The following is a 287276-nucleotide window of genomic DNA, read 5'->3' as shown; positions in this document are numbered from 1 at the left end:
TCTCAAGATTTTAGCGCTCCATTGTTGAAAGTAATTGAAGTAGAAATGGAAAAGGGGTTTTGAGACACATCTAAGTGATGCATAAGTCTGAAGCAGGGCATTCAAAGGTGAAATGTTATTAGTTAGTTAAGACTTGTGAAAATGTCTTTTATAGGTTAAAATCAATATTGGAGCTATGAGAGCATGAGCAGTCAGGAAACAGAAGTATGATGGGAATGTATGTGAGATTTATGTGCAAAAGGACAAATGGGCTAAACAAACAAGGCGAGATAACAATTTGCTAATTTCTCAAAAGAAAGGCATGAATTCTTATTTCTTTGTTTAGGCCTAATTATGAATGAATCAAAAGTTGATGTTTTTCGATGAAAATGAGTCAGGGTTCATGTGAACTACTTCATGACATGCACATGCATCACTGTGAATATTCATTAGTGTTTTAATCATAAAACCAAAGTTAGCATAGTTCACTAAATAATAATAATAAACAAAAAAAAAAGATTTTCAAGGATGCCATAACATAAAAAGAGTTCTAAAAAGATAATGAGCTGAAACTACATTTTTTTCATAATGTTCATTGACTAATAACCATCATCACTCACACTCACACTTGAGGACAATTAAGTGTTTTCCATAAAACTGCCATGATTTTTTGGGAAAATCAGGACCATGGACCAACATTGTGAAATAATTTCACTTTGCTCCAGTGAGAAGATAATATATAAGATAGAACGTTGATATTGTCGCAGTTGAGGAAGGAGAACACACGATCGACTGGAGTATGTCTTTATTCCAACTGCTAACAAGTGGGTCTAACTCAAAACAGCAAATCCAGTGAAATATATGTAACGTGCACCCGCCCCCTCCCGTGCACCTGCTGGGTGAGATGCCTGGTCCTAGTGCCCGCCACAATATCATAAATAAGTACGGAACCTAAATTGTAAAAAGAAGCCAATCGGCAAAAAGTCATATCAATTAAATGTGAGGAACTAAAAATACAAAAAATGAGACAGAAAGATACAGAAAGGCCATGTATCACCTTTACTAGCTGTGACAGTTTATAGAAAATGTTCTGTGAAGTTCACGAGTAAGCAGGTAAATGAAGACCAACACACAAGAGAAATGCAACTGTGTGTGTGTGTGTGTGTGTTGTTGGGCATAATTAACTGGATAGTGGGGATGGGGACAAAGTACCTCAAAGTACTGTCAGACCGTACTGACCTTGATAACAAAGACTTCTTGCCCAGAGTTATTAACAATAATTGGATCTAATTATATAAGGTGTAAACGGGGCAAAAATTGTAACGTGTGTTAAATTTCAAAGCCTGAAAGAATAGTTCAAGGGGGATCACTACACAGTTTTAATCCAGTAGTAGATTTAGTCAATATTTATAGTTTTCACGGTGATGCCTTGAAATATCATTTAAATCGTTGCATAACTCAAAAACCTTGTATTTCCAACTGAAATGAATGATTCATTCTCGCCCCGCTCCCCACCAACAGAGAATTTGTTTTAAATAGATAAGAAAGACCAAAATTGAAAATATGATTCTTTATAAAAACACAGAGCAAAGACACATATTTTTTGTCCTTTTTTTAGTTCAATTCAAAGGACATTGCAAAGATCCATGTCGTGTGTGTACCTTGACTGCAGATGGCCAGTATCTATCCATCTATCCATTTTCTGATTTATCCTAAGGAGGGTTGTGGGGCTTGCTTGTGCCTATTCCAGCTGTCGGCATTATGCCTCATTTATCGTCAGAGATTATTAAACCATTGCACAAAATGAAGATACAAAATAACTGTTTCTTAACAAATGTGAGATCGGCGCGATTAGAACCCCGCGTCGAGCGGCCGCCATTGCCTCCTTGAGACAGTTCGTTCTGCTTTGCAGCGAGGTGGCGTGTCGGGCGCTACAGCGCCACAGACGGCCGCTGGGTCCGCTGGGTCGGGCCGCGTGTCGGCGCGTAGAGCGGGGTAAGGCCAGAGAGAGGGCACACCTGTGATTGTGAGTGTGAATATTTCTTTTTCTCGTTGTACCCTTCGATTGCCTGGCAACTAGTTCATGGTGTCCCATGCTCATGGCCTGAAGAGAGCTGGGATAGGTTCCAGCACGCCCTGCGATTTTTATGAGACTGTGTCAGAATTTGAATGGATGCATGAATTTATTGGTCAGATCCAACGAAAACAGATGTTCAGCTAGCTACTTTGTATGTAAACTGACCAGAAAGCACATATGGTGTGTTTGTGTGTGTGTGTGTGTGTGTGTGTGTGTGTGTGTGTGTGTGTGTGTGTGTGTGTGTGTGTGTGTGTGTGTGTGTGTGTGTGTGTGTGTGTGTGTGTGTGTGTGTGTGTGTGCGTGTGTGTGTGTGTGTGTGTGTGTGTGTGTGTGCGTGCGTGCGTGCGTGTGCGTGTGTGTGTGTGTGTGTGTGTGTGTGTGTGCGTGCGTGCGTGTGTGTGTGTGTGTGTGTGTGTGTGTGTGTGTGTGTGTGTGTGTGTGTGTGTGTGTGTGTGTGTGTGTGTGTGTGCGTGCGTGCGTGTGTGTGTGCGTGTGCGTGTGTGAGTGAGTGCGTGTCACACTCCCAAAGACCAGACCAGTCTGTGCCTGATGTTTAATTAAGTATGAAGCAAATGCAGAATCAAAGTTTTGAGAATTGAAGGGCAGAGAGAAAGGGCAAGAACCGATGGATGAGACACAGTGAAGGTGTGCAGGATTACTTCCAGAATATCAAAGATGCCTTACATTTGAAAGGATTAGTTTTGCCTTCATTAAGTCTGGTCTCTTAATGATGAAGTTCTCAGTCCTGCACTGATTAGGAAAAGAGTCAGACCAACACCCCGCTAATTGGAGTCGATTTCTGCATGAGTTATCATGAGCTTGCCTCTAAGTATACACATGCTTGTTTCTGTACATCCAAATCAGCATATACATGGACGCATATACGTGACTGTCCTTTTTTTTGTCCCAGCTGTCTTTTACTGTACCTGAAAACACATTTTCTGCCAGTCTCAATCAATCCGTTTTTCTCAGGGAAGAGACAGTCACCAAGCTAACAAGCTAAATTCAGTCACGGAACCAATTGAAGGGCGTACATATTGACAGACAGCGAACACAATTGAATCAAATGAGTCCACGGTGTACTTATTAAGTGTAATTAGTTGCAGGCCTAATGCCAGAGGAGGAAAACTGCCAACAACCCGCTCACATCGCAAAAACCCACACCAATTTGAGGTGAGCAACTCAGTGGATGTGAAAACATCATCAATCTAATGACACATACATGATTAAACATTAAAATGGAGATGAATGTAATTTTAAATGATTTTATTTCTCCAGTCTGATGTGGGATGCAGGTCAAGGAAGGTGGACTCATGTGCAAAGTGGCAAGTGCAACCTGGCCATAACATGACTCTGGTTTCACCAATCCAATGGAAGTGATGTTAGTGATGTTGGCCACTTTCATCCTAACCAGAGCATTTAAACATTTCCCTTCGATATCACTGTTCATTGTGTTCTTGTCCTTTTTATTAATCATGGACAGTAATTATGCATTTACTCCAAAATATTTGTCAACAACAAACCCAGTGCTGATTAGAAAAATGTATTCCACTATATTGGTAATTGGGCAGTTTTGACCACCACGTAAATACATGTGCACTGAGATTTGTTCTGAGAACGTGCACAGATGTATGACGAAACGCAGTGGCCACCCAACTGCCTCTGTGATTTATCCAATTGCCTGCTGTTGTTGCCCACCTGCCAATGCACACACACAAACACAGAATAAAGCCATTTAGAAACAGAAAGCTTTATACCTATTATTAAATGGCTTATACTCTGCCAACTGCTGCTTCCAACCTCTAGAATGCATCATTGCTCAGTTGGCGTTGTTTCAGGAGCAAATTGGCAATGAGGTGTGTGCATGTGTATGCTTGTGTGTGCGTGTGTGTGTGTGTTTGTGTATTGATATACAACATGTAGAAAAAATGAGATCTAAAGCCCATTATTGACCACATACTGTCTGATATCCGTTATTGAAAAGTTTTGAGACCACTCGCATCGCGAAGGTAACACAATGGTAGTACAAAATCTGAATGTTTTGACTGCTCATTTCCGTATGTAATTGATGCAGTTAGTGCGGTGGTGTGCCAGACTGCGCTGATGATCTGCTTCCAGCAAAAATTCTTCTCTGCTCATTTCGCCAATATTTGCGAATGTAAACCTTTCATTGCATTACGTCAAAAACAGCCACTTGGCATTGAAATATACTTAATATGTCCCAAGCAGCAGCAGAGGCCTCAACAGACAGACACAACAGGGTGAAATATACAATGTGGGACAATAACATTGCAGTTTGTGAAGACCGGGAGGTATACCACATAGCCAGCTTCCAATGCCAGTTGGGACCGAGCCCAAAAAGCACCGGTTTGGAGAATGGGAATTGAGAAAGTCAGCAATCTGGTGGGTGGATTGATTTGTTCACAGGGGTTGAACTGTCAAAAGAGACAGCATTTAGCAGTCAACTGATTGACGAGAGATGTTGACTTATTTTTCAAAAGCCCCTCCTCCATTCAAGGTGAACATCTTATACTACCCTTATAAACAAAAGCACGAGAGACACGGTAGTTGACGCTGTATTTCGTGTTTTGTCTGAATCGAGCACTAAAATATTTGTGAAGATGTTACTCAAGGTCTTCGCACCTTGGGAAAACCTTTACTCATGTTTCACGCAAAGGAAAAAAGCACTGAATTATTATCGTGTTAAATAAGAATCACGGCGACAGCTGTAACCTAGAGGAACAGTTCCCTACTTGTCTATATTTAGATACCAGGTTAGTCATAATCGTGTTGTGAGGATGTGAAATTGCCAAGGTTGCTCAATTATACATTCTCCCCCTGCCTTTCATTCGTTATGCCACATCTTTTCCTCTTTCTTCACCTCTGCCTCTTCACGCAGATTATGCTCAACCCGTCTCTCCCAGGCGGTGGGGAAGGAATCACGCATAAAGCTTTGAACATGAAAGCAACAGCAGAAAAAACAAGGACAACAGATCGCTGGTGTGTGTGTCTGTGTGTGTGTGTGTGTGTGTGTGTGTGTGTGTGTGTGTGTGTGTGTGTGTGTGTGTGTGTGTGTGTGTGTGTGTGTGTGTGTGTGTGTGTGTGTGTGTGTGTGTGAGAGAGAGAGAGAGAGAGAGAGAGAGAGAGAGAGAGAGAGAGAGAGAGAGAGAGAGAGAGAGAGAGAGAGAGAGAGTGTGTGTGTGAGTGTGTGTCTTCCTGCTCGCACTTGTAAAGGGATCCACCCACTAATGTGAATGCTGATTTAAAATTAAACCTTAATGCAAGATATGATTGTGTTGCTGTGACCTGTGACCTGTATGACTGTGTGTGAATATAATTCTAAGATGGGCTGGAGGTTCAATGCCCACAATACAAGTTTGACAGTTCTATTGTGCAAACAAGCAATTCCGCATGAAAAAAGATAAAATAGAGCTTGCCAGCAAATGACACTCAGTTGGTCGTCATTTACATCCAGATAGTGGAGTAGAGAGAAATCCAGATAAGCAATTCTGTGCGCGCACCCAGTGCAGATAACGGCCTATTCAGAGCTTTTGAGAATCATGCGGCGTTGCTCTGGGGCAAAAAGTTCTATTTAATTACAGATTGCCCTTAACATAGACAGTAAACACAATGTGATCTCTATTGATTCTGCATGCGGTAACTTGGACAATGTTGCATCTTATCAAATGTTTGCTTCGCATGACATCTACCCAAGAAGCAATGTTTTTAATCAAAGTTTATCCAGTCCGCTTGTGGGGACTTCCGAAGGCAGGTTGGCAGGGCTGGAAGCTTTCCTGGGAGACCCTTGGCAACAGGAAACTACCAAATCTCTCCTTTCTGTCATCCCTGCAATGCAAAAATCAGACCTACTTTGGTGCAATTTGCTGATGATGTTCCTGCAAGAAAATAATAGTGGAAATATAATGAACATGTGATACCCTGTGATCTCAAAACACGCTGCAACCAAGTATAATTTATAAGTGTTTACACGGTGCCAGCTTGACCTTTACATCAGTACAGTAACATTAATCATGTGTGGCCTGTTGTTTGGCTTTTAACACATTTGCAAGAATCTAAAGAATGCAATTGCAAACAAGCATAGTCTCAACCGCTTTCTCAATCATACACACAGCCTTCTTTTTGAATGGAAATGAATGCTCAGAAAAATGAATGTCACAACAAACCATCAAAGCGATAACATTGAAATATGAGACTGTGCTTTTCAGGAAAACTACAGCCTCATACAACCTCATACAACCTGCAATCTCTCCAAGAGTACACAAGCAATCAGCAATCATTATCAAGGCTGTCTCTTCTCTTGCAGCAGATGCACATGTCCAATTCTCTCTTCTGTTGGCTTACTGACATAGAAAAGGTCCTCAACTCGGATATCAGGGAAGTGATTACAATTCAAATGAGATTGACCGATATAATTATCGGATTGTACAAGTCAAAATTCAAACTTAATTTTGTTGCACTTTTTCTTCCAGCAGGCATCAACTGCTAAGCGAGACCAAGTATGAGAATATATTCCTTTTATTGTAAGAATAATGAATTTGACATTTTTAAAGGAGTAAAAAATTCAAGCACTGAGTGTGGGCGGTTCATTGCAACAGTTGACTGAAATCTCAGCAGAGACTCATCAAGGGGACAGGCTGTCAGTGTCAATTTAAGGATTTTCTTGTACACCTTAACAGGTGGTTTGGTTCGGAGCCGCTACAAAAATGGACCAAATCCGACTTCAACTGACAGTTAGAACGGCGGAAAAAATCATTGGCACCGCCCTACCCACTCTCAAGGACTTGCACACTGCAAGAATCCAAACAAGAGCGCGGAAAATCCTACTGGACCCCCCACACCCTGCCCACCACCTTTTCCAGCTACTCCCCTCAGGCAGGCGCTACTAATCCAGGTGCACCAAATCCAGCAGACATTTAAACAGCTTCTTCCCCCAAGCCATTAACTTTGTCAACAGTACAGTAATAGAATTGTATAGTGCCTCCATTATTCTCCATTTTTATGATACTAGTGCAACGTGTTCTACCAGTGAAGAATTCCTTGTGTGTTCTACATACTTGGCAATAAAGATGATTCTGATTCTGATACTGATTCTGACCAGATTCTGATTGCAGGCTGGGTCCGAGAGGACACTAATTTCATCTGTGCTGTATGTCATTGATATTAGCATATTTGACAATAAAGCTGACTTTGACTTTGACTTTGAATAATACAAGGAATCCTGTAGCTTGGTCATGCAGAGTTTCCCATCTTTAGCAGGCCATAATTTACAACTAACAAACTAAAGAAAATAGTCATTAATAATAATAATAATAATAATAATAATAATAATAATAATAATAATAATAATAATACATTTCATTTATATTATAGGCATATGAGGAAAATGGGCCAAATGCTCAATTGACTATGATTTATATTGTACGTTTTTTGTATGTTTTCTTGTATTTACATTAAACCATGGAAGAAGTATCATGGGGGAAATACGGGCATGCCTTGCAGTTACCAAGCAAAAGTCACCACATACGATGGAAACACACTAACAAGTGAGAAGAAAATGCATAGCCTATCATGAAATTGTAATATTGATTTGAAAATGAATTTACCTTGTAACAGTGGTTTGCTTGAAAGACAGGGCCATTGCCATTGTCATGATTTTGTTTTGTTGTTTGGTTTGATTTCATATCCTTCCCTTGTGTGCTTTTATGGAATGATAGGAAAAGTAAGCGTTGAGAAGCTTCATGAACCACATTATTTTTCGACTCCTCCAGCTGGCACTGTTGGTTTATAAAGGGGGGTTAAGTAATGGTAAATCAGTGGGCCTTCAATCCTATCTTGAACAAAAACTCCTCAGCAGGGCTCAATTAACATAACTGCTTCTTGAAGAATCTTGAAGTTTATTTTTCCTTCACTACTTTTATTTTTCTTTTTTTCTTATTCGGTTTTGTTTCCACCTGTTCTCCTCATCAGGGTCCCTTGTGTGAAAACAATCATCTCCCTTCAAGCATTTTTTGTCTTGGCCAGGTGTATCTCATTAGTTTGAATTGAGTTACCTGCTTCTCTTCGTGTGTGCTGGGTCATTGCTTCTTTTGCTTTTTCTGTCAATTATCCTTTTTTTTTTTTAATCGTAAAGCAAGTTTTGGACTCCGAATAATTTTCTATTGTCTATGTTGCGTGTTCACCTTTTCTTGTTTTTTGGGGAGGCGCGGAAATGTTTTTGTTGGCACGTCTGCCTATCTTTCCTGCACTTCGGTCCACTTTTTTTCTGCCACCACCACAACAAACCGTAAGTAGAGACAGCCCTGAGATCATTACATGTGCTCTTTCAACAAACAGTGGGAAAAAATAACAAAACGGTGAGAACAGATAGTGAGCTATAAGTCATGATACAATCAAGACAGATCAGTTCACCAGCTGACACTGGAATATGCAACATGTCTTGTACTGCAATGTATACACAATTTATATTTATAAATTAACATTTTTGTGGCATGGTCATATGCTTGGGTTTGACTGTGTTTCTTTTGAAAAAGATATGGATTTGGTATGTTCTGAACGGTTCCACTTGATATTGCGTGCTCTCTAACTCCCACCCACACACAATAACCAAGGAAGTTGGATTAATTGAAGACTCACTATAGCCTGTGGTGTGTCTGATTTAGATATTCACATATTCCAATGTGTTGCCTCTAGTCAATTAGGCGTTCTGTGCGCTTCTGTAATTTTGGAATTGGATGTGGAAACCATTAAAATATGAGTCCCCATAAGCTTGCTAAAGGGGAGAAGTCCTTTAGTATTTTTCTGCTGTTCTCAAATTGAACATGATCTAGTTGTTTCTCAGTTTCTTCCCTACACAACAGAAACAGATTCATTTTCAAATAAACATTTTACTTCCAATGACAAACACCAAAACACTTGGTTGAGCTCTTCTGCAATAGTTCAGTTTGTTTGTGTTTCAAGTTCAGCGTCAATCTGAAGAAAGAAGCAATACAGTGTTTTCCCCTAAATGAAACAGCCAATCAAAAAAAGTTATGTTAAAACAGTTAGAATAACAATCAAATCATTTGTATAAAAAATGTCCACACTGTCTCAATCTTGTGCATATATTATGACTTTTAAGTAACCACCTATTGAAAAAACAACCCATGAGCTGTCACCTCCTTTCCTCTGTGGCTCTATCCACCACCAATCGTTAGTGAGTGATTCCACTTATTCCCATGTCGATGTTGGGAGTTACTGCTCCTTCTTTGCTTGTACGAGCATGTTGGAATAGTTTGTGTCACTATTCTAATTTAATCTAAAACCTTTTAATCCGCATGGTCATCCATTCAATATGAGAGTGGCGCCTTTGATCTGCGACCGGAGGGGGAGTGAGGTTACATTCCAAATCTTTGCAGTTTTAAGGCAGCAAACTCCTATTTACAATTAAAAACTGAGACACTTGTACATGGTATGGAGCCATAGTACATTCATTAATTAATTATTTCTCCAAACCGCTTTATCCTCACGAGACTTGTGGGGGTTGCTGGAGTTTATCCCAGCAGTCTTCAGGCAGTAGGCGGGGAACACCCTGAACCGGTTGTGGGACAATCACAGGGCACACAGAGTATAACAACCATCCGTAGTCACACTTTCACCTTGGGACAATTTTGAACGTTCAATCAGACAGCCAGGCATGTTTTTGGAATGTGGGAGGAATCTGGAGGACCTGGAATTGATCCCAGTATCTCTATACTGTGAACTCAATGTGCTAACCACTTGTCCACTCTGCCACCGGAACCATAGTATATACATATTTTTAAGAGGGACATTGCTTTCTGCTAGGGGGTGAGAATTAACTCATTCTGGCTGCATTCTTACCTTTCCTTCCTCATCAGCAGTAGGTATTGCCATGTATGGAACCACTAACTTTTAAGTGGATGACCACTTAAACGAGTTGCTATACGATGACATGAATGTGCACGTCTATTGGTGTGTGTGTGTATGTGTTAATGCTCATTACAAGTAACACATACTGTATTTCACAGTTATGATATTCTGTCTGCAGCTGTGATGAAATTCTATGTTGTGTGCAACTCAGTAAATATCACTTATTTAGGAAGATGGTGAATCTCAATGTACAGTGGAAGAACATCAAATTAACTCCGTGTAATGTGACAGAGTTGCACGAGGAAAATGGTGCACTGAATAAAAAATGTTTAGATTCAATTTGTGTCGTCAGCATTAAGGTTCACGCACCAGAAGCAAAAGGGGCAGAAACCTTACGAGTTAGGGCATCCTAAAAATGCCAGCAATGTCAAAGCACCAGCAGAGCGGGATACATCCGGTAGAGTCCAGATCTTCTCAGAGTCTGGTTGTAGACCCCTGCTGTCAGTTGCTGCTCATTACACAGAACTGGCATTTATTTCCGTTTGATCATCCTGCATCTATCCATCAAAGCGGTAAGCTTAGTGGTGTGATCTAGCCTCAGCCTCATCACCAATGTGGCCACAACCAACCGCCAGTATGTCATCAGTATGGGTTCAATGCCAATGACCCCAATAACAGTTTGTGCTGTTTCCGCTGATAAACTTCAGAGGGCACAAACAGCTTCAAACAAGTCAAAGTCAGCTTTATTGTCAAATATGCTAATAGGCATGACATACAGCACAGATGAAATTAATGGCACAGATTAAATAAAACAACCAACTATGCCCAATTTAGCCTTGACAGTACTTCTGAGGACCACTGTGATATTTCGCAGAGATGTTTTCACAGGTGTGACTGTGTTGTCCAGCTCAAAATGAACTCCTCTTCGGAGTGACAGAGCAAGGTTCTCAAATACATATCTATATGAGTCCGTAAGCTGCTTTTTCGTGAGAGGGCATTGTCCTAATACAGTCCACTTCAGTGAAATGTATCAGGCCCAGCTGCAGGTTTGTCCCACCTGATGGGAGGGGCCTTCAGTAGGAGCTGTCAATCTCAAATTGTACCCTGTGAATACTTTCTCACACTGTGCACTCTGCATGTCGATGGTAGAGTCTTGAGTGACGTTATTTCCCCTATGCGGCACCGCACACTTTCATCAGTAATGCCAAGAAACAGCCTGCCCGTATTAGCTCCTTTTGCAGCTCTTCATTTTATCAAGTGGCAGTAATTTTGATCAGCCTTGTCACAAATGAACTGGCTCACCTCCGCCCTGCTTAGAATTTCCAAAGACGTTCCACTCAAATATGAACTTCTATCAAATACAACTCCAGAGCATCCAGAATTGCTTTTGCGTTCACCTGTTACCCCCACCACAATTTATGTTGTGATTTTATGACATTCGCAGACAATTCGTCTAACCATTGCCGCCTGAACTGCCTCCGATTTTGCATCAGATTTGGTGATCCTCATATTTTTCAACAGACATCTAAATGAATAATTAAGTCCTCTCCATTGCTTGTAAACAAGCTTTGCTGTGTTGCTGAAACAAAGTCTGTAATCAAAATGAAAAAAAAAATAATAAATAAAATAAAAAGAAACAATGACAAAAACAACGAGCATCTCGGGAGAAATGTTTATTTTCAGGACCTGTCTATTGCTCCCCTTGCTTTCACTCAAAGAGACTCGCTTCACCAAAACTGAGCAAGTCAATCCCATGCCACCATGGCAAGTCTGGAAGTTAAAAGAGTGTTTATTGTTTCCAAAGAAATATAAAAAAGTGCAGAAAATTCACATCACTGCTTCCTTTTGAAGTGTGATTTGTGTTTTTTTGTCCCTTAGTTTTAGTGTACAGTGGGGAATACAGTGTAAACTCTACTGCGCAGGTGTGTAAGTTAAGTATCTGATGACATGTTGGGGCCCTTAAAAATTATGTGGAAATCTTTAATTCTGAAGAAAATGCGGAAATGTTTTTGATAGAATCTTAGAATAAAATTAATAAAAGTACTTTTCCGTCCCTTAACATGTGTGAGAAAAATTCCTTTATAGTACATGGATGCATAAACAAACACGCGCTTGTCATCACATCCTGCCGAGCATACGCTTCCACACCTGTTTATTCAGCGTCGACAGGTTGAGTTTTCAGAAACAGGTGGAGAAATTTACATTAAATGTGACTGCAATTCATTTATTGCATGTAAATGCCATATTGTTCATTCTGGTTCAGTGTTTGCTGAAATTCATCATTCTTAATGGCATTATGAATTCAGACATATTTAATGGGCCCAGAGAGCAATACACTGGTTGCCATTAACGAAAATGGGCACATTTACTGTATGCACAACACAGTACTATACATAATTCAAGCATAAGTGCAGTGAATAATTACTTTCTTAGCACTGGCTGTCTATAATTCATACTTGGTTTTACTCCTTTTTCCATGAGTTATTTTAATTTACCATGTCATGTTTTTTTTTTTTAACTCATGTGCCTCCTTTTGATTACCGTGGTCTGATTCCATATTAATCCATGCCATGTGTTCTAACAAAATACCTGGACCCAGCAGATGGACCAAGACGATGTGTGTCGACTCATTATGGAGGAAGTGTGTGGGAGGCGGCGGACTGGGCGGGGTGGAATGATTAAGGGATAAAAAAAAAGCCAGTGGGAGGGGGTTTGAAGATGAAGACCAGAGTAACTGGCAAGAATGGAGAAAGGTTGGCTGCTGGAATCGATCACATCTGTCTTCGGTCAGTAGGTGCTGGGGCAAGGAACTGGTTTCCGGCCAATCGTAGGGCATGGACGAACAACCACCCACACTCACATTCAGAACTACGGACAATTAAGAGTGTTGCATTAATTTATTAGGCTAGTTTTTGGAATGAGGGAGTAAACGCAGAAATAACCCGCAGAGGCCTGGGAAGAACATGCAAATTCTACGCTTGACACTCTCAGGCCAATGCACTAACCGCTCGAACACCAGGCCATATGTCTTAGTATTGTTCTTCTTCTACGTATTCCACTTATTATTTTTTTTCATTATTATTATTAGTATTATTATTATTATTATTATTATTATTATTAGTAGTAGTAGTAGTAGTAGTAGTGTTGTTATTATTATTATTTGTAGGGGTAGTAGTGCTAGTAGAAGTAGCGGTAGTATGCATGATCTTATTATTCAAATTTTAAATTGTTTAAGGGCAGCCCGGTAGTCGAGTGGTGAGCACGCCGGCTTCACAGTGCAGAGGTTGCCGGCTCACGTCCTGCACCGGCCTCTCTGTGTGGAGTTTGCATGTTCTCCCCTGGCCCGCGCTGGTTTTCTCCAGGTCCTCCGGTTTCGTCCCACATTCCAAAAACATGCATGTCAGGCAGATTTAACATCCCAAATTGTCCTTAGGTGTGAGTGTGAGAGTGACCTTTGTTTGTCTTTGTGTGCTTTGCGATTGGCTGGCAACCTATTCAGGGTGTCTACCGCCTAGTGCCCAAAGACGGCTGGGATAGGCTCCAGCACCCCCACGACCCTAAAGAGGAATAAACGGTATGGAAAATTGATGGATGGATAAAATGTTTAACCTGTTATCAGTGTCCCTAACACAATGTCATGTTAAGAGCAATCTTCCTCTTTTCCTTTCGGCTTTTCCCTTCTGGCGCCAGTGTCCTCCTTCTAACCCGGTTTTGTGCATCGTCTTCTCTCACACCAGCTACCTTCATGTCCTCTTTGACAACATCCATAAACCTCCTCTTTGGTCTTCCTCTCGGTCTCCTCCCTGGCAGTTCAAGGCTCAGCATCCTTCTTCCGATATAGTCACTCTCTCTCCTCTGGACATGTCCAAACCATCTCAGTCTAGCCCAGGCATGGGCAAACTACGGCCCGCGGGCCACATACGGCCCGTTAGGCTTTTCAATCCGGCCCGCCGAACTTGCCCAAATTATAGTACAAACAGTGTCTAAAACTCATGACAAAAAGCTAGCGAACAACAGGGCAGATAACTGAAAAGTTGCCTGCCCCATTTTTCCCAACTTGAAGCAAAATGAGACCAATCCCATTAAGAAACATTGTCACAAAGTATAAAGTTTTTTTTTAAATCAAGAATGCACCAACTACAAATGCTACCTTGCTTAATTTACGGCAAATGCGCATGGCTGTAAATTTTGCTACAGTAGTCGATTGTCATTGTGGTGCACAATGCAACGTTTGCATTGATTCCTACGAGCCACTAAGCCCCTTTCATAAGTCTCACGTACACTTTACAGTCACGGTTTAATGTAAATTTACGTTTTGTAGCGTCATATATGTTGTTAGCTTCTTTTGAATCTTTCTTCTAGTTTGAGGTTCTGTGCATCTATTTTGGAAAATGACATGCAATTGCACGACTTTGTAACGCTTGCGAAAGTCCGGAAGAAAGAAGCAGGCTTCTGATTGGCTGCCGAGCCGAGTATGCAAATTTCAACTGCAGGTAGTCTATGTTTGTGTGCTCGGCGACGGTACACGTGTTTTGTTAGCGCGTGAAGGCGAGAGCGTCAGTGAGGAGTTTGTTGAGCGCGCGGTCAGGACAAACCATCTATGATTTGGCGGAATTTAACACAAGTAGGTATTATTGAGCTTGAATATTTCGTTGTGTAATAATATGTTTTGAATGTTGAAAGTGATTCCATTTTTCAATAAATGTTGATTTCTTTGCCCCTTCGATGGAAACTTAAAAACAGACGCAATCTTGATAAATCACAGTGCATATGTTATTTTAATCTATTTCCATTTCCTCCTCCAAGTATCTGCGAAATAGTTTGTAAATGCCATATCTTGCATATTCCTTGAGACAAATTTATTAACTGATCAGGGATATTTTTCACATTTGAAAGACAGTTAATAAATTGGGTTGTAATGTTTTTACTGTGCTATGAGGTTTGTACATACTACATTTAAAGGACAACCGGCACCATTTTTTGTTTTTGTTTCCCACTGACATCAGAAAAACGTTTTATAGCATCTAAAATACCCAAATCAGGCAGGCTGATATTTTTAGTTAAATGAAAAACACCAATAAAAATGACTTCAAAATGAATCCGGAAATGGCCAGTTTCAGAAGGTTGCTCGAGAATCAAAACAATGGCTTCAGATTCGGAGAAGATGTTTTCTTGTTCTTGTTCTTCTGAAGAGGAAAGCATAAATGTTTGCAATTGATTCTAGGAGTCCTCCCATATCAATTCGAGCCGTCAATGACAGCAATGTAGCACCCAGAAAAAGCAGAAGATTGCGCCCAAGCTCCGTTGGAAATGGGCTGATTTGTCAGCTGGGAATTTGTGTCAGCGAATATCAAATAGTTGTCTTGGTGCAACACACAACGATTCACCATGGCGTTATTTATGTGTTTTCCTTCTAATTTCGCCATCAACACGGATTAACACGAAGTTTTCAGACTAAACAAAGTACCCAAAATGCATTGTATGTCGCTTTCTCGGTCAGGGCGGTCCAAACGTGACGTCACATGGGGATCGTCATCAACTCGAAAACAAGACTTCATATATTCAGCGCAAGTCTTAAAACGTAAACTATAGCTATATGCTGTGGAATCTTTGTAAAATACGCTCAGTCGAAGTCATTTGAAGTGATTTTATAAATTATGGACATAACTTGTTCGGAGTATTTCCGGCCCAAACACTCCCTCCAAATGCTCCTGGCCCGGCCCCTCTGTCAAATTTTAGAACCCAATGCGGCCCGCGAGTCAAAAAGTTTGCCCACCCCTGGTCTAGCCTCTCTCTGACTTTTTCTCCTGAACCTCTAATATGAGTTGTCCCTCTGTATACTCATTCCTGATCCTATCCAACCTGGTCACTTCCAATGAAAACTTCAACATCTTCATCTCTGTTACCTCCGGCTCTGCTTCCACTCTTTTCTTCAGTGGCACTGTCTCCAGTCCAAACATCATGGCTGGTATCACCACCATTTTATACACTTTTCCTTTCATCCTAGCTCAAAACCTGACATTACACATCACACCTGACATTTTTCTCCAGCCATTCCAGTTTGCCTGGACACGCTTCTTCACCGTCAGAGCAATAAGACTCATAAAGAGTAGCAGTCCATGTTCCAATTAAAAACAAGATCCTGAGAAACTATCTTGTTAATGACTTTACCTTGTTCCTGACTTTAAATGTATTTTATATTTTATTTGAGTTGCTCCAGTTTAAGGGTAACAGGAAGAGACAATCATCCAGTATATACAATGTCTTTTCAGGTCTGCTCACTGCTGGGGGGAATCCCCACTTCTCTTTTTCTACAGTTGAATGACTCTCTAACACTCTATAATACGGTTTAATTGCACCACTTAATGTGTAAAGGTTTACAAAGAGCACTTTATACCCTCTTGTTAAGATAATTGTTTATTCTGCAGGGATAGGATGAATAGTCAATGAAATATCTGTCTACAAAATCAATCTCAGCTTTTATACTGCCCTAAATTGAATACAGTCAAAAGATGATGTTTGGAATGACTGCATATAAAAGAGGCATTTCATGCATGTTGTGCACATATTCAATGTATATTTTTTTATTACATGATTACATGGTAGAGGGAAGGAGGAGTGAGGCCATTTAAAGATTTGAAGATAAATAATGTCTTGTAAAGAACTCTAAAATGTACAGGGAGCAAGTGAAGGGACCAGTGAAGGGATGCCAGAGAACATCAGAGATACAGAGTATCTACGGAGTATCTGTAAAGAAATATAAATTCATTATTCTGACCTTTTTCTCCCTAAACTGTTGACCTGATGGTCTTAGAGTCTACCAGTCCACATTTGTCTTTGAGGCCTGTAGTGTGTTTCAGCAATACATGGACAATGTATATTGCTTTACATTTGGTTTGGGTATGGACCTCAATGAAGCCAGATATCAGTATGCTGCAAAGGACATAGGATTCTCAGCAAGTGAATGGTTCGGAAATCAAGCAAATTGGAATTCAATGTAAAATTTCAAAAACAGTCAATTCCCCCCAAAAAATGTGTTGAAACGTTTTGTGTATGCCTGTTTTTTTTTTGTTATTTTAAATAAATGTCCTTTAAGAGCACATGTAATTGCAGAAATAGGTTTTGTAAGGTGTCACCGCCCAGTGTTCACAGGAAATATGATGGTGTAAATCTTGTTCAAGGAACATATTTATTTGAAGCTTGACAATTGTCTTTGTCCCAAATGATGCAACAAGAGTACGAACAGATGCTCTGGCTTTCTTCCAGCGGCTATGAAAAAAAAAACAAGGCCGTTATCACAGGGCTGTGGGGTGTCTCACATTTTGTTTCCAGGCAGCAGGAAATACAACACAAATAAACACAATTACACGAGTGGCTATTATCATTGTGACGGCTCATGAGAAAAAAATATCAAAAAACAATTGATACTTTTTTCTTACAATCTCTTCAAAGAGATTAGCCATATAATAGTACAAATATGAAACATTTCTATTGACGTAAGCGAATATGAGACGGTCTGGCATTTTGCTTTGCAAGTGTCTTTAAAATCAACTTCAATTAAAAGAAATAACAGTTTTAAATGTTTCTTCTTTTCTGCTGTTTGCGGACACTCAATAATCATGTGTAGCTCATTTTATAGCTGTTGATCACAAAAGCACCTAAAAGCCCAAAGTTGACAAAGTTGGCTGCCAAACTTTGATCAAAAAGAAAAATTCAATTGTGAACAAAGCACTAAGCTACTTGAACCCATCCACTTGGGACAGATTCTCATATCCACTGCTGAGGCCTTCCCCCCTTGGTCTCAAATTTGGAGGTGCACAATTCGTTCCAACCACTTTGTGACCGAACTTCTCCAATGACAGTTGAAATCAACAGCTTTACGAGGGTAAAAGTATCATATTATCTGCAAAAAGCAGATATATAAAACTGACTGTGGGCTATCCGGAGCAAAGTCTCTGACTGGTTGTTCAAAGAGGCACCACCATCTGCCAATCCAGAGGCACTGTGCTTGATCTCAATGCAGTATTGTAGAAGGGTGTCCACCAGGAGAGCCCCGTAACACCCAGAGCCTAAAGGAACTATGGACAAAGGTTTTCCACCTCTGGGACTTTGCCACTCAATTTGTCTGTGTTTTCATGACTAATATATATCACCAGAGCAGTCTTATCAACTGAACTTTGTTTCTAGAGCACTCAATAAACAACCACGCTGCACAAGTGAAAATTATACAATTCTAACACAAAAACAGAAAAAAAATGCCCAGTCGAAATGCCAAAATGAAAATGTATTTTACAAAGAGTTTGAACAATGTCCAAAGAAGGTGCATGACTAACATGTCAGTGAGCGTCATTGCAAAGCAAGGGCTTGGCAAAGCTCAATCCCCTCGTGAGTCTCGCTCAGTCCTGTACCAACAGCGGCATCTGGTCCTCTTACCTGAGGCACATGAGGCTGAGTTTTCTGCATCCACAATAGTATTTTTTTGTCATTTTCAAAGCATGAGTCCGATAGTTTGTTGACCCTGTTTGGGATCCACAACTTGTTTGTATTTTTTGATAATGCTGAGTAGCATTGGTAAGAGCATGATTCTCCACAAACAAATCAGCAAATCTTACAATAGATATGACCCTTATACTCAAAACACAGTTCCTTGCAAAATACTGTACCTATTGAGATAAATAAAAACATGTCTAAAACTTTTTCACTCAGCCAACTATGCTGAGGTCTTGCATGATGTTGATGATCATTTCTATTTTCCAATTTATTCACAAGACATAACATGCATGAATGGGAAAATAGGCAGAACATTTGCTGAATAAACATGAAAACCCTCTGCAAAAAAGTATCAAACTTGTTATCTCTTATTCTATCCATCAAATCTTGGCATGTCAAAAAACAATTATAAAAAAACACATTACGCTGTCATACACCATGCCAACTTGAAGAAATGTTGGTTTGGGGAATATTTTGACTACCAATAAATAAACAAATAAATAATGGAAATCAGAAAATATGTGTCAAATTGTGTACTATTGCTGTGAGGATTATTGTGAAGATGACCTGTTCAATGAAGAATTATGGTCCTTGCCCACGGCACTTCTTTTCTATCATAGCCAGAACAAAGGAAAATGTTCAACATCCCTCCACATACCAATTAAGCCGTCACATTTTTGCGATAGTAGCATCATTAGGATTGTCTAATGAAGGAACAAAGTGCACTTTGATGTGAGTCGTAACAGGAAGGACATTTTTTGGAAAGCTACTTGAACACATTCTTCCTGCTCTCTGGGCACTTTCCATGAAATCTTTAGTATGCTACGCAATGAATTTTTTTAACCCCGTTATGGTCCAAGTAGGCACATTTGTATTGTCAATTGTGTAGTTTTGAATTTGTAAAGAAAGTTCCTCTCGATTTCTCTATGCAGGTAGTACTAAAACTGTGCTGACGTGACCCAAAAGGATCACAAAAAGCTGTGGCTTTTCAGTTGTCTGTCTCACAGTCAATCGTAATTCAATTCATAGTAATTTCCCGTTCACTCAGAGAAAGCTTTGAACATTCATTAATTTGTTTTCCTATCTGCTTTACACTCACTAGGGTCGCAGCGGGTGCTCGAGCCTATCCCAGCTGTATTTGGGCAGTAGGCTGGGGATACCCTGAACTGGTTGGCAGCCAATCACAAGGCACGTAGAGAAGAAAAACAATCTGTGCTATCTTTCTCTCTCTCTCTCTATCTCTCTCTCTCTCTCTCTCTCTCTCTCGCACACACACTCACACAAAACCCACACACACACACAACCCCCTCCCCACACACACACACACTCTCTCTCTCTCTCTCTCTCTCTCTCTCTCTCTCTCTCAAACACACACTCTCTCACAGGGGTCGGGAACCTGGGAACCTTTTTGACTAAGAGAGTCGTAAGAGCAACATATTTAGAAATGTACGGGCACACACACATACACACACATTTGTTTGTGCGTGCGTGTTTTTTCAACAAATGGTCAGAATCTATTATTTAAAATTTAAAATAAAAATTAATATGAATGGTTTCGCGTTCTTCATGATTGGTAAAAATCCAGCCAAACTATTGGAATGAAAGTCAACTTGCCGGTCCATATGCAAGGTTACTGCTAGCTAGCCTGCACACTGCTCATTTTCTTTCATGCTTGCTTTTTGCTTTCTCTCGCAGAAGTATATTGATGCTAACGTTAGCATGGGGCTTGTCAAAGTGCCAGTGACATTCGACTGTTTCATCGAAGGTATTTTTTTCATTGTAAATTAGAATCACAGCAGAACCTGTTCTCTCCACAAGGGCGAATCCTTCAGTCCATTCAACCTCAAGCGTACAATACTTGTAATCGTTTTTACTCGTCGGGCTTATTCAAAAGGGGGTGTTTACCTGTTTCGACATCAATGGCCACCTAGGTCAGTATCATCCAATCAAAATTGCTCTTTTAACATCAACGGCCACCTTAGGTCAGTATCATCCAATCAAAATTGCTCATTCACCCAACTACAGCCCAAACAGGAAACGAACAGCAAAAAAAACCGAGAATATTTAGTGTTATCTGTGAGGCAAATGAAATCAAAATCAATGAAAAAGAGCCATATATGGCTCCAGAGCCATAGGTTGCGACCCCTGATCTAGAGTGTTAAATCAGAATGTGGGAGAAACCCAGAGGACTTGGAAAAAACCCACGAAGGCCCACACAAACGCACATTGTTCTTTTTACTTCAGCCTACGATGAGGTGACTACTCAACACCCTGTTGAGCGTTCTTGTGCATGTGTGTGTGCGTGTGCGTGTGTTTATGTGAGAGGGAGAGAGAGGAAAAGGGAGGCAAAGAGAGAGGGGAGTTGGGAGAGGGGGAGAGTGGGAGAGTGAGTGGGGGAGAGTCAGAGAGGGGGGTAGGGAGAGTGGGAGAGTGAGGGTGTGGGAGAGGGAGAGGAAGGGGGAGGGGATGAGGAGGAGAGGGGGAGAGAGTGAGAGAGGGTGAGTGGGTGAGAGAGATGTATGAGGGGGGTCAGAGAAGTCTTACTGTCTACTATTATACAATGGCGATAAAATTTAGATGCCCATGTCACCCCATGAATTTTCCTAACAGCAGCACAATATTTGTTGTCAAATGTTACACTTGTATACGGCTATTAGTAAAGAAGCCTCTGGTTTCATTGCATTGAATTAAAACAAAACTATCTGTGTTTGTAAATTTTCATTCATAACGTTTATTCGCAAATACAACATTTTATTTTCCCTACTGCCTTTACTAAAGTAATGCATTTGATCCATGAGGATGATATTGGGGTTTTCTGCTCAAACTACGCAAAAAAATAGCCTTCAATGGCCTCACAGTTTTGCTGTGCTCGTCTTTCGGCAAATCGTAATGCCTATAAATTTTTTAAAGTGTGCTCCCTTTCCCGACCGTCATTAAGCCACCATTCTACTCTGGTAATTTGGATTTCCTTTCAAGGCATTCCTGCTTTGAGCTCCACTCCACATAATCATCACCAACGTGTCGGCCTCAGGGGTAGTCTGCTTCACACTGGAAGCACCGAATTCATAAAACTACTTCCTAAGGTGCACCACTTCCTGCTGGTATCTATGTGCTAAACTCTTTTCCTCTTCATTTTAAATATTAATTGGCCCTCAAATCCCTCTTTCTACCACGGTACTGTATTTTTATTCTCTTCTCCTAATTGAAATACATGCATTCAATTCGCATATCTTATTCGCCTAACAGTAACATTTGAATGTTTCGGCTCAGTGAAACCGAAAAGGACTATTCCATCCCAGGAAGCCCTGTAGAGAATAGACTTTCTGCAGTTTCTGAGAAAGCCAAAGGAGCTTTGAGGAAGGTTTTATTCATTTTCTCTAAGCATTGCCAAAGGTTGCTAATGACAAAGGCGACCTTGTGATTTTCGTTGGCATTCGTCATAAAAGTGGAAAAATCCAACATTTTCGATGTAACTCAGCCATCATTTATCTCTCAGTGATGAATCGCAAAATGATCTATTTACTCAAATATTGCAAATAGTTTGTTTGTTTGTTTGTTTGTTTGTTTTTTAAACAGATAAGTCTTTTCGTTAGGATATGCTTGAAGTTTCTTTTTTTTGTGTGTGAAGAGAAAAAGCACCATTATGCTTTTTCTTCTTCTCTCTCTAGTACTTGTGCCGCTTTCATCAGATGGCTGGCTTTCTCTCTGCGATCAAATGCTTCTCTTCCTTCAAGGATGAGGACCGTGAGTTCTGTTAGGCAGGCTGGCTCATTACTATGATAAAATAGACCCCCTGGCCTGTGTTCTTGCATCTGTGCATACATGACTATCTTTGTGTTTCTCTGGGCCTTTGTTGGTATTTCTGTTCACTGTTGAGGTGTGTGCATTCAAGAGCATCTGACGTATGGCAGGAATAGCAACTTTCCCTTTCAAATGTGTGCGTATTTGTTTGATACATTGATTCATGCCGCATGCTACCCCTTGGCGATCCACACTAATAGGATCGCATCATCTCCCACTGTGCTCATTCAAAGACAACAAGCAGTGACTGACAGGTGTTGTCAGAACTGCATACAGACGCGCACAGAGCCCAAAGTTTGTGGGCGCACAACAACACAGTGGGACTGTGACTGAGATTCCTGCTCATTTTGCATTACACACCCAAGCGTGTTCACTAGAATCAACAAGAAAGCTGAGAAGACCCTCTCTAAAGAGGAGTTTAGCCTTTATTTCGTGATTTTCATACAAGTGTATATGACCTCGTTTACAGCAAATAATAGTCAAGAACAGATAGTTAAAGAAAATGCCATGATGGTATAAACAATGATCTATACCCTGTGGAAAAAATGAACAAAAAAAGGGAAATTGTACAATTGTTCTCCATCTCTGATCAATATTCCAGCATTTCCCCTTTGTGTTTCATCCCACACTGATTCATACTGTGGTGAAGAGAGCTAGTGAAGTATCTTATTTGGGAGCGCTATTTAGTAGTAGGTGGCTTGGTGTTGTGTTCTACTAAGAGGGAGTTTGGTTCAAATGTGTTCAGCAGATATTGAGGTGCAGCTGCAGTTTGTTTTCATTAACATTAAAAATTGCATTCCATTTTTTTAACCCTTAATTAAAAAAGACCATAAAATATATTTTTTCTCAAGTTTTTGAGGCTTGGTGGCAAAAAAAACAGAATTTCATTCTAAAGTCAACTGAATGGGTGGCACCCATACAAAAATTCCAGTATTTTGGTGCTTAAAAAAGTTTGAACTAGCTTGTTAGTTAGGAATTGTGAATTTGTTCTAGTTCAAAATTCTGAACTATGACCTCAACTAGCCCATTTTTAAACTTGGAAACTGGAATAAATGTGTTTGTACGGGAAAAAAAAAGATATTTCCCTACATACACTGACACTCATGACACTCACCTGTTTTATGAATAAAATGTTTATATAAATAAAATCACTGTCGTGGTTGTTTTTGTTGTTGTCGTCATTGTCATTGTTGGCGGCAGTTGTGATGGAAGTGGTGTTTTAGCAGTTTCCAGTCTTGTGTTCCTTTTGGGGTGGAGGGAGTTCAGACATCAAATTCAGAATAAGTCAATATTTATATCAACATCCCTTTTTAAAATAGCAAATCTTTATTAAATTGAACATTCAACACTTGTATTTGATTGACCTTGACTCAATAACATGCTCCAGGTCTTATTTGCAAATTACTGTCAATGGCCGTCCATGTTATGTGTAACTGGCAGGTGAGCCTTTGGATGTACTATATGCTTCTTTTCTCTCTCAAGCGGAGATGTTTTTCAGCCACATGCGTGTGTTTCAGAAAAAAGATGCAATGTGAGAGGATGATATTCAGTCTGCCCTGCAACTGCGAGAGAAAAGTATATGTATGCTTGAAAAGAAAGGAGTCCACATTTTTTTTTCTAAAATTCCAAACATAAATAAGAAAACCGCCGTTATTCATGTTCTTGCCAGACCCAGGAGGTGCCTTGTGTTTGGTTCTCCAACGCAGGCTGGCCTATGTTGCTTGGAGGTCCAGTAAGCTTTGATAGCAGGGACATGTTTTTATCCCTTGTGAAAACAATATATACGAGACACAAAGCACATTGATCATTGTTTTTGTGTTATTCTAGCAGTAGGACTACTTTTTTTGAGATAGTTTTCAGTGAGAACACAGGTTAAGCGGTTTGTTTTGGGGAATTCTCTGTTGCAAAGAGAGAAGGACATCTGGGCAAAAATACAACCTTCTAGTTACAAGATCATGTCCCTGTTCTGTATTGAAGTGATTACAGTGCGGGTTTGCTGCAAGTTAATTGTGATCAAGTCATGGCCTCTCCTCTAATGAGAATGCTGAGATTCTTTTCTCCACTAAGACGTGAATCTTGTTGACTAAAGAAAATAATCTGTGTTGGTTTTGTGCTGATTACACTGTCATGGATCTAAAACCCAAACAGATGATTTTTCTTCATTCTCAACTACGGATGCCTGAGATTATTCTGACAGGTGATGGGGTCAGGTGTAAATTCCCTGTCATGCTTTGTGCGAACTCCTCCATATTTTAAATGTCCAACACCAAATAATCAGAGAAGAACCACTCTTGGTTTATGGCTGAAATGCGTGTGTGTGTGTGTGTGTGTGTGTGTGTGTGTGTGTGTGTGTGTGTGTGTGTGTGTCTGTGTGTGTGTGTGTGTGTGTGTGTGTGTGTGTGTGTGTGTGTGTGTGTGTGTGTGCGTGTGTGTGTGTGTGTGTGTGTGTGTGTGTGTGTGTGTGTGTGTGTGTGTGTGTGTGTGTGTGTGTGTGTGTGTGTGTGTGTGTGTGTGTGTGTGCGTGTGCTCCAAAAGACATCAACAACTTATGCAAGAAGTTAAGTGTCACTGTTGACTCAGTAGGATTATAATAAATGTGTTTATTAATTTTCATTCATATGATGTTTATATATTTTTATATATATTTTATATCTAACAACACAAGGGTTTCTTTAGTAGACACATGCAAATAATAATAATAATAATAATAATAAATAATAATAATACAGATTTTTGGAGGGAATGGAATGAATTAATGACATTTAATTGGGTTTTATGGGGAAAATTATTTTAATATACACCTCTGTAAATACAGCTACACGCTTGTCACAGTACAATTTCTCCTGGTAATTACTGCATAAACAATTCACATTCAAAGCCACAGTATCCAATGGTAATTAAACCCAGGCCGACTGCACAAACTTCAGGCACATGAACCACTTCAGTGGCCTTTGAAAGCAACCAGTCTTATCAAATAAAGAATGGATGAGTTAAGCATTGTTTGTTTATTTTCATATGAGAGGGGTCTCGGCTGAATAATGAGGCGTCTGCTATATTGAATTGGTTTTGCACTGATTGTAAATCCTGAAACCAGAGTGAGCAGTTATGTACTGTATAGGCATGTGAGACTTTTTAATTCATGACATAGTAAATTATCCTCTGCCAATAAAAGCCTTCTTGCCTATTCAATCAATGCACTCTACACCAGTGGAGGCTCGTGTATTTCATTGCTTCACCAATGTCATGGGGCCTCATTTACTGTATTGTGCCATCATGTGGATAATAAATGACATGACAGAGAGAGTGATTAAAATGGTGGCATGGATATTAGATGGGGTCAAAATGTACGGAAGAGGATTGGGGCCAAAAAAGAAAAGAAAATAGAGATGGCAGAATACTCACTTTTATCTCAGAATTCAGACTTTAAAGTTAAAATCTTCACTTTAAAGTCATAATTTAGAGAATACAATAAGGATTGTGATAGTAATACTTATAATAACAATAATAACAACAATAATACATTTCAGTTTGAAGCGCCTTGCAAAACTACCTTATTTTTTTTTCTTAGCTTGCCCTAATCCTCTTACGTAAAAATGGCAAGGAGTTGTGATGTGACTGAGTGTTTGTGTGTTACTTGAAAGAAAAACTGCTTTACTTTAGGCATTGACACACAAACAAGGAACAAGAAACACCTTTCATTCATTTTTATTGAGGGGAAGGTGTTCAGTTCTTTCAAACAAAGTTTACACTTCATCTTTTAAAATATCAGCAAGTAGAAGACATTAAAACGAGGGATTCACCGAGTTGTCACAGTAGTTTACATTATATATTCGCACTGGTACTTTGCACCTGTTTTGGAGAGATCTGCTCAAAATGATCCCAGACAGGGGAAATTCTCTTCATTTTCCTTGTGATGGGTACGTCCAAATGCAGAACAAATCCGATTGACGATGCGAGATGGGTGTGTCAGTGCCACTTGTGAGCTCATTGACACCCCAGTGCACAATTTTATTTCGAATCTTCGAATGGGTGATGACGTAGAAATCCCGTCTCCCGAGGCATCGGGCGCAGCCACGTGCGTTCCGAGGCTTTGGGCGTGGCCACAAGCGAAATCGACCCATGCCTCGAACCCTGCTTCGCAAATGATATCACCTGTTTACTCAGCACACGCCTCAGAGGTTCGGCACAGTCAGGCACATCACGATTCAGTAGTGCTACGTCTGAATCAATCCAGACTGAACAAGGTGTGATGTGGTTTACTACAAGTCTACTATAGGGTACCATTCGGAAGGAAATAACTAACCGATATTTCTTAATGATGTCCATGTTTTCTTGAAAAGCCCGTCTTGAAAATGGCTTTAACAATCCATCTCCAACCCAATCTATTTCTTCTCCTGCTTAAGCCATTGTCGGTTGACAAAACTGCTATTAACCTATTATTGCCTAGTGACTAAAATGTGTTGTGCTGTGACGATCTGTGATCATAGAACATTACCTTTTAACCCAGTGTCAACTCCTTTTAACCCACAATGTCAACTGCATTCTAAAAAAAATCAGCACCCCATTTGTTTTAATAATGAGTGAGGAAAAAAGGATAGCATTCAAATACTTCTGTTGTTCTTTTTTTTAACAGGCTTTCAAATGATAAATTTACATTTCCTCAGATCACCCGGAGAGCAAACTGAAACTCTCAGTCTGTCCATCCCATTACCTCATTATTGAGGGCTACGAATATGCAAAACAAATACAGTGTGTGTGCATAATTAGTGTCTAAAATACTTTAAAAAGTTACGGGGGGGGGGTGATAAACATTTCTGTAGTTTTCCGGGGGGAAAAAAATATGAATCCAGTTTTCTGTGTGCTGGATATGAATGTGGTGTTTTTTTATGATATCATCAGCACAATGAAAGACATACTCCCACACTGATGGATACTTACTGTCCATCATGCGCACATAAACACCACTACACTATCATTGTGTTGCGCACCTGTAGCCATGAGTAGATACTGATATAAATCGTTCCTCACCTGAACATAATCAGCATATTTATATGTTTTCTCTTATCTTTCTACACTGGACATCCATCTGCAGGTGATCATTTCGTGTAGTGTTTTGGTTGTCATGACATGTGGCCTTCTTTGTAATTTAACCATAATTTCTCCATTATATTCAGGTGCGTGCGTGCGTGCGTGTGTTCCACATCCTGCAGTTTTGTGATCTTTTTCTGTTTTTTTGCATTTACCAGAATTTTCATCCATTAACCTCCACTCGACTTAATTCCCTCTCTTTTCAGTCAATCAAACCTATTTCTTATTCTTTTCCAATTATTTCTTCCCCTCTGTTGACATACCTCAAATCCTCTCCGTTCTCACCGTCGTCTCTCTTGCTTCAACTTTGAAACAACAGATCAAGCAGATTAACATTCAGCACCAGGGACAGATCCAGCCACCGTGATAACGCGGAGTGCCTTTGCCACCTGTTGGTCATCATGAGTACTACAGAGAAAACATGAAAACAGGAGCATTTAGTGTATTTTTTCGACGACGCGAGACAGATGGCCTCCACGTGAACATACATCAGTGAATATGGCTTATGTATAACTTGTGTAGTTGGATTTGAAGAAAGCTCGTGGGCCAAATTTCTCAATGTTCCGACAGAGGAGAGATGGATGCGGGTGTGGGTTGGGGTACAGAGCCAAAAACAGAGTCGCATGTCTCATTCAAATCATGGCAGCGAAAGCATCTGCACACCTCAGAGACCAAGAATTTAATCGCAACCGCCACCAACACAAGATTTGAATATAAAGTGGCCTAGCTTGTGTTCGTGTGTGTTGAAAAGGCTAAGAGATATTTTGCCTTGACATTTAATAACCAAATATCAAGAGGGCAAATGGATGAATCAGATGCCCACGTTTGAAGTGTAAAAGATGTGATATTGTGATCATTTACAAGTTATGACAGTTTTGATCCAAGTGACCACACATACAGACATTCACACACAGGCGCACGCATACACACACACACACGCACACGCACGCACGCACGCGCACACACACACACACACACACACACACATACTATGTGACTCCTTGCAGTGAACACACTCTCCCCAGGAAGCCACAGCTTGTATTTCATTTGAAGAAAATGGAAAATCAGGAATTTGTGTCAAAGGGTGGAGTAATGAAAACAGAGCTGTGGAAAATATATATATCTAGATATATTTTCTTAACCCTGTCCCTCCCTCCCAAACCCTTAGAAGAAGTTGCGTGATGATTATAGAGGGCCGATTTCAAAGCGTTAACCAGTTAAAAGACAGCGAGCTGAAAGAGAACCATAAGAAAAAAATGATGCTTCAAAACAAAATAAACGCTTTCATTCACCATCTTGCAGGTTTGCACGCTTATAGAGCATTTTATTAATGAGCATGTCAGTCAATAACACACAGATGAAGATACTTCAGATGTGCAAATCTTAATTCAATGGAGTTTATATCTTCATTTTTTATGCATTTTCTAAGTCATTGATTTCACCAGTTGACTACGCTCCCAGCTACTTAGATGTTCTCATTTGCTCGGCATGCCACCACAGGAATAAAATCAATATTTATCTTCAGCCACATTTTATACAATCATGATGCAACGCTGAAGAGGAAATTGCATGTCATTCGGATGCACATGCTGCGTGCGGGTCAATGCAAATGGGAAAAAAATGGGAAATCACTTTGATTGATACCAAAGGGATGAAATCTGCAGTACAAGAGCAGCTTATTTGTTAAGTCAGTATCAATCATTGTTTGTGGATTTCATCGCTAGGTCTTCAGTAGTGTAGTAAATCTCCAAACAAAGCAAGTTCTTCGCCTCCTTCAGACAAAACTGTTATTAAATAAACACAACATATTTGCAGCTCGCTACCGATACATTGCGCTGGCTCTGGCCAGTATGCTTTTGTCACTAGTGGCTTGTGATACTATGATGGGCTCGTGACTAGCGAATCATGGGACTAGCCAATCATAGTTTGCGAAAACTATGACGTTTACAAGCGCCTTCAATAAGGCGTTGGTACCCCTTTTGGGTTGCCAACTCGAAATTTAACTGGCTAAAGCAACAGTTTTATCAACACATTTGATGCGACAGGGCCCGCAGAACTGATTGTGAACGCGTAATAGTAGATTTCTGACCCTGGTAACAAATGATGGCTGAAATGATGGTTCATTGGTTAAATGCTTAAATACAAAAACATACATCTGGAAGCAGCGCAACAGGGGAAAAGTAATGAAAGGAAGCTGAAAGACAATTTGGAATTATTTAATACGAATTAATTCAAATATATTTAACATGAGTCTGGAATTCAGATATTTTAGGACAGCAGAGAAGGGCTTGCAGGCCCTGACGGTCCTCCACTGTGTTTTATATATCCCAGAATGGACCGCGCTTGAGTGCATGAGAGTTCTTCTTTTGTACATGGCGTAATTCAATAATAGTGGATCATATCGGGTACAGATCATTATTGACTAGCAGCCCGTTGACTGGTCCCAAGTCACTCATCGTGGTGTGCATGCATACAAATGCGCCCATGTATACGATTGTGCGCCTACGTGTGTGTACATGCTTGCATGCTCGCAATTGAAGGAGGACAGTTGCTTCAAAAGTCAATTTTCGGTAAAAAAAAAGACAGTCGCTTCAAAAGTAAATTTTCGGTAAAAAAAAAAGTTGGTCACACTGACATTGAAATTACTGAGCACATTTGGACACAGCCCAAATTTGTGACATTTCTTGATTATTTTATCTAGTAAGCTAAGGAATCTTCAATTAGACAAATGAGATGAGCCTTCAGTGTATTCAAGAGCATGGCCATATTTGAAGGTGCTGACCTCAAGCCCGACCAGGAAGTAAAAAGGGAAACTTTTCCCTCTGCTTTAGAGGAGAAGTGGTCCACATCTCAACAAAATGTAACTTCTTTCATTGTTGCAAACTAAAAAGTCCTTGCATTTGTGCCAGAAATAGTATAGCCATGCAGTCCCAACAGTGATGCATTCCATGCTCCACACTGCCCACCACATACAGAACATAATGACTTGCTAACAGTGTGCTGCACCCACCCAGTTTCATTGCGGACTTCAAGACCTACACATATGCTTTTATCTAAATTGTATATTTTATACTTATGCACTGTTTTGTTTTGCTGTTGTACAGTTGTCTTCTGAAACATTTTTGTGCATTTAATACGTTGTTTTTGTTTTCGACCCCCACTTCTAACCCCATTTCAATTTTGCTGCTGTAGAATGCAAATTTCCACATTGTTGGACCATTAAAGGCTTTCTCATTCTTATTCTATGAGTACAGGCAAAAAGCATATTGCGGCTCGCGAGCTGCAAATTGGCAAGGCTTGCACTATTCATTCGCAAGTAGGGACCCTCCTATAGAGGAACGAAGAAAATCATAAGGATGGGAAGAAAATCTGAAAGTCTGAAAATTCATTTAGCCACCTTGGATCACAATTTACATGCACAGATGTGCAAAGTGAAACCTACTCTGACGGCAAAAGAACTAGGGGTGTGTCTGTCACTTTGGGCGTTTGCTCACACACACACACACACACACACACACACACACACACACACACACACACACACACACACACACACACACACACACACACACACACACACACACACACACACACACACACACACATACATTGACACTCATAGCGACACACAGCTTGACCACCCATCACTGCCCTCTGATTACCACCAGCTTCCACAGCCACCCGGACTCCTTCTCTCCATCTCTCCTCCACACCCCACTGATTTGCTCTTTCTGCACGCCCCCCACCCCACCCCCACATTCATCCACCACCCACTCGGCCGCTCCCTCTCTCCCTCCAGCATTCTCCCCCGACCAGCTTCGGCTTTGTCACCATAGCTTGCCTCCTTATTTCTTGTCACACCACATTCACGACTACCTTTCCTGTTTCCCACATTAACATATAAAACACCTCAACCGTCTCTGAGGCTCAAGTGTTTGGTGGCTTAATCAGTGAGATGCAGTCACTTATGAACTCATTTACTCCCTTGATTAGTCAGCTGCTTACTCACCCTTTCGTTCGTTTCTTTACTTTCTTGATACTTTGCCCCTGAATCTCAATCCTCTTTCAGCAGACATTGCCATTGTCATAAATTTTAAACCGCCTTTGGGCACAGAAGCCCCGCTAAATGATCTCCTTGTGAGTTTTTCAAAGTACTTTCTGCCTCACCTTTTAAAAACTGTACACCAGGAGTTCCCAGACTAGGTTTGACATCGGTCATGCTTTAAGATTTGTATTAATTCTTTCATTGTGTCATAACAACATATCACATAAACAACTCTCACACAACTGCTTGGGATCAACAAAGTTTGATTTAATCAACCATTTGCATTCCTGTGCTGGGAATAAAACTCAATGTGAACGTTACTGAGTTTAAAGTAGGGTGAGGGGTGTGACCGAAGGACCAAAATGGCCATAAAATTGCCACATCAAATCACAATGGCAGACTTCATGTCTGTTCTAACCCCCAGCTCAGTGCATGTACACTGGGTTCCCACCGATAGACAAGAGGGTTGCCTCCTCTGCCTTCGGATGGGGGGGCAGGTCCATACTTTCGTTGTGCTTAAGCAGGTAACATCAGCTCAACATACCCACCCTTTTTGGAGTCAATGGAGGGTGTGGTGGAGAGGACTGTGCTAGGGACTCCCTTGTTGTTCTGCGGGAGTTCAATGCTCACATGGTCAATGACAGTGATAGAACTTGAGTGGTGTTTTGTTATCAGACTTCTGTGCTTATCATGGATTGTCTACAGTATAACAATGTTTGACTTTGTGGTTGTATCATTGGATTTGTGGCCGCATGTTTAGGACCACTCAGGTGAAGAAAGTGGCGGAGCTGTCAATTGATAACCACCTGGTGGTGAGTAGGCGGAAGAAGATGCCGGTCCTATCTTGGCGATCTAAACGAGTTGTAAGGGTTTGTTGGGAGCATGTGGCGGAATCCCGTCAGAAGGAGCTTCAACTCCCTCCTCTGGCAGAGCTTGTCCCATGTCCTGGAGGAGGCTGGAGACATCAAGTCTGAATGGACCGTGTTCCGTGCCTGCATTGTTGTGGCGGACAATCTGAGTTGTGGCCGTAAAGTAACTGGTGTCCTTTGTGGGGAAGGAGTGCACAGTAACACTGTGTACAGTGGGGATGGAGCACTGCTGACCTTGACTCGGGACATTGTGAATCGGTGGGCAGAGTACTTTGAAGACCTCCTCAACTCCACCAACACACCTTCCTTGGAGGAAGTAGAGTCTGCGGACTCTGAAGTGGGCTCCCCGAGTCCTATGGTTGAACTCACCGGTGTGGTTAAAAATATATTCGAAGGCGAGGCCAAAGGGGTGCATGAGATCTGCCCGGAGTTCTTCATGGCTCTGGATTGTGTGGGGATGTCCTGGTTGACATGCCTCTGCAATATCACGTGGTCATCAGCTAGAGTGCCTCTGGATCGGGAAACCGGTGGGGTTGTCCCTCTTTTTAAAAAGGTTCCAACCTTCATTTATAGTCTAGAGCTAAAGCTATGGAATGTGACCAAAAATGGACCTGTATAGTGCCACTTAGCAGTTTTTTTACAACGATACGAGTGCAGCGTGTTCTACCTGAAACAAATTCCTTGTGTGTTCTACATACTTGGCAATAAAGATGATTCTGATTCTGATTCTGATAAGAGGTCGAATGTACAAGAGGTCAAAATTAGTTTTCTCCACAGTGTATCCGGGCTCTCCCTCAGAGATAAGGTGAGAAGCTCAGTCATTCAGGAACAATTCAGATTGAAGCCGCTTCTCTTCCAAATAGAGAGGGGCCAGATGAGGTGTCTCTAGCGTCTGATTAGGATGCATCCCTGGTGAGGTGCTCCTGGCATGCTCCAATGGCAAAAAAATAATAATAATCAGTTGTCTGTGAGTATTGTAGAAACCACATCAACACCAACATTTTCCACCAATAAAATCTCAAGTTTAAAGTGTTGTAGTAGGGCTGCCTGGTCGTCGAGTGTTGAGCACGGCAACTTCACAGTGCAGAGTTTGTGACTTCAAACCACCTCTGGCCTCCCTGTGTGAAGTTATCACATTCAAAGAAACATGCATGGCTGTCTGATAGAACACTCCAAATTGCACATAAGTGTGAGTGTGAGCACGGATGATTGTTCGTTTCTGTGTGCCCTATGATTGGCTAGCAACTAATTTGGGGTTTCCCCTGCTTAATGCCCGAATACGGCTGTGATAGGCTCCGGCAACCCCTGTGACCTTAGCGAGGATAAAGCGGTCCAGACAATGAATGAATGAATGAATGAATGAATGAATGAAAATGTTGTTATTGGCAACGAACAGGGCCTTTTCAATCAAATTAAGAAAACATTTTTTTGCTCATACCGTACACATATATTGGTTAGATTTCTGGAAGTCTTGCGGTATACAGTATGTGGCGTATATTGTTGCTGCATCCAAATACTGAAGTATGAAGTTTCACCTTCCCAGGTCACAGGTCTTATTACAAGCACTGAAACGCTCAGCCGGTAAAGTACTCAAATTGATGAGAGGATACTTGCAAGGCTGGATTTGACAGGGAATGTCCAGATTTTACTGTTGCTCCATCCAGAGGATGTATCTATCTGGCACAAATATGTGTGTAAGTTGATGGGAGAATCTGCACCTGCCAGAAAAGATTTCTACTAAGTGCCTTTTACCACAAATATGATTTTGAATATGGCTTCATGTGTGTCAATAAAACCTATCCAAATGGCAGCAACAGCCGTTCATAACACCGTACGTACAAGCTCTTGCTTGTACACAGATAATAGATAAGGTCTTTGGTGTACCCCTTTAAATTTGATTGTGAACCAAAACAGAAGCTCTGACAGCAGCCTCTAAGATAAATTGAATTGTGGAATTTGTCCAAATGTTGAAAAAATGTTGATTTCCCAGAAGTTTCCTTGAAAATACTGATGACAGTGGTGTGTCACGTCCAAACGAAGTGAAGTAAATAGCTGGATCCCAAAACAGCAGATCGAGACAGGATTTAATCTTCTGATGTAAAAACGTACCTACAAAATTCAAACTCGAACCGCGTGAGTGGTGTGTGTGTGTGTGTGTGTGTGTGTGTGTGTGTGTGTGTGTGTGTGTGTGTGTGTGTGTGTGTGTGTGTGTGTGTGTGTGTGTGTGTGTGTGTGTGTGTGTGTGTGTGTGTGAGCGTGCATACGTGGGCGTGCGTGTGTGAGTGTGCATATGTGTGTGTGTGTGTGTATGGGGGGTGCCTGTGTGTGCGTGTGTGTGTGTGTGGGGTGTGTGCGCGTGCGTGTGCGTGAGCGTGCACGTGCGTGCGCGTGCGTGTGGGTGAGTTTTGAGACAGGTTTTAAAGATGGGCAGCGATGGAGATTGCCAAATGTTCAGTCGCAGGTTATTCCAGCGAGTGGGACCAGACACGGAAAAGGCTCGATCCCCTCTGAGCCTCCATTTAGTTTTTGGCACATCTAAAAATGGCTGGTCAGCAGATCTGAGGTGCTGGGAAGGGGTGTAGAGGTGGATGAGCTCGGAGAGGTAAGGAGGAGCGAGCCATTTCAAGATTTGAAAACAAATAATAAGATCTTGGAAAAGAACTCTAGAATGTATAGGGAGCCAGTGTAGGGATGTCAGAGTAGGAGTTATGTGCTCCCTCTAATGCGTACCAGTCAAGAGGCGAGAAGCAGCATTCCGGACCAACTGGAGACACTTCATGGAAGATTGGCTGACTCCAAAGTAAAGTGGATTACAGTAATCGAGCCGAGATGTGTCGAAGGCATGAAGTACTTCAAGGTGTTCACGAGAATGAAATGAGAGGGTTTTTTTCGCAACAGCACCAATTTTTTGGTCAAGTTTAAAGTCACTGTCCAATTTAAGACCCAAGTTTGAGACTGTTGACTTCAGATAGGGAGCCCGGGGGACCAGGTCTACAGGATGAGATGGACATGAGCCACTGGGATCAAACAGTATCACTTCTGTCTTCGTTTCATTGACGTTTTGTGCCACCTAAGTTTTGATTTCCTCCAGGCAAGTTAAAAGTGACCTTTATGAGAAAATGTCTTTTTTGCTCAGTGAGACATATATCTGACAGTCATCTGCATAGCAGTGGAAGGAAATATCATGTTTCCCTTGGATGGAACCCGATGGAACCCAATGGGAGCAGATATCTTGAGAACAGCATTGGCCCCAAAATTGAGTCCTGCGGAACACCACATGACAGAGGGGGAGCACGTGACTCAGAGCAGCCAAGGCGAACACAAAAGGTTCTGTCAGCTCGGTAGGACCGAAACCAGTCAAGAGCACTACCGGTAATGCCCACCAAGTGCTGCATATGAGACAGTAGAATACTGTGATCCACTGTATCAAATGATGCAGTCAAATCTAATAAAACCAGACACAATCAGGGTGAGCTATTTCCTTTTTGAGTGACAAAGATCTTCTTTGCAAAACATGCACAAAGCGTAACATAGAAGTAACATTTTTAATGGAAAAATCCAGACTAAATGCTATCTGGACTACCTCAAGTGACACATTCAGCAGAAAAGTCATTTGAATTATGTAATTGTATACATAGACACAAGATTGGAAAAGGGGATTGCTACAGTATTGTGCGCAAGCGCAAACGACCGGAGGGAGGGAATAACCGGCTATTACACACAAAAAAAAAACCTGAGCAAGTAACGTTTATAACTGATTATACTTTTTTGCCAGTAAAACAAATGCACCAAATATTGGGTTGATGTTAATTTGATTCCTTTTCAATGTGTTATAATATTGCGGTAAATTTCAATCTGGAAAAAATGTTTATGGTAACAATATAATACTTCTTTAAAATAAGCTTTTTTTCACGTTTTCACAAATGTGCATTGCCTCGAAAAAGATTGAATACCACTGCTCCATGTGATTCCCATGTACTATTTAAAAAATTACGGAAACTCGGATATAAGTAAAAACATATATCCTGTCTTCGTCACACTAAAACGAAGACTTTATTGTGACTTTGTGATGTTTTTGTTTTGGGCGTATTTAGTTTGGTTCCGTCATCCGTCCTCATCATCCGTCTCTATTTTGTTTCACCAATCAGCACCCAGTTTTCCGTTTTCTCGTCACTTTGCTGACATGTGAAGCAAAAATGTTCCCTGGAATTTGACAGTCTTTATTGGGTCATTTTGTGTCTGTGTCCTTGTGTCATTTTTCCTTCTTCTATTATTTATTTATTTATTTATTTATTGTTAATCTGGTTCATTGTGGCTTTCATAGGTTGGTTTGTAAAGTAATGTTTTTTAGTTGTTAGAAGCACAACTGTAAGGATAACATTTTCAAAAACATTATCCAGTTCATTTTGTTTTGTAGAAACTTTATTTTCAATTGTCACACCATTGTTATGTTGCAATGTCTTCTGGAGAGTGATGTAACTTGGTCGAGCAGTGTTTTTAGCAATCGCAGCGATCTGTTCAGAGTCACAAGACCCTTTGCTCAGCCTGTTCAATTTGAACCAGACTGTGAGCAAACACACGAGCAAACTGAGGAAGAGCCTATAGATGTAAAGGTACATAAACATTGCTTTCTTAACTTACTTTCTTTAGGTAAGCGAGACGCTCTCATTATTTTATCTATAATATATGCGGTGTTTGTATTTTAATCATTATGCCATGAATAACCTTATCCAAGTGTTGATTATAATTGTCACATCACATTGTGGGATTCATCGCCGTATTTCAACATTTTTGTGTGAACTTTGATACATTAATGTGGGCATCCTTGGCAAGGGTTTGTGTTTTCAATTTGCTACTTCAATGGAATCAGGAATTGCTTTTCTGTTCTTGGTGCAGGGCTCAGAGTAATGGAACTACTAACGCTATCAAAACTTGGCGAACAAAATACCCTCCAACCCCTCTTGCCTCCATCCCAAATGTCAATCTAATTTATAGCAACTGCATGATCTGAAACAAAATACAACCTCAATGTTTTTCTGACACTATTTGGGAGAGGATCTGAAACAGTGAAGGTGTAAGAACTGTTGTTAAACCAATTAGAGCTCTCAGGTATTAGAGTTATCTCATGATAACTGCTTTTTATGAGATGCACAGGTGCAACATTATCTTGGTGTTTTTGTGTGATCGGCCATAAGGAGTCATTAATTTTACAAGTGTGGCTTGATTAGTTGTTATTAATTCATTTAGCCTGGAAGAACACATCAGAGCTGAAAAAGACACCTTTATATTGATACCTTTCAATTTCATGGCAATTCGATGCATGATGGGTGCAACGAGACACAACCCGTGTAATATAATGCTGGATGACAGACACACATTGGATAACAAAGAGAAAACCATTTGAAAGGGATCCATCAGAAACGGGAAATAAAGTTTCACACTTATATGTTAGTTCACAATTGTTTCAAAAGTGTACTTAGGCAAGATGTTTCGAGTCCCCGTGGACAAGAAGAAGTAGGCACGGCACATTTGTTTGTAGGGAACATTTTAGCCATGCCCATAAATCAAGAGGAGTCTCTGCTCTTAATTAATCCGCTGAAACACCAGACAGGACAACACTGTTCATTTTAAGGTAAAAGTGACATACGTACTGTATTAATTCCACCATTGGCCATGCGTGTGTCGCTGACAAATGAGCACCATCTCCTAAGGTGCCGATGCGTATTTTTGATCCATCAAAAAACACCTGGCAATGCATCCTTCACATCCAATGTAGAATTTAATCCGCTAGGTTTATTTCAGAATCAGAATCAGAAAGCCTTTAATCGTCCCACAATGGGGAAATTTGCAGTCCACCGCAGCAATTTGAGTGGGGGGTGAAAAGAAAAAGAAAAAAAAGGATTCTTAGCGTAATAGAAATGTCAGAGGACTGAAATATATACTGTAACTTGGCAAAAATGTTTCATGAAGAACTCTTCAGAGTGCAAGTATAAAAAAGCATATTTGATATATGTAACTGTATTGAGTCAACATAAGGTGGCTGTGCTATTTACAATCAATGTTGTTTCATTTTTTTCGACATTGAGGCTATGGTTTGTGTCATGTATTGGCATGTAGGAGGAGGACTCAAATGCAATGAAACAGTGATGAGTGTCAGGTTTGCTCCCAAAAAGTAATTTATATGAAGAACAAAATAGGGCAGAAGGGGTTACTTGGATAATAAAAAATACTAAATCAACATGAGTCCAAAATTCACAATAGTCATTTGCACATAAACAAAGGGGGTGAAACTGGATGTGACATGAACCAAAACAAACAACAAACTAACGGCAAACTGACGAGACAATGATGCAGACCTTCAAAGGGGTAGGAGGGAGCTGACTGGGTTACGCAATGACCAGCTGAGCACACAATAATTTAACAAGGCTGACATTGACGAAAGGGAAATCTTTACTTTTGACTGTTTCAAATGACAAACATATCTGAATTTTCATATACAGTGTATTGTATTCTTGAGATAATGTGATGTCTCATCCAATTGTTTTTTGTACCGTTTGAATCTATTGAAACCAATTTAAGTTACTTGAAAATGATAAATGTGACTAGATAAGCACTAGTGAACAAACAATTCAGTGCGAGTACAAGTACAAAGAGAAGCAGGTATTGCAAACATTAAAATCTGATAGAGTAAAACCAATTGTAATTTGAGATTTGATTCAACAGGTACAGACCAGCATCTTCACCTGATGAAGATGCTGGAGAGACTTGTCCTCGCCTACCTGCGACCGCTGGCGAGCTCATCACTGGACCCGCTACAGTTTGCCTACCAGCCCAGCATCGGAGTGGAGGACGCCATCATCTACATCCTCCACTCGGCGCTGCTGCACCTGGAGAATGCTGGGAGCACGGTGAGATCACGTTATTCGATTTTCCGGTGCCTTTAACACTATCCAGCCCAATCTAATGGAGGAAAAGCTGTGGCAAGTCAGACGGGCTTCTCTGCAGCACTGGAGAGCCGCAGGGGACAGTCCTAGCTCCATTCCTGTTCACCCTCTACACCTCGGACTTCAATTACAAAACTCCAACCTGCCACCCTGAGAAGTTCTCTGATGACTCAGCTATTGTCGGCCTCATTACCGAGGGAGATGATCGGGACTACAGGGGACTGACCAAGGACTTAGTGGACTGGTGCCGGCAGAATCACCTCCAGATCAACACCGGGAAAACAAAGGATTTGGTTGTGGATTTCTGCAAGAAACCATCCTCATCTGCACCGTGACCTTCTACAAGTACCTGGGTGTTACTCTTAACAACTGGACTGGACTACAAACACGGATGCCCTGATCAAAAAGGGCCTGAGTTGCCTCTTCCTACTCAGGAAACTGAGGTCTTTTGGGGTTCAGGGGTTACTCCTGAAGACTTTCTATGACTCTGTGGTTGCTTCAACCATCAACTATGGAATTCTCTGCTGGTCAGTCAGTATCACCACCCGGGACAGAAAAAGACTGGAGCGCCTGGTCAAGAGGGCCAGTTCTGTCCTGGGCTTGTCCCTGGACTCTCTGGAGGAGGGTGGCAACAGACAGACGCTAGATAAACTAAAAGCTTTGATTGACAGCCCCTCCCACACCCTCCTGCCCACCCTAAAGGCACTGGGTAGCTCCTTCAGCCAGAGACTGTTCCACCCGCGCTGCAAAAAGGAGAGGTACCGCCGCTCGTCCCTACCGACTGCTGTCAGGCTTCGTAATAATTCCTTATGTTGATGCAATACATCTACATAAACATTTCAATATGCTTTTTCTTTTATACTTGCACTATGTACAGTTTTTTACAGTATACACCTCAGTCTTCAGACATTTTTTATTATGCTTAGAATATCGATGAGAAGGTTTCTTCAGCCGTCATCTGTACAAAAGTGAAGGTTTCGGACGTTTCGCCTCCTATCCAAGAGGCTTCGTCAGCGAACTAAAGTCTGACTGGTCGTATCGGCCCCATTTATTAATTTAGGGATATATAAATGGGGCCGATATGACCAGTCAGACTTTAGTTCGCTGACGAAGCCTCTTGGATAGGAGGCGAAACGTCCGAAACCTTCACTTTTGTACAGATGACGGCTGAAGAAACCTTCTCATCGATGGACCACTCCTGTACGACTGAGAGCTTACACAGACGTATGCTTAGAATATGTTATTTTTATTTTTTTCACTCCCCCCTCTCTCAAAATGCTGCTGTGGACTGCAAATGTCCCCATTGTGGGCTTTCTGAATCTGATACTGATATTAAAGATTAAAAATGACGTTTTTAGAAGTGTCTTGACAGGAGACTTCAAGAAGATTCAAAAGATATTTCTCTAGCTAGTTAATCCAATGTTGCAGACACTAGATTAGAGAAGACCAAGAAGTTGAAATGTCAGGTTTAGCATGAACGTGCTCAGATTGCAATTCACCACTATCCCTTTTAATCACCGACTCATGTAACCCAGCACGGAACATAGAAAAAGTGTGTACATATGAGTCTGGGTGTGTGCTTTTCTGTGTATCATGAGAGAGACACACCTTTAATGGAACCTCACATCTTTTTCATCGCCGCTCCAAATTTAAATGAGACATTTTCCCTTCTTGCCTCTTAGCAATGAGGCATATTAATAACGTGGGAAAATGTGCTGAAAGGTGAGACAACCTTTTCCGCACGACATAGAAAGTCTGTGTGTGTGTGTGTGTGTGTGTGTGTGTGTGTGTGTGTGTGTGTGTGTGTGTGTGTGTGTGTGTGTGTGTGTGTGTGTGTGTGTGTGTGTGTGTGCGTGTGTGTGTGCGTGCGCGGGTCTGTGTGTGCGTGTGTGTGTGTTTTCTGTTGTGCTGAGAGGCTTCAAATATGTGTGTGCGTCCGGGGAAAGAGCATCAGAGATGGTGTAGATCAAAGAGAGGAGAGGTTGATCAAACACAAGTTAGGGGATCATTTCAGTGACAACCTCAGAATACCTGATGAGCAAAAGCATCTGACCAAAGCACTGGCCATCTTTATCAAGACCCCACTGTTGGACCATATTTACTGTACTACTTGGTTTTGTGTAGTCTAAAATCTGATCTACTTGTTCCTCACCAAATTGACAGGTTCGCTGTGGGACTACAATTAGGTCTGCAAAAATACCAAGCAATGTGCGGCATGGTCTATCATGGTCAACAAGCTCAAGAAAACTAGATTTAGAGAACCTGGTGTTTTTACGGAGAGTGCAGTCTATTTTCTGTGATCACATTATCAGGCTGCATCAGAGATGCAGCGGCTCTGTCACGGTCCCAAACACACAGGACCAAAATGAAGGACCACCTGTTTTGACACTGCATGCAAGAGCAACTCCCAACAAACCTCATTTTTGTTTATTTGTTTATTTATATTTTTTATCCATTTGACACACTGAATTGCACACAGCTGAATCTGAAAAAAGCACTTAACATGGACAGCTATCCTCTACAGGACATAACGCAGTCACAAAGATAGTAGAAAGCACCAGGGAGTAAAAATAACATCAAGTCTGAATCATGCTGAGTCAAATTCAGAAATGAGACATCATTGTGGTGTATCTGTTTCCATACTCTTGCTGGTCTCCTTTCCATAATGAACACGTTTTTGTCACACACTAGGGTGATAATCAGGAATCGTTTCAAAGCATGCTGCTTTCCTCCAAGCAATTTCCATGGCCATGTTTGTGTCATCGTCCAGTTTTTCAAACCAAGCCTCAAGGAAAGCATCAGTAGTCTATCCTGCTTCTTTAATACATGTCTTCATTCTATTTGCTGTTTCCACATATCCCAATTGATGGTCTGTCTGAGACTCAATTGAAATTAAACTCCAATGGGGGTCTCTTTTTTCTCTTTACATGTTCCTCCTTTTATCACTTATGGTACACAGTTATTTGGGTTAAAGTTTGAGAAACTGGCAATCCCTCTTTCTGAGATTGCATTTCATTTTCCATGTTCCCGTTTCCCATTTGCTTCATCTTCCTTCTCAACCCCGTTTTGCCACTGTTTTTATCGTCGCTAGTCGGTGAAGAAGGCGCATCATCCATGGCACCTGCTGGTGGATGATGAGTGATCCCCTGACTCATAAAATTGAGAGGGGTTGTGGCTTGCGCCAATGGGAGGCATTTTATCCTTGCGGTGTTAGGGCGATAAGTGTGTGTGTGTGTGTGTGTGTGTGTGTGTGTGTGTGTGTGTGTGTGTGTGTGTGTGTGTGTGTGTGTGTGTGTGTGTGTGTGTGTGTGTGTGTGTGTGTGTGTGTGTGTGTGTGTGTGTGTGTGTGTGTGTGTGTGTGTGTGTGTGCGCTAGTGTGTGTCTGAATTTATCGGTGTAATTTACTGTGAGTTACATTTGTGGGGGGGGGGGGGGGTAGCAGAGTAAAAAGCAACTTTCTTCCCTTGCTGTTTTGGTGTAAAAGCACCCTTATATCAAACAGGGATTTAATCACAGTCCCAGCAGTAAGCTAATAACATCACCATCTCTTAACTTGTTTTGTCTTTGTTCTCTATAGTTCTTTGGCACACACTGTTGCCTCCAAACAGTTTCTATCACCACAAAGCTAAATAGTAAAGGTGTTCCAGCCCATTCCATCTTCCATCTTAGCCTAATGTCGCAGACTTGGATATTGGATATGCCTTTATTAGTCTCACAGTAAAGCAAAGTGATGAAAGGAATGAAAGTGGAAAAACAAAATACATGAGCTGCTGAAAAGGCAGCTACATCTGAGAAGTACTTGTTATTTTGTTATCAGTGAAGTGTTTGAATGAATATGTGTTTTGGAACTAGCACAGGTAAACCCCCACCACCACCAAGAACAGAGCCATTTAATGTCACAGTGGGAGATTTTCACAGCCAAAAAAAGTCAATTACAGCAGGAAATCGGATTGGAGAAGCATGTCAGACGCTTGTGACCTCAAGTTTATTTTTATAGCTGTTAATTAATACAAAAGGGGGCTCAAAATGCTTCACAAGCCCACACAAGAAAATAACGACATTCCTCAGATCTCTCAATCAGGCAAGTAAAAACTCCAAACCTCAATTGGTAAACGAAATAAGATACATTGAGAAAATAGTTCATACATATAGTATGGGGGTATGAAATGAATGTGAATGAGAAATGAAAGCGTCCTACATTTAACACAGTGCAGTGGTTTACAATGTGAACTAAAAGCACATGAGTCCATGTAATGAGATGTGGGTAGATACCTTTGGGAAAGGAGTTGTTCCTTAGGACCTTGCCCGGTCTGTCAATCCGGTGTCTTACATCGCAACGTCTTCGATGTACAGTAAAGTCTCGTTATATCGATATTCAAGGGAGTCCGAAAAAATATCGATATAACCGGACTATCGATATATCCGACCCTGTTTGCATGTAATTTTCTCAGTGCGTGCATAGAAATAGTATCGATATAACCGGGACTATCGATATATCCGATATCGATATAACGAGACTTTACTGTAGTTATATACTGTGATTTATTTTGTCTCACTTAGTCAGTACAGAACTCATAGAACAAATTCCGTCTAATTTCCATGGTTTGACCATTTCAAGAGTACTAGTGTAGTTACAAACAGAGAATTCTCAACAAACCGTAGGACTACTTCTTAACTCTGAGTCACCAAAAGACCAGAGTGTGGCTCCCGTAAAATTTAATAATGCAAAAAAAAACCTGAGGTGATAAGGCCGATGATGAGCAAATAACTTGCCTAGCAATTTGGAACTCATAAACAGGTGTTGTAAATTGACCTTTTTTTTAATCTGTCAATACGTTTCTGGTGTCCTCTAAATAAAGAAATGGTATCCACTTGTGATACAACTGCACATTCCATCATTGACACCTTTAAATTCCCATGTTAAAATATATAAAATCAAGCCTGGTGATGAAGTGAGTGTGCCAACTTCAGCGTGTGATAGGTGTCATGGTCAAAACTAATAATGATACTTTGAAATGTCCATGCTCAGGGGGATATCCCTTCAGTGATACATGACAAACGAGTACCTCAAAGGTTCTCCTTGGAGTTAACCATGAGGCTGATGTTGACGGGTTGCCTATATATAGCCATCATCCCATGATGTACTGTTGTCGCGACTGTAGCAGAGATGATTAAAGACGAAAAATTGAATTTCATCACAGGCGCAACACAATCTTGTATATAAAAACCAACCAACCCTAAAAGTAATGCATATTTATACATACCGTCCTCTTTAAATTAAATGTGACAAATATTCAATACATGCAATGATTGTGAAAAGCATTTTGACTGTACTAAAAAAGAAAGCATATGTCATGCACAGACGTGTCTAACATTTCCTAAAACTACATGGCACTGTTTTTGGTGGATTGTACATTATACTGCAGGTAATTCATTTTAATTCTTTCTACACGGTTTGAAGCCAGTTTGGTTTGTAATAGACTGTTTTGTAAATGCTGGCAACAAAAGAAAAAGTTCTCCATCACAAAGTTAATATTGAGTTGGAGTGTTTGGAGTGTAAACATAATTTTACTAGTCTCCCATAACACAATGATTATCTCATTTACAAGTAATTATATAATATTCCCACTGCTCGGTATGGTTAAATTCATGGTTTGAGAACGTTCCTCTGCTCTGCTTCCCTTTTCTTCTGTCCTATCCCACAGTCAGAGCCTGTTTATCTGGAAGATGAAACGATGACTTTTTGCACATTGATATAAATAAATGGCGCTAGAGAGAGGGATGAGATGATGTCATGTAGGAGGGCAGAATATCCTTGGGGCAACAGAACTAGTAGAAGAGACATATGGACCTTCTTCCACTGGAAAGAGAGGTGGAAAGTGAATGTTGTGAAAAGGGAATAAAGCAATAGAGATGGATATGAAAATAGAAAACAAAATCAACAAGAGACAAAACCAACTGTCAAATGTGTGTTGCGAACGCTTCTGAAGAAATCTGCTACAATGATCACGTTGGGATGGAAGCGATTGTATCGATCTGTCTTTGCTGTATATGGCGATACCTATACATAGATGCGCAGTACTTTTTAAACATCATCATATCTTACCTACCATGCACATTTGAGTCTGCTCAAACTGTCCTTGAACTTGTCTTTTATGGTCTTGTGGGTTTAACAAACCTACAAAGGTGCAAATGTTCTTGAAGTTGTGTGTGCACATAGAATGTGTACACAGTATATCTGCATGCCGAGGTGTCATCTCTCTCCTCCTCCTATGCCTCTTGAATACATTTATTTGAAACTCCAGTTCACCTTTCTTCCCTGTCTGAAGCCAATGCGTCATGGCATTTTATTAACTGTGGCAGGTGATGTATTACCACACTTCCACCCCTGCAAGATTACATTACCTCTTAACTTTCTCCCTATATTCCTCTTCCCTTCCACTCTCCCTTATCTCTTCTCTCTTTGACTAACTCCCTCTAGGCCTTGCTGGACTCTTACTACCTGAAATAACATTAAAGGCTGGGGGAGGTGACAGAAAAGAAAGAGAAAGAGAAGCAGCGAAATGTGTGCTCCAAATGAAGGTTCTCAATGTGAGCAGAGAAGATGTCCAAAAACAAAGGCAATTGAGAGTGACAGGGAGAATACGAGCAGAATTGGCACCGTTTAGCTTGCAATGACATGTTCTTAAAGCAATCACTTTGCGGCCTGTGATGGATTCTGGGGTCTTGAGGAAAAAGGTATTCATAACAGCAGTTTCCACCACAGCACATGATTGGGCGTATGTGGTTGAGACCATAAAGGTGAATTACCTCCAGTGGGTGGAGGGTTAAAGATTAAACCATCGCACTGTTAATATATATATATATATATATATATATATACACAAATCTAATCTAGTCTAATTGACTCGCCGAAAGTATGGCAACAAGTTTTGTATCCAAAACAAATAAAAAAGCAGAAATGCTTTTTCTTTTTGCTCAGATTAGAAATTGTAAACAGCAACCACCAAAATGAATTTGCATGCACTGGATTGATCTCTAAGAGCAAACTCTCTGAGTTGCTTTGGTGAGAAAAAAATAGTTGACCAATCAGTCAGTCAGATTTTCATGAATGTGAAAACGATGAAACCAATGGGTGTGTGCCTTTGACATGCTCCCCTTTCAGAAACACATCCTCATTGACTACTACTTCCCAGAAAATGCAACTGGCCATCGAGAACTTTAAGGCGTGTGCAACCATAAACCACGGAATATTCCTATCTTTGAGGTGCTTGGCTGGTAATATCTTATGGCACGATTATAAAATTACTCGCATGGCATGTACACAACTGTGTGTCTGATGTTTGTAACATACCACTCAGTTCAAAATAGAAATCCAATTGAATGAGTTTCAAAGAAAAAAATTACTGCTATACACAATCTCAACCGTGAACAAGTGATTCTAATATGACCCCTCTCACACACCAAATTGCAACCAATTGTATTCTGGCATCTTTCAGTGAAATACATGTTGTCACTGCCCAATTACTCTTTATGTTTGCATAATTTGTTGAAGACACACAGCTTCTCTCCTTCGTGTGTTCTTCATAGTTATACATCTACAAACGGTAGGAATTTGTGTAAACATGTGGCAACCAAACAACGATGGTCAGAGTTGGTTTGCAAATATGAGATTTTAATGTGTGTACTCCAAACGTTTGGTGTGATAAATGAAATGTGCTTGCTCCGATACTTTGATTTATTCTCATTCTAAATCAAAAGCATTGCATCTGCTGCCTGCCGGTATGTTTATTGGCTCCCAGAGCAATGCAGTGAAGTCTGATAAGATCTGTAATGTAAGATGAATGTGGAGATGCATGCGAATAACAGATTTCAACAGCCTCTCAATGCAACTTCTGAGGACTGAGACTTTGCCTGGAAGATGACAGCAGTCTGTATTTGAATGTTTTTACCCCTTCTCTTTCAAGAGAGAAAGTAAGGCGTCACAAGTGATGGAAAGTTGTGAATGTCATTATAGCTTTTTATCAGTTTATATTGCAGCATAAAGAGCCATGACACCTAACCCAGATAAATACTATCATTACCAGTTCTGCCTCTCACTGATCACCCGTCTGTCGATTGTCTGTCATATCCATCATGCACATACTTCCATTCTTCCAACCAACACACATATACAATAACACACACTTTTGTTTTAGTCAAATCCGTATCAATCATAGCCTGTGTTATCAAGTCAAAGTGAGATTTAGTACCATGCCCGGGATGAGTAAATGCACTGTGGGTGAGTTCATATTCAAGTGTAGAGTGATGTGGGGCCAGATTGTGTTTGGCCAGTCAATCCATTCATCTACGGTAATGCTTTGTTTGCATCCATCCATTTGAAGAGCAAAAAGATGAAGAAAGAGGGGGTGAGGCTTGGCTTAGGAAATGGGGGACGATGCTGGTGGTGTTGTGAGGGCGGAAGGTTGAGAGGTGGGGGTTATGCAATGTAATATTAACTGGAAAAGGTAGACTGTAATGGGCGGCCCAGTAGTCGAGTGGTTAGCACGCCAGCTTCACAGTGCAGAGGTCGCCGGCTCGCGTCCCGGTCCGGCCTCCCTGTGTGGAGTTGGCATGTTCTCCCCGGACCCGCGTGGGTTTTCTCCGGGTCCTCTGGTTTCCTCCCACACTCCAAAGACATGCATGGCAGGCAGATTGACCACTCCAAATTGTCCCTAGGTGTGAGTGTGAGAGTGACTGTTGTATGTCTTTGTGTGCCCTGCGATTGGCTGGCAACCAATTCAGGGTGTCCCCCGCCTCGTGCCCGAAGACAGCTGAGATAGGCTCCAGCAACCACCACGACCCTAATGAGGAATAAGCGGTACGGAAAATGATTTTTAAACCAACATTTGTACAAATCTTCAAATATGAATAATTCTGAAGAAATGACGTGCTGGAATAATGTGCAATCCATGCACATGATGAGGTTTGCAAAGTTAGAAGCCTAATTATTGTCTAGGTAATTGTATATAGCTCTGTAAGAGCCTGTATATACATTATTAATGGTCTATGGGCCATTCAAAACTTGGTTTCCTTTTGGCTTTTTCGTTGAGCAAATCAGTGTCCTCCATATAATGCTGTTTTGTGCATCCTCTTCTCTCACACCAGCTACCTTCATGTCCTCTTTCACAACATCCATAAACCTCCTCTTTGGTCTTCCTCTCGGTCTCCTGCTGGCACTTCAAGACTCAGCATTATTCTCCCAATATATTCACTCTCTCCCCTGAACATGTCCAAACTATTTCAATCTGGCCTCTCTGACATTCTCTCCAAAACCTCTAATATGACTTGTCCCTCTGATACATTCATTCCTGATCCTATCCAACCTGGTCACTCCCAAAGAAAACATCAACATCTTCATCTCTGCTCCCTCCACCTCTGCTTCATGACTTTTCTTCAATGGCACTGTCTCCAGTCTAAACATCATGGCTGGTCTCAACTCAGTTTTATATGCCTTTCCTTTCATGTTAGCTGAAACTATTCTATCACACATCACACCTGACACTTTTATCCAGCCGTTCCAGCCTGCCTGGACACACTTCTTCAGATCTTTTCCACACTCTCCATTGCTCTAGACAGTTGACCCCAAGTACTTAAAACCCTCTACCTTCTTCATTCATTCTCCTTGTAACCTCGCTGTTGTACTTGGGTCTCTCTCATTGGAACACTCAAAACAAACAAGCAAAATTCCTCCTTTGTAATTCACAAAGAAAAGCCCATATTCACATTCATCCATCCATCCATTTTCTGATCCGCTTATCCTCACAAGGGTAATTTGAATATGAGTATGTATTGACTACAAATAATTAGATGATGTTTTTTTGGTATTGGCGGCAACAAAAGAAAATATTCGATTAGTTGTGCTATCTTGGTTTGTGCAAGTACCTTCGGCGATAACATTAATTTCACTCACTTTGTGACATCAGCTTTTCCTCAACAAGCTCGGTAACTGTGTTCAAAGTCACTGTGCAGGCCTTGTGCATTCTTCCTTTTCAGAGATATGGATAATACAGTATAATTTGGATATTTCATTGGCTTACTTCAATTAATTATGAAGGGTTGCGGAGCAACTCCTATAAATTATTGTATCAGAAGACTGTCATTGATTAAGAGGTGTTGAATCTTCAAAGTCAGGATTCACAAAGGCCAGTCAAATAGTGAGCAATCAAATGGCGACTGTAAAACTTTTATAGGTCCCCGTTTGAATTAAGTCAGCTTTTACTCGGGTCAGAAGAGAGAATTAATTGTATCTTTACTTGATAATGTGTACCTAAAAGAGAAACAAAGGAGTGACTGTACCCAGTTCAAGGCTTTTGGAGAAGATCAAAAGATGGGAGTCGTGTGTATCAACAATGCATATTTAAAAAGGAATTTGGAATATTCATGTCACTTCCAAGAGAAAGACAGACACAAGAGAAGTTGAGTGCCTGTGGCATTATGAGAGACTTCTTTGACTTCAGCATATTACTGAGGTAAAAACCTTTTTCTCAACATTATGGCCAAGTCTGTCATGATTCTGATTGTGTTTAAATTAGATTTTCTTTTGTTTCATAGTTTACTGTCAACGCTCTGTTCCCTTTGTGACCAAAAGGTGACATTGGAGGGTCTCTCGGACGATTTTTAGTCAGTACTTGGGGCTGCCGGTGTTGTCTTGTTGTGATTGTCAGTCCCAACCCTTCATGTGTCCTTGGCTTCTCGATTGGTTGAAGTCAGAGATTGAGAATTCCAGCTGGGAACTGTTGTCAGAGCCCAGTATTAACTTTGCAATATTGGCCACCCAAAAAGTACAACCCATCACAAATGCATTCCATCACATACACCAAGTCACTCATTATCTACTCCACACAAAAATAATCTTAATTAAAGTGCTCATCAAAAAAAAAGCGTCCCCCAACCTTTTTTTCCCCACAGACTGGGTCAATGTCAGACAGTATTTCCACGGACCTGTCTTTCAGGTGTGGCCGATAAATACAACAAAATAATATGATGTGACCTGCATGAAAACCTATCTGGCTGCAACACGCTAATTAGATCAGTGGTAACGTTTACACTTACCTTCAAAATAAGATACACAGCTGGGTCAATGTCAGACAGCCACGGACCTGTCTTTCAGGTAATTAGATACAGTGGTGTGACGTGAAAACCTACTGGCTGCAACACGCTTACCTTACCTTCAAAATAAGATACACAGCAAATACATTTATATCAAACTCACCACCGCAGCATGTGATGCAGCTCCCGGTTTTCATTTTACGAGTAACCTATCATGTGACCTAGGAGTGCTCATTGACATTTGTCAAGAGTGATATATTGTACAGACAATCTGGTAGTTTTTCAAAATAAAATGTTTCAGATTCCAAAATGAATGAAAATGTTTCATAAATGAATAAAACGGGAGTAATTCTTTCTCTACAGCCCAGTACCAAAATGGCCCAGAATTTGGTGATCACTGATTTAGCAGACACAGCAATGTAGACCGCAGAATGTTTTGATTATTTTTCCTAGTCACATTACATTACTGCTATCAGTTGTTGCGAAGTAGAGTTTAAGTGGCACAATCTTAACTGTCTCATTGTGCAACAACAAAGCTGATGTGTGTTAATGTCATGTCCATTAGGTAGTTTGAATGAAACACTGGACACTAACAGTCCTTTACCCTGGACAAAGAGTGTTGGAGAAGAGTGGCCTTCTTTCCTCCGCATGTTCATTCATGTCGGATGATTAGGATTTTGGTTATCCAAATACAGGCTCGAGTCGAGGAACAGTACCTCCGAAGGGTTTATTTGCAGAATATTCTGGACACACACGATTTACAGACAATGGCTGCATGATCACAAGTGTGTCAACACCACTGACACACAATATATTTATTTCATCAGATGGCATTTTCCCCAGACAATTCTTAGCTTTTATCAGTCTGTCTCCACAAAAGTCTCCAGTAAGCAGTGTATCAAGGTTAACAGATGGCTCTAAGAATGCACTTGGCTCACTCTGCATCTAAGAATGTTATACCGGCTAGACTAAATATTGCAGACGACACACATCATGACATTATTCTCATGACACATTATTGAGAAAAGGAAAAATACCATGGCAGAGGCTTTACTAAACAAAATACTATTAGAAATAATCCTTCTAGCGCCAACAGGAATGAAAAATTAGACACTTAAGTATATTTGTGATTCTTTGATACTTTAAAGATTAGAAGGTCAAAAAAGTCAAATCGATTTAGACTCCATTTTGTAGCTGTATCATGCACCGTGTTCCATAATGAAAAACATACGTGAAAAAACAAAACACAATGTGATGGACACTGACCCAGGCGCACTCATCCCTCGGACAAGTGGCGACAATAGTTTTCCACTCCTTCACCACTTCAGTTATCTCTGTGATGTTCCAGTTTTGACAAAATAAACCAGAGCTATTTAGGTTTTCATTACATTCATAGAAAGTGGGGTTTATATTTCTCATTGTTATCTCCTCTGCTGATAATATCTCCAGGTGAATTATCGGTTTTGAGACAATTTTAGTACAGGGCTGTTTCAGCTATAATGTGTTTAATGTGGCACTTTCCGAGATTAAGTTATACATGCACACTGATCAACGTTTACTTTTGTTTGTACACACATCTCATTGAAATCCAGTCAACCTGCTTATGTATTCTTGGAGGTGTTGAGTACAATCACGGTGTAAAATCTGACATTTTTCTGGAAAGACTACACAATGTCTCAGTACCTTATAAATTCCAGAATAAATCATTCATTTCGGTTGACATCGCAGTACCTTTAAGATGAGACAAAGTCATTGCATATTCTACATTTTCAATTTGCTTGCGTTACTTTTCATCGCAACTTCATCCTCATTTATCACTTGAAATCCTCTTCAAACTTGGGGAAATGAGACCCCAAGCGCCTAAAGAGAGGAGCTCAGTCTGGGTGAACACCAGAAAGTTTCTGACAAGCACAATCACCCTTAAGCTGATTGTGAATGTTTTAGAAGAGCCAGTCGCTTTTCTGTGGATGAGAAAATTCGTGTTCCTGCCTGTCTATTGGGGATTTGGAATTAGAATAGAGGCAGCTACCTGTTCTTACCCTCCCCTCTCATCTCTTCAAACTAATTAGATAGAACTGGCTTTGAATCATTGTGGGGACACACATATTTTAGATTCACTCAGGTTTGTGTTCATATGTTTCATAATGTGGTGCATATGTGAGAGGAGGCAGGTGGGCGCGGTGACGGGGGAGTGGGGGTCACCAAGGGATGATTAAGAAGTGGGATTTCTTTACCACACCACTGCACGTATTTCAAAGCTTGAAAGTGCCAATTAAAACTGTTCAGACTCACTATGGGATTTTGGGCTGTTTCAAAGAAGAACAATCCAACACAAAATTCAATCATTTGGCGGTCCTGTTCAAGTGTTCAAGAGAAACCTTGTTTGCCAGTAATTCAAATAGAGGGAGACTGAAACACACAGTCCATCGAAGAGTCTAGGCACGGCAAGAACAGAGGGTGGAGATTGGGGTTGGAATTTCCGGATAGTGAAAAGAAAACAGTAGCTGTAATGCTATTTTTGGTTGTTTTGTGTGTTCTTCACATTCCCAATCATCCCATTTGCGAGGATGGCTGTCAATTTTTTGTCATAATAAAATAAAAACAAAACAACGACTTTCAATGTAATTTTTAAAAATGTTTCTGTAGAAGCAAAATGACAACCAAATGTGTGCTCGATACCTTTAATAAAATTCTGGATAATATTTTTACTGTACCGTTGACAGATATTGGATTCAAGTGAAAGCTCTTCATCATTGCCAGGAGATACAATTATAGCATCACCAAGTATCTGCTGCTCTCTGCTGGACAAAAATAAAATATATTGTGATAAAGATTTACTGTACCATCCATTTTCGAGACGCTATTTAATGAGACATAATAAAAGGTATATCACAATTTCCACTGACTATCTGATGTGATGTCTGCGATTATTCCTATTGGCTGTTTCTTCAAGATTCGAAAATGTCCCTGGACGACCACGAGAGCAGGATGTCAAAGTGATTTGTTGCTGCATGATTAGAAGGTGCAACCAATGTCATCAGACAATGTAATGTGTGATGGTGTGTCTGGGAATGGAAAGAAGCTCTCAGCAATTTTGTTGTCATATCATTTGCCATCGTTAATTAACAGAAATGCTTTGCTCTTTGCTCTGGGCAAGTTCAACTATTGTTCTGTAATCTCTGTCTGCGTCCGTGCGCGTGTTAACGAGAGAGGCAGAGTGAGTATTTTCGAATTGCTTGTGCAATAATTCTATGAGTTGACCCAGGGTTTTACCACACAGATCAACTCAGATTTGCATTACTATCATAGCTTCTTCTGAATAGATGTAAATGTTTGAGTTAATTAAACTGCTCATTGTTTAACGCGGTGGTGTGTTTTCCGCTCCCTGGGCTCATTGTGTGATTATGTGCGCAGTGAATGCATTTCAGTGTTTGTATCCGTTTGATTTATTTGAAAAAGACTCGATTCAGGCAAAGGCAAGAATTATATACAGTCTGTACACCCCCTCACCACCACCTCCACCACTACTAGATGGAGATGCCATTGTAGTTACTGCATGCCCTAAAAACAAGGCAATTACTGTACATTTTTTCATAGATTTGCATTTTTTGTACACACACACACACACACACACATACACACTTTCTATGTCGTGCAGAAAAGGTTGTCTCACCTTTCAGCACATTTTCCCATCTTACTAATATGCCTCACGCATGCACGCCTCAAACAACTAGCAAGCCTGCAAAAGCAAAAAAATATATATAACAAAAATTTTAAAACTTGACGTGCATGAAATATACAGCACTTTGCTTCAGAGGGAGGTGCAGTAGTGATTAAAATAATGTACAGTAAAGTCTCATTATATCGATATTCTCGGGAGTCGGAAAAATATCGATATAACCGGACTATCGATATATCCGATCCTGCGGCATGTAAATTTTCTCCTTGCGTTCATAGAAATAGTATCGTAATAAGCATATCGATATAACCGATATCGATATAACAAGACTTTACTGTAATTAGATTCATGTAACTTGTCATGTATTCATGACAATTGAATGTTGCATTTTCCCATTCCAACCAACATATTTGGTAAACATAATGGAAAATGATAAAGTGGTAATTTGAGCGATGTTGGATCAGTATGTATCGAGTTTTGGATTTGCACATTGGTCACATTTTGTTCATTTTTTCCTTATTACAGTTAAAGCCAATTATGCTGAGAGGGTTTACACCTGAGAGTGTTCGCTGATCAATTGCAGGCCACACTAACAACACTAACAAATATTTACACTCCAATCACATTCTTGGACATTTTGTTAGGGCAGCAGATGACCAGGTTGATCGTTGCCAAGGGTGCCACGGGCCTTCCCGCATGGACGCTTGCCTGTCTGTCCAGGCATTGTCATTGTCTATGATGTGCCTCAGGCTTTGGAGGCTGCAATTCCAGGGCTGTTGTCACCTGTTCGTGTGGTGGGACCCTGTATCGCTCGTCAGCAGAGGCGTTCATCACGAAGATGGTTCTGCTCTTTCTCCTCCCGCTCTCACCAAGAAGAGTTTCTCTGGATAGCTGCATCCTACGTTGGAATTGGATTCTTGATATGTTAGTTGGAGGAGGTGATTATTGCACTCCTGCCTCTACTCGGTTTTCCATCTGCCCCATCTGTGCATGTGCTTTCCCAGGATGAAGACGTCATTTCTCTTGCTGCCTCTGAGTCGTGTTTTCATATATTGGAGGAGTCTCCCTGTCATCTCTTGGTACTTGTCGTGTGGTGTGGCTTGATGCAGGCCAGGCTGGAGTCTATCCCAGCTCTTTTCGGGCGGGAGGTGGGGGGGACACCCTGAACCGGTTGCCAGCAAATTGCAGACTTCAATCATTTAAACTCAAATATTTAAACAACATTTACTTTTTGACAATTGGAGCAGCCTAACAAAGTCAGAATCACATGACTTCACAGGTGGATAATTGATGTAACAAAGAAAGGAAGGAAAGTCAGATTCGGATATATAAAGGCAGTTGTTTGTCTTTAATCTACCCTACTTTATCTATTTTCCATTAAATAGTCACATAATATAACATGAATTGGGGAATATTCCCCACTATTGTGTGGAAACATTCCTTCCCTCTTGTTTCTTTAACGCAAATGTTTGATCAATTCAAGCTGCGGGCTACACATTCTTAAACATGACAGTATTCTATTCAAAGTAATTCTACATTGGCCGTTTATTTTTCTTTTGCATACAGGTGACAATGACGGAAGTCAAAGTGGAGTTGGAAAATGATGTGAAGGAGAACAAGTGGTATGGTAATCTTCAATCAAAATCTGCTATATATATATATATATATATATATACAGTAAAGTCTCGTTATATCGATATCGGATATATCGATAGTCCCGGTTATAGCGATACTATTTTTATGCACGCACGGAGAAAATTACATGCAAACAGGGTCGGATATATCGATAGTCCCGGTTATATCGATATTTTTTCGGACTCCCTTGAATATCGATATAACGAGACTTTACTATATATATATATATATATATATATATATATATATATATATATATATATATATATATATATATATATATATATATATATATATATATATATATATATTGTTTGTCATATTTAAACATGAACTTTCCACAACCTTCTCAGGATAAACAGAGAGCTGACGGAGTCAGTCACAAATCAGCTTCAGTTGCTGCCATTGACATCAGGAGTGCAGTGTAATACAGTAGAAGAGAATGGATTTATCGATAACTATGAAAGTCAACTCCAACTTTTCAAACAGGTCTGCATGCGTTTTGCTCTTGTATGATTGCATACATAATACGAGTGCAGGGAATATATCCCCCAAAAAATATTTGGGTGAGTTCAAAGAATGGCCGAACGTCATGGGATGATTTAGCATCTTTTACATACATCATCTATATTGTATAATTATTTCGTGTATTTTCAAAGATTCCGAGTGACTTTACTTGACTTGTTTAACTTAATCATTCATGATTTATGTGGGAAGTTGTGCTTTTTCAAAACTGATTTCTAGGTTATGGATTCTACAATTTTATCTAGGATTTCACATCCACAAATATAAATTGCTTTCAGTGTTTACCACTCGTGTATTTTATATATACAGGTAATATCCGACTTACGACCGGGTTCCGTTCCGACAAAACGGTCGTAATTCAAACGGTCGTTAGTTGAAATGCATTCAAAATGGCCGACACGAGGTTTATACGACAGAATAATATAAGGTGTCAATCTGATGTTTTTAAAGAACTTCAATGCTATTATATACCAAATTGCTCACAGTTCAATTATAAATCTGATAACTTTTAGTGTCATTTTTATCATTTTATATTTCGTATTATCAATTTTTATTACTGTGTTGTTCTGCTGACCCAAATATGCACGGCTTCCCACGCATGCGCGCTGTTGAAAAATGGCTCTTCCTGCTAACGGAGAAGCCAGAAGAGGTCGCTAGACACAACGCTCAGACTTAGGTGGGCGCCGAAGGAAAAAAGTCTCAAAGAGGCGGTGGCGGTGTGGGCCCGACGCGACGTTCTCTTTGCGACAATCCCGCGCGGCCAAGCGCCGACAGCCGCCCCGCCTCAGCTTTCGCCCTGACCGGTATTGGGGGACTCTCGACCAGAGCGCCAACGCCCCCCCTCCGATGCCATCACGCACTGGCTGGCCAAAATTGTTGTACACGTTTGTGAAGACACAGTTATTTAGTATCCTCATTTTGTGCAATGCTGTAATATTATCTGTTAAGATAAATGAGGCATGCTGAATGTTGAGCGGATCTGGCAATGCAGCCATAACGTTACATATTGTTCCTTTGATAGCGATAAAAAAATATAGTTCTTATACAAAGCTGAGATAAGCGGTTGTTCTCTGTGCTCCGGCAAATAAACATCCTACGTGTTCAATCTAAACAAGAAGGACTATCTCGGGTCTTTGTTCTACCAAATGCATCACAAACACGCTCCAGATCTCAACAGCGTTGCCGGGCTGCGACCGTAGGAGTCCCAGCCGTGGAATTTTTAAAAAAAGGGTCTGGCGGTCGTGGTTGTCGTAAATCTTATGTTTCCTGTATTTGTTTGAAAAGGAGCGGATGCAAGTCACGGAGTTATGGCAGACAGCAGCACAGGAGCTTGACCAACTGCAGGAGTTCTACCAGAAAATGTTCAACCATGGGCATTTGCTAGTATTTACACTTTAATATTACTTTTTGAATGGTGTTACGTTGATCGCGTATCCTTCCAAAATACTTTCACATTGAACTTTCATAGATCTCCCAGCTTCAGCATGAAGACAAATGTGCGAATGCACTGCACCTTTTGATGAATTTGAACCTCTATTACTTGTGCTATGACTAAAACATATTGGCATTGCTTTCAATTCTAAATTGTCAACGATGGTCAGACAAACACCAATTGGATATTTCTTCACAGAGCTGCATTGTCGCATAAAGTCACTTTTGATTTCAATTATATGGTCATATATTGAAGAATAATTGATCATGTATGACTGGCTACATATTTCTCAATTATAAATTAGGTTCCACCATCCTTGGTGGTGAGCAATGTTTGCAATACAGAAAGATGATGGATACAATAACACGTCTGCTTGAAATCATGCCATATGAATTATAATATTAATACATTTTATTTTCAAGCTCCTTTCAAAGCTCTCAAGGACACTTTACAGTCACAGACAAGCATAGAAATAAACAGATAGAATAATAAATAAAATACAATTATAAATAGAAACAAGAGATAAAGCTACACAGAAAATGTGATTTTAAATAGGTGAGTTTTGAGATGGAATTTGAAGGTGGATCAATGTTGATGAATGCCAACCATCTTTTTGTCACTCACATAAAAAACTGTAATTTCCTAAAGACAGCAACAGGACACAGTGCAGAAGTGGAGGACCTACAAGTCCAGCTCAGGTACTTTAGTATTTGATTCACTATAGCTGCAAAATCTATTCTTTGAAACCAAAATAGCCATGCAATTGGCTGGCGGACAGTCCCTGTTGTACCCCGTCCACCGCCCAGAGTCACCTGGAATAGGCTCCATGTCACTAGCAACCACAATGACAACAAGAAAAGATGGATATATGATTATTGTTTCTCATCTAAAGGCCAAATTATCACGTATCAGTCACAACAATGGCTTTTTTTCCTCATTCTTCCTCCTGGAACTTGGATTCTGACTCTTGTCAGAATCCCACCAGCATGATCATTTGAGTTCAATGATGAAAAATGCTCACCATCCCCTCTAGACTGTTATGACAAACTGTCCACACATTAACAGGGTGATATCAAGATCGAGATGTTGGATGGCTTAAAAGTAATGTCGAAATAAGGCCTGGCAAATGAGTATGCGGGTAGAGTAAACGCTGGCGCGAATGGCTGCCGCTGCTCACCCTCACAAAAAATCCAGTGACTGTTAAGTGTCCTTATGAGTTTTTAAAGGCGCTTAGAAATTAAATGTATTGTTTGTCTTGTGTTGGAGAACAACCCAAGCTGATCTGAGAACAGCCATAGCCAATGTGGATGAGAAGACCCGACAGCTCCAGTCTGTTCAGCACCATCTAAAAAAACAGGTGAACAAAGAAATGCGGTAATTTGAGAAGAGTAGACATGGAGAATGTAATTATAGAGTACAGTGGAGGCTAAAACAACGTTTTTATAATTATATGTTCAACCATATCAACATCATCAACATAGTACTCCAATGTTTTTTCTTTATATTTAAGACTAATTACCTATTGTGTCTTCCAGTGTTCTCTATAATCCACAATTCTTTTTTTTATGCCAGCGAAGCCTTTCCATAGATTTTTGGTCACAGATTTTGGTGAATGTGTGTCGTAAAAGCACTTGTGTTTTGAATAAGAGGGCCTGGCTCACACATTATTTAGTAGTTCTGACTAAAGATGTGTGATTGCATACAAATCAGGGCTGTTCTCCATCCTATCAAGTTTGTGAACATTAAATATATTCCCTCTGCTTTGTGCATTGGCGATCAACTGAAAATTTCCTCTGTCCAGATCTCACCAAGTCAACTATATGAAATACTCAAGTTAGACAATTACATCAATCCAGATTAGGGTGTCTATTTTTAATAATGATTGATGAGTTAAAATCTCAGGAAGAATTTTATCCAGATAGTGTTTGTAAATTAGAATGAGTTTGTGATAGTATATTTGACACTGCAACGTTCACCAATATTGTATTGCTTTATTGAAACCTATGTGCATCGACTGAGAATGTCTGACTTTTCTGAAAAGTGTATATGCAATTCACATTCAGGAGGAAGATGAAGCAGGGGCCCGGAATCGAGAGGAAGCAGCACTGAGACAAATACAAACCCTTCAGACCACCATCAGTGAACAAGACACAAGGTGAGCTTGAAAAAAAGGGAGGTTACTGTCAATGCCAACAGTTACTTAATAATTTAATTTAATTATTCCTTAATTGTTATGATTACACAATATTTAAATATTTTTTAGGTGTATGGACATGGTTTTCTGATCTGCTCTTGGTGTTTACATTTGCTCAGAATAAAAGTTGCATCTCAGGAGACAGAGGCTGCACTCAAAGAGCAATCTATGTGGGAGAATACAGCAGGGAACCTCAAGGTCCGCTGCACTAAGTTAGAACAGGAGAAGTACGAGGGACTGGACAAAGTGCGAGAGTGTGTTCAGATGGCTGAGGAAGCCACTTTACAGAAGGATGAGGTACAATACAAAGCATACTTTCTCTCTTTGAAACTTTCACCGGAACTTGATTTCCAGTTGAAAAATTTGTACAGCAGTTACTGTACTTTCATTTGCATTGTTGTAATCAGATTTTTGTCTAGTGGTTAGCCTGTCCACTTGACACTGCAGAGATCGTAGGTTTAATTCTCCCCGTGCCTGTGTGGGTTTTCTCCGGGTATTAAGGTTTTGTCCCACATTCCAAAAACATGCATGGCAATACAGTGCATGTATAATAGAATACTAATTGTCCCTCGGTGTGTGTGTAAATGTGGATGGTTGTTCATCTGCGATTGGCTGACAACTGGTTCAGGTTGTCCCCTGCATACGGCCTAAAGGCGTACACACACACACACGCACGCACACACACACACACATACACACACCCCACTTGTGAGGATCAAGCAGGGATGGAATTGAACAGGCCGACTTTTTTTGATAATTTAGAATGCAGTTATGAGAAACCTTAAAGGACAACCGACGTCTCCGGACAAGTTGTATCCATAATTTGTAAAATGGCTTCAAATGACTTCTACTGAGCGTATTTTACAAAGATTCCACCGCATATAGCTATATTTTGCGTTTTAAGACTCACGCTGAAAATTCAGGAAGTCTTGTTTTTGAGTTGGTGACCAGTCCGTACGTGACGTCACTAAAGGACCGCCCTTTACCGTAAAAAAGACGCATTGTAGCGGTCCTTCCATCAGGTCAATGTATTTTGCTGTACTTGTTTGGTCTGGGGACCTCGTGTTGCACCCAAAAGCCGCCAGAAGGCCAGAAGAGGGTGTCCAAGCGCCATTTATCAGGCTGTGGAAACGGGAGGTGGCCACAGGAGGTCACCATTTTATGCCTCTTTTTTTGGGTGAGAGATTTTCCCCCAATGTTGCCTCAAAATGGCACAAATAAATTATTTAATCGATTGTTATGACAAACTGTCCACACATTAACAGGGTGATATCAAGATCGAGATGTTGGATGGCTTAAAAGTAATGTCGAAATAAGGCCTGGCGAATGAGTATGCGGGTAGAGTAAACGCTGGCGCGAATGGCTGCCGCTGCTCACCCTCACAAAAAATCCAGTGACTGTTAAGTGTCCTTGAGAGTTTTTAAAGGCGCTTAGAAATTAAATGTATTGTTTGTCTTGTGTTGGAGAACAACCCAAGCTGATCTGAGAACAGCCATAGCCAATGTGGATGAGAAGACCCGACAGCTCCAGTCTGTTCAGCACCATCTAAAAAAACAGGTGAACAAAGAAATGCGGTAATTTGAGAAGAGTAGACATGGAGAATGTAATTATAGAGTACAGTGGAGGCTAAAACAACGTTTTTATAATTATATGTTCAACCATATCAACATCATCAACATAGTACTCCAATGTTTTTTCTTTATATTTAAGACTAATTACCTATTGTGTCTTCCAGTGTTCTCTATAATCCACAATTCTTTTTTTTATGCCAGCGAAGCCTTTCCATAGATTTTTGGTCACAGATTTTGGTGAATGCGTGTCGTAAAAGCACTGGTGTTTTGAATAAGAGGGCCTGGCTCACACATTATTTAGTAGTTCTGACTAAAGATGTGTGATTGCATACAAATCAGGGCTGTTCTCCATCCTATCAAGTTTGTGAACATTAAATATATTCCCTCTGCTTTGTGCATTGGCGATCAACTGAAAATTTCCTCTGTCCAGATCTCACCAAGTCAACTATATGAAATACTCAAGTTAGACAATTACATCAATCCAGATTAGGGTGTCTATTTTTAATAATGATTGATGAGTTAAAATCTCAGGAAGAATGTTATCCAGATAGTGTTTGTAAATTAGAATGAGTTTGTGATAGTATATTTGACACTGCAACGTTCACCAATATTGTATTGCTTTATTGAAACCTATGTGCATCGACTGGGAATGTCTGACTTTTCTGAAAAGTGTATATGCAATTCACATTCAGGAGGAAGATGAAGCAGAGGCCCGGAATCGAGAGGAAGCAGCACTGAGACAAATACAAACCCTTCAGACCACCATCAGTGAACAAGACACGAGGTGAGCTTGGAAAAAAGGGAGGTTACTGTCAATGCCAACAGTTACTTAATAATTTAATTTAATTATTCCTTAATTGTTATGATTACACAATATTTAAATATTTTTTAGGTGTATGGACATGGTTTTCTGATCTGCTCTTGGTGTTTACATTTGCTCAGAATAAAAGTTGCATCTCAGGAGACAGAGGCTGCACTCAAAGAGCAATCTATGTGGGAGAATACAGCAGGGAACCTCAAGGTCCGCTGCACTAAGTTAGAACAGGAGAAGTACGAGGGACTGGACAAAGTGCGAGAGTGTGTTCAGATGGCTGAGGAAGCCACTTTACAGAAGGATGAGGTACAATACAAAGCATACTTTCTCTCTTTGAAACTTTCACCGGAACTTGATTTCCAGTTGAAAAATATGTACAGCAGGTACTGTACTTTCATTTGCATTGTTGTAATCAGATTTTTGTCTAGTGGTTAGCCTGTCCACTTGACACTGCAGAGATCGTAGGTTTAATTCTCCCCGTGCCTGTGTGGGTTTTCTCCGGGTATTAAGGTTTTGTCCCACATTCCAAAAACATGCATGGCAATACAGTGCATGTATAATAGAATACTCTAAAATTGTCCCTCGGTGTGTGTGTAAATGTGGATGGTTGTTCATCTGCGATTGGCTGACAACTGGTTCAGGTTGTCCCCTGCATACGGCCTAAAGGCAGCTGGGTTAGGCTCTAACACGTACACACACACACACACACGCACGCACGCACGCACGCACGCACACACACACACACACACATACACACACCCCATTTGTGAGGATCAAGCAGGGATGGAATTGAACAGGCCGACTTTTTTTGATAATTTAGAATGCAGTTATGAGAAACCATAAAGGACAACCGACGTCTCCGGACAAGTTGTATTCATAATTTGTAAAATTGCTTCAAATGACTTCTACTGAGCGTATTTTACAAAGATTCCACCGCATATAGCTATATTTTGCGTTTTAAGACTCACGCTGAAAATTCAGGAAGTCTTGTTTTTGAGTTGGTGACCAGTCCGTACGTGACGTCACTAAAGGACCGCCCTTTACCGTAAAAAAGACGCATTGTAGCGGTCCTTCCATCAGGTCAATGTATTTTGCTGTACTTGTTTGGTCTGGGGACCTCGTGTTGCACCCAAAAGCCGCCAGAAGGCCAGAAGCGGGTGTCCAAGCGCCATATAAGGAATTTATCAGGCTGTGGAAACGGAGGTGGCCACAGGAGGTCACCATTTTGTGCCTTTTTTTTGGGTGAGAGATTTTCCCCCAATGTTGCCTCAAAATGGCACAAATAAATTATTTAATCGATTCGTCTGTGTAAGCTCTCAGTCGTACAGGAGTGGTCCATCGATGAGAAGGTTTCTTCAGCCGTCATCTGTACAAAAGTGAAGGTTTCGGACGTTTCGCCTCCTATCCAAGAGGCTTCGTCAGCGAACTAAAGTCTGACTGGTCGTATCGGCCCCATTTATATATCCCTAATGTCCAGACCTGGTGGCGCCGGACACAGCTATGATAGGTCCCTACTCTCAGGTTGGGGGGGGGGGGGGGGGGCAGGGGACCCCCCCCTATGGCCCCACTGATTGTTCCTACATTCCTGACTAACGATTGGCCTATTACACCCACTCCCCCCGGTATCACCTCATCAGCATAACGACCCTCATCAGCATTGCGAAAGTTGCCTAACCTGTTTTGCCTGAGCAGGCTATTGTATGAACGATCCAAATTGAACCTCACACCACCAGACCGGTTTAATGAAGGATTTTGTTGTTTTATAAGAATCGCCTCTTTTACCCCCCTTTCAAACCATCTATGTTCTTTCGCTAAGATTTTAACCTCATTGTCGTCAAATGAGTGGTTGCTAGCTTTTAGGTGCAAATGTACTGCCGATTGAGGCCCACTCGTGTTATCCCTGCGATGTTGATAAAGTCTTTTTTTGAGAATTTGTTGAGTCTCCCCAATGTACTGCTCTTTACAATTTTCATTCTTACAATGTATGGAATAAACTACATTACTTTGTTTTTCATTTGGTAGCCTATCTTTTGGATGCACTAATTTTTGCCTTAACGTGTTTATCGGTTTGAAATAAGTAGGAATTTTATGTTGCCAAAGGACTCTTTGTAATTTTTCAGAAACTCCTGCAATGTACGGTACTGCTACTCCTCTCCTTTTAGAATCTTGAGAATTATTGGTTTCGTTCGCTATTCTTTCTTTCTGACATTTGTTGAATGACCACTGAGGGTACCCACAGTTAGTGAGTGCTCTCCTGATATGTTTTGACTCCTTTTCTCTACCTTCAGTGCTAGTTGGTATTAGTTTAGCCCTATGCTGGAGGGTTCTGATAACTCCTAGTTTATGTTGTAAAGGGTGGTTAGAGTCAAAAAGTAAGTATTGGTCAGTGTGCGTAGCCTTCCTAAAGACTTCTGTTTTAAGCGCTCTGTCCTCTTTTATAATTACTTTACAATCCAAGAAGGCTAGTTGGTTCTCTTGAATGTCCTCACGGGTAAATTTAATGTTGAAGTCTACAGAGTTGAGATGATCTGTGAAGGATTGAATTTCTTGTTTCTTAATTATGACAAAAGTATCGTCCACATATCTAAACCAGTGTCTAGGTTTTGTCCCTGGGAAGGATGTGAGGGCCTGTTTCTCCATCTCTTCCATGTAAAGATTAGCCACTATGGGTGAAACTGGTGAGCCCATAGCACAACCATGGATTTGTTTATAAAATTTTTCCCGAAATTGAAAATACGTAGTATTAAGGCAGATTTCTAATAATTGGCAGATGTGATCCGGATTAAGTTTGGTTCTTTCATGCAGAGAAACATCCGCCAGCAGCCTCGTCCTCACCACTGAGACTGCTGCTGGGGTTGGGACAGATGTAAAGAGAGAAGTCACATCGTATGATGCCAAAGTTTCCTCAGGTTCCAATATGAGGTCTTTGATCCTCTCTACAAACCCTGTGGTGTTCTCTACGTGGTATTCTGTGTTACCAACCAACGGAGCTAAAATAGTTTTTAAATATTTGGCTACATTGTATGTAGAGGAGTCAATGCTACAAACAATGGGTCGGAGGGGGAACCCTTCTTTATGTATTTTTGGCAGGCCATAGATACATGGCGTGGCCTCTCCCGGGTATAATCTAAAATACATCTGTTTGTCTATATGTTTTCCTTTCTCTAGCTTTTGGAGACAGTCAATCATTTCTTTCTTGTATCTATTGGAATAGATAGATAGATATGTGGACGATACTTTTGTCATAATTAAGAAACAAGAAATTCAATCCTTCACAGATCATCTCAACTCTGTAGACTTCAACATTAAATTTACCCGTGAGGACATTCAAGAGAACCAACTAGCCTTCTTGGATTGTAAAGTAATTATAAAAGAGGACAGAGCGCTTAAAACAGAAGTCTTTAGGAAGGCTACGCACACTGACCAATACTTACTTTTTGACTCTAACCACCCTTTACAACATAAACTAGGAGTTATCAGAACCCTCCAGCATAGGGCTAAACTAATACCAACTAGCACTGAAGGTAGAGAAAAGGAGTCAAAACATATCAGGAGAGCACTCACTAACTGTGGGTACCCTCAGTGGTCATTCAACAAATGTCAGAAAGAAAGAATAGCGAACGAAACCAATAATTCTCAAGATTCTAAAAGGAGAGGAGTAGCAGTACCGTACATTGCAGGAGTTTCTGAAAAATTACAAAGAGTCCTTTGGCAACATAAAATTCCTACTTATTTCAAACCGATAAACACGTTAAGGCAAAAATTAGTGCATCCAAAAGATAGGCTACCAAATGAAAAACAAAGTAATGTAGTTTATTCCATACATTGTAAGAATGAAAATTGTAAAGAGCAGTACATTGGGGAGACTCAACAAATTCTCAAAAAAAGACTTTATCAACATCGCAGGGATAACACGAGTGGGCCTCAATCGGCAGTACATTTGCACCTAAAAGCTAGCAACCACTCATTTGACGACAATGAGGTTGAAATCTTAGCGAAAGAACATAGATGGTTTGAAAGGGGGGTAAAAGAGGCGATTCTTATAAAACAACAAAATCCTTCATTAAACCGGTCTGGTGGTGTGAGGTTCAATTTGGATCGTTCATACAATAGCCTGCTCAGGCAAAACAGGTTAGGCAACTTTCGCAATGCTGATGAGGGTCGTTATGCTGATGAGGTGATACCGGGGGGAGTGGGTGTAATAGGCCAATCGTTAGTCAGGAATGTAGGAACAATCAGTGGGGCCATAGGGGGGGGTCCCCTGCCCCCCCCCCCCCCAACCTGAGAGTAGGGACCTATCATAGCTGTGTCCGGCGCCACCAGGTCTGGACATTAGGGATATATAAATGGGTATTTAATCGATTGCAAACATGTATGCTTTCTTCTTCAGAACTATTTGAATCATATTCATCACTGGATGTGGAACAAGAAAGCATATTCTCCGAATCTGAAGCCATTGTTTTGATTCACTAGCAATGCAAGACGTCTTGGCGTGACGTCACGAACTGGGGGCGGGACTTGAAAATGCCCAATTCGCAGCTCAATTTTTTGCAGATTTTGGACACTTTAAGTCATTTTTATTGGTGTTTTGCATTGGACTAAAAATATCAGACTGCGTGTTTTGGGTATTTTAGATGCTACAAAAAAAGAAATAGGCATTCAGTTGCTTTTCCCTGATCTGTAACTTGTTAAATATAGGTACCATCCGACTTACGACCGGCTCGACGTACTACAACCCGTACTTAACGACCATGACTGCATGACCCTTTTTTTCCATTTTAATTCTACACCTGGCACTGCAACGTCCTAGCAGCCCGGCAACGTGTACGACAATTTTGGCCAGCCAGCCAGCATCTCACTCTCGCACAACAATCCACCGTGTGACTACACTCAGTCATAATAATAATAATAATAATAATAATACAGTAAAGTCTCGTTATATCGATATCGGATATATCGATAGTCCCGGTTATATCGATACTATTTCTATGCACGCACGGAGAAAATTACATGCAAACAGGGTCGGATATATCGATAGTCCCGGTTATATCGATATTTTTTCGGACTCCCTTGAATATCGATATAACGAGACTTTACTGTAATAATAATAATAATAATAATACATTTCATTTATAAGTGTGTTTCTAAACTCTCAAGGACACTTTACAGTCACAGGATATTTTTCCTGTGGGTGAGCAGCGGCGCCACAAGCGCCAGCGTTCACTCAACCATCTCGGCAACATCTCCTGTAGCACACTGTAATTTTTTTACACAAGACCGTAACCATGGCCCCAAAGAGAAAATCCATTTCATCCGATGGAAATCCTGCCAAGAAAGCGAGGAAAGGCGCGGAGAACGGGGTAAGGCCGTGGAGAGGGAAACCGGTAGAAAACCAGCGACCCAGACACCGTGACGCCCGAATCAGGTCGTTTGCAAGTCATTTAGCACCGAGTGTCTGTTCAAAATTTTGAATGGATTTCGACCGGTTGGTCAGAACGGGACCCGGTCGGATGATACCTGTAGTTTGTTCTAACCAATGTGTTGTGACACGGTTTGCGGTCACAGACCAAAGTTCACCACAAAAAAGACCATGCAGGGTTTACAAATAGTGGAGTCATACCTGCCATCGGCTATATACGCAATTCTGAGTTTTTACTTTACTTCCAATTTAATCCAAGTTAAGCAGAAAATGTGACAAAACAAGTGCTGGTCCTAAATTTGATAATGCAGATCGTACATGGTGGTGTATACTGGTTATGTAACACGCTCTGTTCCAATTCTGTAATTTTCACACATTGTGATATGTGCTTACGTACACTTCCTGATGGGCCATCGGGTGCAGTGTGGGAATTGAGGTCTGGCCCTCATATAAGGAAATGGGCACATCAACTGTCACTGACGTCAGTTAGATGTCTCAAGGTTACAACCTAAATATCGGTGGGCCAAAATGTTCTTAAAACCAACAAAAACAAGACAATGGCTTCTTGTGAAATTGAGTTTCAATTAAAATCACCAAAGCTAAAAAAGCTATAACTTGCCGACCTTCCATTGCAGGCTCAGTTAACGGCAAAGCGTTTGACAGAGGAGCTGGGGAAGACAAAAAAGGCCTTTCAACAGTTGATCCTCGATGCTACTCATTGCTCCAAAAAAGAGGTAGAGAATATTGTATGTAGTTTGGAAGAAAAAGACTGCTAGCAAGACTTTAGACGGTGGTTCTTAATCTTGTTGGAGGCACCGAACCCCACCGGTTTGATATGATCATTCACCGAACCCTTCTTTCAATGACTGTGCCTACTCACTGCAGACGAGACTGAGGGGTGGACCTTTGCGCCAGAAGATCTACCGAAACCCTGAGACTGACTCACCAAACCCCTAGGTTTCGATTGAAACCAGTTTAAGAACCATTGTTTTTGAATCAATTTGGATGTGAAAGTATGCCAGGTTGAAAATTTACCAGTTGTAAATGGTATAACACCTACCACCAAGATCAGGATTTAAGACTGGAAATGGTTGAATGAACAGAAATGTGCTATACCTACATCAGTCCATGTTCTCTTAGCAACCATTCCTCTCACATGTACACCTTTAAAAATATTGGAGTCTTCATTTAACCTTACATTCATACATGCATGTATTTGGAGTGTAGGATTACACCAGATTATCCAAAGAATTTTAGAACAGTTCCCAAATCTTGTCTGTGAGCCAGACATGCTAACGATAACACCTCTGTGCAGCCATATAATAAAACCATGAAACCTACAGTAAATACCACAATTTCTCTTTCACTATAGATTGCACTTCATCAAACCAATCCGAACAGTCGTGCCCAAATTTTCCCTGGTCACAACAGCACATGGAGTCAATAAACATTGTTGAATATGTTTGGTAGTCATCATTTATTCCATTGTTCATGGTGTTTTATTGGTGACAATCGTCTGTTAAGAGAGGTCACAGCTCACAACAAATTGTTGAACTAAAGTTGCCATCCTGACTATACTTTACTTTATTTCTTCAACAGCTGAATAATATGCGTCAACGGTGCAACACTGAAATGCAAAGTATGGCTGAGGAATTGTCTTTGCTGCAACTGGCAAGTGTTTACGCTACTTTAGTATGGATTTCTCTCAATGTAATTCTTTGCAAACATTTATTTCCAACACCTGGATTTACCTGTATGTTATTGTTGTTTACCCTCGGCCCTTCACTGTAGGAGTGTGTGGAAAAACAGTCTCAGATTGAGAGGTCTAAGCGAGATAGAAAAGCTTTGGAAGAAGAATTGGCAAAGGTAGATGTTTAACTGTAGCACAAAAAGCGGCAGCGTAATCCGAATCCAAAATCCTTATTATACTTTTATTATTCACAACAGTTACACAATAAGCTTATGCAATGGTAAATTGTTGTTGTGTATGCTTTTTTTTCTTTTTAAGGTGACCAAGTGCAACGTAGAGCATGAGCTGAGGAAAATTGATGCCCTCCACCAGAGGTGCCTCAAAGCAGAGCGGATGAAGGATGAAATAAGCATCACATTGCAAAATACCCAAAGCAAACTAAAACAATTGGAAGTGGAGTAGGTGGAAGATTTCCTGGTTTTAAAGCTCGTCAATAATTGCATCATGTTGTTATCACAACAGTGTATTGTACTTATGATAACAGACCCTCCAAAGATAGCATTCGCTCTAAATGTAAAAAATATTGTCCCATTATTATCTTTACTTTATCCATATTTCCACTTCCAGCTACAATGAGGAGTTGTCCCGATGCCAGGAAGAAGTGCAGCAACTAAAAAACTGTCTGACTGCAGCAAGGGACGACTGTGCCAGAATCAGTGATGAGCGACTCCAGTTGCAACAGGAGAATGTTCAATTCCGTAGAGAAATGGATGAGCTGCGCAAGTCTTCTTTGCAGGCCCAAAAGAAGGCCAAACAACAGGTATACTCAACAATTTAAGGGAAAACATGAAGAAATATCCATCCACAGACCATGTAAACTATCACACAGGACGGCCAGAGTTTGGATCAAACCCAAGACCTCTGCACTGTGAGGCCGACATGCTAGCCACTCGTCTACTGAGCCACTCTCAAAGAATAACCTACATCCATCCTTCCGTCCATCCATTTTCCGATCCGCTTTATCTTCACGTGGGTCGCATTTGGTGCTGGAGCCTATCCCAGCTGTCTTTGGGCAGGAGGCGGGGAACACCCTGAACCGATTGCCAGCCAATCGCAGGGCACAGAGAGATGAAGAACCATTCGCACTCACATCAACAGGGGAGAAATATTCCACTGTGAAAAGCACACTATTCAACCAATAAAGCGGAACTGCTGTCATTTTTCTTTTTCACTTTCCCTACTCTTTTACATTTACATGCCTGAACAACTTTTGGGACACTGGCAAAACATTACAATGGCAATACTGTGTTGTTGAAGAAATAAAATAAAAAGGAGATATTCAGAAGATAACACTGATCAATGTTCTGCATTTTGCTAGGTTACACAGATGGCGCACGAGTACAGCATTAAGGAGAAGACACTAAAAGAACAGATAAGTGAATTGGAGGAGCGCAGTCATAACTCAAGTGCAGATCTGATGCATCTTTTGACAGCACAGCAGAAATGTATCCAACGCTGGAAAGTGGAGGCCCCAAACATGGCCCAAGCTTTCGAATGCAGAATCAGAACTCTAACGTAAGAATTAAAAATAACGAATTGAAAAGCATAGACATTGGCAGTGAATGTTATTTTAGACGAGGTCGTTGTTTAAAAAAGATATGCAACATATCAAGTAATTACACTCTGATAATCACAACTGTGCAATTTCTTTGTCTTTTTTTTCAGAGAAGAGCTAGGTCAATACCAACAACGTTCACATGAATTTGAGGTCAAGCTAAAGAAAAATAACAATACGATTGTGAAGGTTAGTAGCTCAACTTTTTCATCACAAGGACTCTATCTCACACGCGAAATCACAATATTACTCTGGACTTGTCTATTCTAATTCTGGTAATACTCAGGCTCTCTTTTCTGCCGATAACAAAATCATTCAACCCCCTGTCTCCACTTTTATTCCTCGGACACCTGCGGCGCCCTGTTTCTTTTTGTTATTTTATTTTATTTTATTTTTGTGAAAAAGTCAACAGAATCCACCAGCACCCAGGCTCACTTGTACCATCTACCTCCCCCAACCTCCGCACACCTTGTCAACTGTGATCCTCTTTTGAACTGCCCCATCCCTCTATAATCTCAGACTTGTTATTAAATCCAAGAATTCTTCTTGTTAGCTATAGATACACTTCCGACAGTCCTGGTCAAATCCTGTTTACCCTTTCTGCTTTCTTTCATTTCAGCCATTATTGACTCCTCGCTATCCACTGGAATTGTTTGAGGGGGTCAAAACTGCTGCTGTCTCCCAAATTCTGAAAAGGCTGGATCAGATCCCAATGATTTAAATAAACAACTCAATAATAATGCATTTCATTTACGTCCCATTACTCTTACCCTTCAGCTCCAAAATCCTTGAAAAAAATTGTTCACTATCAGCTCACTCACAACAATTTCTACGAACAATTCCAGTCTGGTTTCCGTCCCCGCAACAATACAGAATCAGCCCTCTTTAAAATCACAAACGACCTTCTTATGGCAGGAGACGCTGGTCTACTCTTCATCCTCATTGACCTCACCGTTGCTTTTGACCCCATTTCTCACCCCACCCTCCGAAACAAACTTTTCACCATAGGTATAAACCACACACCCCTCCGTTGGGTCCATTCCTATCTCAGTGGCTGATCTCAGTTCATCCAAATCAACACCTTCACTTCCCAGTCTTCCCTTGCGCCTTCTGGTGTGCCGCAAGGCTCTGTTCTGGGGCCCCTACTCATTATTATCTATTTTCTTCCCATGGCAATATTTTTCGTAAATTTGGAAGACACTTTCACTGCTTTGTGGATGACCACCTGCTCCAACCTCTCCAGCAAACCCAACCCCTATCTTCTACCTTCATTCATTTCACACTGCCTCTCAGAAATGTAATTATGGTTTGCCCACAATTTCCTTAAAGGACAACCGATGTCTCCGGACAAGTTGTGTCCATAATTTGTAAAATGGCTTCAAATGACTTCTACTGAGCGTATTTTAATAAGATTCCACCGCATATAGCTATATTTTACGTTTTAAGACTCGCGCTGAATATTCAGGAAGTCTTGTTTTTGAGTTGTTGACGACTCTGTATGTGACATCACTAAAGGAATGCCCCTGACCGAAAAAAAAGACACATTGTAGCAGTCCTTCCATCACGTCAATGTATTTTGCTGTACTTGTTTGGTCTGAAAACCTCGTGTTGCACCCAAAAGCCGCCAGAAGAGGGCGTCCAAGGTCCATGGAAGGAATTTATCAGCCTGTGCAAATGGGCTGATTAATTCCTCACAACAGCTCGGTGGCCATTTTTGGGTGAGACATTTCCCCCCAATGTTGCCTCAAAATGGCATGGAATAAATTCTTCAATCGATTGCAAACATGTATGCTTTCCTCTTCAGACCTATTTGAATCATATTCATAACTGGATGTGTAACAAGAAAGCATTCTCCGAATCTGAAGCCATTGTTTTGATTCTCCAGCAATGCAAGACGTCTTGGCGTGACGTCACGAACTGGGGGCGGGACTTTCTGAAAATGCTCAATGTGCAGCTCATTTTTTTGCAGATTTTGGACACTTTAAGTCATTTTTATTTGTGTTTTGCATTTGAATAAAAATACAGTAAAGTCTCGTTATATCGATATCGGTTATATCGATAGTACCGCTTATTACGATACTATTTTCATTTCCCTTGCACATTTCTAGTCTTTTTATGTATAATTAGTACCGTTTAGTACGATACCCGGTTATTACGATAATCCGGTTATTACGGTGCTCCTTTTCATCCCCCGCCGGCCATTTTTGTTGTTTATATCGATATATCCGTCGCGCCATTGGTCGACTTGGTCACATGAGCCGCCATCGGTCGCGCTATTGGTCGACTTGGCCGTGTGACTTTGTCACGTGTCACGCCATCAGTCGCGCCATTGGTCGACTTGGTCAGGTGACTTGGTTACGTGCCCAGCACCCGTGTAGCAGAGCCATTTTCATTTTCAGACGCTAGCTCGTGTGTAGCAGACGAGATTGAAGTGTTTGTGTTAAAAGGTAAAAATGGGAAGCAGAAGAAGATTGATGACTTTTTTAAATTGTATACATAATACAGTAAGATTTAAGCGTTGCCGTTTCCCTGTTGTGTTATGTACATGCCCACTGTACTGTATATGAATGCAATCGTTTTTTGCAACAATGTTTCTTGTTTTGTCTGCTGAAGCGCGATGATTTTGAAAATTATTAACATTCCATACTGTGTATTAAAGGACAGCCGATGTCACTTTTTATTCAAATGCAAATAAAAATGACTTCACGCCAAGACGTCTTGCATTGCTTGTGAATCCAAACAATGGCTTCAGATTCGGATAATATGCTTTCTTGTTACACATCAATATGTTTCAAATACACTGTAGTTCTGAAGATTAAAGCATACATGTTTACAATCATTAAAGAATTATATGTGCCATTTTGAGGCAACATTGGGGGAACATCTCTCACCCAAAAAAAAAGGGAGCTAATGGCCAGCTCCGTTTCTTATATGGCGCTTGGCTGCCCTCTTTTGGCGGCTTTTGTTTAAAGCAGTTCGGCGCAGGATCGGATATATCGATAGTCCCGGTTATATCGATATTTTTCGGACTCCCTTGAATATCGATATAACGAGACTTTACTGTATCATGCGTGTTTTGATGCGCGTTTTTCTGATGTCAGTTAAGAAACAAAAAAGTGACATTGGTTGTCCAAAAAACTGAACTTCTACTTGTCAGTACCAAATCCCCCTTAAACAAAGCCAACAGTGACTCCATCACTATTGATAGTTCAACTGTGTCCCCCTCCCTTAAGGTCAAGAGCCTGGGTGTCATCCCCGATAGCTCATTATCGTTCCACTCACATATAAAAAAAACCTGGACTCTTGCGCTGTAAATAGCACAGCCACCAGTTGATGCAATACAGCTACGTACAGTATAATATCAATGTTTTTTTTATACTTGCACTATGTACAGTTTTTTTATGAAACATGTTTGCACAGTTACAGTATACACCTCAGTCTTCTGACGTTTTTATTATGCTTAGAATATTTTGTTTCTTTTCACCCCCTCCCCCACCCACTTTCAAATTGCTGCTGTGGCTTTCTGATTCTGATATAGATAACATAACCCGGTCTGCTTATTTCTACCTACATAACATTAATCGTCTTCGCCCCTCACACCACTTCTATGCTTGTCCACAGTCTCATCACCTCCCGTATTGATTATTGCAATTTACTTCATCTTCGTGTCCCTCACAAATTTCCCCACAAACTATATCTAGTCCACAATTCCTCATCCCGGATCATCACCCCCGTCCTCCAACAGTTCCACTGGCTCCCGGTCAAACTTAGAATAAACTTCAAAATACTTTTACATACATTTAAAGCCATCCATAACCCTGCCCCCCCCCCATATCTGTATGATCTTCAAATTTCGGTTCCCTCACGTGCCCTCAGATCCTCATCCTCCTTCCAGCTATGTGTGCCCTATACCCGTTTTAGCACGATGGGGGACAGAGCTTTCAGCCACTCTGCCCCCAAACTCTGTAACTCACTTCCACCCAACATACATTATATATATTATAATTGTATCTGTGGTTTTATTGTGCTTGTTTTGTGATTGTAAAGTGTCCTTCAGATTTGTGCAGGGCGCTCACAAACAAAAGGTTTTATTAATAATAATAATAATAATAACAACAACAACAATAATAATAATAATAATAATAATAATAATAATAATAATAATAATAATAATACCTTTTATTTGTAAGTGCCCTGCAAAACTCTGAAGGACAATTTACAATCACAAAACTTACAAAGACAATAAACATATTTTTAGAAGTTGTTTTTGGGCTTTTTTTAATCTGGGTCAAATATGGCTAATCAATGAAGTGGCTTAGTTGTGGTTGAATTAAGAATGACATCAGGAGCCAGTTCTGGCCCATCATATGGGCTGAGTAGGGCCAGATATGGTTATAAAATGTGACTCAGATATGGGTCTAATGCGGTCAACAGCTTCATTGAGCTATGTGGGCTGAATTCACTGCTGTCTGTTGCCCCCAGCTGGTCAACACCAATTTTGCTGTGGTCAAAAACTGTCATTATGGTTACAAGGTTTCCTCATCCTTCAGATGAATGCAGATAGATTATATATTCTTTGTGCAGTATGAGAGACAGCTGTCTGAATTTCAAGAGAAAACCAGTCGCCTCCAGAGACAACTCATGGAAGTTGAGCAACGCACGACATATTCACAACAGGTATGACTCATGATCAGGAACTTGTGATACTATGGTGACTATTCAATGTTCACTGGTGACCAATGGCCTACATGACAATAACAGAGCCATTCCTTCAAACGTCGAATTATTTTTGAGGACAGTTGAAAATATATAAATCATCTCTCATATATTGTGCCAGTGTGTTGTAAAAAACATTTGAAGAAAAAATAGAGAAGATCGACCGGTAATCATTACAATGTCTCTGACCAAATAGGAATGTGTATATGGCATGCATATGATCTGAAGTACAAAGAAGTGAAATATATAATGATGCAAGAAAAAGTAAGTAAACCCTTTTGTTTCACATTGGGTACTTTGTGGAATGTGTATCTTGTCACATTAATAACACCTGTAGGTTGCCTGACACCTGCTGGTGATTTTCCCCCAATATGTATATGATGTGTTCAATGAAACCAAGAATTAGTGGAAGCGTACTGTGTCTGTTTTTGTTATTTAGATAAAAATCGGATCACCTTTGAAGACCAACTTATTCAGGTGATTCTCAAAGCACTCATCCACTTTTCTTTGCAACTACATAAGTAAAAATGATATTGATGTTGATTCTGCTCTTTTCCCGACAGCTGTTATGCCACTTCAGCGGGTGATGAACGCGAAACAGTCACTCTTTCGTATATAGAACATTTAGAATAAACACTATACAAAATACAAACACCAAATGTGTGCAATGGAAAATTTGCATGTAATTATCATATTCATGTCACAAATAGGGTACAGCACGTGCTGAAGAATGAATGCCTGTGTCTTGTGTTGTAATATTATTTGTTATTTAGTTATTGTTGTTGTTGTTTTTTTATTTGCTTCAAGATGGCGGGGCGAGAGTGGCTGCGTTTCCAGCAGCTCCTGTATTTTGTTTTTCTACTTGTATTTTTCGTTCCCTTACTTTCATAACTTTGCTGCTGTGAACTGTAAATGTATCCACTGCGAAGCGAATAAAGTTACATCCAATCCCAAAAAAAGTGCTCAACTCCAATGTATGTTGGTTATTACTAAACCAGTGTCTTAATGGACAAACACCTGGAAATTAGGAATTAAATACAATGAAAGCAATGTCGCAGTCACAATAAACAAAACAACAATAAAATCCAACACATTTGCCACTGATATTTTAATATGTGGGACTATTGAAAAATCTAGAAAAGGCATGGAATAATACACTTTGTTAGATTACATTGAAGGACTAAGCCAAAACCATTGCCATTAAATGACAAAAAAACAGTTTCATCATAGTGACAGATGAACACACGCAGATATCCAAGTCTAGGAAATCGATAAGAAAGAGATCAAACACATTTCTGGAATGCTCAGCGTTTCCCCTTCCACAGTTCAGACTCTGGCTGCTCCCAGCCATGCCCCATGATGCTCTGCAGGTGGAAATCGCCAAAATACTTCAAGGTGTGGCTGAGAGGAAAAAAAAGAACATGAATATAATGTTGATGAGTGTCAATGTTTACCAAAGTGTTGTCTTCCACAGAAAAACAGTTAGTTTGCATTTCTAAAAGTCTTAAAAACAAGAATACATGCTGAGCAGCCAAGTAAGAACGGTTAATTTCCTTCATATGATGGAATTTTCTTTTTTCAATATCATTATGATATTCACATTAAATATATTGACTTTAAAGTTATAATCATGCCGTAGGATGACATGATGGCCGAATGCTTAGCACATCTGCCTCAGAGTTCTAATATGGGTTCCGGCTCACCTGTGACCTGAGTGACCATAAATTGGAAGTGGATGGTCATGTGGTTAATTGTGCCATATGAAAAGCAAGTCATTAAAATGCATCACAATACGCAATGATCCGGTTCAAAACAGTTATAATTTCACGGTATATCCAATTTGTTTGTGTACTAATTAGCTGGAAAAAAAGACTAGCTTTGCTTTGAATAGAAGTTACATTCATGCCTCAAAAATATACTTACAAGTTCGGCTTTTGTCCTTCAACGAGCTCATCTCTGGGGATAGGGTATAGAGCTTCATATGTGCGCTTCACTCCAGAGCCATGTATAGCATAGGAGTTCATCTTGTTTACGTTGGGAGGAAAGTAAATCCAAGGAAGGAGAGCCTCACCCTTCCATGTGTCTCCGGTGATTGTAGAATTGAAAACAAGGGGCAGTTGTTGCTGGAAGCGAAAACAATACGTAGTAATATTTTAAAACATGGCACAGCATTGATGAACTCATTTGATTACTTATATTACATGTGCCTACTTGGAATGCTTGACTAACCCCTGACAGCAGTAATACCAAGTGCTGACCATGTCTGAAGTAAAATAACGAAAAGTCATACAATAATAAGTGGGAGTCTCACTATTCATTTATTAGATGTCTATTGGTGTGTCAAACTGAAAAGGAAGTTAACATTTTACTTACGGACAAATCTCCACCTCTAGGTAATTGTCTGTGGTACTATCAAGAAAGAAGGACTCAACAACTAATAAAATAAAAGGGATACAGTACATAGTATGTCAATGTTCAGCAACAGACTTCTCAACATGTACATTCATGCATACTTTTTGAAACTTCATACCACACACTCGTATTTTCAATGTGCAATTTTGTTTAGCACTCTTTTTTAATATACATCTTCATCGAAATTGTTCCTAAATAAATACATATTGTACACTGTAATTTTGTCTGAGATGGACCCACCTTCATAATCCCAGAGTCCAGGAAAGGGCTGGCCAGGTGGTCCTGCTGGGGCCTGTGGGTCATTGAAGAAGGGAGCAGAAGTCTTCATTTTTAGCCCTTCAACCCCAGGAGAGAAGATAATCCTGATGGGGTCATGATTCACAGGATTGCTGTCCCAACTGTGCAGGATCTCAAACTCTGCTTGCATATTGATATTCGGCCTGTAAGTAGAATTGAATATACAGTATGAACTACCGAGGTTCGATCAGACTCCAGTTCAAAAAATGAAATTCATTCTTACGAAGAGTCACAATTCATAATTATGCAGATGACTGCAGTCCGCGAACTAAACCCATATTGTCCTTCCAAGAATCCAACTCAACGAATGAGCATAGCAATGTGACATTTCCCCTCAGTGGATAACTTATCTGCGAAAATGAAAAGGTTCTTGCTATGCGAGTGCAGTTGTGCGTTTGACAGTAAACTTCACTCAGAAGTGCCTATGGTTGTTTTCGCAGAGGTCAGAACTTTTTTTATTTGGTAAAATGTACAGATCGGAACAATTAACATGGTGCACACCTTAGCTGCCATTGGCTGATGCTTGTTGTCTTCAAAACAAACGGCGCACCTCTCAAAATAAAGCCGTCAGTTTTATCATATTTGTTAAAACAACAGTTGTCAAACTGTAATGGTTGATCAATTACCTTATCGAATGTCATATTCTGGTTATTTTAGCAAACCAATTGATAGCGGACGTTGATTAGCCTGTTTCCTGTTTTATCTACTGTAAAGCATTAGCTAGCGCCGGTCTACTCTCAATACTGTTTTCAAAAAAAAGTTGATAGTTCGCAAATCTGGTCGTGCTTTGTATGCTCGAAACCAAAGCAATGCTATATTTTGTTCCTGGTTACATTTGACGCGTTTGCGTGATTATTTTTTTTAATTGCCTCGATCTCCTCTTGGGTGTCTCAACATGGAAAATGAGGTCGAATTTCTTCCTGATCAAGGTAGGCGAAACTCAAAATGAATCACAGCGAACAAGAAATGAGTCAAGCTATTTTAAGAGGGAAAACTACACTACTTTGTGTTCTCAGTCCATCGACTGAATTCTTCTCTTGGTCGATATCAAAATTATGGGGATGCAAGTAGCAAACCATCTCAGGTATACACGAAAAAAAATATATATTTTTTTTACATTTCACTTTTCTAATATATTTCGCGATGAATGTTTTTGCGTTGTGTGTATGGTCTGGTGTGTGCAGAGATGTCAACATGCATGAAATGTTCTCGTATACTTGAATTAACTTAGAATAATGTGAGTACAGTAGTATATACTGCCCTCTAATGCAAACATTTTCCTCTCAGGTTAAAGATTCAAAGAGGACAGAGATTGATTCTCTATCGCTCTCTGAGCAGAGGTCTGAAATAACAGTTACATTGTCTCATTGTACATTTTAGACACAATTTTGTCACACATTGTTGAGATTTGTAAGGTTGGAATATATGACTCGTCAAGTCATAATTAAACATTATTTTCCTATCTGACAGTATAATGGCTCCGCTGATAGCTGAGTATGATCGCCACATTGATGAAATGTCTCAACAGCTGCAGAAATACCAGGTGAAAAACACAAAATGATAAATTAACAAAACGAGGCTGTCAACATTATGGAGAAAAAGTAACTTGCCTCTTTAATCATGACTTTAAATGAGTTAAATTTGTAATTATATTGGAACTGCTCAATGGACATTGTTTATTTTTTGTGGACTTGTATCTGACCGTAGCTCACGCAAAATGACAATACAACATGATATTATGTTAATTCATTTCTTATTTAAATTTGAATGATCTTATTGAAGAAGATTATTTTCAGCCCCCTTCACAATTGTGTTCACACCATTGTCTATTTCAGTTTTTACAGGAGCCTCAAACACTCAATGTACTGAAATGCATCTTCAAAAAATGTTTATTTTTGAAATTTGGTGCTGGAAATGTGGAAACGGTTTTTCAATAATTTGGGATTTTTGAGGATGAAATTTATTGTTCATGTTTTTTTTTTCTTCGTTGCTCTGATAATACCTATTTATTGTTAAAATGCTGTTGAATGTGGAGATTTATGTGCTTTGGTTTCATACACTTGACTTTTTGTCTTCAGGTGTCCATGACAGATGTAAAAAAAAAGTTGGAAATTGTTATCCAGGAAAATGAAAGGTATCTTACTTCTTTTAGTGTTTTCAGTGCAACTGGCAAGTATTTGCAGCACTTCCTTTTCCATCTTTTATGTTACAGCCTCATTCCAAATTGGAATAATATACGTTTCCCCCTCAAAATTGAACGCACTGTACCCCACAGTGAATGTTTATTTTTTTTATTTTACATTTTTCTAATTCACGTTTATAAATTAAACCAAAAAAAAGAATAGCATTTTTGCTTATGAAATCCCAATAGGCAAATGAATAAATGTTTTTAGGGGGTTTACATACACACACAACTTGGTCGTGATTATTTTGCAATCCACAAAATTCTGACTATTGAAAAGTTTTGTATATAGTGGATATCCATTGTAGCATTGACCTTCCTTTAAATCTGTAGTAATTTCAGTCATTTTACTGATGAATGTTCGGCAATACTGTATTTGCATGACTATAATCAAACTATTTGATTGTAATATAGACAAGTGATATTATTTTCACTCACCTGGCAGGCTGCACGCAGAACTGAGGGAGTCAGTTGAGAAGCAGCTTCAGTCAGTCTCAAACATCCCTGGAGTGGAGATGAGCACTTTCGAGGAGGAAGGAGTGGTTAAAAATCTGCAAGAACAAGTCAAGCTTTCGGAACAGGTAGTCGTATTTTCATTTGTGATTACAGTACTTTCTGATTGGATTCATAGCAGATACGTTTTTCTCTTTTTTGATACAGAAAGGAATTCAGGTAATATGATTAGAATTAAAGGAAGCATTTGAGATTCCAGTTAATGTTTCATATGTCAGCTCTCTTGTCATGTGCCGTTGATGTCCAGCTGCCTGCTTCATCTACTGTTTTGATTAAGTGGTTGATCTGGATTCCTACATTACCTATGGTCATGAGTTATGGATCATGGCGTGATAGTTCAAGATTGTGGATTCAAGTGGCCAGAGTCCACCCTGCAAGATGTGTCGGCTCTCCTTTGTGATAGTTTGACAAGCTGCGTCATCCAGGAGTTGCTCCGAGTCAACTTACTGCTCATCTGCTTATTATTTTTGTTGTTGTATGGTTGATGACCCTTTCTCTTCAAATGGTTCATGGCTTTCAATGTGTTCTGTGTATTTGAATAGGAGCGGATGCAGGCCATGGAGTTGTGGCAGACAGCAGCACTGGAACTCGATCGGCTCCAGGGGTTCTACCAGAAGAACATCACTGATAAGCAGAGTGCTGATGCTAAGGAACAGCAGCTGAGGGTACTCCTCATATTCTGACTTTAACAGCAAATGTGTTTGGTGCTGTACAATATTACACTTCCTACTGTCTTAATATCATGCTTATGATTCCTTTTTTTTTTGGTTAATGACAGCAGCAGTCCAAAATCTTTTTTGCCCCACGGAACGGTTTAATTTCAGACAATATTTTCAGGGATCGGACCTGTAAATACAGGAAAATAATATAACTTGACTGGCATGAAAACTGGTATTTTCTAAACACCACAAACACAAATCATGACATAATAATAATAATAATAATAATAATAATAATCTCATCTCATTTTCCGTACCGCTTATTCCTCATTAGTGTCGCGGGGGTTGCTGGAGCCTATCTCAGCTGTCTTCGGGCACGAGGCGGGGGACACCCTGAATTGGTTGCCAGCCAATCGCAGGGCACACAAAGACATACAACAGTCACTCTCACACTCACACCTAGGGACAATTTGGAGTGGTCAATCTGCCTGCCATGCATGTTTTTGGAGTGTGGGAGGAAACCGGAGGACCCGGAGAAAACCCACGCGGGTCCGGGGAGAACATGCAAACTCCACACAGGGAGGACGGACCGGGACGCGAACCGGCGACCTCTGCACTGTGAAGCCGGTGTGCTAACCACTCGACTACCGGGCCGCCCCTAATAATAATAATAATAATAATAATAATAATAATAATAATAATAATAATAATAATAATAATAATAATAATAATAATAATAATAATAAAATTTCATTTATAAGTGCCTTTCAAAACTCTCAAGGACACTTTACAGTGACAGGATATTTTTTTCTGCGGGTGAGCAGCGTTGTATCTGGCCATAACATTCTCTGGTTGCAATGGCAACATTTAAATGCACTCAAAATACAATACACTGCAAAATTAGAATTAAAAATACCACTCACCACCGCTGCATATTATGCATAGAGGGCTTGTTGAAGTCGGACTCCACATACCGTCTATTTCTTGAAAATTTAAGGCGACTCTTCGGTCACCTATCTTCCAAAGACGTTTGTTCTTTCCTCATTTTGCGGCCTTCTGGTTTTCACTTTTAACTGTAGCCTATCACTTGACCGAGAAGCGCACCGTGACCTATGTCAAGTGTGACATAGGTCAACTAATGTAACAATCTGTTACTTTTTCAAAATTAATCTTTCAGGTTCTGACATAAATAAAGAAGTGATGCAAGTTATTTATTCATTATTTACAGCCCTGTAACAAATGACCAAAGGACTTGTACCGTTCCGCGTCCCACAGCTTGAGGACACTTGATTACAGAATAGTAGGATGGCTGATCTTATATTTTTGAACATGTTTTTGACATACCTCACGTTTGCATCCAGTACAGCTAAGTATTTTTTCTAGGCTCATAGCCTTTGTTGTGTTTCTGGTATTGTATTAAAAAAACCTCCTTCTTAGGGTATTATATATAATTTTTGAAAAGCCAAAGCCCATACAACAGAAACTTGCCTTCATAGTGGCACCCAAGTTAGGTAGGTCTTAGGTTATGAGACCTGACAAAGTGCAGTCAATTTAGGTTGAGGGTGGAGTATCTGCAACCTACCCTAACCTAAGTTCATTGTTAGTCTTAACAGCAATGATTACATTAAAATAAATTTGCAAAGCATTTAAAACCACAGTACTTTACAAACACTTGTTTAGTGTACCTGCATACAAATTAACACATTTGTCAGGTAAACATGGTCAAAGGTGTTGGAGCACAATGCCCCCTCAACATTTATGCCTGTCCCCTTATACATGCCTGTCCCGACCCGGCCTATTTCTTAAAAGTGAAAGATTTTGATCTTACCCTATTTAAATTATGAGGCAAATGCAAACTGTTTTTATTGTCACAGGATCAAATCATAACTAATCACCAGCAGACACACCATCTCCAAGTGACAAACCAGGAACTACAATTGGTATGTAATGGCAATATTATGATAGTACTGTACTTTTCGTGGATAATTTGTAGCTCTCAAATGTATGGACCTGCAAACAAACAGCATACGGGTACATATGGAAACTTGACTGGAGTCGGATGACACAATTCTTAACATGTGTTTTTAATGAGGATAAATAAAGCTTATCTGATATGTATGCATTTGTGAGAGAACAGTTGCAAAGCAGCATTGCTGGAAGTTCATTTTGAAAGTCAACAACAGTTTGTTGTGATTCAAAGAGGACAACAAGAACAATGCTCCACAAATGGCAAACGTGTGTCTCTTGTCACACACAGACCAATCAACAGCTATTAAAAACTGTGACAGAGCAGAGTACGGAGATGGAGGGATTACACAGCCAGCTCAGGTAACTAAAAAAATCCAAATCCAATCCAATCCAATCCAAAAAATGTTTTGATTTACAATACCTATTACAGAAGTTCATTGTCCACGACTATGTTCTGCCTACGGTTGATGGGTTGAGAATCCAGCAATTCTGATGGCTGTTATACAGTCATCTACTAATTAGGGATAACGATTCGGAAAAGTAACTATTGACGCAATCATTCTCTGTGTATTGTGTTGTAGAACGACCAAAGGTGATTTGGGGTCAGCCACAACCAAAGTGGAAGAAATGAACAAACAGCTCCAATTAGTTCAGCTCCATCTAAAGCGACAGGTGAACAAATGCATATTTTTAGAATCTAATAATTTGAGTGGACTTGTTGAAACAGTTGTTTTATTATTTCAACTTGTGTAGGATCATTAAGGCTGTTGTTTTACACACATTCAACGATTTAGAATTGTGCACATATGATTTGACATGACTGTACATACATATGTACTCATATACAGTATGCCACTTAGGCATTGCCACTATTTTGTCAAGGCTGGTGAAAAGGATTGTCTGACCTTATATTTGTGGGGGTTTTCTTCGTTCAAAGTTGCATGACAGCCGCCTCCTGCTAATTTATAGTTGACTGCCCCTTAATTTTTTTTGGTAAAACTTATAATGTATATGTGGACTCTGTATTGTATTTCTGCGGGTTGGTGGCATGCAGCTCATTCTCGCTCGTTTAAAATTTGAAGAAGGCTTTTATGCATGTGTGCGGCAGAAGCATACAAACGTTAGTGTGTTTCTCCCTCCCTCATTATATGTTGGCTGTTGGCTGGCTTTAAATGTTGCCAATGAGAGGACATTCCACTTAAAGTAAACTGTTGCCTTGCAACATAACCCTGTTTAAGCAGAAGAAGGTAGCTGGATACTATAGGTGAGCCCGTAGTAATAAACTATGCACATATTATATCCATCTAGGAGGAAGATCTTGTCGAGGCTCGCAGCAGAGAAGAAGCAGCAGAGAGACGAATTCAACAGCTTCAGTCAACCATCTGTCAGAAAGAGACCAGGTAAGTACAAAAGAACTGTAGCTTCACCTGGACTGTCTTGTGACATGAACTCACTTTATTCCCTGACAATTTATTTTACTGCAGTGGTGCCCCTGAAATCAGGGATGAGAATGTTCTGCCGATCTGCGGATTGCCGACTTTTTCAGACCAAAATGACCATTCACGAGAAAAGCGCAAATCCGTTGAGAAAATTTTGGTGTGTGTGTGTGTGTGTGGAGGGGGGACTCCACGTTAGAATCCAAATGCTGGCACAAGCACGACTATCATATTCTGTACTTGAGCTCCTCGTAATGTAAATACTTACGTTTTGCGACATGAACATTAAAACCTGTTTGCGGCAGATGACTGGATTGTACAACCGAGTTTTGCTGTCTCATGACATTAGCGGATTAGCAGTAAATCGAGTTTCACCATTGCCATGCTTTCCCCATCGGTTTTCACAAGCCGTAGTGTAACTCAACAGTTAGCTGGTGGTAATGGCGCATGCGACATAGGTAGATACTCAAGCGACGTTGCGTACGATGGCGAAAGTGTTAGAAAAGAACGATGAAAATTGACATGAGTGCTGGTATCAAAAACTGTTTTAGATGGGTAAGTATTTTTATTGTTCTGAAACGTTGTGCTTTATCTGTACACGTCATTTTTTTTGCTCTTTCAAGCATTTACATTCTAGATCATATGGTACTATATTATTAAATGTTCCCCATTGTGGGACCAATAAAGGGTTTCTGATTATGTTTAAATTGACAATATAATCTTCTTCTTTTCCTTTCGGCTTTTCCCTTCAGGGGTCGCCACAGCGAATCAATGTCCTCCATCTAATCCGGTTTTGTGCATTATCTTCTCTCACGCCAGCAACCCTCATGTCCACTTTGACAACATCCATAAACCTCCTCTTTGGTCTTCCTCTCGGTCTCTTGACAATATAATTATGTATACATATTGAAGAATGAAAATTCATTCAGAAGTGTGTGTGGCAAATGGTGAAACTCGCCCCCTCAGCCCCCATCGGGGTGTTGCCCCTGCACCCTAATGGGGGCCTATGGCCCCCACACTCCCGCCTTTTTTTCCAGACTTTTTTTCTCATCCCTGTTAAATAGATCATGATATATTCAACTCAGCTCGCAAAGTCTGTGAACGGCACTGAAATGAAAAACAAAAATTTGACTCTGGACTGTCTGATTGACATACCATCATATTCACATTGCATACAGCATCAAGTATGAAGAGAGGTTAATTCTGTTATGCAATTTACTCCAAAAAAACAGTGCTGTGAAAGTTTTTTGTCCCCCTCCTCATTTCTGTGTACTTTGCATTTGTGTCACGTACAAAGGTTTCAGTTCCGCAAACAAATTTTAATATCACATAGAGACTACCCAAGGAAATAAAACACACTATTTCTAAATGCTAATTTCATTTCAGGCCCAAAAAAACCCAAACGGCAAAGAAAAGTGTGGTAAGTGGACCAACCAGCGATGAGCGAGACTCATCACCAATTCTTGCAAAAGCTGATTTCAATTATTGCCGCCAAGGGTGGCACAACCCGTTACAAATTCAGAAAGCAATTACTTTTTCACATGGGGAACCATAGATTTTGATTGGTTTTGGGTCTGAAAAAAATTAATTAGCATTTAGAAACTGCATTTTGTATGGCCTGTGTGCAATGTTCAATGTGGTTTGAACTGAAACATGTGTTTGTGTGATAACTTTGCAACAAATACATATATAAAACTCTCTGGAATGACCTGCCACTGAACATTCAACAAGCCCACTCAGTGCCTATCTTGAAAACCCGTCTCAAAACTCACTTCTACTCTTCGGCATTCGACTCAGTATGATTCCAACTTGATCTTGATTTTACTCCTTAATGCTTTCTACTATCTTTGTGACTCCTTTATTTCCTCTCTACGATAGCCGTTCATGTTAAGCGTTGTGTTACAGCTTCAGCTACTGTATATAAAGCACTATATAAATCAATATGTATTGTGTAGAAATAAGGAAAGACGCTAATACATTTTCTACGGACCTCTACTGTACATTATAAGAATCAAAGATATTTTTTAATGAATTCATAAATAAATAAGATGGATCATTTGACCTTGGTCATTTTATAAGTGTAGCCACACCTATTCTACAGTATATAGGATGTGGTACAATATACCCAGCCTGTTTTTTATTCCTCTCTACACAAGCACACCTGCTCAGCGAGCTCAACAACAAGCTTTGTAGAAGCCTGAGAACAATCCCGATCATTTCAGGATTCAAGTGTGCTGGAAACGGGAGACGTAAAACAGACTCTCGAGGTCCAGACTTGGGTACCTCTACTCTAAATGTTTATCTATCTACAGTAGAGGTCATTTTTACAGTTAACAGATAGTTTACCATCTTTGCATTGTGTAGAATTGTTCCCCCCCTTGCATGTGTTTATCTTACACCGTCTTTTCTGGTGTATAAGGCGCACCCAAAAGCCTTGATTTTCTTCAAAAGATGACCCTGCGCCTTATACACCGATGCGCCTTATATGTGAAGTAATATTGAGCCACAACAGGTCTACCAACTACTGTCAGCAGCCACTGACTCCATTTCCCCCTGTAGAAGAAGTTGTGCGTAACCCCAGGCTCTATTGTAGTGCCTTATAATGTGATGTGCGTTATAAATGCAAAACTTGTATATATTTATATATTATACAGTAAAGTCTCGTTATATCGATATCGGATATATCGATAGTCCCGGTTATATCGATACTATTTCTATGCACGCACGGAGAAAATTACATGCAAACAGGGTCGGATATATCGATAGTCCCGGTTATATCGATATTTTTTCGGACTCCCTTGAATATCGATATAACGAGACTTTACTGTATTTGGAAAACTTATTTCATTTGCCAAGGCTCAAAACGACATCCCAAGAGGCAGAAGATGTTCGAGAAGAGCAAACCATGTGGGAGCAAATGTCAGGGAACCTTAAGGTCCGATGCACGAGCTTGGAACAAGAGAAGTATGATGCTCTGGATAAAGTCCGAGAGAGTGTGCAGATGGCTGAAGAGGCAGTGCTGCAGAAGAAGGAGGTAATTTGTGCTCTTTCATCACGAGCAAGAATGTGGCCGGTCTATGTACAGTTCTCTCCAAAAGTAAAATAATTACAAGCTCAATTCCTTTGATTTAATTGAATACTGAAGACATTTGGGTCTCTGGTGGAAAGGTGAATGTCAGATAAACTCCAACCTTTTATTGTATGGTACTGTATTTACATCTTGTGTTAAATCACACACACAGCAACTTTGAGTTGAAAGCCACGAGAAATCTAGTCTGGTGAAGTCAATGGGTAGCAGACTTGACACAGTTGTTCCAAGTAATGGCCATGCCATCAAATATCAAATGATATTCACTTGGACGTTAATTTATAAAGCAATAATGTTAATCTAAATATATTTGCTCACTTGAAAAGCCGCTGGCATCCAACAAAAAGTGTTCTTTCATGGTTGGGTTCGGTACCTGTAACAAGGACTGTAACAAGAACTACTGTCTTTGAGTGATCTGAACTCAGACCCAAATTTTAAGAACCACTTAAAAGCTATGAGTAAATAGAGAGTAGCTTGAATGAAGCGTTTTCTGTCTCGGTCTACGAAAAATGTGTTTTTGCTTTTATTTCAGGTAGGCCTTGAAAAAAAAAGTCTTCACATCAATGCTGTATGCTTTTTGTCCTTAGGCTCTTTTAAGGGAGAAGCAGATGATGGAGGAGCTTGAGAAGACAAAGAAGGTTATTCCACAGCTGATTAACGATGCCGCTCTCCGCACCAAAAAAGAGGTGGGGGTATTTCTGAATGCTCACAGAAGCACAACTTCAATGGGATTATCTCTGCGGACATTTCTATGATGCACTGTTTGTTCCGCCATTCAGCAAAGATTCCTTTTCCCAGCAATGGCTCAGAAGATACATGGAAATAAATTGTCAATATGTTAAAAACTTATTTTTCAAACTTGATGCTGTTGACGTTTTGTGTGACTGGAGAGTGAGCTCTCAAGATGTGATTGAGCGAGTGGGGAAAGACAGACAGAGAATGACACACGCTATGAGCATGTTGTTCAGCAATTTCAGAATGGGACTCTTCAGAGATTTTCCAACTGTTAGAAGGTGTTTGTGTTTGAAAATATTGTTTGTGTGTCTTGTCCAGTGTGAAGTGAGTGCATTGCACTTTAATGTGTGATAATGCTCATTTATTGGTTAAGTTTAAGTCCCACTGCCACTGATGGACATGTTCTAACATTAGCATTAGCTGGTGTTAAATTGGCCTGTCATTCTTGCATGTGTGCCTTCTTAAATAAGTTGCCTTTTATCATTTTTGTGTATTTGAAAAGCACATGACCATCGAGGTAAAAACGAGACAAAGTTGTTGTTCAAATGAAATTTGATTCTCAAAGCAGCTTTGCAAAGGGGAAAAATAGATATTATATTTGGAAAGGTTTTGCATGGATTTTGTTTATTTCACTGACACCAAAATCAAACCAAAAGGATCAGTTGCATTTTCAGAAATCAGGATAACAATTGTGCCAGTGTTGCAAGAATAGTTTGACGTTACAATTATGGAACTTAGTCTGACTCGAAATAGAAATCATAGAATTGTAATATAATATTTAATTTGATGTTATTGTACTGTATACAATTTCAATCAGCAAAGAAAAGTTTTTCTTCCTGTCTCGTTACATTGTGTTTAATCCAAAGTTTCTTCCTGTATTTGTTAGGACAGCTACACTTTGTAAAATAGTGAAGCTCACTAAAAATGTCTTTAGATGAGATTATTTATTTGAGAATTAAGTGACGAACTGTGATAAATTGTCTACAATTTATCACAGTTACTGTGTGACCATGAATTTCCATTGTACAGTATACACTGTTTTGGAGCTGAATGAATGACACATTTATGTTGAACAGGTGGATAATATACGCAAGCAATGTAATGCTGAGCTTCGTCGTATGGCCGAGGAGCTGTCTTTAATGCAACTGGTAAAAATCCTCCCGACAAACAGAAATATGTTTCCAAATAACCATTAAATTTCTTTCAGTCTTTACCACTCTGCTTACTCCACTAACTTATTGGTTGTTTTGTAACATTCCCCACCTGTTTGCAGGAGTGTGCTGAAAAGGAATCTCAGTATGAGAGGTCTAAGCGAGAGAGAAAAGCTTTAGAGGAGGAACTGGCAAAGGTATATTTGTAGGAATGTTAACAAGGGGCTCAATATTATGATTTATAAATTAGAACAGTTATGACAAAAAAATGACTCGAGCAGTCATTTGATTGGCATGTCTTCTTATTGACTCTGTGACACAATAGTCACTGTACTTTCTAGTCTACAAGGCTGCATTCGGCTGAAGTGACTGACATAAAATATATTTATTTTTACGCAGATGTGCCGCATTTAATATCGTGGCAGTTTTTATATTACCATGTTACCGTTATCATCTACATCTCTTATTGATTTACACTGAAACAGTGTTAGTCACACCTTTTGTACTATTTTAATTATTCCTGTGGCCTTTATAACCAGGAGGTTGATAATGTTTTTTTTTTTTTTTTTTTTTTGCTTTTTTGTGAATAGTTGGTGAAGGAAGATCGGGCTGAGCCAGAGCTTGGGAAATTTGATGTCCTCCACCAGAGGTGTCTTACAGCAGAGAGGATGAAAGATGAAATAAGCATCACTTTACAAAGTACACAAGGGAAACTAAAAAAGATGGAAATGGGGTAAGTGGAAGACTTGAACAGTTCAGGCTTTTCTTCAAAAAGAACATGCTAAAAAGTTTACCAACTGGGTGAAGTAAAAATAAAATAATTGTCACAAACTGTGTTTTATAAGTTATTTTAAGTTTTTTTTTTTTTTTTTAGATAAAATACCGGTAGTCATGATGTCTTTTGGGGCTACTTCGCCACTACTAGCGGCGTCAGTGACCCTTGAACTAGTTGTACCACACTGTCTAATTCTTCCGCGCCATCGTTCCATATTTCTCATTTTAGCTATACTGAAGAATTGTCCCGTAGTCAGGAAGAAGTGCAGCGGCTGAAAAGTTGTTTGGCCACAGCAAGAGAGGACTGCGTCAAAATCAGTGATGAGCGACTGCAACTTCAGCAAGAAAACTTTCAGATACGCAAGGAAATGGATGAACTGCGGAAGGCCTCCTTGCTTGCCCAAAAGAAGGCCAAACAACAGGTAGCGGAGAAGAAAATAAATCAAATGCCATTCTTTACATCCTTATTAAGTGACACAGAACTAGAATGAAACAGGAGTCCCCTGCCAGTCAATCAGGATCAACTTGGAGATCGACCACAAGTAGTTTAGTTTATTTAAATGTGTTTTTGTGTTAATTTTCTGGGATTTTTTTTGTTAGTGTACACTGCAGCCTGCGCACCTGATCAATCTCATGTTCCAAAAATATATACTAAAAAAAGGGAAGAAATGAAAACTAAAACTGTCACCTTTAACCCTACTGTGGTGCATGAATTTGTTTGTGGTCCGCAGATCAGAGTTGTTAAGATACAGTAAAGTCTCGTTATATCGATATCGGTTATATCGATAGTACTGCTTATTACGATACTATTTCTATGAACGCAAGGAGAACATTTACATGCCGCAGGATCGGATATATCGATAGTCCGCTTATATCGATATTTTTTCCGACTCCCGAGAATATCGATATAACGAGACTTTACTATATATATATTTTTTGTCTATTCTCATTCAAAACTTGCAAATTGTTTACTGTGCTGCCTTTTCCCAGGTGTCACAGATGGAACAAGAGTACAGCCTCAAAGAGAAGACTCTTAGTGCACAAATGAGTGACATGGAGGAGAGCAACCGCAACTCAAGTGCTGATCTCATGCGCCTTCTCACTGCGCAGAACAAAAGTATTCAGCGTTGGAAAGACGAGGGAAAGAACATGGCCCAAGCCTTCGAAATGAAAATTAAAAATATGAAGTGAGAACCAATGAATTGACAGTTGAATTAACAAAATACAGTATTTCAAGGACCGGAGTACAGCTCCTCTGCTAGTCACTTTGATCACAAACTGTTGAATTGGCGACTGACTACTACAATGCATTATTGTGCACATTGGAAAATTATAGGAAATTTAGCAAAAAAATAATACCTAGGGAATTGTATCATTTTACCAACTTTGTCTAATCAAATGCAACCAAAGTGGGTATCACCATCATAACACTGTAATGGCACTCCGTCATTGTCATTCTTCATTTTCTTGTTCTTATTTTTAATCTAATTTTCTTACTTCCTCTGGACAATTGTCTTACATGTTTATTGATTTACTGTGTCCTTGAGGATCCTGAAAGATGCTTCCAAATTGTGTATTATTTTTACTATTATTATTAAATATAAGAAAGGTATATAGGGTCATTGATAATTCAAAATAGATATTGATAAATAATATAGAAAAAAATTAAAAAGAAATTGTTGCATACCAAAAAAAATTACTTTCATTGGATAATATAAATTCAATTTATTTCTATACAGTTTGTTAAGTAGAACAATAATAGCCATATTGCATTATTCAGGACTCATGTTGCAGATCACATTTTTCCTAAATTGTGCAGCTCTATTTAAAACTACAAAAGGGCTGAAAGACAAAGTGAAATCTGTCATATCCGCCCATCACATCCGTGAGGTGTCTTGATGGCTTCTTTTGTCTTTCAGGGCTGAGCTGAATCAACACAAGCAGCGGTCACATGAGTTTGAGCATCAGCATGGAAATAATCTCAAAACAATTGAAGAGGTGTGTAAAACAGTTAAATTATGTTCATTTTTGGTGTCAAGAGTATCACATGTTGGAGGGAATCCTTTAAACACAGCGGCTTTTGATCAGCAAGTTTTGACAGCCTCACTCTACCATAAAATGTGGGGGGAAAATGAAACGCTGTGAATACTTTCCGGATGCACTGTTGCTACATTTGTACAACAAGAGAAGTTAATTTCGCTGTACGGTTGTTGAAATTTTTAGCGTTGTAGTGAAACTATGATCATGTCAGTGCAATTGAAGTCTATACGTTGTGCTTGTGCAGTATAAGAGACAGTTAGCAGAGTATCAAGAGAAAACCAGTCGCCTCCAAAGACGATTGACTGATGTTGAGCAACGAGCAACAACTGCTTCACAACAGGTACAACCAGTGGGCTAAGCCGTTTTTTTTTTTTGGGGGGGTGGGGTAGCCAAGGTGGCAGGCACATCACTTCAGTCAAGGGTCGCCGTGCACACGCATACGTCATTATTTGTGACACCATCAGGTCAAAGTTTCATGAAATAAAATTCACACCAATCTAGAACAATGCACAGAATCAAGCGGGAAGAAGTCAAAGTGAAAAGCAATGTCTTGCTGAGCTTCATTTACTAGGAAATGTCATCTTATTTGCCATTGCTTTGATTTTGTGTCTCATTGTCGACTTCAAGGCCCATTCATTCAAATCATATTAAAAAGCACAACACAAAATTCTTCATTGTTCACAAATCCATATGTTGCTGTTTACTTTGGTTGGTTCTACTTTGTTGACGCGTGTGCGTTCACATGTTGGATCTATAATATGCATTTTGTTTCATGAAACCATGAGTGTGGGTGATAGGATAAACAATGACTTCACAGCCAAGTTTGGTTGCTATGGTATGAAAATACTGATTTTGATTGACGTTGGCTGTAAGAAATAGCTTCACCATTAAGAAGAGTATTTTGGGTGTGCACGTATGAATCAATAATGACCTACATCTGTGTCCTTGTTTTTGTTGCCAGCAGCATGTCAGAGTACATTTTAAAATATTTTTTAAATGTTGAGTTAATGCAAATAGTAACATCTTTTATCTGTTCCCCTTCACAGATTACAGTTATGGCATCCAAGCAAAGAAAAATGTACTTTGGTGAGCCAAAGCATGAAATAACGGCACTTTCGACACATTTATTAGACCCCAAATAAAAATGTGTCTCTTGTCCAGATCCCAAATTTACAAATACAAATAATTAATCCAGTATGTATTGCCATAACATCAACATTTGTATATCAATGGATAACTAAGAACACCACATACATGAATATATAATTGTGTGTTTTTTAATGAAGATTAATAGTGTGAAATATTTTCTATTTTGGGGCCGCAAGCTTTTAATACGGACCACTTCACAGGGTAAATTGTCCCGTTGGCATTGATATTGTGTGATTTGTTCTTCACAAGTATATCTGTTTACTAATTTGTTTTCATGCAAATCTATTTTATATACAATCATTGTGTCATTTAAATGAAAAAAACAAGTTGCACTGGTTTATGTATATCACTTGTGTTGTTGCCATTGGTGGGTATTTTATTTACTTGTTGTGTAACTTTTATTTACAGTATTTCCACGTTTTGGTCAAATGTTCCAAATGACCAATTGACAAAATGAACAAATTAATTATCCCACTGTCACCCTCATTTTAGAATTCAGTTTCCGTTTTAGAAGAGGTGAAATTGTTTTTTATTTATTGGTTTGATCAAAATCCGATCACTGTGTTTTTTTTTTTTTTTTTTTTTGTTTTTTTTAATCAATTTAACAGATTTTTCTAATTCACCAGCTGGCCCAGTCCATCTTCACTGTATGTGTACCTTTCTGAATTTATCTGCTATTTCAGCATTGTTTATTCTGTGGTGTTTTCTGGTATTGTACACAATCAACAATAAACATATTTTTACCTCTGGACATTATTTTTTTCTTCTTTTTTTGTAGCGAATAATCAATACTTTTACAATTTGTTAGTTTTTTTCCCCCCTGGTGCACACATTCTGTAAATGCTGGAGTACATGAAGGTGTAGTGTACTGTTGTCATTTTACAGTTGATCAAATGCCGTAAACCCATTCATGCAAACTTCTTTAAAAACGTACGTGTGCTTGAGGACTGGAGAGGTGTTTGTCTGCGGAGCTTGTTGAGAAAACCTTATGTTGCTAAGAGACTGTAAACGGGAGCTACTGGCGTAATGCTGACGCGATACTTGACGGTTTTATAGACTTATCCTGCTACAAGAAGGTAGGCTCGTCTTAACACTGATGACTTGTGGAATGCCCCGATCAAGAAGTCTTCTTTCTTAACGTTGGGATTTAATTTTAACTTGTTTTGGCGTTTGTTGATATTAAAAAGCAATACAGTGAATTATTGCTCAACATTGATTGTAAGTTATCGTTAATTTAAAAAAAAGCATTAAATAACCGTGCAATAATTGCCAAAACCTTTGCCGACCTCGCTTTTTTGGGGGGGTGGGGGTGGCGATGCAGATGTGATCTTGCGGAAGCGTCTCATTTTGAAATGTATTAAGTATTGTAATGGCCCTCGGCGTGTTAAAAGGATGCGCGCAGTCGCTGGCATAGCTGGTCAATGTTTTATTAAACAAACGTAGCAGTGAACACAGACATGTGGGAGTTTTGCTGCTCGCCACAACTCACGCCCATGCTCTCCTTCCTCAGACTCGCGGACTGTTTGTTGAAGGCTCCTCCCTTGTCTATGTGAGGTCACGCTTTTCGACGAACCCAGCCCTCAAACATGCAAATAACCAGCACCGGACGTTACTAAGTATTTATGCATTTACTACATTCAATCCGTCAATCTTGACCACGGTCTTCCCAAAATATTTGATCAAAGAAAAATCGATGAAGTAGTTTACGGTTTCCGATTAATGTACAATACACGTTCAGAAAATTTACGTAAAGTACGAGGCGGATTCGCCTCATCTGAAATCTACATTCAAAATAAATATTTGGGATATTGCAAATTACGAGTCTTAACATGCAGGCATGACATCAGGTCAAAGTTTCATGAAATAAAATTCACACCAATCTAGAACAATGCACAGAATCAAGCGGGAAGAAGTCAAAGTGAAAAGCAATGTCTTGCTGAGCTTCATTTACTAGGAAATGTCATCTTATTTGCCATTGCTTTGATTTTGTGTCTCATTGTCGACTTCAAGGCCCATTCATTCAAATCATATTAAAAAGCACAACACAAAATTCTTCATTGTTCACAAATCCATATGTTGCTGTTTACTTTGGTTGGTTCTACTTTGTTGACGCGTGTGCGTTCACATGTTGGATCTATAATATGCATTTTGTTTCATGAAACCATGAGTGTGGGTGATAGGATAAACAATGACTTCACAGCCAAGTTTGGTTGCTATGGTATGAAAATACTGACTTTGATTGACGTTGGCTGTAAGAAATAGCTTCACCATTAAGAAGAGTATTTTGGGTGTGCACGTATGAATCAATAATGACCTACATCTGTGTCCTTGTTTTTGTTGCCAGCAGCATGTCAGAGTACATTTTAAAATATTTTTTAAATGTTGAGTTAATGCAAATAGTAACATCTTTTATCTGTTCCCCTTCACAGATTACAGTTATGGCATCCAAGCAAAGAAAAATGTACTTTGGTGAGCCAAAGCATGAAATAACGGCACTTTCGACACATTTATTAGACCCCAAATAAAAATGTGTCTCTTGTCCAGATCCCAAATTTACAAATACAAATAATTAATCCAGTATGTATTGCCATAACATCAACATTTGTATATCAATGGATAACTAAGAACACCACATACATGAATATATAATTGTGTGTTTTTTAATGAAGATTAATAGTGTGAAATATTTTCTATTTTGGGGCCGCAAGCTTTTAATACGGACCACTTCACAGGGTAAATTGTCCCGTTGGCATTGATATTGTGTGATTTGTTCTTCACAAGTATATCTGTTTACTAATTTGTTTTCATGCAAATCTATTTTATATACAATCATTGTGTCATTTAAATGAAAAAAACAAGTTGCACTGGTTTATGTATATCACTTGTGTTGTTGCCATTGGTGGGTATTTTATTTACTTGTTGTGTAACTTTTATTTACAGTATTTCCACGTTTTGGTCAAATGTTCCAAATGACCAATTGACAAAATGAACAAATTAATTATCCCACTGTCACCCTCATTTTAGAATTCAGTTTCCGTTTTAGAAGAGGTGAAATTGTTTTTTATTTATTGGTTTGATCAAAATCCGATCACTGCGTTTTTTTTTTTTTTTGTTTTTTTTTTTTTTTTTTTTTTTTTTTTTTTTTAATCAATTTAACAGATTTTTCTAATTCACCAGCTGGCCCAGTCCATCTTCACTGTATGTGTACCTTTCTGAATTTATCTGCTATTTCAGCATTGTTTATTCTGTGGTGTTTTCTGGTATTGTACACAATCAACAATAAACATATTTTTACCTCTGGACATTATTTTTTTCTTCTTTTTTTGTAGCGAATAATCAATACTTTTACAATTTGTTAGTTTTTTTCCCCCCTGGTGCACACATTCTGTAAATGCTGGAGTACATGAAGGTGTAGTGTACTGTTGTCATTTTACAGTTGATCAAATGCCGTAAACCCATTCATGCAAACTTCTTTAAAAACGTACGTGTGCTTGAGGACTGGAGAGGTGTTTGTCTGCGGAGCTTGTTGAGAAAACCTTATGTTGCTAAGAGACTGTAAACGGGAGCTACTGGCGTAATGCTGACGCGATACTTGACGGTTTTATAGACTTATCCTGCTACAAGAAGGTAGGCTCGTCTTAACACTGATGACTTGTGGAATGCCCCGATCAAGAAGTCTTATTTCTTAACGTTGGGATTTAATTTTAACTTGTTTTGGCGTTTGTTGATATTAAAAAGCAATACAGTGAATTATTGCTCAACATTGATTGTAAGTTATCGTTAATTTAAAAAAAAGCATTAAATAACCGTGCAATAATTGCCAAAACCTTTGCCGACCTCGCTTTTTTGGGGGGGTGGGGGTGGCGATGCAGATGTGATCTTGCGGAAGCGTCTCATTTTGAAATGTATTAAGTATTGTAATGGCCCTCGGCGTGTTAAAAGGATGCGCGCAGTCGCTGGCATAGCTGGTCAAGGTTTTATTAAACAAACGTAGCAGTGAACACAGACATGTGGGAGTTTTGCTGCTCGCCACAACTCACGCCCATGCTCTCCTTACTCAGACTCGCGGACTGTTTGTTGAAGGCTCCTCCCTTGTCTATGTGAGGTCACGCTTTTCGACGAACCCAGCCCTCAAACATGCAAATAACCAGCACCGGACGTTACTAAGTATTTATGCATTTACTACATTCAATCCGTCAATCTTGACCACGGTCTTCCCAAAATATTTGATCAAAGAAAAATCGATGAAGTAGTTTACGGTTTCCGATTAATGTACAATACACGCTCAGAAAATTTACGTAAAGTACGAGGCGGATTCGCCTCATCTGAAATCTACATTCAAAATAAATATTTGGGATATTGCAAATTACGAGTCTTAACATGCAGGCATGACCTCATTGCAGGACCTGTTCAAAAAAAATTCGAATTACAGTTGATTTGTACATTGACGACGCAGTGGAAAGCTAAATCTGGCAAGTCGTCAGAGGCTTCCACTCGCGGGCGTTCGCGTAACGTTCTTTTGTTTGGCACATTGGCGCGTTATCGGCGCGTGTAACTTTTCATGGCTGATGTCAGTGCTCCTCTGACGTATGTGCAACCACCCACAATTAATGTGCATGTATGTCTGTTTTGATTCTGCTCGAAAGTGCCCCGAATTTGTTTAATTATGAGTTGAAAACAAAGAACTCGTGACTCGGATCCATCCTATCCGGCAGCCAATCGCACATTGCGTGACGACTTATTTATGTTTTATTTTTTTAACCTAAAATGGAATCGACATCCAAATGTCCTTCGTCTGGACATAGCGGAGAGGATGATTGCATGGGTAACAATTTGACAATATATAAATTTATGGTTATTTTTGGGTTTAGGGTTATTATGTCTTCTATGTAAAGTGCAAATAATAATCAAATACATTGCCGAATAGATGAAACACTAACACTGCTGTTCATTATGTGTAGCACTTTTTTAAATACAGCAGCATATTCCTATTGCAAATACTGTGTGTGTACTTAATGAGAATTGAAGTATTGTTTTTATAGTCATTTTGCGTATCTTGATTGTGATTGCGAGCATTTCAGTATTCCAGATGTAGATACTAGGCATCCCTAACAAATATCAGGCACCTCAAGGTCTAAACTCCAGCCACAATAATAAAGACGTTTTTTAAATTGTGAATTAATATGCCCCTACTGTACTGTGTAACGCTGAGCATGATTAGATTTTTAAAGGCATATTTTTTCACATGAATTTTCATTACACTTCAGTGATTTGACTGTGTGGGTGGCTATATTGCTATGGCTGATCGGTGTCTGTCTATTTATATGCAGCTCGTACTGTTCAGTACCTAGCAAATATTCTCCTAAAATTACAATAATAACAATTTAAAGTACATAGTGTATATGAGTGAAAGCATTGAGTGAAAGCTGGCGTGTGTGGCTACCACTGCTCACCCGCAGAAAAACTGATCCTGTGACTGTAATGTGACCTTGAAAGTTTTGAAAAGCGCTTATAAATGAAATGTATTATTATTATTATTATTATTATTATTATTATTATTATAATGCCCCCTTAACATCTTATTTCAGAGTTTGATGTACCACAGCAGCAAAGTTCCACCATGTTACCTCCACTCCATGAGAAAGGCACACAGGTATGAGGAAACAACATCATGAGTCAAGTGATACTTTCGAAGAATTCCCACTGAGCATTTATTTGCTCAATTTAATTAACTTCAATGGTTGTAACATTGAGGCACATGCTGGACCAGAGATGAGCATGTCTGCCTCCCAGAGTTAGTGTAAGATATTAAGCCCGAGCCCGAACCCGAGCCGAATGTCAGGTCGGACTTTAATACCTGCAGGTCGGGTCGCCCTGGATTTTTTGGGCCCGATCTTACCTCTACCCAAAGTGGAAGTTCAAATCGAGGCTTTGGGCTTCCTATTGATACTTTGCGTGTTCTTTACGTGCTTGTGTGGTTTTTCTCCAGGTACTTCTCTTCTCGTATGAATGCCTATTGTGTCTGTTTCTGCACTGTGATGGCATGTCAAGCAGTTCAGGGGATACACCATCTAGGATAAACAGAGTGATGAATTATTGTAATTGTTATGCCTTGTCTTCCTCTACTGATGTCTTTTTTTGCCCCATAATGTAGGCATTGCTGAAGAGACGTGTGAAACGGAAATTGCCATTGGAGGAGCACGTAAAATCCCAGGAAAAAAGGTATTTCCCAGGCTGGCATTCTCAAGTGCCTTTATCCGAAGAAAAAGAACCACCGCAGAGGCGCATCGTACCATCGCCTGTCAAACTGCCTCCATTGCAATGCACCGCCAAGGTCAGTGACTGTGAGGTAGATTATAACAAACAATCAGAGGACCCTCTTGTGACAAAAATCCCTCAAAATTGCAGTAGAAGTGGTTGATTTGATATTTGGTCGACTTGGCCTTTTCCACTGACTTGAGGAAAGTTGCTGCAACGAAACAGTATGTGTGCTTTCATACAATGAATTGTGTGAGAAAATACAAGTTGGATTCCGTCACAATTGATTCACATGTACTATGACTACTGTGAGCAAATTATGTTTCAAAGCCCAGAAGAAATTTCAGTTTTTACAGTAGCGTCCATCAGTGCCCAAAATTAATAAATGCGCTTGAAAAAAAGTTTAGATTTTCCTCTTGTAAAACAAATTGGTTCTACATTATTGAAAATAAAAGCAACATCAATTAGGAGCTAAATAATACATCTTAACTGCAGGTGCCAATAACAATGAATGGAAGTGTTATTTGTTTTTTGTTTTTTTGCTCTCCTAGTCTCAACCTTCCCTATATGGAGCATCAACCTCTTGTCCTGTAAAAAGACCTTTTTCCTTGAAGAAAGACGCAAACCTGGAAATCCCTTCCGAAGTCAGAATTTTTGAGCACAGCAAGGATGACTATACGATGGTTAGCAAAGACGGCGTATTGTCGACTTGTCGGGAAAACTTTGACTTTGTCAGCCTTGAACGGTTTGAGGAGGAATATCAACTGCACCGGAAGCTGGTCCTCATCCCCTTCTTTGCTCGCTTCAAACTATTCAAACCTTTCTATATCTGGCATAAAAAAGTCTGTGCCAAGAAGATGCACGTGGCTCAAGAGGCTCTCAAGGAGAATTTGTTCATGATCAACCCGGTAAGAAGACGAAATCTCTCTCTCTTTCTAGTTAAAAATACAGTGGCAACAAAAAGGATGTGTTCCTCTTGGAATTTAATGTATTGTTTCGAACAAATTATCATTGTGATCTCCTCTTCATTAAAGTCAAGGTCATTGAGACATATGTCTAAATTAATACCGGGAATCGATGAATCGATGTCATATGTACTTCTTTAAATAATAAAAATAATAATACATTACATTTTAAGCGCCTTTCAAAGCTCTCAAGAACACAGACAAGCGTGGGTACGATAATAAATCAATAAAATACAATCACCAATAGAATGCAATAAATAAAATACTATTATAAATAGAAACAAGAGAGAGAGCTACAGAGACAATGCAATTTTAAATAGGTGGGTTTTGAGATGGTACTCGAATGTGGGAAGAGAATTGATGTTACGAATGTGGGGAGGAAGTGAGTTCCAAAGTTGTCGAACGTTTCTCTTCTCATCCAAGAGGCTTTGTCAGCGGGTCCCTGCTCCAACCATCGTGCTTACAACACACTACTGAGTTTGTTACCACCATAGGCTTAGTTATGCTGATGAGGTGATACCAGGGCAAATGGGGCAATCAGGCCATTCGTAGACCATAATCGGTCAGGACAATTGAAGTAATCAGTGTAGCATCAGGAAATTGTCCTTTGCTCCCCCCAACATTAGAGCAGGGGCCTATCATAGCAGAGCTCTGGCACCGCCACTTCTGGACACTAGGGATATATATACAGTAAAGTCTCGTTATATCGATATTCAAGGGAGTCCGAAAAAATATCGATATAACCGGGACTATCGATATATCCGACCCCGTTTGCATGTAATTTTCTCCGTGCGTGCATAGAAATAGTATCGATATAACCGGGACTATCGATATATCCGATATCGATATAACGAGACTTTACTGTATATATATATATATATATATATATATATATATATATATATATATAGGATGTGTGCCCTATACTCCGGTGCGCCTTATATACCGGAAAATACGATACTGCAAAGGTGTGTGAAAATGTGCCAAAATGTTTGCTTTAGATTAATTTTAAACAATATCATTAAACCTTGTCCCCTGTCTCTTCAGGATCTAAGTATGGCCCTGTCAGACGTCTGGAAAATGTGTTACCAAATCAGAAGTACAAACTTGTGTCATATTGAGAAAAAACACACATATACTCTGCAGGAATTTTATGTAGCTCAGTACACCCAAGTAGAAGAGGTATGATTGTTTATTCCTGAACATACAAGTTTAGCATGTTTTTAAGTGACTCATATGATTTGTGTGCCCTCCTTCCCCTCAAAAACTCTTCTATCTCAATGGTTTGCTTTAATTAGGCACTGATTGACCTGCAAAATTTCCAAGACCTGGTAAAGGAAGTGACACTGTGTTCCTGTAGCAGCTTCCTGTCAGATCGTGTGTGCATTTTTATTGCCTTGATTTTTTTTCCCCCATATTTGGAGAGAAAGTGTTTTTGTAGTTATTTAGCTGTTTGTTGCAGATAGTGACAAGCTGAGTGAAATCCAAGTTCTATTGGGAATTAACAAGGGCTTCTTCTGTCGTCGCCTCAACTGGTACGGTTCCTTGTTTTGTTTTACAATAATAATAATAATAATGATAGATTTCATTTCTAAGCGCCTTTCCAAATACTGAAGGTTTTTGTTTCCATTCAACGCCTCGCTCAAACTCAATTCCTTCCTCCCTCATCTCGCACCCACACAGCTTCATCCGACTTATTGACTATTTGGTGGTCAATACTATGCACACATTATTCGTGAGTGCAGTGGACAAGCTTCTGGCTGCATTCAAAGAGCAGGTTCGTCAAATGCCCAGCCATGATATCATTCAAACGTGGGGCCAGCAGCTGGAGACTGCTGTCAACCCAACTGAGGAAAAGTTGGATCGAAAGGTAGGGTGTTCCCTCTCTATCATTACCTCCATTTTTTTGTTTATTTTGTTTAGTAAAAGGTTTGTTGAATTTGTAGGCTATGGAGTCAGAATCTTCCCACAATAAACCAATGTTGATCAGTGAACTGATTTTAGACACAAATGCGCTGTACTACAAACCCTCTGAAAAAAACTTTCAGGTACAAGAAAGATTCAGAAACCATTTCATAAATTGATACTAAACTCCAATAGCAAATTAACATTGTTGTTTTTTTTTTTAATTTTCCCAGGAGACTGTTGCAGAAATCATTGCAGAGTTCCAGAATACTGTGTTGTCTGTTGAAACACTAACGGAAGATCCAAATTTCATTTCACTGTTAAGTCATGAGTCATTTCAGGTAGACCAATAATGCTAGTTGTGATTTAGAATACACTGTATTTTTGATGTATAGTTGTGGTCAAAGGTTTACATACACTTGTGAAGAATATAATGTCATGGCTCTCTTGAGTTTCCGGTTATTTCTGCAACACAGATTTTTCGCTGATAGAGTCATTGGAACAAATACTTCTTTGTCACAAAAGCATGATGAAGTTTGGTTCTTTTATAACTTTACTATGGATGGACAGAAAAAAAAGTGATAAAATATGCTGGATCAAAAATATACATAATACAGCAGCGCTAATATTTGGTAACATGTCCGTTGGCCATTTTCACTTCAATTAGGAGCTTTTGATAGCCATCCACAAGCTTCTGGCAAGCTTCTGGTTGAGTCTTTGACCACTCCTCTTCGCAGAATCTGTCTAGTTCAGTTACATTTAATGGCTTTCTGACATGGACTTGTTCCTTCAACATTTAAGTCAGGACTTTGGGAAACCCATTTGAAAACCTTAATTCTAGCCTGATTTAGCCATTCCATTACTACTTTTGATGTGTGTTTGGGGTCGTTGTCCTGTTGGAACACACAACTGCACCCAAGACCCAATCACTTAGAGCTGCTTTGAAATGGCTCTAAGTGACTTTCCTGACTTGTTCAAGTCAATGATGCACTTTTTCAGATCCATGCTGAGCTCCTTTTACTTTCCCATTGTAGCATTTGTGGGAGTTTGCATCCAATGAGCCCTAATTAAATGGTCTCAGAGAAGTCACCAGCTATAGTCACTCATAATCACTCACGAAGTTAAGAGGCCGTGCTATGAAGCTCATTTCGCTGACACAACTTTCTAATTGACCAAAATTGCTAATTTGTGTTTCTGTATGTATAATTTTGACCCAGCAGATTTGATAACTTTTTCTATTAACCATTCATAAAGTCATAAAAAAACAAACTTCATTAATGTTTTTTGTGACAAAGAAGTATCTGTTCCAATCACTCGATCCGAGAAAAATCAGAGTTGTAGAAATAACTGGAAACTCAAGGGAGCCATGATATTATATTGTTCACAAGTGTATGTAAACTTTTGACCAGAACTGTATGTTGTTATTTAATGTCTGTCTCTTAACTTAAGAGTCAATATGAAGAAGCTCCCTGTTTGGCATGGATCATTGAAAATGATGGATACATTAAAAGTATCTGTCAAAAAATTAAGGTCAGTGCCAATTCACGCGACTTCCTGTTTCTGAAGTGAAAGTCCGGGTGAGACGATTTTGTCTATTTTCCCCTTAGGAATCACTGGAGTTCACATTTGAAGCTGCACGGGTGTGCTCGCGTATGTTTGATCGTTTTCAGCTGTTTTATAAGGAGAATGAAAGTCTAGATTTGAATGCTCTACGAGAGCAAGACCACGGTATGGGCTTACTGAATCGAGTACATGATTGAAACCCATATGAGAATTTTTTTTTAAATCAAACCTTTCTTTTGAAGACTTTGTGCGACTGTTGAGTGTTCACTGAACTTTACTGAACAGATTTGGAGTTTTTTAGAACATCGCTGGATTTGTACAACAATGAACATGAAGAAGCTGTGGCTCTCCAGCCCATGAGACATCTTGGCCTCCTGCTTGTGGACAAAACTGAGATGAAAGAGAAGCTCATCTCTTCGCCACTCCGTTGTCTAAAGGTCAAATCGTCACACAAACATAATGGGCACACAAACACAAAGATGATTGAAAAGTGCATCTTAATTGTCAGTGAAAGGGGCAATGTTGTAAAAGTAACATTTTGCTCCTTTCTATAGTTCATTAATGAGATACTGACACAGCAGGCCAAGCGGAAGCTGAAAGCTGTCATGGCGGAAGCTGGGGAAGCTCAATTTAAGCTAGAACTTAGCCCCGCTACGACAACTGAGTTAGCCAGCTATCTCACGTTCCTAGACGAGATACCAGATCGGGTACGATTTGTCCTGATGTGAATGCTCATGAACATCTCACGTGAAAATATGGATTTAAAAAGAGCATCACAAGAAAGAATTTGTTTTGTCCTTTGGCATCATATGCTGTACCTGTTCTGTTCCTAGATGAAAGTGCTGGAGCAGGAACAGGAGACCGTGTGTCAGATGTACAATCTGATCAACATCTCCTCACTTCCCATTACCGCTGACGATGTGGCCTTTGCCTCCATGGAGCCTTACATGAACTCTTTACACAGCATGATCAATGATGCTATGTTTGACAGAATCAAAATGATGGAAAAGTTTTCCAAGTCTCTGCAGGTTGACATCAAAGATCTAAACCAAAAAGTGAGGAAAATCAAGGAACAGTCACAGGTGAGGAATGAGAGTTTTTCTTCAAATATTTCATGGTCATCCCATCCAAACTTGGATTCCCTCATGCTTGCATCCTTTGATGTTACGGATGTACATGCAGGATCCACAAATCCTCGAAATCACCGCAGATCTTTCCCAAGTGCGTGTTCTGCTTGGGGATCTTCAGATTTCCATAGATGAGCTGCAAGCCCAGGCCTCAGCATATACTTCTTACCAGAAACAATTCAAGGTAATTCGCTCATTCAGTAAAGCATCTGAAAATTAAGGCATCATTTTTTTACCCGAGTCTATTAAAACAAATTATCTCTCTCTCTGTCTGTCTGTCTGTCTGTCTGTCTGTCTGTCTGTCTGTCTGTCTGTCCGTCTGACTGTCTCTCTCTCTCTCTCTGTCTCTCATCCCTCTCTCTCTGTCTGTCTCTCTCTCTCTCTGTCTCTCTCTCATGTCTCTCTCTCTGTCTCTCTCTGTCTCTCTCTCTCTTTTTCTCTCTCTCTGTCTCACTCTTTGTCTCTCTCTGTCTATCGCTGCCTCTCTCTCTGTCTTGCTATTATTCTATTTGAGTCCAACTACACTCTCGCTATATCTATCCCTCTATCCCTCTATCCCGCTATCTATCCTCTATCTATCCCTCTCCCTATCCCTCTATCCATCTCTCTCTCTATCTCCAAACACCATGATTTTGGGGATTTTCCCAACCCTAAATTATTGGATTAGATGAATAAATAATTAAAATGTGTCTCAATAGTTTTGTTTGGTTATTCTGAAGCACTTTTATTGCATGTCTTGCATGTTATTGCATATCAATAAATTCTAGCCAACCACCATTCTAGACAACTCAATGCCATTCTTCTGTCAATACCTTTTTTAATTTAGCTGCAGGTGACCAAATTTGATGACCTGGATGACCTGAAAGCAGAGTTTAGGCTGAAGAGGCTTCTTTGGGACTCTATGGTAGAATGGGATTTATTACAAGATGGATGGCGGCAGGTGAGGCACTCCTAAAATGTATTTGTCATGGTGAAGAGACTTAAAATCCTTCTGCATCTCGATTAATCTTCATTTATTTGTCTGCCGTTGCATCTTTAGACAATGGTTGAGAAATTGGACCTGGAACAGTTGAACTCACATGTCAACAAGTACACCAAGTATATCAACCAAATGGAGAAAGGCTTACCACGGAACAATGTAGTCCCGTGTCTTAAAGAGAAGGTTGAACTTATGAAGCAGAGGGTGGGTGTTACCATCATTGTAATTCTTCTAATGAAACAACCATTACGCTGTTGACTTATTTTATGACGGTGCGTCTCCTGATGAGAAATGTTAAGCCAATTATTCCCCTGACGATGGTCATGTCTATGGTTCTGCCCAGGTGCCTGTCATCACAGATTTACGTAACCCGTGTATGAAACCAGAACACTGGAGGAACCTGGAAGCTGTTGTAGGGAGCTCATTGAATGTGGAGCAGCTCACCATGGCTTTTATGGAGGAGTTCAACGTATTCTCTTATGGAACAGAGATACAGGAGGTAACGTCTGTATTTATCAACCTCAACATTTTTTCTTTCAGTATATTATAGGACACTGGCGTATCTTTATTTCTAAATAATAATAATAATACATTTAATTTATAAGCGCCTTTCAAAACTCTCAAGGTCACTTTACAGTCACAGGTTAAGTTTTTCTGTGGTTGAGCAGCGGCAGCCACATGCGCCATCTCACTCAACCCGGAAGTAACTCAAATAGATATAAAGCTAGCTGGCTAATAGATAGCTAGTGTTAAGTTAATCCTGTCTCCTTATTGTCTGTTACAAATTAGCTTGAATAAGCCTCTGCATCCTTCCATGATTGTGTCCAGCCACGTTTGAATTGGTAGCAAAAATCACCATCCGGAAGATAGTCGGGGTCGCAGTGGGAAGCTAAGTGGAGAAATATTGATGAGAAAATCTTGAAGGTATTAAGATTGTTGGGGGAGGCGCATCTGTGAGACTCGCTTGGCGCTGGAGATGGTTTGGGGTTTTGACTTCCTGTCTTCTCACAGCAGCTCCTGGTTTCCCATTGTCATTCATCGTTTCCTGTGAACATGATAAACTATCCTTACGAGACTGTCACAAAATTGTATACAGTATTATAGGATGGATTTTTCAAAGTTTGATATATCTGATGCACATTGAAGGAATGAACATTGTGAATTATAGGTGTCAGCGCAGGCTTCAGGAGAGGCATCAGTTGAGACTATTATCAATAAGGTTGGTGATAAGACGATTCCATTTATCTCAAATGTCTTTTTTGGGTGTTTGCCACCTTCTTCTTTTGGAGTTTATCTATCTTTAATACCATTCCTCTCTGGAGCTAACGTGATGGTGCTTATTTGTGAATACTTTTTGGATTTTGATTTATCGCTACTTGAAAAATGTCCCCTTGACATGTGTCACATTTTGCAGGTGGAGGACGTGTGGTGGACCACTACTTTCACTCTTTTGCAACATGGTGACTCCAAAGAGGTCTTCATCTTGGGAGGCACAGATGATATCCAAGTAAACATGAAGTCCACATTCTCTAATATAAATATCAAATATGTTGTGATGAGCCGCAGATGTCGATTCTGTCTCTGGCCTTCATGTGTGGAGGTTGCTTGTTCCCCAATGCCCGCATGTTTTCCCTGGGCACTGCGGCGTCTACTTACATTCCAAAAGCATGCACGGCAGGTTAATGGAACAATCTAAAATTCTCCCTCGGTGTGAGGGTGAGCGTAAGTTTTTCTCCGATTGGCTGAGAAAGAGTTCATGGTGTATCCCGTCTATTACCTGAATATTTCTGGGATAGGCTCCAACACGCCTGTGGTCCTCGCGAGGACACAGTCTTTCAGATAATGAATGGATGGATGTACTGTATGTCGTGAGGTTTTGACTGTTTATATACGTATTTATATATGTTGTTTTCCTGTTGAGGTGCTCTTGGATGACAGTATTATTAATGTGGGCACAGCAGCATCATCTCGTTATGTTGCTCCCATCAAAGCCAGGGTGGACAAACTCCTGATAAGACTGACCCGCTTCAACCAAACTCTGGTGAGTATTTTGAAAAAAAAACCTGAAGCTGTCCTTATGAAAATGTGTTACTTTTCCTAATGCTGCTACTATCTTAAGAACGTGCCATTATTTTTGGTGTCCTAAATAGTGATTATGTTCGAGTTAAGAGTTTTCCTCCAGAAGCCAGTGGTTTGTCATCTTTGACTGAACAGGAATAGGACAGAGGGGGGAAAAGCTCATCTATTTGTACAGCAATTTGAAAAAAACAAGAGCACATTTTCATATCTGCATCCTCTTCCCCCAGGACGAGTGGCTTACGTGCCAACGAAACTGGTTGTATTTGGAAAGTATTTTCTTGGCCCCAGATATTAAGAGGCAGCTTCCTGACGAGTCCAAAATGTTTCTCAAAGTGGACAAGTCATGGAAGGCCATCATGGCTAAGGTCAAAAGGATGCCCAATGCACTTAAAGCGGCCACCCAGCCTGGTAGGTAGTCATAAGTTAACACATTGGGGTAAAGACAGTGGCATGCATTAGAGAAATCTACATTTACACAATGATGTTACGTCTTCAAAGTTTAAATCATCCGACACAGATCTTTTGGAAACATTTCAAGAAAACAATGTTCTGTTGGATAAGATTCAAAAGTGCCTCGAAGACTACTTGGAGTCCAAAAGAGTGATATTCCCCAGGTATGCTCTTTTGTGTGTGTGTGTGTGTGGGGGGGGGGGGGGGGGGGGGGAGTTGACGTAATAATTCACATGACTACTTCCAGTCTTTGGACATAATGTCAGATGACTTGTGTTTGAAATCCTGCATTCATGTGAACCGTTGATGTGAGTGTTGCACACATTGTTTCCTCTCTTCTTTACAGATTCTACTTCTTATCCAATGATGAATTGCTAAAGATTTTGGCACAAACAAGGAACCCCCAGGCAGTGCAACCCCACCTGAGAAAATGTTTTGATGCAATTACACACCTTGAGTTTGCCTTAGTGTCTGAACAGTCAACGACCGGCACAGCTACACTTGAGCCCGGAGAACAGGAGAAGGTCTACACTAAGGACATTTTGAATATGGTTTCCCCTGAAGGAGAGAAGGTCAGCTGTGGTTATGACGATGTTTTCAATCCTGTCAATGTAATTTTCGCTGAAGCAAATTGGCAGAACTGACATGATAGTTTGCTTCTCGGGCACTATTGTGTCCAGAAGCATGGTACATAAATCTCCAATGAATGTGAAGCAAAATCGGAAACCAGGGCAAAAAGACAAAAAACTGAGAACGGGGCAGATGCTTTTTCATGGCACTATCCTGCATACCTGAAAGTCAATTTCTCTTCAAACTGCACAACGTCAAATACAGGTTATATCCGACTTACGACCACACATACTTACGACCATGAACTCTGGACCCTATTTTTTACATTTTAATTCTATGCCTGGCACCGCAACGTTCTACCAGGCCGGCAACGCGTACGACAATTTTGGCCAGCCAGCCAGCATCTCACTCTCGCACAGCAATCGATCGTGTGATGGCACCAGAGGGGGGAGTTTGCGAGTCATTTAGCCTCCGAGTCTCTAGTCAACATTTTGAATTGATTTCGACTTACGACCATTGTGGCTTACGACCGTTTGTTCGGAACGGAACTCGGTCGTAAGTCGGATGTGACCTGTATACCTGTAGTGAATTTCAGTGTTGATTATAAGTGCCATCACACCATATAAACCTTTGAGTGTGTGAACAAATACACCTTGTACTGAATGATCAGGCCTGATGTATCACTGTTGATCTTGTTCATTTGCTGCAAGTGTAGGTGGGTTTAACAAAAGGTCTGAAAGCAAGAGGAAATGTGGAAGATTGGCTATGCAAGGTGGAGGAGGCAATGTTCAACTCTCTTCGACAGCTCAGCAAGGCTTCCATAGCCGACTACCAAATAACATCAAGAGAAGAATGGGTGGTGTCTGGGTATCCTTCCCAGGTATACTCACACCCGCATTGATATTTATTTACAGTGTGTTCCATGACTGCACTTTTCTTTGCACCGAAACTTGAGCCAACCTAATGCGCATTTCAGAAACATTTTTTTTGACGTTATGTGCAGGTTTCATTAAACAATGTTACAAAAAAATAAATTAATCAAACCATTTTACTGTTAATCCTCCAAATGACACATTTTAATCGTATATCTGAATTATTCCCTTTTCTTCATATTTATTCCTTTCAGGCAAGGGTGTCTAACTCATTTTTAGCTGCAGGCCACATTGTAGTTACGGTTTCCTCTCGAGGGCCGTTGTGAAATTGGGAAAGCCATTAGAATGTTGAATCTTGTGATCATATTACATAAGGAACACACAACAAATTAATGAATAACTAGTTTCCAAACTTGAAATCAAGAATAATGACTATTATTGTGGTTCAGATACGACAATTTGAAATTTTGCTTCGGACTTTAGCAAGAATCACATTACAACTTTAGCAAGAAGGGCCATTACAACAGTGAAACCGAATAAATGTTTAATCATCACATTGTATTATTTATTGTACACACAAAAAATCATGGCTCACTAGTTTGGAAATCACTCGAGTATGTGTTCAATTAATTTTAAATTGAGTTTAAACTGAGTCACGAGGTTATGGCAGAATGTCAAAGTGATTTATTACATATGCCAATTTGAGATTCAAGTACAGATTTAAGCAAATGTCATGGAAGTTGACACATATGTTTAACTTTTACGGGCTAGATCTGAGCCTCAAACCTCGACCTATACATTTTGCCTTTCAGTATTTTCTTGGGTACACCACGACTTTCTTAAGATTCCTTTCATCTCTGTGTTTGTCATCCTTTACCACCCATCATTGGTTTGCAAAAGTTCCTATTCTTTTTTTTCCCTCCCTCCATCAGGTGGTGTTGACTATTTCACAGATGATGTGGTGCAGGGATATGGAAGCTTGTTTGGAAGGAGATCATGACCATTTTGCAGCCTTGCAGAAATTTGAATACACCAACTTTGATGTAAACTGCAATGCTTACTTTTTCCTGAGTACGGTGTTTAAAAAGTTGAAAACAAATTCTGCTCATTTGGTATTGAGTGCTCTTGTATTTTTCAGAGGTTAAATTCTCTCGCTGCTTTGGTCAGAGGCAAACTACCAGTATTACATCGCAATATCATCACTGCCCTCATCACTGTTGACGTGCATGCCCGTGATATTGTGACGGATTTAGTTGGACAGAAGGTGGAGTACTGCGTCATACACACATGCACGACCAAGCATTTGAGTGGTAACTGCAGGTCTTCTTTTTTAGGTGGACTGTGGGACCAATTTTGAATGGCAGAGACAATTACGCTACTACTGGGATCTTGACCTGGACAACTGTATAGCTTGCATGGCCTTGTCCACTTACATTTATGGCTATGAATACCTAGGTGCCTGTCCTCGGCTGGTCATCACTCCACTTACGGTAACATACTGTAACTCGCTCATGCACAAAAACAAATGTCACATAAAAGGCGAAGAACTGACACAGGTGATCCGTCTTTGCACCATAGTGTTTTTGGACATGTTAATGCTTAAATAGCAAGTTGAAGGAGTTAAAATATCTGTACTGCAAACAAACTTTGCACTGTGACGTTGCTCTGAAGTTAGGCTTGAAGGCGTATATCATATGAAAACAAATTTCAGTATATCTGCAATTGTATTTTTTATTGTTTCTGTGTTTACTCCACATTGTGATTGTGAAAGCAATATTTTTTTTTAAACTCGGCCTCAGTGATTTAAATACACATGACTTTGGCATAATTTGCACTTGCTGCTTTTCCTTTTGACACTTACTTTATCTACATTTACGAACATGCAGGATCGTTGCTACTTGTGTCTCATGGGAGCCCTCCAGTTGGACTTGGGAGGAGCTCCAGCTGGACCTGCAGGGACAGGGAAAACAGAGACAACCAAGGACTTGGCTAAAGCCTTGGCAATTCAGTGTGTGGTCTTCAACTGTTCTGATGGACTTGACTACAAGGTGCAACGTGGCGACAGTAATTGCAATTGGCTATCCTTTCTAATGTCAACATTTACTCTGAAATGTGATGTATTTTAAATGAGAAGGAAATATGACTTTATATTTCATGTGAAAATAACATACATGTGTTTACTCCTGTGAACAAAAGCAAAAATTTGGAGGAAAAAAATGCACAACAGTTAAAAAAATGATGTGGTAAACTCACCTACCAGCAATTCCACTTGTGAAGAATAAATTCCTTATGGGATCCGGTTAAGATGTCCCAATCACAAGAAGGTTAAACACAATTTCCAAAGCACTGGAGACATGACACCATTCTTGAATTGGGATCTAAAGAGGGCTTTGACAGGAGATTTGCATTCACATGGTTTTGGAGCGCCTTTGCAAGTGGACAACAAAACAATTTAGCTCTCTTCACTGTTGCAGGCTCACGCTTGATGGTGCTGTTTGAGTCCGCTGTTGCCAAAGCAATCAACTCTCATGCCTTTCATCAGAGTGAACTATCATATGCTGTACTGTATTGTGTGTTTTAGATTTTCCCAAAACTTACTTCCCTTCTAGTTTTCAGGCCAACACAATGCTTTCATTGTTTATGTGTTTATTCAAATCCTAACAGTAAACATTTTTTGACTATTGGTTATATTAATAGTACTGTATTTTCCCGTGTATAAGGTGCACCCAAAAGCCTTGATTTTCCTCAAATGATGACCCAGCGCCTTATAGGCCGGTGCTGCGCCTTATATATGAAGTAATATTAAGCCACAACAGGTCTCGCAACTACTGTCAGGAGCCACCAACTCCATTTCCCCCTGTAGAAGAAGTAGTGCACAGTCTATGCTGGGAAATATATCATGCAGCCTCTACTGTAGCACCTTATAATGTGGTGTCCCTTATACTGTATATGGAAAATCTTTTTAATCATGTCATTCATTGAAGGTGTGCCTTATAGTCTGGTGCACTTTTTATGTGGAAAAAGGTTTAACCAGCAGTGATGACCAGGTGGGTGTGTCATAACAAAGGGACATTTTGAATAGGGGATGTCTGAACCTCCTGAGACTCTGTCGAACACGCGGGTCCGATTCACCGAACCGCTAGGGTTCAATCGAACCCTGGTTGAGAACCACTGATTTAGACACGTGAAGGAAGGCGGAGCGCCAGTAAAATACGCATCAGATTGTCTAACCTCCTCTGCCCTCCTGAATATGAAAATATATATTTTGGATAATTCTTTAAATCAAATATTGCTAATAGTGTCCCTCTGATATTCAATCCTTATTCTCTCCATCAGATGATGGGACGTTTCTTCAGTGGACTTGCTCAGTCTGGTGCTTGGTGCTGTTTTGATGAGTTTAATCGAATTGACATTGAGGTGTTGTCGGTCATTGCGCAGCAGCTCATCACCATCCGGAATGCCAAAGCTGCAAAGGTATCTGCAAATATTTTGAAATGCTAACACAAACAATATATTTTTGCACCACGTATCATTTCAACAAAGTGTGATGACATTGTTTCTTAGATGACAAAGTTTCGATTTGAGGGCCGAGAAATCAAGCTCGTGATGACCTGTGCGGCATTTATTACCATGAACCCAGGCTATGCTGGAAGATCAGAGCTACCTGATAATCTTAAATCTCTCTTTAGGCCCGTCGCTATGATGGTGCCCAACTATGCACTCATTGCTGAGGTAACAGCTTTACTGCCTATGTCTGATTTTGACATTGAGCTGCACATTCACAGTATTCCAGTGGGAAAAAGGTCCTCCATTTGCTAAACTGCATTCTGATCTCTCTACCTGTGTTTGTACTTTATCCCACTTTCTCTTTATGCAGGTTATTTTATACTCAGAGGGATTTGAATCCAGTAAAACTTTAGCAAGGAAGATGACCCAAATGTACAAGCTGTGCTCCGAGCAGCTGTCCCAACAGGACCACTACGACTTTGGGATGAGAGCCGTCAAATCGGTTCTTGTCATGGCAGGGTCAGTGAATCACACATCATAACCCTCCTAAAATAATGAATCAGGATGTTTTCAGAAGACACAGACTGAAAAAATACCACATTCTGATAAGAATCGGTGTAATAATTGGATTTCAAGGTACAAACGAATCACATGCTTTACAAAGGATGTGGCTTATTTGAGCAAAGGTGTACACCATCTTGTGAAGATGCTTCAAGCAAAAAAGCTTAAATAGCAAGTTGAAGGAGTTAAAATATCTGTACTGCAAACAAACTTTGCACTGTGACGTTGCTCTGAAGTTAGGCTTGAAGGCGTATATCATATGAAAACAAATTTCAGTATATCTGCAATTGTATTTTTTATTGTTTCTGTGTTTACTCCACATTGTGATTGTGAAAGCAATATTTTTTTTTAAACTCGGCCTCAGTGATTTAAATACACATGACTTTGGCATAATTTGCACTTGCTGCTTTTCCTTTTGACACTTACTTTATCTACATTTACGAACATGCAGGATCGTTGCTACTTGTGTCTCATGGGAGCCCTCCAGTTGGACTTGGGAGGAGCTCCAGCTGGACCTGCAGGGACAGGGAAAACAGAGACAACCAAGGACTTGGCTAAAGCCTTGGCAATTCAGTGTGTGGTCTTCAACTGTTCTGATGGACTTGACTACAAGGTGCAACGTGGCGACAGTAATTGCAATTGGCTATCCTTTCTAATGTCAACATTTACTCTGAAATGTGATGTATTTTAAATGAGAAGGAAATATGACTTTATATTTCATGTGAAAATAACATACATGTGTTTACTCCTGTGAACAAAAGCAAAAATTTGGAGGAAAAAAATGCACAACAGTTAAAAAAATGATGTGGTAAACTCACCTACCAGCAATTCCACTTGTGAAGAATAAATTCCTTATGGGATCCGGTTAAGATGTCCCAATCACAAGAAGGTTAAACACAATTTCCAAAGCACTGGAGACATGACACCATTCTTGAATTGGGATCTAAAGAGGGCTTTGACAGGAGATTTGCATTCACATGGTTTTGGAGCGCCTTTGCAAGTGGACAACAAAACAATTTAGCTCTCTTCACTGTTGCAGGCTCACGCTTGATGGTGCTGTTTGAGTCCGCTGTTGCCAAAGCAATCAACTCTCATGCCTTTCATCAGAGTGAACTATCATATGCTGTACTGTATTGTGTGTTTTAGATTTTCCCAAAACTTACTTCCCTTCTAGTTTTCAGGCCAACACAATGCTTTCATTGTTTATGTGTTTATTCAAATCCTAACAGTAAACATTTTTTGACTATTGGTTATATTAATAGTACTGTATTTTCCCGTGTATAAGGTGCACCCAAAAGCCTTGATTTTCCTCAAATGATGACCCAGCGCCTTATAGGCCGGTGCTGCGCCTTATATATGAAGTAATATTAAGCCACAACAGGTCTCGCAACTACTGTCAGGAGCCACCAACTCCATTTCCCCCTGTAGAAGAAGTAGTGCACAGTCTATGCTGGGAAATATATCATGCAGCCTCTACTGTAGCACCTTATAATGTGGTGTCCCTTATACTGTATATGGAAAATCTTTTTAATCATGTCATTCATTGAAGGTGTGCCTTATAGTCTGGTGCACTTTTTATGTGGAAAAAGGTTTAACCAGCAGTGATGACCAGGTGGGTGTGTCATAACAAAGGGACATTTTGAATAGGGGATGTCTGAACCTCCTGAGACTCTGTCGAACACGCGGGTCCGATTCACCGAACCGCTAGGGTTCAATCGAACCCTGGTTGAGAACCACTGATTTAGACACGTGAAGGAAGGCGGAGCGCCAGTAAAATACGCATCAGATTGTCTAACCTCCTCTGCCCTCCTGAATATGAAAATATATATTTTGGATAATTCTTTAAATCAAATATTGCTAATAGTGTCCCTCTGATATTCAATCCTTATTCTCTCCATCAGATGATGGGACGTTTCTTCAGTGGACTTGCTCAGTCTGGTGCTTGGTGCTGTTTTGATGAGTTTAATCGAATTGACATTGAGGTGTTGTCGGTCATTGCGCAGCAGCTCATCACCATCCGGAATGCCAAAGCTGCAAAGGTATCTGCAAATATTTTGAAATGCTAACACAAACAATATATTTTTGCACCACGTATCATTTCAACAAAGTGTGATGACATTGTTTCTTAGATGACAAAGTTTCGATTTGAGGGCCGAGAAATCAAGCTCGTGATGACCTGTGCGGCATTTATTACCATGAACCCAGGCTATGCTGGAAGATCAGAGCTACCTGATAATCTTAAATCTCTCTTTAGGCCCGTCGCTATGATGGTGCCCAACTATGCACTCATTGCTGAGGTAACAGCTTTACTGCCTATGTCTGATTTTGACATTGAGCTGCACATTCACAGTATTCCAGTGGGAAAAAGGTCCTCCATTTGCTAAACTGCATTCTGATCTCTCTACCTGTGTTTGTACTTTATCCCACTTTCTCTTTATGCAGGTTATTTTATACTCAGAGGGATTTGAATCCAGTAAAACTTTAGCAAGGAAGATGACCCAAATGTACAAGCTGTGCTCCGAGCAGCTGTCCCAACAGGACCACTACGACTTTGGGATGAGAGCCGTCAAATCGGTTCTTGTCATGGCAGGGTCAGTGAATCACACATCATAACCCTCCTAAAATAATGAATCAGGATGTTTTCAGAAGACACAGACTGAAAAAATACCACATTCTGATAAGAATCGGTGTAATAATTGGATTTCAAGGTACGAACGAATCACATGCTTTACAAAGGATGTGGCTTATTTGAGCAAAGGTGTACACCATCTTGTGAAGATGCTTCAAGCAAAAAAATAGATATATGATATTTGTCAAAATAGGACTTGGGCAGTTTGAGAGGTTGTCTTCATGTAGTATAGAACATTGATTTTTTTATTTTTTTGGACTGCATGAATATGAAACTCGCATCACATGAACAATGAACATGTTTCTAATTAACGGCCTGATGTAGAAGTGCACACACACCTAACAAACACAACAATTGGTAGATTTATAAACATCATATATGGACTAAGAATGCACGATAAAACAAATATCTATCTTGTTTTCCTAATATGCATTAATATAATAACGCATTGATGTATGGAGCGCCTTTCGTCAGAGTGCTGCCTTATGGCAAGACGGACAGCATGTGTCGTGTAGGCTAGTACAACAGAATAGTAGAGTGCCATGCAAGCTACAGAAATGAGCCATGCTTATTGTGTGTGTGTGTGTGTGTGTGTGTGTGCATTTCACCTAATGATCTGTCATCAGGTCTTTGAAAAGACAGAACCCTGACCTCATTGAGGATGTGGTTCTGATTCGCGCTCTGAGGGATTCAAACCTGCCAAAATTTCTAACAGATGATGCACAACTGTTTGGGTAAGTGTACGAATAGTTTTATTTGATATTTTGGAATTGATAGAAGGTGCTTATTTCAATTGCCGAACATGAAACGCTTCATTTTTGGCTCATAGCATCCTCTTTTAATCTTCTTTTCCTTTCGGCTTTTCCCTTCAGGGGTCCCTACAGCGAATCACTGTCCTCCATTTAACCCGGTTTTGTGCATCCTCTTCTCTCACACCAGCTACCTTCATGTCTTTGACATCTCTTTGACAACATCCATAAACCTCCTCTTCTTCCTCTCTGTCTCCTGCCTGGCAGTTCAAGGCTCAGCATCCTTCTACCAATATAGTCACTCTCTCCCCTCTGTACATGTCCAAACCATATCAGTCTGGCCTCTCTGACTTTCTCTCCAAAGCCTCTAATATGAGTTTTCCCTTTGATATACTCATTCCTGATCCGATCCAATCTGGTCACTCCCAAAGAAAACCTCAACATTTTCATCTCTGCTACCTCCAGCTCTGCTTCCTGTCTTTTCTTCAGTGGCACTGTCTCCAGTCCAAACATCATGGCTGGTCTCACCACCGTTTTATACACTTTTCCTTCCATCCTAGCTGAAACCCTTCTATCACACATCACACCTGACATTTTTTTCTCCAGCCGTTGCAGCCTGCCCGGACACGCTTCTTCACCTCTTTTCCACACTCTCCATTGCTCTGGACAGTTGACCCCAAGTACTTAAAATCCTCCACCTTCTCTATCTCTTCTCCCTGTATCATCACTGTTGTACTTGGGTCCCTCTCATTCACACACATATATTCTGTCTTACTGTGACTGATCGTGTCCCTTATACTGTATATGGAAAATCTTTTTAATCATGTCATTCATTGAAGGTGTGCCTTATAGTCTGGTGCACTTTTTATGTGGAAAAAGGTTTAACCAGCAGTGATGACCAGGTGGGTGTGTCATAACAAAGGGACATTTTGAATAGGGGATGTCTGAACCTCCTGAGACTCTGTCGAACACGCGGGTCCGATTCACCGAACCGCTAGGGTTCAATCGAACCCTGGTTGAGAACCACTGATTTAGACACGTGAAGGAAGGCGGAGCGCCAGTAAAATACGCATCAGATTGTCTAACCTCCTCTGCCCTCCTGAATATGAAAATATATATTTTGGATAATTCTTTAAATCAAATATTGCTAATAGTGTCCCTCTGATATTCAATCCTTATTCTCTCCATCAGATGATGGGACGTTTCTTCAGTGGACTTGCTCAGTCTGGTGCTTGGTGCTGTTTTGATGAGTTTAATCGAATTGACATTGAGGTGTTGTCGGTCATTGCGCAGCAGCTCATCACCATCCGGAATGCCAAAGCTGCAAAGGTATCTGCAAATATTTTGAAATGCTAACACAAACAATATATTTTTGCACCACGTATCATTTCAACAAAGTGTGATGACATTGTTTCTTAGATGACAAAGTTTCGATTTGAGGGCCGAGAAATCAAGCTCGTGATGACCTGTGCGGCATTTATTACCATGAACCCAGGCTATGCTGGAAGATCAGAGCTACCTGATAATCTTAAATCTCTCTTTAGGCCCGTCGCTATGATGGTGCCCAACTATGCACTCATTGCTGAGGTAACAGCTTTACTGCCTATGTCTGATTTTGACATTGAGCTGCACATTCACAGTATTCCAGTGGGAAAAAGGTCCTCCATTTGCTAAACTGCATTCTGATCTCTCTACCTGTGTTTGTACTTTATCCCACTTTCTCTTTATGCAGGTTATTTTATACTCAGAGGGATTTGAATCCAGTAAAACTTTAGCAAGGAAGATGACCCAAATGTACAAGCTGTGCTCCGAGCAGCTGTCCCAACAGGACCACTACGACTTTGGGATGAGAGCCGTCAAATCGGTTCTTGTCATGGCAGGGTCAGTGAATCACACATCATAACCCTCCTAAAATAATGAATCAGGATGTTTTCAGAAGACACAGACTGAAAAAATACCACATTCTGATAAGAATCGGTGTAATAATTGGATTTCAAGGTACAAACGAATCACATGCTTTACAAAGGATGTGGCTTATTTGAGCAAAGGTGTACACCATCTTGTGAAGATGCTTCAAGCAAAAAAATAGATATATGATATTTGTCAAAATAGGACTTGGGCCGTTTGAGAGGTTGTCTTCATGTAGTATAGAACATTGATTTTTTTATTTTTTTGGACTGCATGAATATGAAACTCGCATCACATGAACAATGAACATGTTTCTAATTAACGGCCTGATGTAGAAGTGCACACACACCTAACAAACACAACAATTGGTAGATTTATAAACATCATATATGGACTAAGAATGCACGATAAAACAAATATCTATCTTGTTTTCCTAATATGCATTAATATGATAACGCATTGATGTATGGAGCGCCTTTCGTCAGAGTGCTGCCTTATGGCAAGACGGACAGCATGTGTCGTGTAGGCTAGTACAACAGAATAGTAGAGTGCCATGCAAGCTACAGAAATGAGCCATGCTTATTGTGTGTGTGTGTGTGTGTGTGTGCATTTCACCTAATGATCTGTCATCAGGTCTTTGAAAAGACAGAACCCTGACCTCATTGAGGATGTGGTTCTGATTCGCGCTCTGAGGGATTCAAACCTGCCAAAATTTCTAACAGATGATGCACAACTGTTTGGGTAAGTGTACGAATAGTTTTATTTGATATTTTGGAATTGATAGAAGGTGCTTATTTCAATTGCGGAACATGAAACGCTTCATTTTTGGCTCATAGCATCCTCTTTTAATCTTCTTTTCCTTTCGGCTTTTCCCTTCAGGGGTCCCTACAGCGAATCACTGTCCTCCATTTAACCCGGTTTTGTGCATCCTCTTCTCTCACACCAGCTACCTTCATGTCTTTGACATCTCTTTGACAACATCCATAAACCTCCTCTTCTTCCTCTCTGTCTCCTGCCTGGCAGTTCAAGGCTCAGCATCCTTCTACCAATATAGTCACTCTCTCCCCTCTGTACATGTCCAAACCATATCAGTCTGGCCTCTCTGACTTTCTCTCCAAAGCCTCTAATATGAGTTTTCCCTTTGATATACTCATTCCTGATCCGATCCAATCTGGTCACTCCCAAAGAAAACCTCAACATTTTCATCTCTGCTACCTCCAGCTCTGCTTCCTGTCTTTTCTTCAGTGGCACTGTCTCCAGTCCAAACATCATGGCTGGTCTCACCACCGTTTTATACACTTTTCCTTCCATCCTAGCTGAAACCCTTCTATCACACATCACACCTGACATTTTTTTCTCCAGCCGTTGCAGCCTGCCCGGACACGCTTCTTCACCTCTTTTCCACACTCTCCATTGCTCTGGACAGTTGACCCCAAGTACTTAAAATCCTCCACCTTCTCTATCTCTTCTCCCTGTATCATCACTGTTGTACTTGGGTCCCTCTCATTCACACACATATATTCTGTCTTACTGTGACTGATCTTCATTCATCTCCTTTCCAGAGCATACCTCCACATCTGTAGTTTCTCCCCCACCTGTTTCCTGCTCTCGCTACTGATCACAATGTCATCTGCAAACATCATGGTCCAATGAGATTCTGGTCTAACATCCTCTGTCAGCCTGTCCATCACCATAGCAAATAAGAAGGGGCTCAGAGCTGACCCCTGGTGGAGTCCTACCTCCACCTTGAATTCCTCCATCACACCGACAGCACACCTCACAACTGCCTTACAGTCATGATACATGTCTTTTAATACTTGTATAAAATCCATTTATTTTTCTTTTATTTTAATTTGCGAATATCCAAAATGTTGACAGAAGAAAAAGTTCATTCAAAGTTCAAAGTTCAGGCAGGATGCTGTAACAGAACAAATGTGAAACAAGTGAAGCACTTTGTATACTTTCTGTATGAACTGTATATATTCATTAACTTGTATACAAATCACCTAGTGGCATCCTGTCTGACTTGTTCCCTGGTGTGTCCATTCCTGAGCATGACTATGGCATACTGCACTCAACCATTGTGGAATCTATAGTGAAGCGAAACCTGCAGCCTCTGGCCACCATGATTAATAAGGTACCAACGTCTATGGCACGCCTTCTTAACCTGGGTTTGATCAAACCCTATGGGTTCGATGAGTCGGTCTCAGGGGTTCGACAAAGCCTCTGCATTGAGGGGAAGACACACGCGATTCAATAGGTGAATGAGTTAACACGCCCACGTGCCCATCACTTGCTGCAAATGATCACATGACATTGCTTGGCCTGTGGGAAATGTAGTTCGATTTGTAGTCAACATATATACTTATCTTTTGATATATTATTAACTTTTTCATGTTTTTAATAAATACTGTTTTTTTAGCATGTGTAAAAAAATCACTATTGTTCACTCATGAAGGGTTCGGTGAATATGCATATTTACTGGTTAGGTTCGCAACCTCTAAAAAGGTTAAGAACCACTGGTCAAAGGTAATACAGTAAAGTCTCGTTATATCGATATTCAAGGGAGTCCGAAAAAATATCGATATAACCGGGACTATCGATATATCCGACCCTGTTTGCATGTAATTTTCTCCGTGCGTGCATAGAAATAGTATCGATATAACCGGGACAATCGATATATCCGATATCGATATAACGAGACTTTACTGTAATAATAATAATAATAATAATAATAATAATAATAATAATAATCCATCCATCCATCCATCTTCTGCCGCTTATCCGGGGTCGGGTCGCGGGGGCAGCAGCTTCAGTAGGGAAGCCCAGACTTCCCTCTCCCCAGCCACTTCTTCCAGCTCGTCCTGGCGGATCCCGAGGCGTTCCCATGCCAGCTGGGAGACATAGTCTCTCCAGCGTGTTCTGGGTCGTCCCCGGGGTCTCCTGCCAGTGGGACATGCCCGGAACACCTCGCGAGGGAGACGTCCCGGGGGCATCCTAATCAGATGCCCGAGCCACCTCATCTGGCTCCTCTCGATGTGGAGGAGAAGCGGCTCGACTTTGAGCCCCTCCCGGATGACCGAGCTTCTCACCCTATCTCTAAGGGAGAGCCCGGACACCCGACGGAGAAAGCTCATTTCGGCCGCTTGCATCCGGGATCTCGTTCTTTCGGACACAACCCATAGCTCGTGACCATAGATGAGGGTTGGGACGTAGATCGACCGGTAGATTGAGAGCTTTGCTTTTTGGCTCAGCTCCTTCTTCACCACGACAGATCGGTACAAAGTCCGCATCACGGCAGACGCCGCACCGATCCGCCTGTCGACCTCTCGATCCCTTTCACCCTCACTCGTGAACAAGACACCCAGATACTTAAACTCCTCCACTTGAGGCAAAATCTCCTCCCCGACCCGGAGAGGGCACTCCACCCTTTTCCGACTGAGAACCATTGTCTCAGATTTGGAGGTGCTGATTCTCATCCCAGCGGCTTCACATTCGGCTGCGAAACGCTCCAGCGAGAGTTGGAGAGCTCCACTTGAAGGCCCCAACAGTACAACATCATCTGCAAAAAGCAGAGATGCTATACTGAGGCTACCAAAACGGAAACCTTCAACGCTTCGGCTGCGCCTAGAAATTCTGTCCATAAAGGTTATGAACAGAATCGGTGACAAAGGGCAGCCTTGGCGGAGCCCAACCCTCACTGGAAACGATTCCGACTTACTGCCGGCAATGCGAACCAGACTCTGACATCGGTCATATAGGGACCGAACGGCCCGTATCAGCCGCTCCTGTACCCCATACTCCCGAAGTACCCTCCACAGAACTCCACGAGGGACACGGTCAAACGCTTTCTCCAAGTCTACAAAACACATGTAGAGTGGTTGGGCGAATTCCCATGCGCCCTCGAGGACCCTGCTAAGGGTGTAGAGCTGGTCCACTGTTCCGCGGCTGGGACGAAAACCACACTGTTCCTCCTCAATCTGAGGCTCGACTTTCCGACGGACCCGCCCCTCTAGGACCCCTGAATAGACCTTTCCAGGGAGGCTGAGGAGTGTGATCCCTCTGTAGTTGGAACACACCCTCCGGTCCCCCTTCTTAAAAAGGGGGACCACCACCCCGGTCTGCCAATCCAGAGGCACTCTCCCCGATGACCACGCAATGTTGCAGAGGCGTGTCAGCCAGGACAGCCCCACAACATCCAGAGCCTTTAGGAACTCCGGTCGGATCTCATCCACCCCCGGGGCCTTGCCACCGAGGAGCTTTTTAACCACCTCGGTGACTTCAGTCACAAGGATCGGAGGGCCCACCTCGGAGTCCCCAGACACTGCTTCCTCCAAGGAAGGCGTGTTGGTGGAGTTGAGGAGGTCTTCGAAGTACTCTGCCCACCGGTTCACGACGTCTCGAGTCGAAGTCAGCAGCGCCCCACCCTCACTGTACACAGTGTTAGTGGTGCACTGCTTTCCCCTCCCAAGACGCCGGATGGTGGACCAGAATTTCCTCGAAGCGGTCCGGAAGTCGGCTTCCATGGCCTCACCGAACTCTTCCCATGCCCGTGTTTTTGCCTCGGCGACCACAGAGGCTGCATTCCGCTTGGCTAGTCGATACGTGTCAGCTGTCTCAGGAGTCCCACAGGCTATATAAGCCCGGTAGGACTCCTTCTTCAGCTTTACGGCATCCCTTACTACTGGTGTCCACCAGCGAGTACGGGGATTGCCTCCACGACAGGCACCAACCACCTTACGGCCGCAACTCTGATTTGCCGCCTCAGCAAGGGAGGTACGGAACATGGTCCATTCGGACTCAATGTCCCCCACCTCCCCCGGGACATGTGTATAGTTCTGCTAATAATAATAATAATAATAATAATACATTTGATTTGTAAGGACCTTTCAAAAGTCAAGGACACTTTACAGTCGCAGGATAAGTTTTTCTGCGAGTGTGAGTTATCAACACCTGTTTCTTTTTCAAACACGAAGGAAATACAATTATAATCAGTTGGCAATGAATAGTAATGAAACTGAATTTGTGACATTGGTTTGTATTGTATGAGCTGGCTGAGAGCAGCGGTGTTTGTACTTATCCCTTTGCGTTTTGAACACTAGGTTATCCAACTGTATGAGACCATGATCGTGCGTCACGGTGTCATGCTGGTTGGACCCACTGGTGGTGGAAAGACCTCCGTTTACACTGTCCTGGCAGATACGCTGGATACCCTTTATAGCTCCGAGTACAGGGAGGAAAATCCCTTTTTTCAACCTGTGAAGACTTATGTTCTCAACCCCAAATCCGTCACAATGGGAGAACTCTACGGAGAGGTACACATTGGTGAACATTGGGCCAATAAGTCCTTTTTTGGCACATTCACCAACTTTCTGTTTGCTTTTCAAAAATAATCTGTTGTAGGTGAACACACTGACCCTTGAATGGCGTGATGGATTAATGGCGCTCAGCGTCCGAGATGCAGTGGACGACACCAGCGATGACCACAAGTGGGTTATTTGTGATGGACCAGTTGATGCCCTGTGGATTGAGAACATGAATACCGTGCTGGATGACAACAAGATGCTCTGTCTGGCGAACAGTGAGCGGATCAAACTTTCACCATCCATTCACATGGTCTTTGAGGTAACATCTTTTCCACAACCATACACACTTCTGATGTTTGTTTGTTCTTCCACCATTACGACCAGAGACATTTTAAAATTCCAGATTTTCTTTTTTTCAGGTCCAGGATTTGGCGGTGGCCTCTCCAGCCACTGTCAGTCGCTGTGGGATGGTCTACATTGACCCAGATGAACTCAAGTGGATGCCTTATGTCCAGACATGGCTCAGTGGTCTGGGATCCAAAGTAGGATTGTGACAAACAATCACTATATACGTACATGCCGTGTTACATTCCATGTTCATTCTGTGTTACATACATTGTCGGTTAGAAAACAAGATAGGCTTTTTGTCCATTGTGCGCGGTTTATTACGGCTTACCATTGCCTGTTCGGAACACGAAATCTGGTTAGTGTCCCCACTACAGAATGTATGATTCCTGCATTTGGCAAATAGCATCCAACACCAGTGTCTACCTTCCAAACCATTGCATGCACAATTGCGAAACTTCAAACAAATATGTGATCTAAATCAAGCACCGAAATAAATATGAGATCCTGGTTGTACGGTTGCCCTATGGACCTTTCAGGTTGCAATCTGGCAATTATTCACCAGCATTATCTGGTGAATTTGAGACCAGAGAAATACCCATACGAACAATTAGGATCAGGGGTTGAAGGTCTCTAATTGCTGATATCACAGTGCACATCTGTGATCTCTAAGCAGAGGTCTACATCATCTGCTCATAAACGTCAACCACAAGTTGACGTTCTTATCATTGCATTTTTCGTATTTATACTTGCTGTCGGACTGAAGTAATTCAGTTTCTTCCTACGTAGAGGAGGATCAGTGTGCTTCTTGTGTGCTATATTTAAAATATATAAATGCTACTGTTTGGATTGTCAAAAAAAAATCAAGTCTGCTGTATTTACACATGCAAGCGTGAAAAACTCATTTAAAAAATGTCATGCTGTGCACGTCTGCAAAAACACCATCTCAAGGTCTAACCTGCCTCTGAGAAAATTTACACCACATTACATGTACAATACTATCCATGCCTGTGTGGGTTTTCCATGGGTACTCTGGGTTTCCTCCTATATTCCAAAAATGTGCATGGCAGGCTAATGGAACAATGTAAATTCTCCCTAGGTGTGATTGTGAGTATGAATATTTATTTGTGTGTGTGCCCTGCGTTTGGCTGGCACCAGTTAAGGGTAATTCACGCTTACTGCCCAATGATAGCAAGAATAGGCTGTATCATACCGACAATTCCTTGTGAAGTCAATTCAAAAAGTCAAAGTCAGCTTTATTGTCAAATATGCTAATATGTATGACATACAGCACAGATTAAATTACTGTCCTCTCGGACCCAGCATGCAAGGCACTTATTACTAATTACTTTAACAAACATAATAAACATGAAAATTGGCCATCTGCTAAATTGTATACCACATTCAGACGTACAGTAAATATGTGAAAATCAAAGATGAAATGTTGATCACGAGTCGCATATTCAACTTTTGATGGAGAACCCATGATATGGAAATTAACAGATGCTAAAATGACAAATAGAGAGACACTCTTGTTCAATCACTCTCATTTTCTCCTCATTTCAGATTGAATCAAATATGTCGTGTTATTGCCTGCCTTTTCCAATCGGATAGCTTGTTGATCTGTCCACACAATGTAAATGAAGCTTATTCATTTGCCCAATTTTCTAATCTCACTGTGAATATCCGTCTTCCTTTTCATCATGCGGCCCTTCCAGCTTCCAGACTCTGTGAAGACGATATTACTCGAGTTATTTGAACTTTATGTGGAAGATGGGCTCCAATATATATGGAAATATTGCATCCAAGCAATTCGCCAGGTGGACATAAGTAAAGTCTGCACCCTTTGTTCATTGATGGAGGCACTACTGCTCGGCAAAGATGGACCAGACTTTAATATGGTATATGAAATATCTGTAAACTGTTATCAACGACTGGATAAATATGATAGATGTGTCAATTGGTTCATTGCTTGTACTGTAACATTCCATTCCCTTGTGACATGTGTTGTATGTGTTGGTGCATGTCAGGATTCCAAACGCCTCAATGATCTTCTATGTCAGACCTTCATATTTTGCTACTTGTGGGCAATTGGTGGCAACTTACCCTGTGGTCACTGGGATGATTTTGACAATTTTGTCAGGGAGCAATTTAAAGACAACAACAGTGCCAAGGTACTGCAGAACTTATTTATAGTTAGATACGATTGTTGTAAATTGGATTGTAGGATGGAATGCTTATTGTTTGATTGTTTCATGTGCAGAGCACTGCTTTTATAAAAGAACCAGACAAAAATATGTGTTGGTAAAAATGATGTGCTCCTCAATCTTAGAGCAAACAGAAATAAAGGGCAGTTTCCTTTATTTGAGAAAACAGGCTGATCGCGCACATTGAAATTTTACTCACTTTGGATCACTTAAAATTATATGCGAATCAGAATCAGAATATTCTTTATTGGCCAAGTACCGTATGTAGTTTTTTGATGTTGAGAGAAAGATAAAAGACAACATACAAGGAATGTGTCTCCGGTAGAACATGCTGCATTTGTATCATAAAAAAGACATGACAAATAAGTATGGAGACAATGTTGAATAATTTAGCAAAAAAGTGATAGAGCACATGCTTTACAAAGTGCATGTCAAAGAAAGCCACCTGTTTACCTCATGAAGAGTGTTTTGCATCTTTAGGTATTTGCATGTGTTTCAGTAGTTAAAATTTCATTTTGTCTTTATAGCTTCCTACCAATGGAGCCCTCTGGGATGTGTTCATCAACTTCAGCAAGAATTCGTTTGTCCAGTGGGAGAAAATAATTCCATTATTTTCATACGACAGTGAACAAGCCTTCTTCGAGATGTTGGTTCCCACTGCGGACACTGTCCGCTATGGCTATCTGATGGAGAAACTGCTCTCAGTACGCCATTCTGTCCTCTTCACTGGTTCCACAGGAGTGGGGAAGGCAAGTGCCATTTTGTCATTTCTCAGAATTCTCTCCACTTTATTGTCGATGTAGACTGCAAAGATTAAAAAAAAAACGTGTGTGCTTTAAATCAGCAGGGTTCCCACGGATTCTGCGTTACATTTTTTTTTCTCCATATTGAGACAAATCAACATTTTTATCTTATCTCATCGAAAAGAAACATTGAATGTATAACTTAAAAGCAAGGCCCTATTTGTCAATAAATGTCAGAGATTTGTCTTTTGTCTTTCTCTCAACATCAAAAAAAATATTTATGGAAATATTTGTGACTCTTGTGATTGGTTGACAAATTAAATCTCAAATGGATTCAAAAAGTAAGTCTTGTAGTTAATTGCTTACCGTATTTATTCGAGTATAGCACTCAAAATTTTCTACCTAAAAAAGAACTCAAAGTTTGGGTGCGCGTTATAAACGAGGCCTGGGAAAAAAAAGTCTCATATATTGTACCGGTATATTTAATGCTTTATCCCTTCCAGGAGGGGATAACATTTCCAGGGCCATTCTGATGCCTTTCAGTTTCAATTCCCAGAAAGAAATTTACATTGTCAATAAATGTTTTTTATCATGGATGCATGTGTCTTCACTTAAAATGCTAGGTCTGAGCCGAGAAAAAGTGAAACAAAATTTTATACCGATTTTTTATTGAAAATTAGGGGTGCCCGTTATACCCGAATACATACGGTAAATCCAGGTGCGCCAAACTACATTGGAGTTACATCTTCCCTTGGAGGAAGTTTATTACAATGAAACCAAATAAATGTTGTATCTCTTTGTAGTATTACACAACCAATTGATGGATTACCACTGTTGAAATCAATCAAGTCAACTGAGCTTCTGTTGTTGTTAAATAACAGCACTATATAAATCAATATGTATTGTATTGTATTGTATTGTATTGTATTGTTCGACTGTTGTGTGTGAGTGTGAAAAGGGAAACAACACGATTGAAGTATCTCAACTCTCTTCATGGCACATGACAATGTAACATTTTTATTCAGTATTTAGCAAAGGTCATGGAAGTTGACCTGCATGATTTGCTTTCGGGGGCGAATAAAATGATTTGTCGGGCCACGTTTGTCCCCCGGACCTTGTGTTTGACACATGTACTGTAAGCCATGGGAACCCTGAATGATGATGTGTGTCTCTTCCAGTCAGTGATAGCTCGGGGCCTCCTCAACAGTATCCAGGAAAGTCGTGGTTACATTCCTGTCTATATCAACTTCTCTGCTCAGACATCTTCTGCCCGCACACAAGAAATCATTGAGTCGAAGCTGGAGAAAAAGAGAAAAAACATGCTTGGTAAATAGGAAACTAATTGTGATCAATTCAGAAAAAGAAAATGATAACAGCAGCTTTTCAACCACTTTGTATCTTCATTTTGTCTGTTCCATCAATCATTAGTTTAATTCCAACACACATGTATACTTTTACATGCACATCCCCATTCAATCGAAACATGTACCTTGTGGTTTCTTTGCACTCGTTTGATAGACCTCGTATTCTAACACTTTTGTGTCTTACTTTATGCAGGTGCGCCTAAGGATAAGAGGATTGTGGTGTTTGTGGACGATCTGAACATGCCCAAATTAGACAGTTATGGCTCTCAGCCCCCCATTGAACTCCTACGTCAGTTCCAGGACTTCTCTGGATTTTATGACAGGGAGATGTTCTTCTGGAAGGAGATACAGGTACACAGTTGTGCAAATACCACATGAATAACTTAATAGAAATGGTTGTGTATGTGCTAAATAATCAGCATGGTAAGAGACAGTTAATAATTATTTGTATTTACAGGACAAAGGGTATCTTAGAATTCATGAAAAAAATAATCATTGTAAGTTGCAAATATATGACACAAACTTCAGAACTGATCTTATTGATATGCATGAAAAATTCAATTGATAATGTGGAAAGAAAACTACAACCTTGAGATGTGGAAAACATTGCCCTGCTAAGTAGTCATGCTTTTGTTTGTTTTATGGAATGCCATACACAAAAAAAATCATTTAGTCCTGATTATTAAAAACTAATTAAATGAATAAAATGCAGAGCCTGTTTCCCTGCCTTGGCACTTTTTCACTTTCTGCTCCAGGACATGACAATCGCGGCAGCATGCGCTCCACCAGGAGGAGGACGCAACCCTGTGACCCCCCGTTTCATTCGCCACTTCAGCATGCTTTGTCTGCCCACACCCTCAGAACAAAGCCTCAAACAGATAATCATTGTCAGGATACACATCACTCAAGCACACTCAGAATGCATACGGTACTTCACCCTGCTTATCATCCCCCCACCCGCTTCGTCTGTCCTCCAGGCGATCTTGTCTGGTTTCCTCAAAGAGTTTCCTCAACCGGCGAAGGACTGTGCAAAACAGATTGTGGATTCAGCCGTGGAGATTTACAACCGCTTAAGTGTGGATCTACTTCCCACTCCAGCCAAGTCTCACTATGTCTTCAATCTCAGGGACCTCTCCAAGTGTGTCCAGGGTGAGCAATGAGTACGCATAAATACATAGTATTTATATATATATATATATGTATGTATTTATATATATATATATATATATATATATATAAATTTATATATATATATATATATATATATATACAGTAAAGTCTCGTTATATCGATATCGGATATATCGATAGTCCCGATTATATCGATACTATTTCTATGCACGCACGGAGAAAATTACATGCAAACAGGGTCGGATATATCGATAGTCCCGGTTATATCGATATTTTTTCGGACTCCCTTGAATATCGATATAACGAGACTTTACTGTATATATATATATATATATATATATATATATATATATATATATATATTCTCTGGATATTCCCACATTCAAAAAACCTGCAGTGCACGCTGATTGAACACTCCAAATTCTCCCTTGGTTTGAATGTGAGTATGGATGGTTGTTTGTCTCTGTGTGCCCTGTGATTGGCTGGCAACCAATACAGGGTGTCCCCCGCATGGCTGGGACACGCTCCGGCACCCCCCGTCAACCCTAATGAGGACAAAGCGGTCTAGAAAATAGATATATTGATGCATATTACGATCTTATTCACATTGGATTTACAGTTGCGCCTATGTGAATTCTTCTTTCACTGTCTTTATTTCAAGGTATGCTGCAATGTGAAGCAAGTCAAGTGCGAGATAAAACTCAGATTTTTCGTCTGTTCTGCCATGAATGTCAGCGGGTTTTCCATGATCGACTCATCAATGGCCAAGATAAAGAATATTTTAACACAATCGTCTGTGAAACAGCCGGTAAGTAAGGATTCTTTCTTCATACGCGGCGGCCCCAATTTTTATTTGTGGTGGTTGATCATTATTCTACATGCTAATATGTCACCTTTCACTCGTGTCTCCTGTGTTTAGCCAAATATTTTAGTATTACCTTGGATCCCTCATATTTTGTGACAGAACCCATCATATTTGGTGACTTCATCAAGGTATGATTTTTCGCATAAACTCATCATTTAGATCACTGGTTTTTAACATTTTTCCTTGCTCGCACCCCATTCAATTCACCAACCACTGCTCCCACCCCCAGAATCGAATGCAAATAATAAATAAATAAAAATGATTACCATATATAATATATAAGTGGCCCGGTAGTCGAGTGCTGAGCACACCGGCTTCAGAGTGCAGAGGTCGCAATTTCAAGTCTTGCTTTGGCCTCCCTGTGTGAAGGTTACATGTTCTCCCCGGGCCCGCATGGTTTTCCTCCGGGTCCTCTGGTTTCCTCCCACATTCCAAGAACATGAATGGCAGGCTGGTTTAACCCTCATAATTTTCCCTAGGTGTGAGTGTGAGAGCCGGTGGTTGTTTGTGTGTGTGTGCCTGCGATTGGCCAGCAACCAGTTGAGTATGTCCCCGCCTCGTGCCCGAAGACTGCTGGGATAGGCTCCAGCACCCCCCCACAACCCTCTTGAGGATAAAACTGTCCAGATTAATGAATGAATTAATATATTATACTGTATATACAAAATAATTATGATAAGAATTGGTTTACTTTACAGCTACATTACTTAATTAGAATTATCCCTAATGCCAGTTAACACAATGTCTTCATGATTTCCAGAATTGTTTTTTGGTTACCCGACCATTATCCCCGAAAAATTGTAAATTTCTCCCAAGTTATCCTCACACCCCCTCAGAGAGCATTCTCGTCGCACCCCTAGCGAACACCACCGGATAAGAATCACTGATTTATATTCCGTTCATTTCAAAGTGACTTTACTGCTCGATTAGTTCAGTTTTTGAAATGAATTCCAATAAGAAAACTATTACAATTTGTACTGCTAATGCTTTAGGTACATACAGTGCATCATTTAAATATAACACGATATTATGTCGTTTAAGGTGAATGTTATTTTTTAATAATAAATGAAAAAAATGGACCTATCTAATGTGAATGATGTGAAAAAAAAGCCAAAAAAAGCCAAATAAACAACACACATGCACACGCACATGCACACACGCAGACACACACACACACACACACACACACACAACACAACACACACACACACACACACACACATAGACACACACATATGCACACATATGCGCACAAATCCTTATGTAATTACAGACAGGCGAGATAATCAAATCTTGAGACATCAAGTTTTGCAAATATGTATTTTTACATGTCAGACCCAATCATTTAACTACTGAAACTTGACTGTATTCACATAAAATAAAAGAAAATCACTCCAACACGTTTTGCCTTTTAGATGGGTGCAGAAAAGGAAGAACGCCTGTATGAAGATCTTACAGACCTAGATAAGATCCAATCTGTTCTGTTGGACTATTTGTGTGACTACAATCTGACTTACTCCAAGGAGAGCAAGTTGGTGTTCTTCCAGGATGCCATTGAGCATGTTTCCAGGTACTTGTGGAATGTAAACTTGATTTCAGTTATTGATACCAATGGAGGCACAACCAACTAGTCGGTTCAAGGGGCAATTACTTTCTCACATTGGGGCAGATAGGTTTGGACATTTTTTAAATACATTTAACAGCATTTAGAATCTGTATTTATTTTTTTTTATTTCCTTGGGTTTTCCCTCTTTTTGATGAAAAGTGTCAAAAATGCAAAGATCATCAAAATCAGGAAGAGGGGAAATTACTCTTTCACGGCACTGTAAACATCATTCAGAACCAGAAAGACCGCCAATACCGAGTTTGCCGATTACACGTTTTAGAATTGCTCGGATGGTTCGCCTGGAGCGAGGCAACGGCCTGCTGGTCGGAGTTGGAGGCACAGGCAAGCAGTCCCTCACCCGATTGGCATCCCATATTTGTGAGTACCAATGCTTTGAGATTGAACTGAGTCGAGGCTATAACTACGAAAGCTTCCATGAAGACTTAAGGAGGCTCTACAGAATGGCTGGCGTGGAAAGGAAGGATACCGTCTTCCTGTTTACTGACACTCAGGTATGATGACAAACAAAATGCATGAAATTATGCACGTCTTGAACTGTGTGTCTCCCCACTTGCATATTTAAGATTGTTGTGGAGGAGTTTTTGGAGGATATTAACAACATGTTGAACTCTGGTGAAGTGCCCAACCTCTTTGAAAAAGATGAGCTGGAACACGTACTAGCTGCAACCCGCCCGAAGGCCAAAGAAGCTGGAATCAGTGAGGAGAACAGAGATGAGGCAAGTATATGCACACACTGCATCATAGAAATGGCTCAAATATTCTGTTAGGAATGATTCACGTGTCCTAAGAATAATTCACTGTGTGCACAAACAAAGCGATTATTTCACCTTCGTTGGGAAGGAGATTTATGGCAAATAATTTACTAATGGAAATGAACTCTACTCTTGCACATACTATACAGTACTTTTATGGACTGTAATGAAACACAGAATAATGATTTTGGGTGACAACTCGAATGTCCTTCTACAAAAGTGAAGTACAGTATAGTCTTTTTTTACTCCTTTGATAAATCCAACGCTCTTGGTGGGCATTTTCCGCGACATCCCCTCATGTTGAAAAAAAATCCAGAGTGATGTCATGGTGATGTCAGTAATAATAATAATAATAATAATAATAATAATAATAATAATAATAATAATAATAATAATAAAAATAATACATTTTATTTCAAGTGCCTTTCAAAGATCTCAAGAACACTTTACAGTCACAGACAAGCATAGATACAATAATACATATAATACAATTATAAATAGAAACAAGAGATAAAGCTACACAGAAAATGGAATTTTAAATCGGTGGATTTTGAGATGGGATTTGAAGGTGGGAAGACAATCAATGTTACGAATGTTGGGAGGAAGTGACTTCCAGAGTTTGGGGGCCGAGCAGCTGAAAGCTCTGTCCCCCATCGTGCTGAGACGGGCAGAGGGCACACAGAGGTGGAGGGAGGAAGAGGATCTGAGGGAACGAGAGGGAATAGAAATTTGAAGAAGGACAGATGGGTATAGAGGGGCAAGGATTTGGATAGCTTTAAATGTATAAAGAAGAATTTTAAAGTTTACAGTTGCATTCAAGAGGAGGAGGGCTTGGCGCCATTGTTATAACAATTATAATTTGTGTTGATCGTGGTCATCGTTTGGGATCATGTGACCATTCAAAATGATCCTGCGAGGGGGATTCAAGTGATTTTGCATTCGAAGCGAGATTGCATTACCTTGCCCCATTTGTGAAACCCTGCACAGGCACGGAGAGAATATGCAAACTCCACGCAGGTCGAGTGCGGATTAGAAGCCATGACATCTGAACTGTGAGGCAGATGTGCAAACTAATTGTTCACCGTGCTGTCCAAGCATTATTTATATGTATGTGAAAAAGTTGTTTGCGTTGTAATAGTGGCTTGTGAGGTGCAAAACTGAGCAATAACTAATTTTTGACATTGTTTTTTTTTTCACGTTACACCGCTTTGGAACACATTGAAATTGAAGGACATCTGATTGTAAAGATGACCGTAAAAAGGATTTGTGATTAGATCTCACACTGTTACTATGTGGCTTTTCTAGACATTGTTGTTATGTGTCTTTGATTTTCAGGTGTTTCAGTATTTTATCTCTCGTGTACGAGAGAAGCTCCACATAGTGCTATGTATGAGTCCAGTCGGTGATGCCTTCAGGTCTCGCTGTCGCATGTTTCCCTCGCTGGTCAACTGCTGCACCATTGACTGGTTTGTGGAGGTATGCTGAAAAACACAGGCCATTTTCTGGTCACACCAATTCATGTTTTTCAAGCAAGAAATAAACTTGACATAGTTTAGTCGCACTGTAACTGGAACTGAGACACAAAAATGATGTATACCGAAAGACACAAAAATGATGTATACCGAAAGTTTATCTCTCTCTCACGCTCTCTCTCTCTCTCTCTCTCTCTCTCTCTCTCTCTCTCTCTCTCTCTCTCTCTCTCTCTCTCTCTCTCTCTCTCTCTCTCTCTCTCTCTCTCTCTCTTTCTCTCTCTCTTTTTTTATTTCTCTTCTCTCCATTTAAATATATCCATTCATCCATCTATTACATATACAGAGAGAGAGAGAGAGAGAGAGAGAGAGAGAGAGAGAGAGAGAGAGAGAGAGAGAGCACATCATGGATTTTCCTCCTCTTTACCTGGTAAAATGCTTGCTGTGTACATTAAATCAAAAATTAATTTAGCCCTGAGAATAAAGTCATCAAAGGAGGCAAAATGTTTCTGAAGACCTCAGGTTTCTTATTTTTTTATTTTTTTTTGCTGCCATCATGTTTCACATTAAAGAGTCATAATCCTGCCCCAGACGAAGCCGTGCAAGACCAACTCGTGACATCAACCCCTTTGGGTTTCACAGATTATCCCATTAACAAAGGTTCCACCACTATTTGTAGGTACAGCCTGCATATGCATCCAGTAACTGTTGTAACATTCAATGTAAAACTCTCAAATATATAATCAATATACCAAACAGATAAATTTGCATAGAATGCATTTGAAAAGGGGCTTGTGCAGTCTTTAAACAGTTGCTGAATTGTGCCGCTCCCTGACCTGTTATTCATCTATTCTCCTTTTTTTTTTCAGTGGCCCCGCGAGGCTCTGCTTTCTGTCTCTCAGGCTTTTTTCCAGAATGTGGACTTTGGTACGGATGAACTCAAACAGAGCTTCTCAGATTTGTGCGTGGAAACGCATGTCAGTGTCTCTGTAATGGCTGAAAGATTCTTCTCTGAACTGAGACGTCGATATTACACCACGCCCACATCCTACTTAGAACTTATCAACCTATACCTGTCCATGCTAGACAACAAGAGGCAACAATTAGTTCTTGTAAGGCCAAGCCCCGCCCACCCCAAAAAACAAAACAATAAAAATAATAATAATGGATAAATATGTGTCAAAAATACTGAAAATATGTCTCACGTCAATTAATTATTGCACTGTCATATGTATGTCTGTAGGCAAGGGACCGTGTGAAGAGTGGTTTGATGAAGCTTTTGGAGACCAATGACCTTGTGGCCACAATGAAAGTGGACCTTTCTGCTCTGGAGCCACTTCTCAAGCAGAAAAGCATTGATGTCGATGCTTTAATGGAAAAATTGTCTGTTGACCAAGAAAGTGCTGATGAGGTATTCATATTTTTTTAATGAAGCCATGGAATATTGAAATTATCAAATGCCAGTATTAGTATATATAATGAACATGTCTTCTGAACTATGCAGACACGTAGGGTTGTGAAAGAAGAAGAGGCAATAGCAAAGGTCAAGGCTGAAGATACTCAGGCAATTGCTGATGATACCCAAAGAGACCTGAATGAAGCTCTACCTGCCCTGGAGGGTGCGAACCAGGCTCTTAATTCTCTGGACAAGGCTGACATTTCTGAGCTCAAAGTGTTCACCAAACCTCCTGACATGGTCATGACTGTCATGGAAGCTGTCTGCATCCTGCTCAACTGCAAGTTTGTGTGCTTTTTTCTCTTAAAGGAATATATATATAGAGCTTATTTACAGGAAAAAGTTGACAAGAGAACTAAAACCAGCCTTTTACATGATATAAAAAATAAAATGAAAAAATACTGAAAATACATATTACAGTCCAGTTCTGTTTCAGTACTGAAACCAAATGTATTTTAATGGCAGTTTTGATCAGGTATGCAGTTTTTGTTTTGCTTAGACTTCACAATGGGTACTGTTGTATGAACCGCGGGCCACTTCAATATATCTGTCATAAGTTGACATTATTTTGATCAACATGTTTTGAATTGCATTTGGAGTTTTTTTTTTTCGTCACACAGACCGGACTGGCCCAATGCCAAAAAGTTATTGGGTGATTCCAACTTTACCCGATATCTGACTGACTACGACAAAGACAATATAAAGCCGCAAGTGCTCGCAAAGCTGCAGAAATACATCAACAACCCGGACTTTGTACCTGAGAAGGTCCGTTGGCATTTTCGATCCAAAATATTTTTGGGGATCATTTTGAGTGGTGGGATATTTGTTTTGATAAAAGTAGCCCGGCAAATTTTTATCGAAGGAATTAAATGTACTGTATTCATGATTTCTTGGTTTAATATGTGTCTCTAAAGTGGATTGTTTCAAATTTGACAATCTTTTTGTTTGCTGTTACTTGTTTTAAAGATACAGTTGAGTTGAGTTTTTGTTGGACGTTTAGGTGGAGAAGGTCTCCAAAGCTTGCAAATCCATGTGCATGTGGGTTCGGGCTATGGACATATACTCCCGAATCCTCAAGGAAGTTGGTCCAAAGAGAGAAGCATTTGCCCAGGCACAGGTAAGGAATTTAGTGTACAGTCCAGACATGTCCAAATGGCGCTGCATGCACTCAGTGACTATGTTTACATGGACTCAATAACTCTCAAAATCTGAATATTGGAAATTTCACTTTTCCTAAATATGTTCATATTATTTGTTTTTATAAACTGAAAGACTCCTGGGTGACTCCTTTTCTAATCAGAATATGCTGTCATTTAAGTGCGTATTGGAATATCTCAATTGAAAGAAACATTCACTTGTAGTTTGTGTTAAGTTCATACTGTCTACATGTTCACAGTGGCTTTTTTAGGTGTTCAATTACCTTACATGTTACGTGACACTCTGACAAAGGCAGACATATACGCCGAAACATAACATATACATATAATTGAACACCTAAAAAAAGCCACTGTCTGTAAGAAAATAATCTGTTCACTTGTGTTCTGCACGTGAATGTTCCACTATCCAGTAGGAATGTTGAGCTTTTAAGTACAGAAACTATTTGTGGAATCCATAGATTTATATGGATGTATTGGACTAACGGGCAATTCTGGGCAGAAACCAAAGGGGAGCAAGCTTTCATTGCCACCATTACTGACAACTTTTGTTCGGTTTTCACATAAAATTCTCATACTTGAGTTGACATAAAATTCTCATACTTGAGTTGCATTTTTTTCCCAATTCCTTGTACGGGGTAAAGAAATGTTTTACTGTTTGCGCCGACCATTCAGAGTATATTGTCTCTGTGTAGTGCATCCTGAATTAATTACTGAGGTTAGGATTATATTTTGCATTGAGGTTTTTTTTTTCCTGATAGCCATTTTAATACCACTATGTGTTAGGGAGCCTTTTACTGAGCAGCTTCATCTTTATTAAATTCAAAGAGTTGCTTGTTCTGTAGCCACAAGGGGACATAAGACAATGTCTTCTTGTGCGTGTCCCAAGCCCGGATAAATACAGAGGGTTGTGTCAGGAAGGGCATCCGACGTAAAAGCTTGGCCAAAACAAACATGATTTGCTGTGGCGACCCCTTCAAGGGAAAAGCCGAAAGGAAAAGAAGAAGTCATTTTAATTTCATTTGAATTTTCGGACATGATACGGATGAATATTTTACTTGATGGGAGAACATTTTGTTTATTATTATTTCAAGTTAAATCTGCATGTAACACTTCTCCCAGACTTGTTGGTATGCGCCACACATTGCAGCATTTTTGATTGCAGAAAATCATGTGAAAATGCCAATGCCAAATCAGTGTATTTAAGTTAGGCACACTTAGCGAGTGGCCGCTCAAGTTGGCAACCGGAGGCTTCGTTTCTCATGCCAGCACTGTTTAAGCAGCGGAAATTATGTACACTTGTGTATGCTGTTCTCTGTGTGTCGCAGTTGATATAGGGGTTTTCCAATTGATCACATTTACCATGTATATGAGAGTAACTACATCTGCTCATGCATTTAAACCGAGTATCCCGTAATGCATTTTTGGCCCGAATATTGATGGCATGTAAAGTACTGACTTCAAACAGTTCAATGTCTTTGTCCCTCATGGTCCAATGTTTCTTTCTACTCAATTCTATCTAAATCTAGTCCGAGTTGGAAATAACAATGGCAACACTGAGAGAAAAGCAACTCCTGCTGCAGAGTGTGGAAGACAAGATCAGGGTTCTACAGGAATCTTATGACAGCAGCCTGAACGAAAAGCAGGAATTAGGTGATTGTTGTGACCTTTGTACATGTATTGTGCATACTATCAGACACTTCCGAGTAGAAGGCACACTTATTTTAAAACCTTTCATATAGAAAGTGCACAAAATTATCAGGCACACAAAATAAAAGCTATAATCTTTGCAACGCTAATGAGAATGCAATACAATACAGCTTTATATATTGGCCGATTTCACAACAGCTGTAGCTGTAATAAAGCACTTTAAATAGTACATCCAAAAAAGCTTAATATTGATCCATATATAAGGCGCACCAGATTATAAGGCACATGTCGGCTTTTGAGAAATTTTAATACTTTCCTGATAGTGCATAAAATAGGGTAATTCTTGAATGTACAACAAAAAGCAATTTGTTCAGAGCAAATTTCTCTCAGGATGTTTGACTCCTGTCATTTTTTACAGTTAACACTATGGCAGTGACACAGGCTCGGTTGACCAGAGCAGGGAAGCTCACCTCGGCTTTAGGTGATGAACAAGTGCGCTGGGAGCAAAGTGTTGCAACATTTGATCAACAGATCATCGATGTTGTGGGCAATGTCTTCATCGCCGCTGCTTGTGTGGCCTACTATGGAGCCTTCACTTCTCACTATAGAAAACTGGTAAGAATTGTTTGCTTTTTCATATGTCAAGATGCTGTAACATGCAGTATGGGCAATTGTGAAAACAAGCACAGCAAAGGAGTTGTTGCAAAAGTAGTTTTGGAAAAAAATTTTGAGAACCATGGCAGTAATGATATTGGTCATTTGCTGTTTTGCTTCATTCATTTCATTTTCATTTCATGGAAAATTTGGAAAACCAGTTTTTAAGGACAGGTTGCAATTGTGTTGTCCTAATTTTAATGAACTGGTCATCAATTGCAAAATATAGATCAGGCTAATTGGCTGCTTGCAAATTCAAATCCGTCACTGGCCGACGACCTCACGCGACCCACAAATGTCAAAATTTGGTCCTTCAATGATTCCGTCCTCCAACACACCAAAGATGAGGAAGAGAATTACAACATTCTGAAGTTTGAATTGTCTTTTGCTATTTTTATTATTATTAGTAGTAGTATTGTATGACAAAAAATATACTCAAGGTACTCTTTATCATTATTTGATTATACATTCACTGCCTGTCTATCTCATCTCTTCTTAGGCCACTTATCAATTTTACTTCTTTCACAATTATTCGTGACATTAATTATGAAAGATGCTTCAATGTATCCATCTTCTGGATCATATGAGCATGTGGACAATATGTTTTGCACATGTGTAAATTACTTTGAGTATATTGATATGGTGTTGGGATACAACATGGGTTAATATATAGGAACAAATATCAGGTAATCTAAAAAATACATATTGTTTTTGATCCAAATCTGAATCAAAGGCAGTGATTTGCTACCACAGAGTCAAATTTTCACATTTGCCATTTTATCCTCAGCTTGTTGATGAGTGGATAATACAGTGCCAGAAACTTAAAATCCCCATAAGTTCCAGCTTCAGCCTAATCAACATTCTTGGTGACCCATATGTCATTCAACAATGGAATAATGAGGGTCTGCCCCGGGACATAGTCTCCACTGAGAATGGAATACTGGTGAATGAGGGGCGCCGCTGGCCTCTTATGATTGACCCACAGGATCAGGTGAAATATCGAATTAACTGTCCATTGTTGACTTTATTAATTCTGAGTCCCCCCCCCCCCCCCCCCCCCCCCCCCCCCCCCCGAAAAAAAGATGAGACAAATATGAAATGTAAGGTACTACTTACTGTGTGTTCTGTTTACTTCAAATGTACCCCGCTATTTTTTTTTTCCCTTAGGCAAACCGATGGATACGATCAAAGGAGGCCAAGAATGGTATAAAAGTGATCAAGCTCACTGACCCAAACTTTCTTCACAAGCTTGAAAATGCCATCCGTATGGGAATGCCTGTCCTGCTTGAGGAGGTAGAAAAATATTATTTTGACATTTACATCAGACTTTCCATCATTGATCCTAAAAATATTTAACATGTTGCTTTAAACATGTTGCTCGAAATTCTGATGGTATGGGATGATGTGGAAGTATATGGCAGTTGAAGTGGCTTCTGACACAAAATAGAAAAAAAGATTTAAGTTGTCAATGCTAAAAACACTGCTTTTAAAACTGGAACCATTCTATCATTGTCCAAATACTTGTTTTTAAAAAAAGGCTCCCCAGAGTTGGAATTGTGAGAGAAATGAACATTTTAATATGACATGTGTACATTTGTGTTTTCTTCTGTTTGTGCAGTTAAAGGAGACCCTTGATCCTGCTCTGGAGCCTGTCTTGCTGAAGCAGACATTTGTGGCGGGTGGACGGACTCTGATCCGACTTGGAGACTCAGATATTGACTATGACAAAAATTTCCGGTTTTATATGACAACTAAAATGGCCAATCCACACTACTTACCAGAGGTAGTAACAGTTCTGTTCTCACAATTTGATATATAATTCTTTGAATGTAATTTCAGTTGTCATGCTGCCTTGTATGGAACCTACAAAGGTTTGATTTCCATCCAACGTTCAAGGAAAGGGTCACTGTTGTGTATGTTTTCTTTCCCTGGCGATTGGTGACACCCCCCCCCCCCGACCCCCCAAAAAACATAAATATGTAATTTAAGTACCGGTAGTGTGTCTGATAGATTTTCTATAGTTGAATTAATCATTTCATATGTGTATTTATTTTACATGTCAGGTGTGTATCAAAGTAACAATCATCAACTTCACTGTAACTAAGTCTGGCTTAGAGGACCAACTGCTTGGGTATGATAAGACACACACACACACACGCACGCATGCACACACACGTGCTCACAAAAACTTTTCAGATGGAAATATTATTCTTATTGCTTTTAAGAAACAGTTACTAGTGATGCCATCTTGTTCTCCTAAAAACTATTTGATATCCTCCAAGAATTCTCTTTTCAGGGATGTGGTGTGCCTGGAAAGTCCACACTTGGAAGAGCAGAGAAACGATCTGGTTGTGCGCATTAATAATGACCGGATCCAGCTAAAGAATATTGAAGATCGCATTCTGAAGCTTCTCTTCACCTCTGAGGGAAACATACTTGATAACGAGGAGCTAGTTACCACTCTCCAGGAATCAAAGGTAAAATCCGACATTGAATGAAAAAGGTTATTAAATAACTGTTGAATTTAACCCCGACTTCATAGATCATTTCCAACTTGATTGGCTGCTGCATTTTATTCTCAAAAAAATCATTTCCAAAATTATTGAATCAGTGAGGCTGATTCCATAATTGAAATTATTGGAGTTTGATGTCGAAAGGTACTTTTGCCCAACTGTAAATTTGGTCTTTGTTCAAAACATCCATTCATCTATCCATCTTGCAAACCACTTTACCCTCATTAGGGTCGCGGGGGTTGCTATCCCAGCCATCATCAGGCATGAGGACGGGGACATCCTGAATTGGTTGCCAACCAATTACAAAGCACACAGAGACAAACAACCATTTGCTCTCACACTCGCACCTAGGGCCAATTTAGAGTGTTCAATCAGCCTGTCATGCATGTTTTTGTAATGTGGGAGGAAACCGGGGGACCCACGCGGACCCAAAAGAGCATGCAAACTCCACACAGAAACACTGGACCGGGTCTTGAACTCATGATCTCTGCACTGTGAAGCGTGCTAACCACTCGGCTACCGGGCCGCCCTTGTTTAAAACATTATAGTGTTAGATATTGTTGATGTATTGGATTCTGAAATAAATACAGAAATATAAAATCTACAATTGAGTTTGATCCCTTTTCAAATTTATCGTTGGATTAAAAACCCAATTGTTTGAAGTGACAGATCAACCCCACTTTTCCAATTTAGAGGGGCACTTATTTGCGTACTTTTCCAAACATTTTTATTCTTCTGCTCCTACATTTTTTTTAATTTCTTCTTCTAACTTCCTCAGGTAACATCAGCAGCTATAAAACAACGACTGGAGGAGGCTGAAGCTACCGAGCTCATGATCAATAATGCAAGAGAAGGTTACCGATCTGTAGCCACCCGAGGCTCCGTCCTGTTTTTTGTCGTCGCCAGTCTCTCTGAGATTGATCCAATGTACCAGTTTTCACTCAAGTACTTTAAACAGGTGAGTGAAATCAGGATTAGTATTTTGTGAACCCATTAAGAGGCTATTTTTTTCTTTTCTCTTGTCAATTGCAGCTCTTCAACACCACTATTGAGACCTCTGAAAAAAGCGACATATTGGAAGAGCGTCTCCAGATCCTACTGGACCAGATCTTACTCAATTCTTACATTAATGTTTCCCGGGGCCTGTTCGAGCAGCACAAACTCATCTACAGCTTCATGTTGTGTGTTGAGATTCTGAAGCACCGTGGGGACATCTCAGAGGCGGAGTGGCAGAATTTCATTCGGTCGACTGCAGGCATGGAAAAGGTGGGCGGAGGAATGACATGATGCTTAAATTAGCTGGTGGGGAAAACATCTTGTGATTTTGGGGTCTTAGGGTAAGACAGCATGCTGATACTTGTGTGCCAGTTGGTGACAAGAAAAAAAACTATTGCTCGTGATGAAATAATGGCCTGGATATCCTTCAGCTCTTCACCATAAGCCCTCTGGATGGCTGCCTACTAAGCATTCATGCATTGGGACAACCACACAGTCACACAAAATATCGTATTGGTACACTCCAAGTTGACTAACAGTAAAAAGTAACTGTCGGCTTCTGAGATAGATTTTCCCTCTTCAGTTTTCTGGTGTTGAATATTTGTTTCTGAACCTTTCTGTTGACGGTGGCTGTATTTGTCCCCGAGGACTGACTCACACAATGGCATGATGCATTCCTCAACATGCAGTCGGTTAGGAGATGATTTCTCTAATCATAAAACTAAAATCATCTACTTGATTTTGGTGTTAATACTGAGGTTATGTGGCGCGCAGTTTACCGCGTAAGAAAGGACTGAGTACACAAACTTATGGAGGCCACTGTGTGGGTACTTGGGATCAAAGAATCACTTTTCCTCAGCTTTTTGGTTGTGTAAAGTATGAAATCCACTTCTACAGTGAAATATTGTAATCAATCTTGAAAGGAATGGCCTTTATTTCCTCCTATTTTGGCGTTGTTGTCCATTCAATTCCTCCTGTCATCCCTGGTCACACTCCTATAGTGGATTAGTTAGGGAAATGAGGAGAGTGAGCGAGGACTCGAATTTACAAAGGAATTGATTAGCTGTCACAAGTGCCAACAATTCCGCTGTTTGGAGAATCTTTCATGAATCTGATTAAAACTTCATTTGAGAAAATGCCCAAGTTTCTTACATTTAAAAACATTTGGTTTTTATTTCTTCTTGACTCACAAGGGGTCTTATAATGAATACAGACTTATTCTCCAAATATTTAGTTCTCACCCAGCCTCGTGTTCATATTTCAGAAATAATTGAGTCCGGATGCACCATAATGAAAATCCGTAAAAATAAGGTACATTAAAAAAGCCCTTCTGTTCGTAAAAGGCCACCTATAAAATTCTACAACAGTGTGTTTCCAAGGTCATTTGGATTCCCCAAAAAATCCAGACCACAAAGAACTTGCAGCCAATGAGTAGAACAACAGAGAATCTTGTAAAAGTAGCTCGAATTTAATCGACAAGTTTGGATGCGGTACAATTGCATTTAACTGTGTTGATTTTATGCAATGATAACAGGCTGCACAGGTCTCCTGATTGTCATTCCAATCGCGCCTTGTTTTGGTTTTTCTCCCTTTTATATGTCATTGTCTTTGACCTACATCCCATGAACATTGCTGCTTCTGCGTATTTGTGTAGAAAACTATTGTCATCCAAACCTCTACCCAGTCACTCTTTTAATCACCTCTGTTCTGATACCTCATAGGAATTTGCAGAGCGGCCAGACGTCCCATGGCTAAGTGATTATTACTGGGAGACCTGTTGTGAACTGGAGGACTCACTGCCGTGTTTCAAGGGCATCACCAAAGAAATCATTGCGACACACATACACGTTAAGCTTGGTAAACCGGCACCTCAGATATTAGCCAGATTTTTGTTTTGCATGACAAAAAAAACGTAAGAGTCCTAACTCGTCCGTATTCTTTTTATTTAGGATGTTTTGACACATCTTTTAATCCGGAAAATTGGGAGGGCTATGTGACAGAGTTGCCACCTCTTGATATGTCAGAAGAGGGGAAGCAAAAGAGTGGAATCCAAGGTTACTGGAATGAAAGGCTGACCTCTTTCCAAAAGCTGGTCCTTATCAAGAGTTTTATGGAAGAGAAGGTAGGTTCCAATCATGAATGTCGAATGATGATATTATCAGAAAATCATATTTTATGTCTGGTGTCACCCAATCAATTGTTTTTGGGAGTGCTTTACTCTCATTGAGTCAATCCCAATGTCCATCTTTCCCAATATGAAACTTGAAAAAGCCTTGTGAAAAGTAAACACTACTTGATATTGATGATCCTCAAAATTAAAATCTATTGATAATAACAAGACTGGCGTTGTTTGAAAACGGACATTGTGTGTTCTTCTCATTCAATTTATGTTGTTGCACAAAAATAGGTTCTATATGTCAACCAGTTTATGGACTTCTGTATGTCAAGCTGCACCTACTCTATCATCCATTATTGGTTTGACACCTTTGTACCAAAGAAATATCAATTATAGAAATGTTTCAGTTGTATCTTTCTTCCTTGTCAGGTTGTTTTTGCGGCAACAGAGTTTGTGATTGTCAGTTTGGGGAAGCAGTTTGTTGAAAACCCTCCCATTGATTTGGCTAATCTCTACAATGACATGTCCCCATCGACGCCGCTGGTCTTCATCCTCAGCACCGGATCAGACCCAATGGGTGCTTTCCAGCGTTTTGCAAAAGACAGGGGTTGTCTTGACAGGTAAAAAGAAAGAAAAATTGAGCAATTGTGTATGCAGGTTATGTCAGTGATAATGTAATACACGTATTTGAAATTACGTCTGCCCGGATGCCCGAGGCGTGTAACTTTTACGCCGGGCGTACAACTTCCAGAACCTCTCTGCCAGGGTGGCCGCCAACTTTTTCTAGAAAAAAAACGAGGTTTTTTTCAAATCAAACTTGCTTTATTCCGATTTCGAAATACGTACATATTCGTTCGGTTTGAAATTTCGGAATTTCGGTTCGTTTGGCAATTGACATACTCGGCAGCCAATCAGAAGCATGCATAGAATAACTTCGCACCCGGATTTTCCCAAGCGTTATCAGGTCGTGTATTTGCATATCATTTTCAAAAGTAGACTTACTAGTGAGGAATCAAGCCAAAATCTCAGCCCCAGAAGAGAGACTCAAAAGAAGCTAACAAAATTTATGACGTCAACGTACATTGAGAGCATCGTGGAAAGAGGAGTTTACGTGGCTTGCAACAGACGACGCAACGCAAATATTGCACTGTGCAACCTGCCGGGAAGTGCATGGACAAACGACAACTGGTACTAATAACCAAAGCCAAATATTTTCTTCGCTGCATCAAACCCAGGAGCTCACAGTTTTAAGTCCCTGTAAAGCACCGGTGTCAAAGTCAAGGCCTGTTGGGCAAATCTGGCCTACCACATCATTTTATTTGGCCCACGAAAGCAAATCAAACTTGTGAAATTCCATGATGCTTGCTAAATTCTGAACCAAAATTTCAAATTGTCCCATGTAAACCACAATAACTGTCATTATGTGTTTTTACTTCAAATTTGAAAACTAGTTATTCATTAATTTTCTGTGCTATATATTACGTGGAGGGGATTAAACATTGTAATGGATCCTCCAAAACAACACTGTGTACAGAAGAATGTTCTTAACAACCCTACCAAAGTAAATGAATTGAACAAATTGTCAAGGAGATATACAGTATATTTACATTTTCTTTTGAATACATTTTACTCTGACTCATTGAGGGCCGGTCAGATTCGGATTTGGGCCCCAGGCCGATGTCGGCCCTAGTCTGCGATCGATCCAACTTTGTGATTGAAGAGTAATCACTTGTTTGAATATAACAATCAAGCAAGAACCAGAGTAGAAAACCAAAACATTCTTTAATCTTCGGGACGGCACATATTGGAACTGGCCTGCACCCACTGGTGCAGGTCGTCTCCCGCAAATGGTGGGGACGAGAGAAAACTTGTGTTAAGAGCGGATGTGACATCATTGATTGGACTAAAAGAAAATAAAAGGATGTTTAAGTAAATAAAAATGTTTACAATGTGTTCATATAGCGAATTGCCTTAACAGTCTGCCTTAGATTTGACCTTGTTCTTGCCTATGGTTTATCATTATCAAATCTGAAAGTATTGGACAATGAGAGTTCTCATCAAATGGCTATTTTGGTTAATGTAATTTTTTTTATACCAATTCTCTGTTAAAATCTGCTGCTGCTGAGTCGAGCTGTCGGATATTTAACCCTCTTACTGATGGTCAATTCTCTGATGAGTTTTGTATTCCCATTTCACAGAGAAATGTAGCTTTTCCACTAGAAATAACTTTGTACGGTCTTTAAGAATTAATGTATGTCCTTAAATTTACACAAGAAAGATGATTTTGTAATAATATACAGTATATAGAAGATACAACCACATACTAAATATTACTTTCTCTGTAACAATTAGGGTTGAGTCCATTTCATTGGGTCAAGGACAGGGCCCCATAGCGGAAAAAATGATCAAAACAGCATTAGAAGACGGAGGCTGGGTTTTCTTGCAAAACTGTCATTTAGCGGTCTCTTGGATGCTCCCTATGGAGGAGCTCATTAAGACCTTTGCAGAGCCAGGTAAAAATAAATAAATAATGCACGTAATACAACTTAAACTCTGTAATACCATGTTGTCAATGTAAACTTGAACTGTCACTCTCTTCCGCAGACACGTCAATCCACGACAACTTCCGTTTGTTTCTCAGTTCCATGCCTACTAAAGTGTTTCCAGTGACAGTGCTACAAAACTCCGTCAAGGTAAACCTTGGTTCAGTACCTCAGTGAGAAAATGAAAGTGTGTGACATTAACCTAGTTCCATTCACACTTAGGGGTGTAAATACTTATTTATTGTGTAATGATTGATTCCATTTGGCTTCAATACCTGAAGGTGACGAATGAACCTCCGAAAGGTCTGCGTGCCAACATTCGGCGAGCCTTCACCGAGATCTCTAACAATTTCTTTGAAGAGCACACTCTGGGTCTGGACTGGAAGAAGATGATCTTTGGAATCTGCTTTTTCCATGCAGTCATTCAGGTTTCAAAATCTAAATACACATCCTATGTTTTGTTACTTTGAGGAAAATATAAGTTTGCCTTTTTTATATATACGTCAGGAGCGCAAAAAGTTTGGTCCTCTTGGCTGGAACATTCCCTATGAGTTCAGTGACAGTGACAGGGAGTGTGCTCTGCTCAACTTGAACCTCTATTGCCAAGATGTCGTTATTCCCTGGGATGCTCTCACATACATCACGAGTAGGTGAACCCAAATACATAAGTACCTCAATTAATTTTGTTATTTAATTAATTAATAATTAATAAAAAAATTGACTATGAAATATCCACTTTGCTCTTGTGTTGGATTTATTTTCACATTACCTTATCCACGTGTTCCACTTGTCATGATGAACTAAATTCCTGAAACTATTTTCAATGCATTGGAATCATGTTTTATATTTATGAAATAACTCAAATCTATTCACTGACTCGGTGAATCTCTTTACACAGTATAGGTTCAGATCCCATTCAATGAACGTGAAAATAAATCATGTATGACAAGTCCAGGGTTGTAGTTGGATTTTTGCCTGAAGACAGCCAGGCGCCAGTTCCCCGTGACCTTTAAGTGAATAAGTGCTGTAGAGAGTGGATGGATAACTTTGAGAAAAAAGATACACACAGTGTACCAATAGACACATAACTCATTCACTGCCATTCCCGAAAATCGAAAGGCATGACGTGGAACGACATTCCCGAATTTGTTTGGGTTTTGGTTTTTCTTGCATTGGGGGTTGAGTGTGCTGATAAAGCGCTGGTCAGACCTGTGGCAGTGTTTTTCCCTGCTACGAGGAGGCAGCATTTGCCCTCTGTACAGCTGCCCCCATTTCAAGCTCAGATAAATCTAGACCCATATAATTTAGGAATTAACTCTTGTCTTCTGGTGAAAGAACAGAGTATAAGGTTTCTTACGTTACATTGAATGTTTATTTAATCCTAAAACACAATATTATGTGGGTCCTGCAATTAGAGTGAAAATGACAAAAACCCTGGCACTGGAGTGAACATATTTTTGCACATCATCTGGCAGTGAATGAGTTCATTGATGTTTTTCATTTGTGTCAGTAATCCAGAATGCTACTATGCTTCTCTTGTGGAAGGAGAAACCTGGTCAAATGTGAGTGTGTATCCCCAGGTGAGATCACGTACGGAGGCAGAGTGACAGATGTCTGGGACCAACGCTGTCTCAGAACAGTCCTCAAAGGCTTCTTTTCGCCCAAGACCCTGGGGCCCTGCTACACCTTCTCAGCATCCGGTACCTCTTAAATATACAATTGGCTCTTGACTTGTTAATGAACTTCACAGTTGTTTCGATACAGGAGGCAGTTTTTGTGTTTGACATATCAGTGTTTTTGAAAATGTCATAAACAGTGCTTCAAATATGATTTATTTAACTGAATCATGAAAAGGGATCATTGTACTCAAAATCTAAACATGGCAAAATATATGCGGAACGCAAAGAAAAAATACGATTGCAAGGCGTCTATATTTTTCATGATGAACCCCTAAACTGTACAAATTGAAAAATCGGGGGTTTAGCTGTCATGTGAATTACTAGGGTACATTATTTGCATTTGCCAGAAACAATGATATTGTTTGTTTGGATCACCTCAGTAATTTTACATTCCTTTGTCAGAAATTAAATTAGGCGACATACACAAAATGCTTTCTTATAGAGGCTCATTTATTGTGGCCGCACTGCCACGAAAGGAAGGTTTTCATACAATTCAATATTTTTGGTGAGAAGGTGCTTGTATCTCCAATGCAATCCATCACAGATGAGCCAGATTACTACTAGTGCGCATGTGCGTCACAGACAAGGCATACAGCCAACAAGAGATGGGGGGTGGGGGGTGAACAAAGCACCAAATAATTAAATACCGAAATAAATGAGCGAAATAAAATTGTCAATATCATTGTGACTAGTTGACAAATCTTGGCATCCCTAATTTGTACAGGTAGCTATGTAACCACCATTTCCAAGAACCGCATAACATTTTTGTTGCATGAAGTCGTACTTTTTCTTGTACTTTTTAACACATTGCAGCCCAGGATAATTTAATAATACAAAAATAATAATACATTTTATTTCAAGCCATTATTTGACACCATTCCACAATTCATTCATCCACATCTTTTGGTTTTACATTATAAACAGCATTTTTTGACCTTGACATTTTTTGTGGCAATATCGTGCTAAAATTGATCTGGCTACACCATTATGTTAATTTCTATTGTTTCTATTGTCTGAAATCAAAATGTTGCAAAAAGCACATTGTATTCATAATATAAACATGTAAAATGTATCAATTGGTTTTTCCCAGATTGAAATAATTTACAATTTGAATGCCGGACTTCTTATTTTCAAGATCATAAATAAACTAATAAATAGACTAATAAAGGCAAATCGAAATCCAATCCAATGTTGGGTCTGTTGGTTTTTTATGGCGCAATTAGACCTGCTGGTAAAAAAAAATCCATTTTACCATGAAGTAGTACAATTTATACCAACATGAGGATGTATTTTGTTTGTGTTGTAATGTTATTTCTGTATTTAAAACTCAACTGTATGTTCCAATGATTTAATGGTTTCTTCCGTTTGTTAGGTGTCTACTATGCCCCGGAGTTAGACACATTGGAGTTATATATAGAGTACATTGAGAAACTTCCCATCATTGATGACCCTGAGGTCTTTGGAATGCATGAAAATGCCAACCTGGCCTTCCAGGTATGGAGCCTGTCGATGTACGAGAATAAACACAAAAAGTAGGAATTGTCAGCTTTCATTTCCCAACCATGATGGAGTTATTCTGTCATCAACACTTAACCTTAACATTGTTGTTGTACATATGCAATAATTAAGTGAGTATATCTTCTCTGTGTAAAGGAATTTGGAAATAACATCCATTCCAATCGTGTAAAAAATGAAAGGTCATCCATATTTTGAACCTGTAAAAAATCTTGCCCAATTATATCCTCCCTGTGCTATATGTGTGTTTGTCTCCACAGCGCCGAGAAACTCTGAATTTGATCAACACTATCCTAGATGTTAATCCTCGCTCGTCAGCCCAACTAGGAGCCAAAACCAATGATGAAATTGTGTGTGAGCTTGCTGAAGCTATTCTGGATAAGTTACCTGGTACAAAAACATGTTTTTTTTTGGTCAATGGAGTAACTATTTAATTTTATTTTTATAATACTTATAACATGCACTATCTAAGGCACAGTTGTGTTTCAATGTCTGACAAAATCTTTTTCCTGTGCTGTGATGTGTAGAGCGCCTTGACATGGACGAGGCACTCGAAGGTTTATTTGAGCAAGACGAAAATGGCCGTGTCAACTCTCTCACAACTGTGTTGGGCCAGGAGGCTGACAGATTCACCAAACTGATTCGCTTACTCAGGGTAATGAGAACCATTGTCGTGAGTTATTTACACAATATGCGATAACCCTGATTTTACTTGGGGCCCTATTTTTAGAAGACGTTATAGCAGCCGTTTGTTTTGTAAATGAGGGTCTGGAATGAAAAAGCTGCTTATAATAATGTTTACCGTAAACCTTTTCTGGACACTTCAAGACATTTAACACGTTATTGATGCGCTCACACATCACACTGGTAGAAAACGTTATTCTGTAGCCCCAGCTGGCCTGTGGCAGGCTCACTGAAGCATGGCTGGCAGGATGCGCCTACGTCTTCTCTGATTACCACCATACATTCCCACCCAGCTGTACACTGGTGTTAATGACACTGCAGGTAAGGTGGGAAAAGGACACGGCGACACATGACTCAGACAGATTCGAACTCAAACAGCCAAACCTTCACATACGGGATGACCCGACCCCGCTCAATCTCCTGAGGCATGGACACCAGCTTGATATCGGGAGATAAAGGAAAGGCAGACAGAGAGAAAGGGCAAGAATATGGACTTGGGGGAAAAAAGTGAAGGGAACTGTGGAAATGAATGACTGATACGTAGGATGTGAACTGCTTGGGGGGGACTGTAGCTTTTAAGGGATTCAACCATTTTTGTGTTTCCAGGTGTCGCTCATAACTCTGCAGAAGGCCATTGGAGGTTTTGTGGTGATGTCTGAAGAAATGGACCGGATCTATACCAGCTTTGTTAACAACCACGTTCCTGCGCAATGGTCAAACTCCTCCTACCCATCGCTAAAAGGCTTGGCTTCCTGGGTCAAAGACCTATACATTAGGATCTACTTTGTTGAGGTTTTTGTTTTTGTATTTGATATTTTCTTGATCCCCAGGTGATAAACTCAAACTTGCATGTGTGCCCTCCTGTTTTGCTACCAGCATTCCACACTGATTCTTTACACACACATGCATCGTGGATGCTGCAGCAGTTGATAATTCTCAGAGAAGGAGAAAGAGGGAGTCTTTATAGTTGTACAGTGAAGGCTTTCATTTTTTTCGAGCCTGTTGGCACATATTTTCGTGCCTGTGTACTTTTCTATTAGGTGTCACAAACTCGAATGACACAAGCACATCCTGTGTCTCTTACTGGGTTTGCCAGTTGAAATGCAAACATTTCTTTCGTAAGACAGGTGTCAACATGACTATTGGGCATTTGGAAATGTGTGCCGTTTTTTTGCACAAATATTCAAAATGAAGTCCCAATGTAGAAGTGAATGTCTTCATTGTGTAAAGTGAGTCGTGACTTCACGTTGAACACAATCTGTGCCAGTGACACCACTGCTCTCATTTTCTTTCCTATGCGATAAGAAGGCTGAGCTATTTGAAAACATGCATCTCTTGTTATCTCCTTTTAGACTTGGATCACACGAGGCCACCCCAAATCTTTTTGGATATCTGGATTCTTTTTTCCTCAGGGATTTCTAACTGGTATGCCACTGCTGCCTGAGAAACCTTTTCTTTTCATGCTTTAATGCACCATTATATTACACCACATCTCTAAACTGGCTGATTATTATTCCAAAATCATGGTTGTTGCTTGGTAATTGAGAATAAATGTGTTTAGTTAAAAAAAAAGTTTTTCATAGCTATGAGTATTCTCACGTCAACAAGAGTGTTAAATGGGAAAATACTTTTCGAGATAACGCTGACATTCTCGCTTAACTGTTGTCATGTAGCGGTCCTACAGAATCACGCCCGACAGTACAATTTGCCCATCGATGAGCTGAACTTCCGCTTCAACATGGTGCCCGTGTACAGAGACCAGATCGCAGTGGCCGAGGCTCTACGCAATCTAAACAGCAACGCAGAACTTCCCATGGACTCGGAGGTACAGTCCTGCTCACTCGCCACGTATTTTTCATGCTTTTTTTAAAATGATTGAGGGGTGTAAAACTCTGTCTTGTATAAAGTACCTGAATGCAATACTTGATTGCAAATACCAATCTTTTTTCATTGATATGGTTTCTACTGGTAGGACGATTGTTTTAAATACCACATTTTACCCCTCTGTCAATGTTCCATCTTCAGATGTGCTAAATTCCTTTGAGGCTGTATCCTTGACCATTTTTAAGGATGTGGCTTGCCAGTCTAAGCCATCTGGCTGCCCCTGTAACACTCTTCCCCCAAATTTCTTTCAGAAATTTCTCCCAAGTATTGGCACATTGGTCTTTGCCATTATCAACAACAGCCTGTCTTCTGACATTGTCCCCCAACCATTTAAACCTGCTGTTGTCCAAACCTCGATCAAGAAACCTGGTCTTGATCAAGATGTACTGTCACATTTTAGGCCCATTTCCAAGTTGCTTTTTATTTTTAAAATGCCTGGAAAAGTGGTGCACATGCAGTTGAAATCGTTCTTGGATGAACATAACATCTTGCAGGTCTTCCAGTCAGGTTTCAAGACGATGCATAGCACAGAGTCAGCCCTGTTACAGGTTTCTAACCGGTACCTCAGCACAGTGAAGTTGACACGCTAAGCACTGGAACAACGGGCCACCATTAAATCCTTCCAGTTCAAACTGAACTTTTTTTTAAATATCCAAGTCTGGATGTGGATGATCCCCCATTAACCAGCATCTGACTCAACAAGCACGATTTGCTTTATCAAGGACGACTATTCAGCTCGTTCCCTTTCATTCATGAGCAGAATTTCCATGTGAACGGTGATTTCGCATTCAATCTTTTATACAACAGAACCTCTCCTTGAGTGATGTGCAAGTGTAGAGCAATAAACAAACTGTCGTGGAAGCACACATATATCCAGTAAAGCCTAGTTTATTAGCGGGGATACATTTGAGACCCTTCTGCATTTTAGGATGAGTACAGACGCTCACCAGCTGGCATACCTTCGAGTTATGAAAAATGGTACATCCGAACATTTTTGTTCATACTGTACATCGAAATATGTTTGGACAGAGATGCTGTAAGTTTGATTTTGTATTGCGCACCTTTTTTTGGCCCGAGCTCGCTTACTATTGGCTGCGTACAGTGCTTCACGCACACACACGCACACAGACATATTGGAGGTTTTAAGGGCTGGATGTTTATGCGACTGACACCAAGGCTGACCAATCAGCTATGTTGAAGTGTTGCCAGCGGGTTAGGCCCCGATCCGCTGAGCTCGCTTACAATTGGCTGCGTAGAGTATGTGGGCGGGGAAGAAATCCATCTTACCAGTTGACGCTCTGAGGAGGAGGCGCCGAGCTCGTTTACGATTGGCTGTGTAGAGTATGTGGGCGGGGAGGAAATCCCTCTTCCCAGTTGACACTTCAAGAGGATGCGATGCATAACGAAAAGTAATAGCTGCTGCCACGTAATTCAGTAATTACGTGCCAGCAGCTTCAGTAATGGCTTAATGAAGACCCAAGTATGTCGTCGTACTACAGTAGGTGTGAATTTATTTCATGACTGTTAGAGCGTCTGTGTTTTATATTTCCCCATTCAATATTTGACTTAAACATACATTCCATACAAAATATAGCACTGATGCACCTTGCAAACGACCGCTTGGAACGTTTCTCGTTCATAAGGTGGGGAGCGTCTGTATAAAGTACAACACAATTAAAGTCTGGGTTTCTTCTTTGTGGTTGCAGTTGCCAATGCCTGAGAATGGTGTGCTGGTCCACGGCATGTTCATGGATGCGAGTCGCTGGGATGATGACAATATGGTGATCGAGGATGCATTACCTCGAGTGATGAATGCCAATCTTCCAGTGGTGCATTTTGAGCCACAACAGAACTATGATCCCGAGCCCGAGCTCTACCATGCGCCACTCTACAAGACCTCAGCAAGAGCAGGAACTCTTTCGACCACAGGTATGCATACTTTATCCAGGATCCTCACATGTCATGCCTTATAGACACATCAGAATTGGAGCATTACATGCTTGTTGCCCATTCTTCATTTGTCTTCCCCTCTAGGACATTCAACTAATTTTGTCGTGACTGTAATGCTTCCGTCAAACCGCCCAAGCGACTATTGGATATCCAAAGCATCTGCTCTCTTGTGCCAGTTGAATGACTAAGTGTTTTCCAATCTAGGCATTTTTTTTAGATTTTCAAATAAATGTAAGATTAACCACAATGGGTTGCCTTCTGTCAGTTTATGTACCATTGCACATATGGTAATTTTAGTACCGAATCATCCAAAAACATCTCATCAAATCCACATTTGTGAGCAGCACATCATGATCTCTCTACACACTGGATTAGTCGAATCAAGATATCCAGGCATTTTGTGTGGAAAGTTACTAGATAAATGTGTTTAGAAGACTTATAGTAATATGTCGAGCCTCTGGCAATGAGAGAAAAAAAGATGGGCACAGCAAGCTTGGTGAGCAGGCGCACAATATTTCATGGTTAGCAAGCAGGGGCACTGTATGGAGTGCTGATCATCAAATTAAGAAATGTTTCCGCCACAACTCTAATGTGCAGCAGCTTTCTATATGCGTCATTCAGGGCATGCTGTGCAAACACATTGGCTTTGTGCATCCAACTCACTGCTATGGCAGCGAGCTGACAAACACAATCTTTGTTATATAGACTGGGTGTGAGTATATGCGTGTGTGTGTGTGTGTGTGTGTGTGTGTGTGTGTGTGTGTGTGTGTGTGTGTGTGCGTGCGTGCGTGCGTGCGTGCGTGCGTGTGTGTGTGTGTGTGTGTGTGTGTGTGTGTGTGTGTGCGTGTGTGTGTGTGTGTGTGTGTGTGTGTGTGTGTGTGTGTGTGTGTGTGTGTGTGTGTGTGTGTGTGTGTGTGTGTGTGTGTGTGCTTGTCCTGATTAGCATTACTTGGGATTGTTACAGGTAACATCCAATTTACGACCACCCATACTTACGACCACAACCTCCAGACCCTATTTTTAAAGGACAACCGACATCACTTTTTTGTTTCTTAACTTACATCAGAAAAACGTTTTATAGCATCTAAAATAGCCATAACACGCGGTATGACATTTTTATTCAAATGCAAAACACCAATAAAAATGACTTAAAGTGTCCAAAATCTGCAAAAAATTGAGCTGTGAATTGGGCATTTTCAGAAAGTCCCGCCCCCAGTTTGTGACGTCACGCCAAGACGTCTTGCATTGCTTGAGAATCAAAACAATGGCTTCAGATTCGGAGAATATGCTTTCTTGTTACACCTCCAGTTATGAATATGATTCAAATAGTTCTGAAGAGGAAAGCATACATGTTTGCAATTGATTAAAGAATTTATTCCATGCCATTTTGAGGCAACATTGGGGAGAAACGATCACCAGTAAAGAGGCACAAAATTGCGACCTCCTGTGGCCACCTCCGTTTCCACAGGCTGGACACCCTCTTCTGGCGGCTTTTGGGTGCAACACAAGGTTTTCAGACCAAACAATACAGCAAAATACATTGACGTGATGGAAGGACTGCTACAATGTGTCTTTTTTTCGGTCAGGGGGCGTTCCTTTAGTGACGTCACGTACGGACTCGTCACCAACTCAAAAACAAGACTTCCTGAATATTTAGCGCGAGTCTTAAAACGTAAAATATAGCTATATGCGGTGGAATCTTTTTAAAATACGCTCAGTAGAAGTCATTTGAAGCCATTTTACAAATTATGGACACAACTTGTCCGGAGACGTCGGTTGTCCTTTAACATTTCAATTCTACGGCAGGCACCGCAACGCTCTAGAAGGCCGGCAACATGTACGACAATTTTGGCCAGCCAGCCAGCATCTCACTCTCGCACAGCAATCGCCCGTGTGATGGCACCAGAGAGGGGGAGTTTGCGAGTCATTTAGCCTTCAACTCTCTATTCAACATTTTGAATAGATTTTGACTTACAACCGTTTGGTCGGAACGGAACTAGGTCGTAAATCGGATGTTTCCTGTATTTGTGAGGGATGGCCTTCCATCAGATTTTTTTGAAAGGACAAGTAAGAAATGTACTTTGATCCCTGCATAATTCCACTCAACAGAATGTTGTGTGCAATGTGTGTGTGCTAAGCAAATGATCTTTGAGGGGTGGAGGTGTCAAACTTCCTTATTAAATCTTAGTCAAACCAAAGTCCACTGAGATTTCTTCCAATGAACCCACCAGGCACCACTCAAATGAACCAAGTGTGATCTCCAGGACTACGTGTTTGATATGTTTTAATATCTGACTCGATAAAATTTAACTTTGACTTCCATAACTCATTCCATGTGCATCAGATACTGTCCATTGTACAGTATGGATGTTCATTGGATTCAATTTTTTTTCTTTCGTATTTTCTGCCATATGGAATGAGCAATTTAGCTACAGTGGATATTAAAAACTGCACACCCCAGTTCAAATGTGTTGTTTTTGGACGAGCAAGAACCTTTATTAGAACTATGAAATGTTAACATTTTGGACTGGGTATGACATTGAAATGTACAGTACTCCAAAGTCGCTCGTAAGAGTAAAGTTTTACAAATGTCCTGCTTACTGTATTTATTCCTTCTCAATCCTTGATGCCAGGCCTGCAGTGGATCCCTGTTTTGTTTTCCTTCATCTGGCCAGAGACCAGACCTCTTTGGGGTCTGCTGCTCTTCCTACCCGCGGTGTACTGCTTCTTTTCTTGAGAATTTACTTTCTTTTTTCTTTATTTGAAATTTTATTTTCAATTACTCAAAGCCACCTCCTTTCTTCAGATGTGTCCTCCGCAGACTCAAATTAAGACAAACCTGTGACAGCTAATCCATTCTGAGACAATCAATCAATCAATGGAACAGTTGTAAATTACAAATATACAGAACATATCTAGTACTTAAAATAGAGATTAAGGGATTAATTTAGTCGGTGAACTGCATGTCTGTTTTTTTTTTTTTTTTTTTAGAAAGTTAACACAGTGTCATGGTAAGATCATTCGTTTTAGTTTGCTTTTATTATTCTTTTTCAGTCATTCGTTTTCCTTATGATAAACTTTGATAATTCCCATGCAGCTTTAAGAATAAAACTGTGGACCCGGATTTATTCAGTAACAAAATTAAACAATATTGTACACAATAAGACATTGTTTTTAGTATGAATAAATCCAGATTTCTTAAATTACTGTATACAGCCTATAAAGTACTATGTAGTAAAAGGAACAAATGAGGCTTAAAAGCAACAGATGATTTGCGTGTTGGTGGTAAAATACTGTTTCAGTCGGGTGAAATTTAGAAAAAGCAGGATTCAGCACTTCTAAATTTTCACATCACTGCCAATAAATGATTGAAAAGAAATGAGGGATATAAACCACAGTATGTTAAGTGACGCATGTAGATGTTGTCAGTCCAAAGAAGTTGAAGCAAGGAGAGGGAGGCAGTTTCCAGACACTGAAGCAATCTTTGATCTTTTCTACTCTTTTCTCTGGAGAGCGCAATGATCTGTTTCATGTGAAGTCCTTGGACACGGCCTCGATGAAATTGGGAGCTGACATGAGTATGGTAAAGGTGCAGATGATGGAGAAAAGAGAGAAGGCCACGAGGCATAAGCGATCCACCACCGCCGCTGCAAACTTCCACTCGCTGCAGATGGCTAAAGCCTCGTCTTGCTCTCGGAATCGCCTGGCGATATACTGTACTTCTTCCAAGATCCGACACATATCCGGAAGCTGATCCAGCAGCAAAGTCCGTGTTTGCTCCAAATGGATGTCACCCGGGGATGAACCGGTGGGGTGTCTGTCGCCGCCGCCACCGGCGCTACCACACATCAGCACACTCGGGTCAGTGCTCGTTGGGAACGAAGAGCTGTGTGATCCCATGGAATGATATCCCACGTACAGGTTAATGTTCCCGTTCGTGTTTGTTGACTGGGTGAATGCCTGGCCTGGCATGGTGCTCATTTGAATGCTGTTAGTGCTGGAATGGTGAGGAGAAGGCTGGGGATACCTGTAGGCTGAGCAAAAAGCAGATTGACCACTTGTTTTCCTTTCCTCTCCAGGCTTCTTCATGCGCAGGAACCAAGCGCACCAGTTGAGAAGAATAACTCGAACCTGGATGGAGCAACAAGGCAAACCAATGATGTGACAAGATTATGACCAGCTAAAATGAGGTATACACATACAAAGCCCCTCCCCCCCAACACACACACACACACACACACACACACACACAAAATGTGATTGTGTGGATTATATCATGTCTCTCCCAAATTAGTCTCATGAAGTTGTCAAGGAGTGTTTGCGTACTCGATAGGCTGTTCTTAAAAAGTTGTCCCAGCGTCTTCCATGTCATGGTCTAGAATTCCTCTTTCTCTGTCTTGGTATTTTCAGTCAGTTTTGATGTCGTGTGACATTGTTTTGCAAGCCAACAAAATATGTTCACCTACCCATTTAGGCATCTTCCCTCCTTGGGGGTCATGGTGGTGGAACTGGAGAACCAGGACTGTCACTACCACAGATAAGCCCACAATCATCATTGTGCTGGCAAAGTACTGAGCTGAAAAAGGTGAATTAGATCAAAAACAAAGGTGACAATTAAAAAAAGATCACTATCCAGTCAGTTGGTGTCAATGAGAAAGTTATCCAAACAAAAGAATACATTTTTGAGTCAAAATAAAATCACAGTTTTAGAAAAGCCTATCAAAATGAAGGCTCCGCTCGATTTTTGTTTTGTTTCAGAGCTTGTAAAATGCTTTTACAACTAAACGCAATGCATTGCAAGATGCCAATTCCCACCGACGCAGGAAATCAAGATGTGTCCGTTTTTGCGCTCAAGCGCAGGTGTACCGTCTACTAATAGAGGGCCCTAAAATTTTATGAGAAATGTCAGTTGGTGTGAGTGATCAAACCTACAAATTCAACAAGGTGTGGAACATGATTTTCCTCAATTTAGATTGTATACACCATGTGATTTAGCCTTCAAGATCATCATATAACGGCACAAATGTCATTACAAGTTTGCCCCTGGGCTAGTTGCTTTTGCGACAACATTCTTGTTGTAATAGCAAAGTGACTTGACATATTTCCTCTTGTGAAATGGTTGTGGCTTCATAAGCAATTTAAATCACCACAGATGTTACTTTCATTTGTCATAAATGATTTCACAGTTGCATCCCCACAGTAAATGTTCAGGGGGATTTTAGCAGTAACCAGGAACTGTCGTACATATGACGTGACACAAACTCTCTCAGGGGGAAATGAAACATTTAGCATCCATATCACTTTGCTGAACCAGACACGAAATAAAAAACAAGTGGTTGCTAAAGAGCAATCCCCATTCTAGTATGTTGTGGAAATTGGCAGTTGGAGGGGATAAAACCGGTTAAAAAATACTCATAAATCATCTAAAGTTGCTTTTTTGCATTTTCAAAGTCCTCTGTGGAACTGTATCATCAAAATGATCATTGTCGCTCCGGCTCCTCTCCATACTTGAACAATTGTTGTTCATTATTCTACAGCACTAGAAACTTTAAATGCACTCAAGCACTTTTTGTTTAATCACACGCCTAATTTCATATGACAATTATTGCTACTGATCACTTGAGCTCTGCTTGATATTTTGCACACTTTCTCACAGCTGCCATTGGGCGGCCCTACTGCATGACGGTACCCTTACATTACAGGATGTCTTTTCATAGCTGCTTGTTTTTGGAATACTTGTGTCGCCAGTACGACAGGAGACAATTTCCTTGTGTGATCTATATTCTTGGCCAGCAAAGATGATTCTGATAATGTCAAAAGCAATACTTACCAATCAGAGGAACAGAGTCTGATGTCGCGGGCATTATCTCTGCCACTAGTAACATGAACACAGTTAAAGACAGCAGCACAGTAATGCCTGGAAAAGGAGGAGAGAATACATGTCTGTTACTGTACTCCAAAAATATTGAGTTTTCAAAATGAATATAATGATTAGTATTGCAGATTTAGTTTCAAATAATGTAGTTGCCCATGAGAGAAATCTTCTTGACTCTAAATCTGTTTGATTTTACTGACATTTGTAAAGCAATATAGATTCTTATGTATTATACATGATCTTTTACAATTGAGCAAAATGCAAATGTGTTGCCCTGCTTTTGGTAGCCGGTTATACCATCGGTGTCAGGAAGGCCTTCTCTCCTGGCCAAAACAATAATTAGGTGCACTGACCAATGACGCAGATTGTCATATCTCTTCGATTTTCTTTAACTCATTCACTGCCAGACGATGTGCAAATATGTGTCCACTCCAGTGCCAGGGTTTTTTGTCATTTTCACTCAAATTGCAAGAATTAGAGTTTAATTTCAAGTTTACTTGGTTGTAAAGTTACAGTATCTGCGTTAAAAGTGGTGGCGTCTGTACAAAGGGTAAATGCTCCCCCCTCGTGGGAGGGAAAAACATTGACAGAGGTCTGACCGAAGCTTGAAATGTACCCTCTCCCCATCCTCAAGAAAAAACAAAACCCGAACAAAAGTTATGCTTTTCAATTCCCGGATAAATTTGGGAATGGCAGTGAATGAGTTCTTTTGTCAGCATTTATCTTGGCTGCACTGCTTCCAGTAGTGCATGTTGATCGTTTTATTTATTTATTTATTTATTTATTTATTTATTTATTTATTTATTTATTTTGGTTGGTTGGTTGGTTGGTTGGTTGGTCCAATCAGAGTTCAGTCATTTTGAGCTGCACTTGGAGGCAGTGTATTTGAGACTATTTGCCTTTCCAGTTCTGTCGACTTTGACATGTTGACTTGGAGAAACGCTTGAAATTGGATGGATGGATGGATAGAAAGATATATCGACCACAGGTGTCAAAGTCAAGGCCAGTGCAAAAGTGCAAAACTGGTCCACATCATTTTAATCAGCCTGTGAAAGCAAATCAAACTGAAATTTCATGATGCTTGCTAATGTCCGAACCACAATTTCAAGCTGCCCCATGTAAACCACAATAACAGTCATTATTTTGGATTTGAAATTTGAAAACTAGATATTCATTCATTTGTTGTGCGCTCTATATGTAATATGTGGAAGCTTGCGGCAAAAAATGAGTTTGACACCATTGATATAGACCGTGGTGCATGATGGACTATGATCACAATGATAATGAATTTCATCTTTTTTGTACTGTTAAATGAAGATGTTTTGCCATGTACTCCAGTATTTACAGGTTTTTTGTTTTTTTTTTTTTGGTCGCACCCAGTGAGATCTTCTCTCCGGAGTCTGCCGGGAGCAGGAAGACTAGCAGGGCCAAACCAGAGATGAGTACACAGGGGATGAGTAGGTTGAGGCCATAGTAAAGTGTCCGACGGCGCATGGTGACAGTAAATGTCACATCAGGGTATGGTTCTTTGCAGCAGTCGTAGTAGAGCTCATTACGCTTGGCTGGCACACCTACAAGTTCAAGGCAAGTCAATGATTATTAGTTGTCCAAGATATTGTTATTTCTATGATTGGCTGATGCCTTGATCGTTTCACTCAGTCCAGTTTTTGAGTTGGTGACAAGTCCGTACGTGACGTCACTGAAGGAACGCCCCTGACCGAAAAAAGACGCATTGTAGCGGTCCTTCCATCACGTCAATGTATTTTGCTGTAATGTTTGGTCTGGGGACCTCGTGTTGCACCCGAAAGCCGCCAGAAGAGGGCTTCCAAGCTCCATATAAGGAATTTATCAGCCTGTGGAAACGGAGGTGGCCACAGGAGGTCGCCATTTTGTGCCTCTTTTTTGGTGAGAAATTTCCCCTCAATGTTGCCTCAAAATGACAGGGAATAACTTCTTTAATCGATTGCATGCTTTCCTCTTCAGAACTATTTGAATCATATTTATAACTGGATGTGTAACAAGGAACCATATTCTCCTAATCTGAAGCCATTGTTTTGATTCTCCAGTTATGCAAGACGTCTTGCAGTGATGTCACAAACTGGGGGCGGGAGTTTCTGAAAATGCCCAATTCGCAGCTCAATTTTTTGCAGATTTTGGACACTTTAAGTCATTTTTATTGGTGTTTTTCATTTGAATAAAAATATCATACTGCATGTTTTGGGTATTTTAGATGATATAAAACGTTTTTCTGGTGTCAGTTAAGAAACAAAAAAGTGACGTTGGTTGTCCTTTAACTGTTTGAAAGCATTACATACACAAACACAAACATTCCTGGCTGGGGTTCAACTCCTACTTTGCGGTTTTTCACTTTTCACGAGGGCTCCTGTACCAATTAACCACCCAAAACAGATTACTGTTATACAGTATATAACTAGTAACAGAATATTTCAAGTGAAAGAAAAGGGATATAACTATGCATGTCTTCTTGATTACTAAAGCAGACAGAAGGAAGACTAGCAATAAAACAGGCAATTCATTCACCTCCTTCCTTTGACAGAAGCATGCTATTCTGAATCTGATCAGTATCAGTAGTACACAGCATAATGCAAAATGGCCAAGCTATAATAATGAATAAAGTGATAATGTGCAAGGGCTGTGCGAAATTATCTCTATAATGTCACTGCTAAGGAGGCAAACAAAAGAAATGTACAAAATGATGGCAAAGTGTCATGGTGAACTGAATCAATTATTCAACACACTTGTGGCAAAGAGAAAGAGGCTGTTGGGATGATAGGCGGTTTCTGTGTGCAGTTTTTTTGTTTGTTTATTTTTGGTTTACCTTCTACTAGAGGAGCAAGTCAGAAAAGTCGGGGTACCGGGTGAGATGAGGCCATGAGAATTTTGCTTACTTGCTTCCATATCCCACACCTTCGGTTATTAGTCCCAGCAGTGTGCAACAGCCCTTAATACTAAATCGGGAGGGGATTCTGTTACCTTAAATATGTATTTTAGTCCGGCACAACTGTCTCAACAAATCCTGTGACATGCTGTGCTAACTGAACTTCCCCACTTGAATGTTTTATGCCTTCTGCAATCCATTAATAATCCATCATCCATTTTGCCTTAAAACCCCACATTCAGAAAGTAGACCACACTGATCATAATAATGGAAGCCCTGTTGTCAGCATAATCATCTTTACACCCACTAATCTGTCGAAACGGCGGACGGTCCTAAACAAAATTCAAAATCACCTTAAGGGGGGGCAAGTTCTAAAGGTATGCGTCAATGTGCATGCGAGTTTGCGCGAGCGAATGTGTGCATGCGAGCGTGTGGATGGTTGTGTAATTTGGCATTGCTGTGTTCAGAGGCACCGGGGAAGTGTGTGCTCTTGGCAGGATTGATGCCTGACTGTGCCTGAATAAACTGAACCATGTCTGGGCCAGCTGTGACGGCACATGTCCATAGCTACCCATGCATTTGGACAAACTACTATTTTTGGGTGCAGAAAACAAAACAGATGTGTTTGTCCTCTTTTATGTCAAGTTTTACAGCTATCGCATCCCCATTCTCTTAACTCATTCACTGCCATTCCCAAATTTATTTGGGAATTGAAAAGCATGACGTGGAGCGCCACTCCCGAATTTTTTTCGGGTTTTGGTTTTTCTTGCGGGGGAAGGGTTGCCGATCAAGTGCTGATCAGACCTCTGGTAATGTTTTTCCCTCCCACGAGGGAACAGCATTTGCCTTTTGTGCAGGCGGACACATGGACTGGACACATTTTTGCAAATCGTCTGGCAATGAATGAGTTAAACTAATCTGAATTAAATGTGCATGGATGTAAGTAAAACACAAAGGTGAAAGAGTTACAACTATTTGAAGGCAAAAAAACAGCTTAAATTGAAATGCCCATGGTATCAAGGTGAAGGGAAAGGCTAGGACTAATCCTCTTAATGTCCCTGTGGTGAGGGTTGTTTTTTTGTCTGGTCACTTTTATTTTTGAAAATATGATTCTCCTCTCATTGCAGGTCACTCTCTCTTCCTCCCATGCCAATGTAATTGTCCAACCCTCAATGATTGTTTCCAACCATTGCCCCTGATCGTGTTGTACCTGTGCCTCCCTTTGTCTTGTGCCAGTGTTTTTTGTCCTTGTGTGTGCACCTTGACCCCTCTCGCCACATATCCGACTAGTTCTTTCCTTTGTCCTGTGTTTAAGCCTGCAATACACACTGGCAGGCACAGTTGTTATGCAACGTGCGCTGTGCATGAAAATAGGGATTCTGAAGTTTGTCTAATCAGTGGGCCTTGAAGGTAGGCATGTGCTAGGGGGGACATCATGCGACATCGTGTGGTGCTCCTTAGGAAATAGACCAATCGTGTTATCCACACCCCTGACGATATTCATGAGTTAAGTTCTGCCGCATTGAAGGTTCAAAATCCATGTGGGTCTATACATATGTTCGTCGGTTTGCAGGCCTACGATTGCTACATTGAAATGTATTAACTCAATTAAGAACTGCAAATAAGGCATCTTTGGTATAGTCTTACCAACAAGGTCCCACTCGCCATTAGGGATGTAACTGGAAATATCCACGTCCATCATCTGGAGGTCTAGCAACCAGCCGTTGTACGTCCAAGAGCCAAATTTTAGGTCACACTTCTGCACGTCGAATGGGAACCAGCGCACATCGATGTAGCAGGTACTCTTTAAAATCCCTGGATAGAAGTTGTTTTTGTTTTATTTAGTGTTTTGTTTTTAACTTAAAATATGATCACTTTAATTCATCACAGAAGAAATACTGTAATGACGAAAAAGCAAGGATTTTACTACGTGTATATAACAAGAGCAAGGGAGCTAAGTGATATACTGTGTACTGATGCATGTACATGATTAGGTCAGCAGAGAGAATACTTCATTGTCTCACCTGGTGGGATATACTGACAAGACCCTGTGGCATTGACCAGTACATTTGTATGGAAAGTTGCATCAAATCTCTCATCAGCGCTGCAAAGTAGTTACATGGAAAATAAATAAAACCACCAAGGGAAGAATTAGTATTTACACATGGAATCAGGTTTGAATGAAATTAGAAGTGAGGATTCAATTAAAGGGATATTTGTAGTGCTACACAGACATACAGTATGTGGGTTTCATGATACGTATAAAGCAAAATAATGACTATCTTTATCTTTCATTTTTTAAAATAAAGTTTATTGTTTGGAAAAATAATATCGTTATATTTTGGAAGTCAACAAGATTTGTGAATTGTCCACTGCAAAAATGGAATGAAATTACTTGAAATGTGGAATTTTCAAATTTTGGTCACATTATTATGAACATGCAACATTGATGCTAGCTGTGTTGCGCTTTGAAATGTATTACAATATAACCTTATAACTGATATGACTGATGTCATCAGCATGCCCTATTTTCTACTAAATATTTTTCAAATCGCTCAATTAGATCAAGTCACTCCAATATTTTTTGCTTTCTATTCTTGCGAGATTTCGTTTGAATTTAAAGTGTTATTTCAAATCCCAAACCTGTTGTAGAGGAGAATATCTGGAGCCCATATTAAATTGGAAGGGAATCGCAAGTTTTGAACGCCAGGGTAAATCTCTGAATCCCATGTAAGATATACATCCGTCCACTGCTGGAAAGAAACAGAAACAAAATGGTAGACAAAGGAATTTTCAAGTAAGGGAGGTTGACAGGAACACATTCGGACATATTCAACTCTGGAATTGATCGTGGGAAATTAATCTGAATTGCATTGTGCTTCATTTATAAATGACATTAACACAATATTTTTTGTATGCTTTGTGGAATATAGTTGCTTCAAATTCCAGTTTAAAATTTGAAGAATTCTGTCACACAGTTGCCTTCTCATTGCCATTGTATGTATGCAGCTCATCAAATAATGTATATTGTGGTCACTTTTGGTCCCTTAAATGTGATATACAGTAATCATTCACAGTATATGGTGCTGGGATATAGAAAAGGCGAAAGGAAAAGAAGAAGACGTTTCTTTCGTGTATAGCGGCAATTCACAAAAATGAATACCATGCTTATTTTTACTATGATAATGTCATGTGTTATTATTTCCCATTTTAGCTTTCTGATAACATTGTTGCCAGCAGTTTTGGAGCAATATTGATAGACGATTTAGAGCTACAAAAACACCTGCAATGTGTGACGCATGGAGGCGATAATGATGAAGTGGAATGGGACAAGCTACTGAACTCTCTGCGGCCATGCCCAGATTGGGAACCTAAAATAATGCATGAACCAAGGAAATCTTCTGAAATATGTTGGATGTTTTATTTATTTATTTATTTATTTATTTATTTGTTTATTTATTGTTTTTGGGAGGGGTTGTAAACAGGTTCATTCACCAACAGAAGTTCTGATGTGTGTGAGTTTGCGGTATGGGAAAAACTCTTGTCTGGACATATGGGACCTTTATGGAAGAGCTTAAACAACACAATTCTAACAAGATGAAAGCACGTCTGCTCTTATAACCTGTGTTAAATCCCAATCATTCGAATATGGCCGGATGACCATTGACTGCTAAACCTGTAATCCTAAAATCCTCAAAGGTACAGATGTCAGTTTGCTGTCATTCTGTCTGTGAACTTGGCCATGTACTTCTCGGTTCTCGTGGAGATCTTCTGCATCTGCAAAGCCCCTTCTAGGCATTAGTGTTGTGTGGGTGCTGTGTTCAGCAGCTACTTTCCCGAATAACTGAATCATTCATAACATCCAAGCCAGTCAGTAGCTGACTATGGCAAACTTGGTGTAGACTGTGACATTCGTAATGTGCTAGTCCGATGGGGGTAGGGGGACAAGGATGTACCTTCTTGACGAGTCAGATGTAACATTAACAATTAATTAGCTTATTTCGAAGATGTACCACCAAAAAGCCTTCTTGTACGCCAATAAATTTGGGGAGTACAGCACATTTTACATTTCTTAAAAAGACCAAACCTTTTAGGTTTGGCTGTTCTAGGCTAAAGACGATTTCTGAAGAAAATATTTGTTATAGATGCTGCCTCGTGGGGCATGTTAGGCCGTCTGCTTTCCAGTGAACACTTTCATAAAAGACACCGTATATTTGATTTCAGTAAATGGGCTGTCACTCATGTTGCGCTTTTCTAACTTTGGTACTGAAAGTGATTTATACTGCATTCTTAAAATCAGAGTTCCAAAATAAATGGCTGGTGTTTGCTGCTGCTATAAATCAGATGTGACTCTTTACCTTCAAATGAATTAAGTCAAAAATATGTTTCATAAAGAGTAAATATGAGCGGTAGAACCTTCCCAACATATACAAAATGACAGTTCATGTGCAATGATTGCACTAAAGTACGAAAAGAGGAGACATACCAGTTGAAGCCATGCATTTGTAATCAAAACTTGGTTCTTCTCATCCTGGAACAGACAAAATCAGTGCCGAATAACAGTTAATTGAGGTTTGATAAATCTCGCAAAATATTCCACAAGATCTGATGAGAATTAAAATAAACATTTAAAAAATTGACGAAGATAAGGTGAGAGTAAGACAGGAAACCGATGACTCAGATATGCTGAGGTGACTGAATGTCAAATGGTGAGTATAGTTTTGCTTAGTTTGGATGCTGCTGTGCCGATGACCATTTTGTGTTTGGGAGCCTTTTCCTGAGTATCTTCATCTTTATTAATTTCATAGTGTTGCTTGTTCTGTCACACAAACCAGTGTCTTATTGTGCCGGTCCCAAGCGTGGAGAAATACAGACGGTTGTGTCAGGAAGGGCATCCGACGTAAAAACTTAGCCAAAACAAACATGCAAATCAAACCTCTGAAGGTGGAGGACACTGATTCGCTGTGGCGACCCCTTGACGGGAAAAGCCAAAAGTGGTGGTGATTATGGGTCAGAGTTAAGTTGTTCAATTCTTGTTGACACTGAGTACAGGCAATGTAAGAATTACGGTCCAGTCTTCCTCCACTTTAGCGTTTGGGCTACACTATCAATGACTAATCAAAGACTCAATGAAAATGACTGATTAACAAAGTGTGTGAATGCCCAAAAAAGAGGGGTGAGAGGGGTGGACATAGAGAGAAGATGCTATGGGGGTTAAAGAAGCAAACTGAAATAAATACAAAAAAGCACAATTACAATTTTAAGTCCAAAGGAGAATAAACTGACAAAAATCTTATTTTCCTTTCAGCTTTTCCCCTCAGGGGTCGCCACAGCGAATCAATGTCCTCCATCTATCCCGGTTTAGTGCACCCTCTTCTCTCACATGCATCCTCTTCTCGCACAAAACTGACAAAAATCTAACACTAAATTATACAACACAGATTTCATTATGATCTGCTTGAGGCGCGGTGACCACTTCCATGACCATCTGCAAAGTCGGTCCATAGCTAGTGAGGAAGCCAGTGGCTGGTATCAAACTGCCCTAGTTGCCTTATTAGAGAGCCACCAAAACCAGATGGAAAATTCATAAGCCATGTTACACACACACCCTTCGTCCCGTGGCAGTCTATCGGAGTCAAAGATGACGTAGCTTCCGCTGAAGCTGAAGCCTGCGCTACTAATGCACTTAGTATGAGGGACGGGGCGCGCAATTCCTTCCTCCACAAACTTGGCCATGAATGAGGACTCAAGACGACCTTCAGGTGAGTGCGGTTGCAGGGGGCTGCCAGTAGTCCGATCTGTTCTCCGCCTATGCCTACCCTCGGGTGCGGGTTTGGGATCACACACACACACACACACACACACGTGCACACACGTGCACGCACACACATGCACACGAATGCACACATGCTCAAATAATGCACCCACACTTGTGTGTACTCACAGTTAATTGTTTACATATCCCCCATCATCATGTTTTTCTACATCATTGAATACACATGGAGACAAGATCAGGAACTTCACCGGGGAAACCCAACAGAAGCAATAATCCACCAAAGGAAGCACAGTACTCAAAATCATTTTTTGCTAGTGGTGCTGCACAAACATTTCTGTGGTGTAAACATTAAAAGCTACCAAATGTGTAAAAATGTCTTTGAAATCTTATGTTAGCTTGAGTGAACACATGACAGTATTTCGCTATTTGAAATCTTGGTCCACAAAAAGGTCACATTCTCGTTGGATCACACACTCCATCGTGCATGCTGTTGGTGGGTAACTTTTCGATCTGTGCTGGGCAAAGTGCGACCCCACGGCCTCATCGAGTTGTGCATGTATTTTATGTCCACATGCGTGACCAATGGTACAAGCGGGGTAGCAAGTGAAAGTGACAACATTGGTGTGTCTGTGGTCTTGCAAACATAGTAACATTTTCACAAGGTTTAGCAGCTTTGAGGGGACTTCTCGCTACTATGCATCCATGCATTTTGTAATGGGTCATGAGCATGATGAAGTCTATCCCAGCATTCTTCGAGTAGTTGATGGGGTTCACCCAGAACCAGTTACCAGCTAATCACAGGGAACACATTGAGAAACAACCATTCTCTCTTCTTCTCATTCCCACCTCAGGACAATTTGTTGTGTGCCATTAATTATTTATAAATATTATAATTAATTACTATGCATGTTTTGAGAATGTGGAAGAAAAAGAAAGCAAGAGCTTCCATACAAACGAGGGAAGTGGGCTACACAAAGAATGTTCCAACAAAAGAAAGAAAGAAAACACGACCAGCAAGTCAAATGTTTTTTTCTTTCAGGACAAAACATTTCAAGTGAGGCTTGATGGCACACAAGAAGACCGGCACTCATACTTGACAAGTTTAGAACAAGATCAGGTAAGAAGAGTCTTTACACAATATAGTTCAATAATTTGAGCCGAGCCATTCTGTAGCCGTCTTTTTTAATGATTTCCCTGACACAAATGTGATCCATCTACACGACACTAATGCATTTCATACCTCAACATCCATACCTTAGAAAACAAGCTTACAAAAAAACAAAGCCAGCCTAGCACACAGGACCACAATAACATTTTCAACAAGTAGAGCGCTATCGATTTTAGCCTCAGCCTTAGCAAGAATGCAATTTAGGCGACTCTTTTGTAGAGACATTTAAAATAACATTGATCACAATAGAAAAAGCTCAGGGGCAAGTAAATAAACGAGAAGCCAGAAATTGGCAAAGATAAATATTCTCATTCCGTTGGTTTTTTAAAGTTGTGGATTTGTTTTTTTTATTCCATCAAAACAAGCATAAGTGTCATGAATCAATAACATACACAAACACTAAAACATCATGACGACCCGATACTCTAGAGCATAGATGGGCAAACTATGGCCCGTTGGCCCTATTTGGCCCGTTGATCTTTTTAATTCGGCCCGCCAAAGGTTGGTACACAACTGAAGTTCGATGTGAATGACTTTAGAGGCTAAAATCAACTGCTCTGTAAACTCTACAATATGCACCCTCAACTAAGATTTGGCAAAAAAAAATACACATACATACGCTCAGTCGACTTGAGGTGTTCCACTGTACATCTTCACCTTTTTCTCAGTTTCGGAAATAAATCATATAGATCACAGGTTTCAAAGTCAAGGCCCGCGGGCCAAATCCGACCCGCCACATCATTTTTTTTCGGCCCGCGAAAGCAAATCAAACTTGTTAAATTCCATGATGATTGCTAAAATCTGAGCCAAAATTTCATATTTTTGGATGTCAACCACAATAAAAGTCATTATTCTTGACTTCAGATTTGAAAACGAGTTTTTTTTTAAATTTGCTGTGTGCTCTATATGTAATATTTGAAGGGATTTAAACATTCTAATGGGTTCCCCAAATTCATAACGGCCCTCGAGAGGAAACCATAACTACAATGTGGCCCGCGGCAAAAAATGACTTTGACACCCCTGATATAGATCATTCCCTTACACTTCCCCCCAATCAAAGATACTCACCACGTCAATGATCTGCAGCAAAGTGAGACCAAGTTCCACGAGGATGGGCGCAGAATCGTTTTGAACTGGACGTTCCAGGCGGTTATAGTTGACCATCAAGTCTCGATACAGCTTCCTCTGATATACTCCACCATGGCAACCTACGACAGCAAACAACTTCATGAACATGATGTCGTTCGACGTAAATGAACAAAAAAGGACATTTATCAATTAAGTATGAATCAAAATGTTCAATTCCTCATACATCTTGAATAAGATGGTGAAATGCGTTTTTAGCTATTTAGTGGTTCAAAGTACAAGAAAAGACAAGCAAGGGAACCAGCTATTAATGAAGTTTCTAGTGTGTCTGCCTGCATCTGTTGCTGTTGCAAGATCACAACTTCCAAGATATACAACGCAGAGCTCCTTGAGACACTTTATGCAAAAAGCTATCAACCCATATAAACAAAACACAATTGATGAGGAACTAGGTAAAACTATCGCAGAGAAAGCATGGCGACTTCACTCAGATATCGTCAAGAGGCAACCTGGAAGTTTGTCAACCATTGATGATTTCAAGGCTAGCCACGGATGGTTCGAGAACTTTAAGCGTCATACAGGGATTTATAGTGTCATTCGTCACGGTGAGGCAGCCAGTTCTGACAATAAAGCTGCCAAAGCTTACAAGGAATCATTCCTTAAAATGGTGGAAGAAGAAGGCTACGTTCCTTATCAAGTGTTTAATGCTGATGAAACCGGTCACTCCATTCCATCAAGCCATCAACGACAATCACAAAGGTAAATAAAACGATTTTGTTATATAGTACAGTTTATTATTTTAATTACAATACCATATCACATTTATTATACATAAAATAAGGTATATTTTGTCTACTTTTAAGGCGTATTTAGTAGAAAATTATTTTTTATAAGGATCTGGGAATAGATTATTCTCATTTTAATGGTTTGCTATGGGAAATTAATGTTCGGAATACACACTTTTCGCCTTACACACACTTTCTGGGAACGAATGTGGGTTTTTAATGCACATTAGTTTCGATTCAGTGAAAACCTAAAATCATCCTTGGGTGTGACTAGAATCCCTTGTCACCCGTAACCCCGATGAGGGCAGCTAGTATAGAGAATGGTTAAACATCTATCAGAGACTTAAGAATATTTTTTTTTGACAATTCTTGTCAGCGTGAACAACCATACAGAAACACAAGCATACATAGTTACTGTTCCAAGTCATAGCCCATTGTATGAATATTCCATCAACTTCCACTGAGATTGCTTGTGAAATTAATTACTTGTTCAACAACCAAGGCACCTGTTGAGATACGCTGGGATCATTGCTTTTTTTAATGCAATTTTTTCTTACTCAAAACATAAACTTGATCAGGCTCTGAAAATGAGAAAAAAACACTTTAAATTATGTTGTTATTCCTTATGCGTCCTTTATCGCAATATTAATCGGTAAAACCATTTCAATGCAAATGTGTGTGAATAGTCAACAGCAAAGAAGCAATCAATTCACTTTTTATCACAGGAACATAGTCACCATAAAAAATGTCCTTGTGCATCCAAAATCACAAACAGGGAGTAATTCATAAAGACCTTTGTTGTTTAGTTGGGATGTCTGCTGCGTCCTTGGCAGCTTGTCTCAGTTATTGAAGGTGCCTTTATTACATCCAACAAGCTCCTACAAGCCGCCTTATTCGTCAATTTTATACCTGAGTACTTGTGATTTTTTTTTAGGTCAATACATAAGGGAAAAGGCTGGTCTCACAAACGTTTCGTAAGACCTCAAAGTCCCATCAGTGGAGAAAAAAGGCATTTGAAACATAAAAAATAGCAGCAAATATAATAATATCCTATCAGCAACATTGTTGTGAATTGAAAGCAAACATCTTGAATGTGCTTTTATGGGCCCCATACAATGCGGAAAATATGGCAGGTAACAGAAAAGATACACAAAGAGAAATATGTGATTTTGATAATTTTGTGGAATCCAGCAGTCACGGTCACCCGGTCACGTTTAAATTTTGGGCCAACACAGCCTAAAAACCTATTGTAGGAGGCCAGTACCGATTGTCACCACGGTTAAGTCACCCGTACAAATTTGGGAGATAGCATAGTGGAAAGGACTTTTGTTTGCATAATTGGATTGCCCATACTAAATTGGAAAAAATACACATGCATCTGCTCCTTCAGAGCCTGCAAAATCTCTGTGGAGACTGTTTCAAATGTACCGGAAACCAATCGCAGTCATGCATAGCAACAGTCAAGCAATAAGAACAGATTCTCAACCAACAGCCCATTACTTGTTGACCTGTATTTGTAAAGTGACATTCTCCCATCCTTCAACACAAGTGTCAGAAGCATCTCCTATAACACTTGAGCCTCGTAAACCTATACGAGATGTTCTTCACGAGTTTATTTTGCTTTTCATGTTGTCTTTTTCTTTCAAAGTAAGCCTGCTTAGGCAAAACAGGTTAGGCAACTTTCGTAATGCTGATGAGGGTCGTTATGCTGATGAGGTGATACCGGTGGGAGTGGGGGTAATAGGCCAGTCGTTAGTCAGGAATGTAGGTACAAACAGTGGGGCCACAGGGAGGGGTCCTCTGCCCCCCCAACCTGAGAGTAGGGACCTATCATAGCGGTGTCCGGCGCCACCATGTCTGGACATTAGGGATATATAAATGGGGCCGATACGACCAGTCACACTTTAGTTCGCTGACGAAGCCTCTTGGATAGGAGGCGAAACGTCCGAAACCTTCACTTTTGTACAGATGACGGCTGAAGAAACCTTCTCATCGATGGACCACTCCTGTACGACTGAGAGCTTACACAGACGTCTTTCAAAGTAAATAAATATTTGCTTTTGAAAAAGTGCACCAGTGATTCGTCTGTGTAAGCTCTCAGTCGTACAGGTGTCGTCCATCGATGTAAAGGTTTCTACAGCCATCATCTGTACTTCTTTGTACTTCTCCGACATCTTCAAAGAAGTACAGATGACGGCTGAAGGAACCTTTTCATCGAATAATATAATAATGACCAAATAACCAAAACGGAATCACTTTGTTGGGGTGAGATGGTCAGTGTTGCAAAAACAGTCACCCACCATTGCAGATTCCAAATACGTGCAGATTTTCCTTCACGGAACATTTGATTTAAAGGCAGAGATCCAAAGTAGTTTTCCCCTGTCCATCTGTACCATATTGTGGCCTTTGAGAGGCGAACAAAGCCAGGCCCCTAACAGCTTGTTCCTTGCAGCAAATATATGACACACCCCTGCAAACACAAATGATCAACAACAAGAGAATTTGTATGGAAATGTACAGCTAGTGATCCACCAAAAACATTGCGTGCACCTCTCTCAGAACGTCAATGTTTAATCTCGCATTACGCACAGATTAGATAGCCTTTCATTTTATGTTCCCAATCAATGTTGCATATGCTAATCACATTGTCTTTTGAGTGTGTCATAACACGTAATAATAATTCCTCAATTCAATGCATCTTATTGTTTCACGACAAACTGAAGAGTGCCAAAATGTATTCGCCTCACACCATAGACAAATAAATCCACTTGAAACCACAGACAATGTAATTTAGGAGCGCAGAATGACAACAACTCTCCAAGATGACAAATGAAATTGTGAATATTTTTTTCCTGGGGGGCAACTAAATTACATTATGATCCTGTAACTCTTTAAAACATTTTTGAATGAAATATAGGAAATTCTGTCATTTGTTCAACTTTATTTTCCAAGCTATTTCAACTGGAACTGTGTTTTCGGAGAAGGGGATAATAATAATAAATTCCATTGTAAGCGCCTTTCAAGCCTCTCAAGGACACTTTACCGTCACAGACAAGGATAGGTACTTTAAAAAATAAAATACAATCACAAATAGAATGGAATAAATAAAATACAATTAGAAATAGAAACAAGGGAGAGAGCTACGCAGACAGTCGAGTGGTAAGCAAAGATCGTGAGTTCAAATCCCGCACCAGACTCTCTGTGTGGAGTGTCTTATGGTTTCCTCCTACATTTCAAAAACATGCATGTCAGGGTGATTGAACACTCTAAATCAAGGGTGTCAAACTACATTTTTGCCATGGGTCACATTGCAGTTACGGTGTCCTCTCGAGTGCTGTTAAGAATTTTGGGAAACCATTAGAATGTTTCATCTCCTCCACATATTACATACAGAGCGCACAACAAATAAATGAATAACTAGTTTTCAAATCTGAAGTAAAAAATAATTACTGTTATTGTAGTTTACATTCGACAATTTGAAATTTAGCAAGCATTATGGCACTTGACATCCTTGATTTGCTTTCGTGGGCCGAATAAAAACATGTGGCGGGCCGGATTTGGCCCCCGGGCTTTGACTTTGACACCTGTGCTCTAAAGTGTTCCTAGTTGACAGTGTGAGAGCAAACGGTTGTTTGCCATGTGATTGGCTGGCAACCGGTTCAATCGCCTCCTGCCCAAATGCAGCTGGTATAAGCCCCTGCACCTCCTGCAACCATCCTTAGGATAAAGGAAGATGAATAAACAGTATACTATGTGGTCTCATTTTGATAACCACATTATTAGTTGCATTTCATTCGGGTTGTATTCTTTAAGATCTGTTCTTAATGGCCAGCAATTAACTCGTGACAATGTGAGGATCTACCTCAGCTTTCATGAAAAGTCAGCTGAGATTCCAGTTCACGCTGAAAGGGGGGTGTTACTTTATAGTACAACATTGTCCAGATATCACAAATACCGCAAATCATGCGTTCAAACACTATACAATGCTTTAACTTCATCTGATGGTCTTTCTGCTCCACAAATCATGCATTTAATTTGGACTGCAGATTACTCAAAGGGGATGAAGTCCCAATGGGCTGTGTGCATCATCGCTGGTCTGCCCTCCTTTTTTTTAATCCAGATGTTGTCGGTCTAAAAATCAAGACTCACAACACAAACACATTGACACACACTCGCACTCCAGGCACAATATGTTCAGCTGTCGTCATGAGATAAAATTCCTAAACATGCTAGAATATTGCACATATGCATAAACACATCACTAAATATACATTATTGATGAAAATATGCAAAAATATAATAAAATGAAGAAGAAGCATGTGGTTATTTCTGTACAAATAGGCAAATGTAGGCGTCAATGACATACCTTGAAAGCCTAAAGTCACCCAAAGGTAAAATCCTGCCAGTAATGATTTGCAAGCCGTCCGTGATTCCATCACAGCAGTGTTGTAGGTCTCCCTTTTAGCCCACAAAAGGTGTCAAACTTGGTGAGCTTCATCAGAACCCTGTCCCTCCATTTCTCTCTCTCTCTCTCTCTCTCTCTCTCTCTCTCTCTCTCTCTCTCTCTCTCTCTCTCTCTCTCTCGCTCTCTCAAAACCTCTCTCGCTCTCTCTCTGTCCCTCTCTCTTTCTCTCTGTCCCTCTCTCTTTCTCTCTTGCTCTCTCGCTCTCTTCTCTCTCTCTTTCTCTCTCTCTCACACACCCTCTTCCCTTTCTCTCTCTTTCTCCATCTTCCCGTGTCCCTTCTACCTCTTTGTCTCTAGCTGAAGAAAAACATGATCTTGATCTTGTATTAATGTTTTGACAGCCACCTGCTTGCTTCGATCTACTTCTCCAAACTTTGTCCAAGACGGTGAGTGATTTTCTGTTTTCCATTTAATTTAATGGCTCATTAAATGTAGGTAAACCTCGTGTAAAATGAGCGCCTTAAGGAGAGATATCTCATGGCAAAGCCCTCAAAAATGCAAATGTATAAACACTCAAATGACGACACTTGTCTGTCAAAACACTTCAATCACCATCAAATCATGTCTCTTTGATGGTTGTGCACAAAAGTCCAAGTTCCGCAAGAATGTGCCTGGATCAAGTTTTTTAAAACGTCATGTAAAAACACCCTCTATGCATTAGAACTACTCATATGTCAAGAGGAATAGAACTAGCAATAGAGGTTAGGTAATTTTGTCCAGTAACTAACTTTGAAGTAATAATGTGTATTATGATGTCATGAGAGGCTAGCTCTCAGCGGGACAGGACAAGGAGCGCAATGGGCGACAGCTTTGAATGCAAACAAAGGTTTTAATAAAGGGTATCAGGGGGAATTCACAAACAACAAAGGCAAGAACGGCATCTCTTCCAATACTTAAATCATAATAAAGTCTCTTGTGAGGTGAAACTGAAGACGGAGTTCTTTTCCATGCGTTTCTAGGCCTCACCCCTCTTAATGTCCTTCCTAGGTAGCCTAGCCACCTTTAGCAAGGTCCAAATCCAGTGTTCTGTCATATGGTCACAAGTGGCGATGAGTTTCATGCAGCAATCAGTTTCTCCACAGAGCACAGCAATGGAGCTTGTCTCCCCCGGCCTCCACACTCAGAGGCTCTCTGCCTAAAAAGCCTTGCTTCCCAATCAAGCCGTGATCAGCCACAGGTGTGGGGTTTGAATTGCTGCCTTCTACCCGATGGGGCCAAAACTCTCTCTGGGTGGAGCCATCTTAGGGGAATGTATTTGCCCTCCAGGACCCAGCCTCTCGTGACATCACACTATAAAATGATGAATGATAAATTACAGGCATTTAGCCATTTTGAGGATGGCGTAAGAACCAGAATGTAGCAGATCATCATTCACCTCAAGCCCTGGAGTAAAAGAGATTACCTGAGTGGGAGAATTGCTAAACAATAAATGATTCATTTGAGCACATTTGTTCCCACAGCCCTGGCTCTCCGATCTCGATGGTTGAAGTCACCAATGTGGTGGAAAAGCTCCTCGGTAGAAGGGAGTGGATGAGATCCGCCCGGTGTTCCTTAAGGCTCCGGATGTTGTGGGGCTGTCTTGGTCTGCACGCCTCTAGAACATCGCGAGAGTGCTTCTGGGTTGGCAGACTGGGGTGGTGGTCCCCCTTTTAAAAAGGGAGACCAGAGGGTGTGTTCCAATGATGGCGGATCACACTCCTCAGCCGCCCTTGTAAGGTCTATTCAGGGGTTCTGGAAGGGAGGGTCCGTCAGGAAGTCGACCCTCAGATTAAGGAGGAGCAATGTGTTCATCCCGGCCGCGGAATTGTGGACCAGCTCCACACCTTTAGCAACGTCCTCGAGGGTGCATGGGAATTCCCCTAACCAGTCGACATGTGCTTTGTGGACATGGAGAATGTGTTTGACTTTTTCCCTTGGGGAGTTCTGTGGAGGGTGCTTCAGGAGTATGGGGTACAGGAACCCCTGATACGGCTCATTCGGTCCCTATACGACCTATGTCAGAGTTTGGCTCGCGTTGCTGGCAATAAGTCGGAATCGTTTCCAGTGAGGGTTGGGCTCCACCAAGGCTGCCCTTTGCCGATTCTGTGCGTAACCTTTATGAACAAAATTTCTAGGCGCAGCCGAAGCGTTGAAGGGTTCCGTTGTGGTTGCCTCAGTATAGCATCTCTGCTTTTTGCAAATGATGTGGTTCTGTCCAAGCGGTTCTCTCCAACTCTCACTGGAGCGTTTCGCAGCCGAATGTGAAGCGGTTGGGATGGAAATCAGCACCTCCAAATCTGAGACAATGGTTCTCAGTCGGAAAAGGGTGGAGTGCCTTCGCCGAGTTGGGGTGGAGATCTTGCCCCAAGTGGAGGAGTTTAAGTATCTGGGAGTCTTGTTCACGAATGAGGGTAGGAGGGAGTGAGAGATCGACAGGCGGATTGGTACGCCGTCTGCTGTGATGCGGACTTTGTACTGATCTGTCGTGGTGAAGAGGAAGGCGGCGAATGTCTCAATTTACCGGTCGATCTACGTCCCAACCCTCATCTATGGTCACGAGCTGGAAAAAAATGAGGTCTCAGACACAAGCGCCCGAAATGAGCTTTCTCCATAGGGTGTCCAGGCTGTCCCTTGGAGATAAGGTCAGAAGCTCAGTCATCCAGGAGGGGCTCAGAGTCGCGCTGCTACTCCACATACTGCTACTCCACATTGAGAGGAGCAAGATCAGGTGGCTCGGGCATCTGATTAGGATGCCTCCTGGAAGCCTCCCTGGTGAGGTGTTCTGAGCATGCCCCACTGGCATAAGACCCCGGGGACGACCCATGACATTCTGGAGAGGCTATATCTTCCAGCTGGCCGAGTAACGCCTTGGGATCCACCAGAACGAGCTGGGGAGAGGAAAGTCTGGGCTTCCCTACTGAAGCTGCTGCACCCCGTGACCCGACCCCGGATAAGTGGCAGAAGATGGATGGATGTTCACACAGCATGCGTAAATGCGGTCTACAAATCAAGTATCATTGCTTGGGCGGTGATACTTGCAACACAGTAAAAGGCTCTCGGTGGATTGTAAATGACGATGCTCACGCTCAAGATGGTAGAGATGATTATGGGCTTCAGGAAACATCCATCACCACAGCTGCGTCTCACACTATCCAACTGCCCTGTGTCAACCGTCAACACCTTCAAGTTCCTGGGAATCACAGTCTCCCAGGACACCAATTCCATCCTGAGAAAGGACCAACAGAGGGTGTGTACTTCCTCAGGCTGCTGACAGAGCATGGCCTGCCACAGGAGGTGCTACGACAATTCTACACGGCAGTCATCAAATCAATCCTGTGTTCTTCTATCACAGTTTGGTTCAGGGCCGCTACAAAAAAATGACTAAATATGACTTCAACGGACAGTTAGGACGGCGGAAAAAGTCAATCTGAAGCCATTGTTTTGATTCTCCAGCAATGAAAGACGTCTTGGCGTGACGTCACGAACTGGGGGCGGAACTTTCTGAAAATGCCCAATTCATAGCTCATTTTTTTGCAGATTTTGGACACTTTAAGTCATTTTTATTGGTGTTTTGCATTTGAAAAAAATATCATACTGCGTGTTTTGGGTATTTTCGATGCTATAAAATGTTTTTCTGATGACAGTTAGGAAACACAAAAGTGACGTCGGTTGTCCTTTAAGTGTCTTTACCGTTCTCATCACTTCTTCCTCTCTGTGCCTCACTTTCTGCCCTCCAGCTGTCTCATGCTGCTGTCAGTGTGCTGCAGATGCCGCACGGTGCCCCCACCATTAGAAGAGCGCCCGCAGCGCACCTTTAACTCTCCCAATTTATCACTCCTCCTTTCATTTGCTTTAGTTTTTGTGCATTCAGCCCCAACACTTCTCTCTTCGTCTCCGCTTTTTGCACGTCTTCATCTGGCTTCAGTGTGGGGACGGTGTCACATATGTATGCTGACTGCCATCAATTTACATTAAGAAAGGGCTTTTCAGCTCTGCCTGAGGGTGTGGGAGGGACTCATGCTTGCGTGTAAGCTTGGTTATCTTACTACAGTTTGTACTGTATTTCTCTCAGTGAACTCCAGCCCTATTTTCTCCATTTTTATGTGTGATTTTAAAATGTCAGTTTCCAGTATTTTTCAACATTAAGCATTGAGCATAGCTGGGGATGATCGCAGATAACATTAAAGGTTCATCAGATTACAGTGTGTTCTTTCAAGTGAGTGTACTGAGCATTTTGTGTTTTCTTTTGGAGGGATGGGGCGGAGTGGTGGATGAGGCTCAAGGAGTGTTGCAGATAAATCTTTAAGAAAAAATCTAATGTACTGAATTGAATCACTTCATCGGCTGATAATTTTCTGTTCCAAATGAATAAATACATACCGGTGCATACTTACATGCATCCATGCATACCGGTACATGGATGCATGCATACATGAATAAATACATGAATAAATATATGAATATATATATGAATAAATAAATATATAAATAAATAAAGAACTAAATTAATAAATAAATAAATAATTTTTAAAAAACTGCTTTGCGTGGACTGAAAGAAAATTTGAACCAAAGGACCTTACTTATTTTTATTGTGACTTGGGCGTGAGCACACTTACAAAAAAAATGAATAACTGAAAAAAAATATTTTTGTGTGAATTGTTTTATGAAAATGATTCAAAGTGAAAATCTGTAATACAAGAGAGCTGACAACGTAAGCATTGATATTCAGAAGAAATAATTATTTCTACCTTTATTTTGTGTTTGGTTCAATTTATTTGCTTGTCATTTTACTTAATTTACACAATGTCTTACAAAGAAGGCAGAACCACTGGACTTTTGTTCAACCTTACTAAGTTTTTGCTGTTTCCATAAAAAAAAATGCTTTCACTCCCACAAAGTAGCCTGGTTAGCTTACCGATCTCGCCTCAACAACCTTGAGGCCTCAATGCTCTCAAGTATTCTTGTCTTTGGACGTGAGGTCCTCTGTGATAAATAGCCATTTGGCATTTATCAGATCCGCAGTCTTGAAGCCATTCCCGACAAGATCTCTTGATTCTCGACTGTGGAAGTGGATGGTAATAGGCCGAGGCCAGATGTCCTCTGTGTGTGGTCTCAGCCGGTGGCACATTTCGATGATATTTGAAACAGCACTGCCCATCACTGAAGAGTACACGGGAAAAACTTTTTTTCAATGATTCCTGTTCATCTTTTTTTTAGCAATGACTATTGCTCGCCACAGTGTTTTATTGCTCCTCCAAATTTATGATTCTCTGCTCAACTTCACAGGGCAGAGGTGTAGGGTTCAAATCCTGCTCAAGCCAATTTACCCCCATATTTCAGAAACATGGATGGCAGTTAAATGAAACACTCCAAATTGACCCCTGGTGTGAGTGTCAGCCTGCATGGTTGTTCGTCTATATGTGCTCTGCAGTTGGCTGGCAACCAGTTTGGGGTGTACCTTACCGAATGCCCGAAGAGAACTGGGATAGGCTCCAGCACCCTCACAAATAAAGCGGCTCGGAAAATAATAATAATAATAATAATAATAATAATAATAATAATAATAATAATAATAATAATACATTTCATTTATTTTCTATTTTATTTTATAATCAAAACTCTCAAGGTATATTTTCAGTCACAGGATATGTTTTTCCGTGGGTGAGCAGCGGCAGCCACACGCGCCAGCGTTCCCTCACCCGGAAGTAACTCAAATAGATAGCAAGCTATGGATAGATGGATGGGTGCTCAAGCTTTGCAGTCTTCTGCTCATACATACTGTGAAGTCGAATTTTCCACTTCAGTGGGTTTTGCTTTTGTCTCTGAATGGAGAAATTCACTGTTTTCCTCCGAGCCAGGTTCTCATAACTTTTTTTGATTTGTTTTAAAATGTTCACCTGTTGTTGAATGACGCTGAGCTCGATTCCCGTTCTGCATTTCTTGACTTCAAGGGAGAAAATGTTTGGGGAGGACTAAGTCTTCCCAACCTAGGTCCACTTTTGGGCCCAGTATGCGCCCAAAAGTTCATATTAAAAAAGTTCCTGCCATGCAGTTTAACAAGAGTTAGACAAATTAATGAGTGGCTGTAGGCTACCATTCATGATGTAAAAAAGATTAGGTTCCTCCGCGACAAGGCGTGTAATTTAGCAATCCTTGCCTTTCAGACGGCTGCTTTTATAACAACTCAAATAAAATCTGTATTTCATGTTTTATTGGTCATAAAATAGTCCTGCCTGCACGCTTATTAATGTAGTATAATGCATTTGCTGCCCTTTAGTGGTTATTTAATGTCATTACAGTCGTCTGGGTGAATGCTTTTGGTCCTATGGTTTTAAGTCCTGCACTCATTTGTACTCTCGCATTTGACTCAGCATGATTCAGACTTGATCTTAGTTTTACTCCCTAATACTTTCTACCATCTTTTTGATTGCTTTATTTCCTATATATGATAGATGTCCATGTTAAGCGCTTTGGAACAGCTTCAGCTGTTGCTTAAGCGCTCTATAAATCAATATGTATTGTATTGTATGCATCGGTGACATGTATAGAATATGTATATGTAAATTGCTGTTTAACAACATTCAGGCAACTGTTACCGGACGATTGCTATCTATCCTCATTGTTTTGAGCATGACACTTAAAAATGGGGGTAACAAGTTTGGGGTTAGAACATACCAACCAACCAAAACACAAAATACGAATAAAAGTTTAATTCTAACTCTGCACTGAAAAACTGGAATCCCAGAAGAAAAGTTGCCCGTGCGAATATGTACATCTGCATGGATGGTATGAAGATGATCACTGTTCAGAATATTGAACCGATGAGAAAGGCCCACAGGAAAATCCGATCCAACACCTGAGCCACAAACTTCCAGTCTCGCACAACCTGAATGGATAGGAAAACCCAATTATCGCCATAATCCGAACCATTGCTGTACACAAAGCATTTGTCATGAGTGTTTCAAGCAGGGGAAGGATGCGATAAGGAAGTGTCAGTGGCGGGCAAACACAGCCAAACTGTCAACTCTGGCAGCTGTTCATGGCTGTGTGGAAGGCTTTTATGTTCCCAAGGCTGACAAAATGATCATGCTGACATGATCACCAAAGACATAAGCATTGCCAAGGGAGAAGAGTCGAGTTGCTCGGTGAAGTCAGGCACAAGACGTAACAGTCACTTAGAGAGTGACGCTCAAGCTGAGCAAGAGACAGCCAGTAAAGGATGACTGCCTCCTCTTGAGAAATCTTGGAGACGTCAGCTCTCACGGGTCAACAGACTAAATCACATGGTGGTGTTGCCCTATTTTAAAGACAGAGAAGCTAGTACGGGGCGGCACGGTTTCCGACTGGTTAGCAAATCCATCAATTCAGTGGGTGTGAAAAATCGCACCTTTCCTGTATGGAATCTGTGCCTGCATCTTCAGCTACTCCACTTCCATTTTTTGCCGTGCCAGGTTATTTGCGTCATAACCTGATCTAATTGTTGGGCCTTTTCTGTTTTGCAACATCTTCACTGTTGCTCCCAAGCAGATGCCAACGAGAATTATATGACACAAGCTGCACTCCACAGTAATTGTCCTGAAGTTGTACAACACAGAACGCCACACTAAATCAGCGGTAACTTAAAAGCTCTAAATATTCAGCACATCAAGAGACGTGCAGTGGAGAGGGCCGATAAGCAAACAAATGGGACGGAGTCAAGTAATCTGTTTAGTGTTTGATCTTTTTTTATGATTATTCTTAATTCTTTTTATTATTATTCTTATTGAATTAAAATAAACATTTTGAATGTTCATCTCTTTATTCAAAAACAGGACAATATGTCACGTTGAGAGCACAGAGTAACATGACAACAATGTGAAAACACAATCATAAATTGAACATAATTCCGTGACTGGGTCAGTCAGTAACATGTCAGAAAATGGGAAAACATTATTTTCTTCAGATGTTTGCAAATTTTGACTCAACATACAAAAACAACAGGAAAAAGTGTGTGTTTGGTCTTTTACGTTTCCAAGTTTGTTTTGACTTGGCCCTGGTGATTGCTGCTGAAAACCAGGGTGACATCAGTCAACGAAACCAGTGTCAGGCCTAGCTGGGCCATGGTGGTCTTCAATGGGGAGGAGAACCACCACGGAGGGAGCGCAAGGATGAATTGGCTTCGTCCCCTGTTTTGAATGTTTTTCTCTTTTATGTACACAAATACAGTAAAGTCTCGTTATATCGATATCGGATATATCGATAGCCCTGGTTATATCGATACTATTTCTATGCACACACGGAGAAAATTACGTGCAAACAGGGTCGGATATATCGATAGTCCCGGTTATATCGATATTTTTTCGGACTCCCTTGAATATCGATATAACGAGACTTTACTGTATATTAATATTTTTCATAATACTTCTCTAACCGTAGATCAAAGAGCTTGAATTAAAAAAAAATACAATACTTTGTCCAGTGGAAATTAAAATGCTATCTTCAGTTTGTCTAGTAGAGGACCGAAAAGCTTTGAAATAAAACCTGAGTACACAGATGCCTTAGATCCACTCATATCCTAAATTTGTGACTGTGGGCATCCCTTTCCGTTGTAGCTTTCCAACGTGTTCAGCAGCTGAAGGTGTTATCTTATCTTACTGGCCATCTTCATGGGCCAGTCTGCTTCTGGCCACTGGAGGAACTCGGGGCCTTTCTGCCACTTGGACCCTTCACTTAGTTCCTCGAGGGTAGCTTCCCTGTTATTGTGGTTTTCAAACGACAGTTTTTAAATTTTGGTTTGGACTTTAGCAAGCATCATGGAATTTCAAAAGTTTGATTTGCTTTTGCGGACAGAATAAAATGATGTGGCGGGCCAGATTTGGCCCTCGGGCCTTGATTTTGACACATGTGACGAAGAGCAACACAGTGTACATGAGAAACATTCATACACGTATGTCTCCCGCCGTGCAGTGATCATCTGAAATCCCAAACTAATGCCAAAGAGAAATGTTCACTCTGCATTCTCCTCCCACTGTTCCATTAGAAGTGTGCCTGGGAGAAACAACACATGAAAAATGTGATTGTTCTCTATCTCTGCTAGCTGTCAAAGAAAACACCTCCCTGCTGCCGAGTGGACGGCATTTCTGGCTTTCTTCTTCTCCTACCTCTTCCTCCCCCAGTATTCTGAAAACAAATTGATACCTCGGCATCGGGGAAAAAAAATCTTCACCGCCTCTGTAAAAGCAAAAGAAAATGTTCAACATGTGTTTGTCGATCCTCTAAAATTACCTTTATGTAGAATTTGTGGATGAATTAATTTTTAATATGCTGTGTATTATTTTTGTGTGATAAATCATGTAAATGTACGTACATAGTTGAATTTGTCTAATTGTGACTGTTCCGATACTTACTCAACAACTTATACTTTTCTTCGTCATAACTGTCTGATTTCCTATTTTGCATTTTAAAAAGTCATGACAAAAAAAAATCTTGATAATATGTTTTAAGATGACCTATTTGACTAACCATGGTCTTCTGATTGATATTGTGTGTGCGGGAATATGAATTAAACAGGAAACATAATTTCAAGCCAAAGCTGTTGTGCCTTGTGCTGCCACTTGCTGTTGACTGAAAATGAAATCCCAAGGGCTCAACTTGTGAATGTCACATGACCAAACCCCCCAAAAAAGGTGAGCCATGTCCTTTTTTTTCATAAACACAATATTAATCACAATACTGAGTTAAGACAAAAGGTGCATGGGGAACATATTCTTATCAACATTTTTTTTAACTTGACTGGAAGAAGCGAGATGTACTGTATTTCTCCCAATAATTCATATTTGTGTTGAGTAAGTCTCATGTCATTGTGGTGCTTTTTTTGTCTTGAAATTGTGTATGAATTATTACAATGTCTGATAAATTATGAATCCCGCACATGGTTAATTACGCTAAATGCTTGCTTCCAATAAATTCCCAAACGTCATCAACATTACCTCCTTTTTAGGTTGTATAAATGAACAAGAAATACATATATCACAATGGTGAAATATTAATTTTATTTGTTTTTTCCAGAATTAACTCATGGAAGAGGGAAAAAATATTTTAAAAACCCTTTATACAGTACTGTATATCAAAAAGACCCATTTCAATTGAATCTCTGCCGTCATAACTGCACATTTCATTACCATCCATTATTGGCAATCCTGACTGCTGCTTCTCACAGAGCATCCAAAGTATCTAATCCAAAGTGGTAAGAAAAACAAGAATTAACAAGCGCCGAATTAGAAATTATTCCTGAATGCAAATCTATATTGGGAGCAACCGAGTACATCAGTTTCAATATTTTCTAGGTTAAACCGATTAACATGTGGAATATTATTCTTTGTGAAAATTAGAACCAAATGGATTATAATTACAAAAAAACACCCTGCCCAGATTTATTAATTGCTTAGTACACGTCACAAATCTGACTTCTTCATGAGAATGACTCAGAACCATGACATCCATGATCGGCACACCCATGTGGAGACTATTGCCGTCATTTGAAATATTATTGCCTCAAATTTCAACAATTCAGCCGCCAACCTAAAATAGATGGGTATAGTAAATTAGCCCTCCAGTTGCTTCTGCAATGACCACTTCTGTCATATATCTAACACCCTTCAACAGTTACGTTTTTGCAAATACGTACGTGAGCGTAAGAAACTGGATGTGCAGTTTATGCAAGTTCAAAACTGCCTAAGTGCAGCATAAGAAGCCAAATGATTGTTGATTTATAATAATAACACATTTCATTTAAACGTGCCTTTAAAAACTCTCAAGGTCACTTTACAGTAACAGGATAAGTTTTTTTCCTGTGAGTGAGCAGCGGCAGCCACACGCTCCAGTGTTCACTGAACCTGGAAGTAACTCAAATAGATAGCCAGCTAGCTATCGAGCGAATAGATAGCTAATAGCTAGCTAGCTATATAGCTAACAGATGCAATAGTTAGCTACATAGCTAAATAGCCAGCTAGATAACAGGATAGCCAGCAAATCGATTTTCAAGACGTCTTGAATGAGGTCACCTGAAGACGTATAGCATTATTAATAACTTGCAAACTGTAACAGTAAGAGTTGTCTTGTTCAAGACTATTTATAAAACTGAAGATGCCTTCATGAGATTAATTTTAGGGGTAGTTGGAGTGAAACAATTTGCATAATAAAATTAAGGCATTAAAAAATTGTGCTGCTCGATGCAAAATAAGGACAAAATTAAAAGATCGAGTGCTCTTAAGGTCAATTGTTTTGTCATCACACGGGTCATTTGTTCAGCATAGTTCAATCGCGGTCGTTGCAAACGCTGATCGGTGAGGGGTTATGAGACGAATCCAAAAAGAGGTTGAAGGAAGAGGCCCACTGTGCCCAGGACACACACGGTCACAAAAACCCATAGGAAGATTCTGTCAATCACCATGGCAACATACTTCCAGTCATCTTCCACCTGTGTGTCAGAGAAGGGTCAATACAGAAGGACAGAAAAGATTTTAGTTGTGGTCGTAAAAATAAAGGAGTTGAAAATGTCTTGCTGTTTCATCAAAAATGGACACTTTCATTGGCCCTTCGGTGCTGAAAATCAGAGTGTGACTAGAGGTGTTTTGACATCGCTGTTGTGATGAATCCATTTTTTTTCTCTTCTCCTTTTGTCAACAATTGCTTTGAGCACCTGCTTGTTTTGTTTAACAACTGTGCCATTTGTTGCCTTTTAATGAGCTGAACTGAACTGAGCATACGGTACCTATCCGATCTACGTATATCTACGTACATGAGAAAGCCCTGGGTATTATTTAGATCGTAATAAAAAAAATGTACAGGAACATGACCCCCACCTTCCCCCCAACCAAACAAAATATGTAATTGACCTCAAGCATGAACAGCCAATACAAATTTGTCAAAGTGCAAAAAAACAGGACCAAGTCAATGAATTTTTGGGAGGTCTTTAGGGACAATATATAATTAATTTCTTTTTTTCCCCAGTTTTGGGTTTTTCTTTTTTGGTTTGACAGAGAATATTCATTTTTATCCATCCCTAATTTGAAGCACATATTTCTACAGACGTGACACATGTCTTTTGTGTAGGCCTCAAAGGATAACAACTGACCTCTTTGGCTTCGTTTTGGCTTCTCATGTTCTCAGCGATATATTTGACGCTCTCGATGGCCTGCTTGATCTCAGGTGACACAACAGAGAAGGCCACGACTGAATTTATGCTTTGTGAACTCAGCTGACATGTCGTTTTTACAGTTGTTGTCGATTCAGGACTTTCCTTCCCATGCTGGCAGGGGCAAGAGCATTTTTTCCCAGCGCAGCCTTCCATGGAGGACAATGTTGTATCCCCAAACTCCAGACAATTTAGGGAACCCCCACGATCCCGCTGCTGAGGAAAAAACAATTTTAGTCTCTTTATCGTCATTTGGTATAGATCGCGAATAATTGCTATGTTCAAAAATGCACATCTTTTCATCAGCATGGTGAATGAGGGTTTGTCCCCCGAGTTATTCATGTAAACAAAAATAAATTATGCACATTCAACCAACAAATACATAAGATTTTACAATACAATACATTTTTTTTTTTCCAAGATGGCGGCGCGTGCACACGCAGCGGCTCCTCTCTCTCCCGGCAAATTGGTTTTTTCGTGTTTATTGTGTTTGTCTTACTCGTGCAAATGTCCGTCTCCGTTGGCCTCGCTACACCCGAGGCGTACCTACTCCCGTGAGGTTCTGCTCGACATCGGCAGTTCATTTTTAAAACCTAAACCAGCTGAAGCAGAAGTGCTACGCAAGCATGGATTGCTCAGGGAGTCGGCTCATCCATTGAGCCCCACTCTTCCACCGACCCCCACTCCTGCACCCAACCCAGAGTGGAGGCGCCACAAGCACTGTATGAGGAAACAAAAGAGGGGAAAGCGTGGAGGTATTCGCATTAGGCTCGCGGCTAGCCGCCACCGGCCTTGCATTCCTACCATCACGCTGGCTAACGTGCGCTCGCTGGACAATAAAATGGACTACATCAGACTTCTCCGCTCAACTTCCAAGACCGTGGGTGAGTGTTGTGCCTTTGTGTTTGTGGAAACATGGCTGACCGACAGCATACCGGACAGTGCCATCCAGCTAGCCCAGCTAACTAGCTTCCGGACAGACAGAGCGCTCGTCGAGGGGGGGAAGACTCGCGGCGGGGGACTCTGTGTTTACATCAGTGATGCCTGGTGCCGTAACGCTGTTGTGGTATGCAAACACTGTTCGCCACTGATGGAACTTATGGTCATAAAATGTCGGCCATTCTACCTGCCGAGGGAATTTAGTGCCATACTGCTGGTAGCAGTTTACATCCCCCCGAGCTCAATTAACAACAGGAGCGCGGCATTGAATGAACTCTACCAGCACATCAGCGAGCAACAGACAGCCCACCCAGATGCTTTCCTTATCCTGGCTGGCGATTTCAACCACGCCAACCCCAAAAGTGTTTTTCCACATCTCCATGGACACATTAACTTTCCAACGAGAGGTAACAACATTCTGGACAATGTTTTCACCACACACAAAGGAGCCTACAAAGCCTACCCCCTCCCCCACCTAGGAGCTTCGGACCACTCCACTATCATGTTAATGCCCGCATATAGGCCTCTTGTCAAAGTCATGAAACCAGTCAAGAAGCAGATAAGGGTGTGGCCTGATGGGTCGTCAGAGGCACTCAAAGACTGCTTCTCCAACACAGACTGGAACATGTTCAGACAAGCGGCCACCTACAACAACAACACCGACCTCCAAGAGTACACAGACTCTGTTACCTCCTACATGAGGAAGTGCATGGATGACGTGACTGTCACCAGATCTGTCACCATCCTGGCCAACCAGAAGCCATGGCTGACGGGTGAAGTCCACAGGCTCCTCAGGGCTCGGAACGCTGCCTACAAAGCTGGCGATGAGCTGGGCCTGAGGACAGCCAGGGCCAACCTGTCACGTGGCATCAGGATGGCCAAGAGACAGCACTCCAGGAGGATCGCCAACCACTTCAAAGACAGCAGTGACACCAGGAACCTGTGGCGTGGGATACAGACCATCACAGACTACAAGCCCACTCCACAGACCTGCGAGAACTCCACCACTCTGCTGAACCAGCTGAACGACTTCTTCGCCCGCTTCGAGGCAGACAACAGCACTCCAGCACAGAAGACCCCACCACCTCCCGGCGAACAGGTGCTGACACTGTCCCAGGACAGCGTGAGGCGATGCCTCAGAGGGACCAACGCACGAAAAGCCCCGGGTCCCGACGGCATTCCTGGCCGTGTTCTGAGAGACTGCGCTGTGGAGCTCACAGATGTCTTCACGGACATCTTCAACACCTCCCTGAGCCAGGCTGTTGTGCCCACGTGCCTCAAAGCCACCACCATTATCCCGGTCCCGAAGAAGTCGTCCCCCACCTGCCACAATGACTACCGCCCGGTCGCACTCACTCCCATCCTCATGAAGTGCTTCGAGCGGCTAGTTATGAACCACATCAAGGCTGCCCTCCCCCCCACCCATGACCCCTTCCAATTTGCATATCGGCCCAACCGCTCGACCGATGATGCCATCTCCACTGCTCTCCACACAGCGCTCACCCACCTGGAGACCAGAGACTCCTACGTCAGAATGCTGTTCATCGACTTCAGCTCAGCATTCAACACAATCATCCCCCAACAGCTTACCAATAAACTGAGCAAACTGGGGATCAGCACCTCCCTGTGCAACTGGCTGCTGGACTTCCTGACGGGGAGACCACAGGCAGTCAGAGTTGGCGACAACACTTCCAGCACCATCACGCTGAACACAGGGGCCCCCCAGGGGTGTGTGCTGAGCCCCCTCCTCTTCACTCTGCTCACGCACGACTGCTCACCATCATCACCCAGCTCCAACCTCTTCATAAAGTTTGCGGATGACACGACTGTGGTGGGCCTCATCAACAACGACGAGGAGACAGCCTACAGGGACGAGGTCAGCCGCCTGGCCACGTGGTGCAAGGACAACAATCTCCGTCTGAATGTGGAGAAGACGAAGGAGATTGTTGTGGACTTCAGGAGAGTGCGCCCCCAGCATGCTCCACTAACCATCGACGGTGCTGCAGTGGAGAGAGTGAGCAGCACCAAGTTCCTGGGAGTGCACATATCCGATGACCTGTCCTGGAGCCACAACACGGCATCAATGGCCAAGAGAGCCCACCAGCGCCTGTACTTCCTCCGCAAGCTCAAAAGAGTTGGAGCCCCGACCGCCATCACGACCTCCTTCTACCGCGGTACCATAGAGAGCATCCTGACCAGCTGTATCACTGTGTGGTACGGCGCCTGCACCGTGTCCTGCCGTAAGACTCTGCAGCGCATCGTGAGGACAGCTGAGAAGATCATCGGTGTCTCTCTCCCCCCCCTTCAGGACATCTACAACACCCGCCTCACCCGCAGAGCCATCCGGATCGCTGGCGATCCCACCCACCCCTCCCACAGCCTCTTCAGCCTGCTGCCATCGGGTCGGAGACTGCGGAGTCTCCGAGCCAAGACCAGCAGGCTCAAGGACAGTTTCTGCCACCAGGCAGTCCGGAGACTCAACTCCCTCCCAGCCCTGCCCAGCCTGCCCCTTCCCACTGCCACACTCACCGAACTCTGAGTACACGCTACATGCTGTACGATCATCCTGAACTCTATTTTTTTTTGTTATTTCTCATTAGACAAGACCTCACTTCAACCCTTTCTAGTTGTTTGTTTTGCAATTACGACATTACGTCACTTTATGTACGTCACTTCCTCACTTTACATATGTCACTACCTCACTTTACATACGTCACTACCTCACTTTCCATACGACACTACCTCACTTTACATACAGAAATTACATGTATTGTCTGTTGTCAATTGTATGTCTTTTTTAGCCACGTTATAAGTGCCTTGCATGTCTTGCACGCTGGGTCCGAGAGGACATTAATTTCATCTGTGCTGTATGTCATGCATATTAGCATATTTGACAATAAAGCTGACTTTGACTTTGACTTTGATAAGAAGCCGGGATTTAATGAATTTAATACATGTTGGCTTTAAAAATAACTTATGGATAGCCAGCATGCTATCAGATGCTCAAATTGAATTTGCACTGAGAACAATAAATGCATTCAAAAATTATAAATGGTTCTGAGATGTTTGCTGCTTTACAATAGCATGCACCACTGAGCTCTTTCAAGTTGTTTCCCACATTCGAGATAAATCACATTTATGACATTATTTGACCTTTACCAAAGAACCGTGTGACAATATACCAAACCAATCGCTGTCAAAGAGGTTTTATGTTGATGAAGATGACAATCCACTTCAAGCTCAGTCTCCACTTCGACTGCTGCCTGCAGTAAAGAATCTTTTCTTTTTTTGTTCTGAACACACCATTGGAATCAGAGTTTTCGTTTTTATAGATTTTAAGTGTTGTTCCAAACCCACTGGATGAGGAGCTGTCGATTGGATTTCGTGCAGATTAGGTTACTGTTACCCAAGGTTGGGTTAATTATTTTGATTCATCAGATTGGTTTGAGGATTGAATTTCCATGTAGTGATGAGCTGAAGCTGGTCAGCATTTCGGGCAGTTGTGTGCTGGAGTAGAAATCAATTTAATAGACAGTAATAGAATAAAATCTTGAATATGTTCATATCCTCATCCTAATGTGCTGGGTGTAAGCAACTCAGAATTGGATTAAGCACTGGGTTTTACTTTTTACCCGGCATATTTAGGCATGCAGATGTCGTGTTTATTGTTGCTGCTATCGTATTTGTTTTGTCTTTGTTTTGGGATAACTGGAGCAGAAATGACTGTGCACCACAAACTCTACTCACTGATTCAACGTTATGTAAGCAGGTAAAATCCATCCTTCCTTTTTTTAATCCACTTGGTGGGCTGCAGCCTCCCTTTAACTTTGTGCAAGCAGTGCGGTACACGCCGGATTGTTCACCAGTCAATCACTAGGCCAGTCCCATATCGACAAACAAGTATTTACCCTCATATTCACACCAACGGACAATTTGAGTCATTAGTTACACTAACGTAGTAGTAAACAATGTGTTTCGACGAGTAAAGTTATCACACAAACTCCAGTCACGAGAAAGGGTTGCTGTTGTTTAGAACAGTGAGTAAGTAGAAGGGGACTGTACTTTTTCTTTCACGTATCACACTTGGGTTTACTTCCTATTTGGCAGAGGTAGCACTTTTTGACATGTTGTGACATGACACTCCCATTTATGCACAAAAGGATAAAGTGACTCTTGCCTGCGTCAAGTTATTCTTCCTTTTCTTGGCTCCTCTGCCTCCTCCTCCCCCTCCATCTCCTCCTGTCTCCCCACTGTGGTCCAACCCTTCGGCTTTGCTATCTTCATCAGTTGGTCTCCTCATCAACATAATCCTCGGCAGCACTTTTAGAAACACCGAGCGCACCCATCCCGGCATCGTGTGCGTCATGGGGGTGCGGTAGTGCACGTTCAACACGAAAACCGTAATAACAATGCTGAGCGTGACGAAGATCATGGTGAAGAGCAGATACTCTCCAATCAGCGGGATGACCAGAGATGTGGAGGGGATGGTCTCAGTGATAACGAGTAGAAACACAGTGAGGGAGAGCAGGACGGAGATACAGAGCGTGACCTTCTCTCCACAGTCAGACGGGAGATAGAAAACCAGCACTGTGAGGAAAGAGATGAGGAGGCAGGGGATGATGAGGTTGATGGTGTAGAAGAGTGGCAGTCGACGGATGTAGAAGGAGTAAGTGATGTCTGGGTAGATTTCCTCGCAGCAGTTGTACTTGATGTCATGCTTGTAGCCTGGAGCGTCAATGATCTCCCACTCACCACTCTCCCAGAAGTCTTTGAGGTTGACCTGAATGACAGATACAAAGCTGTAGTTGCACAATCAATGACATTGTCTTACAGTCTGAACGATCCAAATTTGGATCTGCCCCAAATACTGTACTTTCCGCACTACAAGGCGTATAGCAAGGGTGTCAAACTCGTTTTTTTTCCACGGGCCACATTGTAGTTATGGTTACATCTCAGGGGCCGTTATGAATTTGGGGAGGCCATTAGAATGTTTAATCCTCACATGGTGGAGCCTATCCTAGCTGTTTTCGAACAGTATGCGAGCGAAGACACCTCGAACTGGCGACCAGTCATTCGGAGGGCACGCATAGACATACCACCATTTGCGCTCTCATTCTTGACTTCAATCAGTTGGCGGGGGACACCCTGAACTGGCTGCCAGCGTATCGCAGGACACAAAACCATTCGCACTCACAATCACACTTCGGGACAATTTAGAGTCTTCAATTAACCTACCGATAAAAATACTCTACTGCATATCTACTTTTGCACCCCAATGTATTGTCCCGAACACTGACCTTCGATCCAATAAGCACTAGGTCTATTTTGGCTTTGTCATAAGTCCATGAGCCGAACTTCATTGAGCAGTTCTGATAGTCGAAAGGGAAGTAGGTGATGTCCATAGGGCAGGAGGATTTGAAAATAGCGGGCGGAATCCAGGTTATGGTACCATCAAACTTGAGCAGTGCTTTGGTTTTATCCTCCACCAGGAAATCCCCGACGGCACTGCATATGAAGCGCATGTGGACAGTATGCGGACGTGTATCAACATCAGCGTTGACATGGTGATTTAAAAAGGACACACAGGTGAAAGGATGACATGTTAAATACTCAAGGCAAACAAGAAACACAAACCAAAACAGGTGGCATATTTCTGTGTTCTTCGGCAGTTTGTTCGAGTGTCATTCAGAGTCTAAAATATGTAGCACCAGAGACTGAATAAACAATTTTGTTACCCATTGTTATTAAAATCTCACACGACGCTTGCATTTGTGGTGGCAAATAGATGGTTAATGGCATTCATGTGCTCACTTGTTGTACAGAACAATATCGGGTCTCCAGATCTTGTTTGATGGGACTCGAATGAACTCTATTCCATCAAATTCATCAGGCATCCAACGCAGCTTGTAATCATTCCAAATCTGAAAAACAACAAGGCCAATAATAATTCGTTTTTTTTCTGGCAAAGCTTGTAGGCTGTTATGGTCCCTGAAGAAACCAACCTGCATACAAAACTTTTAAATGACATACAGTGGGACCTTGGCTTACGAACTTAATAGGTTCCCAGACAGATTGTGTAAGGCGAAAAGTGTGTATCCCAAAAAATAACTTCCCATAGGAAACCATTAAAATGAGAATAATTCATTCCCAGGACCCCATAAAACATAATTTTCTACATTTCTAAGCCTTAAAACTACACAAAATATACATTATTTTATGTATAATAAATGTGCTATAGTATTATGATTAAAGAAATAAACTACGGTACAATAAAGTCATTTTATTTACATTTGTGATGGTCGTTAATGGCTTGATGAAATGGAGTGTCCGGTTTCCTCCCGCATTAAACCCTTGATGAGGAACGTAACCTTCTTTCACCATCTTGTGGAATGATCCATTCTAGGTGCTTTCTCTGTGATAATTGCATCTAGTTCTTCATCAATTGTGATCTGTTTAGCTGGGTTGATAGCTTTTAGCATCAAGTGTACAGATGACTTGTGTGTGTTATTTGTGGAGCCTGATTCATGGGATATTTTAACCGTTTTCTATCCATTTTCTCACTATTCTCACACTTTGTTTTGTTTTTTTTTTGTTTCAAGCACTGTCATCTCCCTTTCGTGTGTGTGTTTTCTCACTCTCTCTCTGTCTGCCTGTCTCTTTAATGTCCCCCCCCCCCCCCCCCCCCCCCCGCTGGGTTCTTGAACAATCACGTGGCTTTAACCGAAGACACCATTTTGTTTTTTTGGAGAACGGCCTCACTCTCTCTCTGTCTGAAATCCCTTCCCCCACTGCTGCATTCTTGACCAATCACGTGGCTTTAACCGAAGACTGGGGGCGGGGAATAGAGGGCAAAAACAGTGGCCACCATTTTCTTGTTAGGAGAACGGGCTCGTTCGCGAACGACACATCACTCATTGTGGCAGCTCCGTGTGTATCCCGAAAAATAGTTTGTATGAAATTTGTATAAAATTTTCATATATGTAATGTTCGTAAACCGAAAAGTTAGTAAGCGAAGGGGTTCGTAAACCGAGCTTTCACTGTATTTTTACTTTGCACTTTCTTTTGAGACTTTATTGTGTTGTTTCTTCATGCAGAAAACAACTACTATTTACTGACTAAAATAAAATTATTATATTTAAAGCATTCAGGCCTGTTTGAAGCACAGACTGTGTGAGCAAAAAATAAGATTCACGAGGTGCTTAGCAATCAGTCTGTTTTGAGGAGCAAGTCAGTCAACAAATAGACAGGATTCACTTGCTATTCTGTCAACATACCTTCAGGTAACATTTCGCGATCCATTAGACTTGGCCATTTGCATGCCAATCAAGATGAACTCTTTCATTAGCCGGGTGGATTAATGCCCAGCAACAACCCAAGAGCCATTTAATTAACCACTTCATGCTTGACTGGCTTTCCAATTTATCTGGGATTATGTTGATGTGGAGATGTAATTCCTGGTAGGTTGATCTGGAGGCCTTATTGTTTTCTAAATGCCACAGATGCTACAGTGACGCAAACGTTGAGCAACTTCAAATCTGCAAATTTTTGACAATATACATTGCGAGCCAGGAGAAAGCACATCATGCATTAAACTCATTAGTCAATGCATGAAGGAGCAGGATGAGTCAAATGTTTTTTACAGAATAAATTGACTACACCTACAAATAAGCCTCGAGATGGAATCGACTGGAGAGCTTCTAAACTGACTTTAATCCGCTATCATGATAATCTTAAAATGAGAAAACTGAGAATCGACAAACAAAAGTAACCACTACAGACAATGGAATGAATTTTTGATCGGGGGGGGGGGGGGGACCACCTGTGTTCTATTGAATGGTATCAACGTCAAACACACATGGAAACAATGATAAATTGTGACTATTGTCAAGCGTAGATTAGGTTTGTATCAAAAGCACTTTACTGCATGCATACCATGAGAGCAAAATGGGAATTCAATAAGTATGTAGTAGGATGAAGTCAAGTGTTTAGTGTTCCATATGTGGCTAAAGACCTGCAGAGAGGAACTGCGTGACGAGACGGTACATGCAATGACCGTTTCATCCTTTTGAAATCGCTTTGTTGTCTGGGTACAACCTTGAGTGTTGTGTATAACATTTCAGCTGGAAACACCGTGATGGTGTGCATGGTGTGAGGCTAAAACATTAATGGTGGCATTTGACACTTATTAATCTGTAGAGCTGCACTTTTACCTCGGCTGTTGTGAACCCTCTTAAGTAAAATAGGAAACACACAATTTGACAAATGTGTCTTTGTACCACACAAAAATTGACAGCCAGCCATTGAGCTGTGTGTGTGTGTGTGTGTGTGTGTGTGTGTGTGTGTGTGTGTGTGTGTGTGTGTGTGTGTGTGTGTGTGTGTGTGTGTGTGTGTGTGCGTGCGTGCGTGCGTGCGTGCGTGCGTGTGTGTGTGTGTGTGTGTGTGTGCGTGCGCGCGCGTGTCCATGTGTGCGCACGCGTTTGTGTATGTGTGAGAGAGAGAAAGTACGCATCCTGTACTTACATGTCTGAGCCACAAATTTGTTTCCAGGATCTGATTGACCTCATCCTGCAGAGAAGCAGAAAATGTGAATTTATAGATTTAAATAGATGAATGTATAGATATAAATCGTTTTTTTTTTTTTTTAGTGAGTCCAATATTGCACATGGAGAAAGTGCATAATGCATAATGAGAAAGTGTGGTCAATGTCCCAGTACAATTGCTTAGCTATAAAATGGTTTGTGCTTTTGCTCCACGCTCATGCTTTTTTGGATAAATTCATTCATAAACATGAAATCATAATGCAATACTGCTGGTTTTTTTAACTGCTGAATCTCCCGATTCTTGTGGAGCAACAGAATCGACATTGCCAAGTTCATTAAAAAACAAAAATAGAACATGTGTGAACGTCATTCTGTTGCAAGAAAAAAAAGAACTCTTTGGAATGACCTGTGTTTCTCCACAAATTGATCATCATCTTATTTTCATTTAATTAGCAAAACGGTACAAACCCAACTGGACCACACCAACAAATGTTTTCATGCCAAACAAATATGGCTTTGAGAGCTGATAAAATTAAGTGGTTGGGCATCCAATGGCAGCAATTACCGCAAACAATGGGTTTGTGTTCTGCAGTTCCATCTCAGATCTGCACAACTGTCGAGAGGAATTTTGGGCAACTGATGAAACCAATTCCAATCAGCAAAAGTCTTGAGAAGTGTGGTGTGTTCTCTTGAGATCATACCACACGCAGCATCTCAATTCAGTCAAGATCAAGACTGGACCAGATCAGAAGGCTTCGATTGGCAGAGGAATATCTGGGGCTTAAGTTCGCCTGAAGAATTTCTTGATTAACTTGGGAAATGAATTTACTCATCAACGACGTAATGGATTCTGGACCGAACAATGATACCCGCTTGACTATACTTCACAGTTGGGATGAGATTTTGATGGTGGTGTGCTGTGATTTTTTTTCTTTCCTCACAACATTTGGCCATGATTGTGTTGAAACCCCACGGCACTTTTCAACAAACTTAATCTGCAGCCCTCCTTTTTTCCACAAAGTGCAGTGCACCTCCTCAAATGTGTCCTCAAATGACTTGATTCGGAAATCACACCTCAGATTTTTTTTGGGGGGACATGTTAAGAATTATGTGCTGTAATCTTATATATATATCTATATATATATATATATATATATATATATATATATATATATATATATATATATATATATATATATATATATATATATATATATATATATCTATATATATATATATATATATATAAAAGCCCCTACACGGGATGTATCTGTATGTATGGCTGATCTCAAGAAGTTCTATCAGTGGCTAGAGAGGGCTGGCCTAAAGGACAGCACAGAGGCACTCATCCTGGCTGCCCAAGAGCAGGCCCTGAACACCATAGAGGCAGGGATATACCACACCAGACAAGACCCAAGGTGTAGGTTGTGCAAAGAGGCACCTGAGACAATCCAACACGTAACTGCAGGGTGTAAGATGCTGGCAGGGAAAGCCTACATGGAGCGCCATAACCAGGTGGCTGGCATAGTGTACCGAAACATCTGTGCGGAGTATGGACTGGAAACCCCAAGGTCAAAATGGGAAACACCTCCCAAGGTGGTGGAGAATGACAGAGCAAAAATCCTGTGGGACTTCCAGATACAGACTGACAAGATGGTAATGGCCAACCAACCAGATATCGTGGTCATAGATAAAGGGGAAAGGAAAGCCGTTGTCGTGGATGTAGCGGTCCCGAGTGATGGTAACATCAGAAAGAAGGAACATGAGAAACTCGAGAAATACCAAGGGCTCAGAGAGGAGCTGGAGAGAGCCTGGAAGGTAAAGGTGACAGTCGTGCCTGTGGTGGTCGGAGCACTTGGGGCAGTGACCCCCAAACTCGACGAGTGGTTGCAACAGATCCCGGGAACAACATCGGATATCTCGGTCCAGAAAAGCGCAGTGCTGGGAACAGCACGGATACTGCGCAGAACCCTCAAGCTTCCTGGCCTCTGGTAGAGGACCCGAGCTGAAATGGGGACAGACACCACCCATGGTGGGTGAGACGAGGATTTTTTTTTATATATATATATATATATATATATATATATATATATATATATATATATATATATATATATATATATATATAGCTGACTCTTTACCCAGTGAAGCTTTTGGAAACTTTCTTCCTCCCGTGTATTGAAAGTTCACGTTGTGTTTTCAATGAAAACCTGAACACATAATTGTTTTTGTATGACTTTGAGAAAGCTGGGTTTCTCGCCTGTAATGTCACTTAAATGAACATCAGATCATACTTTATAACGGCCTTCCTGTGTGGGTTTTTTTCCGAGTTCTTGAACTCACGACCTCTGCACTGTGAAGTCGGCGTGCTAACTACTCGACTATTAGACTGCCCTAATAACAATTCCTTTGACTATATGGTGATACCTCAGCTTACAAACTGAATTGGTTCCCAGAAAGTGTGTGTAAGGCCAAAAGTGTGTCCTCCAAACATTAATTTGTCATAGGAAACCATTAAAATGAGAATAATCCGTTCCCAGGTCCCCGTAAAGCATAATTTACGACTAAATAAACCTTAAAACTACACAAAATATATGTTATTTTGTGTACAATAAATGTGCTGCTGTATTCTAATTAACCGAGGAAAACTAGTTTGTATGCCAAGATTATATTCTCGCAAATTTAATGTTCGTAAGGCAAAAACATTGTTCGCTAAAGCATTCGTAAGTCGAGGTATCACTGTAATTATGTTCAAAGTGAATTTTCACCCAATTTTTGCCACCACCTAGAGCGCACGGCTCGTCTAATGAGTGACCCGGCCCTGGCCATACCCTGAGCATTTATTCAGCGTCTATATGAGTTAAACTTACAACTTTGACCAGCTGTGAGATGGAAACTTCAAATTCCACCGTAACAGGATCTGAGACGTTCTCCACCGGTCTGATGAACTGGTTGTACCTCCTGAAGAGCTTTCTGAAGAGGCGATCTTCTGCTTTAGATGCAAGGCTGTCTGAAGATGCATTGAGAAAAGTGACAGGCAAGCCAAGAAGAGCACATATACTTGATAAAAGTGCATCTGAATTTGGAAAGGAAATGTCAGCTAAAATCAATGTTTATGGGTGCAGTAGAGTTGGCAAAGGGAACCTGAAGAAATTAGTTCTGTATACGTATATTACGTACAAAAGAATATTACAATCAAATGCTTTCAATACTTTTTTTTCAGATTCAAAACATATTTATTTAGTTTCAAAATAAATAGATAAAGTGTCCATATTCAGGAGTGCATTTCCACAGTCCATCTCCTTAATTCATCACACTTGTTTTTCCCTGTTTTACAGTATACGTTTGCCTGACATGTATTTGCATGTATTTTCTAGTTTAAACTTCCAGATTGTTTCAACTACTACTTTTCAACAATCAAACTCCCAAATGTATCTCTTATCCCTGCTACACTACAGCATGTTGTTGACCACAGTCTGTCGCAATGGACCGTCTGATAAAAAGCATATCAAACCATCTCATGACTAAGTTTGAGTTGCCACTGGTGGTTTACTATTGGTAGATTTTTTTTTTTTTTTACAGTGAGCTAATTCCGTCAGGGCTTCTGAATAAAATGTCCAGTGAATGTCAACGTTAAATGATCATGATATTTTTTGCTTTGAAATATCTTAATCCTTGTTATGATACCAGACTAGTTGAAAAAAGTCATCTTTTTCCACTGGGTAAATGGCTGAATACACACACACACACACACACACACACACACACACACACACACACACACACACACACACACACACACACACACACACACACACACACACACACACACACACACACACACACACACACATGGATGTGCATCTCAAAATACCAGCAGGTCATATAAATCGGAATTAGTTGAAAGCATCTATGCTGATCCGGATGTTTTTTTTTTTTTTTTTTTTTTTTTTTTAATAAAAACCCATGGCATACAATCTGATTTTATTAGTTATTTTTTCCAACACTCAATTCTAAAAGGAACATTATGTTCAAATAGTACAGAGAGGGGAAAAGAAAGATGTCCTAAAGTGCAAAGGATGTTCATTTCATGTCCAAAAATGCACAACATGAATGATTCAACATAATGTGCCAAAGCTGTCAAAACTTGGAGCCCAAGTTTCTTGAAGTGTAGATCTCATGAGGGATATTTAACGCAGCCAAGCATTGAGCACTGGAGGTCAATTTCTATCATGACAATACTAATGGCTACTGATTGGTCACATTTTGGACGATGATGGGGAGGAGAAAAGAAGCAAAAGGTAGCCAGTGTGGAGAGACACGCACCCATGAAGGAGATGACTCCTTGCTGTGTGAAGAAAACGTTTTAGGCTTCATTCTCGCTTGAGTGTACTTGAGGCTTTTAAATGAGTGAGAGAAAGGTGAGGATGAGGCAACTTTCACTGTCTTTAACATGAAGGCAGTGTGAGTGACAACAACTTTGCCGGTGTGATCAGACTTTGTGTCAAGCAGGGTCGCACCGGTGTATAGAGATGAGCTAAAGAATAGTTCATTGACATCCATCGTTGACATATTGGCCTTCTCACTCATCTCTTACCAACCCACAAAGAGCAGGTGAAAAAGAAATTACACTTTGAGAAACACCCGTGCCAAAAATACATTATTTCAATGATGTAATAATCATTTCAATCCATGTCGAGTAATTCTAAAATGTTGCCCCTCTTTTGCAAATTATGTATTCACTTTATTAGAGCAACTTTTCTCTGAGTGTTGAAATGTGCCTTAAAATATTAAAACCAGACTTTAGTAATCATATTTGGTTGGAAAACTGGTGTGAATATGTTGAAATGAATCCAATGGCATACTCTCCAAGTTAAATGGAGTGTGATTAAAATGGGCAGATAATGACAGCTGTTTATGAGGCGTTTGCAACACATTTGTCTGCGAGTCACTCGGCGCTGAGCCATGCCCCTTCTGTTCTGTCTTCTGCTCTATAAATGTTCTGGTGATATAATCCCTATTAGCGTGCAGCTACATCACATGCACACGTACGCTCACACACTCACATACACACACATTTCACTTTCCAAATTCCCTGGCAAGTCACATAAATAAGTGATTGATGTTACCACTGCAAGGCCATTCCCAACAACATACACTTAAGTTTTCTTTTCTTCAATGTTTGACATTCTACATCGAGTCACAGGCTTTCTTCTGCATCGATCAGGTATGTTCACAAAGACCGCCAAGCCTATTCAAGGTGATCTTTATTTGAACAAAAATTTATCAGTTTATGGTGCCCTTGACCACTTGCTCTCAATGAATTTAAACGAAGATGTCATGTGCAAATAAAGTGTTGTGCCTTCTGTGGTTGTTGAGTGGAAACATACAGCGGATGAACACCAAACCACGTGGTCAAACAGCGCCACGGTGGCTGGCTGACTAGTTTTCCAAACCCACTTTCTTTGAGTACACTCAGTGCAGACGTGGTTTGTTATCGAGAGGAGTACTTTTGCTTTTTTTGGGACCGAAAAAGACCCCACCATAGGCTAGTGTTAAGCCGAAGAGGACACAAAAGAAAATTACAGTTGAGCAGAAGAAGGAGATCATCGAAAAACACGAACAAGATGTGCGTTTGTGCGACTTAGCCTCCCAGTACCAGTATGCTAAGTCGACCATTGCGACATGTGGTTCAGGGTGTTTCTGTGTTGTCTAAGCAACGGTCTCAGGCAATAGAAGAGGTTGAAAAACCTTTGTTGATTTGGATTAACGCAGAAAAAGCAGCCAGCATGGGTGTGTGTGAGAAAAGTGTAGCAACTTCACTTGGATATCATCAACAGGCAACGACATCAAGAACCATCACAAAGGTAAATAAAACAACTTTATTATATTGTACAACTTATTTCTTAATTACAATACAATAACACATAATTATACATAAAATAATGTATATTTCGTGTAGTTTCCAGGCTTATTTAAGAGAAAACTATGTTTTATGGGGACCTGGGAACAAATTATTTTCATTTCTAATTGTTTCTTATGGGAAATCAATGTTCGGCAGACGAACTTTTCACCTTACACACACTTTCTAGGAAACAATTAAGTTTGTAAGATGAGGTGTCACTGTATACTGTATTTGCCAAAGTTTGCAAGAAATTGTACATGTTAATCCTTTCCAAATGGATTTTTAATTTTTCTTTTCTTATTTAGTATACTAAAATATCAGTGACTTATTTTTGTGAGGACCAATTTTATGTATCACTGTCTTGAATAAAACTTCAATGGATATATTTGTGAATATTTCATTTCCATTGTGAAGAGGGTGACATGCTGTCTTTTTATGTCAATTTTAAAAGTATAAATATAGTTTGTCATTTAATGATATTGATAGAGAACAAAATTAATGCACACCTTCAAGCGCACTGAATCTGCATGTAATAAAAAAAATGATGTGCAGAGACTGGTACAAAGATCCATAAAAGATCCATCTGCCACATAGCATAGACGAGATACCTGGCGCCATTGTATCAGTCCCCTTGCAAATGCACTGATATGGCACCATATTATTACCCTATGCATGCTCCACTGAATATTTATATGTCAGATGCAGGCCATCAGCCTCAGTAACAGACACGGACAAATAAAACCCTGCCCTTGCTTATATACACGCAGTTCTCATTTCTTCTCACTTTTTCTTTACTTTAAATTCGACAGTTCAACCAAAAACAGATGTATTTTTTTTTTTTTTCAAAACCACCCATAATTTATCCAGGCATGTCCATAAAAAACAGATTAATTTATTGATATGAATGAAGTCTTGAGTGGTGAAGCAATTGAGGTCAAATTGAATGCTCAATGGGCAACAGAGACACTTTTTATTTACCTCCAGTTCGTGGTATCAAGAAGGTGTCCCGAATTAATTTTCAATACTCCTTGTCTTCTTTGAAGCTATTAGCATCCATGAGCCTCTCCCATCTGACTTTAGAAGATGGCTGATGCCCAGACAAAAACTCACACGAGCACGGTGAGAACATGCAAGCCAAGATTTGAACCCAGAACCTCTCAGCTGTGTAGTAGATGGGCTAAATATAACTTCACTGAACTGTAAGTACCATGAAAACATAAATTCCAAAACAACTCAAGAAGGTCATATTGGAACAGGCTACCCCCACCCTAACTATCCTCCCTCATTAGCTGCAAAGAGCGAATTAGATCCTGTAATCTGTATGTAGTTTCCTGAAATCACGACATCAAAACAATATTTGCATTCATTCAAATTCATTTGCCTTCTGTGCATTTCATTTATGATGGCCTAGTTATCACCAATGATTTAGCTTTCTCCAGAAAAGAATAACGGATGTATTGTCTACATCTTCCACATCAGCAATCAGCGAATTACACTCATCATGTATGCAGGATACTGTACTTTCATGGACTATAGAAACCTTTTTCTGACTTCTCCAACTTAAAGAAAGCTCATCCTATGTCCTGAGCACTCTCTGAAGGTATCGAATGAACTGGGAAAACTGTCAAATCCGACTTACCTTGTGTCACCAAACCTCCAAGAAGGAGCAGCCAAGTCCATTTTGCAGCTGGATGCATGTCTCATCTGTTTTTGTTGTTGTTGTTGATGTGGTTTGTTGTTATGTCTCTGTCATTCACCTTTCTGAAGGAACCGGTTGACTTGAATGTGATTTGAGAAGACAAATGGCACTGTGCTCGCGTCTCTCGTCCAGTAGCTTTGGGTTTGCCGGGTCGCTCTTTCCTGATTCAAACTTGACTGTGCTCATCCTCCTCCTCCTCCTCCTCCTCGCCACCTATTCGCTCTCCCCCAAACCCGCCATTCTCCTCCGCTCTGATGCATCCCTGCAACTCACTCAAAGCACGTACACACATGCAAGCATTTTAAAAAATAATGAGAAAAAAAAACACCTTCATACTAACCCATACGAATTTTAATAACAATACAACTAATTAAACAGTTCCCCTCTTTCAGTGTACAAAGAACATTTCAAAATGCCCAAAATATTGTGGCATTCATTAAATAAAAGTAGGTTGCATCCTCAATGTTACTTTGTGCTTTTATTTATTTTGTATTTGTATTTATTCAATCCACTTTAAATGAATGAGAATTGTACATTGCACAAACAAAATTAGGTAGGAGAATTTTATCCGTGTCTGACAAAACAAAAGGGGAAAACACTACACTGTGTGTATTACAAAAATATTGCGTATGGTTGTAATTGCAGAGTTCTTGATGTGTTGATTTTGTTTTTAGTTTGCTGAGGTGTGCAAATGCACTGCATCTTCGTGTGTTCTTATTATACCGACTGGATAGTTTAATGCGATGTCTTGTTGGCTGCAATGAGATCAAAGTTATGGTTCACGCCTCACTGTCAAATTTTCACATTATCTCCCAAGATGATTGTTTGATTCCCCCCTTTCAGATCAAGCGGATTCAATTTAATTTGGGACTGCAATTTGCAGCACTTGGTTTGAAGTAATCAAAGTCATCAAGTGCCCTCGGTCAGGTTAAACGACTTCCATTAACACACATACACACACACATATACACACACACACGCTTATGTAATCACATACATCGCAACAACAATTTTCCTTTTTAATAATATATTCTGAAATGCCACAGGAGCAGACAACCATTTCAGCAATGAAAGCAAATCATGCTCATTTGAAGCACGTTTCAGCGTCGATATCTATAAAAAAAGAACCTTCATTTTGAATGACTGGTGTGACAAACATGAAGTCCTGTTATAGTCTCTAAAGCCCGGATTATAAAATGACAAACGGCTTGTATCAAAGCTGCATATGTTATGTCTGTAACAAACAATCCACATCAAATGACTTCATTTGAACTCCATCTTGAACCCGGGTAAATACAATTCAGCTTCCAGTGAGCATCGTGAGTTGAATTGCAAGAATAATATCTACCAGAAACAAAATCTTCAATCACTCTTGTTTCGTCACATCCTGTTGAACACAGTCTATCAGTGATTCCCCGCACTAAAGGAACAACAAAGAACATCAAAAACGTGTAAACAAACCGAAGGAAAGGCATAATCAAAGTGGTTTTGTTGTTGCTGACGATGATGACATCGGATCTCAGTGCGAAGCGTGACGACATATTTCCCTTTGCCTGTCTTATCAGTGAGGACGCTTCAAGGAAGAACTAGGTGAGAGTCAGTGTTTCTGCCAGGGCTATTTAGCATGACGCACCGTGGCCTGCACCTCTGCTCTGCATCGAGACATGTTTAATTCATGTTTCTTTTTTGTAAAGGATGGCTACACACACTCCAAAAGCCATTAAGACCACATTTTCTCCACTCCCTAGTGTCACGGTAACTCTTCAGTCCAACTCATCCACCAATCTCCCCCTGTCATTCATTTTACAGTATATCTTTTTTTGTTTTATTTCCCACGTCTTTTATCCTATACTTCCTGCCATCCCACCTCCTCCTTTCACCTCATATCATGAGGTGTCCCCTTTGCAAGTGCTTTCATTCATCCAACGTCCGCGACTGCCATCTTTCTGCCTCAAGTGAAACATAACACAAAACAATATCTGCTTCCCCCGCAAGAACTTTTAGACTGTCTTGAATAATTCACACTCACATATCTGCAGCACATTCCTGACTCTAAGATAAGTGCTTTTATTCTCAATCCCAAGTAATAAAATCTGAATGTCCTTTTTTTGTACACTCCTTGGTCACATCACCCCACTGGTGTGGATTTAGGAGAACACTGTTGATCATCTGATTCGAGGCCATTCTTCAAAGGATGGGGGTGGATATACTGTAGATCCATTGCTGCTATGTCCATAACAGCTAGACTTTTCCGATAACATGGTAACCATGCCACTGTAGTAAACGCTGTCCCTGAAAGGGTTAAATGTAGCACGGGAAATGCCCGTGCCCAAGAATCATGGTGGCCACAAATTCTTGTCATTCCATTTTTTTTTTTTTAAATGAAACAACAAAGTGTGCCCGAATTTACTGAATACTCAATTTAATACAATACTCAAATAATTAAGGAGGTAACACTCACAAATTGCTCTCGTATTAGTTTCAGCTTTCATTTTTTCGCAGCTTTGTGTTACTGTTAGGATGTCACACTCCAGGCACGCCTGATTTCATTATGATTTTTTTTTTTTCGGGCTGAGTGTCCACACAGTTTTTACAAGTCTCTGAAACGAATCGAATCCTATTTCGGATACAAATCAGATTTTTGGTTGGGACCATGAACAAGGCCTTCCCGCAGTTGCTTTATGTTGTTATTAGTTCTAGTGTTATTGTGAGTTTTATGGTAATTGTTCATTCCTTGTAGTTTGCAAGCATTTTTCAGTTATCTATCTTTTCCATGGATTTTTGTAGAAATAAAGCTGGACTAAACTCTACCCTGTATCCACCTTTCTGGAATCTGCAACATCACGGATAATACTTGGAATATACCGGTGTAAAGGGAACTCTGACTGTGACAAGACGTCCTTCATAATAAGTAAAAATAAATAAATTAATTTAAAAAACTATCTATATTTGGGAAAAAAGATCTGTAGTATGTTTTAACACAAAACAGGGTAGTGGTGGTGGGGTGGGGTGAGTGTTAATGTTTTAAAGAAATAAAGGCCTATTCTGGCCCAAGCTATGTGTCCATTTTTGCATGAACTAATGTGTGTTGTGCACACCTGCTTCAAAGGTGGACCTCCATACCAATGATTTACAATCTGCTGCAGGGGCCATACGTTAAAACATGCAGCGCACACAGAATTGGACGCCGATTTTTCTAAAATAATCTCCCCGGGGTTGTTGAGGTTCACATGGATTGTTGAAGTTAATGGTCTTTCTTATGCTGACGTCTTCTTCTAAAAGAAGTCCAAGATGGCGCCCGAGTAGCTGTCAGCAAGTGCTCTCACGAGCCTTCTTTTGTCACTTTGTTTTGTTGCGCGTCGTGTATAAGGGATACGGATTGTTTTTCAGCATTTTTGGCCACGACATTGCTCAACAAGGAGACTGTGCTGGGCGCAAAGGCGCCTTTTCGGCAGCACAAATATGCCCGCACTGTTTTTGATTTGGGAGAAGTGTCAGTACCATTTAACTGTCATCGCTGGACAGCTCAGGGGCGATTGTGCTTTTTTGTCCCACATAAATCCACTTAAATTCCAAGCCGCGACAGCTCCAAATACGCATCGGCGCTCTGCGCTGACGCTCCTTTCTTCTAATCACGGGCTCCTCAAGCCATGCATCCATCCAGCCGCAGACTGTCCAACAGCACCGACCTTTCCGATGAACAAATCGGGGATGTGAAGATGTTGTCCATTACAGGCGCAAAAAAGCACAATCGCCCCAGAGGTGTCCAGCGATGACAGTCAAATGGCACCGACATTCCTCCCATTCAAAAACAATATTCATGCTGCCGAAAAGGCGTAACCGCTCAGCACAGTGTCCTCCTTGATGAATCAGAATCAGAATCAGAAAACCTTTATTCGTTCCACAATGGGGAAATTTGCAGTTGAATGTTGTGGCAAAAAATGCTGAAAAACAATCCGTATCCTTTCCACACGACGCACAACAACACAAAGTGACAAAAGAAAACACACAAAAAAACAAGTCTCGTGAGAGCCCTTGCCGGGCGCCATCTTTGACTTCATCCATTTTCCAGACCGCTTTATCCTTATTCGTGTCACGAGGGGTGTTCGAACATTCAAACTCCACACAGGAAGGCAGGACTGGGTTTTGAACTCACGGCCTCTGCACAGTGAGGTCGGCGTACCAACTACTCGACTACAGGGCCACCCTTGCACAATTTCATTCATTTTTTAATTTTAATTGCATTCACGTTTAGTTACGATTTCTCATTGCTCACTGTGGATACAAGGCACAAAGGTGCAAATGGTTTTCCAATTTATGTAAGTTATATGGTCAAGGAACCCCGTGTACCTTTATTTTATTTTATTGCACAGCTGAAAAGACCAGAGGTATAAATAACCAGATCAGAGGGAGCACTGTGACAGGCATATACTCTAATCATCTTTTAAATGTGATTTTGGATGACAATAATGTCAATAACTGAGCATGGCCACATGATTAATGTTTCGTTATTTGGTAACAACAGCTGGTTGAAGCTCTCATATTGAATCTTAGACACAAGCAAAAGGAAGCCTGATGTCTGGGAAATAGCGACTAATCAATTTGGACATGTAGTGTGAAAAAAAGATAATTGGATTTAAACCATGGAACATTTGTAGCTCCTTTTCCAATTTCAGCTTCTGTTATGAGTGTACTTAAGTGTGACTGAAAGAAAAGAGGAAAGGGACATGGGATATGCACTTGTTCAAGGTTTTGCTGAGTGTTTATGACAGGGTTGTCATGATTTCTCCCCCGCAGGCTACAGACTGTAGAACACCCTCCAGGTGTTTGACACACTCTGCAAGAAGTGTAAACTCAAGAAGACAACCAAAGCATTTTAGTGGAGGAAGTGTGGTTAAAGTTGCTGCGGAGGCAGGTTCCAGAGGTACATTTAACCCTGACTACGGTGGACTGTCAATCATGTTATCAGATCACAGGGTACATGAAAGGTGGCTGCCGCAGCTCACCCACAGAAAAACTGATCCTGTGACTGTAAAGTGACCTTGTAAGTTTTGAAAGGCGCTGAGAAATGAAATGTATTATTATTATTATTATTATTATTATTATTATTATTATTATTATTATTATTATTATTAGTAGTAGTAGTAGTAGTAGTAGTAGTAGTAGTAGTAGTAGTATAAAATGATGACTTCATCTGACACCAGCCAATCGAATCAGAATCAGAGAGCCTTTACTGGGCCCACAATGGGCACATTTGCAAAGAGCAATGCCCAATGACATCACTCCTTGTTGATGGCTCCATGTTGACAGCTACGTTTTCTTTGACTTTAGCCGAAGATACATTTCACTAACTTGACAAACCCAGTTCATGGTTACAATATGTCGTGTTGCTGTGTTTGCAGCAGTATGTGCAGAGAGAAAAAAACCTGTTACGAAACTGATACTACCGAATTAACAAACCAAGGGTGCCAAATTGGTATCATGCTTACGCAAAGCCACATGGTAAGATGATCATTTGAATCAGGTGTGTGGGAGGAGGGAGGTACATGTATTTAAAACTGGCTGCATAGCGGCCCTCGAGATACGGACTTGGGCACCCTTGCTGTAAACTTCATGACCAGAGTCTCTGACAAAAGGCAGTCTTGGTAGTGTCAATCATTGACTGGAAACCAATCTGACTTGCTTTGAAAGATGAAGTACGGTGACGTTTGTTCATATCGCATGAGATTTTTGTGCCACTTCTGGGGTGTCTTTTGCATAAAAAAATGTGCAAAAATGTGTAATTTAAATTATTCTCTTCAACAAAACAGATGTACAAATGATTGAGGAAATGCCACTCTCCAAACACATACACAAATTTTATTCCATATACTTTCATTGATTACAACCTTTTTTTTTATTCCCCTGTTAACTGGTCAACAAGTAGTCATGAATAAATTCTCTGAACCAACCAAATGCCTATTTCTGGCTGGGAGAAACAGCACCCTTCAAAGTTCTTGTTTCTGCAGATTCTATATACACTAACCTAAATTAAATTTTTGGGGAAACTCATTGTACAGATCTGAAGTAACGCCACAGTGTCTGTCCTTCCATTTTGGGGTTTTACAGTGTCAAAATGAATGTGGTGTATGTATGGTTTGTATCCAAAGGTTGAATACAACCCAAAGGTTGAATACAAAACAAAGGGAGTTGTGACCAACATTTTGCACAAAAAAGCACGTAGTACAATTTGTGACAACAATTTGTGACATCACAATTTTTGCTTCTTTTCGAGTTCTCGTGATTCTAATAGTCAAATCTAAAATCATACACACATTTTTTACAACAGCGGTGCCACAGAGAAAACACACACTTCATGAAATCGATTGTGTTTGTTCAACCTCATTTCACGGTTGCAATGAAGTACTTTCTGATCTATGGTGCTATCTAGTCTCTACATTGTGAAAGTGAAGCATCTATTTTGAAAGAATACAATGAGATTGTGTTCAAAAGTAGAACAGAAGAACAGTTCATGGAGTTATCAAGTCTGTTCAGCTCGGAGAGTTGCAGTGAAGTCCAGTCAAGTCTTGTTAAAAGGCATGCCAAAAGACTTTTGCTCATCATATACTGTAGTTTACATTAAAGCCTCCAAGATCAAAACCATGACACAATATTTTGATGTATTAACATATAGTTAAACATCTGTCGTATATACTGTATAGACTATACATCTATGCAGCGATCACCATGCAACGTGGTGTCTGAGGGGAGCTGGTCGTCTCCAAGGACCAAGTTGGCAGCCTGTTTTTAAAATAGCTCACTTGTGGTGGGACATTGTGATTTTTAAAAAAATCTACTCTCTGCATTGAAAGGTGCACCTAAAAGCCTTTGATTTTCTCCAAAACTCACAGTGCGCCTTAAAATCTGATGCGTCGTGTGTCATTCCATTAACATTTTGAAAATATGGTATTTAAAAATTTAAACACTTGCAAAGGTTTGTACAAATGAAGTGTTGCATATGATATTCATGTTTGTCTATTATTGTAAGAAATCAGCAGTGTTTTAAAATGTAGGAATACCAATGTAAGTAATTTGACCGAATCTGTTATTTCAGAAAAAAAGTGATAGCCCTTCACATTAATCCATACCCATTAGATTAGCTCTCAATTACAAAACACTTTGTGACCCTTGATGTACACGAAAAATGTACGTTTGTACAATATGAGAAAACTCCAACAGCTGCCACTGCTTGAAGACGGCACACTAGACCTTAATCTTGAGTTTGGACCAACAAAGCCAGATCAGGAACGGACATTGATATAGTCTGTCAACTCTGGTGACTGAAAGACAATTTTCGCCTCACATCCTAGAAATCACCATACCTATGGAAAGAAAAACAAACCAGAATAAGTTGGAATCTCAGAATTTTTGTCAACCTTGTATTGTACAATTGATAGAAATTAGACGGAATAAGAAGTTATCATATTTAAAAGTTTCATGCTGTTATATGCTTAGTCAACAGGTGTGACTCGAATACACAATTGAAGCACAGTCAACCTGGGGTCAATCTGAGGTCAACAGACACAGCAAGTTAAACTGTAATGTTAATCTAGGAGATCTGGCCTTGGACATAATTTGGGACTTGGGAAACTCCTTTATCACCGAAGCAATTTACGACTTGAAACTCTTCACAGGAAGGCTCATTAGTCACGTTACAAATTTTTCAGTTCATGGAAGAGACAATGTTTTATTACTTACAGCTGTTTGCGCTTAGAACGCCCAGGGGTGTGGTATTCAAATCAAGAAAACTATGTTTTACTAATGTATCACTTACATTTGCATATACTCTCAATAAATAGCCTGGCAGAGGGCTGCAGAATTCAGGCGTCTGTCATGGATGTCTACGTCTCCTGCCGGCAGTAAAAATACAATTTTTCTGGGTCCGAGCCTTTGTCCAAAGTGTCCAATCGAACATTTCTGACAACAATCTATCAATCCGTTTTCCAAACCGCTTATTCTCGCGATGCTAGACCTTATCCCAAGTATTTCCAGAAAGAAAGCAGGGTACATCTAACACAGGGCACACATAGACAAACAACCATTCATATTCATATAAACATCTGGGGACAATTTAGGGTGTGCCCAATCACCTGTTGTGCAAGTGTTTGAAACTTCTGATTCTTCCGGTCAAAGTCAGCCAAATGCACTGCTTCATATTATAGTTCATTTCAAAGGTCATTGATTATCACACCATCACTACTACTACTACTATCATCTACTTTCATTCAGCTCATGTATTTTGTTTTTCTACTTTCATTCCTTTCATCACTTTGCTGCTGTGAAATGTAAATTTATCCACTGTGAGACTAATAAAGGCAAATCCAATCCAATCCAATCCAATCACAGCTTTGATTTCAAATAATAAAATGCACAGATATGCAAGTCTTGCCCACCACACTCACAATACAAGCAGAAACCAATGTTTAAAATTGTGAAGAATGATGACATTTTTGTATGGGCCTTCAATGGCAGTTGGCAAAATGGAGGATGTCTTTGACAATCTCTCTGTTTGGTTGTTAGCTCGCAAATGCATGAGAGTGGTCCATAAAAGAAAAGCAACCACAATCAAAACTGCATTATTTAGTAAACAAAGCTCATCAAAATGTTCCTACTAATCAGCAATCATTTTTCAGGAATTTTTTGTGGAGTTATGATCCAGATTTTTAGGAAATTTGAACTTCTTCATTAGATGGAGGATAGTAGGTGTTGAAATTTTCAGTTCTGCAGAATATTAAAAAAGGGGGGAAAATGTGGCAGCCGCCATGAATTGGGTGGATGAATGGAGGATTCTTCGGGATGAAAGTTGTTTCTGCTCTCCTGCTTGCTCGACGAAGTAGGTTATGAATCAATATTTTACATTGTAAATGGATCACCTGACTGGATGTGAGGATAAAGTCAAAGAAAAGGTCGTGTTTGTGCTTTTCCTTTTTTCATGTGGCAATTTAACCAGGCTCACACACATTTTTGGGTGGTGGAGTCATTGGCTCCATCATACACTGAAAGATACAAAATACTAACACAAATTTGAAATGACAGATTGCTAATGTTCCTGTGTTAGCAATGGGAAACTTCATGAAATGCACTTTTTCTGTCATTTTAAATTGCGTTAAATCGTCAGTTATTATACGAAAAATATATTTTTCAAAAGACAGCAGGGAGAAACACTCTACATACCCTTGTTCAAATGGTCATTTTTTTGTGATGTAAAAAATGAGACCATGCCAATTAATTGTATGCCTTCCACAATTAATGTGACTCATATGTCTTAGAAACAAACTTGAAGGGTGAAAGTAAAAATGTTGACTGCACAAACAAATTTGCAGTCCTACAAAGATCATGTCCAGAGTGCTTCGGTCCTTTCTAAAACTTCTTTGTGTCTCTGGGAGGATGTCTTCGGTAAGGTGTGATATAAGACGGAACAGCATTATTTTCGCAAGAATCTTGCCAGCACACACACACATTCCTGTTTCAAAAGTTTTCTGAGGTTCGCATAACTCCAGATAAGGAGTGAGGACCACCGTTGCTGATAAGTTTAGAAAATAACTAGTGTTACATTTGAACACTAAATGTCAACCCACTTCCCACTTCAACTTTTTGAAGTGGGAAGACATAAAAAGACTTGACACTGAAATAACAGCAGGAGTGAGGACTGTGAATGGGTACATTTAAAGTCCTCACCCCTTTGGTGAATTTGGTTAATGTATCGTTTTACTTTTTGTGGTGTGAACTTTCACATCAGTTTTGAACATATTGGATTAAATGATCTGCACCTTTATCTCGATCTGTACCAAAACATATGGATTCCATGTTTGGCCCTGCACCAACCCTTTATCGCTAACAAGCTTCAGTACCTGACTGCAACCAAGACATTTCTTCCATAAATCATATGCAAGAAGAAGAAATAAAAATGTCCTTCATGAAATGGGTTTTCCATGTGTGTTTACAGGATTGAATTTGAGTTTGTTTCAGGGTGTGTTCATGACTCACGCAGCATCGTCAGCAGTTGGTGTGTTGTAGCTTTGGAACAGCGGTTGCATGAAGAGCCCCAATGTTCCTACTACACACACCAGGATGAAGATCCACAAAAACAAACGGTCGATCACCATGGCTACATATTTCCAGTCCTCTATTATCTGAAACACAACACACACAATAACACAATGTTGGGATGTTGAAGCTGAAATGTGTGGGAAGGCTTGTGTTTTATTAATGGCTGATGGGATTGTGACTGTACCAGGACAGCAAATGCTTATGATCCACTAAACTAACGTGCAATTAAGATTCTGTAATATTTATTAAGCAAGGGATCTTTGTGAAAGTTTTAGAATCTAAAGTTTCACGTTTCGGGCTCTATTTTTGTTGACTGTGCACGGGCGGATCTTGATTTTCGTGCAACCGAAAGCCTCCTAGATCCTTTTTGGAAATTGGGCAGACTGTGCTGCACTATTCTGGATAGAGTGTTTTCTTTTGGATACCTATGACAATACTTTCTGACAGTTTGGTGGCACAAAGTAAACTAATCTTTAGACCAACTGAAAACAGAGTGGCACAGGTACAGGTGGTGTAACGAGATTTTGATAAATTTAAATAAAGGACAGGGAGAGAGATTCTGAACTCCACAGACAGGTCTGACAGATTTCAATGTTGTTCCTTCATAAATCTGAAAGAAAGTCCATCACACCTTCTGATCCTTGTAAAAATCAATTATTCGAACGCTGTCGTAACGCAGGTAGCATAGATTGGCAGCACTTAGGGGGGAAGGTTATGGAATCTATTCAAAACTTTTCCACCAGGACCAACATAATGTTTTTTCCAGCCAATGTCCAGCGCTGCTTTTACTTTTCACTGGGAAGCCAATGTTCCATCACCCGAACATTATTCCGAGGAAGGAGGAGTTTGTGGCTAATTTGTACTGAATTGTTCTTGTGTTTTTGTCAAGCCGCAAGCAAGCATGTATTTCACCAATTGCGCCAATGTTAGGCCAATTGTTTCAGGGAAGAGCAGAAAGTTGTGCCAATTCCTTGTGTGAGTCAAATTTAGAGACGTTGGAATCATTTGACTATATTCCGTGGCGATGTGTTGAGTCTTAAATAAGCCTTTCAATAATCAGTCATCTGGCAAATAGCTAATGGCATTACGTCAGGACTCTCAGTCACCTGGAGACCATGCCATTGAATTCAAGATTTTAGTCTCAGAGATGATGTAATGAAGCCAGGCAGAAGGGAGATTTTCTGTGCCGCCTTTCTGAGGAATTCCAAGATCGGCTGTCAACTCGAGATAAATTAGATTTTCTCGAGCAGTTAATCTCCCAAGTAATTCAGACTGACAGTCGCATGTGAGAACGCCACTGGAGCACCAAACGTTAGTGCCCTTCCTTCCCTATTGCCCCTGTTCCTTGACTTGTCTGCATGCCCTGCACGGGCATTTCATCAACCAATGCCCACTTTCACCCACAAGTCGTTGTTTGACCACAATAGCAAGTACCTGACCAGCCATTTAGTTGAAGCCCCCATAGATTGACATTTTAGACTGCTTCAAATTGCCCCTTCTTGTACTGGCAGCGCCTAACCTTCACCCGCCACAGTCCCCGTTCCATAGGCAAACGTCCTGGCTGCCCTCCAACTCCCCTCTCTCAACTTTAGGATCCATTGTTAACCGCGGGTTAAAGATTTTGCCCACCGTTGGGATAGGCTGTAATCCCCATAGACCACGTGTAGGCAACTCTGGTCCTTGAAAGCGGCCTGTTTTTTTCCTGCCACACAACATCTGATTCAAATGCTAAGACTATCAGCATTCTCTGTAGAAGCCTAAGACTCTGTTGTCTGCTCAAGAATGATTTATGGCAAATCCGGTGTGCCGTGTGCGTGTTCTACCGGAAACAAATTCCTTGTGTGTCCTACATACTTGGCAGTAAAGATGATTCTGATTCTGATTCTGATTCTGATTCTGATTCTGATATACAGTACACATATATATATACGTATGTATATATATGTGTGTGTACTGTATATATATATACAAATATATGTGTGTACTGTATATATATATACAAATATATTTGGTCACAATATATATAAATATATATATGCTGTATATAAAACTTTTTACATTTTGGTAATTCATTCAATTTAGGTCCGTGCCATTACTTGACTTTATTTAAGTACATAAGTTGCATTAATACTGTCATGTCTTTTTAAAAAAACACATTTATGCCCTTACCCCTTCATCATCATCTTCTGTCTTCATGTGCTCAGCGATGTATTTCACACCTTCCACAGCTTCTTCAAGGTTTGCATCCCATTGAGAGCGCAAAGGCCTGGGGATGTCCGAGCATCCGCCACCCGCATCTGGGATGTCTCCACCCCTCCAACAATACTTATGGGCCCAGTCGGCATTGACATAGAATGAGTCCATATTCGTTTGAATGCCTCCAAGTTTGATATTTGACAACCGATGTTTATCGGTTGCAGTCTGAGAAGGACTTTTTCTGGGGGTGTCCCAGTTGCCATACTTCCGCCTGAGCTTGTCACGGACATTCGCTGCACCTGGACGCCTCATGAGAAGAAAAGTGGGAAGTTGTACTAGGAATAGGCGGTTCACCCATTGAGGCATATGGTGAGTGGATGGCGAACGGTGATGGACGTTCAGAACGCACACGGTGGTCACAATGGAAAACGTGACTAACACCATGGTGAACATCAAGTATTTACCTGAAACGGAAGAAGAGTTATCACCACCAAATTATATTGAGAAAGAAATAAAATTAAAATCTTTTTTTTCTATTTCTTTCTTTTTTTTAAGTCATTTGGGAAAAAAATGATATACTTTAGGCAACAAAGACGCTACTTTCGAACTAGTGTTGCATGATCGGACTTTTTCATTTTCAAGCAGCCAAGATTAGATGCCATCTTGAGGAGAGACTACTGACTTTTAAGTACAGGTACTTGATGACGTTTTGCTTCACTCAGTATTATTTTAAAGATGTACTTCGAATGGCATTTTAGTTGCTCTTGTCATTTGTAAAATGACATAAAGGAAGCGAACAATTAGATAATTTACAAATCTCATTTTACACTTTGAAATGTTTTATTAATGTTTTACATTGTGCAGTTTTGTTTCTCTCAAACAAAATATCATGTAAGTAATGAACCAAAATCGATAATTTGTTGAGATTTGGATTCTGAATGGGATTCAAATGCATCCATGATTCTCATAAAGATTTGGTGCAAAGGTTCAAAAAAGCACTCTGAGCCAACGTTGCTGCACACCAAACCTCACAGCATTGTTGGGATGTTCCCGTTCCGTTATTCAGAGTGCTACACTGTGGCAGATGTTTGGAGCGCACGTTGGCTGCTCTGACTGGGGATGGTGTAAAAGTAGGCAAGACGAGATGGGCGCTCTACAGCTTAGATGCAAGGAGGGGGATCTCAACAGATTTCAACAAAATGTTGATAAATTCAGAGAAAGCCTCTTGGAACACTTACACGCTCAAAGTCGAGTCAGGGCATCGGATTGAATTTATGAAGGCACCTTAATTAAGAAGTGAAAAAAGTGCATGCCACTTACACATTTGTTAGAACGTACTACATACAGGATAACATATTAATTAAGAATTATGTCCATAATTTATCATTCAAGTATTATGTATTTGCTTTTCTGTCTCGACATTTTTTTAAATAATCCTTGTCATTGAAGCTATTTATCGAAGTGAAATGTATTTTGTTTCTGAAATGTGTTCATTTTTAATCTAATTCATATCTATTTTTATTATTTATTTGCATATTTTGCTCTCAACACATTGTTTTGAATGGCTGAAGTGGCTATTCTGAAGTTCAAGTCAAGTTTAGTGTGCCTTTAAACCGCTTAATGTTTTCCATTATATTCAAGTACAGTAAAGTCTCGTTATATAGATATCGGTTATATCGATAGTACTGCTTATTACGATACTATTTCTATGAACGCAAGGAGAAAATTTACATGGCGCAAGATCGGATATATCGATAGTCCGGTTATATCGATATTTTTTCCGACTCCCGAGAATATCGATATAACGAGACTTTACTGTAATTTCATTTGGTATCACAGATATGATCAAAATATATTAACATTGTTAAATTGTGTGTTATTGCATGACTTTTATTTGTTTACAAAAATTCAAACAAAGTTATTTGAAATTAGTAAAAAAATGCCGTAGAAATAATCAGGAATCAAACAGTCTTCGGTCCCCATCATTCAACATTGAGTAATATGTTACTCAATGCACTGATTTTAGTGAAATATAGGACATAAAAAATCATTCTACTTTGAAATGTTCCCTTTTTTATCTGGTCCTACTGTTATTTTGTGAATACGATTTAATCGTGAATGATGACGGATTCACATTCCTCATTGTGCTCATGTGAACAAAAATAGATAACACTCACCAATGAGAGGGACCGCAAGGGAGGTGGGCGGTACGATCTTTGAAATAAGTAACAGGAACACGGTGAGTGCCAGCAGCACCGAGATACACAACGTCATCTTTTCGCCACAGTCCGATGGCAGGTAAAAGACCAGAATAGCCAGAGAGGTGATTAGCACACAGGGGATGATCATATTAATGGTATAAAACAATGGCTTCCTCTTGATCACAAAATCATAGGTGATATCGAGGTAAGTGATGTCATTCGGGTCCTCATTTTTGCGTCCCGGGAGTGAGACGATGTCCCACTCTCCACTGGGTGTAAAGTCATCCCGGCTGGCAAAGTCGCTTGTGAGAATTAGGTCAACTTCTGTGTGATCGTACGTCCAGGAGCGGAACTTGAGAGTGCAGTTCTGTTGGTCGAAGGGGAAGTTCTGCACCTCAATGGCACAAGCTGATTTGTAGATGGCCGGGGGGAGCCAAACGATGTCCCCCGTGTTGGAGACCACGGTGTTGCAATAGAAGGACACCTCATACACACCGTCAGCGCTGTGACAATATGTTGGGGAGGAGAGGGTACGGATTAGACATTAGACCTGGAACACAAAAATATCATCGAGGAACAAACACAAATGCAGTTAAGTGTTGATTGTATATGACAGGGGCTTCTCTATCCCAATTTTGAAGTGGAGCTCATAGTCTATATTGTCAGGAATTAGCCAACACTTTTTTTCTCACTGAGGTTATCAGACTGCACCATTGTCCTCTGTTTGAACTGGAATTGGAATAGCTATCTTTGTGTCCTGTGGGTGTGTTAACTTTAAAACCAAGGTGCTCTTGACAACCTACGTCCTTGAATGCCAATGACGAATAAAATGTTACGCTTATGTTTCATAAATTTGATGATCAAATGTATGAAATCCTTAAACCTCAGGCCTCAGGATCGCCCCTCATTTATCAAATATTTGCAGATTAGTATAATCCAGTCCCCGTAAACCCCTTTCCCGCCTGTTTTAGATCTCTCCCCCTTCTGACAAACCTCATTGAAATTATCAGGATCATTATTGGGATTCTCAGAGCTTGCTTATCATTTGAATCAGGTTGTTTTGAAAGAGGGCAACATATAAAATATACTGGATAGAAGATCTCGAAGATGGGACTTGGGCACCCCTGGTTGTTTCTGCAACGGTATCCCATTAAAGTTGCTTAACAAAACTATTTTCTCCTCAAATATAATGGAGTATTCTTTGTATCTGGGCCACATTTTTTGGGTGGGTGGGTGTTTTTTCTGTAATATTTTTTGCATCGTTTGTTCTGATTAAAATTAGCTAAAGTCTATTCCATCTTCCACTGGGTGTACAGATCACAGGGAACATATTGGAAAACAGCTATTCACGAGTCTTCTATTAACCGAACAGGTGATTTTGGTATGAGGGAGAAAACCTACACAAGAACAGAGAACATGCAACCTTCACACAGGGAAGCTAGAGTGAACAAACAAAGGCTTGAAAATGTATGGTGAAATTGTTGTTCATTACGGTAAATCACCATTCTGGAAAACAAACATGCAAATACAACCGCATTGAACTCACTTGTTGTAAAGCACAATGTCAGGAAGCCAGAGGAGTTTGGACGGTATTCGAAGTTTCTTAATGCCTTCAAACTTTTCTGGGTCCCATCTTAGCCGATAATCATTCCACTCCTGTGGAAACATGTGCGGTTCAACAAAATAAAATGACATTAATTTCGAGGGCTGAAATAATGTCGCGGGGTGAACATCATTTACCTGAGACAGCCACAAGTTGGTCGTCATTATTTGCTCCCGTTCATTCTGCAAGACACCAGCAACCCCATATAAATCACCTTTTCAAGTTAACACAGATAACGAATGTTAGGTAAAATGTCTCATTCAAGTTGGGTCGGTTAAATTAAATCAGTTTTACATGATTATTAATGATGAGGAATTCGATATGACGTAATTATGACAAAAAACTGTTTGGATGGTCGTAAAGGAATGTATAAAAGCCAGGTGTTTTCTTCACTTTGGTGGGTTTTTACATGAAGAACAGATATTTGCATTCATACTGTGAAGTAGTGTTATTCACATTGATGGGGCAAACACAAAAGCTGATTCCCGCAAACCTCTGATTTGGGGAAAAGAATACCCTGCGATGGGTTAGTCAAACTCAAGCTGCTAAGGGAGGAGGGAATAATGCATTGCGAATTCACCCGTTGTTGGACCATTAACGGCTTTCTGACGCTGATAATAATTTCGTCCATTGACCTGTCAGTCACGATTAGTTTCAAAGACGCAATGTGAAGCGCATAAAAAAACAAATGACAGAAATTTGTAAGAGGGGGTTAGCATTAAAATAGCTACGCTAAACTTTATTTACAATTCTAGCGAGGCAAAAGCTATCTTGCCATCTCGATCCAACAGTAAACAGCACTGACCATGAAGTCGTGGCCCGCTTCATTGGGCTCAAAGGAGACTTCCCGGATATCGCACCGTCACAGGATGAATTTAGTGGATTCGGCTGTGCCCAACTGTGCACTTGTTGCAGTGACTCTTTTGTCCCACACATCAAGGTTAGGTATACTCAGCCTCCAGAAACCATTGCAAAAAACTATACATAGTATAGTATTTAGATGAGGTCAAATAGGTCTCAAGTAAGGGCCCATGTTCAGAATTCTGGGTTCAATTAAAACATTCTGTTCTTCTTAGGCTATAACACATCAACCATATCTGAAGATAATAAAATGAAGTTTATAAACTGACTCATCTGAATCATTACCAAATCCATTTTCCTATATGGTGGTCTGTAGCAAAATGTATTTAAGGATGCTGAACCACTGGCCTCTCCCCTTGGCAAGTGTAAGTTAAAACCAACATACGTGGGACAATCATCATGAAGATGAATATATATATATATATATATACTCACAACACTGATAAGCTGGGACAGTGACACCCGAATGGAGATGGTGACCTGTTGGCTCTTATTGGCAGCCGGTCTGATCAGTTTGTTGTAGCGTTCAGGACCTAGCAAGAAATTGACCAGTCGCTCCTCAGCACTCTCTGCTCGGCTGCCTGGAGATTAACAACACATTTCATACATTGAGCTTTATGGCCTTGGCGGGGTCACCAATGGCAAACAGATCGTAGGTAAGGGTCCAGACAAAGCACGGCTCAATCAGCTCCTGAAGAATAAAATATATTGGACTAAGTTTCCCTTGCCCGGCCGGATGCCCTCTCTGGAACCAGACCTGGAGATGGGGCTCATTGGAGAGCGCCTACACCCATGGGGCCCGACTGGGCTCAGCCCGAAGGGGCGATGTGGGTCCTCCTTCTCAAGCAGGGTCCTCGAGGGTGCATGGTAATTCGCTCAACTAGTCTATATATGCTTTGTGGACTTGGAGAAGGAGTTTGTTTGACTGTGTCCCTCGGGTGTTCTGTGGGGGCTGCCTTGGGAATATGGGGTACAGAAACCCCTGATGTTGGCCATTCGGTCCCTATACGACCGATGTCAGAGTTTGGTTCACATTGCCAGACATAAGTCGGAATCGTTTCCAGTGAGGGTTGGGCTCCTCCAAGGCTGCCCTTTGTCACCGATTTTGTTCATAACCGTTATGCACAGAATATCCGGGCGCAGCCAAAGCCTTGAATGGCTCCGTTTTGGTGGCCTCAGGATAACATCTCAGCTTTTTGCAGATGATGCGGTTCTGTCCAAGCGGCGCTCTCCAACTCTCACTGGAGCATTTCGCAACTGAATGTGAAGCGGTTGGGATGAGAATCAGCACCTCAAAATCTGAGGCAATGGTTCTTAGTCGGAAAAGGGTGGAGTGCCCTCTTCGAGGCGGGGAGGAGATCTTGCCCCAAGTGGAGGAGTTTAAGTATCTGGGTGACTCCTTCCACTGCTTCATCATTCTTCCTTTTTTCCTATATCCTTCACCAATCACAACAGTTATTAATGTGTCGAATCAAAATTCACTATCTGCTAAAGTCATCTCTTTGGCAGTTTTTGACAGTTCAAGACTTTTTGTCATTTTGATTTAAACTCTTCCAAATGAAAATTTGATGGACCGACTCACAGACCGACGGACTTCTGATGAACAAACTTACAGACTGAGAGATGTCTGATCAATTGATTATGTCAGGTTAGTTCAGGTTAAAAAAATAAATAAATGACAGACTGGCGAAAGAGAGACAGATCTGGATAGATCGCTGATAGACGATTAATGACTGTCTGACAAAATGTAGAAAAATGCGCACGTCTGGTGACTATATTGCTGGCTATTTTTATTAATTAATTCATTCTTCATCATCTGAACCACTTTATGCACACTAGGGCAGTGGGGGTTGCAAGAGCCAATCCCTGCCGTCTTTGAAGAGTAGGCAGGAGACACCCTCAACTGATTGCCAGCCAATCGCAGGACACAGAGATGAACAACCATCCTCACTGACACTCACACCTAGGGACAATTTGGAGTTTTCAATCAGCCTACCATTCATGTTTTGGAACGTGGGAGGAAACCGGAGGTCCCGGAGAAAACCCACGCAGGCATGGGGAAGAACATGCCAACTCCACCCAGTGTGGCCAATCAAACCCATGACCTCTGCACTCTTATGTCGACACGCTAACCGCTGGTCCACCAGGCCTGCATATGCATTATATGTCATGCTATGTAAATACATATGAACTGAATTTGCTTCAAAGTTTGGAAACAAAAGCATTGTCCTTAAAATCCACATAAAAGCAATGTATATGATGTAATGCATCCGATGTGTTCATTACAAATGTTTTGAAACTGCCTGACTTAAAATGACAAGTTATGTTCGTCCACTGAGACACCACAAATCCAACACAGCATGCTGGAAGACACAAACATGGATTCCATCATTTAAATAATTGAGACTCCGACTTGAGGGTATCGCTGTCTTGAGAACAATGTGGTACTGTGTTTTCTGTCATACAAAATCTTAATCGGACAAATTGTTGTGGAGAGATGTCAACTTGTGCGGTTTCAACCACAGTAAGTTATTTATGTCCAAAAATGAGAAGTCTCTGGAAAATAAAGCAAGTCGGTCGTTCTTTCTTCAGGTCAGATTTCTGCTTCCTTGATTATAGGTTAAAAGAGCCATCTGTAAATTATTAAGAGCTACTATCTGCCTCTAGGTAGGGATATTTTAAGTTAATGGACACCACATACAACCAGGTCAATGGAGTTGGCTGCAGAGGAAATTGAGGAACTACGGCACGAGCATTGATGTACACACTCGCTGGGCTATTCGTACCGCCAACCTCGTACAACATTTATTATAAATACTGCAGTCTAAACTCTTCCTCAGCAGAAATAATATCGCAGTGCTAGGTGTTATTTCGAATAGTGGTTGATGCTGGTATTGGTGAGGAAGGAAACAAATAACAAATACTCTGCCAATTCATAATAATAATAATAATAATAATAATAATAATAAATTTCATTTATAAGCGCCTTTCAAAACTCTCAAGGTAACTTTACAGTCACAGGATAAGGATATCTAATAGATAGATAGCTAGATAGCTAGCAAGCCAGCTACATAGCTAATAGATAGCTAGCAAATAAAGTGCTCGCTAGGTAGCCCGCCAGGTAGCCAGATAGCTAGCGAGATAACCAGCAAGATAACTATGTGAGGCAATCTGTTGTCGTCATTGGATGCTACAGATTCATGTTTCCTTTCAACAGTTCGCTTGTAGCAGATGTGCACATTTCACCTTGACGTCCCTGATCCACTGGTGAAAAGGATGCTTTGATCCTCTAGAACTGCCTCATGCAACAAAGATGGTGTACTTACATTGAATGACTGTCTGTGTCTTTTGTGTTGTCACATTATTTGTTATTTAGTTTTGTTGTTGTTTTGATTTCAAGATGGTGCTGAGAGAGTCGCTGCCTTTACAGCAGCTCCTGTATTTTGTTTTTCTCCTTCATACCTTCCTTTCCTCTTTGTTCCATCACTTCGCTGCTGTGAAATGTCAATTTCTCCACTGCGAGACTAATAAAGGCTAATCCAATCCAATCCAGTCTAATCCAAATACAAGAAATTCAACCCCAGGGGGCCAAATCAAGATCAAGGTCGGCCTTTGTCTTTCCCCCAAAGAATGTCGGCGTAAAGGACGCCCTTGCCACTGTCTTCATCAGTAAATATCCCTCAGCATGCTGTTGTAAACTACTGTATATTAAATTCCAACCACAATAAAATTCCTTTCATCACTTTGCTGCTGTGAAATGTAAATTTCTCCACTGTGAGACTAATAAAGGCATATCCAATCCAATCCAATCCAATAGTAAACAACCACGCTTATTATTGTTCATTATTATTATTATTGTTATTCATATTCCAACAAAAGCGAGCATTACTGTTTATTTAGTTCTTGCATTGCTCTCATTCGATGAGAGTTGTGGAGGTAAAGTGTCTTTATTATGTAATGCACATTGGGGTACATCCTGGTTAAATGATTCATTGACATAATTGTTTTTTTTTTTGTCAGCCCATAATTTAGCCAGAGGATAATCCCGAGAGGAGGAAATAAGAACTACAATGTAGCCCGCAGCGAAAAATGACTTTGACACCCTTGCCCTAAAACCATCCTGTTGTCGATGTCACCCTCGTCCAACACATTCGATTCAAATGATCAGCTTTGTGGAGGCCCAATAATGATCGAGATCGTTTGAATCAGGTGTGATGGATGAAGAGGGGAGGGTCTAAAGCATGTCTACGAGGGCTCTCTTGGGTCGGAGTTTTCAGACAATCACGTTGATGCGCATTGCATGCAATTGTGCGTGTCAAACCAAGTAAACGAACCAACATGCGATCTAAATCCTGAAGAAGAAGCGACTTACTTGTAAAACAGAGTGTACACAGCAGTAGAACATCGTTGATCCTCATCCTCGATCAAACTTGAGGGAAAAAGAATCAGAATCAGAATTATAAAACATTTAATAGTGCCACAATGAGGAAATTTGCAGTCCACAATTGAAAGAAAGTGGGGGTGGGTGAAAAGATAAAAAAACACAAACTGTACATAGTCCAAATATAAGAATATATTGATATATGTAACTGTATTGCATCATCATCATAAGGTAGTTGTGCTATTCACAGTACAAGAGTCCAGATTTTTTTTCTTTCGCGTTTTTTCACGTTTTCACAATCTAGGTTTTTTCAATCACGTGTTTATTAAGAAGCCTGACAACAGCAGAAAAAAATAGTTATAATATAAAAAGAAAAACAATAAAAGGGAAATCACATTATTATTCGTAAAAATGACGCTCATGTGGCATTGCATCTGCTCGGCTTGTTTGCGGCAATCACCGGACGCAAACTTGAGTTCTGTCGTTTTTTGTTTTGTTTTTTTTTGGACAGAATGTTCACCGAAAGAAAAGTCACAAAGCGTACTTTGGTTAGTTTGTCTTACCTTCGGTAATGTCAGTGCTCACCTTAAGCTTAGATTTTTTTTCTCTTCTGATAAATCGCCAAGTAGTCTAATTGTTGTACATATGAGATGCGTCTTCATAGGGCGTGCGCGCACCCCCCACTTGACACCGCTCAACTGTGAGGTCCGCAAAGACCTCTCGGCTCCAACCTTGGTGAAGAGGGAGAAAGTAGATGTGTGCTTCCTTTGTGAGGGAGGGTGTACATGGAGGTGCTGCTCTGCATATTACTCGCGTGATAACTTTGAATCAATGTTCAGTTTGTGCTCCACTCTCCTTTCTCGTGCATTTGAAGCTCAGAAATATCAATGAGTCATTTGAAAGTAAAATAAATTACTATTATTATTGTTATTGAGCACAATTTCTTACTATATGATCCCTTATCTCATCTCATCTCATTTTCCGTACCGCTTATTCCTCATTAGGGTCGCGGGGTGATCCCTTATCCACTGCCGAAAAGGATGCTTCGATCGTCCCCTCTTTCGTCTAGAACTGCTTCATGTCACAGAGAGGGTACAGCAAGTGCTGGAGAATGACTTTGTGTCTTTTTGTTGTCATATTATTTATTTTGTTATTTTTTTGTCTTTACTTCAAGATGGTGCCGCAAGAGTGGAATGTGTATTTTTTGGGGGGGGCGTGGGGTTTGGCGGTGCTACTCTGAGGCCATGTGAGGCCATCCTGTGTGTAATTCAAACTAGAACGAAAATGAGTTACAACGTTAACACAGTCTGATGACAAATTACACTAGTGAACAAAATTTTAATCAGAGATGCCCCGAGGCATGTTTGACAATCTAAATAAAGGTCTTGACTTTTTTTGTCGCTTATCCGGTTTTTCAGATATCTTTTTATTTTAAGTTTGGCTGAAACAGCGTGTTGACTATGGATTTTACCATGTGTTGTAATCGATCGCTAGGACATTTTAGAAAACAAAAATCCACTTGTTGCTGACTGAACATATACTACAAAATACGTATATTACTATTACTGAATTCTGAAAATTCGTTTTCCATATCCCTGTTTTGTTTGGCTTTTTCTAAATTTTATATTCTGTATGACCCTGAACCCCTCACGGCAAGGACAATGGAAGTGGACTGGAATGTGGCGCACTGGAGATTTTCATCTCCTGTAAGTGCACTTGTGTGTCCATCCATCCATTTTCTTTTCCACATATCCTGTTCAACCAGCGCACTTTGAGTAAAAGGCTGACAAATCCAAGTCTGGTGAAACAGAAGACAAGAAATGAAAACACTATTGTAAAAATGTTGAAGGACGAGTTAATGCCTACCACTGGCTCCATTGGCCCTTAATTTTCCAAGGTGAATCTTTGCAGAACATCTCTCGAAAATCAGACTACACTGATACATCGGTTTACGAACGCTTTAGCTAACAAACCTTTCACCTTGCGAGAATATAATCTTGGCATACGAACTAGTTTTCAGCGGACAAACCAAACCACACAGCGCCATGGTGGCTAGCGGACTAGTTTTCGGCAGACGAACACCAAGCCGCACGGTCAAACAGCGCCACGCTGGCTGGCGGACTTGCTTTCCACATCCCCTCTGTTTGAGTGCCGATGTGGTTTTGATATCGTGTGGAGTACTTTCGCTATTATGGGACCGAAAAAGACCCCACCACAGGCTAGCCGCTAGCGTTAAGCCTCAGAAGACATTAAAGAAAATTACAGTCGAGAAGATCATTGAAAAACACGAACGAGGTGTGCGTTTGTGTGATTTAGCGTCCCAGCACCAGTATGCTAAATCGACCATTTCTACGTGTGGCTAAGGGTGTTTCTGTGTTGTCTAAGCCACGGTCTAAGGCAATAGAAGAGGTTGAAAAACTGTTCTTTTGAATTAACGAAAAGCAGCTAGCAGGGGAGAGTAAGTGAGGGTTCTATCGCCAAGAAAGCACAGCAACTTCACTCGGATATCATCAAGAGGCAACTACATCAACGACCATCACAAAGGTAAATAAAATGACTTTAATATATAGTAGTTTATTTCTTACAGTACAATAGCACATTTATTATACATAAAATAAGGTATATTTGTGTAGTTTTAAGGCTTATTTAGTAGAAAATTATGTTTTATGGGGACCTGGAAACGGATTATTCAAATTTTTATTTATTTTTTAAAATTATTTATATTTATATTTCTTATGGGAAATAAATGTTCGGCAGACGAACTTTTCGCCTTATCCACACTTTGTGGGACCCAATTAAGTTCGTAAACTGAGAAATCACTTTATTTTGAAATGCAATAACACGATAAATCCCGGTACAAAACGCAGTGCGGAGTGAACTATGTTGTCACTTAGGATCACCACCAGGTGGCAATAAAAATCGCATGACTGATTAGGAAAACTGTGCAGTCCCTGTACAGTACTATAGCTATTTGGTGCTGAAAGTACTCATTTGTGACTGGAGTTGATTATAGTCTATTGGGGTTGAGCAAACGGAAATTCATCATTGAATTGACCATTCTTCAGCCTTTGTGAAATAAATGAAAGGGTCCCCGTCTTAAATTGGGTGGTAAAAACTTATTTTGAGAGATGTAAAATGATTCTTGGAAGCCAATGACCGGAAGAGACAGATAGCAAGATTTTATTTGCCTCTGAGAAGGTGGGTGTTCTCTTTTTGACATTTTGGATATGCTAGTTGTATAACCATGGTGAAGATTAAAAAAATATATATTTTTTTTAAATATAAAGATGTATTTTCCAAAAGTCAAGTCTTTTCCCATGGCATAATCTCATTTTAATGTTTTTTCATTTCTGAAGAGAACAGAAAACTGAAGCAAGAGCGACAAATACACACCAGGGGTCACTGTAAAGATGCAACAACTTGAACTTTAACCTTTCAATGTTTTTTTTTCATCGTTGATTGTCTATGTCCATTGTATCACATCTTATTTGGAGTCCTTTCCCGGTCGAGGGGCTCCTGGGTTGCCTTTGCCTTCAGCGCCTTTGACTACACTGAGAGGCTTGTGTAGGGATGAGCTTGCCTTGCTGGTCACATCATGTTCAATCTTATTCCTGATGGCGATTTCCAGACCCTTTTGGAAAGACAACAAATGGCTGATAAGCTTAAAACGACAGAGTAAATCTTTTCAAATAAATTTTCCTCAAAAATAGTAATAGTCGAGTAAAACATTAACATTTGCACAGAAAAAGATGGTGCAATATTTACTTAGGAAAATAATCTTTTTTTTTCACTCCGAAATTCTATGTAAATTTAACAAGAAACGTTTAATTGAATTTTAAATGCATCATATTAGTTTATTAAACAAAAAAAACGAGTAATAGTAGAGTAAAACATTAACATTTGCACAGAAAAAAATTGTGCAATATTTACTTAGGAAAAAAATCTTTTTTTTTCACTCCGAAATTCTATGTAAATTTAACAAGAAACGTTTAATTGAATTTTAAATGCATCATATTAGTTTATTAAACAAAAAAAATCATTTAAGTGTAGTGGAGCGAAACAACAACATTTGGTTTGAGAGAACCATGCTGCTTCTCCTGCATGCTGGAAAATCGCTGGTGTCAAGCGGAGTATTTGTACGTCCAAAAGGCAGCCCCAACTATTTGGAGTTTCCTTTTGGGGACAATAGTGTAAAAGAAAATATGCGTAGCGCAACAAAATTGAATATTCTATTGGGACGTGAAGGGTGACTTCTGCTCACATTTAACCTGGTGAATGAAACCTCTGCCATTGTCTTTTGTGTTTCTCAACAATATGTGATTTTTATGTGTAAAATAAAACACATAACACGTCTGGGGGGGTGCGAGGCTCCATCAAACAGGGGCATGTTGGACCTCAGGGAACATGCTTTTTCAAACAAAATTAACGAACACGAGTAGGAAAGAAGGCCACTCTCTTCCAACATTTGGTGACCCTGACGTGATTTCAGACTAAGGATTTCGTCAACAGACATCGGGTGGCCAATACTTTGACAAAGTAAGAGGACATGTTTCTATGTACTTACTGAGATTGCTTGTGTTTCTCCTGGTATTTTAATAACTGATTGCATTCATCACAACATGCATTGAGCAGCAATTTTGCTGCTGAGCCAGTGACAGTGTGATTTAACCTGATTAGGTGAAACTCTGACGGCAGAGTCGCGATCCCACATATTGAAAAAAAGATATATTATAAATACAAGGTTTATACAATGCTATGGACATTCTTAAATAATATTGCATGTCTTAAATAGATCACACAGAACTTTGTTGGTAGAACAGTCACAGGTGCCTCTCACACATGAGAAAGCCGTGGCTGCCCTCTGGCTTTGAAAATACATAATTAGACCAGCATAAGTGTTTATTTTATTGTGAGATTAAAATTACATCAGTGGTAAAAGGGGCAAAATAACATTTTGCTGAAATAGAGCAAAATTAAAGTTGAATAGTTTCTCCAAGAAATTCTACAATCTTATTTGGAACTTGCTGCAGCCATAAAATTATAAGATGTTTATTATTTGCTAAAAACGATAACCTGATCATTAAAAGTTGTATTCTGTTTGTATGATTGTTTACCAAAATGTCCCAACGTCATGGGAATTCTATGCAAAATTGAGGGATGATTATAGTTGAATAAATGCATATTATTTTAGTTGTTTTTTTTTTTCATTTACATTATCATACATTTGATACCGTACATTACTCGCAGGTTAGTTATCAATCAGAACTTGACAATTACTTCGCTCAAAGATCTTACCTTCTTGAGCTTCTGTTGTTGTATCACTTGTGCTTTCTTGGGTGCAATGATTCTTGCTTTTAAAAAAAGGAAACGAATATGTATTAATATTTCCACGGACTGAGGTCACAATTTGCATGCAGCCCTGGAACAACAACACCAATAACTCCAAATATTACCGTGTCGTTCAGCATGCCTCAGATTTGGTAACATTTTTAATACGGGGATCGGATTACATAAAACACCACTTAATACATTCTTTCTAACATTTGAAGGCTGATATTGACCTTTCTGATCCCAATTATGTCATTATCAGACGTTGCGGGAATCAATTTCCGCATACCTTAAAACCTATTTGGCAAATAGTATTACAGCCACTCGGTCAAAGATGTGATGCGGCGCATGGAACCTACATGGCGGCCGCTACATGGACAGATGAACCCCCATACATATACGTATTTTAAAAGGCGCCGTGAATAAAACAAGACGATGAGTTAGCTTGGTGATCTTTGAAAGATTGGGGAAAGATGTCAACAGAGGCACGTGCAGATCACATCGTGCTGTTATTCAACCACAGGGTGTTTCACGTTTTGTCTCTTGCGTATGCTGATAACTAGTGAACTATGACATTCTCACCTCCTTTCTTTGGACCCTTTTGTTTGTTTTGTTGATGCTTTTTCGCTGCTCCAGGGCGTTGTGCTTTAAACTTTTGTGAGCCTTGCGCCATGTTGTCAAACAGGAAGACAAGACGTTAAAGGTCTTCTTCTGTTATCGCGTATGGCGTCTGTTTTTTTACTTGACCGCCATCTAGCGGTTAAATAAGTTATTAACATCGTGCGACCATGACAAAAAAACCCCAATTATTTCACCGTGGTTTATTGTTTTCTTCTTATGTGAAAAGACTACCTGGTTGCATTGGAGCCATAAACATATACTAAACAACAACCACAACAAAAACGTCAATTACCTCTACATTACTAACACTAAATTAAACAACAATCAAGTAGTTATCCAGAACAACATAATGATATTACAGGACTTCCACAAAGAGACCCCTGAATTAAACTCGTTCTATCGAACAGGCGACTATTGATCATCTCAATTCTGGCACATAGTCAGGCATCCCGGAACAATACATCTTTTTTTCCTTAGTTGGTTTTGTTAGAAACATGAATTGAATTTTATTGTACAAATCCCCGAAGGGAAAGCAAAAATAACAAATTGATCCTAAATTAGATGCAGAAATTGAGTGTTACAACAAAACATTTGTGTCACATTTGTGTTTGAAACTATTTAGACAACGTCTGTCGGTCATGTTTGGCAGTTGTTTTTGATCCACACTGTGAGATGATGCGTGTTAAGTCCTTGCGTCCCTGCTTATCAAAGTTAGTCGGAGGTGAGGTAGTGTGCATGGTTTAACAGGACTTTCCAGTAAGAGAAGTAAACACCGTTCATCACTTGGAATTACAATATCGTGAAAAAATGTACTGGAAATCATTATGGTTTAAACAAACATTCAAGAGTAAATAGATAGTCAAGGAGGAGGGGAAACAAATCATATACAGTACTTCACATTTGACAACGTGTCAAACAAATTTTTGTTCTGGACCGCTTTGGAGTTATGCAAAACCGATCGTTGCAAAACCGAAAAAAAACCACAAACTGACCAATTCACTCTTGAATGTCAAACTTTTATTTTGAGGTCTATTCCTCGCTGCATGTATATGCAAATTCAAGGCAAAAACTGTTTTGGGGGATACACTATCCCTTCTCTAGATTATTCTAAAGTGTGCAGTAGACGATGAACATGATGAGTGGATCTGAAAGTAGAATGGCTATTTACATACTGTAAGCGGAAAAGATGACATACTGTAAGCATGTATGATAAGTAAGTACGGAATAAAACTACTGATGTTTTGTCTTTAAGACCCATCAAGACATTCCACTTTCTGGGAGGGGCTTAAAATTTAAACTTTTGAAATTACAGCTCTAAATTTGGATGACACTCTTACTAATGTATCTACACAAATACTCAAATGAAATGTTAATATAACATATTGATGCCACTGTGCGTCATTTTAATTTACTAAATTTTCGGTGGCAGGGGATTTGATTTCTATATTATGTACTGTACATGATTGGCTGGCAGCCAATTTAGGGTGTCCCTCACCTACTGCCAAAAAGACAGCTGGGATAGGCTCCAGAACCTCCCACAACCCTGGTGAGGAATAGGCGGTATGGAAGATGAATGAATGAATGGGTGAATTATGTACATGCTACCAACAAGAACATGTGTATTTTCAAGTGGACAGTAGCATTAGAGACTAGAGCTGATCGAAATACTAACTATTATATGAAAAATTGTCTGGTGATAATTGTTATTCTTTGTAGTTGCCCTGATAATTTCCTTCAGGTAAGACTTCAATTTTGTTGCCAAGCACAGCTGAAACAATGGGGTTATGTCAGCGCTCACAGAAGCCTTTTGAATAGTGAAAAAAAAGGCAGAAAATTAGGAGCACCATCACAACTGTGAATTTAGTAATAGGAAAATATGGAAAGGAATGGAGGGACTGCTCACATATCTGTTTGATTCCCTGCAGTGTGCTTGCGCACTGAGTTTTTCTCTGCGTATGTGTACGCGTGTGTGCTTGCGTGTGTGTAAAAAGAGGGAGCAAAAAAGTAAAACCAATTTCTTCAGCGAACGTGTTTTTGTTTTGTTTTTTACCCAAATGGAATAACATCGTAACAGTGTGTGTATGTGTGTGTTGTGTGTGTCCGGATGAAATTTAGTGTCAAGTGTCTGAAAGTAAGGTGCAGTGACAACAAAGTGCCAGAGGGTGGAGCTCTAGAGCGCAGTGAGGCGGCCAGTGAGGGCTGCCTGGAGCTCCGAGGGGAGGAAGACCCCCAGCTCTGTGATGATGCCTCCTGTGATGAGCTGGTGGGGAGTCACGTCAAACGCAGGGTTCCACACCTCGATACCTGAAAATTCATGGAAGACGTAGGGACAGCAGATTATTTGAAGAAATATATGGATTTGTTAGGTAAAAGGATTTGAGAATTTGGGGGATTTATAATTTAATATCTTTGTTTAAAGCCTGAAATGTATATGTGTATATATATATATATATATATATATATATATATATATATATATATATATATATATATATATATATATATATCACACAATCGTGAAGTGGAACAACGTTTATTGGATAATTTAAACTGAAATTAATTTAAAAGTTAAAAAAATGCCTGAAATGTATGTATGTATGTATTAAAATACATACATACATACATACATACATACATACATACATACATACATACATACATACATACATACATACATACATACATACATGGCCGCCTCACTGCGCTCTAGAGCTCCACCCTCTGGCACTTTGTTGTCACTGCACCTTACTTTCAGACACTTGACACTAAATTTCATCCGGACACACACTTAAAATAATTGGACCTAAAATAGATTTGCAACCATTCTTATCTTGTGAAGTGAACAGCATTTTTGCTGTTTCCATGGTGACCCTGGACCACGTACAGAATTGCTCTACAAAATTGCTAGAGCAGCTGTGACACCTGTCACATTCTGTTACCACTAAAGTCTAGGCTAGCCCTGTTGTTCAGGAGAGTGCACACATTTTGCTATATTTAAAAATGACCAATATCCATTTCGAGACAGCTTTGTATCGTCAAAGACATTTCCTAATCAGCATGCTGCATGCTGTATATTCATTTGGACTACTGGCAGTGAAAAGAGAACCTATAGGGTCTATTTAAAACATTCTTCCCATATCTTTACTCAGACGTATGTGCATTGGGTATACCACTTAAAACCACAGAGCAAACCTTTACACTGGACACTAGCATGCATACTGCAACACAGGCACACATACGGTTTTTACATACCTGAAGCAGCGATGGGGACTCCATTTATACTGGTGAGTTCATCAGGCGGACGGACTTCGATTATGATGTCCCTACCACTTTCCAGGCTTAAATCACATGAAGTGCTGGGAGCGGCCACATAGAAAGGAATCCCATGATGCTTGGCAGCAATGGCTAACTGGTACGTTCCGACTTTGTTGGCCGTGTCGCCATTGGCAACCACCCTGTCTGCACCCACCACCACGGCTGTGATAGAAAACCGACAGACGAACGGGATGAAGATGGATGGGGTCGATGTAAAATAAGGAGTAAATGTGTAGGAAACCCCAACCTGTGATGTTCATTTCTCTCATGGTGAGGGCCGCCATGCTGTCTGTGATGAGTGTAGCGGGGATTCCTTCTGCTACTGCTTCGTACGCCGTGAGTCGAGACCCCTGGTTGTACGGTCTCGTCTCTGTGCAGTACACACGCTTCAGCCGGCCCAGCGTGTGGAGGCTTCGCACCACTCCTACACACCAAGACTCACGCTTAGGCATACTTCCAGCGACACGTTCCACTCAGCCACTCCCCACAATTAACACGTACCTAGTGCAGTCCCGTATCCAGCCGTGGCCAGCGAGCCAGTGTTGCAGTGTGTGAGTATGGTCACTGACTCCCTCGGGACGCCCGAAAGGATGTGCTGCGCGCCAAAGTTTCCAATCTTCTTGTTGTCATTGACATCTCGCTCCAGCATGTCTTCAATCCAGGCTATTACACTGTGAAGGTGCAGATTGGGGGGAAGGTGCAAGAAAGGTTAAGCTCCCACTGAGTATTGAATGGAATAAATGTATACAGTTGCAGTGCATGCATGTAAAGTGATGCCTCGGCTTACGAACGCTTTAGCTAATGAACTTTTCGCCTTACGAACATTAAATTCGTGAGAATCTTTGCATACGAACAAGTTTTTGGGAAAAAGCACGGAGCTCCACAATGGCTGGGGCACTAGTTTTCGGCGGAAGAACACCAAACCACACGGCCGAACAGCACTACTGTGTCTCAGGCAATAGAAGGGGTTGAAAAACTTCTGTTAATTTGGATTGATGAAAAGCAGCTTGTCGGGGACGGCATGAGTGAAGGAATTATTGCCGAGAAAGCACGGCAACTTCACTCGGATATCGTCAAGAGGCAACCTGGAAGTTTGTCATCCATTGATGATTTCAAGGGTAGCGACGGATGGTTTGAGAACTTTAAGCGTCATACAGGGATTCATAGTGTCATTCGTCATGGTGAGGCAGCCAGTTTTGACGATAAATCTGCCGAAGCTTACAAGGAATCATTCCTCAAGATGGTGGAAGAAGAAGGCTACGTTACTCATCAAGTGTTTAATGCTGATGAAACCGTCCTTTTTTTGAAGTCCGTCCCTGGACATAAGCCGATGAAAGATAGGCTAACCCTCCTTCCTACAGTCCTTATGAAATGTGACTCTCCTTCCAAACAGTAATTCGTGCCTTTGTCACATCTCGGCTCAATTTTTGCTATCCCAGTGACACCATAGCTGTCTGTCCTATAATGAGTGAATAACCATTTTGAATACATAAAATGGATATACTGTAAACTATTACATTCAGCAGACCCGTCAGTAAGTTTTCCTCCACTATCAGAACAATATTTTTAGCTTGAATTACCTAACAATAAAAGTATTTCTAGCATTTTATATGACCATTGGATTTTATCAGTGACATCAGTGATGGTGTTTCTTCTTCACACTGAGTGTCAAATCTTCAATTAGACATTCGGAGAGAAGGCTTCCTACTTTTCACTTTATTTCATCTGATAACACTCATGTAGCTTTTGGAATACAGATGTGCTGTGACAGAATCTACTTGGGGCGTGGCAGAAAAAAATAAGTTCGGTTGTTGAGAATGATATTGCTTATTCTTACTGATGACCGAAGGTAAAAGTAGATGTGAACAGAGGAAGTGAAAGTGGATGCCAATACCAGTACTTTTGCCTCGGTGAACCATCACAATGAATTCAAAGCGAAGCATTTTATTTCACTGAATTGGGCAGTCATTTAGTCATCCGATTCCCAAGGTTCAAACCTGTAGAGACAAGACAATGCCCGTGCGGCCTTTTACCACGCCGTCATAGTACATTTAAGGTATTGAGGTGATTCCAAGTATTGAAAAACATTTAGTAATTGCTCATAAAATCTCTTAAAAGAATTGCCCAGGCAAGTGAAAGGAAATATTAATAGACTTGGGCGGCGGGGGGAAATACAGACCTATGAAGACAGATGGCATTAGCTGGAGGAGTCGCCAAAACGCCAATCTGTTACATTGTCAAGATGAAAGTATGCACTGGTCGCCACAGCACCAGCCAATGGTTTAAATGAACACCAACGGACAAATGTATGCCATGGAGAGTAATCAATAACAACATCTAGTCTGTGAGATTGCAGTATTGTATCACCGTGAAAGAAAGTGACAGCATAACAATACAACAATGGCAGAACCCACCCTAAGAATGACACTTTCAAAGTATTCTTGAGCAAAACAACGGTGTGCTTGCAAGGCCATGCAACTAGTGCAGTCCACTAACGGGGGAAATTTAAGTCCAGCCCATTACCACTGAGTTCACAACACTGGTGAGACTTCAAAAGCACAAAGGACAGATTAAATATTTGAAAAGGAAATGTTGGACAGATGATATTAAGATACATTTGTAGCACAATGCTGCAAGAGTGTGATCGCAACCACGAGAATACCTGTCGATCACTGCTGAGGCAGCATTATTACCAGTGGAACTGGGTCAGCTTAGTGTCTTGAAGATATGGCTTCGAATAAAAGGGGGCAAGACAAATTGTGATGGGGAACAGAGCCAGATGGTACAAGTGCCTTATACTGCAAAAAGACAAACCAAGAGGGCTCTTGGCGACCATGTCTTCTTTGGACTGAAGACAACATCAAGAGTCTCAAACAAGAAGCAATACAATACATTTTGATTTAAATATCGCTTTAACAACAGTTGATGCTAGAATAAACCACTTGACATGGACAATTATTATATACAGGAAATAAAGCAGTCACAAAGATAGTACAACACTCCCCACTCGCCAAACACACACACATTCAAGGGCTGATTTGCTTTTGTGTGGTGCTGAACAGGAAAAACTTTTTCGCACCAAAAAACAAACAAATAGCGTTTAAAGAATGCAGAGGTGGTGAAATGCCTCTCAATTTTGGCAAGCAGAATGCGTCTCGTGCACGCATGGTATTTGGGCATATTCAAAAAATTGCTACGTCTGCTATTGTCAGAAAACAGCCTTTTGTCACTTTGCCCCTACAGACAGTCTGTTGGCTTTGGGAGCTGTAAACCATAGTCAGATACCAAGACTGACTGGGACCCGGTTGACATGGAACAGGCTTGGGAAATGGTGAGCAAGGGGGCTGTTCCTCTCTTACTTGCTTGCAGCTGTTCAACTTTCAACCAAGATAGCAATATCATTTAGCATGAGCCAAAATTTTAGCTCAGCCACAGGCCAGCTTCTCTGTCCGAGGAAAAGGAGGCGGAGATCCTCTCCTGTTGTGCTGTGAATGAAGTAGCTACTGTATGTTCGTGTTTTGCATTGGAACTTATGCACACACTTTGACAATGGATTAAAAAAATCCCCTGAGGGAAAAATTCATACGCTGGTAGAGATAACCTTGCCCCCCATGCCTGTCTGACCTCCTTCAAATTTCTATTCCCTCTCGTTCCCTCATATCCTCTTCCTCCCTCCACCTCTGTGTGCCCCCTGCCCGTCTCAGCACGATGGGGGAGAGAGCTTTCAGCTACTCTCCCCCCAAACTCTGGAACACACTTCCTCCCAACATTCGTAAAATCGATTCTCTTCCCACCTTCAAACCCATCTCAAAACCCACCTATTTAAAAATCGCAATTTCTGTGTAACTCTCTCTTGTTTCTATTTATAATTGTATTATTATTGTATCTATGCTAGTCTGTGACTATGAAGTGTCCTAGAGAGCTATGAAAGGCGCTTGAAATAAAATGTATTATTATTATAGAGTCACTTTTCATGTCCAAAATGCAAGTTTATATTTTGAGTTTTAACAGCACCTCACACTTCTATTACTGGGTGTGGTTTCCAGGAAAAGTATTAAATTAACACCAGCAGGTGATGTTTTTTTTAATCACGCACAAAGAATTTTCTCACTTTCAGTTCCCAAAGCAAATAATAGCAACCACGTTGGCGCCGGCTTAACATTTCAAGTCAAACTTGCCCCCACCTTTCTCTCAGTTGCTCAGAGTTCTTCTCCATGCTCTCGTTCTCGGCAAACTCCATCAATTCACGCGCGGCACGGCCCATGTTGACAGCGGTGGGCCTCGCTGACGTTAGGCGACACAACGATTCACGGATGAACGTCACGGGGTCCTCGCCGCCCGCACCTGCTCGTAACTCCACGGCTAAGCTGAGGCAACCTACGATGGCGATGGCTGGGGCGCCGCGTACCTGGTTAAAAGAGGACACCATGTTGAGCAGAATGCACATCAAACCACATTCTGTCTTTGGACATTACGGAGCTACTTTGAATCATGAGTTTCATTTGTTCCATGACCAAGCTCTGCACATAATTTGATCATATATCAAATCAGTATTTCCCAGGGAAATGAAATCAAATGTATAATTAAATTAATCTATCCTTGTCCCCCAATAACTGATCAAGCCACGGGTTGGAAATCAAAATGCTTGTCAGATTGTGCACTCATTAGTAAAACTTGGAGTGTTTGTACTGCACATTGATTTGTTAACTGGAAGTGACCAAAAAATTTGGTTAAATGACTGAAATTTCAAAAACAGTTAGGCATTTCTCCCTTTCTCATTAAACTACATCATCATGACATCACTATCTGCTTACAGCACAATAGTTCATGCTGACACAACCATAACATCACACGTCTAACTGCTTCACATTTATGCAACTGGGAGGAAGAACGAGGACCCAGAACATCTGTGAATGTCCCTGCAGCTGCTAAAGAAGCCCAACAGCATGCAAGGCTACATCTCATCTTCACATCTTGCCTTCAAGTGTGCAGTGATAAATGCAGTGGGGGTGTCATAGAGTGCAGCACAGTACCGAAAATGTGAACAAAAGCCCTGGCAAGGTGCATTAATAATTCATCAATAAGCCGTTTTTGAGAAAGGGGGAGCCGCATTTGATGGGTGACTGAATATAAGCAGATTGTGTAGCTTGCACGAGGCGATAAGTAATCTATACATGACGGATTTAGTTATGCGTGTGTGTGTGTGGCAGAGAGAGAGAGAGAGAGAGAGAGAGAGAGAGAGAGAGAGAGAGAGAGAGAGAGAGAGAGAGAGAGAGAGAGAGAGAGAGAGAGAGAGAGAGAGAGAGAGAGAGAGAGAGAGAGAGAGTGCATGTTTGCTCGTGCGTTTGTGTGGCAATGCAAGTGGCCCCCCCAAAAAAATCCAGGCCGAGTGGAAGCAAAGCAGGGCCACATATGCGTGCACCGGCAGTGGCAGGAGCACAAAGAAAATGATAGGAGATGCGCGCATGGACAACGGGTGGAGGTGCACATGCAGCCGGCGTGCACAGAGGGGTGGGGAAGCTTGGTGATGGAAGAGTCTTACCTTCATGGACTTGATGGCGTCGTAGGCGTCCTGCACCGAGCGGATGTCGTCGTAGACTGTCTGATGAGGCAGCTGCAGCTGGTTGAGGATCTGCAGAGACCCGGCACGGTAGCGAATCGCTTCCAACGTCATGACCGACACAACGAGGCGGGATGTTGGGGAGGATAACACGGAGGGGAGGGTAGCTGGCACGCACACATACAATACCGCGCACGCACACTTTAGCACGCACACTCGTCTCTTGGAATGTTAAGCGCAGCCTGGCGGACAATCAGCTGATATAAACACGAACAAAGTTGACGAGACAAGGAGGAAATGAGAGGCAAGAAGAGCAAGGAATGTGAGGAGAAAGGGGAAAGGAGGGTTGGAGAGCTTCACCTACACTGACAGGCAGACAGACACGGAAGCACGTGCCCACAAAGCCGGAAGTCCTCGCCTAGTTAGCCGCGCCCACCCAATGCTTTCGCCAACGTGATCGCTCCATCTTACTGTAGCCGCGCTCCATCCCCCTCCCTTTTTTCTTTTAGCCCCTTTGTCAGGGGAAATTTCAAATTCAAAGCCGTTATTTGCATAACACCAAAGCCTTTTGTTTCCCCAGACAATTGGAAGAATGTTCTCCCAATGAAAGAAAATTATAATATCGCTGTATTATATGGACTATAGTGCACACGTGTAATGCTTCCCAATCTTTCAGCACACACGGGTACATTAAAAATACACACAGCACATCAACAAAATAGACATTATCATGATGTCTTTTTTTATGAACTGCATTTTATAGACAGTAATCCAAGGAACAATGCCAATAAATTTTATACACATGCAGTAAATGTGTGTATGTGTGTGTGTGTGTGTGTGTGTGTGTGTGTGTGTGTGTGTGTGTGTGTGCGCGCGCGCGCGCGCGCGCATGTGTGTGTCTATGTGTGTGTGTGCGTTAAATCCCCACGCTGGCTACCCTAAAAAATAAAATTAATGGCGAAACATGATGGCTGCTTATGACTTTTAAAGGATGTGCTTGCCATGAAACACAGAAAAAAGATGTCATCAACTAGCATATACACAGTGTAGTGACAAACACAGAGTTTACCGTTTATTCAGAATAAACCTTGGACAAAACATAAAGGCATTGATTCATTCCCACTTTGTATTGCACAAACACAATGACAAACATTTGAAAAAAGAGAGAATTAAATGCTGTCTTTCGGTATATAAATAGTATGTCATTCTGATTGCCCCTACACAAAAGAACAGAATAAAAGTGATTCATTCAACAAAACCAAGCCAAGAGGAATAAAACACTGATTCAGATCTAAAAAAAAGCTGTATTCTCAAACAATAGCACACACCGCTTTCCGATAAACTCATTCTTTCAATGGAGTGTAGCCTGATTACAGACAGGCGCACATGCACGCACACATGCATGCATATATGTATATATATATATATCATCCTGCCCAACTCAAACCATCCAAAATCCACATTGATTACTGAAGAAGGAAGCCTGGGTCGCATATCAGGTTGTGTTTGTGTGTTTTGAAGTGATGTAGCGTTAAAAACATGTGGCATAAGACAACAGAAGTAAAATATATTAATACTTCAAGTTGATATGCCAGGCTGGAGCTAGTTTACTGATGCAATAAAACTGTTTAACACATGTTAAATGATTGATCAATTATTTATGCAAAAAGTAATTATACAGTGCTTCAACGCCATTAGTTTAAGGTATTATTTTTATTATTCTCATGTATTTACAGTATTTATTTGATAAATTCAAGAGTAATCCATTTGAGAAACCGGAAGGGCTACATTCACCTTTCTCCAGAATTATTTAGGAGATGAACAAACAAAAACGTTTGTTTTAAATTGCCGGCTGCGGTCAGGATTTGTCAGAATAAATCCAGAGTAAAAGCGTTAGCAGCTGTTAATTATTTTCTATGAGACGGCGCGGGGGGCTTAACTCTGTGGAAGTCTTGGAAGAAAATCCAACCGGAGCCATGTGTAACTCTGAGTAATCTCTGAATATATGTGAAGGAATTAGTGTGAAGACGGAGGAGATGAAGGAGGCAACAAAGAAAGAGCAAGTGGATGATGTTGAAGGCAGCGCTAAGCGGCTACTACATTCAAGGCACACTGTTAACACTTCCCCGTTCCTGCAAAAACCAAAGGCAACCTATGTCTGTTCTTGTTGTCTCCTTGGTGAAACCAATGCTAATCCCTCTTTATAGGATGTAGGTTGTGGTGGCCCAAAACCCTCTGCCCCCCCCCTTTTTTTTTTTACTCTCGCATTACGCCACTCCAAATGCATCAGAGTACTGTAATCTATGAACATTGGATCAGAAAGATTGGTTTAGGATCCATTACACCCACAAAATAAGAAGGATAACTGCTAAAACACCTCATATTATTAGTCAAGCACATACCGGTACACATTTTGGTTATGCGTGCTTCAAACTAGACAAACGTCCGGATTTTTGAGAAGGTATTCTGTAGAGCAACCCTCTCCTGTTTTTCCTTTCATATAAAACTATTCTGTTATTTATTTTTAGCAAGGTTTCATTTTATGTGGGGTTTTCTTTTTCCACAAAAATATAAATGGACAAAGCACAAGTGGCTCCCAGGCGTTCGTCTTGGATGTACAGCAAAGAACCATGTCAATGGCTTGAAAGCAGAGCGCTCAAGTGTTTGTATCTGTGTACATACATGAGTAAAAAGAGAAAAGACAACAGTACTTCAGCCAACCCAGTCTTTCCTTATCCAGAGCGTTTCCTTTTCAGTGATTCCAGCTGAAGAATGAAATAGACAAACAAGATCAACCCTTTTCACATGTGATTATCCAAAGAGAGCGTACAATGTATTTGCCATACGCTACAGAGAAACCCTCACCTCAGTCTCGACCATCTTCAGCCTGCTTAGAGCATCTTTGGCAGCGTCCTATAGATTCATTCACATGAAGAGAGACTGTAAGTAACTGGTGGACTTCATGTTTGAATAGCAGTCAACCCTGACCCCGCCTTCACCCTATTGCCTTGAGTTGAGAATTTCTTGACAGAGTCAGCGAGTCCTTGAGTGAAGCGCCGCAGTACATTTTCATACTCTGATCATAGAGGAAAATGTGGGTTACATTTCTGTTTTTTTTTACATGAATCATATGTTTGTGGCTTACCCGAGAGCAGAGCAGGAGAGGCTCGCTCCAGCTGCGCTTTTTGCCACTGAAGCCTGTGTGTGACCTCCCTGTGCTGATGGATAACATCAGATGGGGCATCCCGTCTGTTCTTTTTGTACTCTGCAATCTGAGAGGAGGACGACGCAGTTCGCGATAAGAAATGAAATGTGATATTATACAATGTTAAACATATAAATAATAGTACCTTTCTCTCTAATCGTTCCTTATCGTAGTTGAGGAGGCTAAAGCTGTGCAGTTTATACTGAGGAGGAGAGCTGCTGGAGCGGCTGCTCCTTTGGCTCAGTTCATGTTTAGATCGAGGAGATGGATCCTGACACATTAAAACACATGCAAAGTTGTTGAAATGGCCTAATATATGAGCATTATTAGGTTCTTCTGCATGAATAGAAAATGGTCATCTATGTCCACAAAACCTTTAAAGTAAACCCTCTACTTAAGTAATGCACAATAAGAGACCCTCACTGACAGTGCATATGAATGATGCTCTTCAGCACGGAGCCCAAGAGACTCGTACACTCATTCACATTAACGGTGAGAATCTTCCATCAGTAATAAGCAGGAAAGGAGCACAAGGAAAGGCTTGCTTAGACAGCAAAACAAGTTCGGTGACTCACCCTCTCTTTTTGTCTCTCTGGAGGTGAGAGAGGGGAAACCGGTTCAAGGATTAGCCACTTTTCTCTCGTCAGATGAAGTTCTACCCCGGATATGGGCTCTCTGATCTTCACTCTCACCTCTAGCTTGCCACCTGTGGCTTTACGTCCATCCATCACCTAGAACAAACAAATCATTCATCAAAATGGAACTGTATAGTGCCACTTAGCAGTTTTTTTGACGACGATACTAGTGCAGCGTGTTCTACCGGAAACAAATTCCTTGTGTGTTCTACATACTTGGCAATAAAGATGATTCTGATTCTGATTTCACGTTTGTTTGCACGTCGACATATGTATGAATGGTATAAATGGCTTCAGAAATTAATAAAGGAGAAAGGAATAGAGTGCTGTAGATAGCATCACTTGAACTACCGCCCGTAACGAGTGGAAGAGACACCTGGCATTTATGGGAGTACCAGAAAATTCACTCAAGCCAAATGTCAGAAGCATCAACCCGGGCTGTTCATGCAGTCAGAGTACAGAGATTGTATATGTAATCTCAAAGCACAAACCAAGCATGAAGTCAAAGAAATTGCCTATAAACCTGAGGCACAAATCTGACAAAGTGCACAGAAAAAAAAGATCTGCTGCATCAAAAGTTTCAATGAGCACAGTGGCTTCCATTCTCAACAAATACAAAAAAGTGCCGAACCAATTTTTTTTACACACAAAACCAAATGAGTCGGTAGATTGTCCGAATACCAAAATATTCAATAGCTGCATCACTATACTCAAGTATAGTGGTGCATCATGCTGCAGGGGATTTGGGAGACTTGTCAGGAGTGATGTAAACATTAACGCAACAATTTACGTAGACATTGTATATGAAAAACTACTCCCAGAGTAGCAGGAAAATGCACGCAGCCAAGACAAACAAGAAGTGGCTTTAAGACAACATTGCGAATGTCTATGAGTGCCCCAGCCACAGCTCAGAAATCTGATTGAACATCTCTGGAAAGTCCTGAAAATAGCTGAGCAGAGACAGTCCGCAACCAAGCGGATAGAATTTGAGAGGTGCTGCAAAGAGGAATGTGTGAAACTGCTCAAAGATATTAGTGCCAAACTTATTCAAAAAGACACAAGGCTGTAATTACTGCCAAAGGTGCAACAACAAAGTACAGTACTGTGCAAAGGCTGTAAAGACTTGTGTCCATGTGAGGTCTGGTTTTTTTATTTATTTATAATAAAGTTTGAAACTCCCCATTTTGGTAAGAAGATGTCGCATCAGAAATTGCGGGAAATGTTCAACTGTGACTACTTTTCAGATGCGAACGTGCATGGCACCGTATTTTTTCAGAGCCAACACATCAAGTCAGTACTTCACACATTTACTGTCTGGTTTGACAGAGAAATTTAGAAAGATTTTTGTCCAAATGTAAATTCAAAGATAACTCCACAGACAAATCACGGTTCACATCAACAACATAGTCCCGAAGGTGTAAATGCAGCAATGGTGTTCATGCAGTTCTGCAAAGTGAGGACTCAGCTCACCTCTATTATCTCTCTGATGTCACAGTGGTTTTCGAGACCCTCAAGCTTTAGTTGAGCTGTGCCCACAACCTTGTCTGTTTTAAAGAGGCCTCTGTAAACATGCAGAACATCATGTCAAAGAAATCTTTTGAACGTTAATCTCGAAGCAGTTCTGATTCGTACCCTTTGTGGATTATTTCAAATTTGAAGCCCTTGGACTGGATGACTCGTTTAAATCCTCGATGTGCTCTGTTGATGTTGAGTTTGAACTGCTCTTTAAACTCTGGACTGCTCGTACTTTTTATTGTGCTGGTTTTGTCCCTCTGCGCCTCCTCCTGTTAATGCGTAAAGGGATATTATTAAATAACACCATATTTTGCTTCCTTTCTCTCTTGATTTGACAGCACCTTACCACACTGGGAAAAGGAAACTCAAACTTCACGCTGGCATCCAGATCATTAGGCGAGACACCTTAAGGAAGAGACGGACGGAGGTGTAAATTCACATGCAATTTCCTTTGGAGCAGATATCCAGGAAGTCTGCCTACCAGAGGGAACTGGTAAGTTGATGCCTCTGATGATGTACAGTATCATTTCATTGGGAGTCAAATTGGGGTAGCTTCTACAGAGACAGAACGGTGTCTTGAGCCCAGTATGAGTGACATACATTAGTCAACAACACCGTAATCCAAACAAGTCAGACTGTGAAATTAGTCCTTTAGCTACCAGCTCGGTGCCTAAGCCCAAGAACAATCTGTCACAGCGAGTGACTGTGAATCAACGACTTCACAAAATGAGTCAAAAGGTGTCTCACAACAATATGAATAGTCACTTGACACGCAACTAAATACGCTGGCATGGATGAACCATCCATCCATTATCCAAACAATGAACCAAACATTAATAGTATTACAATAAGGATAAATGAAAAAGTGTAAATCTTATCTAATTTAAGAATAAAAGACTTTTCCACATGAATTACTGTAATAGTTACATCCAAACCACATTACACTTCAAATGGTATGCATTGTGGATTTTTTCGGATCACCTTTTATCTTTTGTGAAACACAATCAAACCAAAGATGTACAGGGAGTAGACAAATTGTATTGAATGTGAATGTTTGCTAGGGGTTTGCTACTGACTTGACAACACTGAAGGTCTTCTCCTCCGTGTGACACTTTGGTACCGGCTGGCCCTTGGTGTAGGAATTCTTCAGTATCTCTAAGTTTTTGAATGAGTCCTCTACAAGCCTTTCACACCTGGAGAGAGACAGGCACAGCCCTAGGGCACAAATACAGTTTTTGCACAATAGTCGGGACCTGACTCTAGATGTGAAGACCGAAAGTAGTCTAATTAGTTTTATTAGACTATTTATCAATAAAGGCACAAGAAATAACATTTCAAAATGTTCAGCCTCGAAAAATTAATAAACCTCTTTATTTGGAGAAAATAAAGCAAATGAAGAAACTGCAGCATCTGTTCAAGCATCCAAATTTTGTGAAACATATTTCAATATGATATAAGTGGTTCTCAATCGGAGCAGGCCACAGAATTTTCCTCATGGTGCAAAATCGCTACCACTAACACACTAACTTTCAAAACTCTCCAGGACACTTAACAGTCACTGGATTTTTTTTTTTTGTGCGGGTGAGCAGCGGCAGCCCATCTTCACCAGCGTTCACTCTACCCGGAAGTAACACAGCAGCACTAACAATAACAATAACAACAACAACAATAATAATAATAAATATATGAAAAGAAAGATTTGAAAAACATCTCCTTACTTGAGAGCCTCGCCAACATTGCCCATGAGTGTGAACTGTTGTGATTGACTCAGACATTTCTGGAGATGAAGTTGAAGAAAGAAACAGATGCAGTGGAAAAGATTGGATCCACAATTACATAATTCAACATATCTAAAACTGTTGGTCTGTTGATGACAAGAAAACCCAAAGTGGCCACATAATAACAACACTAACAATAATAATAATAATAATAATAATAATAATAATAATAATAATAATAATAATAATAATAATGACTTTCAAAACTCTTTACAGTCACAGGACACATTTTTCTGCGGGTGAGCAGCGCATACAGTAAGTTAAATCTGACAATAATAAAAATATTTTTTTTTACATTTTTCCAATTCAAATCAGCCATAGCTATTTTTTAAATTGTGTTTCAAGATAGTAATTTTTAAGTAATAAATTCATTACATACTGTAGGCCTGGATGAAAATGATGGGACCCTTAAGCCTGATATTTAGTTTTTCTTTCATTAACACAGGGTTGCCAACAATTTTGTGCATGTTTTTTGTATGAATGTTTGATCTGCTGTCGAGTGACACAAAATGTCAATACCAACCTCATGCTGCTTTTGCAAAAGATCCATGAGGCCATGGTACTGCTCAGTGGTACGAGGAGAAAGGGGAGATGTACGAGAACGAACCAGTATGAAGTCATCCTCACAGTTTGGACGACTGGGTATCTGAGACGAGTACAAATATGATTAAAAAGAGACATTAGTAGACATTTAAAACATAAGACAATGCTGCACAATGATCTGACAACAGTGTATTCTGCATAAAGAAAGGCAGACGTTTTTTAAACCTAATTTATAGTGCCGAACAGATAAAAATAAGACACATGCACCCATGTCAAATCAACTTTCCACTTTCGATTACAAGTTATGAATACTAAAAGCAAAGGAACAGAGGCGCAGGAATAATATTCTGTTTTATAATTACATTGCGCCTCAGAGTCAGAGAGGAACCTGTGAGTTCCAAGAAACAAAAGGTGAGACCAAACCAAATGAAATCAGTTCTGTGGGATATATCCCCCACAACATAGAGGAAATACAGTAGATGATGTGTGCAAACACATGTGCTATTGTTTTTGGTATAACTCACACATTCCGTTATTCCTGTAACAAACAAACATATCATGCCATATACAAAGGACTACAATCTTTTCTTTCATAAGTTTAATGCATAAATTTAGAACCTTGGTGATATCAATAGGAAGGCCAGACTTGGCAGCTTCGATCATGGGGTCGAGTCCTTTGGCGTGCCTGAGGTTCTGTGCTGCTGCCGCCATATTCTATAAGTAAGATATTATCAAGACATTTTTTACATGCTCTTGTGGTTATACATGCTACAGAGACACAAAAATATTAGCCGCCCAATTGACCCGAGAAAAACCACTCTTTGGAATACCTTTATCTTCTTTGAGCGCAGTGCAGAGCGCAAAAAAGCCTGTCGCCGTAGTAATAGGAAATCCACTTGCTGTTGGGCTAAAATGATCATTTGAAAAAAAAGGTGGGGGTGGCAATCAAAGCATGGGAATGCAGCCAGGGATTGGAGTTACACGGCCGACATACCTTTGGCTCCCAGTTTTTGTGATGTGGAACCATCCGGGGCTTGAGGTGTGGGAGACTTAGCTTTCTGGGCAGATGGACGCACTGATGACTGAGAAAGAAAGAAAGAAAGAAAGAAAGAAAGAAAGAAAGAAAGAAAGAAAGAAAGAAAGAAAGAGAAGAAAGAAGAAAGAAAGAAGAGAGAGAGAGAGAGAGAGAGAGAGAGAGAGAGAGAGAGAGAGAGAGAGATTCTTTATTCGTCTCACATTGGAGAAATTCCAAATTCACAGCAGCATGAAAGGAAGAGGAAACTAAATAGTAGAAAAACAAAATATAGGAGCTGCTTTCAGGAGAAATAATTATCATTAAGAAGGATCCAACTAAAGATGATCATGACAAGAGTGACTGTCTGTTTATAACAACACATTTGGAATGAAAAAAATAAACAAAACGACATTCCTGATTCTGCTATGGAGATGCAATAAATGAGAAAAATTGCCTGAATTCAATACATGCGTAAATACACAACAGACGGTACAGCTATCTGGAATCTAAATTCAGCCCAATAAAATTCCATGGCAGTATATCAATTAGAGCACTTGGCAGTATATTCACGAGTTGTTGGAGGAGGAGTTGGTGTTTTTTTTTACCCTGGCATTCTCTCTTGGACTGTCCTCTTCTTCTGCATCTGGATCTTGATTAGCTATTTTCATAGCTGTTTCCAGGACACCCATAAAGTTTTGAGAATCGCTCTCTGAGCCCTGTAATGGTGGACAACCTAGAAAAGAAATGCGCACTTTACACAGTATACAATCTGCGCACGCTGTTAAACTAAAAACAAAGTGGATGAAATATACCTGGTGGTACAGGTAGATCGGACAAGTTGACAGGTCGACCAGCTTTGTGTGCTTTAATGGAATCTTGGTATTGCTGTTAAAACACGAAATGATGAATCTTCCACCGCCCCCTGAAATACTTATTTTTTTAAACAAGTCAGTGTTTTCTCCATTTTTTGCAATACAATAGCCCAACAGACTGACCCTCATGACATAGAAAAGATGTAAATTTGAGGTTCCCTCGTATGTCAAACATGAAACAAAATGGCTTTCTTTCAAGAGTGGAGCCATTTTGGAGCAAGCTGTTGCTGTCTGAAAAAAACACTGATACACATTTGAAGTTTGATGAAGAGCACTTGAATGTACCACAGAGCCAAAGAACTGTAGGGAGAAACGCAACCAAATGTATAGAGGAAAAATGGCACACGGATGTCAAAAGCTCATCCATCTGTCAAGTATGGTAGAGAGCATCATGGTATGGACATGCCGCACTTACTCAGTGCCTGTATTGATTGCTCTTATAAAAGGAAAAAAATAATTCACAAGGTCTGGCCAGAGCTTTATTGGTACCCAAACAAGAAAAAACAAAACCCAAACTAATTCGGGCATGGCGCTCGACATCATATTTTTAAGTCCCGAATAAATTTGTGAACGGCAGTGAATAAGTTAACATGAGTTCAAATGTGACTGGAGCATTTCAATCCACTGTAAAGGCAGCACAGTGTGCCATGTAAATTGTTTTGAACCTGCTTTAAAGTTAACCGACTCCCTAAACATTTGAGCTGTACGTGTACCTTTACTATGCGCTGATGCATGCGTGCTTTACGGTCATCTCCTTTGCTCTTAGCGCCGTCTGCTGCTGATTTGTAAATGTCCATCCTTTGCTGCAAGGCTTCTGCCAGACTGCTTGGAGCAGGAAGGCCTTGAGCAAGCACACACAGAGGTAAATATTCATTAGCACCTTCATTACACAATGCTAAACAAGCAGAAAAAAAATTGGGGCTACTTACCAGCAGGAGGTTCCTGTGTGGTTGTCGGAGCAGCAGTGACTTGCTGTTTAGGGGATGGTGCTGCGCGTGTCTCGTCTACTACGTCTCCTGTGAATCATTAGAAAAAAAGTGGTTGAATCAAAGAGCACACCATGATGACTCGAAGCAAAAGTGTGATAAATGCAGTAACTATACAATATAAGTCAGAAGTCCACAACCCCCCGGCCGCAGACCGGTACAGGTTTAGGGATGATTTGGTACCGCGCCACACAGAAAGAATAAATAATTTACATGACTACTGTTTTATTTATTTTGGAATAGGAAATATATTTTATTTTGATCATGCAGTAGGTCATGATTAATGGGGGTGTCCCGATCCAATTATGTGTCGGAAGAGAGATCATGTGATTTTCGGTCGACCCTGTATTGAATGAAAAATCTATTAATTTTCTGAACATTGGAAGGTGAAAAAGCTACAAAATAACAATTGATATAACATAATGTTGAGTTTCTACTTGTTTTTCTGTTGTGGTGTTGTCAGAATGACAACAGAGAAAATATAGGAAAATGAGAAAATACATTAGAAATATTGGGGGTTTGCATTGTGATGAAGTCCTCATACTGACCAGGGGCTGGAGGAAGTAAGCTCAGGTCTACTGGTTCACTCCTATCTATGGCCTCCACCAAAGAGTCCAGATTCTGTATATTGAGAGCCCATATTCATCAGCTTGTGTCTAAAACATCTTGTACAACTAAACTACACATGTCAATAAGATGTGGCTTTTAGTTTTGTTACCTTAGCAATGACATAGTGCTGTTTGGCCAGGTCAATGTTACCACTCTGTTTGGCTTGTATGGCCGCTAACTTGTACTCTCTCTGTCGGGAGAATACTGCTTGCTTGACCTCTGAAAGAATAGAAGAAAACCATTTTGATTGGCCGTCACGAAGGGACTGGTGAAATTGTCCCGTACATTACTTGAGGAATACAAAGAGAGAGAAGTCTGAGAGCAGTATGGTATGTGACCTGAGTGTTGTGTGGTTGCCTGGCAAGGTGTCAGTGGAGAGATCATCGGGGTTCCCGTTGTGATGGCAGCAGCTGGGATATGGGGGGGAGCTAATTGCATCCCCTTAGTGTTGGGAGCTGCTGGCTCTGCCTCCCGTGAAGGTTTTTGATTGACTGCAGGGTAGGGAATCACCACGTGCTCTGGCATTTGTCTCTCTTTCATGGATTCAGACCCGGTTGCAGCAATGGCTTTTCCACCGACAGCAACTGGTGGTGGCATCTCCTCCTCGTTGACTGGATTTCCTTTCCTGACTGATGCAAGCATGGATTGCAATGTCTGAAGAGGGCGAGGATGTGAACTGTCAGCATAACTTACATCTTCAACAAAGCAGCCACCTATGATGAGCTATGAAACATGGTTAGAAATGAAAACAGTTTTGAAAACCTTGAATCCACGATCATATCTTCGAGCTTTACTTGTCTCTCCAGATGCAGTTGCATTGGAGATGGCAACCTTGTACATCTCCATGCGCTCCAATACACGGCATTCTAATCCAGTTGCGCCAGTGGAATTCGCAGGAGAAAAAGATCCGGTTGTCATGCTAACTCTGGATGGCTGTGATGTCTGAGCAGGACTGTTTTCCTCATCATCCTCTAAAACATCATTCAGCTCTGCCTGTGAACAAACACACACATTTTGAACATGTAGTTTCCGGGAGGGGGGCAAAAGGGCAATTGATGGCCGTTACAGAGGAATTGATTTCATTCCAGAGTGACCGTCGTAATCTAGATTTTTAAGTGATCTATGCTTCATGCATTTTTACAGGTCACTACAGCCAAGTCCAAATATAAAATACGTCCCTTCAATGTAGTATCACATTATGCCACAACATGCAGAGGACTACTGGAAGAAATGTGGCGTCAGTGTAATACTGTGAGTACCATGCCTTGCTATTTTAATATCCACCCACAGAGTAGTTAGAATATATGTCTGTGACCATTGTTGTGGGATCGTTTTGAATGTGTCACTGATCTGTATGTGTGAAAAGACTAGCCATTTGAAGGTTTATCGTGACAGTTCTGATCCTTCCACATGATGGTAACATTGGGGTCCAACATAAGTGTGTTGCAGTTGGAGAAGAGTAAAGGGTGGTGTACTGTCATGATTTCGGCTTTCTCGAAAATCAAATGAATATTAACACAAGGGAGTAGGGGAGCAGTTTAACGGGGTGGGAACACATGACACAACAGGATAAGGTTGGAGTGAACATTCCCAAATCCCACTGCCTAAGTGCAACCCAAATAAATGGGGTGAAACGGATGAACCAAAATTCAATTTCAGTTCCCTAACTCACCAATGAAGTGGAGAAATGAATGGATGGATGAATGGATGGATGGATGAATGAATGAATGAATGAATGAATGAATGGATGGATGGATGGATGGATGGATGGATGGATGGATGGATGGATGGATGGATGGATGGATGGACGGATCGATGGGTTTATGATGGCAACGGCAAAGAACTAATTTATCTGAACACAATATAGGACACAGAACCTCATTGATCCGGTTTCAGTATTAGGAATAGTTGGTATCGATGCCAAAATGTTAGCTAGCGCACAATTTAATATAAACCGATATACAGCCCCTCCGAAAGTATTGGAAGTGGTGTATGATACCATTAAGCAATAAAAGGGTGCACATATTTTATGTTTGTTTTACCAAAAGATCTTCATCATCAGCCAAATCATCATCCTCCATGTCCTCTTCATCCAGGTCTTTCATGCAAAGAGCTGCCATTCGCTCAATATCGGCCATAGCAACAGGAACTAGAGATCAGAACACCAGAAAAGGTCAAAAGGCCAGTACAATGAAACTTTGATGTACATGGGGGGGCAATCGATTGGTCATTGCACCTTTATTTTCCTGTCTTTTTCTTTGCGAGCCTCCTCCTCTTCCCATCAAATTGTGTAGCTCATCCTCCAGATCTTCCTCGTTAATGTCATCATCCATTCCCCCATCCGGGGTGAGGTCAAGCAGCAGCCCCATCTATATCAAAAAGAATTCCCACAGATCGAAGACAAAACAGGTACACAAAAATGGGCATCTCGTTCAAGACTTGATAGGAGTTACCTGTTTGGCACGCGCTGCCCCTTGACCCCGGGGAGGTGGGTTCCGACTTCGACTCATCGACTATTAATATGTAAAACGTAGCTTCTAATTAATTGTGCAGACGACAAAGAAAATGGTGATGATTATTTTCACTTTGGCTAAAAATAAGCATTTTAAACGAAGTTATCAAGGGTGGGTCGAGTAATGCACGTCGTCGCAATTTTCGTGGTGCTAATGCCTTTCGAAAGTATATATTTTACCTTGTCCCTTTCACACACTTCGCGACAGCTGATCTGTTCTGATATAATATAAACAGTTGTCGAAGATTGCTCTGGAACAAATGTCAAAATACTAAAATAAAAATGCTGTGTTAACAGACGTCAAGCTTTCAAAACAAGCTCGACAAGCAGTGGAATGACTTCCTACATTAAGCCGTCTCCCATGGCAACAAAAGAAGCGCTTTACGGCTGACCGCAATACAATCTTTCCTGACGTAAAATATTTGTTCTCCCTATGGCACAGGTTCTGGTGGACGCTTAAAGTCACGTGAAGTTTCACTTCCTTTTGTCGTTGTCCTCCGGGAAATTAATCCACAAGGTACATTAAGTTATATATTATTGAACTAGATTTAGGAATTATCCAAATATTAAAACCTATGGTAATTAGCGCTTCATTTGCCCAAGGAAAACATAAATGTGATATCAGTGTTAGCTTCAGACTACTGAAAACCATGCAACATGTGACACCATTCCTTTTGGAAGCTTTGTAAAAATATCAAACAAATGTAGAACTTAGTGTACCTTTTTACTTCATTTTGTGTATTCCTGAAGATAAAATTTGAAAGAAAAAAAAACTGAAGCAAGTGCAATGATCCACAACGAAGGGTAAAGATTGCTAATGCACCATTTTTTGGATCAAATTTGGAAGTGCATAACAGTTAATGCTGTACTATATGGATGTTAGGATTACTGTGATCACTATGTTTGATTCATACATATGACACTTTTCAAGGCAGCTCAGATCAACCACATCTTCCTTCCCTTGGGATAAGAAAAATGCCATGTGACAAACTTTTCTCTACGGGTGTTGACCATACTTTTCAACAAGAGGTAATCAGATTTTTTTTCAAGACACTTTTATTGAAATAAATCAAACTGTCATTGTATGATGGAGAACGATGCAGCATAAAATGGCACACAATAAATGCCAGACCTTTTTGTTCCCCTTTGCAGATGTCTATTGTTATTTCTGTGCAAGATCAGGCAGCAGCACTGTCCTACTTGACCAAGTCAGATGTCATCCCTGACAAAAATGTTGACAATTCCAGTGTGAATGATATTGCTATAATGCAACAAGAGGAAACAGTTACACGTCCCATCTGTGATTTTCAAATACAGATTGCTCCTTTAAGTGATGATAACAAGAGCACAATGGACAAGGAAGAGGAAAAATTGACAGAGAAATGTGAGCAAACGCTTTCTCAAACATGCACTGATCAACATTGGGCCTTTCAGTTGATCTCTGAAAAAGCTGAAGAATCGTGTTCACCTGCTTTAGAAGATCAGCAGAGAACTAAGAATAACCTTCAGTCTGATTTCGTAAGAAATCAAAAAATAAGCCCAGCCGCACCTCGCAGTGAATGCATGGGAAGCAGCAAAGATGATGAAATTGCAGGACTCACGGAAGAACCAACAAAAAAGAGGAAAAGAATGGGTATGTGTGGTTTTACGGAGAAAGAGCGAAGTCGTTTTTTACAGATAAGTAGGAATGTCAATGGACAGAACAGTCGAGTGAAAGTTGTAAGGCAGATACCCACCATTAAAGCTGAAATTGAATCATCTCTCTTACAATCATCACTGCTTCCAACCCATGTGGCCGTGATTGCAGACCCGAGGGAGGAAGAAGTGATTCACTCCTGTCAGGATAGTGCGGCAGACAGGTTCGTATCCATGCCTTGCCTATTATTTGTCAGGTTTTCAATTAAAAATAACTGTTCAGAATTTAGACAGTGGATCTCACGTTCTCAAAAGGACAACAATTTTGGGATACTTACAAATTTAGTGTCATCGGAAACTCCAAAATTCAAAATTAAGTGGAAAATGACAGTCATGGAATTTCTTCTTCATCCATTTTCCGATCCGCTTATCCTGACAAGAATCGTGGCGAAGGTGCTGCTGTCTATGCCAACTGTCTTCGGGCAGTAGGTGGGGGACACGGTGAACAATTTCTTCTTCAATCAAAGTCTAATCTGTTCAAACCTAAAAGTCAAGATAACATGTAATGATGATACCGATAAGCAGCACGTTAAGTTGTTTTCCATTTGGTTTGTTAACGCACAGGCCAGAAACAGCAATCCAAATTGCTGACACTCCCTCTGATCGGTGTGCCATGCCGTGCAAGCCAAGTTGTTTGTATGGCGAAGGTCATATTGATAAAGAGGGCTCAGTTTTTGGTCCAGATCCAAGTCTCTCGAAGTCCGACCCACCTGTAATGGAAAAGGAATGTTGTTTGGAGAACCCAAATCCTGAAGAAGTAGACTGTGAATCATCAAGCTTCACTTCTTGCGAGGCGGAGGTGCAGTGTGTTGCCATAGCAACCGATGAGAAGATGCAGGATGTGTGTGGTGGTGATGTGGACCGTGACGAAGACAAAGCAGGTGCATTGTCAGCTCTCGCCCAGGAAGAAGAGTGCCGTGTCAAACTCTGTGAAGCTGCGCCCTCTGACGTCTCAGAGACGAATGACATGGTGAGTAGTTGATCCAGTTGCCTGTTGAAAACGCTTAATTCTTCATATAAAGAGCGCATATGCATGAGACATAGCTTACTGTACGTATTTAGTACGATTGAAATGATTTAATCGGTGATTTCAAACTCTTTATCCAGTTTTTTGTTCCATTTATGTTTCACGAGCAGAAAAGCGGAAAGAACCAACGACTGCTCCAAACAGAATTTTCAGAGTTTTACTGTTTTACTCCTTAGACAGGTTCAGTCATTCTATTTCATTTTAAATCTGTATTTTGAACTGTGTTAGTGTGGAAGAAAAGCATGCAATCAAGCAACTTGGTTCAGCCATGACAGTGATTGTGATTTTGGCCATTTAGGAATCTATCTGACGTTTGCGTTGTTGCGAGCCACACAGTATTGTACATCTTCTTTGAAAATAATTGTTATTGTGCTTTTTTTTTTATTTATTTATTTTTTTGCAAGCAGCCTGGTCATGATGATGAGCATAGTTCTGGTGCTGTGGACAAAGAGCACCCACGCACCATGAGCCCGACTGACTTCCTTGGATCTGGGTGCTTTGATTTTATCTCAGACTCACAGCTCAACAATATCCAGTTGATGTAAGCAAATGTTCACTTTAAGAAATATGATTATAGTATCGGTTCATTCACTCTGGGTTCTTAAATGCAGAGTCCTTACTGATGAATCTCATGTTTAATTAATTATTCAAGGTTGTCACGGTCCTGCAACTAACTAAACCATGTTTTAGAACATTCCTTGGGATGAACAAATTCTTTGGAAATGCGATAAAAGAATGAGAACAGATGTGCATGGCGGACAATTATAATATGGATAAAGACAGATGGACAATGACGGAAGGGTACCCAGGTCGCAGACAGAGGTCGTCTGCGCAACATAAATCAATCTAACATGTGAAATTAAAAATTCAACATTTAAATTTGGTGATTATGTCACAGAAGGGTACAAATTGGTTTATATAGCGCTTTTTAACAAAAGCTGAAGCTGGAACAAAGTGCTAACATGGAAAAAAGGAAATGAAAACAACATTGCCAAAGGCCATGGCCAGCGCTTTATCGGCACCCAAGCATGAAAAAACAAAACCCGAACAAATTTGGGAATGGTGCTCTGTCATATTTTCAATTCCCAATAAATTTGGGAATGGCAGGGAATGAGTTAAAGGAGTTGCCCGGTTATACGATTTTTTTAAAAATGAATACAAAATCTATTAGGAAACAACGACAAACGAACTCCCCTTCAGCATCAACACACAAAACCCCGTTAGAAAATTCATACTTAGTATTCAATATTTATGTCTTTACTTGATAAATATTAAAAGCATCGAGTGGTTTGTGTCTCCACCAGTGAAGAGCAGGAAGTAAAGGAGAAAGTTGTTGAACACCCCGGTCGTGAAGAAGATGCCTCCGTATTGGTGTGCGGGCTCATCAAGGAACTCTCCTTCCTGAAGTTCGTCAATCTCGCTTTATCCTTTTCTCACGATTAATGATTTGTTGATCATAACGAATACATTATTTGCTCTTTTCCAGTCGAACGATTATGGTCGCTCATCACGAGTTGGAAAACTTGCGGCGTGCCAGTATGAAATCGAGGAACTTTCCCCGCTGAGCGGTCGTCCAACCGACATCCCAAGTTGACGAGCTCTTTAAATGTTGCCTCTACCTCACTCACCGTAACAATGTAGATGCCTGTTTTGCACACATTACGTTTTGACATTTATTTGTATTGTTTTGTTGTTAGGTAAACACGACATAAATATATGCGTCATCTCCTATTGAGAAGTGTTTAAAACAGTGTTTTTCCCACATCCGAACCAAAGACCAAGCTGTAAGTTTTACAACAGTTACATTTTTTATGTCCAAAAACACACATTATACCACTACAAACCAAGAGGAACAGTTTTTTTTTTTTTTACAAAATCACACGCATGCATAATAGTGAAAATAAGCATCAACCATAATTATTTGCACACCTCAAAACACGGAGTCTTTAAGTCTGTTAAATGGGGGGGGGGTGAGACTAGTTAACTTCGTTAGACAAAAGTCGACGGAGTTGTAAAACATTAAAAACAGTTCACATTGAGTCCCTAGTACTCATTGTCCGATAGTAAAACAAAATTTAAGCAGTAAAACATCTTAGACACGCGCGCATGCAAGTTCACTTTGAGCACAAACACACGCAGTTCACAGTCAATGGCAATTAAAAGTCAACTTTCCGTGGTGCAGCCGGGCGAAAGCCTCGTCGTGGAGCTTCAGCGTCAGAGCGGATGTAAACAGAAGTGTAGACGCTGTCAATCTGTGGGCAATATCGTTTGGTGTGGGCCTTGCCGCCGGTGGCGCCACACAGAGGGCACACGTACTGGCGCAGATACGGGCACAGTACCTCTCCGGCGAGATTCCTTAGCCAGTGAGAATTATAGACCAATTCAGTCTCGCCGTTGCGTTTACAAAAACTGCAACTCCTGCTCATTCCTTTCCCAGATTTAGGCTCGGCTGTGTGCTGAAGGGCAGCATTGCTGTGATGCTGCGGACCGCTTGCCATTCCTTCCAAAAAATATTGTATTGGCGGATGAGCAGAAGTAGAAACTGTAGGAACTGTCAATCGGTCCCATTGGCCGGAAGATTGCTGTTGCTCGGAGAATCTTCGGTTTATACAACCAACGCGTAAAGCTGAAACATGACCGTCCCCAGAGTCGACTTTTTCGGCGACTTCGTTACGGCTCAGAGAATTCAAAGCCGCGTCAACTTCGAAATCGGAATGGGGATCTTCAGCGGCCACAGAGCGATCACGGGTGATGGTATTCCGATTCGGGGTTCGTCTGATTAGATCCGACAGACCCATGTAGTCTTTCCAGGGCTGAAAAGTTTTTCTGTTCGATTCCATAAAGGAGAGCTCCCACAACATACTGGTCATTAAGGCGTTTTCAGACTGAAATTATTCTTCTGCGGTCGCGTGGGTGTTTATTTGGCTTCAAACCGAACAAAAAACAAACAACCAAAAAAGAAAAAAAAAACAATGGCGCGCGGTGGCTTGCGCCCGGCTTTGATTCTTAATTGAGTGTAGGTGGCGACGCCTGTAAAGGGTCAACTCGTTGCACTAGCCCCGCCCACTACAAGTCGCCCCTCATACACACTAATGAAAGAATAGTTTGCAATAGGATTTGCACAGCCACTTGAGATCAAACGTTTTGAGCATCTTCATGTGACGTTTGTCATCTTTTGAGTGCCATCTCAATTATCATTTATACACGAATCAACCTTAAAGCAGACTGGTGTGACTTGGGTCATTACAGAATTCTCCTCCTCTACAGAATTGCACATTCTAAATAATCAATGCACGAAACGCGCGCATTTGCAAAAGTGCAATTTATGGCTGATTGAAAGTACACTTGGGAGGCTGTAAAGGACAGCCCCCCCCACCACACACACACACACACACACACACACACACACACACACACACACACACACACACACACACACACACACACACACACAAAATGCAACGCACTCTGTCCACATACGAATGATTGTCCTGAAGTGGCCCGGTCCGGCAACCACAATGCGATCGCATAAGGCCCGTATATATTAGAGCGACATTCAATTACCAGATCTGGCCCTACTCGGGCCGGATGCTGGGCCAGATCAGGTTCTGATGTCAGCCTTAATTCAACCTTAAATAAGCCACTTCTTTCATGGGCGATATTTGACCCTCATTAAAAAACAATTAAAAACGATTGTTATAAAAATGATTATTGTCATAATTTGACACCCGCGATTCCTCTGAAGAGAAGAAATATCTGTTGGATTATTTCTCTGTGCACTGGCAGAGGAAATGCATTGCACCCTGACTATTTAGCTGTATTTCATAATGTAAAACGACCATATACTTTGTGTCCATTTTTTTTTAAATAAAACGAAGAGATCACTAAAATACTTAACGTTTATTATTCAAAGAATGTGCATGTTTTTAAAATGGCTTTGGAATTCTGTTGTCTCAAAATGAATGATCCAAAGGTGCAGCTGGATATATCCCATCTGTTCCACAGTAACAACTCTCTGAGTGGATTGCCCCATCTTTGGCTCTGGAGACAGAACATGAAACACATTTTTTAGGCATGGAACTTCATGAGTGTACAATACAGTATTGTTTTGCAAGCGTGCCATTTGTTTTGTGAACTGACTGAAACATAGAGCGCTATAACTAATTAGAATATCTTGTTTTGGGGTTGCAAACATGACTCGAACGGCAAGACTGCAGAGAAACGTGGGCACACAGATAAAACTTGTACGGATTTGGAAATACATCACAGATTAAGCCTTTTCAAGAGGGACACGGAGCAGCACAATCACCAAAAGTAGCTATTCAAAATATTTTTGAAAAGAAAAAGCTTTTAAAGGTTGGAAAGATATGTACATCTCCATATGATATTACAGTGTATGATGGTTAATTGAGCCATAATCAAGACTATTGGGGACATTCTGATTAACCATGTTTTGAAATGTACACAAAATACATTATTTGAGAACCATATACTTGTACTGTAAAACGATTTCAGAGAAAACCATCTGTGCAATGAATGACTAAGTAAAATATAATTGCCCATGTCAAACGCTTCATTGGAATCTCATTTGTCCAATTCCAGTTCCCAAAAGCAGTTATTCTGCATGTTGTTGATGTTTCCCTCCTTCAACACATTTGATTCAGATAAGATCAAGCACCAAAGGAGCCCGTTCGGGAACCTGAAGATTTGTAATCGGTATCTTAGAGGAGGGAAACATAAGAATGTGCTGGATGGTGGCCCTCGAGGTTGACATGTGTAGTTTAAATACCCCCCCCCCTCCCCCCAGGTTAATGTTTTAGAAATTCCTCTGCAGAACTTTGCAGCTTTGCCTCAATGGATTTTGCCACAACCCAGTTTCTTTACCACTCCAGGTATATGTTTTGGTCTTAGTTTTATTAAATTAAACAGCTTAAAGGAGATTAAGACAAATGTAAAGACTAGATTGTATTCATGTTAAAGATAATCTTTACAAAATATAGTGTGCATTCAAAAATATGAGCGCACGTGTATCAAGTGAAAAAAAAACTGGCAAATTAGAAATTACTAATTGGTATTCATAAATGTGAGTGTCCTTGCACATCTGCAAAAATTATAAACTGGAAATTGCATTTGCACCGAGATTTTTTTCTATTGATTGGCACTTATACTATACTTTTCCTAACTGTCCACAACCCACCTACAATGGATCTGATACCCACTTCAAGTATTAGTTAAAATGTACTTGGCTGACCTGCGGTTGTAAGACAAACTCAGGGCAGCATAGAGCTCTGGAGTAGTGGGTGTTATAACTCTGACTCTTCCCAAATGACTCTCTGAAACAGTCAGGGGGCTGGATTTGCTGGAAGATGGAGACATGGGAACACAGCCAGATATGCTAGCCAGCTCCAAACCTGAGAGAAAAAGTGATAGCGAATAGACAGAATAAGAAGTTATCATATTTAAAAGTCCCATGCTTAGTTGGCCGCCGAACAAAAGGCCCACCATGAAAGCACAGAAAACCTGGAGTCAATCTGAGGTGAACAGACACATCCTGTTAACCTGTCGTCTTCATGGAGGAGATCTGGCCTTGGACATAATATAGTACTTGGTCAACTCATTCACAGGAGTAATTTAGGACTTGTTACTCCTTCACTACTCGAGGTCATTAGCTAGGTTACAAATATATTGGTTCACGGAAAGACAACTAATTAAAATGCCTATGTTCTATTGTTTATAGCTGTTGGTGCTTGGGACGTCCAGGGGTGTGGTATTCAAATCAAGAAAACTATGTTTTACTAATGTATCACTTAAATTTGCATATACTCTCAATAAATAGCTCGGCAGAGGGCTGCAGAATTTGGGCGTCGGTCATGAATGGCTACGTACCCTGCCGGCAGTAAAAGACAAACTTCCTGGGTCCGAGCCTTTGTTCAGAGTGTCTGACCAAATATCTCTGACAAAAAGTGTAACCCCCACTTTGTTACCACAAGCATTCAACAGGGAAAGGGTGCGTAGTTAAGAATTTACACCCCCCAAAAAACGGTCCTGTACTGCAGCGGTTCCCAACCTTTTTGCCCCATGGACCGATTTAATGTCAGACAATATTTTGAGGCACCGGCCTTTCAGGTGTCACTGGAAAACACAACAAAATAATATGATATGACCTGAATGAACTGTGGTATTATCAAAACACAAATCATGACAAGAGGAACGTCCTACTTATCCAGAACACACTCTGGTCATTACGGTAACGTTTTAATATACCTTCAAAATAAGGTATGCTGCAAATACAAAGTGCATGAAAACTACAACTGGCGCATGTTATGCTGAGTGGGCTTGGCATGCGTGAATCTTCCATTGAGATAATTACATATTTTCAGTAGGACTCCTTATACGTACTGTCAATTAAATGTAGCCTATTTTTTCTTGAAAGTCGGAGGCTCCTCTTTCTTCTCCTGGTTAGAGCCTTTCCACTTCGCATTGAAATTTTCTAAAAAAAGGCTATTTATTTATTTGTACTAATTTTACTAAATCTTGGATTTCATTTCAGTGGTAACCTATATTGTGAGCGAGAAATGCAGCTTCACCTGTGTCAAGAGTGACATACATATATTATCGCATACTATACGTATGTCACTCTATAATTTAACATGTATGATGTAACCCGTACATGTTATAGATGTATATACACATGAATGATGTAACAGAGCAGGGGTGTCAAAGTTATTTTTTGCCGCGGCCCACATTGTAGTTATGGTTTCCTCTCATGAATTTGGGGAAGCCATTAGAATTTTGAATCCCCTCCACATATTACATAAAAAGCGCACAACAAATTAATGAATAACTTGTTTTCAAATCTGAAGCATAATGACTGTTATTGTGGTTTACATCCAAAAATGTGGAATTTTGGTTAGGATTTTAGCAAGCATCATGGAATTTCACAAGTTTGAGTTGCTTTCGCGGGCCAAAAAAAATGATGTGGCGAGCCGGATTTGGCCCCCGGGCCTTGACTTTGACACCACTGTAACAGAGGATCCGTCATTTTTCAAAATAAAATGTCCGACATCCATAAAACGGAGGTAAGGCAAGTCATTTATTTTTCTGTGACCAAATGATCTGCGGACCGGTGGGTGGGGACTGCGGCGGTACTGCACAGCTTTCTACTTACCGAGTGTGCAGTCAGTTTTGTCATTTGATGCTCTCATACTACAGGAGGTATCACGTAAATACTGCTGCTTCAATAGAGAGCCCTTCTCATTCTCAAAGTCCAGACGCTGCTGACACAAAAAAATGTGAGTTTGCATACAAACAGACTTTTTTTGTAGAGTTGGAACATTCTCACCTCCCGACTTAAGCGTATGGCGGCCTCAGTGAAGGACTGTCTCTCCCTTTCGAATGTCCGTCTCTGTTGTTTAAACTCCGCCCTCTGCATTTGGAGACGCTCCCATTCTTCCAAAAAATAAGAATCAGTGAGCTCAGATGGGAGGGATGATAAAAGGCAGTCCTGGAGGAAAAAAAACTAAATCAAAATGTGCGCAAATCGAAAACATTTTGATTATGTGTAAAAAAATCTACATTTAAAATAAAACCTGCAGCATTTGTTGTTGTTGTTTGACAATTTGTTGACTCTCTTTTAGTTCCATTTGAAACTGAGCCAAGAGTTTGTCATGGTCAGTTCCTTCGCCCGTGAGGCCTGCACAAAAATAGAAAGATGGCAATCAGAGGGTTTCTCATAAATTATGTGAGGAAAGAGTATTTTTTGTCAGTTTTGTGGGCTGATCAGTCTGTGTTGAGGCACAAGACCGTGCGACAAAGTCACTTTAAAGTTTCTTCAGTTTTTCCACCCTCACCTCGAAGGTCAACCAGCTTTCGCTGCACACATTTCCAACTCTGAACTACACCTCCTGTCAGATGGTCACCCAGCTCCGCCTCCACTTGAATTAGCCTTTTGTCTTCATTTGGGGATCTGACCACAACGTCCTCAGAGTTTGACAGAGTCTAAAAGGAGATCAAATGAGAAAATTGTGGTAACATACACATTCATTTAAGTCCCTTTAAAAGCAGACCTACACATCCACAAATGCCTTCAATATTCAAGACATACACTGGATGGTAAAAATCAAGACTAGTATCAAAAGTGTTTTCAAATGATGGCTGTTTGGGGCTTAACTTGAGAAGGCTACAGTAGACACGACAAATTGGTCAAATTGTACATTTTTTTTTCCTAACTTGCTCCATATCAACTCTGATAGCATGTAGTAAGGTGGTGAGGCTGTGTCGCAGCTTCATTGCTTCCCGGAGCTCGGCTTCTCTGCGCTCCAACATCAGATACAGTGCTGCCTCCTCTCGCCTACACAAAGGAAGAAGAAATGCACATCAAAATTAAAAGCAATTCTGGACCAAACAGTAAAAATGATCAGAATAAAGTTTACTTTGCAGTGGACTGGGGTGACTTGATTGACTTCACATTTTTGCCTCGACCCCCCGGTGGAAAGTTCAGTACCTCAATGGCTTCACAGCAAATAATAACAAATATTTGACATGCATTTCACAAACTCCAATTGGATTGTGCTAATCTCACAAGGTCCCTTTTCCTTGTTTCTGTCAGACAACTGAGTAAGGCGTTCTTTCATTCTGTTCATTTGCTGCTCTCTGCGTCTCAGCTCTGCTTCGTGCTGGTTGACCCTTTGCTGCAATCGGGCACTCTGACAAAACGTTGAGTCAAAAATGAAGATGAAGTAAAACCCACACTGGGGATATTCACTGGGTACAGCATCTAAAATGCGACTGAACTCAGAACGCTGGCCAATGGCTCTCAAAAAATACATCTTACTTTTGTCCGTTCACACTTCAGCATGTCTTGAAGTCTGGCCACATGCTTATCCATTTCTTTAAGTTGCTCCTGCAGGAAAAGATTTTGCTGAGCAAGATCAAAATCCTTCACCATACACGACGGTATTGAATTACTCACGCTGAGAGAATCGGCTTGATCACGATATTCACATGAGGGGATGCTTTGAGTGATATTACACCGAGGACTGAGATCTCTCAACGATGAACCTGAAAGAATGTCACATTTTGACAATAATAATTTAACAAATTTGATGTACTTTGCGACTTTTCAGAGAGCCTTTCAACACGGAAGTTCATCAACTGACTTCAACACAACCTCCGCCTGAAGCTAGCCAGCAGCCCATTTGTGCCAGGGGTTATGTAGAAAACATTCATCTTTCTATGAAACGTATCAAAAATGCATTGTCAAGTAGCAAAATATAGAGTTTTCATCACGAAATGAGTTGTAGAATTGAGTTTCTTAAAATGGAAGAAACAATTTGATTGGGACTGAATCAGTAAGAGTCCCACAAAATTCCCGCCTACTGAATTTAATGGGTTAGATTGTCAGATAAAATTATTTCATGATGCATTTTGGAAGGGCAAGGCCAAAATAAATTGAATGAATAATGACAAATAGTGAAATAATCCATTTAAAATATATTTTTAAAACCCACAAACAAATAAAAGATGCCCTTGTGTATTTTATTACATTTTATTTAATTTTCACACTTTTTACCTGAAAACTCATGCTTCTTTCCAGCTCTTGTTTTGGCAAACCTTGAAGCCATACAGCATCAACACTGAAACAAGTTAAATTCTGCTTAAGTCTTTGAGACAAAATGACACCTCTAAATATGTGGTTGTCAGTAATAATTATATATTTGGAGAAAAAATACAGACATCAAAAAAAGAAGATGAGATCGCTTGAATTAGATTGTTTTACCTTTATGAGAACAACTTCCTGTGATGAGTGTAGCCAGAGGCAGCTGTACAAATTACGTAGCAGGTAACAACAACAAAAACCAGACAGGAGGATACTGAACAAATGCGATGAAGCAATAAATATCATATGAAAACTGGGAAGGACAACAATCCTGTTGTTATGAGCGAGGTCGCTGGAGTTTTCGGTTTGTGTCTGCTGTTGGTCTGTGCAGGTGTTTCCATTTTGGTGACGACTGTTGACTGGTGGCTGCTAATTCAGCCCTCAACTAATGACGTCAAAGCCTCAACCGCTTTCAAAGCCGACCTGAGATGTATTGATGGGTAGATGAAATTAGTGATGGCAAAATGGGGCGTAATGAAGCAATGAGGCTTTCCATCCGAATGGTTTGCTATTTGGCCATTGTATCATGAGGCCTCTTTTTTTCCCCACTGCGCCACCATGTGGAAAATAAATGTCATGACTGAGAGAGTGATTAAAATGCTACCATGGATTGACCAAAGAAAATACAATAAAGACGGCAGGACTCTCACTTTTATCTCAGAATTCACACTTTAAAGTGAGAGTCCTCACTTTAAAGCCATAATTGTGAGATTGTCAGGATTCTGAGAATAAAGTCTGAGAATCGTGCCAACTGTTTTTCTTTGCTAACCCTAATCCTGTTACATAAAAATAGGGAGTTGTGACATGAATGGATGCGCGTGTTAAGAAATTGCTTTGCTAGACATTGACACACAAACAAGGAACATGACACACCTTTCATTCATTTTTATTGAGGGAAATGTGTTCTGTTGGTACCTAAGTTCTTTAGAACAAAGAAAATATTTAAAATATCAGCAAGTACACATTAAAACGAGGGATACACCGTGTTGTCACAGTAGTTTACGTTATGGCGCTAATGGCTGCCGTTGCTCACCCACAGGAAGAAAACATATCACGTGACTGTAAAGTGTCCTTGAGAGTTCAAAGGTGCTTAGAAATAAAATGTATTATTATATATTCACACTGGTTATCGTAATTTGTACCATTTTAGAAGAGATCTGCTTAAAATGATCCCAGTCAGGGGATGTTTGCTTGTTTTTCGTTGTGAACGGTGCGTCCAATGAAGAACAAATCCGATTGAAGATGCGTGCGAAGTGCCACATGTGAGCTCACTGACCATTTTATTTCTAATCTTCAAGTGGATGATGACGTGAAATACCATCTCGCGAGGCATTGCGCGAAGCCACATGCGTTCCGAGGCTTTGGGCGTGGCCACAAGCGAAATCAACCCACACCTTGAATCGCGCATCACAAATTGTTTCACCTCTTTCCTCGGCACACGCTTTGGAGCCTCAGCACAGTCGATGAAACCTTCTGAGCCTTTGAAATGTTGCATTGCCAGCCAGCCACGTGGTTCACCTCAGTTCACCCCAGGGGCTTCTGGTGTACACAAACCCTGCTGATGGCCAATGTTGGGATGTCATTGAACCTTATGATTGTTTTTGTTGTTGGGAGTTTCTTTGTTGAACCCCTGAGACCAATTCACCAAAACCCAGGTTCAGAAAAACTGGTTTAGGGGGCAAGAAGATGAGCAGACAGACTTGAAATGACTCTGTAAAGGCAGGGGTCGGGAACCTTTTTGACTAAGAGAGCCATAAAACTAAAATATTTTGAAATGTTTTTCAGTGAGAGCCACACACACACACATGCGCGATTTCAAGAAAATGTGAGAATATATAACTTTGTGATAATACTCACCATTGATATGAATAGTTTTCTGTTCCTCATAATTGGTAAAAAAAAATCCAGTCAAACGATCGGAATGAAAGTCAACTTGCCGGGTTCATTGGCAAAGCTACTGCTGGCGAGCCTGCACACTGCTCATTAGCTTGCACGATTGCTTTCTGCTGTCTCTCACATTGATGCTAACGTTAGCCTGGGGCTTGTCAAAATGCCACTGATATTCAACTGTTTCATCGATGGTATTGTTTCATTGCAAATTAGAATCACGGCACAAATGTGAATACTCCATTTATTTTACTCGTCAGGCTTATTTAAAAGGGGGCGTTTACCTGTTTCGACATCAACAGCCATAGGTCAGTACCATCCGATCAAAATTGCACTTTCCGCCAACTGCTGCCCAAACAGGAAATGAACAGTGAAAAAGCGAGAATATGTATTTAGTTTTATCGGCGAGCCAGATGCAATCATCAAAAGAACCACATACGGCTCGCGAGCCTTAGGTTACCGACACCTGCTGAAAAGTCTTTGGCCACTCCCATGTGTCAAGGGATAGTTGTAGAAACTATCTGAGCCAATTCAATTATGAAAGGCAAATTTGAAGTGGTTAAAAAAAAGCAAGTCGCCACAAGCAAAGTGGGGTCACTGGGGTTTGGTTTCTAACCTCAATTAAAAAAAACAAGGTTTCACACGCAAAGGATTTTCATGCAAACCACCTTTAAAAGGCGATTTTTGTTTCAATGACACTGACATCAAAGGTTACAAATGGCGTCCAGGAACCAAAAAAAAGCAAATTGTCAGTGTGCGAAAAAGACATTTAATTTCTAAAAATGTTGCTCACAGTAGCAAGATCAAGGGAAAATACATCATAACAGTAGTAAAGGGTCATATATATATATATATATAGTTGCATAGCTGTCATTCCATTGAGGAAAACAGGTCATGCAACAGTTCACCTCAGCAAACAATTATTTATCAGGAACATTTGGATATGAAATAGCTGCTGTTTGACCATTTGCATATATAAAGGGATATACAAGAAGTCAATATTTCAATAGTTTAATTAAGGCATGTTTTAAAGATGCTAACAGAGCACAAGCTAAAAGCAACACCAATAAGCTATTAAAAAATATTGGTCGGTACCATGTAGTAGTGTTTTGCAACAGCGAGGACTAAATCATAGCAGTAAATATCTAAAAAGTAGATCAAGCCTTATAAATACTCTCATGTCAACAAGTTCAATTGTATGCATTTTTGTAGTCTTTGTGTAAAGTATCCTATATGATATAACAGCACTACATTTTAAATTAATATCCCTCTTTATCTATGGCTCTAAATATAAAATATTATTAATTTGGACAGCAAAAGTTGAGCAAAACAAAACAAATACTTGATACGCATTAGGAATGTTGGTGTGATTTCTTGACCATTTTTGGACTCCACAAGTTTGGTGCAGCATGAATGTGACTGATGTGAAGTGTTTTGGCAAACAAATGGGTCAATACCGCTCACAAAACCATTCATCATGAGGTCCAGGAGGGAGCTGCTAGTAGATCTATAGCTTCATTAAGTAAAATTGAAGAGAGGCGTCGTTTTACAAATTAAGAAATTCTTCATTTGTCTTGCCATGCTACAAAGAAGGAAGGAAAAAAAAGGAGAAAACGTTAAAATCACAGTTTCCTGAATCTACCGTGTTGCCTCTGTACAAGTTGACTATGGTCATTTTCAGGGACGGGCATTAAATCAATGGCTGTCAGTCCATCACTGAATCGGATGAATGACAAAGGGAAAAAAAGATAGAAAAGGCACTGAGAGGTAGATGATCATCCATCGATGTATTCATCACAAAGAGGTTAACATACTGACAGTTGGTCACTGAAGAATCATACAAAACTGTCTCTAATCTAATACACATGGAAGAAATGAATGTTCTTATAACGTAATCCATTTATTGCATTGTGCCACACAGTGTATTATAGTGACAAACAATTTGTCTGTCTATCTACGTATCTCTCAGAACGTGACCAGTTTTATTACTGTGAGGAGAATGTGACGCCTCAGATCTTTGGATTCAGTTATAAAATGAAGACTAACCGAAAACTGTGTATAAAAATGGGGGTGTATCCATTGTGAGACGATTCTTATTCTCTTATTCTTGTTAATCCATGCATGCCATAATGAGTTAGCCACTGCGCGTGTACCTCAGAACAGCGAGCAGGACTTTGGAGGTCTAAAGGGATTATCACTGGAGGGGACACCGACAAGGAGCGGGTCCTTGGATGCATTTTGTAGACAGAAGTTCCTCAATTCGGCAGCAGCCTGAGACACCTGCAAGCCACACGCAACGTTAGCATGGTCGGGCGCACACGGACGTCGTGTCAACCGCAAAACCTCCACACAACAACTGGCCTTCTGATTGTTATTTGCAGGCAACGGTGCAACAGTAAGTGTACTGTTGCGCAAGGCTACACTAAATGCTGGAACACGACAGTTTTCATGTGATTAGAAGGGCTGTTTTGTTTGTTTGTTTTTAGTCGCGAATGCAAAGTAACTTTGCAGCACTGTCAAACTTGTGTCAACGCGGAACTACCGCTTCAAAGTTTTCACGCTCATTTGGCGAAGTGGAAACTAGTGACAGTGTGTGAACTTCCCTTAGCCCGATATTTTGCTCGCTCCCGTGTAAAAACTGAAATGTGGACGGCTGTTTATTCCATAGACGACCAGTGTGTCTCCGCCATTCAGCAGTCGCTTAGCTTGTTGCTCTTTCGGCGTTTGTGTGTCCGTGTCGGCCAGTGGTACCTTGATCCTACGAATACTGGCCTCCAAACGGAGCTGCTTCACTGCCCTCTGGGCGATGATTAAGTTGTTGCTGGCGTTGTTATTGGACATGCTGTCGGTGAGAAAAGTCAATAGCTTTTTTATGAGTAGGACACGTCTACCAGTGACTGGAAATTGGTCTCAAACACTGGAAAGCCCTTCCCCGAATGAGATCCCTTGGCTGTTCAATTGTCCCTCCCAGCAGGCCAATCTAATTGGCTTCTGACGTGTCAATCAAACGCCACTGTCGAAAATATCACTGAGCGTTGAATACTGTCAGTATAACATTATACAAAAGGACAATAATTGGGCATGGTTTATCGTCAACTGAGATGCAAAAGTTACAAACATCAGTAAGTACATTTAAGTGTGACGTGCGTGTGTGTCAGGACAGTAACATGTATTTATTTACGTGAGTATATTCATGGGTGTTTCGAGACCCCAAGAGGCCTCTGGCAGCAATGACCACAAAAAGAATACCTACCCCCAGCACAGAAAACAAACAAAAGCATGATAGTGAGCATTTTATTAAGTAATAGACATAAAACTGAATAAGAAAATAAACTCCACTGCAAACATTACTTATCAAATTATTTTATTATGGTAAACCAAAATGAACAACATAATTACAATTAAGAACATCTCTGTTTATGAAATTAAATAAAAATGAAAATGCTAAAAACGAATGTGCTACCATGACTATCAAACAGAAAGCTTTTTCCACACATTCACCTGAATTGGATATTCAAAATGTCTTTTTATTAATGGAAAAAAACAAAGACAGAAAGATTTCTTTAACATTTGTTTTTTATTGTAATAATCTGGATTGACAATATCATACAATGCCTTGTCATTTATCTAAAATACATTTCACCATTTTTGCAACTGTGGTTGGTGAATAATAACTGAACAGCCAAGCAGTTTTATTCTTTGACGGGATGTTGCTCGGATGATTTCTCCCCTAAAGATAAAAAGGAAAGAGGAAGAAAATATCATTTTGTAACTATTTTAATTTGTCAACATATCTCCTGATATCTGAGTGAGTAGGCTTACAGGTGATTGGGCCAATGGTGAGTAGCTTCATCGTTGCATAGTCTGAGACTGAACGCCGTACCCTCCGTGTGCAAGGCTACACGGCGTGCCGTGGAAGCATGTGAAAAATAATAAGAAATCATGGACAAGTGGTTGCCAAGCTGTGAATCAAATGGAAAAGAGTATATTACTGACCGGAATGCAAGAGCGCCCCCTGCGATCACACAGGCTGAGGCTGCAGTGGAGGTAAACATTTCTGTATTCTCCCTGAGGCAGGAAGAAGAGGGCAGCAAAACGAGCCCGAAGCGATGAGCCACTCTCGACCACCGACACTTGTTGCCGGTCAGCAGGACATCTACAACAACCGAGGGAACATTACCATCCTTTTTTGTCACGAATCCAACATCATTCCAAATAAGGCGACGTATACTTGTTGTGGATGAGAGAGTATCGCTCAGTGGTCTCAGGGTTTGAGGAGTGAGAAGCAAAGCAATCCTCCAAAACGAGTACCAAGCTGGGGTCTCTTCTGTCCACAGAGACCCCCACATACAATGGTGAGCCCACCGGAAGGACCACTATTCCCGTTGCATAAGGCTCTGTGTAATTGGAGTTGCGGAACAAGACCATGGAGGCTCGGGGTCTGTCACCCGACTTAATAATACCACCTTCCAGACTGTCAAGAAATAAGTACATATCATCCATCAATCAAGGTAAGTGTCTCAGAATCAGAATCATCTTTATTGCTAAGTATGTAGAACACACAAGGAATTTGTTTCCGGTCTCTCTTTGCAATTAATCTACAACCTATTTACAAAAATCTTTATCACACAAAAACTTTGCTGATTCATCAATACGCTGCATATATTTTTTTACAAGAGGTATTGATCATAGCTATAACAGAAATTGTTTTGATTTATCTTAAAAGCCGTCCAAGTGGACTTCCAGCAATATATTTCCCAATTTAAGTGATGACTTGACATGCAATAACTGTACAGCTGTAATGTTGTTTTTTTTTAAAATTAAATCACAGTTTCCTAAATTAGAGCAAAATAAAATAATTCACTGAAAAGTTTGCCAAAGATATTATATAACTACTCACTCCAGGAATGGCCTGACGGCGACATTCAGCCTGCTGTCTGTGTCCAGGGGATAAGCACATGAGAAAGGAAGTTTCACAGCAAGAGAGAAGGATGCGTTGTTCAAGGGGTAGATGAATAAACTGTTGGAGTAGATGGCGTGTGTCTGGTTGGTCTGAAAGACAGATGTTCATGAGACAAGTTATTCAATCACAGTCATGTTATTGGTGATAGAGTAAAAGAAAAACAAGTACCTCAGTCTGGCTAAGTACTTTTGTGTGTTGCAGTACTCATTGAAAATTAGCAAGAGACGATTGTCATTGGTGTTCTATCGTCATACACAAGAAAAATGAATTAATTCGGTAGATCTGTCAAAGTGAAGAGATTTATCCCTGGAAGCTGACTAGAGCACTCCTCCCCCCACCACCAACACCACATCCCTCTGCGATTCGCCCATGATAAACATCAGGCTAGCCCATGAATAGAGAAATCCACGTTTTTTGACAGTCCTTATGCATGGATGAAAACAAAACTAAAAAATTACACTAAAAAATAAAACCAACAATAATTGCTACCCTCTAAACAAATAAATATTTTAAAAGATTGACAAAAATAGTATCTTCGAATCGTTGAATCACTGTGCTCAAACCCGTGAGTATTTTCGAAACCAAGTCAAGGACCATTACCTTGAGGTACTTCTTTTAGTGTTCTCATAACATATCATTTCCTGAAGCTTTGCATTCCAAACAAGATCCTCAAATTCCTTAGCACAGTTTTTTTTACCCCTCAGGGTTTGATCAATCGCTCTCAGGGGTTCTACAGAGCCTTTTCCATGGAGGTTAAGACACACCCAACCTGTCAACTAGTTATCACACACCTGCTTGGCTATCACTGCTTCATTTTATGCAGAATTCAAAACATTCTATTTTATTCAAACACTAATTGTGTTTACTTTTTTTCTCTTTTGAATAAATGTATACTTTTGTTTTTCACTAATGAAGGGTTTGGTGATTGTGAATATGAACCGGTTGAGTTCGGTAGCTCTAGTAAGGTTAAGAACCACTGCCAAAGCATCACATAAGACAGCACAACAAGAGACCAATCAGATAGATGTGTTAAGGTGTAGTGTTTTTTTGTTGTTGTTGCTTGTTTCGTTTTTACCGTCAACGTGTTTCCACAGGCATCTGCCTTAGTGTCGGCCTCGTACCACACAATGCCATTCTGTACCCTGACCCGGGAACAGTTGCGGACTGCCAGGTTGCCAGAAAGTGCGTTGTAACCAGCACTTGTTAAGCTAACTGAATCCAAGCCCACTTGGATTTTGTCAGAACCACAAATAAGGTGTGAAGGTCTGAGTGAAGGTTGGTCTTCTAAACCAAAAAAACAATATGTATGGGCTCATTAATATCATCGTTTCAGTGTAATTATGCCAAATTGAATCTACAAGAAGTTACCTTCACAAACAACACCGGCATCCTCACGGTGAACACAGTTGTGTCTCCCAAATCCAAGATGTCGGCAGCTTGTTATTGAGGTTTCATTTCCAAAACAACGGACATCATCCAACCAGATGGGTCCGCTGCCCTGTCCAAAAGCTGCACCGTGCAGTGCTGATCGTGCTCTGCCGCAGTCCAACTGTCGACACACCACGTTGGCGTTGGTGAGGTCCCAAATGTCGTCACACACAGTACCCCACTGTCCGTTATGGTAGACCTCAACCCTTCCAGAACAGCGGTTGTGAGAGTTGACCAGCCTCACAGGCGAAGCAGCTAACACAACAGACAGACAAAAGAGTAACTTTGGGATAAAATACTTTTTCATGTGAATTTTACAAGGACACATTTGGGGTCAGTGTCTAAATGTTTACAGTGTGGTTCATGAACACTAACCAAATTGGAACATGATTTTTTTTCCCCATGTAATCTTGTTGAATCATAAGTGGAGCCAAATGAAACAACCTTCAAGATATCCGTCCGGCGTTGGTGTTCTTGTCAAAGCCCAGCACCGTATCGAAATTGCTGTCTATAATTCTTACCTTCACAAACCACTCCAGCATCCTCGTGGTGGCCACAGTTGTGTAACCCAATCCCTTGGTGATTGCACTGTCCCAGCTTGACTTCACTTCCGGTGCATCTGACGTTGTCCAGCCAAATGGGCCCTCTGCCCTGTCCGAAATGAGCCCTGTGGGTTGCCGCCAGGGCCCTACCGCAGCCCAACTGTCTGCACACCACTTGAGCGTGCTTCAGGTCCCAGATGTCGTCACACACCGTTCCCCACTGGCCGTGTTGGAAGATTTCCACTCTGCCGGAGCAGGAGCCGTTTCCGCCATTCGCCAGACGGACGTCCCCTTCAGCCACTGGTCCCGCAGGTGTTGTTGAGGAAGAATATGCTGGACCGGTGTTTGTTGATGTTGGTGGTGTAGTTGTTCTTGTTGAATTACTGTGAATGTCTGTCGTTCTTCTCGTGACACGAGTCATCGTTACAGAAATGGCTGTTGTTGGCTCCATTCCAGAACCATCAGGTTCAGGTGTTGTCAAGTCATTTGTTTCATCCACCGCTGAAAACAAAAGAGTTCTGTTAGACTGAATGACTCCGCAAAACGTTTCCGCCAGCAGACCACTAAAAGTAGATTATCTTTGTACCTGCACAGTATGCCCAATGACACACAGATGGCTTCACAAGTTTGTAGACATAGTAGTTGGAAGCTGCTGCAGAGCAAAGCTTGACATGGATGCGGTTTGAGGAAAAACGGCAGCAGTCTTCACTCCAGGTATTACACATAGCACGAGATACAATTACATCAGAGTTTGTGGGATGTGGTTCTTGTAGTGACATGGTGATATGGGTTCCACACTTAAATCCATGCACACAACCCTCAGGAATATGTGCACTGTCTTGTCCGAGAAATAAGCGATACCATCCCTGAAACTCAACTGTTTTGTCACACTTTGCAGGTGAGGTCATTCCATGCTCTATCGATCGCCAGTCATCATTCAGAACGCGGTAGGTCTCACAGGGGTCAGCACATCTATTTCCAATGCAGTCCATGCCTGCTGGACACACTGTGTTTCCACAAGAGAACCGGACTGATTGTGAGGAAATGCTCGATCTGGAAAGTGCGGCAGGGTCGAGGCATTCATAAGTGCCAGGTGTGTTTTGGCAAATCAGAGGTGCCGCACAAGGCGATTCAGCGAGCGAGCACTCGTCCGCGTCCACGCAGCCACTGCCAGGTGCCCACTCGTAACCTTGACTACAACAAGACCCATCGGCACAGGCTACGGCATTGTAACAGGTGAGACCATCGCCTACAAAGCCATCGTTGCACACACAGGACGAGCCAGTAAAGGAGTCGCCTCTTTCGTGTGACTCTTGGCACATCGCTTCTTCATGGCACAATTCGCAGATAGAAACAACTGAACCTAAAAAGAGTAATGAACATTTAATTACAATTTTTGCAATAATCCATAAAAAAGACCACTCAGTTGACTAAAAAGAAGTGAACATTTTTGTGTGAACTACAATCTGAGGCTATGATGAATTTGTCAACTGCATTTCGCTGAAAGTTAGGAGTTGGGCCAGTCTTGGAACATTTTAGCAGTCAAACAATTTGGAATTGGACAGTGGTTAAAAGGTAAATATAGCTTGACGCTTGAATTTTGCATGATTTGAGGTTTTACAACTGTACATAAAAAATATGGTAATGTTCGCCTTAACCTGTACTGTATTTAAAAGCAATATGACAATGATAATCCCCAAGTTTCCTGGAAGAATGCCTTTATACATTTTTGATAACTGTAATTGGTTAAAGCACGGCCGTTTTACCTGAAACACTGGCTTCAGTTTTTTGTTTAGTTGGGTTTTATGGGCCCTTACAAAAAACCAACTCTTCTTTTTCTATTTCCAATTACCTGAAAAAATTCTTTAAATTTGTTTTTTAGCCTTTCCCGTGGAAACCCCCTCTCTTTCTTTTTTTCCAAAAAATGTAAAATTTTCAAGATTTATGAGTGTTTCCTTTGCCTGACAGAAATACAATAACCCGTTAGGTTTTTTAAAAGTTTTTCCTTTTGGTTTTTTTTTTTTTTTTGGCGTTGGCCCCCCAGGAGGAGATTTTTTTTTATTTTTTTTTTCCCCGCATTCAGAAGATTTTTTTTTCCTTTTGATTAAATTTTTTAAATTTTTTTTTTAAAGTTTAAATTTTTTATTATTTTTTTTTTTTAAAAGTTTTGACTTACCTCGGCAATAATTCCCTGTCTCCCCTAAAATTTTGTAATTTAAAATTTTTTTTTCTTGGAGGGTTCCCCCAATTGAATGTCTGTCGTTCTTCTCGTGACACGAGTCATCGTTACAGAAATGGCTGTTGTTGGCTCCATTCCAGAACCATCAGGTTCAGGTGTTGTCAAGTCATTTGTTTCATCCACCGCTGAAAACAAAAGAGTTCTGTTAGACTGAATGACTCCGCAAAACGTTTCCGCCAGCAGACCACTAAAAGTAGATTATCTTTGTACCTGCACAGTATGCCCAATGACACACAGATGGCTTCACAAGTTTGTAGACATAGTAGTTGGAAGCTGCTGCAGAGCAAAGCTTGACATGGATGCGGTTTGAGGAAAAACGGCAGCAGTCTTCACTCCAGGTATTACACATAGCACGAGATACAATTACATCAGAGTTTGTGGGATGTGGTTCTTGTAGTGACATGGTGATATGGGTTCCACACTTAAATCCATGCACACAACCCTCAGGAATATGTGCACTGTCTTGTCCGAGAAATAAGCGATACCATCCCTGAAACTCAACTGTTTTGTCACACTTTGCAGGTGAGGTCATTCCATGCTCTATCGATCGCCAGTCATCATTCAGAACGCGGTAGGTCTCACAGGGGTTAGCACATCTATTTCCAATGCAGTCCATGCCTGCTGGACACACTGTGTTTCCACAAGAGAACCGGACTGATTGTGAGGAAATGCTCGATCTGGAAAGTGCGGCAGGGTCGAGGCATTCATAAGTGCCAGGTGTGTTTTGGCAAATCAGAGGTGCCGCACAAGGCGATTCAGCGAGCGAGCACTCGTCCGCGTCCACGCAGCCACTGCCAGGTGCCCACTCGTAACCTTGACTACAACAAGAGCCATCGGCACAGGCTACGGCATTGTAACAGGTGAGACCATCGCCTACAAAGCCATCGTTGCACACACAGGACGAGCCAGTAAAGGAGTCACCTCTTTCGTGTGACTCTTGGCACATCGCTTCTTCATGGCACAATTCGCAGATAGAAACAACTGAACCTAAAAAGAGTAATGAACATTTAATTACAATTTTTGCAATAATCCATAAAAAAGACCACTCAGTTGACTAAAAAGAAGTGAACATTTTTGTGTGAACTACAATCTGAGGCTATGATGAATTTGTCAACTGCATTTCGCTGAAAGTTAGGAGTTGGGCCAGTCTTGGAACATTTTAGCAGTCAAACAATTTGGAATTGGACAGTGGTTAAAAGGTAAATATAGCTTGACGCTTGAATTTTGCATGATTTGAGGTTTTACAACTGTACATAAAAAATATGGTAATGTTCGCCTTAACCTGTACTGTATTTAAAAGCAATATGACAATGATAATCCCCAAGTTTCCTGGAAGAATGCCTTTATACATTTTTGATAACTGTAATTGGTTAATTTGCTTCGAATAACTTCTATTCTTCTGTCACTGAGCGTGGGAGCACAGCAAACCAAATAAAATGAAAATAAAAAGAATATTATACCTGATCCTTTTGTAATGAGCTGCAAAATCAGAAACAGTAACGCTCTTCTTGGCATCCCCATACTGGCCATGTGTAGACCCCAAAGAGAAAAAAAAACATGAAATTCATACTTTAAAAAAAGGTTGACTAAATGCGAAGACTCAACAATTGTGAAGTCTTGCTATTATGCATGTAAGCAAATTGCTTTTCTTACCTTGTTACCTTGACAAGCTGTCAACAAACTGGTGGTGATGGTTTAAAGTGAGGAAAGAGTGAGGGAATTTATAGCCAAGAATTTCTCTACAAGACGTCATACAATATTGTCATTCGTCAAACACTGAATTCATATTGATGACGATTCAATGAAAATGTTACATATTAATCAAAACGTCTTCTAGAAAAATAGCCCTCAAACAGTACAAACCCAGAGTCAATAAACTTTATGGTCATCAGTCAATATTGGGATGAAAAGACAACAGCGGGTGACAAATGGAGTTTGTACATTTCCCCTGTTAACGTGAGACACATCCCAAAGTATGATGCAATATGCCAATATGCAGTATTATTTAAAACCTCTTTGATAAAGTATTTCCACGATGATGTATAATAAAACATTTTTATAGATATATACATTATTTATGCATTATGAACTTCCATACAAGTTCAAAAAAACTATTTTGTGACTCTTATTTCCCTGTACTGTACATATTTTTTTTGAGAGGTAAATAACTATTTACCTGAATGCTTCTAGCTTCCTTTATTTAAGGAAGCTTGAGGTTCTGCCCAGTATCCATGCTGTTCCTAGCACTGCGCTTTTCTGGACCGAGATATCTGATGTTGTTCCCGGGATCTGTTGCAACCACTCGTCTAGTTTGGGGGTCACTGCCCCGAGTGCTCCGAGCACCACAGGAACGACTGTCACCTTTACCTTCCAGGCCCTCTCCAGCTCCTCTCTGAGCCCTTGGTATTTCTCGATTTTCTCATGTTCCTTCTTTCTGATGTTTCCATCACTCAGGACTGCTACATCCACGACAACGGCTTTCCTTTGCCCTTTATCTATGACCACGATATCTGGTTGGTTGGCCATTACCATCTTGTCAGTGTGTATCTGGAAGTCCCACAGGATCTTTTCTCGGTCATTCTCTACTACCTTGGGAGGTGTTTCCCATTTTGACCTTGGGGTTTCCAGTCCATACTCCGCACAGATGTTTCGGTAGACTATGCCAGCCACCTGGTTATGGCCAGGTGGTCCAACAGTGGACCATTTTTAATCAACACCTCAGCCCGTGTTCCCCATTGTCTGAGACATTCTCTGAGTACATCATATGTTGAACCCTGCTCTTTGATGTATTCATGGAGCTTGGATGTGTCATCCAAGACAGTGGCTCTCTCTCACCAGTCCCCGGCCTCCTTCCTTACGGCCTCTGTACAGTCTCAGGGTGCTGGATTTGGGATAGAACCTTCCATACATGGTTAGGAGCATTCAGGTCTTAGCATCCATGGTCTGATTCTCTTCCTTTGGCCACCTTATTATTCCTGCAGGTTATCTGATCACTGGCAGGGCATAGCTGTTTATTGCCCGGGTCTTCTTCTTGCCATTGAGCAGGCTTGTTAGGACTTGCCTCATCCGCAGGAGGTAGTATTTAGCCGTAGCCGCTTTCCTTGTTGCCAGTTTGAGGTTGCCATTGGCTTGTGGTATACCGAGGAACTTGTACCTCTTTTAAAAAAAACGTTTTCACTCCACCTTAAACATCTCCTCAGGGTGCTGGCCATGTCTTCTAAACCGTCTACAGAAACAGACCATTCAATTCTACATGTGAAATGACAATATCAATAAATATAACATAATCCGTATTTTGTTTGTGTTTTCTGAAAAATAAAAATATAAGAAAATTAGAGGCTCTTATTTTAGGAAGTTGATGATTAACCATAACAAATTCAGATTAACTTGTGTTAATGAAAGAATTTCTCACCAGGACATGATAAATAACCAAAAGCTTTGAGTTTTTTTCAATTCTGTAGTGTGGTTATGCAATAGTTTGTTGAAATGATTAATTTAATACCAGCATGCATGTATGGTACACCCTCTGGAAACATTTTATCCAGTATAACTGAAGTAAACGATTAACTGATTCCTTTGTTCTACCTTGAGTGCTTACCCAATACAGGCAATTTCTTTATGCCAGTAAACTGCACTTAGATATTCCTGAAATAATGCTGTAAAGCATGCCCTTTTTGTAATTTAAGCACACTTATGTAACCAGAGAAGTGACTGCGCATGGTGACAAATCACTGAACAGAAGGGTTAGAAGTATTGAAAGGATAATTTTTCTGAGGAATCTGAGCATCCTTGCCGTATTATCAAATACCACGTTGAGGCAAGTCAAGGATTGTTTTTCTAAATATATCATGTGTGTTTGTGGATAAATGCTAAAAGCATGTTCAAATACCAGCACCAACCGAGAAAGCCTCAAGGCCAAGCCGGGAGCAGCCCTGGTTTGTTTATGAGCTAACTAGTACCATGCACCTCTCATTGTGATATGGAAAATCCAGCAACGCACCGTTGGGATAGATGTACCTTCTACTGTATTCCAGACACTGAAGGTTTTGAGATGATATTTTGTGGTTTTGCAAGATGGTTGAGACTTAGGCAGGGTGTTGTTTTAATGCATTCAGGGGCATGTCCCCAGCATTTGAGAGCAAGTGCTATGACACCAAAATAATGAAATCCCATGAAACCATTGCCACATCATTTCTCCTTTCACATTTTCCGTTCAGAATTTTGCACATGCTACTCATGCCCAAATATTTAAGACCCAGCGTTAGGACAAAAAAATGTTTGCCTCTTTTGAAAGAACTACATATTGAGTTTAGTGGAGTTGAGATATTTTTCAGTGCATTAAGAGGACCAGCACTCCTTAGTTTGAGCCGCTACCAGACCAGGAGTTCACATGGGTAAACAACACCCTCCCTCGTCCTATTCCTTCCTTTTCCTTTGTGATGACGACATGATTCTTTTAGTGCATTCAGTCCCATAAAACAGAATAAATTGAGGTTAAGCAAATAATACTTTTTATGCCAATGCAAGAGGTGTAGTAAGCTTTGATTGTGAAGTTCACTCATGTGGTAATGTGGTTGGTTTTCGACCCATTTTGGCCCATTCGCTCTGGTATCACTACATCAGCATGACTAAGCCAACGTGGTAACGATCTAAGAAGTCTGTTGTGAGCACAATCCAAATTAAACCTCACACCACCATGGCGATTTAGTGAAGGGTTTTGCTGTTTTATAAAAATGGCTTCTTTTACTTCCCTTTCTGAGATTTCAGTGTGAGTGCGGATGGCTGTTTCTTTTTTTTTTTCTTTGTTCTCTGCTATTGGCTGGCTACCGGTTTAGGGTGTCCACCGCCCACTGCCCGAAGATGGCTGGATCAGACAATGGATGGCTATAGATGAATGGATAACTGTATGTGTTGATTTTATATCTGTTCTATTTATTAATTTATTTATTTATTTGATCTGCTTTGACCCCCGGCCTAATTTACCTGACAACAGGCGAATAAGGAGAATACTGACATTTATTTTTTTTTCCCGCTTTTTGCAGTGGCAATATTATTACATCTAAGAAATCGTTTTGTGATTCATTTGCAAACTAACACATTTCACACACATTTTTTCATTTTAATGAAGAACACAGGACATTCTTTGCAAAATGATTTTATTCTTTAATTTGAAGATGATTTGTTGATTATTATTTGTTCGAGAGTTTCACTTTCAAAAAGCACTGGTATTTTTGTGGCATATAATCATGCTGTCCTGCACAGTGAGATTTGTGCTGAACCCTTCTGCCTCACACTATGGAGGTCCAAATCTGATCTATGTTGAAACATCTCTGTGTTGAGTATGCACTTCCTCCTCATCCTTGAGTGGATCTTCTCCGCATTCTCCAGTCACACCTGCCCTCATTGATGCATCTCGAAAAATTTCTTTGGTTAATGAATTACTCATAGATTTGAATGAAAGTATGAATGATTGTTTGTTTTGTTTGTTGCCTGTGTTTGAGGGCTGAATGGTCGAGGGTTTACCCCACCTCCAAACTACGTCATTCTGTTTTTAGTGGATGTCACTCAGATGATTTATTCCCTGAAGATAAAAAAGGAAAGAGAGAGAACGGGCCTTTGCAATTATTTCTATTTTGTCAACACGCCGTATAGCCTGATACCCGACTGAGTGTGCTTACAAGTGATTGGGCCAATGGTGACTGGTTCCACTGGAGCAGAGTCTGAGACAGAGCGTTGTGCTCTCCTTGAGCAAGGCTACAGGTATGTGGCGGGAGTACGTGAAAAGCAATCGGAAAACATGATCGGCAAGTATTTAATAAACAATTGAAAAGTGGTTGCCAAGCTATGAATCAAATGGAAAAGAGTATATTACTGACCGGAATGCAAGAGCGCCCCCCGCGATCACACAGGCTGAGGCTGCAGTGGAGGTAAACATTTCGGTATTCTCCCTGAGGCAGGAAGAAGAGGGCAGCGAAGCGAGCCCGAAGCGATGAGCCACTCTCCACCACCGACACTTGTTGACGGTCAGCAGG

The 287276-nt window shown here is 40.5% G+C and overlaps 17 protein-coding genes and 2 long non-coding RNA genes across 31 annotated transcripts in view; 6 read left to right on the top strand and 13 right to left on the bottom strand.

The window, feature by feature from the left end:
* Positions 1-55520: 55520 nt before the first annotated feature.
* Positions 55521-76521, top strand: LOC148892679 (sodium channel and clathrin linker 1-like). Its single transcript, XM_089006822.1, has 18 exons — positions 55521-55572; positions 55939-56074; positions 57395-57483; positions 58103-58240; positions 58809-58899; positions 62000-62091; positions 62250-62427; positions 68176-68274; positions 69140-69211; positions 69332-69406; positions 69549-69688; positions 69858-70050; positions 70609-70805; positions 70956-71034; positions 75430-75522; positions 75758-75825; positions 76001-76038; positions 76125-76521. Exons 1-16 carry the CDS (start codon positions 55523-55525, stop codon positions 75785-75787), a joined length of 1752 nt encoding a protein of 583 aa, XP_088862948.1. The 5' UTR covers positions 55521-55522; the 3' UTR covers positions 75788-75825; positions 76001-76038; positions 76125-76521.
* Positions 76522-76652: 131 nt separating this feature from the next.
* On the bottom strand, positions 76653-78706 carry lg10h4orf33 (linkage group 10 C4orf33 homolog). Its single transcript, XM_089006821.1, has 6 exons — positions 78494-78706; positions 78214-78413; positions 77935-77995; positions 77773-77824; positions 77485-77684; positions 76653-76962 (listed from the first exon to the last, which is right to left on the bottom strand). Exons 1-6 carry the CDS (start codon positions 78508-78510, stop codon positions 76866-76868), a joined length of 627 nt encoding a protein of 208 aa, XP_088862947.1. The 5' UTR covers positions 78511-78706; the 3' UTR covers positions 76653-76865.
* A 69-nt stretch (positions 78707-78775) lies between these two features.
* On the top strand, positions 78776-94716 carry LOC148892677 (sodium channel and clathrin linker 1-like). Of its 2 annotated transcripts, XM_089006735.1 has the most exons (21): positions 78776-79199; positions 79287-79354; positions 79558-79610; positions 79741-79813; positions 80349-80404; positions 80898-81033; positions 81508-81630; positions 83499-83564; positions 83882-83952; positions 84174-84264; positions 84901-84992; positions 87885-88062; positions 88704-88802; positions 89928-89999; positions 90125-90199; positions 90593-90735; positions 91006-91198; positions 91767-91963; positions 92696-92774; positions 93061-93156; positions 93863-94716. In XM_089006735.1, exons 1-21 carry the CDS (start codon positions 79166-79168, stop codon positions 93956-93958), a joined length of 2091 nt encoding a protein of 696 aa, XP_088862861.1. In that variant the 5' UTR covers positions 78776-79165; the 3' UTR covers positions 93959-94716. The 2 variants fall into 2 exon arrangements, with proteins under 2 accessions (XP_088862861.1, XP_088862862.1); XM_089006736.1 differs by lacking the exon at positions 79287-79354.
* Positions 94717-96128: 1412 nt separating this feature from the next.
* On the top strand, positions 96129-104853 carry LOC148892676 (dynein axonemal heavy chain 6-like). The gene is made up of 10 exons (XM_089006476.1): positions 96129-96183; positions 99554-99618; positions 100120-100299; positions 100775-101131; positions 102236-102370; positions 102487-102565; positions 102651-102723; positions 102872-103058; positions 103135-103236; positions 104701-104853. The coding sequence occupies exons 1-10, from the start codon at positions 96129-96131 to the stop codon at positions 104851-104853; spliced, it is 1386 nt and encodes a 461-aa protein (XP_088862602.1).
* Positions 104854-104978: 125 nt separating this feature from the next.
* dnah6 (dynein, axonemal, heavy chain 6) lies at positions 104979-157515 on the top strand. Its single transcript, XM_089006079.1, has 69 exons — positions 104979-105093; positions 105211-105363; positions 105490-105738; positions 105839-105967; positions 106610-106723; positions 106823-106966; positions 107106-107261; positions 107931-107981; positions 108177-108269; positions 108684-108803; positions 109069-109249; positions 109359-109455; positions 109638-109863; positions 110577-110741; positions 111666-111776; positions 111872-111997; positions 112068-112223; positions 112620-112781; positions 114070-114207; positions 114298-114465; positions 114611-114759; positions 118057-118164; positions 122098-122224; positions 125190-125402; positions 125491-125712; positions 125813-125935; positions 127457-127639; positions 127769-127912; positions 128473-128694; positions 129867-130014; positions 130246-130403; positions 130808-130939; positions 131030-131201; positions 131844-131990; positions 132102-132175; positions 133463-133617; positions 133934-134165; positions 134238-134390; positions 135762-135902; positions 136765-137007; positions 137139-137306; positions 137400-137635; positions 137972-138116; positions 138352-138468; positions 140035-140158; positions 140574-140770; positions 141597-141800; positions 141977-142102; positions 142428-142592; positions 142873-142940; positions 143106-143286; positions 144101-144280; positions 144355-144588; positions 146040-146175; positions 146268-146440; positions 146864-147054; positions 148787-148947; positions 149039-149127; positions 149259-149405; positions 149485-149623; positions 150558-150677; positions 152029-152150; positions 152432-152561; positions 152699-152826; positions 153462-153647; positions 154208-154280; positions 154529-154680; positions 156446-156668; positions 156774-157515. The coding sequence occupies exons 1-69, from the start codon at positions 105013-105015 to the stop codon at positions 156875-156877; spliced, it is 10485 nt and encodes a 3494-aa protein (XP_088862205.1). The 5' UTR covers positions 104979-105012; the 3' UTR covers positions 156878-157515.
* LOC148892675 (uncharacterized) lies at positions 128644-132502 on the bottom strand. Its single transcript, XR_016116223.1, has 4 exons — positions 132314-132502; positions 130990-131076; positions 129803-129986; positions 128644-128749 (listed from the first exon to the last, which is right to left on the bottom strand). It is a non-coding gene; the product is annotated as an uncharacterized LOC148892675 (long non-coding RNA).
* A 1514-nt stretch (positions 157516-159029) lies between the features above and the next one.
* LOC148892672 (neuronal acetylcholine receptor subunit alpha-7-like) lies at positions 159030-178797 on the bottom strand. 3 transcript variants are annotated; one of them, XM_089005438.1, is made up of 11 exons: positions 178645-178797; positions 173476-173615; positions 169950-169994; positions 168107-168216; positions 167488-167567; positions 167111-167278; positions 163941-164135; positions 162520-162606; positions 161156-161265; positions 160717-160820; positions 159030-160575 (listed from the first exon to the last, which is right to left on the bottom strand). In XM_089005438.1, the coding sequence occupies exons 1-11, from the start codon at positions 178712-178714 to the stop codon at positions 160218-160220; spliced, it is 1467 nt and encodes a 488-aa protein (XP_088861564.1). In that variant the 5' UTR covers positions 178715-178797; the 3' UTR covers positions 159030-160217. The 3 variants fall into 3 exon arrangements, with proteins under 3 accessions (XP_088861564.1, XP_088861561.1, XP_088861562.1); XM_089005435.1 differs by having other exon boundaries at positions 159030-160820; XM_089005436.1 differs by having other exon boundaries at positions 159030-160820; positions 168107-168213.
* On the top strand, positions 167146-173591 carry LOC148892673 (uncharacterized). The gene is made up of 3 exons (XR_016116135.1): positions 167146-167262; positions 172279-172356; positions 173468-173591. It is a non-coding gene; the product is annotated as an uncharacterized LOC148892673 (long non-coding RNA).
* Positions 178798-185400: 6603 nt separating the features above from the next.
* LOC148892671 (neuronal acetylcholine receptor subunit alpha-3-like) lies at positions 185401-208122 on the bottom strand. 2 transcript variants are annotated; one of them, XM_089005439.1, is made up of 8 exons: positions 207921-208122; positions 203247-203386; positions 200357-200401; positions 197648-197757; positions 197134-197341; positions 196014-196616; positions 190838-191113; positions 185401-190180 (listed from the first exon to the last, which is right to left on the bottom strand). In XM_089005439.1, exons 1-8 carry the CDS (start codon positions 207976-207978, stop codon positions 190055-190057), a joined length of 1566 nt encoding a protein of 521 aa, XP_088861565.1. In that variant the 5' UTR covers positions 207979-208122; the 3' UTR covers positions 185401-190054. The 2 variants fall into 2 exon arrangements, with proteins under 2 accessions (XP_088861565.1, XP_088861566.1); XM_089005440.1 differs by having other exon boundaries at positions 190838-191110.
* Positions 208123-213831: 5709 nt separating this feature from the next.
* LOC148892670 (neuronal acetylcholine receptor subunit beta-2-like) lies at positions 213832-229998 on the bottom strand. Of its 4 annotated transcripts, XM_089005822.1 has the most exons (9): positions 229875-229994; positions 229303-229359; positions 225366-225511; positions 224207-224251; positions 224013-224122; positions 222443-222969; positions 220239-220729; positions 218007-218152; positions 213832-215341 (listed from the first exon to the last, which is right to left on the bottom strand). In XM_089005822.1, the coding sequence occupies exons 2-9, from the start codon at positions 229346-229348 to the stop codon at positions 215326-215328; spliced, it is 1527 nt and encodes a 508-aa protein (XP_088861948.1). In that variant the 5' UTR covers positions 229349-229359; positions 229875-229994; the 3' UTR covers positions 213832-215325. The 4 variants fall into 4 exon arrangements, with proteins under 4 accessions (XP_088861948.1, XP_088861947.1, XP_088861945.1 ...); XM_089005821.1 differs by having other exon boundaries at positions 224013-224251; positions 229897-229998; XM_089005819.1 differs by having other exon boundaries at positions 224013-224251.
* Positions 229999-232619: 2621 nt separating this feature from the next.
* On the bottom strand, positions 232620-235370 carry lg10h19orf53 (linkage group 10 C19orf53 homolog). The gene is made up of 3 exons (XM_089005824.1): positions 235222-235370; positions 234607-234662; positions 232620-232942 (listed from the first exon to the last, which is right to left on the bottom strand). The coding sequence occupies exons 1-3, from the start codon at positions 235310-235312 to the stop codon at positions 232796-232798; spliced, it is 294 nt and encodes a 97-aa protein (XP_088861950.1). The 5' UTR covers positions 235313-235370; the 3' UTR covers positions 232620-232795.
* A 75-nt stretch (positions 235371-235445) lies between these two features.
* Positions 235446-244535, bottom strand: mri1 (methylthioribose-1-phosphate isomerase 1). The gene is made up of 6 exons (XM_089007107.1): positions 244118-244535; positions 242760-242983; positions 239077-239246; positions 238823-238999; positions 238513-238737; positions 235446-237564 (listed from the first exon to the last, which is right to left on the bottom strand). The coding sequence occupies exons 1-6, from the start codon at positions 244247-244249 to the stop codon at positions 237431-237433; spliced, it is 1062 nt and encodes a 353-aa protein (XP_088863233.1). The 5' UTR covers positions 244250-244535; the 3' UTR covers positions 235446-237430.
* A 647-nt stretch (positions 244536-245182) lies between these two features.
* cc2d1a (coiled-coil and C2 domain containing 1A) lies at positions 245183-259665 on the bottom strand. 3 transcript variants are annotated; one of them, XM_089005479.1, is made up of 28 exons: positions 257986-258142; positions 257747-257806; positions 257530-257662; positions 257336-257442; positions 256056-256286; positions 255632-255947; positions 255403-255512; positions 255233-255305; positions 254628-254714; positions 254412-254539; positions 253639-253711; positions 253432-253559; positions 252806-252893; positions 252642-252718; positions 252430-252525; positions 251792-251914; positions 251209-251267; positions 250567-250683; positions 249972-250045; positions 249837-249895; positions 249608-249759; positions 249446-249536; positions 247916-248071; positions 247486-247611; positions 247281-247407; positions 247135-247211; positions 247001-247048; positions 245183-246900 (listed from the first exon to the last, which is right to left on the bottom strand). In XM_089005479.1, exons 2-28 carry the CDS (start codon positions 257801-257803, stop codon positions 246868-246870), a joined length of 2946 nt encoding a protein of 981 aa, XP_088861605.1. In that variant the 5' UTR covers positions 257804-257806; positions 257986-258142; the 3' UTR covers positions 245183-246867. The 3 variants fall into 3 exon arrangements, with proteins under 3 accessions (XP_088861605.1, XP_088861604.1, XP_088861606.1); XM_089005478.1 differs by having other exon boundaries at positions 257747-257830; positions 257986-258141; XM_089005480.1 differs by lacking the exons at positions 257747-257806; positions 257986-258142 and adding an exon at positions 259542-259665.
* LOC148892666 (uncharacterized) lies at positions 249918-262653 on the top strand. 4 transcript variants are annotated; one of them, XM_089005481.1, is made up of 9 exons: positions 249918-249983; positions 256437-256544; positions 258248-258322; positions 258737-258834; positions 258958-259664; positions 260065-260470; positions 260935-261068; positions 261832-261933; positions 262014-262653. In XM_089005481.1, exons 4-9 carry the CDS (start codon positions 258781-258783, stop codon positions 262090-262092), a joined length of 1482 nt encoding a protein of 493 aa, XP_088861607.1. In that variant the 5' UTR covers positions 249918-249983; positions 256437-256544; positions 258248-258322; positions 258737-258780; the 3' UTR covers positions 262093-262653. The 4 variants fall into 4 exon arrangements, with proteins under 4 accessions (XP_088861607.1, XP_088861608.1, XP_088861609.1 ...); XM_089005482.1 differs by lacking the exon at positions 249918-249983 and adding an exon at positions 254484-254560; XM_089005484.1 differs by lacking the exons at positions 249918-249983; positions 256437-256544 and having other exon boundaries at positions 258254-258322; positions 258958-259438; positions 259613-259664.
* Positions 262654-262682: 29 nt separating this feature from the next.
* nanos3 (nanos homolog 3) lies at positions 262683-263397 on the bottom strand. Its single transcript, XM_089005485.1, has one exon. The coding sequence runs from the start codon at positions 263395-263397 to the stop codon at positions 262684-262686; it is 714 nt and encodes a 237-aa protein (XP_088861611.1). The 3' UTR covers position 262683.
* Positions 263398-264382: 985 nt separating this feature from the next.
* LOC148892664 (afadin- and alpha-actinin-binding protein) lies at positions 264383-272672 on the bottom strand. The gene is made up of 12 exons (XM_089005487.1): positions 270099-272672; positions 269499-269587; positions 269361-269429; positions 269109-269232; positions 268960-269038; positions 268757-268877; positions 268378-268525; positions 268117-268220; positions 267870-268031; positions 267696-267801; positions 265779-265938; positions 264383-264568 (listed from the first exon to the last, which is right to left on the bottom strand). Exons 1-12 carry the CDS (start codon positions 270148-270150, stop codon positions 264481-264483), a joined length of 1302 nt encoding a protein of 433 aa, XP_088861613.1. The 5' UTR covers positions 270151-272672; the 3' UTR covers positions 264383-264480.
* Positions 272673-272818: 146 nt separating this feature from the next.
* Positions 272819-275000, bottom strand: LOC148892663 (guanine nucleotide-binding protein G(I)/G(S)/G(O) subunit gamma-10). Its single transcript, XM_089005486.1, has 3 exons — positions 274824-275000; positions 274226-274352; positions 272819-273654 (listed from the first exon to the last, which is right to left on the bottom strand). The coding sequence occupies exons 1-2, from the start codon at positions 274911-274913 to the stop codon at positions 274227-274229; spliced, it is 216 nt and encodes a 71-aa protein (XP_088861612.1). The 5' UTR covers positions 274914-275000; the 3' UTR covers positions 272819-273654; position 274226.
* Positions 275001-275630: 630 nt separating this feature from the next.
* LOC148892662 (uncharacterized) lies at positions 275631-282911 on the bottom strand. The gene is made up of 11 exons (XM_089005812.1): positions 282898-282911; positions 282705-282766; positions 279592-280368; positions 278985-279506; positions 278404-278718; positions 278111-278319; positions 276973-277124; positions 276304-276546; positions 276069-276228; positions 275895-275970; positions 275631-275802 (listed from the first exon to the last, which is right to left on the bottom strand). Exons 2-11 carry the CDS (start codon positions 282763-282765, stop codon positions 275765-275767), a joined length of 2553 nt encoding a protein of 850 aa, XP_088861938.1. The 5' UTR covers position 282766; positions 282898-282911; the 3' UTR covers positions 275631-275764.
* Positions 282912-286383: 3472 nt separating this feature from the next.
* The window catches only part of LOC148892661 (uncharacterized), a 5331-nt gene continuing 4438 nt past the window's right edge, over positions 286384-287276 (bottom strand). Inside the window, exons 9-11 of the mRNA XM_089005813.1 lie at positions 287121-287276; positions 286923-286998; positions 286384-286825 (exon numbers count right to left, since the gene is read on the bottom strand). The exon at positions 287121-287276 is cut by the window's right edge and continues 4 nt beyond it. Of these exons, the coding sequence (XP_088861939.1) occupies positions 286806-286825; positions 286923-286998; positions 287121-287276 (252 nt within the window). The 3' untranslated portion in view covers positions 286384-286805. The remainder of the gene's footprint in view (positions 286826-286922; positions 286999-287120) is intronic.

The sequence above is a fragment of the Hippocampus bargibanti genome, linkage group LG10 (genome assembly GCF_051943395.1).
Source record: "Hippocampus bargibanti isolate YZ-2025 linkage group LG10, ASM5194339v1, whole genome shotgun sequence".
Taxonomy (NCBI): domain Eukaryota; kingdom Metazoa; phylum Chordata; class Actinopteri; order Syngnathiformes; family Syngnathidae; genus Hippocampus; species Hippocampus bargibanti.
The sequence above is the reverse complement of the archived record's forward strand: the minus strand, read 5'-3'. Positions and strand labels throughout refer to the sequence as shown.

What these genes read in the sequence shown, in the direction of transcription:
- LOC148892679 (XM_089006822.1), top strand. Translation starts at nt 55,523, where the DNA reads ATGACGGAAGTCAAAGTGGAGTTGGAAAATGATGTGAAGGAGAACAAG. An exon ending in CAGAAAATGTTCAACCATGG is followed by an intron (nt 57,484 to 58,102) that starts GCATTTGCTAGT and finishes TAAATAGGTGAG; the next exon opens with TTTTGAGATGGAATTTGAAG. An exon ending in GACCTACAAGTCCAGCTCAG is followed by an intron (nt 58,241 to 58,808) that starts GTACTTTAGTAT and finishes CTTGTGTTGGAG; the next exon opens with AACAACCCAAGCTGATCTGA.
- lg10h4orf33 (XM_089006821.1), bottom strand. An exon ending in CTAGAGGTGGAGATTTGTCC is followed by an intron (nt 77,825 to 77,934) that starts GTAAGTAAAATG and finishes ATTTTACTTCAG; the next exon opens with ACATGGTCAGCACTTGGTAT. An exon ending in GAAGGACAAAAGCCGAACTT is followed by an intron (nt 76,963 to 77,484) that starts GTAAGTATATTT and finishes TTTTCCTCTCAG; the next exon opens with CCACACCTTGAAGTATTTTG.
- LOC148892677 (XM_089006735.1), top strand. Translation starts at nt 79,166, where the DNA reads ATGGAAAATGAGGTCGAATTTCTTCCTGATCAAG. An exon ending in CTAAAAAAGATGGAAATGGG is followed by an intron (nt 90,736 to 91,005) that starts GTAAGTGGAAGA and finishes TTCTCATTTTAG; the next exon opens with CTATACTGAAGAATTGTCCC. An exon ending in AAAAGAAGGCCAAACAACAG is followed by an intron (nt 91,199 to 91,766) that starts GTAGCGGAGAAG and finishes GCCTTTTCCCAG; the next exon opens with GTGTCACAGATGGAACAAGA.
- LOC148892676 (XM_089006476.1), top strand. Translation starts at nt 96,129, where the DNA reads ATGAGTGTGGGTGATAGGATAAACAATGACTTCACAGCCAAGTTTGGT. An exon ending in CATTGCAATGCACCGCCAAG is followed by an intron (nt 100,300 to 100,774) that starts GTCAGTGACTGT and finishes TTGCTCTCCTAG; the next exon opens with TCTCAACCTTCCCTATATGG. An exon ending in AGGAAAAGTTGGATCGAAAG is followed by an intron (nt 103,059 to 103,134) that starts GTAGGGTGTTCC and finishes TTGAATTTGTAG; the next exon opens with GCTATGGAGTCAGAATCTTC.
- dnah6 (XM_089006079.1), top strand. Translation starts at nt 105,013, where the DNA reads ATGAGACATCTTGGCCTCCTGCTTGTGGACAAAACTGAGATGAAAGAG. An exon ending in TTTCCCCTGAAGGAGAGAAG is followed by an intron (nt 109,864 to 110,576) that starts GTCAGCTGTGGT and finishes CTGCAAGTGTAG; the next exon opens with GTGGGTTTAACAAAAGGTCT. An exon ending in CCATTCACATGGTCTTTGAG is followed by an intron (nt 125,713 to 125,812) that starts GTAACATCTTTT and finishes TCTTTTTTTCAG; the next exon opens with GTCCAGGATTTGGCGGTGGC.
- LOC148892672 (XM_089005435.1), bottom strand. Translation starts at nt 178,714, where the DNA reads ATGGAATCACGGACGGCTTGCAAATCATTACTGGCAGGATTTTACCTT. An exon ending in TGCTGCAGATCATTGACGTG is followed by an intron (nt 169,995 to 173,475) that starts GTGAGTATCTTT and finishes TGTCTGTTCCAG; the next exon opens with GATGAGAAGAACCAAGTTTT. An exon ending in AGACTCTGTTCCTCTGATTG is followed by an intron (nt 161,266 to 162,519) that starts GTAAGTATTGCT and finishes CACCTTTTTCAG; the next exon opens with CTCAGTACTTTGCCAGCACA.
- LOC148892671 (XM_089005439.1), bottom strand. Translation starts at nt 207,978, where the DNA reads ATGCATCCAGCTGCAAAATGGACTTGGCTGCTCCTTCTTGGAGGTTTG. An exon ending in TGGAGGTTTGGTGACACAAG is followed by an intron (nt 203,387 to 207,920) that starts GTAAGTCGGATT and finishes ATGCATCTTCAG; the next exon opens with ACAGCCTTGCATCTAAAGCA. An exon ending in GATATTGTTCTGTACAACAA is followed by an intron (nt 197,342 to 197,647) that starts GTGAGCACATGA and finishes CTTCATATGCAG; the next exon opens with TGCCGTCGGGGATTTCCTGG.
- LOC148892670 (XM_089005821.1), bottom strand. Translation starts at nt 229,348, where the DNA reads ATGAGGATCAACGATGTTCTACTGCTGTGTACACTCTGTTTTACAA. An exon ending in CCTTGCGGTCCCTCTCATTG is followed by an intron (nt 220,730 to 222,442) that starts GTGAGTGTTATC and finishes CTTCCGTTTCAG; the next exon opens with GTAAATACTTGATGTTCACC. An exon ending in CAGAAGATGATGATGAAGGG is followed by an intron (nt 218,153 to 220,238) that starts GTAAGGGCATAA and finishes GTTGTGTTTCAG; the next exon opens with ATAATAGAGGACTGGAAATA.
- lg10h19orf53 (XM_089005824.1), bottom strand. Translation starts at nt 235,312, where the DNA reads ATGGCGCAAGGCTCACAAAAGTTTAAAGCACAACGCCCTGGAGCAGCG. An exon ending in AAAGGGTCCAAAGAAAGGAG is followed by an intron (nt 234,663 to 235,221) that starts GTGAGAATGTCA and finishes TTTTTTTAAAAG; the next exon opens with CAAGAATCATTGCACCCAAG. An exon ending in AACAACAGAAGCTCAAGAAG is followed by an intron (nt 232,943 to 234,606) that starts GTAAGATCTTTG and finishes TCTTTCCAAAAG; the next exon opens with GGTCTGGAAATCGCCATCAG.
- mri1 (XM_089007107.1), bottom strand. Translation starts at nt 244,249, where the DNA reads ATGACGTTGGAAGCGATTCGCTACCGTGCCGGGTCTCTGCAGATCCTC. An exon ending in ACGCCATCAAGTCCATGAAG is followed by an intron (nt 242,984 to 244,117) that starts GTAAGACTCTTC and finishes TCTTTTAACCAG; the next exon opens with GTACGCGGCGCCCCAGCCAT. An exon ending in GAGAGAAATGAACATCACAG is followed by an intron (nt 238,738 to 238,822) that starts GTTGGGGTTTCC and finishes TTTCTATCACAG; the next exon opens with CCGTGGTGGTGGGTGCAGAC.
- cc2d1a (XM_089005479.1), bottom strand. Translation starts at nt 257,803, where the DNA reads ATGAGTCGAAGTCGGAACCCACCTCCCCGGGGTCAAGGGGCAGCGCGT. An exon ending in AGCACTATGTCATTGCTAAG is followed by an intron (nt 255,306 to 255,402) that starts GTAACAAAACTA and finishes CTCAATATACAG; the next exon opens with AATCTGGACTCTTTGGTGGA. An exon ending in TGCATCAGCGCATAGTAAAG is followed by an intron (nt 253,712 to 254,411) that starts GTACACGTACAG and finishes GTGTTTTAACAG; the next exon opens with CAATACCAAGATTCCATTAA.
- LOC148892666 (XM_089005481.1), top strand. Translation starts at nt 258,781, where the DNA reads ATGCCATGTGACAAACTTTTCTCTACGGGTGTTGACCATACTTTTCAA. An exon ending in ACCATACTTTTCAACAAGAG is followed by an intron (nt 258,835 to 258,957) that starts GTAATCAGATTT and finishes TCCCCTTTGCAG; the next exon opens with ATGTCTATTGTTATTTCTGT. An exon ending in CAGGATAGTGCGGCAGACAG is followed by an intron (nt 259,665 to 260,064) that starts GTTCGTATCCAT and finishes GTTAACGCACAG; the next exon opens with GCCAGAAACAGCAATCCAAA.
- nanos3 (XM_089005485.1), bottom strand. Translation starts at nt 263,397, where the DNA reads ATGACCAGTATGTTGTGGGAGCTCTCCTTTATGGAATCGAACAGAAAA.
- LOC148892664 (XM_089005487.1), bottom strand. Translation starts at nt 270,150, where the DNA reads ATGGCTTCAAGGTTTGCCAAAACAAGAGCTGGAAAGAAGCATGAGTTT. An exon ending in AAAGAAGCATGAGTTTTCAG is followed by an intron (nt 269,588 to 270,098) that starts GTAAAAAGTGTG and finishes ACATTCTTTCAG; the next exon opens with GTTCATCGTTGAGAGATCTC. An exon ending in TCAGAGTTGATATGGAGCAA is followed by an intron (nt 268,526 to 268,756) that starts GTTAGGAAAAAA and finishes ATCTCCTTTTAG; the next exon opens with ACTCTGTCAAACTCTGAGGA.
- LOC148892663 (XM_089005486.1), bottom strand. Translation starts at nt 274,913, where the DNA reads ATGTCCAATAACAACGCCAGCAACAACTTAATCATCGCCCAGAGGGCA. An exon ending in CCAGTATTCGTAGGATCAAG is followed by an intron (nt 274,353 to 274,823) that starts GTACCACTGGCC and finishes TGTGGCTTGCAG; the next exon opens with GTGTCTCAGGCTGCTGCCGA.
- LOC148892662 (XM_089005812.1), bottom strand. Translation starts at nt 282,765, where the DNA reads ATGGGGATGCCAAGAAGAGCGTTACTGTTTCTGATTTTGCAGCTCATT. An exon ending in TGCCGGTGTTGTTTGTGAAG is followed by an intron (nt 278,320 to 278,403) that starts GTAACTTCTTGT and finishes TTTTTGGTTTAG; the next exon opens with AAGACCAACCTTCACTCAGA. An exon ending in CCTGTGGAAACACGTTGACG is followed by an intron (nt 277,125 to 278,110) that starts GTAAAAACGAAA and finishes TCTGTCTTTCAG; the next exon opens with ACCAACCAGACACACGCCAT.